Genomic DNA, 287,578 nt, shown 5'->3' with positions numbered 1-287,578 from the left:
GTGATTCTTGGCAAGCCACCTGAGTGCAGCACAGCTCAGAGGTCTCCCCAACCATCATGAGCTCCTCAACCTGTGATGGGAGGGGCGCCGTGGCGCCCACACAGGACTCCAAGTCGGTGTCCTCGGCCAGAGTGGGATAAGTCACCTCTGCCGCATCTCCACTGAGATTTGCAGCTGGGCCAGCAATTGCACAAGTGGGCAGGCACTGCTGAAACGCTGGGGCAGGCAAGGTGTGTGATGCGACCTCAGGAGCAGAGGCGCCCAATGAACCCCCAGCACCCCTGCCACCCGAGGAGCCCATGCGCTGCAGCAAAGCCATCACAAGGGTCTGCATAATGTCATTCCCCCTGTCGATGGCCAGCCTCAGCGATGACAGCTCGCTGTTTTGCTCTGCGCAGCTCTGCATGAATGACGCCACCTCCCTTTCCCGCCTATCCTCGAAGCGCCTCCTCTCCATTGCCTCGACCTCTCCCTGCTCCACCATGGCCTTCGCAAAGTCAGCGAGCACTCCAACACGCCGCACACGCCGCCTGTCAGCAGTCATTCTCCGCTCTGGTGAAGTCAGTTCCATCATGGGCATGGGTGTGGAGCCTGTAAGAGGACATTGTTGTGAGAAGAAGCAAAATTAATAGCCAGGTTATGGAAGGAACTTTTATGAATCCACTGTCATCTACCCTAGGCTCGCATGGAGGGAGACACACTTTCTTGTTGAGCACATGAGCAGATCTGCATAGGCATCCCAGGGTTTGCAGAGAAGCTGAATCAGAACCCCTAGCATTCACATTGAGACTCAAGCAGTGAGAGCTGAACGGGCACGAGTAATGAGCAGCTCACTTTGCGGCATGGTGTCTTCTCTGTTCTTGCAATGGAGTGGTTGTCCGATGCTCTCAGGAGTGCCTACCACAAAAAATCGCAGGGGTGGGTTGGGGTTTGTGTTTCAACGCACCTTCATTTGCACCGGAACACCCAGCAATAGGATGGTCAAGGACATCATTCATGTCACCAGAGGTGTCTGCAAAGAGAGCTGCCATGAAGGAGAAAGAACATGAGGTCGCGCTCATCACTGTTCTTCCTTTTGGACAATCACTAACGACATTGTGCTGTGAGTGCTGAGTGCTGCAGGGTATTTGGCCGCACAATCGTTAAGCAGCACACCACCCTGGCAGGGCGCAGACACGCAGCACTAACATGCAATGGCTAAGAGGCATCCTATTGTGGTGGCTTCACATGATTTCTTCCAAAAAAGCGTGACACACTGCCCGTGTTCGCGGTAAACCATGGGTCTTCGAGCCACGGCCATCCAGGTGCCCATGTACACCACGCAGACAGAAAACCACCATCAAGCTTTGCAAGGTGGCCGCTACCCCTTGAGCCGTACTGTGTGAACATCATGTCTGGCCAGAGTTCCAAGACCGCTGCTTCAAACAATGCTCCCACACCAGCATTTCCCGGGAAAAATGATCTGGTTTGCACACAGGTCAGCAAATCAGAACCCCCCACCACTCCACACACCAAAACTGGCATGTCTGAGAAGGATGCAAATGTTGCAAAAGCAAACACATCTCAGTGCTGGCAGAGCAAGGCCAAAGCCACGTGGAACATGATGATGTGGAACTCCTCTGTCCATCTCCTCTGCTCACAACAAGCGCACACAGTGATGCATAGGCAAAGTTCCACTTCAGCTCTTTGTGACTGGTCCACCTGCCCACACCCCCTGGCACACATTGAAGGGTAAGGCTGCGTGGCGCGGAGTGTGTTGAGTAGGCACCTGCCCGCCAAGCCTGTGAGGGACATTGCTCCCCTGCATCGCTCCCCTGGCAGGAAACCATTGAAAGTGCACTGTTGTTTGGGGAAAATTCCATCATGAACAGCTCTGTCCCTTAACCCGGCCCCCACTTTTGGCGACTGTGATGGAGGGATGTCGTGGGAACACCACAGCATGGCCTTACACCAGCAGGTTAAACAGCCAATGAACTCACCACTCATCTGCGACATAGGGATCTGCCGTGGCATCGTCCGCTTGAGAATTGCTGATTTCAGAGGTAGACACTGTTGGCGAACAGCGTAAAAGTTCAGTAGCTGCATGCAGAAACGCTGTCCAAAGAGGAGAGAGGGCACAATTGAGGATTCACCCTGTAGTCCACCGCACTGTGCAACCACAGCGACAGCGGGAATGTAAGCAATGCTTCCCCGCACATCCGCACCTTACAGAGAAATAGGACATGAGCGGGGACCACATTTAAACCAACCCAGAAGTGAAGCTTACACAGTCTGGAGTGCCCCATCACAAGAGAGGCACAACAGAGCAAAGCTGCTGCACCCGGGGGTGATCAGGCAGAGGTACAGGAAAACTCACCCTGGGATGTAGGGGATGGGGTGGAAACCTGCAGGGGTCTCGTGTCTATGGTCTCCAAGTCTCTGCTCCCAACGCTGGTGGAATCCCTCGCGGCCGTGTCTGCAGAAGCGGTAACGACGCACTCTGTCGCCCGGAGCTGATGCGGGGGGTTGATCGTCCTGTCCCCCCCCCAACATCTGCTCGAGCTCCTCATAGAAGGGCATCGTCCGAGGCCCATTCCCTGAAGTGCTGTTGTGCTGGTGTATCCGCTTAAAGTCCCTTTTCAAAGTCTTTGCCTTCGTCCTGCACTCAACGGACGTCCTGTTGTGCCCTTTCGCTGCGATTTGAACTGCCACCCTCTCAAACACGCCCAAGTTGCGGTAGGTGGACTTCAGCGAAGCGCTGAACTTCCGCTTCCCCCGACACGGCAATGAGGGTCCTTCGTCTTCCTCCGGCCGCCATGATACGCTCTACCCGGACCCTTACCGAAATGGCGGCCGCATTGCTTGTGCGCTTCGGAGTTTCCTCCCATCCCGTTAACGAGAATCTTCAAACGCTGGGTAACCGTCATGCCGTAACGGGCAGGAGACGAGCTGACGAAGTCACCGTGGTTGGGCCAATATCACCGTGCAACGGGGCCACGTGGCCTCGGTGGGTTGAGCTGCAAGGCGTACACGACCGAACGGTATCAGGGGGGGAAGTCAAGTGAGATGCAAAAGGAACAAAGGAATGTGCGCGCGCAGCCAGAACGCCCCGTCGCACTCCCATTGGATGGATCAAATCTCGTCACATGCTGGGCGTAAACCCTCGCTGCGGCCTGATCCACTTTCGCTCCACTTTTGTTTTCGCAACTAGGCACCAAATTGTGGGGGGAAACTGCGTTTTCCCAAAAAGTTGCACAAGTATCGAGCGACAGGAAAAATGTGGAACAACGGCTGGAATGTGGCACAAAAAGGGGGTCGGGACACATTTCGGCTTAAGTGTGTGCAAACAGATGTGTGATACTGTGACGACCTCACATGCCAGATCTGCAACAAACAGTGTGTGCGAAAACGCCCTGTGAGAGACCTTTGATCTCCTTTGAACTTTTGTTTGGACCAGTTTAATGTTTTTCGCCTCACCAAACGATTGGCATTGAATATAAATCTGTAGACTGAATACATTGCATTGCTGTTATAGTATTTCATAGGAATTTGGGTAGGCTTATGTTGGGGTTAGTGAGATAATTTTTGTGGGGGTGGGAATAGGGAGAGGGAAGAAGAAGAAGAAGAAGAAGAAGAAGAAGAAGAAGAAGAAGAAGAAGAAGAAGAAGAAGAAGAAGAAGAAGAAGAAGAAGAAGAAGAAGAAGAAGAGGAGGAGGAGGAGGAGGAGGAGGAGGAGGAGGAGGAGGAGGAGGAGGAGGAGTTTGGATTTATGTCCCCCCTTCCCCTACTGTAAGGAGACTCAAAGGGGCTGACCAAGGATGTAGCTAAGGGGGGGTTCCCGCGTTTAAAACCCCCATTACAAGTCTGAAGCTCCGCCCCCTGTTTGTGGGGGGTTTTGAATTTCAAGTGTTTTTTTCAGTTTTTGGCCTGCAGGGGGCGCATTTTTAGGCTAGCAGCAATTTTCAGGAATTTTTTGGGAAACTCTACTAATGATATCATCCAGGTTTGGTGAGGTTTGGTTCAGGGGGTCCAAAGTTATGGACTCCCAAAAGGGGTGCCCCATCCCCCATTGTTTTCAATGGGAGCTACTAGGAGATGGGGGCTACACCTTTGAGGGTCCATAACTTTGGACCCCCTAAACCAAACTTCACCAAACCTGGGTGGTATCATCAGGAGAGTCTCCTAAAGATACCATGAAATTTTGGTGCTGCTAGCTTAACAATTGCACCCCTGATAGCAGGCACCCCCCAAATTTCAGGGACAAGAACAGGCTTCACACTGCGATACTGTAACAAGACATAACAAATGGCATAGTAACAACATATCTTCATTGTTACTCACATGCTAACGGGTGGATCCCATTCAACACATGTAAATCTAGCTTGCTAATTGCACCCTTTACTTGTTAACAGACAATGGTTCTTTTCCCCCCACCCTGGACACTCCAACAGGTATATATACTCCACTTGCTTTCCTACTATCAAATCCTCTGAAGATGCCAGCCACAGATGCAGGCGAAACATCAGGAGAGAATGCTGCTAGAACGTGGCCATACAGCCGGAAACCACACAGTACCCCAAATCCTTGGAAAACTCAGCAGTTTTTGAGTATTTTGAGTATTTGGAAGAAGAAGAAGAAGAAGAAGAAGAAGAAGAAGAAGAAGAAGAAGAAGAAGAAGAAGAAGAAGAAGAAGAAGAAGAAGAAGAAGAAGAAGAAGAAGAAGAAGAAGAAGAAGAAGAAGAGGAGGAGGAGGAGGAGGAGGAGGAGGAGGAGGAGGAGGAGGTGGAGGTGGAGGAGTTTGGATTTATATATCCCCCTTTCTCTCCTGCAGGAGACTCAAAGGGGCTTACAATCTCCTTGCCCTTCCCTCCTCACAACAAATACCCTGTGAGATGGGTGGGGCTGAGAGAGCTCTGAAAAGCTGTGACTAGCCCAAGGTCACCCAGCTGGCGTGTGTGGGAGTGCACAGGCTAATCTGAATTCCCCAGATAAGCCTCCACAGCTCAGGCGGCAGAGCTGGGAATCAAACCCGGTTCCTCCAGATTAGTTACATGAGATCTTAACCTCCTACGCCAGGCGTGGATCCCCACATTCCTGGTCTTGCGACAGAGCCAAATGGCACCCCGCTGATGGAGAAGCCATCATCACAGATTCCTCCTCCCTGTGAAACCACCAGCTCGGACTTGTGTATTATGGAACAAGATAGAAAACTGTTTTCCTTTGCTCGTTTTCTGTGGATCCAGCTTGCCATTTTGCGTCTTGGCTGTGTGAGCCATTGGTAAGCAGCATCACAAACCTCAGTTCTTCATTCCCTTCTTACTGTACAGTACTCTTAACACATCTGTACATCTATGTGACCATGACAGGTCTCTCTGAGCTATACTGATGGAGACGAAGCATTTTGTGCTGAGAGAGGAACAGTCACTTGGGGATGCTGGCCTTCTGATACCGCTTGCTATTCTCCTTGAAATAAAGCTAAATCATTAATTTTGGCCCTAATGGGTTTATTGCTTGATACATGTTTAATATGCAACATGAGTTTATCAATGTTTTACAGAGAAATTTATATAAATCCTTAGGTGGCCACTGCGGCTTAATTTAGAAGCATCAGTTCAGTTTTATAAACCATTTATCTGAACTCTTGGGTGATAAATACACAATTCTTATGACATCAATCTGAAAACTTCATCGATAACAATTCCAGTAGCAGTGTATATCATCTAAAACAAAGGAGAATTTATATTTTTATTTATTAAATGTCATATTCCACCCTTTCCCTTTCGGGTTGGGGGTGGCGAACAACACTTTGTCACAAGAGAGGAAGCCCATATTTAGTGAAGCTACTTTCCCTGGAGGAGTTCCCGTTCCAGCTGAACAGCTGCCATTTACCTGCAATGGCAATAAATTAAGAGGGATCAAAACCCATTCACCATTTCCGGCTAGTAGTAGCTCAACCCTGTGGGGTGTATGTGGGCATGCATGCAGTATGCTCGAATATCAAATTTGCATTGCATTCCTGAGGGCAGTGGCGTAGCATCCACGGGAAGGGGGGTGCGACACCCTGGGTGGAGGCGTGGCGAAGGCATGGCTGAGCCATGGAGGGGGTGTGGCAGGGAACCCCACAGCGGTCCCGGTCCTCCCTAGACTTTTTCCCTAAATCTCAGAGCTTCTCAGCCAGGACCTGACATACCTTCCCTAGCTGGCAGCAGTGGCGTAGGAGGTTAAGAGCTCGTGTATCTAATCTGGAGGAACCGGGTTTGATTCCCAGCTCTGCCGCCTGAGCTGTGGAGGCTTATCTGGGGAATTCAGATTAGCCTGTGTACTCCCACACAAGCCAGCTAGTCACAGCTTCTGGGAGCTCTCTCAGCCCCACCTACCTCACAGGGTGTTTGTTGTGAGGGGGGAAGGGCAAGGAGATTGTCAGCCCCTTTGAGCCTCCTGCAGGAGAGAAAGGGGGGATATAAACCCAAACTCTTCTTCTCTTCTATATCCACATCTATCTTGACATTTACAATGATACAAATTTCACAAAGCAGGTGCAGTTGGCCAGGGGGTCAAACAGCCACTTCGAAGTCAGAACACAATGATGATGTCACAACACAGCCTGGTTTCTAGTCCCTTCTGTATTGAATCCGCGAGCCATCCCATGCAGCTGAGTTGCTTCGGTCTGGCTCCTGCAAAGACTTCTCGCTGAGGCAAGCTCACCCCAGAGTGGCTAGTCAACTTCTGGATCTTCTCTCCTTGTAAACTGGCATGCAGCTTCCTCCGTCGTTGCTCCCAATACTCTGGAAACACGGGATGAGTGAGCTGGCAGCGCCTCTCCATCTCGGTGACAGACCCTCAGTCTGTGGGCTACCTGAGCCTCGGGCCTTGGTCCTGCAGGCACTACTGGAGGCTTAGACTTGGGGTCTGCAGGCATTGCCTGGGAATCTGGGACCAACCTGTGCACTCTCCCACTCCTGAGTTCCTGATAGCGGAGTCAGAAATGATTTATTCCATTTCTGATCTTGCTTTTAAATAAAGATGGAACTAGGTTTTATTTCTGTATAAGTTAGGTAGGGACAAACTGTATTAGGTAGAAAGTAGGAGTTGCAGCTATATTTAAGAACATAAGAACAAGCCAGCTGGATCAGACCAGAGTCCATCTAGTCCAGCTCTCTGCTACTCGCAGTGGCCCACCAGGTGCCTTTGGGAGCTCACATGCAGGATGTGAAAGCAATGGCCTTCTGCGGCTGTTGCTCCCAAGCACCTGGTCTGTTAAGGCATTTGCAATCTCAGATCAAAGAGGATCAAGATTGGTAGCCATAAATCGACTTCTCCTCCATTAATCTGTCCAAGCCCCTTTTAAAGCTATCCAGGTTAGTGGCCATCACCCCCTTTTAAAGCTATCCAGGTTAGTGGCCATCACAACACAGATAAAACAATAATTCATATAATAATAAAACCCAACAAGATAAAACGATATTTACACACACACATACATACATACATACATACATACATACATAGTTTATTTACGGTCATTGACCAGCAAGATCCAAAAGAATTAAAATCATAAAATTTACAGATATTACAAATATACAGATTAAAACAGCTAACAAAATACAGATAATAGACCTCAGGAACTCAGAACATCAGCTCAAGATAATGAGTGGAAGGTCAGTCTAATAATAATTAATAATAAGGATTAGCTGGCAGAGCCAGTAGTGCTCTGTCTGGCCTTCCTGATTTTACTTGATATCCAGGCAAACTTGGCAACAGAATACGTTAGATTTTTATTGGTATCTGATAACAGTATTTTAACCTTTTCTTTTTTAGCTAAAGGAGTGTTTGTCTGGTCAAAGGACAGAAGCATCCAACGTATCTCATCATAGTATGAGCATTCAAATAATATATGTTCCGAGTTTTCAACACCTCCTATTTGACAACTGCAAATTCTGCCCTCAGTTGGTACTTTGTTATAAATCCCGTTGGTATAGTCAGACGAAAGGGCGTTGTAACGGAGTAGGCTGTAGGCTCTTCGATAGTTAATGTTAAACAAAGAAGTAAGATAAGGCATTATTGAAAGTTTATTCAGCATTATTTTACTGAAAATTGGGTGTTTGAGTTTATTCAGGTCGTGTTGCCTCTCGACATCTATGATTCTAAGTTTAACAAGATCCCTAGCTCTATCATAATTCATGCTGGTAATTAGTTGTTGAGAGAGTCCATAATGTGATAGTTTCCAGAAACTGCTCTAAGCCACGGGGAACAATATGTCAGACAAGACAAGTCTTGCAAGACCCTCTGGCAATAGCATAGCCTGAGCCAATATATTATAGAAAGTGTCCATAGTTTTGCTTGTACTGAAATTAGGCCAGTCTCTATACTAATGCAGCTGCTCAAAATGTTGTTTGGGAGCTGTAGGATGGACCTCAAGAATTTTGACTGAGGGCTTGCCAAGATTGCAGAGGGAGCCGGTTATGGTGAGTGGTGTACCATATGATAGTTGCGCCAATGATTTGGCCTTAAATAATTTGATGGCAGCCGGAATATGGTGCCCACCTCTGTTCCAGAAATAATTTCTAATAGCTCCAGAGCTTCTAGACGCATTTGCAACAGCATATTTGATATGAGCCGCTCTAAGTCCTGATGACTGAAATACTAATACCAGATATTTGTAGAGTGGAACCTGCTCCAATTTTTTCCCATTTAATTTCCATATATGGCATTTAGGTCTAGTAGCGCAAACCATCACTTTGGTTTTTTCATAGTTAATTTCTAACTGGTTTTTCTGAGAATAGTCAGCAAGGGTCCTTAGGGCTCTCCTTAGGCCAATGGGGGTTCTAGAGATAAGAGCTAGATCATCCGCATATAAAAGTAAAGAGATACTTTTGTCAACAATTTTGGGGGGATGGAGATCTTGGTTATTGAATAAGGCTACAATATCATTGATGTAAAAATTGAATAAGGAGGGGGCCAAAATACAACCCTGCTTGACCCCTCTGCTACTTTTGATTTCATTTGTTAGATAGCCTTGTGGGTTATATTTTACTTTAATGCTGGTATTCTGATAAAGTGCCCTGATTAGCATTAGTAACCGTTTATCTATATCGGTACTAAGCAATTTGTCCCAAAGTAAATCTCTTGAGATAGAATCAAAGGCGGATTTAAAATCCACAAAGGCAATATAAAGAGAGGTCTGGGGCTTTGATGTGTATTTAGCTATGAGATGGTCCATGATTACACAGTGATTCTGTGTTGAATATCCCTCTCTGAAGCCCCCCTGTTCTTCTGCTAAATGGTTCCCTTGTTCCAGCCAGTCTCTCAGTTTCCAGCATAGATGTTTAGCATATAGCTTGCTGATAGTACTAAGTAGGCTGATGGGCCTATAACTCTCAGGGGTATTCCTATCACCCTTTTTATAGATAGGGACAATTACAGCTATTTCCCAGCCCTTAGGGGTTTTCCCTGATCTATCTATTGAGGTGAACAGTTTTGCCAGGACTGGTACCCACCAATCAGTGTTTCTTTTAATCAGGTCAGGAGGAACAAGGTCAAAACCAGGGGCTTTCCCATAGTGTAACGTGCCAATTAGCTTGCGCACTTCACAGGTGGTGACCTCTGGCCAGCTAGGGAGGTGAGTTGTTGTTTCTATACCATCAGGGCCAGCCAGTTCTAGAGCTGAGTACAGAGCTTTATAGTGAGTTTCCCAAATATCTGGAGGGATTGTAGCAACCGAGGATGGTTTCCGTGAGCAGTTAGATGTCAATTTCCAGAACAGCGCAGTATTCTTAGAGCTCACAGCTAAATTAAGCTGTTCCCAAGCATCTAATATAGCTTGTTTCTTTTTGATTTGTACTGTGGATTTATATTTGTTCTTGGCCTTCCTCATTTCTATGAGGAGCTTGTCAGAGGGGTTAACCTTATAGGCTGTCACCATGGACCTTAACTCGTTTTTTAGGTTCCTACAATCTGTGTCAAACCAAGAATTACTTGCTCTAATGCTGTTCTTCTTCTGATTATTACTATGGGTAGTCAACACCTGTTTTATGTCCTCCATTATTTCCCCAAAAGCCTGTAGCAGGGTGGTACTGTCTATGCTATCAAAGAAAGACTGTAGTTTGATAACAGAAGTACTCGAGTCAAATAGCTCATTAATTTTCTTTTCAAGACTAGAGGACCAACGAATTTGTGGTAAGTTGCCCTCCCTGGCAGCAAATCCCTCATAATGGTTTTCTGTCTGAAATAGTTCGAAGGGGAAACAGCAGGTCAATGTTAGAAGGAAATGGTCACTATCGTAAAACGAAGAGACTTCGAATCTGTCAACCAGCTGCACCATTTCTTTGTTGACAATTAAATAGTCAATAGTGCTCATTCTCCCCCCTGACCAATAGGTGTATTCGGCTGGATAATCTGAATCAACCCTCCCATTAATTATTCTTAAATCTAAGTTATTTGTCATTTGAGCAAGCTTATAGCCAGTGTAATTACATTTCTCATCTTTGAAACGTCTGCTATAGGGGAAAAGGGGGACATCAGCATCAGGTACACAAGATTTATGTTTGGTATAAAGCAATTGGTCATCCAATCCCATTCTTGCGTTAAAGTCCCCTCCCATAATGACCATTGTGTTTGGGTGAGCAATCAGCAGCTCCGCAACATAGTTTTCAAGGCCCATCCAATCCAGGTCAGACTGGGACATATTTTTGGCTGGGGGGATATACACGTTAATAATCAAGAGCTTGAACCTATTATTTTGAAGCACAGCTGCCATTGCCATATTTTCATAGAAAGATATCAATGAGGAATTGCCTTTCAGTTTGGTAGAAATTAGTATGCACAAGCCTCCTTTAGCTCTACCATGAATGGAGGCTTGGGCTGTAAAACTATATTTGTATTTGTATCTGCATGGAACCTCCTTAGCTCAAGGCAGGAATCCACCCCTGCTCCACCTGGGCATGTCCCTTTCATTTGCAAAAACCATGAATGGACGTTTGACAAAAGGGACCCCGGAAGAAGCGCCTCCAGCTGCCTAATCCCAACAGCAGGCTGATAAGGCTGCCGTCGTCATTAGGTTTCGTTTCCTGGCCCCAAGCACCCAAAGGACTCTTTTGTGTTTTTCCCGCCTGTGCCTACGCCATCGCCTCGCCCTGCTTTGGCCGCGAAATTCAAGAAGGGACTGCCCTCTGGACTCTAATTGGTTCCTATGTATTTGTACATGAATGATTGGTTCCCATGTATTTGTGAATGAGTGATTGTAGGTTGTCCTGTACCCTCCCGGATTTCCCGGGCGGGAGACTGTTTATAAAAGTTGCTGTAAAGCTGCTAGGCAGTGCAGTTGCCATGGTGCGGAGGTGCTGCCACGTAGGTCAGCATCTCAATAAACTCATTTTTATTTTTCACTATTCTCGCTGTGTCGGGTCCTGTTTCTGTTCCTCTGCGCTGCTGAGAGCTGGCGGATCTGGGAGGATAAAAGTTACCCAGGCAGCGCGGTAACATTCCCATTGGAGGAGTGTCCAGCCATGATGGGCCGGGTCATAACAGCAGCTTTATTTGTTTGTTTATTTTATTTATACATTAGATTTACAAAGTGCCCTCCTCCAAAGGGCTCAGGGCGGTGAATGACACAGATAAAACAATAAGTCATATAATAATAAAACCCAACAAGATAAAACAATCAATAAATACCATAACTTAAGAGCAATGCTGTATTAAGAACATAAGAACATAAGAACAAGCCAGCTGGATCAGACCAGAGTCCATCTAGTCCAGCTCTCTGCTATTCGCAGTGGCCCACCAGGTGCCTTTGGGAGCTCACGTGCAGGATGTGAAAGCAATGGCCTTCTGCTGCTGCTGCTGCTGCTCCTGAGCACCTGGACTGCTCAGGCATTTGCAATCTCAGATCAAGGAGGATCAAGATTGGTAGCCATAGATCGACTTCTCCTCCATAAATCTGTCTAAGCCCCTTTTAAAGCTATCCAGGTTAGTGGCCATCCCCACCCTCGTGGCAGCATATTAGATGGTGACAAAACTTTGGGCTCACCCATTTGGCCAAAAGTTTAGGTTACCATGATTACTATGCATCTTTTCCCTACACCCTTCCATATATTTCCCTAAGCCTTTTCCTCTCTACTTCCATAGTTCTAAAACAGTGGTACTTGCTCCATAGCTCAGGGAAAGTCACATTTGCAAAACCGATCTACGAAAACAGCCACTGTTGTGATGGTTACCAAGGGATGGAGACCCACCCACCTTTCTGGCATTGGAGCCCTATGGTTCTCTGGCAGTTGGTCAGTTGAGAGGCCGTAGGTGGAGCAGTGGTGGAGAGTCGTTTGTTTATTGGTTTATTCTTTGTTGGTTGAGTCGTTTGTTCATAGTGTTAGTTCTTTAGATGATAGTTCTTTGTTTTTTCATAGTTATAGTAGGTTAGTTGTGCTTTTTCGTAGTTCATCATTTTAGTAGTTGGGTTTGTTGTTTAAATAGTTTAGTTCATAGGTTAGATTTCTACTTATTTCATAGTGTTACCAGTTATTCCATTGAGTTCATTTAGTAGTCATTTCATTTCATTCGTTCACTCATTTCATAGTTTATGTTTATGTTCTTTTTAATTCAGTTATAGTATTTGAGAACTTTTTATTAATATACTTAGGTACAAGAATGGGTGCAAGGATGGGGAATGGGGAAACAAACAAGAATGGGTGCAAGAATGGGCAAGGGGAAACAATTTTAATCGCCATCTGAATTTTTATAATTTATATATGGTTTTAACTGGGATGAATGTGACATGGATTTTAACTGTTTTTATATAATTGATGGACACCACCCTGAGCCCCTTCGGGGAAGGGCGGTATAGAAGTTTAATAAAATAAAATAAATAAATAGGTGGAGTGTTTTGATCAGTTTTTTTACAAGTTTGTTGTTGTTTTTTAGTTTAGATAGATTTGTTGAGTAGTTTAGGGTTTTTTTTATAGTAGTCTAGTTAGTGTAGTGTAGGTTCAGAGCCACCATGGCGAGGACCAGGCAGCGCCTGATGCTGTAAGTGGGGTTTCCTCCCATTTTCTCCTCCCTGCTCTCTGGGGTGGTGGTGGATGTGTGTGTGTGGGGGGGGGGTGTCCCTTCTTCACTCTCCCCAGCCAGGGAGGGAGCTCAGCAATCAGCCCCTCATATCCAAGCAGGGCGGCCCAAGCCACTCCTAGCTCTTTTAGGCAGGGGAGGGAAGAAGCCCCTGAGATGCGGGTCCCCAAGGAGGCCACGCTGCCCTCAGGCCGGCCGTGGAAGGTGGCTCAGGCTGGCTGCTTCCTTCCAAAGCTCCCCTTCATGCCTGACATTGGCATTTGGAAACCTGAACGGCTTTGGGGCCATTTTCAGTGCCCGAGAAGCAGAAGAGGCTCCGCTGCTGAGGCAGAAAGCTGAAGGATCAAAGCCCTTCTCAGGCACAACGTCCCCTTTGGCGTGCCATTCTCACCCAGAGGAGCAGGGCCGTCCTGGCAGAGCTGTTGTTAGGCTGAATGGGAGGAGGAGGAAGAAGAAGAAGAGTTTGGATTTATATCCCCCCTTCCTCTCCTGCAGGAGACTCAAAGGGGCTTACAATCTCCTTGCCCTTCCCCCCTCACAACAAGCACCCTGTGAGGTGGGTGGGCTGAGAGAGCTCCGAGAAGCTGTGACTAGCCCAAGGTCACCCAGCTGGCGTGTGTGGGAGTGCACAGGCTAATCTGAATCCCCCAGATAAGCCTCCACAGCTCAGGCGGCAGAGCTGGGAATCAAGCCCGGTTCCTCCAGATTAGATACACGAGCTCTTAACCCCCTACGCCACTGCTGCTCCTTGGCTCAGGGAAAGTCACATTTGCAAAGGGAAGCCCTTTAGGACCTCAGAGACCCAGGCTCCAATCCTCCACTACCCTGCAAGCTCATGGGGTGACCTTGGGCCAGGCACACCTTCTCAGCCTAACCTACCTCACAGGGTTGTTGTGACGATATAATGGAGGCGGTTGGAATGGTGCCAGCCAGTTCAGGTCCCAAAGGGGGAGAAAGGTGGGGTGTCATTTAGATGAGGGAATCGTTCTCACTCTGAACTCCCACAGGAAGAGCAAAAGGGGGGAAAGGGCCCCAGCCGGAGTCCGCCAGAGCTGCTGTGAGATAGACGGGGGCTGGGGAGAGGTCAGACCAGCTGGACCAGAAAGCAGGCGGCCTCTTTTCCAGTCCAGGAGACGGGGGAACTGGCCCCCCTGGGCAGAGAGAAATCCCAAAGACAACCCTCTAGGCCCCCCCCCCCAGATGCTCATACAGAGCACGACCTAATTGCTGCAAATCCCAGTCCTTTTCAGGGGCTCCAGCTCACAGCGGGGTCCCAGGAGCTGGAGGGCTGCTGCCAGACCCTCTTCCTCACTTCTCTCCCTGGGCTGCAAGCCTACGGTCCCATACTTCAGGCAGAGAGCCCAAGTTCTCCCTCTGAATGTTGAGGAGGCCGTGCGGGAGGCGGCGGCAGGTGAGCAGATGCTGCAGCCCCCCAGGAAGGCTCCGGGGACCAGGCGGAGGGGAGGTGTCGGCCTCCGTTATCCTGCAGAGCTCGCTTGCTGGGCCCTCCGCTGTCCAGAACCAGCCCTCTCGAGCCCCTTCTGGCTCTCCTCCTCTTTCCACATCTCTCCTTCTTCCTCCTCCCCAGTTCCAGTGTCAGCAGGCCCTGCTGATATCAGGCAGGATTCTGATCAGTCAACATGAAGCACAGGGGCAGCCAGGTAAAGCCCCCTCCCCAGCTGGTTCCTCCCAAAGGCCCAAGGCCAGGGTCGTTCCCTTTAGCAGGGATTCCCTCCCCTGGGTGGGGTTGTGCCACCTTCAAGGGGGGCAGAGGGCTCCACCTTCCCAGGAAGGGGCACTCCAGTGCCAGGCAGGGCCTCTCTGCCAAGTCCAGGTCTCCCCCTCCTCCCTGGGCTTTTGCCACTCTGCCTCCCTCTGAGGGCAACGAGGATGATTGAGGGACTGGAGCACCTTCCCTATGAGGAGAGGCTGCAGCGTTTGGGACTCTTTCGTTTGGAGAGGAGGCGGCTGAGGGGGGATATGATTGGAGTCTATAAAATTATGCATGGGGTAGAAAATGTGGACAGAGAGAAATTTTTCTCTCTTTCTCACAATACTAGAATCAGGGGGCATTCATTGAAAATGCTGGGGGGAAGAATTAGGACTAACAAAAGGAAACACTTCTTCACGCAACGTGTGATTGGTGTTTGGAATATGCTGCCACAGGAGGTGGTGATGGCCACTAACCTGGATAGCTTTAAAAAGGGCTTGGACAGATTTATGGAGGAGAAGTCAATCTATGGCTAACCATCTTGATCCTCCTTGATCTGAGATTGCAAATGCCTGAGCAGACCAGGTGCTCGGGAGCAGCAGCAGCAGAAGGCCATTGCTTTCATCTTCTGCATGTGAGCTCCCAAAGGCACCTGGTGGGCCACTGCGAGTAGCAGAGAGCTGGACTAGATGGACCCCGGTCTGATCCAGCTGGCTTGTTCTTATGTTCTTATGAGGGATGTTGTCTCCTACCAGCCTTCTGAGCAGAACACAGACCACGAGGGGGCCAGGAGGGAAGTTAAGTTGGGGACCCAGACCAGCAGGGGGCTGGCTTCCCGTGGGTTCTGGTGGGAATGTTGATACTCTCGTGCCCTGACCCCCCCCACTGGCCCCACTGAGAGCCGGATTCTTCCCAATTCCAGCAAAAGCCCCTCATCTTCTCGAAGGCTGTAACCCAGAACAGCGAGGTGCAACACAGGAGGGCCCGCACAACCCTCCAGCCGGCCTGCACGAAAGATGAGATGGCTGCCCTGGCCAGGCCAAGGAGACCGAGGTGAGCAATCCCAGGAGGGATGAAAGGGGCAAAGAAGGACATTGACACAATTAAACAGAGCAAGCAAACGCTAGTGGTTTCACTAGGGTTCCTGGGTAGGAATGTTGATACTGGTACTGGCCCCACTTTGGGCCCCACTGAGAGCCGGATTCTTCCCAATTCCAGCAAAAGCCCCTCATCTTCTCGAAGGCTGTAACCCAGAACAGCGAGGTGCAACACAGGAGGGCCCGCACAACCCTCCAGCCGGCCTGCACGAAAGATGAGGTGGCTGCCCAAGTCAGGGTGAGCGAGGCCAAGGAGACCCCGCTGCGAGGTGAGCAATCCCAGGAGGAAGGGGATGAAAGGTGGGGGCAAAGAAGGACATTGACACAATTAAACGTTGAAACAAGCAAACGTTAGCCGGTTTCACGTTCACTTGATCAAACGGGCGACCTTTATTGTGTTTGCAAGTGACCGGAGACCTTCGAGCGGCAATGGCTGGAACGCCTGGAGTCTTTCTCAGGAGTAGCGGTCCCGCCCCCAAACGGAACTCCAGCCAATCATGAGACACCACACCAGCCATTGCGATCGTGAGGGAGTGGGGAGTATCTCATTTTCAGAATGCGAAATAGGCCTAGATGTCTTCCATTGGAAACAGCTGCGTTGGGGAGGCTGAAACCTGGATTAAAAGATGCAGTTTATTTCAAAACTTGGTTTGACCTAGAACAGGTGTTACCAACGGGGTAACGTGTTTAATAAGAGAGCACCCATGCTATTTAATCTTTGTTTGCATGATCTTGCCCCCACATTGAATAGTTTCAACTTTCATTGCCCCTATCTGAACGGTGTGCCTCTGTCTATTCTCCTTTATGCCGATGATGCAGTTTTATTATCAAGAACAAGATCTGGTCTCAGAAACATGCTGACTAAGTGTGGTGAATACTGTTCAAACAACAGGTTGGTCATTAACTCAATTAAGTCTACAATTGTGGTTTTTTCCAATGTTTTTAGACCTTCAAGTTGGTCTATCCAAGGTGCTGACATCGAGCAAGTTAAATTGTTCAAATATCTTGGGATAATATTCCATCATAAGTCAACCTGGACCACACACAGAGTTAACACCCTTAAAGCCTGCAAAAATTTATCCATGCTTTGAAATTCTTTTAATATCAATGGTGGTAGATTCATTACTGTAAGCGTTGGAAGGTGTTTAACGCTAAGGTGGCCCAGCACCTTTTGTATGGTATCCCCATCTGGATCCAAGCATGGCATCAGAAATTGGAACGCATCCAATCCAATTTCCTATATAAGATCTTTGACACCCCGCATTGTATTGTATTGTATTGTATTATTCGATGTCCCCTATGGTGTTCTTTGTTTGGAATCAGGGCAACATTTATTAGAAACAAGGGCACGGGTTGTAACTTTTAAGTTTTGGCTGTGTCTTTGTTTCTGCACTGACCCTAACAGTTTGTCCCAGTTAGAAATGAGAGAGCTTCAGCTTTTGAAATGGTGGCTACATATTGAAAAAAAGATCTTTTCCTTGGGCTTCTCTTGGGAGGTCTAAGAAACCGGACCGAAAAAATATATACAAGACTCACGTATGCTGCTATAGTGGCTTCAATGTATTATACACTCATATTTCTCAACATACATAAAATGCAATATACACAATGCTTATTAATATTTCTATTCTCAATAGACTCCCTCGGAAGGAGTGTTGTAATCACTCCTTATGTGCTAAACACAATTTGCACCTGGCTCAGTCCACCGTATCATGAAAAATGAACAATTTTGCTCTTCATATGTCCATATCCAAATTAATGGTATTCTCCTTATATTTGCAAGGTTCTTATCCTTCAGTGTGTATTACTGTTTTGGATACGTGGCTGAATTCTTACGTGATCTCCTTCCGTAGTCCATTTATAGGAGCCTAGTCCCCAAGTGGAGAAACAATCAGCAAGCAGACGCTAGTCGCGTAACTAAAGCTTTTCGATGCCTTCTTCAGTGCTCCATCTTCAAGAAGCAATGCAACACGTTAAAACCATATAAATATATATGCAATCTTGTGAATCTATACATGTGTCTATTTTTTAACTATTTAACCAATAATTATAACGTGTTAATAAATATTTATACAAACGGTGTAATAACCATGTAAGTGTAATGCACTTACATCTATCATTGTCCTTGTCTTTCTGGATCTTATCCTGCTCTGCATTGATGTAATTTAAATGTTATGGGTGGTTCTATATATCTATTTCCTATGTAATCAGCTCCAGCTGTGGCTGTTCTTCCTATCTTGCTATTTTAAAGAAACATATCCAATACCATTATAGGTAACAAGAAAAATCTAATTCTCTGTTTAAGCCTGTTTGAAATAATTTAAAATATAGGACCACTTTGTTTCTTGTTGTAAGAGCACTCTCCTCGTATCTACATTACTGTCGGATCGTTGGCAATGATACAAAACTACAAATTGGAAATCCTGGGCTGTGTGTTTCTTCAAAATGAAATGCTCAACCAGTGGTTCATCTTCTTTTTTTAATCTTATATTACTTGCGTGTTCCTGCATTCTGACTCTCAAGACACGCATCGTTATTCCGACGTACACTAACCCACAAATAATCATATAAACGCATTCTTTTGTTCCACATGTTGAGAAGTGATTTATTTGCCATGTTCTATTTGAATGTGGATCCTTAATTTCTTTTGTGTTTAAGGATTGTGGACACATTGTGCAGTGTCCACATCGGTGGTTAATTTTTTGAATACTTGGATAACCATAGATGAAAGTCAAATATTTGAAATTCTTGGCACTTGTTTTATGCCTAATAAAGGTTTTGGATTTGGATTTGGATTTGGTTTAATAAGAGTTAGCTAATAAGCTTGAGCCGACAAGGAATAATTAAATAATTTTTATTCCGAACCCACAGAGGGTTTTAGAATCAGAGGAGTCGCCCTGATTATACAAATGTCACAGTTCTTATAGGATAAAAACAGCTGGTGCACCATAAATGTTGCAAAGCCAAATCCTGTCAGTTCATGACGTTTCAATATTCTCATCATTGTTAATCATGGCGATACATTGTTAAATAGCATTCTTAAGAATATGGTTTCTCACATGGCTTGACTCACACTTTGCTTTAATTCTGCTGACCAGTTCTTTTCTTACACACACACTTTTTCATCTGGTTGCTAAGTGAAAGTATCTTTTCTTTGAAATGTGGGAAGAAACAATAGGGCTGTTTAGAAAGCAAGGTGCCTTTGCAATATTTTTAAGCAAGAATTTTTAATATTAAAATGTCTTCAAAAAGACTTGCTTAAGTTACATATAAGTATGTTTTAGCTGAAATGTTTAAATGCTTTATTTCTATTTTCTAATTTCTGGGTCTGTGCTTTTAGATACGCTCTAGTTGAAGATATTATTTTCATGAGCTTTGACTTGAACAGAATATTAAAAAGTATCTTTTTCTGGAATGCAGGAACATTGAATGCTTTCTCTTAACAAAGACACTTTTTATGATTCTGTGCAATGACTTTAAGCTGTATTTTTACCAGAATCTTTTTCAGAGACCTTAATTAAGGGCTACATGATTTTGCCTCAGAAAACCTTAAACAATTTAGTGCAAAAGGCCTGTAGGCACAGAACTTCACAGCTTATGGTTGTCAGCATAGAGATGTAAAAGGCATTGACTGGCTTAATATAAAATAATTTCCCTGTTCTGTGCCTACACAGGGGTCTGCAACCTGCGGCACTCCAGATGTTATGGACTACAATTCCCATCAGCCCCTGGCAGCATGGCCAATTGGCCATGCTGGCAGGGGCTGATGGGAATTGTAGTCCATAACATCTGGAGTGCCAAAGGTTCGCCACCACGGGCTTAGCTTAACTGCCTTAACTGCCGCTGATAGAATGTTCACTCTTTTAAAAATTTATCCCGGCATGCAATACTCAGGTGCCACTGACTTCAATGGATGGTTAGAAGGTCACATTTTGATCAGTAGACGCAGCTGAGTTGCGTTGGCCTTCAGCTAATGAACTTATTCAGCTTCTGCCTGGAAAGGCTAAAGAAAACCAAAAAACAACGTTTTAATATAAGAACCAAACTTTTAAAACATGTCTGCTGTTAGGTTAAATTAGGCCTTTCTCCACAGGCCCCCTTTCTAAGGTCAGCTGTGTCCAAATAGGAAGAGTTGGGAAGATGAGTCTCTGCCCCCAAGAAGCTTACAATCTCTAGTGGGAAAGGGGTGAAGGCCCTGGAAGGGGCCCGGGGAAAAGTCAGAGTCTCCAGAGGGGCAGACCCCAGGAGAGGGGTTTTTTGGGATCATTAATGGCAGGGTTCTAATAGGCTCTGTTTTTTGTTTCAGGTGTTGGTGCCCCACCTCAGCCTGGCCCAGGAGGCAGAATACCTGAAGGCCTCCTGGGGGATGGTCGGGCGCCTGGACCTGGAGTGGGTGAGGGTGGGGGGGCTCTTCCTCCTTCACTCACTCCTGGGCCAGGCATACGGCATCATGGAGGCAGAGAAGGAGGTAAGTTGACCTGACCTAGGGCGGGGGCAGATATGGGTGGAAGGAAACAGCTCAACTCTTTCCTGGAATGGAAAAAAAGGAATCGGGATGATTTATGGTCTTTACCTCTTCAGGAAGAAGCCTTTAAGGACCACGTGGCTGCCATTTTGTATGACATTTGGCAAGGCCGGGGAGTGCCAGAGGAAATAAACCATCTCTAAAAGGTCAGTTTGCCTGGCACATCTGCCTGCCCACCGTTTGAAACAGGTCGCAGGGTTGGACTTCGGCGAGCTTCGTGAAAAGCGATGACACCAGGCCTGATGTCACGGTGAGAGGCACAGCCTCTGTTTTGCCATTCAAGAGGCGACTCACTGAAATGACCAAGGATCAAGCCAGAATGAATCCAACCGAGCAGATGCCTCTGAGTGACCTTCAGAACCGCAGAGTGTTTGGAAAGACAGAAGTGCAGAGCAAGGAAGCATCCAGGGAATTATCGAGAGGCTGTAAAACTTCACAGGGACGTGTTCAAGGCGAGGCTCATTTGGTCAGGAGAGAAAACACGGGTTTTCAATAAGCAATGACTCAACCATCGTTCTTTTTGGCACCTGGAGAAATGCTCCAAGAGAGCCCGGGGTTCAGATCCTTTGGAGTCTGGGCAGGGGGATTCCTTCAGGGACAATCAACCCCCACGCCCTCCATTTTGGGCAGCTCTGCTTCTGCATAGGGTGCTGTTGACCCTCCAGTATGGACGACTGGAGGGGAGGGATGGGCCAGGCCAGGCCCAGAAAGATTCCCTGAGCCACCGTAGTCGATCTGGACTGTGTTGTGAGTCCTAACGCAGCAAGTTCATCTTGGAGAATTTGATTTTTGTGCAATAGATCCTTTTCTTGGCCATGAGGATCAGCCATCCGTTTCGAATTGTTTTTCAAAGTTCTCAACTCCACTTCTAGACTTCTCAGCTTCCGGTTTTTCCTCCGTCTCTTTATGATACTGCTCTTCTTTCTTCCTTAACCATGCTTGACTTTTCTCATATTGCATTTCAACACTCCTTTTCTTTTCTTCTGTTTGTTTAAAAAAACCTTACTTCTTCCACAGATGTTTCATTCGAACTGCTATCATCTTGCTGTTGATGTGGATTTTCAGTAATCTGCTAGCTGACCCATTGTTTTGAGATCTGTTGTCTACTTTTACTTTTTCTCACATCCTTTGTGCCCTTAGCAGCTACTGGAATTATTTCCCTCTTTTCCACTGAGGAAATCAAGTTTTTTGGCTGGGCCTAATATTTCTACTTCTGGTTTAATACACTGGTTTTCCTTTACAGAAAGCTCCCCTGCTTTCACAGCCAACCTTTTTTCAATAGCTGCACTTTCCATTTTTTCCTGCAGCCTCTAATTCTTCCCATTTCTGCTTGTTTTTTCTCTTCAACCCAGTGGCGGAGTGGCAAGGGGACAGGGGGGTGCGTTGTGCCCTGGGCGCACGCCTGGGGCAGAAAATCGCCCTGGCCCTCCCCCTTTTTCTTGCTCCCCCGTGTCTCCCCACAGCCCCCCCATGATGCCCCCCTGCCCACGCCCCCTTCCTACACTTACCTATGTTCCTTTTCTTTTTCTAGTACTTTTTCAGGCTGAAAAAAGCAGCCTATTTACAGTTCAGGCTCCAAAACGGCCTGAGGAACTACAGTTCCCAGGAGACCTTGGGGCCCACAAGGTCTCCTGGGAAGTATAGTTCTTCAGGCACCAGGCACAGTTTGGCCCAGCTACGCCTCTGCTTCAACCTCTTTCCATAGTTGGGCGTTTTCTTTCTCCAAAGTCAGGAACTTTCCTCCTCATGTTTTTGACATAGAACTTTTGGCATAGAACAAAGTATCTAAATGAATATAGACATTATCTGTTAGATTCTATGTTTGACTGATTGAGATTAATATGTCATATGATATGTCAATATGTCAATATGTCTTTGTACTTTTTTTCTTTTTAAAAATTATATTCTCAATAAAATTATTATATTTCTTTTTAAAGTGTATGCTCTTCTCCTGATCCAGGCATTCCACTAAGGCAGCGGTGTCCAACTCTGGTGCTTCAGATGTTCATGGACTACAATTCCCAGCAGAGGCTGATGGGAATTGTAGTCCATGAATGTCTGAAGTGCCAGAGTTAGACACCCTTCAATAAGGCTATCTGCCGCCTCCCGAGAAACATATGACCACCAGAAGGGGGATGGTGCGCTGTAAGCTTAGGGGAAATGGAGGATTCTTCAAAATCATGAAACAATGGCTTCTTTAATTGTACTGCTTCCTATAATTTTGTGCTTTACAATCAGAACAAATTCAACTTCAAAACATGTACAGGCCATTTTGCTCTTTTGCCTCCTTTTCCCCTGTTAAGCTAACCGTAGGATCCGGTGACTGGCCATAGATAAATACCCTTTGTCTTTACTTTTTCATGGGAATGTAAGAGATTATGAACCAAATTGTTTTCGAGGTCTTCTCTTCCCTGCTGGCACCATAAGTCTGCCCTTTTCTGATACAAACCAGAATACAGTTAAACGTTTAGGCTCTTTGTCTAGAAAAGTAGGGCAACTGAGAACAATGCTGATAAGGTGAGGCTGGGCTTTAGTTCACAGGACGTCAAAGGGGTGAAACACTGACTTCTTCCAATAAGGGCACTTGCCTGTCCTGAATGTTTTTGGGAAAGGGATGATCCCCTCCCTTTTCAGTGATTGATTGATGATGATTGCGTTTTGGGGTGTATTCTTTCTAATGCTGTTCTGATGTAACCTATAAAAAATAAGAAACTGCATCCATTTTGTGTGGCACCTCTGATACTAGCTTGCCCTTTGTTGGCCTGAATAAGAATTATTTCTTTAATTTTATTCCTTGTCGGCTTAAGCTTTTGGGGCTTAAATTTTCTTACGAAAGTTACCCCGCGGTAACAGTGTCATGGGCCATTCCCTGAAGAGCGATGAATCCTCAGGGGATGAGCAGAGCCCAGTAAGCCCAGACCAGGTTGGGAACCAAAAGGACTGGGCTTGGGGCAACCAGGGCCCATTCAGGCGTTACAGGATGAACAACAGCCAGGTCAAGACTCAGAGCCAGATGTGCCTTCAGAAGCATGCCATGAATCCAGCCCTGCTCCAGCTGCAGAGACTTTAGAGCAGGCATTATACGGCCCGCGGGCCACATCCAGCCCACCGGATGACCCTGACTGGCCCCCCTGCCTTGCTGGGGAGCAAGGCGTCTTTGAAAGCCCCACAGAAGCTGGTTGCCTTGGCTGCCGGCTTCTGCGGGGCTTTCAAAAGCGCCTCGCCCCCCTGCCTCTTGGCCCAGCCCTGCACAATATTTTCTGTTTCTTATGCAGCCCCATGGAAAAAATAATTGCCCACCTCTGCCTTAGAGAATGGAAAGCCCAGAAGGAAAATTTGGCCTCATAGTAACAAGCCTGCAACTGCCCCTTCTAGTTTGGCTCTGTATATTACTTTATATGCATAAACTTTATTCTGTATTCCATGAAACTGTATAATGATACATACAGTGTAAGGCACCCCATTTTCACTTTTAGGGACAAAGTCTGCAGGTGTCATGGTCAGGATTGGTGGCACATTGAAGCAACTGCACTGGCCTGTTGTAAGACAATAAGAAATACATTACAGCCATTACACGGGCTATTGTAAACAGACAGGAAAGAAAGAAAGAAAGAAAGAAAGGAAGGAAGGAAGGAAGGAAGGAAGGAAGGAAGGAAGGAAGGAAGGAAGGAAGGAAGGAAGGAAGGAAGGAGGGAGGGAAGGAAGCGCTTAAAGGAAGGGAAGAAGGAGAGGAAGGAAGCGGTATGCAGTGAAGCGAAGGAAGGGAAGGTAATGCAAGCAAAGGAAGGGGAAGGAAGGAAGGAAGGAAGGAAGGAAGGAAGAAGGAAGGAAGGAAGGAAGGGAAGGCAGCGAAGGAAGGAAGGCAGATGAAGGAAGGTACGTGAAGGAAGGAATAAAAGCGTGAAGGAAGGAAGGAAGGAAGGAAGGAGGGAGGGAAGGAAGGAAGGAAGGAAGGAAGGAAGGAAGGAAGGAAGGAAGGAAGGAAGGAAGGAAGGAAGGAAGGAAGGAAGGAAGGAAGGAAGGAAGGAAGGAAGGAAGGAAGGAAGGAAGGAAGGAAGGAAGGAAGGAAGGAAGGAAGGAAGGAAGGGAAGGAAGGAAGGAAGGAAGGAAGGAAGGAAGGAAGGAAGGAAGGAAGGAAGGAAGGAAGGAAGGAAATCAGGACAGTTTCCAAAGATTAAAATAAAACATATTGCTTGGCTGACATTTAGCTGTTACACAGGGAAGCAACACTTTCCTAAGTATGTTTCACTTTAGAAATTATCATTGTCGTTATCCTGTCTGTTCCCTGCCCCTTGATGGAGCCAGAAAGGAGAACAGGTAAAATCCAGTGAGCTGCTTAGGCAGATCAAAGAGATTGTGCTACTTCATGGGAAAGTTTGATTTGTTTTCTTTCAGTAGCCAGCCCCTGCACACACCACACCAAGCAACTCTTGAAATTGCATATATTTTCCAAAGCAGTTTGCCACACTACACAAGGGAGTGCTGTTCTAAAGTTCTGTTGCATGGATCTTTGAATGTCGGCAATAGTTTCTTAGATGCACCATCTAACTAGCCTTGATACCACAGCAGTACATTTATGCTGTACACATTCTCTTGTAATGCCCACAAATCACAAAAGAGTAAACCAGACTGAACAGCTGAGATATTAACCTCAAATGAGACCGTGTTGAAACAAATGAGACCGTGTTAAAGGGCAGGGAATAAATACAAACAAAGAGGTACGAAAAGCATTATAGTAAATTACCTATAATTCTCTTTGCAAGTGACGTTGATCTTTCGGTTTTCTAGGAAGCTTTTCAGCATTTTTATAGATGGCCCTGTGCAAGATTCGCTAGGAAAAATATATAAACCATTGTTGTTAAGCTCATTGAGATGATAACATTTACAATCTGTGTACAGGTACATTTAATTTTTTTTTAATTAAAAAAGAAAATCACATCTCCTTGCCTGGTAGTTTGCAAAAAATAAAATAAAATGTGATCCTCCAAGTTGCTAACATTTGAGAATTGCAGGGATAAGTGAATCACTATCTTAGGGAGCCCCCTACTGTTAAGAAGCAATACCTGAAACCAAATAAACCACAATTTTTTCAAATGCAAAGCAACCATTACAAAAATAGAAGATGGGATCCAACCAGTTCTCTCCACTCCTCTAGAAGTGGTTATTAATTTTTTCTGAGTGCCAAGAAGGGGTTACTATTCTGCCCATTTTAAACTGAACCATATATGTCAAGAAATATCTTATTCGGCAAGGGCAAAACATACCTTTGATTTCCCTCAATGTCCTGCATAAGCCAAACTTGTACTGTGGAGACTTTTTCTGGATTTAAGTAAAGTATTTCAACACTTCCAAAAATGCTGGCCAAACAGCATCATGAAAAAAAAGGAACAGAAAACACTTTTAAATAGCTCGACTAGGGATGATGGCTAAAATCTCCAGTCATTACAAGCCACTAATATTTTCAGAAAATCCCCTGAGCGGATTGTGCATTTGTGGGGAGTCCTGCATGGCTGCTGCGCGGCTGCCGGTTTGTTGAAGCAAGGGGCCAGAAGCTGCCGTGAGGACCATGAACCCGCACTCAAAAGGTCCCACAGCAAAGGAAACCGCAGTGTATTCACCTCCATTTTGTAAGTGGGGAAACGGCCAGAGTTAGTTTGGAGCTGAGGCGCCCCAAGGTAGGCAACAAGTAGAGATAGAGAGCCACCTGGCATCCTGCCCCCACAAGATAACGGAAACAATCTCACGAGACCAATGTGTCAGGTGAAAGCCTAGTTATCTACTCAGTGTGTGAAGTCATAAAGTAAAGATCCAGGGAAGAAAGCCCCAGAATGGCAGTGGTAACATATAGCCAGCTGGTTACATATATCTTGTAGCAATTACACTGAGCTAGGAATGCATCTCAATCACCTAGATACAATCCCCTTGACAGTCCCCCAACCCCAGTCTAACGCTGCCACTTGTCTGCTACACAGAAGCAGGAACATACCTGTCATTTCTGAACGCACCGTTTTCAACTGACCCATTGAGCATGCTTGGACTGTACCACACGCGGCTTCTGCAAACTAAAACAAGCTTTGAACAAAACAATGGATATTTGAACAGTTAAAAACTGGCTTTCTGTGCAGTAGTGTTGTCAAAGGCTTTCACGGCTGGAATCACTGGAGTGTTGTGGAGTTTCCGGGCTGTATGGAACACGGCCATGCAGCCCGGAAACCCCACAATGGTCCATTCTGCGCAATAGTTTTCTAGAATTGTCAACCCAGAAATCTTCAACAGTCTCTCACCTGTTGGTAGCCACAAAATCTGCTTTCATGAAAAAAACAGTTAAAACATCTATCAGTTGCTATTTTCTTTAGCACTTTAAGGCTTCTCTGCATTAATGCTTTGAAGCAAGCAAACAAGCAAAAGGTTTGTTTTCTCAGTCACTGATGGCATGAATCTGCCCTTGCAAAAGCAAACTGACTGACCTCAGAGTGAGTGTTCAAGCATTAAGACTTGTTTTTACTAGTCATTTAACTTTGTTAATTTGTAAATTATAAAAGCATGATATATTTTAATATTATTTGAGCAGCAAGTTACAGAACGTACCATCCTGGATGCCATTTTCCAGTATACTGAACTGGGGTTGCTCTCACATTCGTTCCATTTTGGGCAAGAGTTGTAGTCAATTCCTAAAATAAATGTATTTTGGACAAAAATATAAAACGGGTATCTTGGGCCCTAAGAGAAAGAAGATGGCAATACAATACAATACAATACAATATAGTACAGTACAATACAAAGACCTTTATTAGGCATATTTGTGCAACATAAAATTACAACAAGAAAAAGGTATAATGTATGCTGTTAATTCACTCTTAGCGACATGATCTCAACAAGTAGTGAGCTGTTTTCCCTAAAATCAGCGGATCATTACTATTAAATAGTTTTACCATGCAAACTTTGGGAGAGGTTTTACTAAGGTGACCAGATGGTCACCTTTGTAAACCGGGACAAGTGGGTGGGTAGGCGGGCAGCCGCGCGCACGCGTTCATGCGCACGCAGCCGCAGGAGCACACTGCCTTCTGGGGTGCTCCCTGTCAAAGGGCGGGAAACGGAGCTGCCCTAGAAGGTCAGGTTCTATGCGCCCGCGTAAGAGTAGTGAGGCTGCCTGCAGACTGCCTTGCGCTCTTGAAGGCTGCGCGGCGCAGCCTTCCAAAAATCGGGACACTTGAAAAAACCTGCGGGACGCGGGACAAATTGTTTTAAGGCGGGACTGTCCCGCCAAAAGCGGGACGTCTGGTCAGCCTAGGTTTTACCCATGGTTGATTCTGCAGAATCTCCCTTCCTGCCTTTTCACATCTAATATTTGATCAAAATAGAACTAATTAGAAACTGGCTCCAGGTTCTTAGGAAGAGGAAAAGGTTTCAGAGATTTCAGAAGACCACATGTACATAAATGGCTAGGGTTAAGCAATAAAACTCACTTCCTGGAAATGTCTCTTTGCCTTGAAAACCCCTACAGGGGTCGCTTTCAGAAGTGAGCTTCTGTGCCGCCCTCACAGGGCCTTTCCCCTGACTTTCACCTTCCAAGCCCCGCTGCCGCTTACTTGAGGAGAGTAGCGCGGGGTCCCCTGGCATTCCCCACGACACGGGCGGCGAGCATGCCGCCATGACGAAGTCGCCTGTCACGCCCCCTCAGCGCATCCTCTGTGCCCTTTTTTAATGGCTTTTGGGTCGGGGACGCCTCGGCTGCTGGCCTGGGATGCCGCGCACTGAGAGCAGCGCGTGGCATAGGGGGGATCAGGGGGAGTGGGGAAACACCCACAGCCTCCCCACAGTTTTATAGGCAATCCTATGCATGCTAAATCAGAAATAAATCCCTAGGTAAGAGAGTGTCGCTTGGGGTTCTCACAACACAAAGAAAAAAAACCAGACTATGAAAATACTCAATGTTTGGAGTGGTGTCTGAGGTTGTTTCTGAGCTGAGACTTTTTGGTCCTGTCAATTTAAATTTTTTCTACTTCAGATCTTTGGGAATGGAACAAAATTCCTGGCCTTCTACCTGACCAGTAGAAAAACAAACAAACGCAAAACTTGATTTTTTTTCCTTATAAAGAAAGGAAGCTCTTCTTACCTGGCTCACTGTTGCTTCCGCACCATGACATCCCATCCGCTATGTAGCCCAGCAGGGTATCCTCGAGTGTCAAGACATCCTGATTAGCTTTTGTGTAACGATGTACAAGGTTATTGGTCTTGCTCCAAAACAGTGACTGCAAGGGGGTGGGGGGTGGGTTGTGGGGGGTGAGGGGTGGAAGCAATGTTGACGTTGTGGCATCATTTGTATCTCAGTGACAAAGTCAAAGTCCATGTTAACAGTTGCCTATGTTATTGTATAAATACGCAAATACAGAACACTAGGCTAAGTGTATCAGTGGTGATGTTTACCTAGAGCTTGTTCAAGGTATTTTGTTGCCCAAGCAAGGCAATGCAGCCTTATAATTTGGATACTAAATCACATAAGATAAAAGTCAGATCATAATTCTGGCTCCCCTTCTTCCTGACAAATAATTACTTGTCATGGGTCTTTATTCCACGAGGCCACCTGAGGAATTAAAGGTGACTCTGGAGAGGGGGCAAGTATAATGTAGCATATATGTACTTTGAGAAAATCTGGGGTAATTGTTTAGAGTTTAAGGGTATGGAAACAATTTTAGAAATGCCTAGCAAATCTTTGCAGAATGTATAAAAGGAACTGGTTCCTGCTACTTAGCTGGCTGCTGGCCACTGACTTCTCTAAGGGTGTTTCTGCTCCCTAAGTATGAATGACTACCGAAACAATTATATTTCCCCCCCACAATGTTCTATGGTAGGAGTCCCCAACCTTTTTCAGCTTGTGGGCACATTTGAAATGTTGATAGAGGTGGTGGTGTAACCACAAAATGGCTTCCACAGGAGGTGGAGTCACCCACAAAATGGCTGCCATGAAAGGCAGAACCAGCAACAACATGTTAGGGAATGAAGAAGAAGAGTTGGATGTATATCTCCTCTTTCTCTCCTGTAAGGAGACTCAAAGGGGTTTACAAACTCCTTTTGCTTTCCCCCCTCACAACAAACACCCTGTGAGATAGGTGGGGCTAAGAGAGCTCAAAAGAACTGTGACTAGCCCAAGGTCACCCAGCTGGCGCGTGTGGGAGTATACAGGCTAATCTGAATTCCTCAGATAAGCCTCCACAGCTCAGGCGGCAGAGCCGGGAATCAAACCCGGTTCCTCCAGTTCAGAGTGCACCTGCACTCACAGGGTGTTTGTTGTGGGGGGGTGGGGGAAGGGAAAGGAGATTGTGGGCCCCTTTGAGTTTCCTTACAGGAGAGAAAGGGGGGGGATATAAATCCAAACTACTACTACTACTACTACTACTACTACTACTACTACTACTACTACTACTACTACTACTACTACTACTCTTCACACTATTTCAGGGTCTTCCATGGTCTCTACCATACAAATATGGGCAATTCCTAAGAAGACTGTAGACCCCCCCCCCCCTTATTCAAAATCATTTTAACAGGGGGCAATCATCTTTGCCAGCTGTCCCAATAATTGCCAAATCATCTTAGCTGCATCGCAGTTGGCCTGTGAATCAGATAATCCCAGTTGGCCTGGGAACGGTTATGGGTGGGTGGGGTGATTGACGTTTCAATCCATGAAGAGCATGTTAGAAGTGTTTTAGAGAGCTGTCTGTCACGTAGGGAGGTGGGTTGTTGCTGACAGGCGCTTTTTATCAGTCTACCCAGCTGCCCTCCACTGCCTGTGCTGTTTTCCTCCCCACCCCCTTTCCCAAGCATGCCTCTCTGCAGTGAGAAACCCCCGTCCCAGAGACCCCTACCCTCAGCCCCCTACACTCAGACTGTGGGTGTGTCCACAAGGGTGTCCCTGAAAATCCTGTGTTTGAAGAAGCAGGTGCTGTTATGTTGTGGAAAAAACCGTGAATGTTTGAAGCGCATCTCTTTCCAAACCTCCTTGTGAAACAGCCTGCCGGATGGAACGGGCTTCCCCTCTGCTGCCTGAGTTGCTTTCCTCCCCCCCTTTCCCAAATGCGTCTCTCTGGAGTGAGAAAACCCCTCTTCCCCAAAAGACATCCATTTGAATACACAAAGTCCTCTTTGCTCAGACTGTGGGTATTCTAGCAGGAGTGTTATTGAAAACCTGGCTTTGAAGCGCACCTCCTTCCAAACTTAATTGTGAAACAGCCTGTCCGAGGGGGCTGCTTTCAAAGGGCAGAGCATCCTTGAGGGTTACACTCCAGAAAATAATTTAATAAACAGAAGGACAGAGCTGGTTTTGGTGGGTTTTCCGGGCTACGTGGCCATGGTCTGGTAAGGTCTTGTTCCTAATGTTTCGCCTGCATCTGTAGCTGGCATCTTCAGAGGTGTATCACAGAGAGAAGTCTGTTACACACTGTGTAACACAAGAGCATTTGCACCCTTTTTTAAGAAAGGATTTTTCCCTAAAAGAAGAAGCAGCAGCAGCAGCAGCAGCAGCAGCTCTCCTCCTCCTCCTCCTCCTTTTCCTCCTCCTCCTTCTCCTCCTCCTCCTTCTCCTCCTCCTCCTCCTTCTCCTCCTCCTCCTTCTCCTCCTTCTCCTCCTCCTCCTCCTCTCCTCCTTCTCCTCCTCCTCCTCCTCCTCCTCCTCCTCCTCCTCCTCCTCCTCCTCCTCCTCCTCCTCTGTTCACATGCAGGCCAGGTGTCCTTTTCTAGCACCTGGCTAGAAACTCGTGCCAACAACTAAAGCATGCCTCCCTCCCACTGGTCCAGGCTTAATGGGTGAGAACAGGTGAGGCCTGGGTAGCTTACATTCTGAAATGAAGAGCTACACGGCTGCCACAACCACTGAAGCGATGTTTCCCCATCTGCAGAGCCAATCAGAACTCTGCTAGCCTGCTGGGCACAACCCACTTCTGGCCCCAACCACCTCCTGAAAATGCACAGCAGGTGCCAGAAAAGGTATCCACAGGTGCCCTGGAACTTGTGGACTGAGGGTTGGGTGCCCCTCTTTTATGGGAACTCAAAACTCTGTTATGGAGAAACCAAAGTAAATACGGAAGTCCTTGCTTAGGGACAGGCACATAAAATAGCATTACCTTGTTACATGGGATGGAATGACTTGCCAAGTCCATTAAAGGTTGATAATCTTCCTCTCTCGTACTGCACGGATCCTTGTACATAATTGCTCTCTGCAACAGTTCCCAGATTTTATGGCAGTCCTTGCCGCCACTGGAAGATACAAACACAGGGAGAGTTGCAGAAGTTCTACCTAGTCATTCTTCAATCAAAACTCTCTTAAATAAAAATAGGGTATGATGAAAACATTAGTTAGATTTGGCACAATGCACATTTGTGAACCTGTTTTCCCAATGGAACACTATATGAGAGATGGACTCAAAGTACAGGAAAAGGGATTCCACCTAAACATTAGGAGGACTTCATGATGGTAAGGGCTGATTAACAGTGGAAATCACTGCCTAGGAGTTTGGTTGAGTCTCCTTCTTTGAAGGTTTTGAAACAGAGGTAGGACGACCATCTGTCAAGGATGCTTTGATTGTGTATGGCAGGGGGTTGGACTTGATGGCCATTATAGTCTCTTCCAACTCTATGGTTCTATGATTCTAAGTCAGTGATGGCGAACCTTTTCAAGACCGAGTGCCCAAATTGCAACCCAAAACCCACTTATTTATCACAAAGTGCCAACATGGCAATTTAACCTGAATACTGAGGTTTTAGTTTAGAAAAAACAGTTGGCTCCGAGGCATGCGTTACTCGGGAGTAAGCTTGGTGGTAGTCAGTGGCTTGGCTTTGAATCAACCATGCAACTCTTCCAATGGGTGAAACCTAGGAGGGTTTACTCAGAAGCAAGCCCCATTGCCAGCAAACAATCTTGCTCACAGGTAAAGGATCACGCTTTAGTTCTTTGCATGAAAATCAGTGGGGTCTAACAGCACTTAACAGGGTTACCTACACTGCTTCCCCCAAACTAGGTCTTAGGTTTAATGCTAATAATCGAGCCAAGTGGCCCAGGACAGCCTAGATGTGGCGGGGGGGGGGGACATTTTTTTGCGTGCCCACCGAGAGGGCTCTGAGTGCCACCTCTGGCACCCGTGCCATAGGTTCGCCACCACTGTTCTAAGTTAATCCCTATGGTGATTGAAGGTACAATCGCATCACACAGACCATGGCGAGAAAATATGCATATACACCTCAATTGAAAAAGCTGTTAGAATTAGAAACTCAGCCCTTACTGTCAGAAAGTTTTTCCTGATATTTAGGTGGAATCTCTTTTCCTTCACCGTGAACCCATTGCTCCTTGTCCTAGTCTCTGGAGCAGCAGGAAACAAGCTTGCTCCATCTTCAACATGACATCGCTTCAAATATTTAAACATGGCTATCATGTCACCCCTTAACTTTCTCTTCTCCAGACAAAACATCCCCAGCTCCCCAAAGGATATGGAGTTTGGATCTTTTACGATTTTGGTTGCCCTCCTCTGGACCTGCTCCAGCTTGTCAATATCCTTCTTGAATTGTGGTACCCAGAACTGGACACAGTATTTCAGATGAAATCTGACCAGAGTGGTACTATTATATCCCTCGATCTTGATCCTATACTCCTGTTGATGCAGTGCAGAATCACATTAGCTTTCCTGGCTGCTGCATCACATTGACGAATCATGTTCAGTTTGTGGTCCACTAAGACTTCCAGATCCCTTTTCACATGTACAGGTGTCACCCATCCTATATCTGTGCATTTAGTTTTTTTCTGCCTAAGTGTAGTATCTTACATTTATCTCTGTTGAAATTAATTTTGTTACTTTGGGCTCAGTCAGAAGCTATGAAATGACGTCAAGTTTTCTTTGGTGTCAACGCTCGTACACGCATGCCTGGGGAAGCTCTACTGTGCTTTGCCTCCGTGCACTCTGCTTGTAACGCTAAGGTATCTCTTACCAGAGAGATGACCAACACCCTAGAGGTTTCTGGAGGTTTACAATGAAGAGAGAATTTTTACTTGTGCTGTATGAAACCTCACCAAGAGCATACATACATGTCTTGAATGAATTAGTGGAGCTTGTCACTCTATCAAAAAGAGTGAGAAAGAGAGACAATTGGTCTGGCATCCATCCTTAAATCTCCCCTGTATAACAAACTCCAAGAGAACATGGTCACTCCCACCTAAGGATCCACTCTGGCCAGTGGTGGAATCCAAAAATTTTAATAACAGGTTCCCATGGTGGTGGGATTCAAACTGGCGTAGCGCCAATGGGGCTGGGCGGGGCATTCCTGGGCGGGGCTGTGGCAAGGACGCAACTGCTGCGCCGGTCCTTGGGCGGGAAACGAATGCACGCAGGCGCAGGCTGCCACACACGCCGGTGCACCTCCTGCTAGACTGCTTCAAGTTCTGCACGCTACTGCTGAGAGGAGGGGCGTAACTAAGGCAAAAATCACGTGGCAAAATCACCAATTAGTAACCCCCTCTCGGCACATGCAAATAATTAGTAACCTACTCTCGGGAACCTGTGAGAACCTGCTGGATCCCACCTCTGACTCTGGCCCTGTGGCCTCTTTCACATCAAGCAGACATTTTCTTCAGGTTGGATTCTCAGTCATGCCCACGTTTTCCCCCTCTGAAAACCCTAACCCTAAGACCAGTTCCAAAGCTGCTCCCCTAAGACCAGTGGCGTAGCACCAAGGGGATGGGGTGGGGTGCAACACACCAGGTGTGCAGCAGTGCGGGGGCATGGCGGGGGCATTCCGGGGCAGGGCTGAGGTGTTCTGTGGCGGGTGGGGCCATGGTGGGGCGCAGGGCTCACGCGTGCCCTGGGCGCAGCTCCCCCTAGCTCCTGCCCTGTTTAATGCGGAAGCAGGTTCTGGTGGGGTACAGCTTCTCTGTACCACTGATTGCTGACCCCGAACCTCTGTCCGGTCATACAGGCTCAGAAGTGCAGTTGTGCTGACCACTATGATGCGCCTCCCCACACACTTAACCCCCCTACTTTCATCCATTGGCAGCTCACCTATGAACAGAAGACAAAGCCGATTAAATGGATCGAGAACACAGAACTGGGTTCCCTCAATTTGCAGGCAGTGTTCTGCCCCACCTGCTTCAGAGACAGCCCCCCACCCCACTTTTTCATTTAAGTCGGAGTAAAAGAAGTTTAAAGGGAAAAACCCTGAAATCTCCACGTATTGTCCTCCCCCAAAGAATGTGCATCCCACTGACCACCCAGGACAAAATCCCCATGTGGAGGAGATCTAAGAGGAATAGAAAGACTTGGCAAATTGAGCTATACTTTTTTGGTTTTGAGACAGATTTTTTTTCTCCTTTAAGCTATTGAAAAATGTGTCTGCTTGGAGAAATGGAGAAACTGAATGCTTGTTGAATTCAGAAAATAGATGCTCTTCCAGGCTTGGTTATTTTACTTGCCAGTTTCTGAGTTTTTGAAAAGGAGACTTTTCAATGTCCTTTTGTCTTTTTTGTTTTCCTTTGGCCAATTAACATGTAAAACTCCCCCGAAAACAAAGTAGAACTCTTTCATTCAATCACAAGCTACTTCTCAGGCAGACCAAATACTGGTGCTAGCAAATTCCCAAACTCAGACATACAGCACTCCCACAATTCACTTCTGAATGTTTCAGTTGTATTGTGGAATGTGGACACAGAGATTTTCCCCTGAATTATAATAATTTCATTACAAATGATGAACGTCATTGATGTAGTACTTAGGTAATGATAGTAGGATCTGTCACGGACCTTGCGCAGGGTGGAACTTGTGACAAAAATTACTCCAGCTAATGTCACTAGTATAAGGTGACCAGATTTTCACCTTTTTAAAGTGGGACGTGTGCGCGCGCGCCCACGCCCGCAGAAGCACACTGCCTTTTGGGGCGATCCCCGGTTTGGGTGGGAACTGGGAACGCCCCAGAAGGCAGTGTGGCGCGGGAGGCTGCCGCACTGCCTTCTGGGACGCTCCCCTGTTTCCCGCCCTGTCTCAGGGCGGGAAACAGGGGAGCGCCCCAAAAGGCTGTGCGCTCCTGCAGCCGCGTGTGCAGGAGGCTGCCGCACTGCCTTCTGTGACAGGGCGGGAAAAGGGGAGCACCCCAGAAGGCAGTGCGGCAGCCTTCCAAAAATCGGGAGATTTAAAAAACCCCACGGGACACAGGACAAATTGCTTAAAAGCGGGATTGTCCCGCCAAAAGCGGGACATCTGGTCACACTACACTAGTACTCTATACAAGATGCTTCTGTTTCCCTTCACCAGGCAGAGATGTCCTTGCATCGGGTGCTGAATGAAGCATGCTTTAGGGATATGAACTCTCTCTCTCTCTCTCTCTGTCTCTCTCTCTCTCTCTCTCTCTGTCTATCTATGAACTGTATACATATGAAGTCTTGACTTTTCATAATATGAAAGTCAAGAGTCTTGACTTTTTCATATTTTTATATAAAGCCATTCTTATCTAACCTTTTACAAGTAATATTATTCTGTTATTAGCCTTCTTTTGAAAGTCAGAATAGATGAAATACCTGCGACACATTAATTATACAAGCCAGAAATCAGAAGTTGCCCTTCTTACTCCTCAAAAACATGTGCAAATAATAGAATACTGGATCTATTTTGAAACATTAGTACCATATTTTAGTTGTCTTTCATACTTCTCCTAAACATTATTTAGACCTATCAGTACAATCCAAGAGATACAATTTCCATTTCTCATGAAACTCCTGTTATGGATGTCTGTCTACAATACTAGTGAGTTTTGCCATTGTAGCATATTTGTTTATCTTCTCTTCAAATATTTAACAGTCAGGACAAGTGTCTCCTTTCTATCTGTATGCCAATACTACTCTGGCGGTAGTCAATAAATAAAAGAATAATTCTTGCAGTTTTCTGGCAAATTATTTGGTGGAATTCCCAATAGTATAGTCTTTGAAGCCGTTTAGAACTTGATTTCCAGAATTTTTTGGATTTCTGCATGTATTTTTTCCCCAATATTTATTCACTTTTTTACAAGTCCACCACATATAGTAAAATAAATTACTTTGCTTGACCTGGTCAACTTCATGCCAACTTTAGGGTATTAAAACAAAACAAACAAAAGAAAGCCCTTCTGATCCTTCTGAAGTGGAGGCTTGAAGACAGGGAGAAGCAAGAAAACCCAAAGAAAGCCTAATGCATATGAATCTCCTTCACATTCCCTAGGAAGGGAGAGAAAAAGGTGCACTTTGAGAGCTTTTGGAAACCACAGGGATTTTCTGTGAAATAGTGAAATTGTGGTGAGTTCCAAAGAGGGGGAAATGAGTGTATAACTGAGAATGCAACCTGAAGCAAATGTACATTCAATGCGAAGGAGCTCACAAGTGTGTAAATGGCCTACGATTTTTGCTCTAGAACTGACCAATAATCAAGGAAGGGAATGACTTGAGTGAGTTTTCCTGCACAGATGGAATCAATAGTTATGTTCAGAAAGGCTGTAAATTAAATTGTGATTATTGCGTAGACACATAAGAACGGAACAGGAGAAAAGAAAAGTAGGCCCGGGATTTGTGCCTCGGAAACGGTTAATTTCTGTAGCAAAGCTACAAGCTTGGAACAAAGACATCTTTTTTCTCCCTCTAGTCATGATTTCTGAAACATTCATGGGTAGGAGGCAATAGGTTTCCCTGGAACTCAAAATCAAATAACACAGAACAATGAAAGAAGCATAAAGAGTTTCAAAGAGACAAAAAGGGTCAAGATCTCAGGGGGTTTTTGGCTAGTGAGAGACACATAAAACAATAAACATCTTTGCTCTTCTACCTGATTATATGCATGTTCAGGAGGGACATGCTTTTCAATCAGGTATCTGGGTAGCAGGATTTATTAGGATCTTGCACAGTTTCCTTGAGGGTTGCTCCTCGAGATCTGAGGGCGGAACCTAGCAAAGTACCTCAGTAGGATATAATGCCAAAGCGTCCAATTCCCCCCTCCCCACCAGAAATTTACTTCAGGGGAACTGGCAACCCTAATTTCCTCCAATTAATTTGGTATTCAGAGATCTTGGCAAAAATAATCAAATGCAAAAGGTCTGGTACCATATTACCCACTTCGAGAAGAACCAACAGGGCTTTGTCAGCATATACAGTGGAAATTTGGCCTCTTGCTCTTAAATCTTTAAGTCTGCCACACAGAGAGATTTGGCATTTCATGAATCGGAGGTCCTAAAGGAATGTGAAATAAAAGGAGATATGGGATCATCTCATGATTAGATGAGCAAAGGCCATATTCTATAGGAGAATAATCCTGTTAATGGATACTCCCCTTTTCTGGTGGACAGAAGGATGGGAACCAGAGAAGAAGAAGAAGAAGAAGAAGAAGAAGAAGAAGAAGAAGAAGAAGAAGAAGAAGAAGAAGAAGAAGAAGAGGAGGAGGAGGAGGAGGAGGAGGAGTTTGGATTTATATCCCCTCTTTCTCTCCTGAAAGGAGACTCAAAGGGGCTTACAAGAATCATGATGATGCGTACCACAGGTTCTAAACAGATACTGTGACACACAGAACATAGATAACCATCAAAATCTTCCTGCCAAACATCAAACACAGGTGCCCTTCCTGAATCTCATATTGGTTTTTGACAACCATCACAAATAGCATGGCATAAACCACAGATGCAAGGGAAACGTTAGGAACAAGACCTTACCAGACCACATGGCCACACAGCCCGGAAAACCCACCAAAACCAGCTCTGTGCTTCTGTTTATTAAATTATTTTCTGGAGTGTAACCCTCAAGGATGCTCTGCCCTTCGAAAGCAGCCCCCTCGGACAGGCTGTTTCACAAGGAAGTTTGGAAGGAGGTGCACTTCAAAACCAGGTTTTCAATGACACTCTTGCTTGAATACCCACGGTCAGATCGAAAAGGGCTTTGTGTATTCAAATGGATGTCTTTTGGGGAAGAGGGGTTTTATCACTCCAGAGAGGCACATTTGGGAAGTGGGGGGGAGGAAAACAACTCAGGCAGCAGAGGGGAAGCCCGTTCCATCCGGCAGGCTGTTTCACAAGGAGGTTTGGAAAGAGATGCGCTTCAAACATTCAGGGTTTTTTCCACAAAATAACAGCACCTGCTTCTTCAAACACAGGATTTTCAGGGACACCCTTGTGGACACACCCACAGTCTGAGTGTAGGGGGCTGAGGGTAGGGGTCTCTGGGACGGGGGTTTCTCACTGCAGAGAGGCATGCTTGGGAAAGGGGGCGGGGAGGAAGACAACACAGGCAGCGGAGGGCAGCTGGGTAGACTGATAAAAAACGCATGTCAGCAACAACCCACCTTCCTATGTGACTGACAGCTCTCTAAAACACTTCTAACATGCTCTTCATGGATTGAAACGTCAATCACCCCACCCACCCACAACCGTTCACAGGCCAACTGGGATTATCTGATTCACAGGCCAACTGGGATGCAGCTAAGATGATTTGGCAATTATTGGGACAGCTGGCAAAGATGATTGCCCCCTGTTAAAATGATTTTGAATAAGGGGGGGGCGTCTATAGTCCTCTTTCCCAGACAGGATGATGGTTGTGAATGATGCCCCCCCCCACCCCCCATTTGCTTTCTCCATCAAGCAGTAGCGGAAACCTACAGGATGCAGGTGGGAGGTTGCCTGCCATACATACTTAATTTACTAAACACATGTCTCCCAAAAATGCACTTTAAAATTCTGCTTCCATTTCTAAGTGCCCTCTTTTGCTGGCAGGATTTCTGAGCCTTTGGGCCTTTCCCCACTTACCTTCTGCTGCGCGTTACTCGGGCCAAGTAGCGCGGGGTCCCGGGGCACTCCCCACTACAGGGGCGGCGACAACGCAGCCGCCCCGACGCTGCTGCTGTCGCGCCCCCTCAGCTGGGCCATTCCTGGCGCTGGAAAAAATGGCGCCTTTTGACGACCCCGCGCAGAGCACAGGGTCGTGGGGAAGCCAGGGCGCGCGCCAGAAATGACGCGCACAGTGAGTAGCGCGCAGCGACAGTGGTAGAGGGAAAAGTGGGGAAAGGCCCTTTGAGACAGAAGTCAGCAACCTTTTGTGATTCAGAGCAACAGTGTAAGACTGCCTGTTTCCATAATCGAAAATGCACAGCTGATAATTGTTACTGATAATTGTCTAGCTGCTTAATAATCCATAAATCTGCAGCAGCATAAACATTAGCCGTTGTGAGTCCCAGTGGCTCACAAGAGAACTCATAATAAGTAATCAAGAGACACAGGAGTATCCCAGGAGATGGTCACAGTGCTCTACCATAAACCTGCATGTGGTTCACATCTGGATTGCTGACAACTGTTCATCTCTATCATTTCCTGGTCTGCGAAGCATTGCTAAGAGTCCTTTTGGTCCCCTGAACATCTTTGCCGGCTTTTGCTTTCACATACTGGTTATTCTAGCATCAAATTGACCCCTCCCATATGCCTGAGCTTAAAGGCATAACAGAAAGGTTCTGTTTTCTTTTGAAAAGTCACATTTATTTAGTTCCATACTGAGCCACATTTGGCTCTGGAGCTATAAACTGCAGGCCCTCGCTTTTAACAGATGCATGACAAGGCAAAATTCACAAGACGAAGTTTTTCCTGCCCCTACATACGTGGCAAACAGAGGTGGGATCCAGCAGGTTCTCACAGGTTCCCGAGAGTAGGTTACTAATTATTTGTGTGTACTGAGAGGGGGTTATTAATTGGTGATTTTGAGACATGATTTTTGCCTTAGTTACGCCCCTCCTCTGCTCCTCAGCAGTAGCGCGCAGAACTTGAAGCAGTCTAGCAGGAGGTAGTAACCAGTGTAAGCGTGGCTCATGCCTTCGCGCCTGCATTCGTTTTCTCGCCTAAGGATCCGGCGCGAGCATGTTAAGCGTCCTTGCCACAGCCCCGCCCAGGAATGCCCGCCCATGCCCCCATTGTGCCCCGCCCAGCCCCATTGGCGCTACGCCACTGTTTGAATCCCACCACCATGGGAACCTGTTACTAAAATTTTTGGATCCCACCACTGGTGGCAAAGTTACATTTCTTCCCAATCAGATGAAAGAAAGCATTAACCTACTTGGAGGAAGCCGCCACATCTGTGCAAAACCAGCAGAAACGTGGGTGGAAGCCTGGAATATTGAAATTTTTTAAAATGCCCAGAATACAAGCACTCTTATGTGGTTTGCTCTAGAATAGTTTCAACCCTGTTCTGTCAATAAATGTTCACATTCAGCTCCGAGCCCAATTCTCAGCAAACGCTACCCGCCTCCACACTGTGTTTATGCCTCAGAAAAACATTCTGGCGGCTTACCTGAGCTCAGGATTCATGGTCATGATATAGTTATAACATCTCCCCAGGACGATTTCTTGCAGGTTTTGAGTGGTTCCCTTGCCTTTCCACTGAGATAATCCTGTGCCGGTGGTCCTTTTCTTTTCTGGATTCATCACAACAACCACTAGTATCACCACCATGGCCACGATCAGCAGAACCATGACCCCCGCTATGACCAGACTGAGTTTGGGACACTGCGTCCTGGGAGAGCTATTTTGGAAGGGCATCTTGAGGGGTGATCTCTGAAAAGCAGGCACAGCTGCGGCTTCAGTTCCCTTGGTCCCTGGCAGGCGAGCGGCTTTCTAAGTTCACCCCGTGCCACCTCCTCCCTCTCTCTTTGCCTTTCTGTTCACGTGCCGACCGGGCACAAAGGCCGACAGTCAACTCAGAGCGGCCCAACGGAGTCTTTGCAGTCAGCACAGACAGACAGACTGCACCTGAATCCAGACCTCACAAAACTCCTCCTGAACTTTTTTGGGGGGGGGCGTTATCTGATGGCTTGTGCACACTTTTTATGGGACGTAAACGCTGGTGGTCTTGTCCTTGAAGCGGTACCCATTTGTGCTGCCTTGTTCTTACATGCTGGACTTCTGCTTCTGCAGAGAGGTGATTCATCCCCCACCCTCTTGAACAATGCAGAGAGACTACTTTCAGTTCTGGTTGCCACATCTCAAAAAGGATACCGAAGAGATAGCAAAAGTGCAGAGAAGGGCAACGAGGATGATTGAGGGACTGGAGCACCTTCCTTATGAGGAGAGGCTGCAGCGTTTGGGACTCTTTAGTTTGGAGAGGAGACGTCTGAGGGGGGATATGATTGAAGTCTATAAAATTATGCATGGGGTAGAAAATATTGACAGAGAGAAATTTTTGTCTCTCACAATACTAGAACCAGGGGGCATCCATTGAAAATGCTGGGGGGAAGAATTAGGACTAATAAAAGAAAACACTTCTTCACGCAACGTGTGATTGGTGTTTGGAATATGCTGCCACAGGAGGTGGTGATGGCCACGGACCTGGATAGCTTTAAAAGGGGCTTGGACAGATTTATGGAGGAGAAGTCGATTCATGGCTACCAATCTTGATCCTCTTTGATCTCAGATTGCAAATGCCTTAGCAGTCCAGGTGCTCGGGAGCAAAAGCCGCAGAAGGCCATTGCTTTCACCTCCTGCATGTGAGCTCCCAAAGGCACCTGGTGGGCCACTGCGAGTAGCAGAGAGCTGGACTAGATGGACTCTGGTCTTATCCATCTGGCTTGTTCTTATGTTCTTATGTTCTTACTTTGCAAAATGAAAATGAATCACACAGTGAGGAATGCCATTTGACCTTTGTACCATTTCCCCCTCTTCCTCCCCCCAAATTTTTGTCTTTTGGAAAGTCAGTCTACAAACCTATTACATTGTTTTTAACCAACAGAAATATGCTGGCAAGAGGACTATGTAGACTAACAGCTCTATAAATCTCCAATTTTAAAATATTTCTTTACCAGGCAGATAATAAAAGAATTTGTCTTGCTAGCTACTAGTAGAATTCCCTCCTGATGCGGAGGATCTTACCTCATGGAAAGTTTTCATTGGAAAACAAGTCTGGGAGACACTTTATGTATGTACACTAGGGCCCCTTCCACACACGCAAAATAATACATTTTCAAACCACTTTCACAACTGTGTGCAAGTGGATTTTGCTATTCTGCACAGCTTCTAAGAGCACTGAAAGCAGTTTGAAAGTGCATTATTCTGCATGTGCGGAATGAACCTAGGATGACCAACTCTGCAGTGGAAAAATCCTGGAGATTTGGTGGTGAAACCTGGCAGAGGTGGGGTTTGGGAAGTGGCAGGGCCTCATTAGTGTATGACAGAGGTGTCCAACTCTGGAACTTCAGATGTTCATGGACTGCAATTCCCAATTGGCCATTCCAGCAGGGGCTGATGAGAATTGCAGTCCATGAACATCAGAAGCACCAGAATTGGGGACTCCCCTGGTGTATGGAGTCTCCAAAGCAGTTATTTTCTCCAAGCAAACTGAGGGCCTTTCCCCACTTACCTTAAGCCCTGCGCTACTTGAGGAGGGTCCCCCGGCACTCCCCACGACAGGGGCAGTGACAGTGCAGCCACCCCGACGCTGCCGCTGTCACGCCCCCTCAGCGCGCGGCATCCCAGGTGCTCTTCTTAATGGCGCCTTTTGATGACCTCGCGCAGAGCGGGGGGTCATGGGGACGCCCGGGCTCGCGCCTGGGATGCCACGCGCTGAGAGCAGCGTGCGGCATAGGGGGGATCAGGGTGAATGGGGAAACACCCTGAGATCAGCCATAGCTTTGTGAGATCTCCAAGCTCCACCTAGAGGTTGGCAACCCCAAAAGTCTTCCCTCTTCCATTTGATCCTCCTTTGAGAATCCTCTGAGATAGATTCAGCTAATAGTATCCAACTGTCCCAAGATTTCCTGGCAGAGGCGGGATTTCACCTGGGTCTCCCAAATCCTAGTCCATCCCTCTAACCGCCACACTTCACTGAGTCTTGTTATAGCTTCATACCTAATGTTGTAGCAGACCGAACGTGCCAAACTCAATAAGAAACTGTGGTCACTGCCATCTCTCTGATAAGGGCCTCTATGTGTTCCTTATTTGCAAGCACATTGGCCACTCTCTCTCTCTCTCTCCCTCTCTCTCAAAACTTTTGGGTACTACTTTAAAACAACTCTGGCTTACATCTGAAATGTGTTGAGAATGAAGTAGGTTGGAGGAGATTGGCTGTGTGGGCCTAAACAGAGTTTCACCCACCTAAATCCATTAACATCTCTGGGTTTAGAAGAGTGTTGATCTGCCTAAGGGAGCCCTGCAGGTATGTTAAAGGGGCCAGGGTGACCTTCCTGTCAAGCTAAGCCTTCCGCCACAGAAGGAGCTATCATGGAGGGTTGGGCTCCCTTCCTTCCGCAGGATGAACACCCTGCGCCACTAAAGAAGGACTTTGATCCTTAGATTATAAGAACAAGGCTGGAAGACCCCTTTGCACAAACAGCGCAGGGTGAAAGTGTAACCGCAGGGTAACGGGTTCAAAATATTTAAGCCAAATAGCTCAAGCCAACAAAGAATAAAATCAAGGAAGTATTTTATTCGGCCAACAAACGGGCAAGACAGCATCCGAGGAGCCACCCCAAAATGGCTAAAAGTTCTTATTTTTATAGGTCACATCCAAACAGTTCATCAAGAAGAATACACCCCAAAGGTAGCATCATCAATCAATCATTGCAAAGGGTGGAGATTATCTCCTCACCTAAAACATTTAGGACAAAACTAATGCTTTAATTGGAAGATGTCAATTTGTCACCTTTGACATATTATGAACTAAGGTCCAGCACCACCTTATCAGAATTATTCTCTGTTGCCCTGTTTTTCTAGACAAAGAGTCTAAACATTTAGCCATGTTCTTGCTTTGTATCAGAAAAAGGGAAGACTCCAAGGTGCCAGGACAAGAAGACCTTAAAACAACAACTAAGTTCATAATCTCTTACATTCCCATACAGTATCGGGGACAAAAAGCTTTTCACCAAGCTTTTTGCTGACCTGGCTAGTAACAAAAGCCAAAGAGCAAAAAGGCCTACTTGGGTTCATTTTAATTATTCCCAATTAAAACACAGGATCATAAAAGCAATGAAATTAATGAAAATGTCTACACAGAAACTTAGAAGATTTTCAAAACTTGTTCTATGCTTCTGCCAAAGCAACAAATTCCATACAGGCCCTTTCTGCATCGGGCCATTTACAGCTCTGTAATTCGGGAGGCAAAAACGCGAGGTCCCTTAGGGGATTGCCATTGCTCGACAGGCGTGCACTGCTATGGAAATGCGTAGCAGAGCCGACCTGGCTCCGCTCCCCCTCCCCCAGGGCGGCGGTTCGATGCCGCTTCCAAAACCTCCCTCCTGGAGGGAGTGTGCTTTGGAAAACAGTGTAATTTCTTGACGGGCGCTGGTGCGAACGGCTCCGCCGGAATATAGCCGCTGTTTCGTTCTTTTCCCATTCATTGCCAGCGTTGTACGTGCTCTCTGAGTTCTAAGATCCTCTTTCGTCCTCCTCACCCCTTGAGGTCTGGAGGGCAGCATGGGCGTGGTCCTTTAGGAGCAGCCAGCAGGGCTTACGGCTGGCTACATGAGGTAAGTGGGAGAGGAACGGGGAAGAGGCGGCTCTGTGCGGAGCCGCCTCTCTTGCGCCAGCCTCACCGGGGGCCGCTCGCACACTCCCATGCGAACGGCCCCCATCCCTCCACCAGCAGAATTCCTGCCAGTGCAGGGGTGCCCTTTGGCCCTTGCGGAAAGGGCCTAAGACTGTACTGTTAAAATATGAACATGCATGAAGTTGGTGTATCCTGAACCAGACCACTGGCCCATCAAAGTCAGCACTGTCTGCTCACCTGGGCAGGAGCTCTCCAGCATCTCTTCTCATTACCTACCACCAGGTCCCTTAACTGGAGACGTCAGGGACTGAGCCTGGGGACTTTGGCATGCCAAGCAGAGGCTCTGGGACCGAGCCACAGACCCTCGCACCATCCAAACAAGTGATGTGAGCCACTACGGTAGCCAGATCCTCCCCCTGCGCTTTTCAGTCAGCTAGTGGGGGACTTACCAGTAGCACACTGAGGCCTAGGTCTCTGACTTACTGGAAGTGATATCATATGTTTACCAGGAATATGGGGACGCTCTGCAGAGGTGGGATCCAGCAGATTCTCACAGGTTCCCGAGAGTAGGTTACTAATTATTTGCGTGTGCCGGGAGGGGGTTACTAATTGGTGATTTTGCCACGTGATTTTTGCCTTAGTTACGCCCCTCCTCTCAGCAGTAGTGCGCAGAACTTGAAGCAGTCTACCAGGAGGTGCACCGGCATGCGTGGCAGCCTGCGCCTGCATGCATTCGTTTCCCGCCCAAGGACCGGTGCAGTGGCTGCATCCTTGCCACAGCCCTGCCCAGGAATGCCCTGCCCCCGGAATGCTCGGCCATGCCCCCGGAATGCCCCGCCCAGCCCCATTGGCGCTACGCCACAGTTTGAATCCCACCACCATGGGAACCTGTTACTAAATTTTTTGGATCCCACCACTGACACTCTGGCATTTGAACCCAAGCTCTATGGTAAAAACAGCTGTTTCCCCCAAATACCAGAGCATTCCACTTTACCAGTGATGTGATGACATCACTTCCGATGAGCACCGGAACTGACATCAGCGTGTTGCTGGCAACAGAGGGCTAGGCCTCATGTTTGCAGCTGGTCATTGAAGTGGCAGCCAAGCCATAACAAAACTAAGGACCAAGCAAGTAATAGGAGCAGTTGTGTTATGGTTCTGCTAGTATAGCGGTTGCTCACAACCGAATAACCGACAACTGCATGCAGGTTGACACGTTAATTTCAGTTATGAATGACTGCTACAGTGCATGGAGATCGCAATATCTTATGTTGTATGGATGCAAATGGTGCTTGTGTATTAGAAGATGGAAACTGTTTTGAGAACATTAAGAAAATTGTTCCCTGGAGTAAAATGATAGAGGTTTCAGCCACACATCACTGAATATAGCATAGTGACAGCTGTTTTGTTATACTCCGCAATCATTTGCCAGCAAGTTTTCTCATCCCTGAAAGAAAATCCAGATGCAAATGATTGTTATGGCACAACAATACCACAGTCTCCAGTGATGTATGCCTCTGTCCCCACCCCATGGGAATGACACGTTTCTTCTGAGCAAGAAAAAGGGGACAAAGTATATGATGCAGAACAGGGGAGTCTGGGGGCGGGGGGGGGGGCTTCCCTTCTGTTCTTCATTTCTTTCTCCTTGGTCTCCCCTAAAGGGCATTTTTGGATTAAGCTTTGGATTGGGCAGCTGCGAAAACTGCTTTTAACAGGCCCAGCTTTTATTTTATTTTATTTATTTATAGTTAAACTTATAGACCGCCCTCCCCCGGAGGGCTCAGGACGGTTTACAACAACAACAAAACAGATAATACGGCGGCACATAAGTACCGGTACTAATCATAATATAAAATTTTATGATATAAAAATCATAATATAAAATTTCAAAATAGCAAACAGATGGCGTCTAATGGCTAAAGCTCCTCTAAGAGGAGGACAGCAGGGTCCCAGCTGTTAAAAGAAGGGGAACAGGGAGGGGGGAGGGGGTATCAGCGGCCGGCCCCCCCAAAAGCCCGGCAGAATAGCTCAGTCTTACAGGCCCTGCGGAACTCGTTAAGGTCCTGCAGGGCCCAGACAGCTGGTGGGCGAGCGTTCCACCAGGCAGGGGCCAGGGCTGTAAAGGCCCTGGCCCGGGTGGAAGCCAGCTGCATCATTAGATGAGTTGGAAGATGATGAGGAGATTAGAGTGCTGGGGGTGATGTCAGCGTTACTGCTAGGTTGACTATTTGTCTTTATTATTTCTCTGCTTCTTGAGTAGATTTTCTCCACGCCTGGTCAATGCAAATGACAATGAAGGTGCTCTCTCTCTCTCTCTCTCTGATGTGCTCTTGCTCCAAAACCTGGATTCCTGGTACCCCATCCCCGCTCCCGATCTTCCTGCTTCTTATTGCCTGCTTGCCCAATGAGAACTGGTGGGAGAAAAATGCTTCTAAAAATGGCACCGTCCTGGCAGAGGGGGTCACTTGTGATAAGTCAGTGATGGCGAACCTTTTTGAGACCGAGTGCCCAAACTGCAACCCAAAACCCACTTATTTATTGCAAAGTGCCAACACGGCCATTTAACCTGAATACTGAGGTTTTAGTTTAGAAAAAAACAGTTGGCTCTGAGGCTCGCATTACTCGGGAGGAAGCTTGGTGAAGCAACCATGCAACACTTCGAATGGGTGAATCATGACCCTAGGAGGGTTTACTCAGAAGCAAGCCCCATTGCCAGCAACCAAGCTTACTCCCAGGTAAAGGATCATGCCCAGGCCAGCCTAGATGTGTGTGTGGGGGTGTGTGTGTGATTTTCCATCCCCCCACATGATGAACTCTGTGCACGTGTGCCCACAGAAAGGGCTCTGAGTGCCATCTCTGGCACCCGTGCCATAGGTTCGCCACCACTGTGATAAGTACTCAAAAGTGATGTCCTCTTGCCAGCATAACAATGAGATGACATTCTAGTGTGTGTGTGTGTTGGGGGGGGGGGGATGTATGACTTTACCATATAGTTTCCCCCAAGTCCTAGAGCCGTGGTGGCAAACCTTTGGCACTCCAGATGTTATGGACTACAATTCCCATCAGCCCCTGCCAGCATGGTAAGTAATATATAGTAAGTAAACTATATACATTTCAGTAAAGCAACTGTGTCTGCCTCTTTATTGCATTAACTCTGCCAAATAAGTATTTGTCCACACGACAAGCAGCACTGGGACCCTTTTCCCTTGGCTCTCCTCTCCCGGGGGCGGGGGGGGGGAGCTACACAGTGAGGAGTGTGCAGCTGCTTTCCTTTAAGACTCACCAGTTACCAGGATGGAAGGACAAGACCTTCTCCCCATTTATCAATCTCTGTGCTGCCCCCCTACAATCCCAACATTTCTCACCACCACCCTTTCTCACCACCCCCTGCCCCCAGGGGGGCGGCACCACCCACTTCGAGAATCCCTAATCTAGCCTCAGACGGCCAGGACAAAGCCTCTGAAAATGACCGGAATGGATGGATTGTTGCTTCTACTACATTAAACAGCCCCTTTCCTTCTCCCTTGCTGCCCCCTCCCACTTGGTAACAAAAGGGCCTTCCTTATCACATGTCTTTCTGCTGGGTTAACAAGTGTTGGAAGAAAAGGGACTTTACGCTGTTTCCTGCCTCATCCTACAGAGGGTTTTTTTTACTAGCGAGCTAGTGGCTAGATAGGGACTTAGGAATTTGTCACCTTTACTCTATCATGCTGAGTCTATCCCTTTGATGTAGACTGATACTCTTAGGGACTTCCTCCCTTGCTTCCGCCTTCTTCTCGAACCTCTCCATTACTCTTACCTTCACCATGCCTAGGGAGAGGATGTGTCTCCTACGCATCCGCCTCCATCCAGCTAGATTAGACTAGATAGTGAACATATCTCTCCACCTTTCTATCCAGAATGGAGTTCACTAATAAATACTCTTTTTATTAGATTAGAAACTGCAAACGGCTCTTTCTTTTGTGTCTGAAGTTCTCTCTAGCAAGCTCAACCACGCGTTTGTGCTCAGGTAAGCTTCCCTGTGTTTAGCCTCTGTGCCGCTCTGCTACTTTTCAAGGGATACACACGCGCACCAGGTGTGGATCTCCCAACAACAAGAACTAAAAATACAAAAAAAAATCCCGTTATCAGCTGGTTATTGGTCTTGACACATGAGATTGTTGGTATTGTTTTTGTATTGATGGTTAACAAGAGCTGCATTCAAACTACTGGATATAACGGTTACTCAGATTCTGCAGTATCTGTAAAATAGATATAGAATTGGGACACTGCAAGGGTGGGGTGTAGTGGTTTAAGCTCCTAATGTTGCACCTGCGTCTGTGGCTGGCATCTTCAGAGGCTATGATAAGCTGTGTTTCTCTCTGTGGCACAGTTTGGGGTCTTACAATTCCTTGTCTGCCTTCTTTTGGTTTCCTAGGGAACCCAGCAAATTGCAGAAGTGGTTCTACGTCCGGGCGCCTGTTTTAAACAACTTTTGTTTTAAAAACTTTTGTTGTTTTAATTTATGCTGCGTAGGTTTTTAAGGGGTTTAAGTTTTTAAGTTGTTGATTTGCTGTTCGTTAGAACAGCCGTATTGTGAGCCGCTGTGAGCCCTTCGGGGATGAGGCGGCCTAGAAGTTAAATAAATAAATAAATAAATAAATAAATAAATAAATAAATAAGACTCACTTTTGACTTTTGATATGATTATTTAGCACGTGAAGTCTTTATTATTTTATAAAGGACAAAATAGGAAAACAAAATCATGGACCAATGCAAACTTTCAAGTTCTCCACGACTCTTTGGGGTGTCACAATTTAAAAAAAATAGAAAAGGAAGAAGCTTCAGCATATCCTATTTTTTATTTTTATTTTTGCAACATTCAGCCTGAAGAATAATTCTGGAATACTCAAAAGTTTGCACAAAGTTACCGTATGTGCCATTTTGTTGGCCCTAATAAAAGGCATTTTGTAGGCTGTATTCTTGTTTTCTGGGATTTTTCTTTTGGGCCTGCATGGCCAACAACCTCTTCTTACCAGGTTATGTCTGGCTTCTCCTACAACACCATCTAGTGGTTATTAATTATCATGTGTCCATATCACACACTGATAAATTTTCATGGAAGATAATTTATACAAGATCCTCTGCCCCCAAACACACAATTGCACCACTTGTGGGGGTCAGTCTGCTATTCCCAGCAATCCAGATTACTTTCCTCCCAAACTACTGAAAAATGTACCATGGTCTTTGTGTCCTTTTTGGACAAAAAATAAAGAGCTAACTTCCATCTTGGGGAGTAGGGTGGTGGTGGTGGTGTTAATTTTTATGCTGTCTTTGTCTCATTATCATTTATTTATGACTAGCACCAAAGCCCATTTTAACACTGAACAAAATGGGCTCTAGAAAGAGTGAGGGGAAGGGAGGGCTGGACGAATATCTGCCGCCTCCCCCCTTCTCCCCCATTAAGAGTCCACCCCTGCAACTGCGTCTGGCCAAGTCAGACTTACCAGAAGGTGCCGCTCTCTGTCGTTCAGGTGGGTCCCCCTTTTTGTTTGGGTTGGGGAGAGGTTGGTGGGGGAATGAGGAGGCGGGGATGCCAGGGCTGGCAGGAGAGTGACAGGCCTGACCTGGTGGAGGGGTTAGGAGAGGAAGGAAATGGGGGAGCTGTTGTGTGGCTGGCAGGAAGGACATTTAGGTGGGCGCCAGGGCCAAGGAGAGAGCAACAGGAAGGATCGGCCCACTTCTGACCCCCCTCCCTTTCCGAGGCTTGCAGATCTCAGGAAGGGAGGTGGGCTGCCCAGCTTTGCTTGCTAGACTCTTTATCTTTATCTTTATCTTTATTAACCTTTAATAGGCATAAATAGATCAAGATTTACACAGACACATTCTTCAGTCTCAAGTATAGTTCAGCAGCAAGAAAACAGATCACATAACCTGACGGTTGACCCCAAGGGGCTCAAATCACTTCAGATTCCTTTTTTTAAAAAGAAACAGCCAGAGCAAACAACAACAAATACCCCTACACATCAATGCAAAAATACAATCCAATATAAAATTGCAATAAAAATAGATCTGTTTAGCAAGTTAAAAGCAAAATGATACAGCAATAGGTATCCTACCATGCAGACAGGACACAGATTGGGAGACGCATACCTATCTTTTATAGGAAGTTCTTACTGCTTGTTTTATATCACTATATTTATATTTAAAAATTTGGATTCTAAAGCTAAATAATAAAACCAATTTGGTTTAGTGTACTGGTATAATATATATATATATTTAAAAAATACAGTTAAAAGTAATAAAATGGGAATAAATTAGCACTTTAAAATGGTTGAGTCCAGCAGGCAGGATGGGGCCCGCTTCTGCCCCCACCCACAGGCCAGTCTGGCTGTGGGGGTGGGGGGATGTAGGAGGGCTTCTGTGGCTCATGGAGCAGCAATGCCAAGGTGCTGCAGCTCCGGGAAGGGAATAGAATGTGCCCCACCAGTGGGGGGGCATGACAAACTTCATGAGTACTGCTCCCTAATTGGTGGAGAGTTTGTCGTCGCTACTTTCCAGGCTTTTAATATGGGTGAGGAGTTTTTATTCTGAGGTTTTATTGTTTTTAACCTTGTGTAAGGTGCCTAGAGACTTTGGTATGAGTCAGGATATATTTATATTAAAAAAGTAACTTTCAAGGACTTATTTCAGGTGCATTTTTCATTTATATCTGAGTTCTCAAAAGTGCTTTTTTTATAAACTTGCCTGTAAAAGTTGTCTGTGCAGGAATTGGTGAAGTATGTGTGAGGCCTTTGTGTGAGAAGCAGCAGTGTGGCGTAGTGGTTAAGAGCAGATGCACTCTAATCTGGAGGAACTGGGTTTGATTCCCGCTCTGTCACTTAAGCTGTGGAGGCTTATCTGGGGAACTAGATTAACCTGTGCACTCCAACACCCGCCCAACTGGGTGACCTTGGGCAAATCACAGTTCTTCGGAACTCTCTCAGCCCCACCCACTTCACAGGGTGTTTGTGGGGGGGGGAGGGAAAGGAGATTGTAAGCCCCTCAAGTCTCCTTACAGGAGGGGGGGGGTATAAATCCAAACTCTTCTTCTTCTTCTTTTCACAGCCTCACTACCAATATATCTTCTGGAATCTTCCTTAATTTTTTAACAGACTTTTACCTCAAATGATCTCTCCCTGGGGAGAAAAATGAAGGCCAATGAACCATTCTCTAAAGCAGTGTTTGCCAACCTTTTCGACGTCGTGGTACCCTTGACCTCGCTCTTCATATCTCAGGGTACCCTTGAGGTTCATTTGATTTTTTTGTTGCATTTTTTAGGGTTTTTTCCATTTTGGCCTGTAGGTGGGGAGTGGCTAGCAGGGGCAAGCGGAGAGTGAGGGGAGGGATGAGGAAAAGTAGTGTTGACCGCCACGTTGTTTGTTTGCCCACCCTTGTGGTGTGGATTGGGGGGATTTAAAGGGAGAGTTCCCTTTAAATCTACCCCCCCCCCATCCATGACGAATTTAGGCAAATAAAACAATGCTGTTTTTCAATGTTGTTGAAAGGGAGCCCATGAGGCTTCCAACCCCCCCTTCAAAATCCATTTGATTCCGGTGGGGGGGGGCAGGCGATAGCATTGTCCTGGTACCCCTGGGACGTGCTCATGGAACCCCAGGGTACCAAAGAACCCTGGTTGGGAATCACTGCTCTAAAGGGAAAGTGCCTGAGCTTTTTCTTTCTGTCTTTGGAGGCACCAATAATAGGGAGAAAGGAGTTAGAAGAGGACAGTGGAGTCAGTCCAAGGCATTTTATTGTCCCCAGCAAAGTACAACTATCCCCTCCTGGGCCTGCACTGCTAATTCTATGGTGATGGCACACAGTGGTATTTCTAAGGTATAGCAGGTATGGCATGTGCCCTGGGTGCCACTTGAAGATGGGCACCGTCCTTGCCTGCCTGCCACAGCTGTGCTGAGCTGTCCATGTGCCTCCTCTTGCTTTGCCCGCTGTCTGACCCGTTGGCATTGCTCAGCCACTGGTAGCACTGCACCTACCCCACACCGGGCTGAGCTTCACGGAGAGGCTCTCGCCATCCTGAGCCAGGAGCAACGCGCATGGCCGGCCAGCAGGAGGACTGACTTCCAGGCCAGGAATCTGAGGGGTACACCCATGCCATGGGGTGTGCCGATGCCATAGATCAGTGATGGCGAACCTATGGCACGGGTGCCAGAGGTGGCACTCAGAGCCCTCTCTGTGGGCACGCACAAACAGAGTCGCCCCCCCCCCCCCACATCTAGGCTGGCCTAGGCTGCTGGGCTCGATTATTAGCATTAAACCTAAGACCAAATTTTGGGGAAGCAGTGTAGGTAATCCTATTAAGCGCTGTTAAACCCCACTGATTTTCATGCAAAGAACAAAAGTGCAATCCTTTACCTGGGAGTAAGCTTGGTTGCTGGCAATGGGGCTTGCTTCTGAGTAAACCCTTCTAGGGTCGTGATTCACCCGTTGGAAGAGATGCACAGTTGCTTCAAAGCAAAGCCACTGACTACCACCAAGCTTACTCCTGAGTAACGCACGCCTCAGAGCCAACTGTTTTTTCTAAACTAAAACCTCAGTATTCAGGTTAAATTGCTGTGTTGGCACATTGCAATAAATAAGTGGGTTTTGGGTTGCAGTTTGGGCACTCGGTCTCAAAAAGGTTCGCCATCACTGCCATAGATGCTATTTTCTGTGGGTGCAAACCCAAGAGGAGGGGGGCAGTCCCCCGTCTCATGCTGTTGATGGCTGGGATGAGTGAAAATGAAGAAAACTTGTACCAACGGGATACAATGAAGACTTCAAAAAATTAGTTCTCCCACTGGAGTAGCAATTTACTTTTAAGTAACCAAAATAAATTTATAATTTTACAAACAGTAACCAAATGTTTAGGAAAAATTGTTTTCATTCTCCCATTGGAGTAATATATCTAAACACAAGTTAGAACGGCACGGCAATGTAATCTCAATGTAAATATAACAGCTAGCCAGATTCTAGATAATTAACCAACTGGCCTCGTTAAACTTCACGGCTGTTAAAGGCAGGTCAGAGTTTTTCAAAATACAATAATGGTTACAATTAGGGAGGACAACGCTCTGCAATTGGTTTGTTCTTATGCCTCTCGAAATGTCCTTATGCCTCTCGACATTTCGACATGGACTCTGTGGCATTATGGCCGGTTGAGGCCCCTCCCCTTCTGAAACCCCACCCTCCCCAGGACCCACCCCGATTCTCCAGGAATTTTCCAACTCAGAGTTGGCGACGGTAGGATAACGCTTCTAAACAAACATACACAGGATCAGTCTAGAAATACAGACATTGGCAGCTCTGCAACTGTTCTTGTCTTTTGGTTAATGAATAGCGGCGGCATGCATGGAATAATCAATTAAGCGGGACACAAAGGCCAAATTCTCTCTGTGCAACGATGCATATTAAGGTCCTCACTGTGGAGTAGACTGAAAACTCTAGCCATATTGCAGGTGGAGAATTAGCACTCTGGTGTGTAAGGAAAAGGAAACCCTTCCCTGCCATTTGTGATTCGCTTTTCTTGCTACTCTGGGGACTGAAGGAGGCTTACGACATGAAGCACACAAAGCAAAAGAAAGACGTCTCCCCTAATTGACCTACATCTGCTCTTGAAGCAGGTGGTAAACCTGCTAGATCCACCACCATGGCTCGCACAGGGCCACAACTGTGGCTTAGGGTTACCAGTCCCCAGTGCTTAATCTGTTACCCAAATGGCCTATACCCAGAGGTGGGATCCAGCAGGTTCTCACAGGTTCCCAAGACTAGGTTACTAATTATTTGTGTGTGCCGAAAGGGGGCTACTAATTGGTGATTTTGCCACGTGATTTTTGCCTTAGTTACGCCCCTCCTCTCAGCAGTAGGCGCAGAACTTGAAGCAGTCTAGCAGGAGGTGCAATCAAGCGCGGCTGCGGGCTGCTTCTTGCGCTCGCGCATGCATCTGCTTTCCCGCCTAAGGATCGGTGCAGCAGCTGCCAAGGCCCTTGCCACAGTCTCCGCCCAGGAAATGCCCTGCCCCTAGAATGCCTGGCTAATAATGCCTTTCGTCAAGTAATTCCACTCCAGCGCCCCATTGGCGCTACGCCACAGTTTGAATCCCACCACCATGGGAACCTGTTACTAAAATTTTTGGATCCCACCACTGCCTACACCTGTACAAACTTTGGGGGCATCCTCCTTCAACATGTTAACAGCTCACAAACATGTGTACTAAGTTCAATTATTATTGGGCCCTTTTAGCTGATTTATGCTGGAGCGCAGGATCTAGGCAACGTTTCATGCAAACTGTGCAGATTCCTGGAAATGAACAGAAACTGGCTTAAAGATGTATGTTTATTAAGAGCAGGGGTCCCCAAACTATGGCCCGGGGGCCAAATCAGGCCCCCGGAAGACATTTATCCGGCCCGCTGGGCAGAAGCAGATCTCCCCCTTCTCTATCTCCTTTTCCCCAGGTTTACAAACAGCATTAAGCGCGGGCGACTCGCTGCTCATTCCAAGCGGCCGGAGGGGACCGTACCAATGCGGCAAAGGGGGGAGAGAGAAAGGCGGCGGAGCTTCAGGGCTGGATTGGAAGGGGACTGCGGGGGTGGGGGGCTCAGCCAGGGGCGGGTGGAGGGCGGATGGATGGCGCCCCCCCGCGGGCGGCACCTGGTCCGGCCCCCAGCTGGGCTCTGGCCATGCGTGAACTGGCCCCCTGTTTAAAAAGTTTGGGGACCCCTGATTAAGAGCATAGGGGATTAGTTAACAGAATACAAGGTTAGAAAAACAAATACACGCACACTAAATAATTAGGATTGCCAGACCCCCACTGGGAATGGGGCATCCCTTTCTTTGGCCCCCCCTCTCCTTGGCACTGTTTAGCTGGCTGGCAGGTTATCTTACCAGGCACAAATTGAGGCTGAGGTCTGGATGCCATCACTGCATTAATGTCACTCCCAGTCATGACCTCCCCTCCCCCATCTGTTTCCTGGGGGTACCTGGCAGTGGCAGCCCTTTATAAACCCTAACTTAGCCACGTTCTAACCAAAGTAAGTTTACTAGTCTGAAGAGACATGGGGGTGGGAGGGAAAGAAAGTAAATACACAAGGCTGTCTGGTGAGTGGATTCCAGGAAAGTTTGTGGGAAGAGTGAAAGTAGTGGTGGAGGGAGTGAAAAGCGAATACTGTGCATTTGTCAGGGATATCTGTTCTGGATGGCAAGGCTGATACATATGCACACTAATATTCCCACTACAAGCTCTCACATGGGTTGGGCCAAGTTGTTGGAATCCAGTATAGAGATGGGACACAATGGGTGGAACAAGGCAACAGGGTTCCAAGGTCTATTTTATTTATGCTGGGGGTGGGCGTTATTGGGGGGGATTCAGAAATGTGATCCTTTCCACTCGTAGTTTGAAGTGATATAATGTGTGGATGCAAAGCAGCTGCCTTTGATAGTGTGACATCACTTCATAAGAACATAAGAACTAGCCTGCTGGATCAGACCAGAGTCCATCTAGTCCAGCTCTCTGCTACTCGCAGTGGCCCACCAGGTGCCTTTGGGAGCTCACGTGCAGGAGGTGAAAGCAATGGTCTGCTGCTGCTGCTGCTCCTGAGCACCTGGTCTGCTAAGGCATTTGCAATCTGAGATCAAGGAGGATCAAGATTGGGAGCCATAGATCGACTTCTCCTTCATAAATCTGTCCAAGCCCTTTTTAAAGCTATCCAGGTTAGTGGCCATCACCACCTCCTGTGGCAGCATATTCCAAACACCAATCACATGTTGTGTGAAGAACACCAATCACATGTTGTGTGTTTCCTTTTATTAGTCCTAATTCTTCCCCCCAGCATTTTCAATGAATGCCCCCTGGTTCTAGTATTGTGAGAAAGAGAGAAAAATTTCTCTCTGTCAACATTTTCTACCCCATGCATAATTTTATAGACTTCAATCATATCCCCCATCAGACGTCTCCTCTCCAAACTAAAGAGTCCCAAACGCTGCAGCCTCTCCTCATAAGGAAGATGCTCCAATCCCTCAATCATGACAATCTTTGCAGTTTTATTATCAATTCCTTTTCTAATGATCCCCAGCATAGAGTTTGCCTTTTTCACAGCTGCCATGCATTGAGTTGACATTCCCATGGAACTATCAACTGAGACGCCCAAATCCTTTTCCTGGTCTGTGACTGATAGCACTGACCCATGTAGTGTGTATGTGAAGTTTGGATTTTCTGCCCCTATGTGCAACACTTTACATTTTGCTACATTGAACTGCATTTGCCATTTCTTAGCCCACTCACCTAATTTATCAAGGTCCGCTTGGACCTCTTCGCAATCCTTTGCGGTTCTCATCACCCTACATAATTTGGTATCATCTGCAAACTTGGCCACCACGCTACCCACCCCTACTTCCAGGTCATTTATGAAGGAAGGAAACTTCCAGGAGGAAACAGGAAAGCAATGTCACGTCTTCCAAGAAAAGACTTCCAAGAAAAGAGTCCCGGTCTCCCTTCGCTAAGGATATTAGAGAAAAATAATTTTATGATTGGTTGTCTTTTTGTACACGGCAGGGGGTGAATTGTATTTGTATTTCATTGTACTGCCACTCCCAGGTTTGATGTTACTTTTACAAGCCTTAACTATACAGAATATTGGTTATGTCTTAACATAAGACCCCTCCTGATAATCCAGGAGAGGCAGCAATATTTAAAGCTGATGATGTGAAAGCAAAGCTCATAATTTCATCTACACTCGGGGGAGAGAGAAGCTGCACTCATTCTAAGTTGTAAACCAGCTGGCTCCCTATGGAAAGCGATACAAAATAGATATTCAATGCAATCGCCAAATTATGTGAGAACTCTCAGAAACAGTGGCGAAGCCACCAGGGGACAGGGGGCACACGCGACCGGCTAGCATTTCTAGTCACTGGGAAATCCCTCCCCTTCCACGGGCCCTCATGCACTTCACAAGATTCCTCTCGCTGCATCTTCCTCGTGAAAGCAACCCTTCACCCAATTCTACTTTTAGGATTGAGTAGGAAGCCAGAGCTCCGTTCAGGAAGAATTAGGAACCACATTTCCCAAGGGGCTCCTGGGAAATGTAGTTCCACCCAGGCCTAGGCAATGCAGGCAGGCTCTGGCCTCTTCTTCGGCCGGGGCTGGGTGCCATGGGGTGCTGGGGCAATCTGCAGGCGGGGGCACAAAGCCAGAGGTGTGCACCAGAGCACTCTGGTCTAGCTACGCCTCTGCTCAGAAACACTCAAAAAAAAATGTCTCTGAATTCAGCCTCCTGATGAATTAAGTGAGACTGAGACTCTCGATGAAACTCTAGAGATGATGAATTTCTAACTGTTGTTTGGGAGCTTACCAGCCAGGTTTGATAATAAAATATCTGTTCTGGAAGCAAAAGACCAACTGGATGTTAATTATGCAATAAGTTATGTGGCTACATGATGCAGATCTTAAATACAGTGAAATGCATTTAGCAAGGATTTTCCTGTCTTGAAGCTTGAGAATGCGTTGCTAGAAGTAAAAAGGAAATGAAATGTTTCGGGTTGTGGAAAAATGGGAGAGAAAGAGAAAATGGGAGAGGGAGAGAGAGAGAATGCTCTCTTTAAGAACTGTATTTACGCATGGCATTTGGAAATTGGGACACAGAGTTAAGGATGCTTGTCAAGCAGCATGTTCAAAATTGTACGCACATAATTGATGGATTACAATCGAAATGTCATATCTGCATCTGAGGAAAGGCTACTGCTCCAATGTTTTCTAGCAGATATACCTGCAGCTGGAAACTGGAAATTTGGAGAATGTACACAGTGATCTTGTTGGCCTCTACGCCTCCTAGGTGGTGCCAGGTATATGCTTACTTTTGTTGTCAGTGCAGATATGCCTATGTGTATCTACCGTAATTAAATCCAAGGAGAAGTTCCACAGACATTTAAACCCTATTTAGCTGCTGTCAAGAATAAATTCTTAAGGGGAAGGCACCACAGATCCCTTTTTTTTACTCACAATGGATCTGAATATTCGTTGTGACTTTCAGAGATATTTGAGAATAAAGGAATAGTAAATGCCAGGGACTGTGAAATACACAATCCATCCCACAATAGATTGGGAGAGAGGTTCAATAGAACTATCTCGCTGTCTGTTGCTACAAGCAGAGTTACCAGACCCCCCCGTTGAGAGAAGCAGTAAACACTGCCACATACTTTGGATATTCGCAGTTTGCAAAGCCAATGGAAAAAAAAGTCCATTTGAACTGTGGAACAACAAATTACTGAGTTTGAAACAATTAAAGGTTTTGAGCAAAGCTTACTACTACAATGCTCCCAAAGAGAAAAACTAGATCTAAGCTTGGAATACTGGTTATTATAATGACCTAACATTCAAAAGGGATTGCATATTGAACCCTGAAACTTGTAATATAGAAATCCTGAATGCTGTTTATGTGGGTGAGAGAATATCCTAAAAGTCTCTAACCAAGCAGATTGCATAGTGCAAGAACTCAGTCAAGAAGTTAAGGGAATCACCTTGTCAGAATTGGTCAGTGAGCCATCTGCTGTACCCAGAGCCCAGTTGTCGGATGCCCAGCCAGAAGGGGCGGCAGAACAGGCCAGGCCAAATGAAGGAAAGACCTCATCTACTGTGAGAAAGTCAGAGAGAGCTAACAAGGGAATTATGCCCAAGAGATACAGTGACTATGTTTGTTTTACAAATTTACAAACTGAGACTGAGCCCATGAGCTAGGACAGAGGTGGTACCAGAGCCTCTCTGTGGGCACTCGCACACAGAGTTCATCATGTGGGAGGGGGTGGAAAATCACACACACACCCCACACACACACCTAGGGCTGGCCTGGCACACAACTTCACCTGGGAGTGTCTTCCAGTTGCTGGCAATGGGCTTGCTTCTGAGTAAAACCCTCCTAGAGTCTGATTCACTCCATTTGAAGCGTTGCACAGTTGTTTCACCAAGCTTACTCTGAGTAATGCACTGAGCAAACCATTTTTTCTAAACTAAAACCTCAATATTCAGGTTAAATTGCAATGTTGGCACAAGCGATAAATAAGTGGGTTTCGGCTGCAATTTGGCACTCGGTCTCGAAAGGTTCGGCCATCACTGAGCTAGAGAAGCATAGTATGTTTAGAATACAAATGGAGAACCTCAAGCTGATCGCTTTCAACCCCTATGGAAAGCGATACAAAATAGATATTCAATGCAATCGCCAAATTATGTGAGAACTCTCAGAAACAGTGGCGAAGCCACCAGGGGACAGGGGGGTGCGCGACGCACCGGGCGCAGCATTTCTAGTCACGTGGGGGAAATCCCCCTCCCCCTCCACGGCCCCCTGCGGCGACCCCGCATCCCCCGCGGCATCCCCCGTAGCACCCCACCCCACTTACTTTTAGGACTGGAGCAGGCCAGAAGCCTGCCTGTGTTGCCTGGGCCTGGTGGGAACTACATTTCCCAAGGGCTCCTGGGAAATGTAGTTCCCACCAGGCCTAGGCAATGCAGGCAGGCTTCTGGCCTTCTTCTTCTGCCGGGGAGGGGGCGCGGGGGGCGCCATGGGGGTGCGCGGGGGCACTGCAGGCGGGGGGGGGCACAAAAGCCAGAGTGTGCACCAGGAGCACTCTGGTCTAGCTACGCCTCTGCTCAGGAAACAGTTACATACCTCAAAAATGTCTCTGAATTGTAGCCTTGATGATCATGAGATCAGAGACTTCGGATATGAACTTAGAGATGATGAATTTCTAACTGTGCTGTTTGGGAGCTTACCAGCCAGGTTTGATAATAAAATATCTGTTCTGGAAGCAAAAGACCAACTGGATGTTAATTATGCAATAAGTTATGTACATGATGCAGATCTTAAATACAGTGAAATGCATTTTAGCAAGGATTTTCCTGTCTTGAAGCTTGAGAATGCTGCTAGAAGTAAAAAGGAAATGAAATGTTTCGGTTGTGGAAAAATGGGAGAGAAAGAGAAAATGGGAGAGGGAGAGAGAGAGAGAATGCTCTCATAAGAACTGTATTTATGCATGGCATTTGAAATTGGGACACAGAAGTTATGATGCTGTCAAGCAGCATGTTCAAAATTGTAGCATGCACATAATTGAGCGTGATTTAAGCAATCGGAAATGTCATATCTGCATCTGAGGAAAGGCTACTGCTCCAATGTTTTCTAGCAGATATACTGCAGCTGAAACTGAAATTCTGGAGAATGTACACAGTGACCTTGTTGGGCCTCTGGCGCCCTCCTAGGGTGGTGCCAGGTATATGCTTACTTCTGTTGTCAGTGCAAGCAGATATGCCTATGTGTATCTACCGTAATTAAATCCAAGGAGAAGTTCCACAGACATTTAAAACTTATTTAGCTGCTGTCAAGAATAAATTTGGCAAAGGCACCACAGATCCTCTTTACTCACAATGGATCTGAATATTCAAGTTGTGACTTTCAGAGATATTTGGAGAATAAAGGAATAGTAAATGCCAGATCTGTGAAATACACACCATCCCACAATAGATTGGGAGAGAGGTTCAATAGAACTATCTCGCTGTCTGTTGCTACAAGCAGAGTTACCAGACCCCCGTTGGAGAGAAGCAGTAAACACTGCCACATACTTGGATATTCGCAGTTTGTGCAAAGCCACGGGAAAAAGTCCATTTGAACTGTGGAACAACAAATTACTGAGTTTGAAACAATTAAAGGTTTTTGGAGCAAAAGCTTACACATATGTTCCCAAAGAGAAAAGCTAGATCTAAGCTTGGAATACTGGTTGGCTATAATGACCAACATTCAAAAGGGGATTGCATATTGAACCCTGAAACTTGTAATATAGAAATCCTGAATGCTGTTTATGTGGGTGAGAGAATATCCTAAAAGTCTCTAACCAAGCAGATTGCATAGTGCAAGAACTCAGTCAAGAAGTTAAGGGAATCACCTTGTCAGAATTGGTCAGTGAGCCATCTGCTGTACCCAGAGCCTCGTTGTAAGATACTCAGCCAGAAGGGGCAGCAGAACAGGTCAGACCAAATGAAGGAAAGAGGTCATCTACTGTGAGAAAGTCAGAGAGAGCTAACAAGGGAATTATGCCCAAGAGATACAGTGACTATGTTTGTTTTACAAATTTACAAACTGAGACTGAGCCCATGAGCTAGGACAGAGGTGGCACTCAGAGCCTTCTCTGTGGGCACTCGCACACAGAGTTCATCATGTGGGAGGGGGGTGGAAAATCACACACACACCCCACACACACCTAGGCTGGCCTGGGCATGATCCTTTACCTGGGAGTAAGCTCAGTTGCTGGCAATGGGGCTTGCTTCTGAGTAAACCCTCCTAGAGTCGTGATTCACCTATTTGAAGCGTTGCACAGTTGCTTCACCAAGCTTACTCCTGAGTAATGCACGCCTCGGAGCAAACCATTTTTTCTAAACTAAAACCTCAATATTCAGGTTAAATTGCAATGTTGGCACTTCGCGATAAATAAGTGGGTTTTGGGTTGCAATTTGGGCACTCGGTCTCGAAAAGGTTCGCCATCACTGAGCTAGGAGAAGCATAGTGATGTTTGGGAATACAAATGGAGAGAACCCAAGTTGGACGTTTTCTTCTCAACCAGAAACCCAAAACTGTGGACTTTATAGTCTGTGAATATGATGGATGCTAAAGGAGTGAGCATACGAATGGATCCTGCATACCTGAATCTCCAAGATGGAGAGCCACTAATCAAGATGAAGTTTGAGAACATTTGTGATAAATTGTGTTTGCATGTTTTGAGTGACTGACACATGAGAAGTAGTTTTTTGCAACTCAGTCATAAAAGGATTAACTGTCTGTATCTAAACAAGTTGCTGAAGTCACTGTATATGACCTGATCTATTGATTAGCTATCGGTCAGTCAGATTGCCATTGCTTACATGTTACTGAGCACGTACATCTGAAGTTATAAAGTTAACTCTATTTCTTTGTTTGAGCAGACATGACACCACCACCCCAACCATGAGCACGAGACAGCAGATAGGTACCAAGATGTAACCAAACATACAGTAATATAGATGTGTAAGAGGAAAGAAAGGATTTATTTTATCTCAGTGTAAACCTCTGTTTAAAGTTAGTAAACTCAGTTCCGGCAGGGTTAAAAAAATAACGTAGGTTTTACATTAAGGTGACCAGCCGTCCCGCTTTTGGCGGGACACTCACGCTTTTCCGCAATGTGTCCTGCGTCCCGCGGGGTTTAAAAATTGTCCCGATTAGGCAATGCGCTCCTGCGGCTGCGTGCGCGCTGCTGCACTGCCTTCTGGGGCGCTTCCCTGTTTCCCGCCCTGTGACAGTGCGGCAGCGCAGGAGCGCGCACGTGGCCGCAGGAGCGCATTGCCATTTGCGGCGCTCCCCGGTTTCCCGCCCTGTCACAGGGCAGGAATCAGGGAAGCGCCCCAGAAGGCAGTGCGCTCCTGCGGCTGCATGTACCTCCCGCGCTGCCGCACTGCCTTCTGGGGCGCTTCCCTGTTTCCTGACTGGGGAGCACCGCAAAAGGCAGTGTGCTCCTGCGGCTGCGCGGGTGCGTGCGCCCGCCCGCCCGCCCGCCCGCCCGCCCGGCATTACAGGAGTAAAAATCTGGTCACCTTATTTTACATAGTTGTGTCTGAATACTGTGATTTAAAATTCTTTTGGGAGGGAGTCCAGTTTTTGTTTGCAAGTTACCTTTGGTTGATATGGAAAGGTAGCACTAAAACACAGAAAGAAAGGACGAACAGTTTGGATTTATATCCCACCTTTTTGTCCTGCAAGAAGACTCGAGGCAGCTTACAAACTCCTTTCCCTTCCTCTCCCCACAACATACAGCTTGTGAGATCGGTGGGGCTGAGAGAATTCTGAGAGAACTGTGATGGGCCCAAGGTCACCCTGGAGGAATGTAGGAGTGGGGAAACAAAACCAGTTCACCAGATACAAGTCCGCTGCTCATGTGGAGGAGTGGAGAATCAAACCTGGTTCTTCAGATTGCAATTCACCTGCTGTTAACCACAACACCATGTTGGGGCAAGATCTGAAACCTGATACTTTGCGAGTCAGGAAGAGAAAAGCGTGGAGTGTTTTGAGTGATCTGAACAGACTAAAGTGAGGGTTCTCAAAATGGTGCCCATGGGTGGGCACTTTTTGTAGGGCCTGCCAAGGGGTGCTTTTGCCCAGCAAGCCTTCTGATTCGCTCTTCAGACTTTTAAAAGCATTGCTTGGGCAGCGCCTGCCACTCCAGCACAAGGACATCCACTGTGTGACTGAAGGTAAGCCTGGGCCGCCATTTTGCAGCCAGTTCCAAGGGCCATTTTATAGCTGCCCCCACCAAGCTGTGCCAGAACTTCAAATGCACCCTACCAGACTAAGTAAGCTGACGAAGACATCTGTGTTGGCATGCTGGGTGAAACGTTTAAAAATGAAGCATTCCACATCAGAAGCACACCAGCCCTGAAAACACTGAAAGGGAGACTAGTTACATAATTACTATTGAGCAACAGGGCAGCCATGCTTGCTACACATCACTAATAGCTTATTATTATTATTTTTATTTATTTATTGCTTTATTATTTGCTTTTATTTTCATATTTCTATTTTCATTGGCTTTGCTTCCACGCAAGCCACATTTTAACAAAAATCCACCCAAACTGCCAACGTCGCAGAAACTTATGCGAGGCCCCGCCCCCTCCTCGCCCACTGTGCAAGAGGCCCCGCTCTGGCTCTCGCGCCTGCGCACTCCTCCAGGAGAGGGAGGGGGAAAGTCCTCTTTCCATTTCCTCGGTGCGCCGCTCTCGAGCCTCACGTGACCCAGCGGCGGAGGTGGGCGGGGAGGCGCGCGGGAAGGCGCCTGCGCGCGGCTCTCCTCAGCCTTGAGCGACGGCCAGGCGCGCGTGCGCAGAGAGACGGTTGTCGTCGGCCGTCGCCAGGCGCTTGACGGCAGGCGTCGAGGGAGCGTCGGCCGCCCTCTCTATGGGGAGGAGAAGATGGCCCCCTTCCCTGAGGAGGTGGATGTTTTCACGGCCCCGCACTGGCGGATGAAGCAGCTAGTCGGGCTTTACTGCGAAAAGGTATCCTCGCGGGGGGGGAGGGGAGGAAAGGGGGCCGAGTTTTACCCGTCCTCCGCGGGCGCCCTCGCGCCCCCTCTCTGCTTGGCGTGAGCGCGCGCGCGCGCGCCCGGGGGAGGGCCTGCGGGAGGAGGTGGCTCGGCGACCACTCCCCTCCGAGTTTCCCCGCCATCCGGGTAAACTCGGGCGACTCTTGAGGGTCGGTGTTGGGTCCAGGGGGGAATCCCGGGTTCAGATCCTGTCGACCCGGCCTACTCTGCAGGGCTGTTGTCGTGAGGTTTGAGGGGGAGGATGTGGAAAGCTGCTTTGAGCTATCATCATCATCAGCATAATTATTGCCATCATTATTAAATTTTTATTTATTTTAATGACATTTTAATCACTTTATCACGAAAAAGCATAATATAAAAAACGAAGAAAGGAATAGTTGGATCAATCTTTATGACTGGTTATACGAAAGGAACACTCATTACAGTTCAAAGTATGATAATAAGAAAAGAAGAACTATATGCATAATTTTAGCTGCTCCTTCCTATTGTCGTGCTCATGTAATTGATTCACGCAGAGTTGTTGGCCCTTATCTATGTATATTAGAGAAGCATCCATCTTATACTTTAAAATCATATTAACAACACATATACTTGAGAATGCCTAACGTGTTGTGACAGTTGAAATAAAACTTCTAGAATGCTTTAAATTCATATTCTATTCTTCTATTCGCAGAATTAGCTGATTTTATAACTGTCACGTAACTTAATTTTATTCAGACCTTTGTCTGTTGTGTACAATCTAAATGCCAATAAAGGAAAGTAAGTTAGTTAGTTGATTTTACAAAAGTATTTCTCATTTGATCATCCCAGTTCTTTTGTATAGGAACTGTTCCTAATTTCCCTTAACTTTTGCTGCAGTTTTTAAATCGGTGAGAAAAATTACTTTTTTATGTTTTCTGTCATCTGCCTTCCTCACTGGGACTCAAGGCGGATTGCACAGTCAACGGCATTGACGGTCTGGGACATTCAGTAAACAATGCAGTGGACATTTGGGTTCTAATCAGAAGTCTAAAAAACAGAGCTGAAGCAAAGCATAAATATGAATGTGACAGATTAAACAATGCAAAAATTGTATAGTAGAAAAGAGGGGTGTCAATTAAAAACAAAAACTCTTGAGAGCAGCAGTGGCGTAGTGGTTAAGAGCAGGTGCACTCTGATCAGGAGGAACCGGGTTTGATTTCATGCTCTGCCGCTTGAGCTGTGGAGGCATACCTGGGGAATTCAGATTCGCCTGTGTACTCCAGCACACACCAGCTGGGTGACCTTGGGCTAGTCACAGTTCTTCGGCGCTCTCAGCCACACCTACCTCACAGCGCATTTGTTGTGGGGGGGAGGGGGAGGGAAAGGAGATTGTCAGCCCCTTTGAATCTCCTTACAGGAGAGAAAGGGGGGATATAAATCCAACTCTTCTTCTTCCTGCAGAGTGAGGCCACACTCCCCTGGCCTTCTGCTTGAATTCTTCACATAGCGTTTGCGCCTTTCCCTCCACTTCCCTGTCTGTCACATGCTCATTTAGTTTGTACTGTACCCCATGTCTCTCTCCAGTGGGGATTCAAAGCGCCTTATAGCATTCTCCTCTCCTTCATTTTATTCTCACAGCAGCCCTGTGAGGTAGGTTAGGTTGAGAAGTGTGACTGGCCCAAGGCGTCTCTTCCTCATTTGGGTGTGGTATTTCTGGTTTGGTCTTGCACCATTTTGTCTTAGCAACAGCACTGAAAGGTCAGTGAAGTGCAGAGCAAGTGGCAGACTGAAGGTTTGAACCTGGGTTTGTTCTGTTCCTCCCCTGCCCCCAATTGTCTTAGCCTGACTCTCCTAGACCCTGCTGGCTCAGTAACTTGGGCTGCAGAGCCCACAGTTCGCATAGGGTTGCCAGCTCTAGATTAGGAAATTCCTGGAGATTTGGGGGTGGAACCTGGTGAGGAGGGAGGTTGGCAACCCTAAGGGTTTGATGTGTGGCAGATCTTCATAGCGGAGTCCTGGTATCACTGGGTAAAGTGACACTTTGCATCGCAGCTAAGGGCTGTAAAATCCTCAGCTTTGAGAAACTTAGTTTACACTCTGCTAGTGTTCGGAGGCGCGTTTCACAACAACCCTATGAAGCAGTTAAGGCTAAGAGTGAGAACAAGTGGCTCCTGGTGAACTCCATGGCAAAAGGGGTCTCTTCTGCCCTAGTCTAAAGACCACACCCCCTACCTTAGTACACAGGCTGTATTCTTATCATTGCCTTCTCTCCCTTAACTGTGTTGATTTTAAGATGGTAAGTAATAAGGATCTTTTCCCTTGCTTATTAGACTAGAGAAAGCCAAGTTCTTGTCTCCACTGAGCTGTAAAGTTCATTTGGGTGACCTGTTGCCAAGCACAAACCTCAGCTTAACCTACCTCAAATAGAGGTGGAATAGAGGTATCAAATAGAGGTGGAAAGAATGATATATGCCAGCCTGAATTCCACGGGAAAAAGGAAGGCTACAAATGATAGTTTGGTTGGTGCTCTCTGAAGTTTCATGCTTGGTAATGGTGACATAAAATAGCAAAGCGCCCCCCCTCCCCATCTTTCACTACAACCCCCCGCGAGAATGTTCCCAGGTAGATACTGAATTACAGTTTTAGCATATAGAATACTGGCATTTCTCACAGAGAGTTTTGGAGACTGTCAACCATATACGTTCTACAACAACATGATTTTCCTGGCTTTTACTGGAAATATCTTTCATCTTCAACTCAAAACCTAGTTTTCTATAACGTAGGAGGTACCAACAGTCCTACAAACTGATATAACTGACCCACAGCATTTTCTAGTTCACTTCCTACATAGCCATTTGCAGGGAACCAGTCAAAAAAGCGAAAAACAACAACAGCAGTTCTCTTTCTAAAGCTCCCTGGAGGTAAATCTCGTTTGCCAAAGGCTATCAGATCAGTTATTGTTTATGAACTGTACTAAATTAAACTGTTATGAGGTTTCAGTTGGCAAGTTAACGCAAAAAAGCCTTAACCGCTTTTGAAATGGTTCATGCCTCCCACTTTGAGGAAGTAAGATGAAGTACATTTTCCTTCCCACGTAATATCTGTCACATTCTGAAGGATAATGGCTAAAGGTATTTGAACGTTTTCCTTCCCTTGATTTTTTTTACAACTTTTCCACTTCCTAGAAGTTCTTCTTTTTAGTCCATTGAAGGTTCTTACTTAAATGAAATTACCTCTTTCCTACTATTCTGCTCACCTTGTTATTTTCTTGGATATTCCTAGTTATCAGTATGCCTTGAAACCATGTCTTTTCAGGTCGCAAGTTTCTAGCTGTCAGGAAATGTTTTTGGCACTCAAGAGCGAACAGGTGCATTTATTCCGGGTCATACGTAGAATATGCTTTCATTTTCATAAAAAGTGACATAGTTATTTTTTTTTAGGATCCCTGTGTTGAGGAGTCAGTGAAGTCTACATTTCAGCAGTGGGTAAGAGAAGAAAAGAGATGGGCAAGAGTAGCAGGTTAAGGGATGCTTAGATAGAAGAATGTTCTAAAATTGGCTGACGGGAACTTCAGGGATGAGTTGCGTTGATTTTCATAGTACTTTTCAAGTGTATTTTGATCGTACAGCACATTTATCCTCCTTTATTTTGAATTGTGCAGAATAGCGACTGAAGATTAAGTGTACCTTCTCGATGGGGGATATGTTGTTTATTATTTCAGCGATCAAAAGTGTCATCTGGATTTGCTCAAGAGAGTTTTCCCTTCTAACCATTTTTGCAGGCCAAGGGCCGTTTTTGTGCCCAGTACATTTTTTTCATGAGTATGAAATGGCCACATGGAGCCAGAGGGAGGCTAGGAAAAGGCATCACAGAAGCAACCTGCCTGCTCTTCCTCTTTTAAGGGACTGGAGACAATAGACACTGTTTCTTCTGATCACAAATGAATCAAGTGACAGTCTCTTTTGGACAGAGGAAAGGTGGTTCTGGTGAAAAGCATAATGGAAGGGGCAGGTGTGCCACTCACTTGTTTGTTCAAATACCATTATTATTTTCACCTGGAAGGCATCTGTCTGATATAGTGAGTACAAAAAAGCTTGAATAAGGATTGCTGAGGATGCTGTAGTGCATAGGTGTCAAACTCGTGCCCCTCCAGATGTTATGGACTCCAGTTCCCATCATCCCCTGCCAGCATCATGCTGGCAGGGGATGATGGGAGCTGTAGTCCACAACATCTGGAGGGCCGCGAGTTTGACACCTGTGCTGTAGTGAAATGTCATCCTAGGATCTGATTCTGCTGCAAAGTTCTCAAGCCCCAGAATAGTTAGGGGTGCTGCTATGCTCTATCTATTTCTTTGTGGGGGTGGGGGGAGTCATTGTCAGGATTTTATCTAAATACAGTTAGCTTGAATGATGACTCAGAATTCTGCCGATGATAAAGTGGAAGCTAGATGTTCAACCGTCACTTCGTAGCTGTGCTGAATATTTCTAAAACGATGAAGTTTTTAAATCATCTTCTAAGTAGATTTGTTATGAAATGCCTAAAACAATATTTTTCCGGACTAATAATTGGAATTTGTACTGGGCTTTCTCCACTCCATTTTCCTTTTCAGGCCTTGCTGTCCTGTGATCCTGGCCATTTCTGTCACTTTTGGTTTCCTTGTTGTTTCTATTAAATGGCAATTGAAAAAGAACTACCGTATATACTCATTTATAAGTCGACCCGAGTATACTTCGAGGCACCTAATTTTACCACCAAAAACTGGAAAACTTATTGACTTGTGTATAAGTCAAGGGTGGGAAAAGCAGCAGCCAGCGGCACAGAGCAGGGCGTCTTCCATTCCCTCTCTGGCCCAGGGAGAAGGCAGCCACCTTCTCCTTGGGGCAGAGGGGGTTCCCTGCTCAGCGCTGCTGGCTCCCGCGGCGCGAGAGCCAGTGTCACAGAGCAGGGCTCCTCTGCCATTCCCCCTCTGCCCCAGGGAGAAGGCAGCCTCCTTCCCAGGAGACCCTGGGAAATGTAGTTCCCAGCACGTCGTTTGCAGCCTGGAAGGGAACACAGGCAGGCCTCTTCTCAAGCCTGCTCCATTTGCTAAAGTAAGTGTGGGGGCGCGCGGGGGGAAGGGAGAGGGGTCGGGAGGGAATTTTCTGCCCCCCACATGACCCAAAGCTGTGAGCCTGGTGGGTGGCGCCCCCCCGTAGCCCTGCCACTGACTTGTGTATAAGTCAAGGGGGGCATTTTTCAGCCTTAAAAAAGGACTGAAAAACTCGACTTATAGGCAAGTATATACGGTACATTTATTTAGAACAGTCCCTAGGGCAGTGATGGCGAAGCTTTTCGAAAGCGAGTGCCCAAACTGCAACCTAAAACCCACTTATTTATCACAAAGTGCCAACACGGCAATTTAACCTGAATACTAAGGTCTTAGTTTAGGAAAAACGGTTGTCTCCAAGGCATGTGTTACTCGGGAGTAAGCTTGGTGGTAGTCGGTGGCTTTGCTTTGAAGCAACCGTGCAACTCTTCCAACGGGTGAATCACAACCCTAGGAGGGTTTACTCAGAACAAGCCCCATTGCCAGCAACCAAGCTTACTCCCAGGTAAAGGATCGTACTTTTGTTCTTTGCATGAAAATCAGTGGGGTTTAACAGCACTTAACAGGGTTACCTACACTGCTTCCCCAAAACTAGGTCTTACGTTTAATACTAATAATTGAGCCCAGCAGCCCAGACCAGCCTAGATGTGTGGCGGGGGGTGGGGGGGCACTCTGTTTGCATGTGCCCACAGAGAGGGCTCTGAGTGCCGCCTCTGGATCCTGTGCCATAGTTTTGCCACCACTGCCCTAGGGTTTTTTTTAACCCTCTGTTAGCTTCTATCCTTCTTAACTCCATGCTTTATATCTCTTTGCATCACTGTTTTACAGCAAGTTAACTGAGAACTTTTTATTTCCTTGTTCTCTTGCCACAACCTTTGGTTTGCAAGCTACTTTTATGATTGCCTCAACTTATTATTAATCAACTGCAATTTAACCTAGTATTAAACTTAAAAGCTAGTTTATAAGTGCACGCCTAACCATATTTATTCAGGATTCTGCTGAAGTATATTCAATGGGGCTTTCTCCCAGAGAAGTATTTTTAGTGTTGCAGTATACATACTACATATATGGCTGCATTTGTATGATGCCATGGAGCTGGGCGAACATTCGCGTTTAAGTTTACGATATGTTCTAGATTGCTAGTAGAAATATGTCAATCACAGGGTAATGCTCTGCTTGGCTGTTTTAATCACTTTGTGTTTATGTAAAAAGATTGGTCTTCGTGCTATCTTCATGTTCTCTTGTTGCTTTTCCCAGTGGATAGAAAGAGAATTGGGTCCAGTGACTACACTATTTTCTCTCTTTTCAGATATTTTGTTGTTGTAATGAGTCAGGGTTTGCCAGCCTTTTTATGGCTGTGCATACCTTTGGAGTTCTGAGACGGGATGGGGGCACAGCTACAGAATGGTTGTGGTAGGAGCAGAGCCAACCACAAATGTCTCTTGCAGTTAGTTACTGGAGCCAGTCACACAGAGGAAGCCCAGGTACAGAAGAGTGGGAATTTTAAAAATGTATTGGGAAGTAGGAGAGGGAATGAGATCAACATTGTATTGGAAGCCACCTCTGAAACATTATTTTAATCTGTACAGCCGATCAGAAGCCCAGCAACACACCCCCCCCCCCCCCCGCTTCACCCACATTTTGAAAACATTTGGTGAGTACCAGGAAAAGTTTTGGCGAGCACCATGGTGCCCATGACCCTGTTAAGGACTCCTGTTTTACATAGTAATGCATGAATTTGTTCAGTTTAGCTGCCTGAACTTGGTGGAAATGTGCAGATATGTGGGATGATAGGGTCTATGACAGTGGTGGCAAACCTATGGCACGGGTGCCAGAGGTGGCACTCAGAGCCCTCTCTGTGGGCACGCACTCACAGAGTTTGTCATGTGGGGGGGCGAGAAGAACTAAAGCATGATCCTTTACCTGGGAGTAAGCTCGGTTGCTGGCAATGGGGCTTGCTTCTGAGTAAACCCTCCTAGGGTCATGATTCACCTGTTGGAAGCATTGCATGGTTGCTTCACCAAGCTTACTCCCTAACATGTGCCATAGAGCCAACCTTTTTTTCTAAACTGAAACCTCAGTATTCAGGTAAAATTGCTGTGTTGGCACTTTGCAATAAATACCATATATACTCGTGTATAAGTCGACCTGCATATAAGTCGAGGCACTTAATTTTACCACAAAAAACTGGGAAAACTTATTGACTCGTGTATAAGTCGAGGGTGGGAAATGCAGCAGCTGCTGGTAAATTTCAAAAATAAAAATAGATACCAATAAAATTACATCAATTGAGGCATCAGTAGGTTAAATTGTTTTTGAATATTTATTTCAAAGAAAAACAGTAAACTGGCTCTGCAAGTGGAAAAGAGGGTCAACAAGAACAATATGGTCTCAAAAACCTTAGCTCAATCAGCAACCAAGCTAAAACACAGGAGTTAAAATCCTTCAAAACTGGATTCCTCATCATCATCTGTATGTCCAAATGTAACCCAACTTAGATTTTAAGAGGGATATTATCAGAAATGGAAAATCTACTATTAGCTTCCATTGTAAACAATGGGGGATGGGGCACCCTTTTGGGGATCAATAACTTTGGATCCCCTGACCCAAACTTCACCAAACTTGGCTAGTATCATAAAGAGACTCTCCTGATGAGATCAGCCAGGTCTGGTGAAGTTTGGTTCAGAGGGTCCAAAGTTATGGACCCTCAAAAGCGTAGCCTCATCTACTAATAGCTCCCATTGAAAACAATGGGGAATGGGGGCACCTCCTTTGGGGGTCCATAACTTTGGACCCCCTGAACCAAACTTGGCTGGTACCATCAGGAGTGTCTTCTGAGGGTACCCTGAAGTATTGGTGTCGCTAGCATTAAAACTGCGCCCCCTGCTGGCCGGCAAAGTAAAAACACACACAAAAATTTAATGACCCGCATATAAGTCGAGGGGAGCTTTTTCAGCATTAAAAATGTGCTGAAAAATTCGACGTATACATGAGTATATACGGTAAGTGGGTTTTGGGTTGCAATTTGGGCACTCGGTCTCAAAAAGGTTCGCTATCACTGGTCTATGAGGGTGGTAAACCAGCAAGGTCTCTCTCAGTTTGTATGGTGTAGCAGAGTTTGTGGATGCAGAAAATTGATTTATTGGATTTTAAATTTAGAAGTTATTTTAGTTGAGCAGTTGCAGTGTTAGTTGTGGCTGCAGTGTAGGCCAGATCCTGTGCAGTTCTGCTGCACTTAGTGATGCTGCTTCTGGCCAAACTCCTTGCTTCTTTTACTGACCTCTGCTTCTGTCAGTCCCAGTGAGCCCTGCAGGTTCCCCTTGTTTTTCCTTCCATCTGTTCTTTGGAACATGGGAGCGGAGGGAAAGGAGGAGGACTCTTGCTCTTGCTCTGTAATTAGTGTCATTGTATGGGTAATTATGCAATGAAATGCTTCATAATCTCTAAAGTAACTAAGTGACTGTAGCCGGAGTTTAACTTGCAATTTGCAAAGGGATAATCTTTTAACCCTGTGTTCTGTTTTTTTTAAAAAACAGCAAAAACTCAGATTTATTACCGTCCTTGCAGTTTGTTGCAGAGCGACCCAAAATTTGGGAATTGCCAAACTAAAAATGTTTCGTGATCTTGTACAAAAGACTCACTTTAGACATTCTCTCTATAAATTGAAGTCTATAAAATTATGCATGGGGTAGAAAATGTTGACAGAGAGAAATTTTTCTCTCTTTCTCACAATACTAGAACCAGGGGGCATTCATTGAAAATGGTGGGAAGAATTAGGACTAATAAAAGGAAACACTTCTTCACGCAACGTGTGATTGGTGTTTGGAATATGTTGCCACAGGAGGTGGTGATGGCCACTAACCTAGATAGCTTTAAAAAGGGCTTGGATAGATTTATGGAGGAGAAGTTGATCTATGGCTACCAATCTTGATCCTCCTTGATCTCAGATTGCAAATGCCTTAACAGACCAGGTTCTCAGGAGCAACAGCTGCAGAAGGCCATTGGTTTCACATCCTGCATGTGAGGTCCCAAAGGCACCTGGTGGGCCACTGCGAGTAGCAGAGAGCTGGACTAGATGGTCAGATCCAGCTTGCTTGTTCTTATGTTCTTATGCTTATGTATTTCAAAAGAATGTAATTCTCATCTGCAGAGCAAACAAGTATGCCTCATCACTTGAGGTTCTTATTCTATATCAGATTAGTGATTTCAACATCCTTCACCAAATTGATGGTTCTGATATCCCTTCCGCCATTTGGAATAACATATGAATTTTAGCTTTGGTTTGACCTGCACAGCGAGTTGGGTGAATTCATAATTTGATTTTTTAATTTAAATTATATACCTTCGTATATTTATCTCACCTATAATTTACTAACCAGTAAAGCATGTGTGTACTCTCTCATACAGTTCTTAGGGACAGTGATCTGAAAAAAATATTAATTACATTTTTGCCAAGTTTGCTTAATATTGTGTTGACGAGTCATTCATTGTTAATTTTATGAAACCATCTTTACCACTAGAGCATTTCCATGGAAAAATAAAGCACTGGAAAAATTTCCACAGTATTTTTCTGCCCCTTATTTATACTTACAGGTAAGAAAATTAAATCTCCATTTTCAAATGTTGGCTGAGCTGCAGGGTCGCCATAAGTCAACTGCTATTTGAGAGTCATTGTAGTGTAGTGATTAAGAGTGATGGACCGTAATCTGGAAACCCGGTTTGATTCCCCTCTCCTCCACATGATCAGCGGACACTTGTCAGGTGAACTGGATTTCTTTTCCCTCTCCCCCACATGAAGCCTGGTAGGTGACCTTGGGCCAGCCACAGTTCTCTCTGAACTCTCTCAGCCTCGCCAACCTCACAAGGGGTCTGTTGCAGGAAGAGGAAGGGCAGTCGTTTGCAAGCCCATTTGAGCCTCCTTGCAGTTGAGAGAAGCAGGGTAGAACAACAATCTCCTTTATTGACATGATACTTAAAATTACAGAGTGCTACACCCAGAGTCACATGCTCATAGTGAAAGAGAGGAACTTGGCCACCCCCGCTGTAGTTTGGGGGTACTGGTTGCCAAGGACTTAGCATACTGTTTCTCTATCGGTAGACAGAGTGCAAAAGGCAGCATATACATTCAAACTCTTCTTTTTGATGGCCAAAAAGACTCGTGTAGGCTTGTGAATTGTTTGGATCCAACCATCCTCCAATGCAACTGGTTCTTTCTCCAGCAGAAAAGCCACTTACATTGGGAGAAAGCTTCAGACTGTGCTCAGTGGACTGGTGAAATAGGGGTGAGCTCCCCCATCCTAGCTCTCTGTGGTAAGAACTCCCTCCTGTGAATAGGCAGAAATACCTTTATTAAGTGAAAGAGCTGATGATTTTGCCTGTGTCCCCATCAGCATGCCACAGTTTGTAATATGGTGATACATGAGTGCTTAGGCAAGTAAACTATGAGTTAGTAATGTTGATCAACTCTAGTTTGTAACCTAGTGAACCAGTCAGCATTTCATAGCATTTTGACTTGAGCTGTATTTTGAAACTTGGTCAGACAGGGTACAAACCTTTTGTCCTTTAACGTGAGACAAAGGTTGAATAAATACATCTCTGGTAGCAGATAGTGAGTGCAAGAATGTGGCTCAAACACCCTGGTGAGTCATGAGAGAAGAGAGCATCTTTTGCAGTACAAGTCAGAGCATGTCTTTAGTGCTGCTATAAAGTTTCCAGCTTCATCAGAACTAGAAGTTTGGGTCCCAAAGAACTGCTGGTGGTGGAATTTGGCTGATGGCGAAGGTAAATGCTTTGGGCTCTCACAGGAGGACTTTCCATTTGGCAGAACAGTGTGATGTGGTGGGTCAAGCAGAGGTGTCTTAACATGTGACCCAGGGACCAGATTCAGCCCCTTGAGAGGGCTTATCAGACCTGTGAACCAGCTGAGGCAACCCTGCCCTTCCCGATCTGGCCTGATGAACCCATTGCGGACTGGTCAGTCTAGGCACCCACCTCACCCTGCTCCCAATCTGCCACCTCCCCCATGACAATTTGGGCTAGCGAGCCTGTTGCAGGATTGCCAGCTGAGGCAGCCTGCACCTTCCCCAGTGCCAATCTGGGCTGGCGAGCTCGACCAAGTCACATTTTTGTCATATCTGGACCTCGTAACAAATGGTTTCGACATCCCTGAGTTAGAATGTTAGACTAGTAATGGATGTTCCTGCATATCTGATTATGGCTTCTACTTGGCTTATCTTCTGGTTTACAGGTTGTATATTTTTTGCTTTTAGATAAAAGGCTTCTAGTTACTCACAGCAATGTGTAGGATGCTCACCACCTTTAATACATGACTACCCACTAGAGGAAGCAGGGATGGAACTTGATATAGATCTGAGGTCACACAGAGTGCTCCATACAGCTGTAGGAATGGTTACTGGGGGCAAAACATGGGCCCAGGAACTCAAAGAGAATGGCATCCTTGAAAACAACGTGTCTGCTGAGGCCCACGAGGGACATATAGAACCACTGACCTTGTCCACACTAATGCTGGAAGAATATCAGGAACAGTGTCACCCAGAGCAACCTCCAGCATTTCCCCTGGACCAAATGGCACAATCTGCACCTAACCCTGGCTCCAATAACATCAGCAATACTATCCCCTCCCCAGATGCATCAGATGCCCCACTTATCAAGGTGCAAAGCAGAGAGGCTTCTAGTTACCAAGAGGGAACTGTTTTCCAGAGTGATGCTTCTCTGTTGTATGGGGGAGATGTGTACAACCTTTCTATGGAGACAGTGGTGAAAGATGAATTGGCTTTAATGAAGCCGTGTTGCACTTTTTGGCTGCAATCCAGGAAAGCTATGAATTTACACAGGGGAGAAGTATCTTTTCTGTGGCGCTGCTGAAAAGCAAAGGGGTTTTATTGAGGGCGTGCACCCATCGGTATCAAGCTGGCCCTTCACGGCTCCTGGCGAGGCACTTTGGCGCCTTTGGATCCTGGTTGGGATCTTGCCTTCCTTTTGTCACATTAAAATTTATGTATATTTGAAATGTTTATAGGCCTCTACATTTCTTCCAAACAAATAAGAACCGAAGGGGGACCCACGGTGGCAAACCAGCGAGTGTGTTTGTGGGCCCGTGGCTTGTGCATGCAGTCTAAAGCCAAGAAGGAAAGCCCTTGGGTATCTGAAGTGTAAAAAGACTTGTGAATCTCTTCTGAAATATCAGCAGAATTATTCCCTGCATAGTCATAACAGATTAAAGATAACTGTGTTAAAAAAAGAAAGGGGTAGAGCTGAAGTAGCCGTTGTAGACATAAAAATATGAATGCATAATTTCAGGTGTAACATTTCAGGTGTAAAATATGAATGCATAATTTCAGGTGTAACATTTTTACCAGATGAATTCTATTTAGACTGATTTTTGTATGGGTTCAACTTTGTGTCCTCTAAATCAGGGTAAGTTTGACCCTTGACTTGTTTTGGAAGGTACCATTCTTTGTTTCAGAAACCACAGATGTATGTAAAAGAGATTTTGAATGCTGGCGATTTTCATCTTCATCATTGCAGGTTTTTTCCTCCATAGGGTTGGAAGTGCTGGCGTTGGGGAGAGCACAAATGGGCCAGGGAAGTGGGGTGACCCAACATGTCTTTCCAGAACATAATTTGACTTACTGACACAAATTAAGTCTTTCTTTCTTTTTTCCCTCAGCTTTCTAAAACCAATTTCTCCAACAACAATGATTTCCGAGCTCTGCTCCAATCCTTGTATGCCACTTTTAAGGAATTTAAAATGCACGAGCAGATTGAAAATGAATACATAATTGGCTTACTTCAGCAGCGCAGCCAGACTGTGTATAACGTACACTCGGATAACAAACTGTCAGAAATGCTTAGCCTCTTTGAGAAAGGATTGAAAAATGTGAAGGTGAGGAGGACGATTATTTGATTTTTCAGTGGTGGGATGTAAACAAATTGCGAAGGCTCTGAACTGAACACTGGCAACCTCATATAGATTAAAGTAGTTCTATTGCCACAAAAAATTATTTGGTCCTTACTGCTTGTTGATTAGCTGCCTTCTTGTAGGCAGTGATTTTTAGTTGCTGTGCTGGAGCTGGAGGTCGGTATCTAGGTCATCAAGAATGGACTTATTCAGAACTCTCATTGCTGGAAGCTGAACAGTCCCAATAAACAAGAAGCGAAGTAGATTCTTGAGCACATCCTGGGCTCTGAAATGTTCTGTGATAACCAGTAATTGTCCTGAGAAACATCTTGTAGCCATTGCATGTTTTTTTTACAAGGACCAAATCTGCACTTACCTGACTATGCTTTTGACTAGTGCTTGACTAGTACTGTTCAGTAGATTGCACATCATGACTCTCCCCTTTTTAAAAATTCCCCTAGAAGTGCTGTTAGTGTTTATGGGATATGAAGAACTTCATTTCATTTTAATCTCAAGAATAGCCAATAATATAATCACCCACAAAATCGTTCCTGAAAAATGAAATGTAAGACTGTAGTATCACAGTGAGTTAAGACTTCAGGATTTTGACTCTATATATCTATTTCTCAAGTGTGGTCCCGAACTGTGGCTACCTAAATCCATGGATTGGGGCCATACTCATTCTAAGCACATGTTTCTGAAACTTGGGGGTCCCCCAAGCTTTGCAAAGAATTGGCCTTTAAAAAAGCACACGCGGGTTTAAATTCCCTCAAAATAAAAAAGGTTGCGCATGCACAAACTGTGCTTACATTTTTCTTCCTTGTTGGTGGTGTCAGCATCTGGGAGCCTTTCTGGGCTTAGCTGCGGTGTCAACCAGGAGCTTCTCTGGGCCCAGAGTAGCTCCCAAACAATGATGCTCTGGTAAGGCCGGGAACCATGCCTGACTAGGTGACAGGAAAGCTGTTCTGGGGCTGGAGCAGCTTCCCAAAACAACAGATTCTGTGGCTGGTAAGGTAAAGAGAGGGGAGAGAGATGGTTGTGTGTGTGTAGAATATAGAGAGGGGCATAAGTTGACAGAGAAGGGGAGGGTAACAAAGATGGAGAAAGTTTGAGAGCAAAAGGGAGAAGGGGCGAATTTCTAGATAAAGGGAATAAGGGAAATGGAAGGGATAGGTTGGCAGAGAAGGGCAGGAGGTTGATGTTGAAGGGGTGGAGGGCAAAAGGGAACAGAGGTTGACAGATAAGCAGAGGGGGAGATTGATGGGAAAGGGATGGGGTTCAGAAGAGATGGGGAGGAGGAGAAAGGGAAGGAGATTGTCGGAGGAGGGGGGAGGAAGAAGGGGAGGATCTTTAGATGAGGGAGAGGGGGAAGCAAGCAAGGGAGATGGGATGCACCCTCCCTACAGGTTTCTTAGCGGCCCCCACATATTTGTTCTTAGTCTTCATATTTCAATCAACCTCTATTTGTTATAGTCATAGATCATCTGAGATTGACACGCAGAGAAACACGAGCACATCTACAAAAAGTACAATTTCAGAGCCGTATGATATGCTGACCTCAGTTGTGCAAATGTAATTAATAGAAACCTAACCAGCTGCTTCTTTGTTGAGCACACCAAGGTCCAAATTCTGGCCATCTTAAAGGTGGTTTCATTAGAACAATCTGAGAGGAGAAGGGAAATAGAAAATTGATCAGGTGTGCCAGGAAAATGTGGGGAGATTGGAGTTTGTATTTAAAGGTGAACCATTAAAGTATTAAATCAAAACCTGATGCCCCAATCAGGCATGTCTGCAGCAGTTTTGTACGTGTGCACAATTTTCTGTATTTCACTTTGGTTATATGTGCATGTTGGTTTCTAGCCAGCTTTTGCAAGACGTAAATTAGACAGGATAGCAGTGAGGACTTGAAAGTAGCTTAAACTTGTTGACCTTTTTTGTTTGGTAAAATACAAGGTATTTTAAGTGTAAAGATGTTAAGATTGTTGGTTGGAATTATTCTTACTGTCAAATGGTGCAAAGGCTCTATAATGGGCTTTTTATTTTTTTCAGAATGAATATGAACAGTTGAACTATGCGAAGCAGCTAAAAGAAAGACTGGAAGCTTTCACCAGGGATTTCCTTCCTCACATGAAAGAGGAAGAGGAGGTGAGTAAAGCTGGGAAATAATTGCAGCATGAAACATTTTTTAAGAGCTTTACATTTAAACAGTAAAATGTGTTAATTATTTTGACACCTTCCATCATAGGGAATTGATGGGGTAAGTATTGTGGGTTTTTTGTCAGTCTTGAACTTTCTAAAGTGAAAGGAAGTATAGATTGTATCTTTCTGTGTAGAAATAAACCAGATTCCTGATAAATATTGGACTTTCCGGCACAAATTGTTTACTGCGTATCTTGCTGGCAGATGCAACTTTTTTCCCATGAACTGTCACATGTTTTTTTTTCCCCTGCTTGGTTCTGGAAATGTTTTCAGTTAACATTTTCTCTGTTGTTTTCACAAACACTTTTACTGATGTTTTGCCCAATTAATTTCTGAGCTAAATTCCCTTAAGCGTGTAATCATAATGATTTGGTCTCTAGTTCTGGCCCAGCCAAATTCCTGGCCCTTATCCATGCCCCTGTGTAGTTGCCAAGCCTCCCCTTCAGCCATTCTATCCTCACCTTCCTCCTCCATTTTCAATATGGATCAGACCAGCTTTGTCAATTTCACTTAGAGCTGCTGAACATTCAAAACTAAAGTAAAATACACATTGGAGTTTCCAAAACAGAAATCCTTTAATCAGTAGTTTTTGTGGCACATATTTTGTTGTTTTGGTATCTTTTTAGTACCACTCCCCACTGTATTGTTTGTTTAGTAGAATTAACATTCAGGTAGAAAAGCAAAGCGACTGGGTGGATCAGCTTTGTCAGTTTTAAATAGAACATTCCCTCCTCCTCCTGGAAGCCCATCTTCCCTTCCAGCCATTTCCTCTTTCCCTTGATCAGCCGCCCCACACCCCCTCCCCAGTTTCTGGGTGGATATTTTAGAAATTTTTGAAGTTACATTATCGATGGAGTGCTGGTTCAAATGGGCGATTGAGTGCTAAGCTGTTCCCCCCCCTCCCCAAATCCATTTTCAGGATGGGTTGGGCCAGCCTTGTCAATTTCACATAGAACATTTCTTCCTTCTCACTGCAGCCGATCTTCCTTTTCAGCCATTTTTTCTTTTCCTTAGTCAACCCTTTCCCCTCCTCCCCCCTCCATTTCTCCCCTTGCATTTTTTAAAATTTCAGATTTAGAGTATTGATAGAGCACTAGAGTAAATGGATGAGTTAAGTTAATGTTGCCAAAGTTACACAGTAGGATTGTGAAGATTCTAGTCTTTTTTTATTGAGGATGGGTCTCTGGTTTTTTTTTTGGGGGGGAAGGGGCATACAGATGTAGTAATAGTGGATTGCGTCTTGGTTTGTGGTGCCAAATGGTGGATTGTGCCATTTTGAGTGTAAACTTTTCCAGATTCTGTGGGGCTGGAGGGAATTCTGGGAGCGCAGATCAGAGAATCTTGGAGAAGAATGGGAGTATTTTTTTAAAAAAAGTTTTCCCCTGTTTCTAATTTTGTTCACCACCCTAAGGCCTCTGAAGAGGACGGGGTATAAATCTCAATAAATAAATAAATGAAACCATGGTCGTAGTGACCAGTCAGGGCAAACTGAACAAAGTCACGTGGTAAAAATTAAGGTAATGATTGCCCACATCACAACTGACAAGAGCCTCCCCCCCCAAAAAAAACTGTCTCTTATGTGGACAAGATGAAACTGACTAATGAGAACAAAGACAACATTGGGAGGGGAGGCACTCTGTCTAAATTAGTAGAAAACAATAGGTTTGGCAACACCTAAAATACGGGGTAAATACAATTTGCAGAAACGAGCATTGTCTGGCAGATACTTGGTAAATGTATTTCTGTCAACAAAACTACAAATGTTCAGTGTAATCCTGTCTAAAAGGATTATCTATGACTTTAGTTCCACCATTTTTACAGTCAGAATATTTTGTCCTGAAGCTTTGTGGTCCCAAAGGTGGCTAAGCGGCATACGTTTCCATATCACAGGATTTGTTTGTGAAAATGAGGCTCTAATGTTGGGTGGTGTGGGGGGAATTGCCCCTAATGTCACTTCTGGGGAAACATCATCTGCATGCTGGCAGTGTTGTGCAACAGTAAGAGTTGGTGTGTTCTTTTTTGTGTGCTGTTTAAGGTAGCTGAATCATTGCCAACAGATGCTGTAATTGTTTCTTCAGAGTAAGAAAATCTTCACATTTGATGGAACAGAATTCATGTTTTCTCTTTGTGCACATGTGTAGATGTGTTTGAAATTTCAGTAAGTCAAGTACTTTAGTACTAGCAAAAGTAATCACGTCTGACAGGATTACTAGTTTTCATTTTGAGATTCGTATATGTATCACAATTGTACAGATGTACTCTGGATTATGTTGCAAATTTTGAACTTTCTGTTGTTAGGTATTCAAAAATATGGGATTAATGATGGGAGAAAATATTTTCGTTGGCTAGTTTAGAAAAACACATTTGCATAGATTAGCACAGTGGTTCTCAACCTTTCATATTTTATGGTCACTGTGTCAAAGAACCTGGGTCCCATCATAATATAAACAGCCTACTTTTCCCAAGAAGGACATCTATTTACAGGCCTTCTGTTGCTATAGTTATCATTTATGGTAAGTTTTATGGACATAAATTGCCAAAGATGAGTAGGGGATTGGGAGAAAGGTTACTACTGATGTGCTAAAAGATCACAGGTGGATTAACGTTGGCAGGTAGGATTGGCTGTAGGCAGCATGTCACTCTTGCAGGAGGACATGGGGACTAAGGGTGAATTTTTAGTGCTTGGAAATCTGTGTCCCCCTTGGGCTGTTCTGCATTCCACCTGTCACTAATTGAGAACCATTGGATTAGTAAACACATTTTTCTGTAACATTTCAGAGCATTTTTAGAACATCTGAGATTGCAGTGATCCTTTTTTTGGGGGAAAACAAGCAAAAAAATTGATATCTTTGTGGTTTCATGAGCTGTCATTTCTGATACTGATCCAAACCCAGACAGGTTTGGGTGTCTGTGTGCTGGAGATATCATGCTGGAAGAATATCTAGCTTGTCAAAAACTGGTGCAAGCTTTTGTGTTGGGGTGGGGGTGGTATATGTGTGGGGTGTTCTCTGAGCATTAACATTTTCTGCGTATTTTAGGTTTTCCAGCCTATGTTGATGGAATATTTTACTTACGAAGAATTAAAGGATATTAAGAAGAAAGTAATTGATCAGCACTGCTCGCAAAAGGAGACTGCGGCCGAAATACTTAGAGGTCTTAGTCTCTGGAATCAAGCTGAAGAACTCCAGAAAGCTTTTAAATACTCTGTGGATGAAAAGTCAGATCAAGGTAAACGGTTTTAGTTACAAGCAGTCCTCAATTTATAATACACCAAGACAAGAGATCTTCAACAGTGGTTTGGCAGGAATGGCCTCTTGGGCTGAGGGAGTTCCGAGAGAACTGACTAACACAAGGTCTCCAGGAGGCTTCCTAAGGAGGACTGGGGAATTGAACTCAGTTCTCCAGATTTGCATGGGCTGCTCTTAACCACGGCACCATCATGCCAGCTCTCTGTGGTGTCCTAAGTAAAAGTGGTGGTTTTGAAATGTGCAGACTTCACATACAAGCTAGAGGGGTCAGTGCTATCAGTCACAGACCAGGAAAGGGATTTAGTTGATAGTTCCATGGGAATGTCAATTCAATGCATGGCAGCTGTGAAAAAGACAAACTCTATGCTGGGGATCATTAGGAAAGGAATTGATAATAAAACTGCAAAGATTGTCATGCCCTTATATAAAGCAGTGGTGCAACCGCACTTGAAGTACTGTGTTCAGTTCTGGTCGCCACATCTCAAAAAGGATATTGAGGAGATAGAAAAAGTGCAGAGAAGGTCAATGAGGATGATTGAGGGACTGGAGCACCTTCCTTATGAGGAGAGGCTGCAGCGTTTGGGACTCTTTAGTTTGGAGAGGAGACGTCTGAGGGGGGATATGATTGAAGTCTATAAAATTATGCATGGGGTAGAAAATGTTGACAGAGAGAAATTTTTCTTTCTTTCTCACAATACTAGAACCTGGGGGCATTCATTGAAAATGCTGGGGGGAAGAATTAGGACTAATAAAAGGAAACACTTCTTCACGCAACGTGTGATTGGTGTTTGGAATATGCTGCCACAGGAGGTGGTGATGGCCACTAACCTGGATAGCTTTAAAAAGGGCTTGGACAGATTTATGGAGGAGAAGTCAATCTATGGCTACCAATCTTGATCCTCCTTGATCTGAGATTGCAAATGCCTTAGCAGACCAGGTGCTCAGGAGCAGCAGCAGCAGAAGGCCATTGCTTTCACATCCTGCACGTGAGCTCCCCAAGGCACCTGGTGGGCCACTGTCAGTAGCAGAGAGCTGGACTAGATGGACTCTGGTCTGATCCAGCTGGCTTGTTCTTATGTTCTTACTAACCTGTCACAGCTTCATTAATGAATGTACATCGCTGCATCCTGAGAAGGGGAAATGCCTTTCTGACCACTATTGGAATGCTTGAATGTAGTCACATGTTTACATTTATATTATTTTCCTCCAGAAACTGAAGAAACAGGGCAAATCACCAGTATTATTCACCTTCCTTCTGAAGTAATGATGACTATTTTTAGCTATCTTAACCCACAAGAGCTGTGCCGATGTAGTCAGGTCAACACCAAATGGTCTCAGTTGGCTAAAACTGGATCTCTCTGGAAACACTTTTATCCTGTCCATTGGTCCAGAGGTAAGTGGCTGATGGAAATGCTCCAGTTTTTGTAAACAAGATTTGCCAGTCCTTTTTTTGCAATGCAAGAATCAGTGGAGACAATATTTGACCTTAAAGGTCGAGTGTTATGTCATGTAGCATTACAAATTATAAATAATGACCAAGTATGTGGGCGCTTAGTTTCCACAAGAGAGGGACACCCCTTGCCCATTGCTTGCTAACCAAGCTTCTGTAATGTCTTTGGCATGTGTCGCCCAATCCAGCACACATCTGACTCTGCTGGATTGTGGCTCATGTCTTCAAGTGATTTAGATTTTTCTGTTTGCTTTTGTACGGAGATCTTCCATACAAAGATAAGTAATTTGTTTACACAATCAAATAGCAGATTATTTATTTCCAAGCGGATGTGCCTTTTGGCAAACTGTGTGTGTAGGCATGACAAACAGTTTTGCATTTTGTTTCTAGATGTACCGGTAAGTTCGTTGCAGACAGTATGAACAATTTGGCATGCTTTTGTAATTAAGAAATGCATGACTTGCAGAACAGCAAACTTGCATGTCAGTCACTTATTTTAAATGTATTTCTTTTCTTGGTTATTTAAATGATTGGTTTTAAATTGGGTTTGTTTTGAATAAAGTGCACATTGCATTCAACGTATTCTTCTTGAGACCTGTTTAATGTTGGTAGATGAAGCCTCAGAAACACTTTTATTGAACTGGGAGTTAAAACTTCAGGAATTGAAGTCTTGTATCGTGAAGTGCAGCCATCTTCTCAGTCTTCTGCTTGAATAGTTCATTGTTTAAAATTCCTGAAAGAATCTGAACGAGTTAGTCTGGGAATATAACATGTTTAGCACAGTCTGTTGAAGTAGTGGGAACATCTCTATTCAGGTCATGCGCCAGGACCCTGGGGATTCTAGACCATGTGAGAATGCTTCCATTTTAGCGTTTACTACATCCTGCATCTTCATTAATCTTCTGCCAGCATTTTTCTGCTTCAAGAAACTCTGTATTTGCTTGTCGTTAATTTCATAGTTCTCTAGTAAAGTTCAAATGAGCTTTTTATCTTTTTTTGTGGTTGATTAGGAGACTGGTCCAGTGGCCAGCCAGGTGACCTAGATACAGAACCTGATGAAGACTGGGTAAAAACCAGAAAAGATGAAAGCCGTGTTTTTCAGGAATGGGATGAAGATGCTGATATAGACGAATCTGGTAAGGCAAACTGTGAATATACATTCTGCTCTATGTGACTTTGTCTTCAGACACCCTTTTCCAAGCTAGATATGACCTTGGGTACACTAATGAAATGGTGTCTGGTGAGGATAGTGTAAGGTTTCACGGGGCAGATGATAGCAGCTAAGTGTTACAGTTGCTGATCGCATGTTAAGAGGTGTCGTTTGGGATGAGCAATTTACTCTTTTGTCTGTTTGAGAAATCAGTGTGGCTGGGTACACATACAGTACTCCTGTAACACATAGGTGTCCAGCTCGCGGCCCTCAAGATGTTAAGGACTACAGTTCCCATCATCCCCTGCCAGCATCATGCCCCTGCCACCTGTGCCGTAACACAAGCTTACTTTATAGAAGCAGAAGTTATATTTGGGTGCTGTGTGGTTTCCAAGCTGTATGGCCGTGTTCTAGCAGCATTCTCTCCTGACGTTTCGCCTGCATCTGTGGCTGGCATCTTCAGAGGATCCTCTTCAGAGATGATCCTCTGAAGATGCCAGCCACAGATGCAGGTGAAACGTCAGGAGAGAATGCTGCTAGAACACGGCCATACAGCCCGGAAACCACACAGCACCCAAGTGATTCCAGCCGTGAAAGCCTTCGACAATACACAGAAGTTATATTCTAAGCTTAAGACCAGATTTAATAGGCATGCTATTTATTTGAACAGGTATCATTTATTTGGGCATCTTGATGCCGCTTTTCTGTCTGAAGGATCCCAGACCTACCTATAGATGAGAGCCAATGTAGTGGTTGGTGCTGTCAACCCTGCCCCCCCCCCCCCTTTTGTGTCTTTCCTTGCTTACTCAGAGGAGTCTGGAAGACAGTGGCACTGAAGAATCCCTTGCGTGTGCTTATTTATGCTTGCATTGTTTAGAAACCATCGGTAACAGTTCGGGGAGACCCAGGTTCAAACCTCCAGCCTGCCAGGGAACGTTGCTGGGTGACTTTGAGGGAGCCACACACTTTCAACCCATCTTATAGGGTGGCTGGTGAGGATAAAATGGATTAGGTGGGAACAATGCGAGCAGCTTTGGGCTTCCACTGGGGAGAAGGGCAGGGAGGAGACAAATCAGATCAGTACACAAAGTTCCAAAACCACTAATTTAAACAAGAACGCATCTTGGGTAGGTCCTCATTCCTTGGCTAACCCTTAACAGACCAGGTGCTCAAGAGCAGCAGCCGCAGAAGGCCATTGCTTTCACATCCTGCAGGTGAGCTCCCAAAGGCACCTGGTGGGCCACTGTGAGTAGCAGAGAGCTGGACTAGATGGACTCTGGTCTGATCCAGCAGGCTCTTTCTTATGTTCTTATGGCTATGATGGGCTATGACTGGCTATGATAGGCTCCATGCTATGGCCTAAGGGCCCAAAATACCTCCATCTGCTCCCAAATACCTCCCATCTGCTCATACCTTTGGTCAGGACTGAACTTAAGAACTTGCAAGGAGAAGAGGAAGGTAGCTTGCTCAGATGGTGCTCAGTAGCTGCCATTTTGATTAAAAACTTCTTGTTATAAAGATTTGAAAGGAATTCTTCCTGCTGTTCCTGATTCCTTTAGTTCTCCTCTCATGTTCGGACAGAGCTACTTCTGAAGTGTTTTTGCCTCTGAGGTTGATACAAACTCCTTTCCAAGTTCATGTTCCCTCTTGCTGTCCATTTTTGTTCCTGGGCAGATTTGATTTAGAGTTTGTGTCCTTTTGCTGCATCTAGACTGCAGTTACCAAAGGATGTTATTTGGGCTTAGAACAGTGATGGCGAACCTTTTCGAGACCAAGTGCCCAAATTGCAACCCAAAACCCACTTATTTATCACGAAGTGCCAACATGGCAGTTTAACCTGAATACGGAGGTTTTAGTTTAGAAAAAACGGTTGGCTCCGAGGCGTGTGTTACTCGGGAGTAAGCTTGATGGTAGTCGGTGGCTTTGCTTTGAAGCAACCGTGCAACTCTTCCAACGGGTGAATCACGACCCTAGGAGGGTTTACTCAGAAGCAAGCCCCATTGCCAGCAACCAAGCTTACTCCCAGGTAAAGGATCATGCTTTAGTTCTTTGCATGCAAATCAGTGGGGTTTAACAGCACTTAACAGGGTTACCTACACTGCTTCCCCAAAACTAGGTCTTAGGTTTAATGCTAATAATTGAGCCCAGCAGTTCCAGGCCAGCCTAGATGTGTGTCTGGGGGGTGGGGGCGACTCTGTTTGCCCGTGCCCACAGAGAGGGCTCTGAGTGCCACCTCTGGCACCCGTGCCATAGGTTCGCCACCACTGGCTTAGAACAAAAGGTTAAAACCTGCCTCATCTGTTTGATTTGTCTAATCCTGATCCACCAAAGGAGGTGGAGTAATCTGTTAGTCTTTCCTGAGACTTATGCACATGTTTGTGGAATTAAGACCCCTCCCCCCCACATACACACATAAAGCTCCAGCAGTCACTGCACCTCCCCAACCCTCTTAGGAGTACTGGTTGCCCCTCTGGTTGTCCCCCCTGCTTTATGTATGGTCCTCAAACACCTGTTCAGAGGTAGGGGAACACCAAACCAAGAGAAACTGATAACATAAAGAGCAGTCTGACTTGTGGGCAGGAAAACTAATATAGTCTTAATTCCGTAAGCCAGGATTGGCCAACGAATGGTGCTCCAGATGCTCATGGACTACAATTCCCATCAGCCCCTGCCAGCATGGCCAATGGACTACAATTCCTATCAGCCCCTGCCAGCCTGGTCAATTGGCCGTGCTGACAGGGGCTGATGGGAATTGTAGTCCATGAACATCTGGAGCACCATTCGTTGGCCACCCCTACCTTAAACAGACAGAAGCTTTATTCTCTAATTAAAAATTACCCAGCATGCCTTGAGTATAAGAGTACAGCTACAAAGCTGGTATATAGTATCTAAGAAAATAAAAGCAGAGATAGCTTCCTTCTGTAAACCTCGAAGAAAATTACCCTGAAATTGGAATATCTCTCTTTCCCTTTGGGTAGAGCAGGTGGGTATCTGTGTACTGATGAAAGGCTTCCAGCTGACTGTTCACACAGACAAACTGCAGACGATGTTCCTCTTCTTTCCAGTTGTGTTTGAAGTGGCAGGCAAAAAAATGATGGAGATAGATGGATAGAAAGTGGGATACATGAAAAGAGGAAGGAGAGAGAGATGAAAAGAGAAAGGTGACAAGAAGAAGAAAGGAGGAGGAAAACATGGAAAGGGATAAAGGAGAGAGGGATGAAAAGAGAAAGAAGGGTAGATGAAAAGAAAGACGAAACCCCCTTTTTCAGAGTGAGGCGATGTAATGCAAACCTTTCCCCATTGCTAACTGAGCTCATGAATGGAACCAGGGAGGATGGGATTGACCATTGATTGCTTTGGCCTGACTGTAGTCAGCATCTCCTGGGGCCTAGGGCAGTGGTGGCAAACCTTTGGCACTCCAGATGTTATGGACTACAATTCCCATCAGCCCCTGCCAGCATGGCCAATTGGCCATGCTGGTAGGGGCTGATGGGAATTGTAGTCCATAACATCTGGAGTGCCAAAGGTTCGCCACCACAGGCCTAGGGCATGGCTGAGGAATTCGTTTTCTCTGCTCAACACCATTTGCTGGTGAAAGTCCCCTCAGCTTCAAAAGAAGTTAGGCAGCATGAGAGACTTTTTTTTGAGAAGCCCACGTTTAGAGCCCACATGTCCTGGCATCCAGCAGAGTGCTCCCTCCCTCTCTCCCTCCTTTGTCCAGCACAATGGCCACACGCTGCCCACCCTTCTGTCTTGCTGCTTCATCATCCCTCCTTCCCAGCCCTCCCCCCGGCTACCCCTGATGAGATCCCAGCTTGCTGCACCTCTGAGCCCAGGGAAAAGATGGGTGGGTGGGTAGGCCAGCAGCAGCAGAGCGAGTGGCAGTGGGAGGGAGAGGCACAGTGAGGAGTAGCCTAGAGGCTGCTTGGGGAGAGGGGGAAGAGGTGGATGCCCCCCCGATTACCAATTTGAGTGGCACCTGGGGCAAGTGCCCCCTTGTACCCCAGTGTTGGTATGCCTCTGAATAGATGGATCTGGTCTCTGGTGACATCCCTCAAGGTAGTTGTCATCAAATGCTGTATGGTTCGCAGCAATATTTCTCTGTACCTCATCTCAGTTCTGTGACCATGAAGTCTGGTTTTGGGGCCAGAAATATCAAAGCACACATGCATTTTTGTAAAGCAATATGGGGCTCATAATCTCATTTGCAATATAGGTGACTCTGACAGAGACCGTAGGAAAGTCCAAAAGCAATTTATTCCAGGTGACCCACTTATTTATCGCAAAGTGCCAACACGGCAATTTAACCCGAATATTGAGGTTTAAGTTTAGAAAAAACGGTTGGCTCTGAGGCGTGCATTACTCGGGAGTAAGCTTGGTGGTAGTCGGTGGCTTTGCTTTGAAGCAACCGTGCAACTCTTCCAACGGGTGAATCACGACCCTAGGAGGGTTTACTCAAAAGCAAGCCTTATTGCCAGCAACCGAGCTTACTCCCAGGTAAAGGATCGCGCTTTAGTTCTTCGCATGAAAATTAGTGGGGTTTACCAGCGCTTAGCAGGGTTACCTACACTGCTTCCCCAAATCTAGGTCTTAGGTTTAATGCTAATAATTGAGCCCAACGGCCCAGGCCAGCCTAGATGTGTGTGTGGAGGGGGGACTCTATTTGCTCGTGCCCACAGAGAGGGCTCTGAGTGCCACCTCTGGCACCCGTACCATAGGTTCGCCACCACTGTGTTAGATGCTTGATTGCTTGTGTCTCTTGGCTGCACATGAAGGAAGAAATGCCACCTCTTTAAGTTGGTCCTTTCATCCAAATTGGATAGGGCGGGGGTTGGTTTTAATTGTTTTTAAATGTGATTGCGTCATGCATGCTTTAAATCATTAGTCTTCTTGGTGCCTCTCGGGAGGGGGCAGGAAGGGAGAATATAAATTTTGTAAATAAATATTGGAAACCTCAGGGTACTAATTACGGCTGGTTGTCCCTTGTTCCAGTAGATTGACTACTCACATAGGTGCATATCTTTGCAGCCTATTAAAAAGAAGTGTATCTTCTCTGTTTCTCTTATAGAAGAAAATGCAGAGGAATCCTTGGCTATCAGCATTATTCAGAAAGAGAAGGCTGTGCTTCAGGGTGTGATTCACAACGTTCTCCCACGTGTTGGCACCTCAGTGAAGACGATGGTGTTGGCATACAGCTCAGCTGTGTCCAACAAAATGGTACAGTATATAGAATGAGTGAATTTGGAGTCTGAGCAGTAATATTTAGCACTGTTTCCGCTTTTGTTCAGCTGTTGTCATTTATTTAATGCAGCCTTCTTGAGCGATCCTTCTTATTTATTTACACTATTCTAGGTCAGACAAATCTTAGAGCTTTGTCCCAACTTGGAACACCTTGATCTCACTCAAACTGATATTTCTGACTCTGCATTTGAAAGGTTGGTAACCTTTTGCTTATATTTCTTGCCCAGCTAGAAGTAAAGCCAGTAGCACGTTAATTAGTATTTTAGCACAGCATTACTCTTGTACCACTCTGGTAATGTTTAAAGTTAAGTGACTATAAAAGAGTCCAGCTGCAATAGGGTGTAGAGGGTGTAGGCCGTCCTGCCATTTTCTGTAATGACATGGGTGTTACGCTTTCTTGGAATTACATAGCAGCGAAGTGACTGTTCATGAGTTGATAGCCACACCCTGTGGCATGTGAGTGCTCAGGCTCAGATTCAGAAACTTTGGGGGATTTCATTATTTGTGATAGCATGTACCTAGGACAGGGGTCCCCAAACTTTTTAAACAGGGGGCCAGTTCACTGTCCCTCAGACTGTTGGAGGGCCGGACTAAAATAAACTATGAACAAATTCCTATGCACAAATGATTGTAAAATGTTTGATTTCACCTTTCAGCCTTTCTGTCATGGTCTATTTTTAGAACAGTAACCAAAGTATGTCAAGTACAGGGTGGGCTCCAAATATTGTTGGGGAGGCTGTGGAATACCTTCCCCTGTAAAAAAAGAAGCAGAACTTTCCCAATGAAGCATTCCATCTAACCCAGGATCAGGTATCTTCCTGGGTTCTTTCCTCCCTAGCAGCCATCGAAGCCGATTCGCACAGCCTCGAAGCTGGATGCCAATGGGAGTGAGGGCGGAACAGAACAGCCTGAGAGCAACACATGGGCAGTCGAGGAAGGGAAGGAGGCCCGAGGAGCGAAGGCGCTGCTACATGTAAGGTTTCCAACTCTGGGTCAGAAAATTCATGGAGATTTGGGGGTGCCTTCATGTAACTGCAATCAACAGCCGTTGGAGCCGGTTCCTCCTCTCCCTCGAGCCCCCACTGCACATGAATGGAGCCATCGCCGCCATGCCTGGCGGGCCGGATAAATGCCTTCAGGGGGCCACATTTGGCCCCCGGGCCGTAGTTTGGGGACCCCTGACCTAGGACAAGTATTTGCTGTGAGAGATTATTGAAACATACTTTTATAGGGCAAGGCCTGCGAACCTTGCCTGTGGCTTCTGTTGGACAGTTTAATTTAGGGGTGGCCAATCTATGGTGCTCCAGATGTTCATGGACTACAATTCCCATCAGCCCCTGCCAGCATGGCTGATGAGAATTGTAGTCCATGAACATCTGGAGCACCATAGGTTGGCCACTCCTGGTCTAATTGCACAGTCCAGGTGGACACAAGAAAAAAGCATGTATCTGCCATCCTGATGCTGCAGGTAATCCAAGGCAAAAATGTACTGTGGTCAGCCTCCTGCAGAAATGAAAGAAGCCTGGCAACTTAACACCAGATATAGTTTGCTTTCTCAGTGTGGCTACAACAAAACACAATGACATGCAGAGACTTTTCACTATGACTTTTCGTCCCTCCTTTTGTTTCAGTGTGGTTCACGTACAACTGTTTAAATCTTTATTTTCTGCTTGGGGGTGTTTTGTCTTGGCAGTCTCTGGCTTGTTCATTAAACTTCAGCTTCTTTCTTTTTCACGGTGGTTCTTTAGTTGGAGGAGTTGGGAACATTAACACACTTACCCAGGTTCTCTCAAACTGGCCTCAGATGACTTGATTCTCAAGAAATATTTCCCGTTAAATTCTTAGGAATTACTCTATAACCATTGGAGGTATTTTCCCTAAGTAACTAGTTATGGATCCTGTCCTGATCCTAAAGCCCTGAGGAGAATCCTCCACCAGACAGCTTATTGCTCACATGGCTGTTTCCAAGCTCTATCTGTTAACGTCTCACTCAGTTAAATGTCAGTTCTAAGTGCCACTTTCAGGATTCGGTTCAAACTCCCTGCCAATGAAGGGGGTCCTGTGACCGGGACAACTCTTTAGTGTTCAGCTGTCCATCACAGTCATTCTCTCCATGCATAGCTGCATTTGTAGGTTTTAAGACCCCATTGTCAGAAAAGGACATCAGGGAGGCTGATATTCTTTTTGAATGGGGAAATCTGTGGATCACAGTTCCTGGTTCTTGTCACAGCATTGCATCCCAAGGGGAATACGATTCATTCTACACTAGGGGTGATTCCAATTGGCCGTGCTGGCAGGGGCTGATGGGAATTGTAGTCCATGAACATTTGGAGCACCATAGGTTGACCATCTCTGATTCTACACACACTCTCCTTTCAATCCCATAATGCCAGTTTTTGCCAGGTGGATAGTTTTCACTGATTAAACTACCATTCACACTTAAATGAATCATGACTAGACATGAGGGGCATGGTTCTTGATTCCAAAGTAGTGGAATTTTAGTGTTGCTAAAAGTTAAATTTGGGGGTTGAATAACGATGGATTTGCATATTAATGTTTTGTTTCTGTGCTGTTCGGGTTGAGTAACAGTCAGCACTGGATGTTTTATTTTCCAGTTGGTCTTGGGTTGGCTGTTGTCAGACTCTCCGGCACCTTGATTTGTCTGGGTGCGAAAGAATTACTGATGTGGCCATAGAAAAAATTTCCAGAGCCTTGGGGATTTTATCATCACACAAAGCAGCATCTCAGAAAAGTTGTCGAAATAGGAGTGGGAAAATGCTCTGGAAAAGCAAAGACATCACCTTGCAGGCCAACAAAAAGGACTGCAGCTTGCATGACATCACAAACGAGAATGTGATTAAGGAAGAAGGGAACGAAAGCCATTGGAATGCCCCTTTCAGAACAGACGGCTTTAAGTCCGCCTATATCTGGATGTTAGATGTAGAAGATCTGGCTGACATCGAAGACGCTGCCGAGTGGAAGCCTCGAAGCCTCGAGAGCGTCTGTGTGGTGGAGCCTGCCTCCAGCTTCCCCTGTTCTGCCTCATGTTGTGGCAAAGACATTTTTGGACTAAGGACTAGCATCTGCTGGCGGCAGCACTGCACTTCTGCTGCCTTGACCTACTGCGGCCACACTTTCTATTGCGCTGGGACAGCGCTAAGGACGCTTCAGGCACTCCCAGGCTCCTCTGTGCTGTCCAGACAGACACCAAGGACTAGCAGACAGGCAGAGGAGAAAGACTCGGCATACACTGGGAGTGCAAAATCAGACCAAGAGACGGCACGGATGCTGCAGTTCCTCAGTCTTTCAGGGTGTTATCAGATAACAGACCGTGGCCTCAGGTACGTATCCCCTGTGGAGCTCCGGCGAGAGTCTGTGAGCCCAGGACTTTAAAAAACTTCAGAGCTGCAGTTCATACTGTTCCTTTTGTAATTTAGCCTGAAGCCTCATATTAAACCCCGCTGCAGCAGGCAGTAGCTGGCCGTGCAAATGGGGCAGACAGGTTCCCAAGGGTGCCCTCACCTGTGTTTGTTTTCTACATCCAGGATGTTGGCTCTGGGAGGAGGGCTTCCTCACCTAGAACACCTGAATCTCTCTGGTTGTCTCACTGTAACTGGTGCGGGCCTGCAGGACTTGGTCTCAGCGTGTCCTTCTCTGAATGACGAACACTTTTACTACTGTGACAACATTAATGGTAATGTCTTTTGAACAAAGTGCACTTTTTAATCTCGTCAGGGCCAGTGTTTAACTGTGAGAGTTTTCATTCTTCAGATCCATTTTCCTTGTAGGCTCTCGGGTGTATAATATGGCCTGTTGGTTGCTAAAGCTTAACACTCCGTTAATACACAGAGCCTCCTAAAATATTCTAAGCCCAGTGATTCAGTTTGTTAAAACAGGCTGGATAGATTGTTAAAGTAGCTCCACCTCTCACTTGCCAGTTCTTCTTCCAAGTACTTGATACTTGTAACACTTTTATGAAGATTCATGTTCATTGATAGCTGGATGTCTCATGCAGAGTGTGACTGTGGGAGCAGTTAGATCCTCAGCTTTCAGAAGGACAACCTAGCCAGCCAAATGTGACCTTGGGGGGCAAGAGAGTTAGCCAGTTATTATCTATAGAAAAGGCAAGGCAACAATTCACTTTTTAAATGACTGTGCAGGCGTGCTCGTAAGTCCTCATGGGAGGGAATTGTCGTCCCCTCAACAGCGTGACCCAGTGGAGAAAGGTTTGGAAGGAGAGGGTTTCCTCCCGCTTCAGTGACTTTGAGCTGCAGCTTCCTCAGGAGAGCTGTGCAGGCGCTTGGAAGTCCTCATGGGAATTGTAGTTCCCTGCAGCAACATGACCCGAAGGAGAAAGGCTTAGAAACCAGTGGTTTATGCAGGAGAGACCAGGTAGCTGGATCCTGAAAAAAGAGACAGAAGGTGATGGGGAAGAAAACCTTTTCTCCCCCAAACTATCAGTCGGCTACTTTCAGTCATTCTCCTGCTGGAAACTATACTTCCCAGATGCCCTTGCGAGCCCCAGAGATTCCGCCCACCAGGATTTTCTAGGACATGGGGCAGTGGGGGATGCTAGACTCTCACCATCGGGAGCAAAATGTGCACTATTCGCTGCTTTGTTTTGGCGAGCCAGATGGACAAGAATTCCACAGTTTCCTTCCCTCCTGGTCCTTTTTCTACTTGGGAGCGTTCAGAAGAGACCGATAGTGGGGAAGGTTGTGTTCATTAGCATGTTTTCTAGAGCCTGCTGTGTTTTTTCCCCCACAGTGGACATTATTGCTAGTTAAGAAATAAATCTTCAAGCCTAGTAGCTGACTCTCCTTGAGCAGGAGCTCTGAGATTCTTGGCAGAAGTGCTTTAGGGGGGGAGGAGGGCTGTCAATGCCGAAGCATCACTCCAATTAAATGGTTAGGCTTTCTTTTCCCAGAAGGGAAGCTATGATCTTGCCTTGTTTCACCTTGATCAGTTTTCCCTGATGTCCCCTTCAGGGGTAGCATTGGGGCTAACTCTTAAGTCACGGTGAGGCTTGTGAACACTGACACCTAAGATGGGCTGGCCTATAAAATAGTCTGTAGAGAAGTGTGATATTGAGAAACTTGAATGGCTTGAATTTTCACAGTAGCTGTTTAGCTAAGGTGCTGGCTAGAGCGACGAGAGCCACAGTCTGTTCCTTTGGCTGTTTGTGGTGTCCTGACTTGATCTCTTAGCCATGAACGATCGGTGGATTTTGGTGCCGACGAGGCTCCTGCAACAAACCAAAGAATTCCTTTTTGAAGAACTCTCCCCTTTTCCCTCAGGATGTTTGGTCTGCTTTGGCAGAAGGGACTGATGTAGCCAGGGGTGGCCAACCTATGGCGCTCCAGATGTTCATGGACTACAATTCCCGTCAGCCCCTGCCAGCGTGGCCAATTGGGCTGATGGGAATTGTAGTCCATGAATATCTGGAGCGCCATAGGTTGACCACCCCTGGATGAAGCCATTCCTGTCCTCATTGTCTTAATTACACTGGGCCTCTTTGCCACCAGATTATACTAACACTGGAGAAGAGGGGTAGACTTCATGTTTCAGGGACAATTGTGGAAGTCCTGTTCCATATATGTGTAGGTGACAGAATGTCAGTTATTGAAAATGATGTTGCCTCGGCTAACGCTTGGATAAATTGTAACCGCTTTGCTAGTATTATCTTTGTTAAGAGTGGATTGTGAAGACTTGCTATAAAGGATAGCTGCTTACATAATCTCGCTTCTCCAAATGTAAGTATAGAATGGGGTCACGCCATGGAATCTTGATGCAGGCCTTATTTTGATATCACGTGTCTTTTCGGATGCACCTGTGGGCCTGTTCAGTCGTACTGAGGGACTGTGTGTCCGTGTGTCTGTAAGATTGGCAGCCGTGTCAGGAAAGCCTCCTTCCAGCAAGCTGTCTTGTTCCTCTGTTGTAGAAATATGAGTCTTAAATTAGAAAACAAAACACAAAATAATCAGGGAAGGGAGAACAACCCTCCCCACAACCTTGGGGAAGAAGAAGAAGAAGAGTTTGGATTTATATCCCCCCTTTTTCTCCTGCAGGAGACTCAAAGGGGCTTACAATCTCCTTGCCCTTCCCCCCTCACAACAAACACCCTGTGAGGTGGGTGGGGCTGAGAGCTCCGAGAAGCTGTGACTAGCCCAAGGTCACCCAGCTGGCGTGTGTGGGAGTGGACAGGCTAATCTGAATTCCCCAGATAAGCCTCCACAGCTCAGGCAGCAGAGCGGGGAATCAAACCCGGTTCCTTCAGATTAGATACACGAGCTCTTAACCTCCTACGCCACTGCTGCAAATTGGTTGGTGGCAGTACCTTCCTCCTTTCTGAAAGGGACAGAACCATTTTGGGCATAAAAGCACATTTGTTCCCAGGTGTGTAGAGAAAGATGACTGCAAAACTGAGACTCTCCCGGCTCTGGGCACTAGTAGTAGCTGTCAGAATGGGAGAACCTGCTGAAATCTATTACAGGCCAGGAAGGTTTCCAATACACGGAGTCCTTCACTAAGAGGATAATGTCAGTGAGCGAGAGGTCTTAGGGTAGGGTATATAAAGGTTTGAGGATTAATACCGTACTCCTGGGGGGGATGCTGGGCAATTCAATACTGTCTCCTCTCTTACTGGCCTCTGGTCACAGTGACTAATAGCATCTTATGCTAATACAGAAAAACCAGCACAGCTGCTCAGCTGAGTGGCTTCAAAATAGCCAGCCAGTTATTTTGTCGAGCAGCTGTGTGTGCGCCGTGGCTTTACACAGGGCCGTTCTTCTGAACCATGCAGACGCTCCGCACATTTCTGGCGACCGGAACACAACCTTGTCGGTGGATGTGGTTTTTGCTTTACTGTTTCAGTTGTTTAGAATAGATTGCCATCTTTTCCAATCTTTGCATGTTGTTAATAACAACAACAACAACACTCAGTGTGTTAACTGTACACTTCTACATGTTTAGCAAAAGTTTTTAATTCGAATGCTTTGCTTAGTTAACCTTAAACATGGAGCAAGCAGCTTCTGGTGTGTGACTGTTATATGGAGCGAAGAAGGAGCAGCAGTGGCGTAGGAGGTTAAGAGCTCGTGTATCTAATCTGGAGGAACCGGGTTGATTCCCAGCTCTGCCGCCTGAGCTGTGGAGGCTTGTCTGGGGAATTCAGATTAGCCTGTGCACTCCCACACACGCCAGCTGGGTGACCTTGGGCTAGTCACAGCTTCTGGGAGCTCTCTCAGCCCCACCTACCTCACAGGGTGTTTGTTGTGAGGGGGGAAGGGCAAGGAGATTGTAAGCCCCTTTGAGTCTCCTGTAGGAGAGAAAGGGGGGATATAAATCCAAACTCTTCTTCTTCTTCCAAACTCTAAGCAGGAGTTTAAGGAAACACAGCGGAGCTTGCTGTTAGAATTTCTTTTGAGGCATCTGCTGGCCCCTGGGCAAATAATGAAGCTGATGTGAATGACGACAAGACTTTGTGTCAATCTCCCCCCCCCCCCAATTCTGGGACCCCCAGGATTCTTGTGGGGGAATTGGAATTCTCTTTGGGGGCTGCTGTGCGTTTTCTGGGCTGGGTGGCCATGGTCTGTCATGGAGAGAAACACATCTTACTGTGACATGCCTCTGAAGATGCCACCCATAGATGTGGGCAAAACGTGAACGGAGCTTAAACAACCAGACCACGGCCCCACCGCCTGGAAAACGGCAGCCAGATTACTTTGGCCATAAAAGTTTTCCATGATGCATCTCTCGGAGGGGAGGGGGATGATTTGTCAAAACAACAACAACAATCCACACCTCTTGCACCTGTTGAAATCTAGGGGGGGTCTAAGCCTCTGTCCTTGCTTGGAAGGCTTTTGATTCCTGTCCACCTTTATTTCTCCACATAATGGGGGTAAAGGGACTTGCCTCTTCAGTGGCTACTGCACACAGACTAGTCTTCGCGATCAAGTGGAAGGTCTTCTCTGCAGAAGCGTTGCTGGCCAGCGAGTCAGGCAGTGGCTTTGGGGCTGGGTTTTACCTCAGCTGGATCATGTCCTTCCCGTCCAGCCTTGTCCCTCATCTAGTCCCGCATGATTCAGACCTTTCCCTTGCTTGCTGCTTGCAACTCCTGCAGGTGTTTTCATTAGCAGTTTGAGGAAGTAGTAAATTAGCTTTCCCAAGAGGTAGCATAAGCTGTTGCAAAGCAAGTTTGTTTGTGCTTGGAAGCCCTTTGGCTGTGAAGGCGTGTGCTTTCCTACCTGGAAATCCTGACTAATTTGCATCTCCAAAATTTGACAGCAGTCACCAACTTGATCGGAATGGCCCCTAAGTTTCCGGCTCCCCTGTCAGGATCATTACTTAATAGTTGTGAAAAGGACTTGTTTGTACAGGTATACAATTCATTCTTTTCTAACTCTTTGGGAGTTGGTGGCCCAGACCTTCCATTTAGGCTCTTTGATAATTGGGTTTAAAAAACTTTAGGTTGATTTACAAGCCTGCCTTTTTTCTGTGGTCACTAATCCCCTGCCTCCACTGAGACCTTAGGCACTTGTAGACAACTTTGAAGAGAGCCCAGATCTTCTTGGGTGTGTCTTGTGGTTTGGGGACATCCCTGTTGCCGACCTTCTGCTCTTTCTTTCTCTTTCCAAATGAATGGTGTTGTCAGGAGAAGGTTTTGTTGGGGGAAGGAGGTGGATTTGTAGCTACCTTTACACTGAACTCTGAGAGGAACAGTGAGACCGAGGTTAAGTTGGACTGACAGGCACTTGTAGGCATTTCTGCCTTCAGGACATCACTTTTTCTAGCTGCTTTATGGAAGCTTCAGCTGTTCAATATCTGCTTCCTCCACCTTCTGACAAACACTTCTGTATATGTGGTTGTGTCCCTATGGGATAAAAATAGATTTTTTGGGGGGGAGGGGAGAATTCCATCTACATGTGCCAGTGTAGTGTTCTACAAGTGAAGCTTTTACAGTGATCTCTGAATTTAGTCTCAGCTGAACTGTTTACCAGACTTGCAGGTGCTAGTTCTAGTATTGAAGAAGGTGGTTTCATCTAAGCGGGTCACACGTACAGGGTGTTAAGTGACAACTATTCAGTTCTTGAAAATTACTAAAATATGATCTGATAACAAGAATGAGGAGGGTTAATTTTGGCCAATTCCGCCTGCTTTTAATTCAAGATCAGTTTTGTAAAAGCTGAAATGTTTAAGTTGTATGTTCCTCGGGTGGCATCAAGCCATAACTTCAGCGGTTTTATTTATTTAATGGGCGAATCTAAAATAATACTGGAAAATGGAAGGTAAGTAGTGCTAAGCAGATTTGCACAGTGGGACCCAGTCCTTTTCCAAAGCTGTGGGTTTTTGTTTGAGGCAGAAGTGGAGATCTTTAGGTGCCGACCCAGCCTGTGGATAGCAATGCCAAACGAGCATCAGCTCGTCTCGTTGGTGATCTTCAGTCTTTGGCTGGTGAGCCCTTTGACCTTCTGGATTGTCACTAGAAAAAACATTGAGGTTGGGCCTTGTATGTATCAAAGGGAAAGATGCATTAAAATAGGGGTGGCCAACCTATGGCGCTCCAGATGTTCATGGACTACAGTTCCCAACAGCCCAATTGGCCATGCTGGCAGGGGCTGATGGGAATTGTCATGAAGATCTGGAGTGCCATAAGTTGGCCACCCCTGCATTAAAATGTCACCTTCTGCTGTCCCAGATGAACCCGGTCCCTGTTTCCTCCTTTCACATTTGTTCTGTCTTTATGCAGGTCCTCATGCCGAAACCGCCAGCGGATGCCAGAACTTGCAGTGTGGTTTCAGAGCCTGCTGCCGCTCTGGTGAATGACCTGACTTCTTACCTTTCAGTCTACTTCATTTAGCTCAGCAGGCTTTCTTTCATGCACTTTACTTACAGTCCGTATCTTGTGTTAACAGCCGTTCCCTTTCGGAGTGCGATTGGTAGGTCCTTTTTTGCCCTGCGATTCAGAACCGCCTAAGCAAACTGTGTAGTGTTGTGCCATGCTCGCAGTGCGTCTCACTTTATTTGGAAGGCATTGGGCTTGAGTTTTATGCTGCGAAAACTTACCAAAATTGTTCTGACACTCTTTCCTAATGTTTGGCACTTACATTTTTGATTTATTCTGTGCTAACTCTGTAAGATTCTTTATGCTCACTCTAGAAATCCTACAGTGAATTTGAAATTTTGGGTCACGTTCCCCTTTCAGTAGTGACTTCTTTCCTAACTTTCCAGAGTTGTCCTACTGTACGATTAGGGAGATAATGTCTGTTGTTTGTTTATAGCACTGACTCTGTATTTTTGAGCTTGAAAACCCGTAAATGAAAAATTCCCATCTGCATCAGAGTTGATTAGCATCTGATCTGTTGAAACCCAGCCAGGACTATGCTGTTGGGCCGGTGACTGGTGGCCACCTCACTCTCTGGGCTTTGTGGAATACCTGTTTGTCTGACCGTAGTGGCGCAGCGACCACAACCCCTGCATCTCCTCCTGCCTAATCTCTTTAAAGATGCTGAATTCTGAAAGGGAGTTTCAAAAGTAATTTCTCAGCCATAAGAGCAACTGTTATAAATCAATAAATGCAGCTTTAAGGAACTTGCTAGTGATTTATCTATTTTAATGTAAAGAAAATTCTGTTGTCCTTCAAACGTTTGATTTGGCATGTGAAGCACATTTATTTCCATGTGGGGTTGTGATGTCTTTGTGCGATGTCTTGCTTGGCACAGCGGAAGTTACTCCAGGCTCCAGGTGCATAAAATGGTACTAGCAAACCCTCTTCAAAGAAACTGCCAAGAGATGACATTATCTTCCAAGGAAGACGGAAGACCTTTTGTTTTGGCTGCATGGTACTTGTTTTGGCTTTCCCCCCATTTTCTAAATTTCCCCCCATAAAATTTAAAATCATCACCTTACAATCATTGTGAAACTTGCTTATATTGGTCATCGTCCAATTTTATATCTTAAAACTTAAAAAAAAACCTCTTTGAAATTTAAGCGGAGTAGTTTTTTCTTGTTCACATAGTCCTTACTTTCTTGGATTATCCAAATCATTATATACTTATCCAAGTAGTTGATTTAAGTAGTCCAAAAAGTAGTCCAAAAAACTCTCCATCTTCATTCATATCATGTGGAGAGTCTACCGTGGACCAGAGACGTCAGCTTTGCCATTGTTGAATATTCTGTTAACTTTGTTCATCCATTCCAATTCAATTCAATTCAATAAGCCTTTATTGGCATGTACACGATAGTATAAAAATACAGTTCCAGTTAAAAAGTGAATAGTAAAAAACTTCACGTTTGTCATACATTCAGTTTACAAACTTCTGACAAAAACTTTGCCACTATAAGGCAACAATCAAAATCCTGACAATTTAAAAGCGTAACTACTTTAGCTGATTCAGTATAATCAATCATAGAGTCTATAGCTTGGGATAACAGGCTGGATCGGAGTTCTTGGTATAATAAGCAGTTCAGGAGAATGTGTGGGATGGAATCTAGCTGTCCTATGCTACAGGGACAGAACCTCTTATCGCTTGGAAGACCTTTAAGTCTTCCTCTATGTAGCGGAGATGGCATGATGTTAAACCTAGCCAGCATATAGGCTCTCCTGTGTATGGGATTTATGAGCGCTGTAATATAATAGGCTGGGTATCCCTGCGTGAAAGGAATTGACATATTTGTTGGTGAACAAGATTTATTTGCCAAGCTCTGCAGTTGTTGATAGTCCATTGCTAACAGCTTCTCTTTAATGAGGGCAAAAGTTTCAGTAAAGGTTAGCATATTTGTTCATCCATTCCAAGAGGTCTGAGTTTCCGCTGCATGTAATTTGCTAACTTAAACACTTGAGATTCCCCCCGCCCCAAACACACACTGGGTGGGCAGGCCAGCCACACAACAGCCTCATGGACATGAGTTGCCTCTTTCAATACTTCTGTGGGCAGAAAACTAGCCTGCTATGTAGCAGCTTCCTCTCCTCCCTCACACGGCTGGAATAAAACTGGACTAGATGGGCTTAAGATAAAGCCGGCAGTACCGATCAAACCACGCGGCTTCCGAGGGCTCAGCTGTAAGTTGGAATTGCTGCTGCAGCTCTTCAGGACTGGAGCCAAGCAGGGCTTTTGGGCCAGCCAATAAGCACCGCGCCCCCCCTTCACGAACATCCGCAAGCTGCAGCATTTTCAGTGTTTGAAACCTGTCAGTCATAGCTGGGTTGCAACCCTTGTAGACAAACATTAAGGATACTTAATTGATACGTGTAGTGTTTGTCTTTACGGTATAAAAGTACAAAATTAGAATCTATGACAATGTAAAGGGTACGAGAAACGTTACTGCACAATTCTTAAGAATTCAAACACTAAAAGAAGGTACCGTTTCAGTTATCTGTGGCATTCTTTGATGGGAAGAACTCAAGCACGAGGGTTTGTTTAATCAGCTTCTATCTGTTGCGAACCAAGGAGGCAACATATACCCACACTGATAGAACGCTTTTAGGGTAAGCATGAACATACACGGCTAGTGCAAACTCTATATTTGGAACATCGATGTTGTGGACTCCTGTAGTATAGACGGCTTCGATCAAAGGGCTGATTTCTGAAAATGGCACATGGATAGGAAATCCTGAAACCTGGAAGGAGGAAAAAAAGAAGTAAAGCTGTCAGTCTGTAAAGCAGCGTCACAGCACAACATAGTCAAGTGGATCCTAACCCCCGGATCCAGCTGTACCAGTTGCTTGATTCTCAAATGGGGGTCTTGAGAGTTAGCCTTGAAAGTGTTTTGCTTTCTCCACGTCTGCAATTTGCTCCTAGAATTATAAAGTACTGCAGTACTTTTTTGGGACAGCTGCTAACAATCGTGCCAGATCTCCTCATGAAAATCACTGATGGTATAAGACTTGTTGGATGTCAGCTGTGATGATCTTGTCATAGTCCCAGTAATTCTATTTTTTTTTCATATTATTCCTTACTTTCATTACCTTCCTTCATGGAGTAAGCTCTTTGGATCCGTTTAATTCAGACTGGCAGCAAATCACCCACCTGCTCCCTCCCAAACTGAACACTTCCCATTGGCTGCTTCTCCCAGAAGTGGACAATTCCTCACTCCCAATTAAAGGGGCACTGCCATGTTTTTTAGAACTGCAGAAAATAGGTACCTCTTATGGAGCCATAAGAGGGAGGGGCCATTTTTGCATGGGAGCAGCTATCCAGGAGTTGCAAGTACAGATGCTTCCAACCCAAATAGACTTTTCGGGGTCACCTGAGCTAATGTCGTTCAGGCCTTATGTTTGGATTCTGCTTTATTCCTTGCTTCACCGGCCCCCTTCTGCTTTCATTGGATCTCCTGATGCATCGATTTCCCAATAAAAGTTTTTCTCTTCCCTGGAACGAGAGTCTGCTGCTTCTGTTTTTTCTGAGCATGTTGGTATAACTCAAGCACCAGTCTATGCACACAGATTTATAGAGACATTTTGCAGTCTTCTGGCCAAAAACCACAGGATAAAGGCCACTAACATGAAGGGGGCAGAAGCTAGCCAAGGAAAGCAGGGGGTGTGGGATGTTCTCCCATCTCTCTAGCAACAAACAGCATGGGTTGTACTTGGGTCTCTGGAATGTCAGTAACCAGACAATGGGTTGGAGCCAATAGGTCTGTTCCATTAGCCATGGTAAGATCACTTCCCCTTGGTCCACTAGGAAGCCATGTTAACCACCAGTTAGAAGAAGAAGAAGAGTTTGGATTTATATCCCCCCTTTCTCTCCTGCAGAAGACTCAAAGGGGCTTACAATCTCCTTGCCCTTCCCCCCTCACAACAAACACCCTGTGAGGTGGGTGGGGCTGAGAGCTCCGAAGAACTGTGACTAGCCCAAGGTCACCCAGCTGGCATGTGTGGGAGTGCCCAGGCTAATCTGAATTCCCCAGATAAGCCTCCACAGCTCAGGCGGCAGAGCGGGGAATCAAACCCGGTTCCTCCAGATTAGATACACGAGTTCTTAACCTCCTACGCCACTGCTGCTCCCTTATTTTTTGCTTAGCCATGCAAGAGAAGGAATGTTTAAGAGGAACCCATGACCCCTCTGCCAACTGAATTATGTAAGTTCCATTAGACCTTCTGGATTTATGAACTTGGTACGTTACCCTGTAGTCTCCCAGCTGTTTTTGTAATTCCGCCTGATGGTCATCTTCTATATCTTTGCCCCGATTCTCTTCCAGCAGGGGCAAGAAATGCCGAAGGGCTGAGGTGCAATATCTGTTCCACCGTGTCAGGTGTCTGGGTCTCCAGTCCATGATCTTTTCTTTCAAAATCTTCTCAAGTCTGTTTTTTAAACAATATAAAGCAAATCTCAGATTTGTACTGTCGAAGGCTTTCATGGCCGGAATCACTGGGGTGCTGTGTGGTTTCCGGGCTGTACGGCTGTACATCTCTCCTGACGTTTCGCCTGCATCTGTGGCTGGCATCTTCAGATCTATCAGATCCTCTGAAGATGCCAGCCACAGATGCAGGCGAAACGTCAGGACAGAATGCTGCTAGAACACGGCCATACAGCCCGGAAGCCACACAGCACCCCAAATCTCAGATTCACAGTGATGCAGGCGCCTTTTGCATCTCTGGGCAATTTAGCAAGACCGGCTTTTTGTCGGTTCAGCAGGACTTCAAATTCTAAGAGGGCACCAGAGGACTAGAATTCCACACCACCTCCTTTCAAAAACAACGAATGGCATCTCTTTAGTCCTCCACTGCTTGCTCCATAGCAGTTCTTACAAACTGCAGATGGGACAAACTTTTTTTCTGGTTTACAAAGCTAGATGTTGTGTGCAGTTAACAGATCTGCTACAGAAAAATTCCTTGCACACGCACACGCAAAAGACGGGTTCTAAATGCCAGGAATTATTGTGTGTAAAGGAAGACAATAATATAAACGCCACTTATTATTTTAAGAACCAAGCTGTGCTGTTTAATTTTTTTTTAAACCCTCAAAAAGTGTGGAATATGAGACAACACACTGAAAAGTAAGTTATATGAACACTTGCAATTCTTTTTTTAGAAAGGTAGCTGAGGAGATTGCTATCGGAATGAATTGAGAAGAGCTGTATAGGCCTGTATTTATTGGCTGGCTGCAACATACCCTCTTATTCTTCCCCGCTGCTGTGCGGAAGTTCCAACTCTGCGTGGAACTGGGCTGCCCGGGAGAGCTCACCCTGCTGACCGGCCCCTCATTCATGCAACACTAATACAGTGACCACGCGGCTGCGCAGCTTACAGGGAATGCTGGCTGGCAGATCTAATGTCCAGCCAAACAGTAAGCATAGCATAAGCATTTTATTGTCATTGTGCACGCCCAACAAATTTTACAGCAGCTTTCCTCGATGCACACCATTTCAGACTCATACCCCATCCTCACTTTCCCCTTCCTCCACCCATCCCTACACAGCCCCAAACACATCAACACGAAGCCGCGGAGTTTAGCATAGCCACACCTCTAGAGTAGAAGCTGTCTCTAAGCCTCTTTGTCCTAGTTTTGATAGACCTGTATCGTCTGCCGGATGGTAACAGTTCAAAAAGAGGGTGTGCCGGATGAGACAGGTCTCTCAGAATATTTTGGGCTTTCTTTAGGCTTCGGGAATTATAGAGTTCTTCCAAGGAGGGGAGAGGGCAGCCGATAATCCTCTGTGCAGTAGTGATCACCCTTTGGAGCTCCTTCCTATCTGCCACTGTGCAACTGGAGAACCATACACAGATGCAGCAGGTTAAGACACTCTATAGCACAGCGATAAAAGGACACCAGGAGTTTTCCATTCAGTTGTTGTTTCCTTAGAAGTCTCAGATAGTACAGTCTTTGCTGGGCCTTCTTAACCACCGTGGCAGTCTGTACGCCCCAGGTCAAGTCCTCTTTAATCATAACGCCCTGACAACTAATACTGACTAGTACTGACAACTAATAGATGCAATGCAAATACGTTAGACAAAGTTACCTGCCCTGCAGTTCTAGTGCTGCTGCCTCGTCCGCACGCGGGTAAAACAGAGCTTCAGGCTAGTGAAATAAGAACGAATTAGTTGCCGCTTGGTGTTTCAGAAGGTGTAATATATAGGAACCTTTTTTGCAGGCGGTTATCTAAAATATTTTAACTCACTTTCTGTTTTTAAAAAAAGGCTTTAGAAAGGAACACTTCGAATATCCAGCATTGCAAACAATTTAGAAACAACAGCAGGTGGCAAAGAATCCCAGCCAGATAATCAGAATATCAGAGATGAGGAAGCGGGGGGGGGGGGACTTCACCAAGTCAACAAAATGCTTCAGGAAATTGTATTTTCATCTACGGCTCAAAACGGGTGTCAAACATGCGGTGCACGGGCCAGATCCAGTATTAGGAGAGAGCTTCACAGGCCGAAGACCCACGGAGGCAATCTCCCCCACCTCTGATCAGGAGTGGGGGGGGGAGGTCTTCTCAGTAGGCCTGTGTGCCTCATAAGCCCTCTCAAGGCAGCCACCCCACTCAGCTGTGGGCTCACCCCCCCCCCCCGTGCTGTTCAGTGCATTTCAATGGCATCATACATCTGTCCTGTAATTCTATCACTTAAGAAGGTCAAGCAATTTAAAATACAAAGGAAATATTATTTCTGTACTGAAGGCTAAATGTGCTAATACCTGCACACTGGAGAGACCAGGAAATGGCAAACTTCTTGAAAAGAAAGGTTTCCATAATTTGGGTTTGTGGACATCAAAATTTATCCTCAGTGGGGAGTCGTATTGCTGAATATTGAACCAAACCTAAGAGTGAATAATGGTTTGTTACTTAAGCATAATCACAAAATCAGTAACACAGATATATAGACAGACACTGGATCCAGAGGAGGTCAGCTGTGATGTATTAGAGCAGGGGTGGCTCTCCAGATGTTCATGGACTACAATTCCCATCAGCCCCTGCCAGCAATTGGCCGTGCTGGCAGCTGCTGATGGGAACTGTAGTCCATGAACATCTGGAGAGCCAGTTTGCAGGCCCCTGCATTAGAGCAATGGTTGATAAAAGTCCAGCATCCTTTCTTACACAAAGGCCAACCAGATGTTACTGATAAAATCAACCAGAATGTCACAGAAGCAAATGTCACACCCCTGTTTCTGCCCACACATCTCTGATACACAGTTACTGTTTATGAATGGAGGTTCCATTTAGTTACTATGGCCAACAGAATGTCAGGGAGATGCTATCTGAGTAATTGAGATACATTCCCAGAACTGTGCAACTGCTTAAAATAACAAATTGTTGCTGCTAGGAAGATATATGTAACCAGCCTGCTATATGTACCCGCTGCCACCTATGCATTCTTTCCTTGATCTTTACTTTAAGGCTTCACATGCTTGGTAGATAACTAGGCTTCCCTGGGTACTCCTGTCCCATGGTAACTGTGTTACATCAGTTATCTCGTAGGACAGGAAGCCAGGAGGCTTCCTCTTGCTATCTGCTGCCAACCTTGGGGTGCCTATCTCCAAAGATTGTTTTTCACAAAGTCTTGGGAAAACGGGAGGGGGGTTCTCTATGGGGGATAAAAGGGACTGTGAACGCCGGCTTCGTCAGAACTGGCATTGCCAAGTGTGGTGCTTTGATGCCTATTCCATAAACGCTGTTGATTAATACTTCAGAGTCTGTTTATTGGGTTAAGGCTCCGAGACCTGACCCAGCAGAGGTTTCCCATGCATTTGTCTAATTTCCTTTCAAAGCAACTTTAACGGGTGGCAGCAAATTCCACCAATTACTTGTTGACTGAAGAAGCGCTTCCTTTTGTTCGCTATTCTTTGGATTATCTGGCCATGCTACCATCTAAAGAGACTTTCCAACTTCTGAAGAGAAGGCTGTTTGACCAGGAACATCAGATCCTACTCGAAAAGGCTTCCAGGACTTGTTCTCCTTTAGCTCTAGGTATCACCTACATTGGTAGCCAAGGGGAATATCAATACCTGCACCAAGATAACCGTGCCAAGGCTCCATTAAGAGCAATGATGTTGGCCCGTAGCAATGCCCTTCCATCAGCCACATTTATCAACAGGGAAATTCGCTTACAAAACCCTTACACTTAAAGGCTATGCATATGCGGGGGCTTGCATGGTGACTCTATAGACCATATTTTACTTTATTGTCCACTCTACACAGTACTCAGAGTCAAATACTTGTCACCCCTGCTACTCAAAAAAGAGTATGCATCTGACTTGCAAAAGATTACCTTTCTGTTGGACAGCCCCAGTAGTGATGCAAATGGTGCAGTCACCAAATTTTTGTATATAAAACAGCGCTTTAGGAGCAAATCCTGAACATCAACCTTCTCTACCTGTACATTTATTTTAGTTTCCCTCTACTTGGTTAAGTGGATCTGTGTATATAATGTTGTTATGCCAATAAAGGTTCTTTGTTTGTTGTTGTTCGCGTTGAATGTCCTGCCCATCAACCCTGCCGGGTGCCCCCAAGTTCTAGTATTATGGGAGAGGGAGACAAGGGTCTCTCCACTTTCTCTATGCAGGATTTTAAGAAACGTTTACCATCTTTCCCCTTAATGGTCTTTTCTCTGATGTATAAAGGTTAAAACTTATCCTTGTAAAGAAGCTGCTCCAATCCCTTGATCATTTTCTTTGCCCTTCTATCCTGGGAAAGGCCTGAGAGCTGGCACAGTAATTACCAGTGAAAAAATAAAATTCTGGGCTAGGTGGCAGAGCTATCAAACATCGCCCCGCCCCACCCCACAACAGATTCCACGGGGGCCCCCTCTCATTCTATTCTTGAGACCAGCCAAGCTTCATTCTGAGATCCCTTCCTATGATCACAGGACAGAGAAAGCAACAAGGATGTAAAATACTTACATTGTCCCCAGAAATTAAACACCCTACATTCTGCAGCGGACAGAAGGTATCGTACTGCCCATAAGAACAGCCACTCCTGGGATTCCAGATGACATACTGGTTTTGTTCCCAGGTTAGCACATATGCTGTTACTCCCTGAGAAGAAAAATAAAATAAAGTTTCCCTTTAAAATTTATTTATTGATTAGAGTTCTATGCTGCCTTTCCCCTTTTGGGCTCTGCGTGATTAAATCCTGAACAAAGTACTATAAATACTTCATTTTAAAAATTTAAAACAATATTAAAAATCTAATACAGATGATGAAGAAGAAGAGTTTGGATTTATACCCTGCCTTTCTCTCCTGTAAGGAGTCTCAAGGCGGTTTACAAACTCCTTTTCCCTTCCTCTCCCCACAACAGACACCTTGTGAGGTAGGTGGAACTGAGAGAATTTTGAAGAACTGTGACTGGCCCAAGGTCACCCAGCAGCCTTCATGAAGGGGAGGGGGGAAACAAATCCAGGAGCAGCAGTGGCATAGGAGGTTAAGAGCTCGTGTATCTAATCTGGAGGAACCAGGTTTGATTCCCAGCTCTGCCGCCTGAGCTGTGGAGGCTTATCTGGGGAATTCAGATTAGCCTGTCCACTCCCACACACGCCAGCTGGGTGACCTTGGGCTAGTCACAGCTTCTCGGAGCTCTCTCAGCCCCACCCACCTCACAGGGTGTTTGTTGTGAGGGGGGAAGGGCAAGGAGATTGTCAGCCCCTTTGAGTCTCCTGCAGGAGAGAAAGGGGGGATATAAATCCAAACTCTTCTTCAGTTCGCCAGATAAGAGTGTGCCACACATGTGGAGGAGTAGGGAATGAAACCTGGTTCACCAGATTAAAGTCCACCTGCGCTTAACCACGACACCATGCTGGTTCTCAATGGTGAATAAAGATGGCAATTAAAATTTCAATATGGCTGTGGTGAAAATGATAGGGGAGGGGGGGGCAGTTATACAGCAGAATGGATTTAATTTTACATACGAGTGTTATTGGCATTTAGCCCACCCATGCCGCCCTGCCCCTCCCTGGCCAAATGGTTGGGGATACTCTTCCCATACAGTTGTAGCATAGAACATACGAAGATCCCTGCTGTGAAGACCAGTGAAGGCCCATCTCCCCCAGCCTCCTGCTTCACACAGGGGCCAACCAGTTTCTCTGGAAGTCCAACCACAGGGCATAGGCCAGTGATGGCGAACCTTTTCGAGACCGAGTGCCCAAACTGCAACCCAAAATCCACTTATTTATCGCAAAGTGCCAACCGGCAATTTAACCTGAATTAGTTTAGAAAAAAAAGGTTTCAGTTTAGAAAAAATGGTTGGCTCTGAGGCGTGCTTTACTCAGGAGTAAGCTTGGTGGTAGTTGTTGGCTGTGCTTTGAAGCAACCATGCAACTCTTTGAGCGGGTGAATCACAACCCTAGGGGGTTTACTCAGAAGCAAGCCCCATTGCCAGCAACCAAACTTACTCCCAGGTAAAGAATCACGCTTTTGTTCTTTGCATGAAAATCTGTGGGGTTTAACAGCACTTAACACTGCTTCCCCAAAACTAGGTCTTAGGTTTAAAGCTAATAATCAAACCCAGCGGCCCAGGCCAGCCTAGATGTGTGTGTGTGGGGGGGGCGATTCCCCCCCCACATGATGGTATTTGTCGCGTGCCCACGGAGGGCTCCTGAGTGTCACCTCAGGCGCCGATGCCATGGAGTTAATACATCGCACATAGGGGCTGAAGCTTTTGCCCCCCCCCCCCCCACCTCATAAAACTAGCAGCATTCATTTCATTGCTGCCCAACCAAAGAGCATGATGATGGAACTGGCGATAGGCATCCAAAGGGAAATCTGGTTTGGCAGCATGCAGAGGAATCTGCCTCGGATGGTGCCAACGCGATGATGTCACCTGGCAATTTTTCCAGGGAGGGCCCTTTCATTTAAAGCCCAAATGCTCACAGGAGTCCTGAAAGCAGAGTTCCTCTTGCATCACTCCTTATTATAAACATTTGCCAGCCAGATGAAATCTGGGCGGCTGTCTGGCACGCCGTTTCGTCAGAGCGTCCTCTCTGGCACGCGGATGTTTGTTTAAAGGAAAACAAGAAGCAGCTTACCTCCGGAATGGCGTTTCCAATTAGGAGCCAGGACTTTTTGCCAAGAGCAAGAAAATAATTACACAACAGCACAGCATGTTCTTCTTCATCTCCGGCCAGAAGATCAAGGAACTGCTAATGAATGGAATCAGGCAAGTTGATTACCAGCACAGTTCATGGCTCACCACGATCTACATGATGGAGGAGCCTTTGCCAAGGAGCACAGTTTTGGAAAGGCCCGTCCACTCTGCTCAGGCATCGCAAAAAGCCGCAGTGTGAAGAGTGCAAATGACAAACTGAACGGATTAAGCCACAGCTTGCAAACAGCTGAGAAACTCGGAAACCTGGTTTGAAGTGAAGTCCAAACAAACGTCTTCCAAGCATTCCCAAAGCAGCCGTGGCGAGCGGTTCCACACTCACCCTCCCATGTGTAATGGAGGAATAATAATATGAACATCATGGAAGAAACTATGAAAATGAACAGAATTTGGCTGCCAGTTTTGAAAAACTCTAGAATCAGGACAGTGACTGATCAGCTCCACACAAACACAGGACAACTATAGACTATAGCATTCAAAGGGAACAAAGACCAGGATACTTCTATTCAGATCCATTCACCTATTGACCTTGCTATCTGCATTGTTACTCCCAGGCTACAGACTTCTTTGTGACTCACATGCCAGGCTGCTCTATTCAGATGGCCTCACCTTTTGACCTCACAGTATATATACTCCACTTGCTTTCCATTCCTACCACCAGATCCTCTGAAGATGCCAGCCACAGATGCAGGCGAAATGTCAGGAGAGAATGCTGCTAGAACACGGCCAGACAGCCCGGAAACCACACAGCACCCCCAACATGAACATACCCTGTGGCACAGGAGCATAGATGCAATGGGGACACCCGAGGCGGCTTGTCCCGGGCGCTGCCATTGCAGTCACGTGGGGAGGCGGGGCCAGGGGTTTTGGGGGGGGTGGGGGCGGGCGTGTCGGGGGCGGGCGCACGTGGGCAGTTCATGCCCCGGCCGCAGTTTTCCCTCACTGCTGTATGCCCAAGCAGATGCCAAACCTGATCTTGTATGTTTTCATCACACTGATTTGGTCAGAAGCAAACAAGTGATTTCTTGTGATAAATTAATTGAGAATATTACAGTGAGTTCAGAATCACCATATTTGGACCCCAAAACCCCAAATAATTCAAAATCTCATGGCTGGTCATTCTTTCCCAAAATGTTGCTATTTATTTTATTAAATTCATCTACACCCTGCCTTTCTTCCCATGGGGGCCCCAGAGTGGCCTGCATCATTCTCCTCCATGTTATCCTTACAACAACCCTGTGATGTAGGCTAGGTTGAGAGGGCGTGACTGGCCTGAAGCCATCTAGTGAATTTCCACAGCACAAGTAGGGACCGTTCATTGCATGAATAATAAGCCCACGTTTTCCAGTTCCCCTCTAAGACCTCTCGAAAATGACTGAGGGTTTATTTGTAACCATAAGAAAAAGAATTCCACAACTTACATCTGACGTGCTCCACAAGTCACAAATTCCAGCAAACGATACGCTGTCAGGCAAAAAGGGAATCAGGGCCACATAGCGGGCCACCAGTTCCTGTGCACAGTGAACAGAGAGCAGTCCAGTCAGTCTGGTAAAGAAATTCACAGCAAAATTCCCATGGGCTTCAACACACCCACCCCTGGACCACGAGGTTTGCTTTGGGATCACATGAAGACATGCATTTTCAGGGCTTTCCACAGTTCTACTTCAGTTCTACTCCTCAAGACCTGTAACAGGCAGTGGGTCTCTGGGATTGGTTGTTGTGGGCTTTCCGGGCTGTGTGGCCGTGGTCTGGTAGATCTTGTTCCTAACGTCTTGCCTGCATCCGTGGCTGGCATCTTCAGAACACTTCTCTCTGTGATACACATCTGAAGATGCCAGCCACAGATGCAGGCGAAACGTTATGAACAATATCAGATACACAAACACGAGTGGGGAGGGGGAACTGCGCCCAGGGCATGAGCTGCCTGCGCGCCCCCTCCCGCCCCCACTCCTCCCTGAAAACGCCCCTGACACGCCCCATCCCTGACGTGCCCCCAGCCCAGCCCCGTGACAGCAATGGCGGTGCCTGGGACAAGCCGCCCTGGACGTCCCCATTGCTGCTATGCGTCTGGCTTTCCGGGCTGTGTGGCCATGGTCTGGTAGATTTTGTTCATAATATTTCAATCTATGAAATGAATGTGCTACGTTCAAAACAATATAAGATACGCAAACACGCGTGGCACATCGACGCTGGCTCAAGCAATTTATATTACCTGTTAGTTACTTTTAAAGTGGTATGTACTTAGATTGTTGGCTGGTAAAAAACTTATCAAACTATTATATCTCTCCACTTAACACATATATATCTCCACTTTAACTCCAATTCATGACACCCTTTATTACAAGACAACCTTCTCTCTCAAGAGTCCACTTAATCCCTTATATTTGTTAAAATAACCAACAATGTCCATGATCTTGTAAATATTAGATCAATGTCACCCATTGTGACGCTGATACAAGTTCATATAGATATATATACAACTGAAAATCCTGAGAAATTAGACTGGCCTTGAATTTCCCAATTCAAGGGCAGTCAAATTTCTCATCATTTTCAGTTGTATATATATGTATATGAACTTGTATCACAGTCACAACGGGTGACATTGACAATAATATTTACAAGATTATGGACATTGTTGGTTTAACAAATATATGATTATGGACTTGAGAGAAGGTTGTCTTGTAATAAATTGTGGCATGAATTGGATTTAAAGTGGAGATATATATGTGTTATGGAGATATAATAGTTTGATAAGTCTAATAGCCAACAATTTGGCATACTGTACAAGTAAGTAACAGGTAATATAAATTGCTTGAGCTAGCACCGATGTGCTTTCGCATTGATCTTATATTGTTTGGTAACGTAACAAATTAACATCTACTAGACTGATAGGGCGATATTCGAATAATAGACCACCAGACCATGGCTACACAGCCCGGAAAGCCAGACGCATAGCAGCAATGGGGACGTCCAGGGCGGCTTGTCCCAGGCACCGCCATTGCTGTCGCGGGGCTGGGCTGGGGGCACGTAAGGGATGGGGCTTGCCAGGGGCGTTTCCGGGGAGCAGCGGGGGCGGGAGGGGGCGCGCAGGCAGCTCATGCCCCAGGCACAGTTCCCCCTCCCTTCTTCACTGTGGAAAGCCCACAACAACCAGTTGAGTCCAGCCGTGAAAGCCTTCGAGGTCTTTGGGATTCTTTCCCATTGGTTGCATCTGGGGGTTCACCTTACCTCTAGACCACAGGTGTCAAACTCGCAGCCCTCCAGATGTTATGGACCACAGTTCCCATCATCCCCTGCCAGCATGATGCTGGCAAGGGATGATGGGAACTGTAGTCCATCACATCTGGAGGGCCGCGAGTTTGACACCTATGCTCTAGACCTTATACAGCAGCCTCAGTTGGCAGCAAAACAAACACGGCGCACACTAAGTACATTTTATAGGGCTATCTGAAAAGGAACACGATACAAGGGAAACAAGGTTTTCCCCATTAAAACATCCAACTGAAACTGTCACATGGACAACACATAACACAGAAGGAAGTTCTCCAGCGCAATTCTATGTAACGGGGGACCAAGCAAAGGTACTACTGTGCTGGAGAACTTCCAAGGTAGATCATGCTTCAAATTTCTCCGTCTTTGACAAGGATTCTTACCCCTACCAGATTAACAAAACATATCCTGGAGGTGTTCTTTCAAAGCTCGAGCCCTTCTAGGGACATAAGACTGACTCTCTGGTTCACTACCATTGAGGGCATCTTGACGATGTCCTGAACTGGTGGATCTCTCTTTGCATAACAGAATGATCTTTATATTCCCCCACAAAATAACACTTACAGATGTTGCCTGGGGATTGTTGGCATAGAGCTGCAGGAGTTCTTCTGGTGGGTTCAGAGGTTTGACGTATCTAGTAACGAAGACCGTTTTCCCGTTAATGTCAATGACGGTCGGAAGGCACTGGCGGCTTGGAAATCTCAGCAGACATTCCGCTTGATACTTCTCAGCTGCTTGGAGCAGCTTCTCGTCTTCTTGGCTGTCAAACTTGGAAAAGAGGACACATCTCAGGCTTGGATTGCTGGTGCTCCCCAATCCATATACCTGTCAGGACCAAGCCTGTCAGTGCCCAGATGTCTTGCTGTGTAAGAATTGAAAATGTTTCCTGTAAATGCTTTCCTGTTTCCCTCTCCCTGTTTCCCTCTCCCCTCCCTGGCAATTCCCTGGCACCAGATCTCCTGCAAGAAGGTGCGAATGGTTCCCAGGTTCTTTGAAGCTCTGTAGTGCAAATGTTGCAGAATTTGTAAAGCACATTTGGTGTGGGTTTTGCCACCACGGTGGTAGAGAGAGATGAATATCCCTTGTGGATGTAATTTATAGGTAAGTTGCATGTTTGCGTTTCAGCTTTAGAAGATACAGATAAAACCAATAGTGTAACCAGCACAGGAATATATCGTAACCACCTGCATGTCAAGGTTGCCCAACAGCCTTTTGGAAGGGAGGTGGATAAAAAGGTAGATTAATATTTATCCTGTAGCCTCCCTGTTTTTCTTATGCATTTTGGATGTTAATATATTTTAACCTTGTTATTTGAAACTTTCTGTTGTCACTACTGAATGCTTCCTTAACAATTTTTTGGGTTTTTTTTTTTTTTTTGCAAATGGGAACATTTTAAGTTTTGCTTCACAACCAGATCTCTGGTGGGTTCTAGGTTTTTCAAATCAACTCCTATTGTCTATTGTAAAGGTGGCTAACCTATGGTGCTCCAGATGTTCATGGACTACAATTCCCATCAGCCAATTCCCATGGCCAATTGGCCATGCTGGCAGGGGCTGATGGGAATTGTAGTCCATGAACATCTGGAGCACCATAGTTTGGCCACCCCTGGTCTATTGGATGCCATCTCTGGGTTGGGAAATTCTTGGGAGATTTAGGGAGGGGAGACTGGGGAGGGGGGGGTTAGTGGAGGAGGGGGGCCTCAGTGGGGGATAATGACAATTTTCCTTCACAGAAGCCATTTCTTCCAAGGAGACTGATCTTTATAGTTTGGAAATCAGGTGTGATTCAAGGAAATCTCCAGGGCCCTAATCCTAGACCAGTGGTGGCGAACCTTTCCGAGACCGAGTGCCCAAATTGCAACCCAACGCCCACTTATTTATCACGAAGTGCCAACACGGCAATTTAACCTGAATACTGAGGTTTTAGTTTATAAAAAACGGTTGGCTCCGAGGCGTGCGTTACTCAGGAGTAAGCTTGATGGTAGTCGGTGGCTTTGCTTTGAAGCAACCGTGCAACTCTTCCAACAGGTGAATCACACCCCTAGGAGGGTTTGCTCAGAAGCAAGCCCCGTTGCCAGCAACCAAGCTTACTCCCGGGTAAAGGATCGCGCTTTCGTTCTTCCGAAGAAAATCAGTGGGGTTTAACAGCGCTTATCAGGGTTACCTACACTGCTTCCCCAAAACTAGGTCTTAGGTTTAATGTTAATAATCGAGCCCAGTGGACCAGGCCAGCCTAGATGTGGGGGGAGGGGACTCTGTTTGCGCGTGCCCACAGAGAGGGCTCTGAGTGCCGCCTCTGGCACCCGTGCCATAGGTTCGCCACCACTGTCCTAGACACAACACAGATTAGCTATGTTTCACCTGGTGAAGAGATCCCGCATGTGGGCTGCTTTCTCAACTTCACCTGCATACAAGTCAGTCAGGCCTTTTCCAAGCACTGATTCAGAAATTCTTTCAATGCTTTGATTTAAAAAGGATGTAGTAGCATCAGAAATAGCAGCATTGGGCACCTGTGGTGTGCTTTCCCGCCTCACAGGCGACAATTTCCCAACTGACGATTCTCAGGGCTTTCCTGCGTTCTCATTTTCCTCCGTTCCAAGTTCTTGTTTCTTTGAGGGGGGGGGGTGACGACTCAGTTCCGCATGTGTTTTGCTTCCTCTAGTGGTTGATTTGATATAACACAGGTTTTTAATCTAGCACCGTGGTGGCGAACCTTTGGCACTCCAGATGTTATGGACTACAATTCCCATCAGCCCCTCTGGACCATCTGAGCTGCTTTAATGAAGCGCAAGAAGAGCCAAGAAATATAAAATAGAATTATCTAGTTAAATAGTTATTGGCTGGTGGAATCCCAGGAGACTTCCAGATAGCCATGGGATTCACATCAGTCTCCCCGCCAGCATGGCCAATTGGCCATGCCTGGCAGGGGCTGATGGGAATTGTAGTTCAAGAACATCTGGAGTGACATAGGTTCGCCACCACTGAGCTACCCTTAAGTACCACAGTAAACTTACGCTTCCAGAATAAGCACGCATTCTTGAGAGAAAGCTTGCTTCTGATGACGTATTTTCATCACCTTTCCACCCTGAAAAATGCATATGGAGAAGGTGTTTGAGCAGTGAATGGAGAATTACATCACAGATATCCCTATCTGTTTTTGGATATATCGGTGCTCAAAGGTAGCATACACTTTACATGTGTTTCTGAAGCTTCCTGGTCCCTTTATGCAGAGATTGAGCAAGTACTTTGAAAGAAGACAGTGTACACCGATTTTAATTCTAACCTCTCTCTCTGAGGGGGAAGGCACTGAACTTCACTGGCAGATTTTCACCCTACCTTAAAAACAGCCATCAGTGTTCAACTGGTATAAGAAATGCATGTAGACCAGAATTTCTACTTATAACATGTACATTGATTGGCGAGGGGTGAGGGGGCAAGTATGAAAGAGATCTCTTCTGGGTCTAGCCTTCCCAGAGTAAAAGTGGATTGCCACCATAGATACTATGTTTATAGTGATTTCTTTTCTCTGAGCTCAGTAACATCGGGAGTGGGGTGTTTTGTAGCAGAGATAAGGCAGAAGGAAGATAAAGTCATGGTCGTAAAGCTACCCTATACTGTACTCCAAAGGGCATCTTGATAGCCCTGTTTTCCTGAAGCGTAGAGCATTGGGAAACTGTACAAGGGGAAAAAAAGGTTAATCTGCTTCCTTTAGTTCTGGCTCAAATCTTATTTCCTATTGGCTAGCTATGAGAAAAAACAGAATCTAGTCAAGTCAGATGACCCAATTGGGGTTCTCCAATCTAATTTGTGTGGTGACAGGTTTGTTTTGTCCTAATTCAAATACCAAGTTGACGTCCCGGAACTCCTGTTTCAATATGAAGCATGTGAACATGCTGCACATGATATTTGAAGCAAGGCTCCACTTAGGATATGTTTCTTTTTGGATTAACCCGTTTTCGTATGCCCCCAGATTTGCCAAATCCCACAGTGACCATTTCCAGTCACACATTTCCTGGATAAATAAGGTCGGTACCAATGCAGATTTTCTCCTCCACACCTTGAATAAGCTAACTGTCTCTTTTGATTTTATTGTCCAGAAATAGGCTGACACCAAAATATTTAAGAAAAGAGACAAGTATGTGATATTTTGCGTTCAGCTCAGGTGAACCAAGCCCATGAAAATATCCGGTAGAAGACATTTCAAACTGAAAAATGGAAAGCACCTGTTTCATTTGTTTTTATTTATGAGGGATTCTGGGGTTTTAAAGGTTATTTGGGGCCTCTACACTAAAAGCTAGAAATCTATTGTTTGCAAAGGTTAGCAGTTGTATGATTTGCAAGGAAAATAGATGCATCTGTACTTTCTTCCTTATGTCTTATGTTCTACAAATGTGCCCGTAGCTTAATCTGGCAAGCTGGAATAAAAAATGACAGCTTTGGGTGTGTGTGTGTGTGTGTGTGTGTATACATATGCCAAGGTAACTAATAGCGGGACTACAATAAATTGGTTCAATGTTATTGTGCCTGTGCTCAGCTGAGCCCGTTGGTTCAGGCAAGAGTGTATTAATGAGGTGAATGGAAGAGGCTAATTTTGAAAACGCATTGTGCTGGGAATAAATAGGCTGCTTTATCTGTGCTTTGTTTAAACTTCCCGGCAGGACACACAGTTGCTCTGAGCGTGTCTTCGTTTTCATGAAAATTACCTTTCGATATTGGAGTAAAGGTCCCTTTAGTTAACATTCTGCCTTTATAGCAGCTGCCAGCCAGAGTCTTCTAGATGTTCAAAAGCAGGGCTTGAAGACAAACTCCAGCTGTGGAAATAGCTCCTGAAGATGGAGATTCCATGTGGTTAATATGAATAACATCAACTGATGGGCTGTTGCCCTCCGTGGCAGAGTCATTTTCTTTTAAAAAGCTAGCTGAGTTTAATAGTGGCTGTCTTTAATAGTTCAGGAATTTGTGCTCTTATATCCAGCTATATATAAAAATATTCTTTTGACAGGTGACGTCTAAACATCCATTCAAAAAGACCCTTGTGCCTGATGGCTGCCTTCCAATTCCTAAATGTTTGGTTTTATTTCTGTTTGGGTGTTTCAGCTTTTTTCATTCCCTGGGGGTGACATTGCATTGTTAAGCTGTCAGGCTAGAATCTGAGACATCCAGGTTCAACCCCTCCCGGGCCTGCTGTGGAAGCTATTTGGTGATCTTGTGTTGTCACTCTAACCTACTTCTCAAGAGGATGTTGAGGAGGAAATGGAGGAGCCGAGAACAAAAGTGTTGTTTTGAGTTCCCTGCTAGGGAAGCAAAAAGTAAAAAAAAACCATATTTGGGTGGGATGAACAGAATGAAACACCTTTATTCTGTGGTGGCCAACCTACGGCGCTCCAGATATTCATGGACTACAATTCCCATCAGCCCTTCCAGCGTGACCAATTGGCCATGCTGGCAGGGGCTGATGGGAATTGTAGTCCATGAACATCTGGAGCACCATAGGCTGGCCATCCCTGCTGTAGACTGTCAAGAAGAAGAAGAAGAAGAGTTTGGATTTATATCTCCCTTCTCTCCTGTAGGAGATAAAGGGGCTTTACAATCTTCCTTGCCCTTCCCCTCACAACAAACAAACACCCTGTGAGGCAGGTGGGCTGAGAGAGCTCCAAAGAACTGTGACTACTCCAAGGTCACCCAGCTAGTGGTGTGTGGGAGTGTACAGGCCAATCTTGAATTCCCCAGATAAGCCTCCACAACTCGCTAAGCTGCAGAACGGGAATCAAACCCGTTCCTCCAGATCAGAGTGCACCTGCTCTTAGCCACTACGGCCACTACGCCATCAAGCTGCTCGGGCAATTGCAGTTGCGAGAGTGAACTACCTACAATTTCCAATGATGTGAGTTACCTCTGGAGGGACTGCTCTGGGCCCAAGATGTCCACAGGAAAAGATGAACAGTACATTTGAATATGGCGTTTAATGATAGGAAACTTTGGAGTACTGTTACCTGGAAGTCAGGGAGCACGAATCTCAGGCAAAGGCTAATACAGCAACGGAGTGTAGAATATCCCTACTACTTTTAAAAAATATTTTTTCATAAGAATGAAAATATGGGCAAACCTTTTTTTGGTCATATCTTGAGCTAAATCAGATAATGCTAGGGTTAGAAATTGATGGCGAACCTTTGGCACTCCAGATGTTATGGACTACAATTCCCATCAGGCCCTGCCAGCATGGCCAATTGGCCGTGCTGGCAGGGGTTGATGGGAATTGTAGTCCATAACATCTGGAGTGCCAAAGGTTCGCCACCACGGTCCTAGTGCCTACCTAACCCTGCTTTCTCCTCTCTGTTTGAAAGCAAACATACATTTTGGTATAAATGCTCTTGTATCAAAGTACCATGTCCAACAATGCACAAAATAATGATTTTGACAAAGGAAATGGGTAAAATTCTTCAGGATTATATTCTAATGTGGCAGTATTCACCTTTCTCAGCTGCTGTATTTCAACTGACTGAACTATCATCTTTATGAGAAACAGAGTACAGATATGTCCAAGATGCTGGGCAGTCCTAAAATAGCTTGTAGGGACCTGTAAATTAAAAAATAGCAAGGATATGTGGGATTATTTAAAACACTGCCCCAACAGTTCACACATTTCAACCTTTCTAAAATTTGATCTGTTTTGTCGCTTCAGTTATACCTTCAGTTATACCTTTTGTCGCTTCAGTTATACCTTTTCTCTACGGAGGACCCAAAGTGCCGTGCAGGTACTCCACTTTTCAGTTACATCCACAACGACCATGTGGGTAGTGTAGGCTGAGAAGGTGCAAGAAGCCCAAGGTCACCAAGCACGCTTTTGGGGTAGAATGGGGATTCAGTCTCCCAGGCTTTACTCCAATACTCTTAACTCCTACTGTACAAAAGTATTGGAGGGAGGGAGTTGTGCCAACATTTCTTTCCCCAGATAAATGGATAGTCTACACTTTGAGCCTTGTACAATATTGAAGAAGACATGCTAGAGCAGTGGGGCCAACCTATGGCGCTCCAGGTGTTCATGGACTACAGTTCCCATCAGCCCCTGCCAGCATGGCCAATTGGCTGATCGGAATTATAGTCCATGAACACCTGGAGCGCCATAGACTTTCGAGTCATCACGATGTACCTTCTTAACAGTGTATGGGCTTAGAAAAGTGAGCCCTGGTAAGCTATACAGCAGTGGTGGCGAACCTATGGCACGGGTGCCAGAGGTGGCACTCAGAGCCTTCTCTGTGGGCACGTGCGCACAAAGTTCATCATGTGGGGGGCAGAAAATTGCCCCCCCCCCCCGACACACACATCTAGGCTGGCCTGGGCCGCTGGGCACGACATGTAGGTAACCCTGTTAAGTGCTGTTAAACCCCACTGATTTTCATGGGAAGAACTAAAGCGCAATCCTTTACCTGGGAGTAAGCCCAGTTGCTGGCAATGGGGCTTGCTTTTAAACCCTCCTAGGGTTGTGATTCACCCATTCAAAGCGTTGCACAGTTGCTTCAAAGCAAAGCCACCGACGACCACCAAGTTTACTCCCGAGTAATGCGTGCCTTGGAGCCAACCGTTTTCTCTACACTAAAACCTCAGGATTCAGGTTCAATTGCCGTGTTGGCACTTTGCAATAAATAAGTAGGTTTTGGGTTGCAATTTGGGCACTCGGTCTCGAAAAGGTTTGCCATCACTGTTCTAGACAGCATCAGGTCCACCTTCAATACTAAGATGGCTTCAAAATACTGAGCTTCCAAAGAACAGTTAGCTTGAAACATTCGGCCGTCCTTCTCCCACTTCTCCACTTTGACCATCCCCTCCTCTCTCTTCTGAATCGGCTGCACTCAACATTTAGATCTGAAGCGCCTCGGAGCAGGGCCACGCCTTTCTGCTGGCTCACTGCAAAGAGCCAGGAATACTCACAGGAAGAAAATATAAACAGAGGAAACCAGCTTCCCATAAACAAGAGCCACTTAGATGCAGGCACAGTCACAACTTCAAAAGCGACGGCCACGTTGTTCAAACAAATACTCTGCAAAAGTTTCATGAATGCAGAGACAGGCATTTTTCATTAACAAAACACCGCAAGCAACTTCGCCTTTGGCAACTGAATGGGCTTGAATATCCACCAGATGGTGCTGCTTTGGTTCCTACTACAGAACTAAAGGTTCGTGATATGTCATAAAGGCCCCTTCTGCACATGCAGAATAATGCACTTTCAATCCACTTTCAATGCACTTTGCAGCTGGATTTTACTGGGCAGAATAGCAGAATCCACTTGCGAATAATTGCGAAAGTGGATTGAAAGTGCATTATCCTGCATGTGCGGAAGAGGATAAAGTCACTGCACAGAAGTGATCAGCCCCATTTTCTGATAGCGGAAATGAGTTACAGCAGCTTCAGATGTTCTGCATTAAGGAAGACTCTGCATTATGGCTCCATAAGACTGTCAGCCTCCGGGCGGGAACCTGGAGTTCTCCAGCCATCAAAGCGTATCTCCAGACTGCAGAGAAAACAGCCACTTTGGAGGGCTCTCTGGCTAAGCGCCCTCCCCAGACTCCGCCCCCTCAGGCTCCACCCCAAATCATCAGGAATTTCACAGCCCAGAGTTGGCAACCCATGCCTTGGACATGTCTTTTTCACCTTGCACTGGCTTGCAACGTAAAGCAAACAAACTGCTCATCATAACCCCTCCTTTTCCTCTCCCTCCCCCAGGGTGGGTGGGCCCCGACCAGATGCCAGACCCCCTCCCCTCAGGATGGGTGGGCCACGATGAGATGACAGGCTCCCTCCCCTCCCCCCAGGGTGGGTGGGTCTCCCTTGAACTGTGTCTTTTGCCAGCAGGTGAAAGCCTGCTGGGTGACCTTGGGCTAGTCCAGAGGTCTGCAACCTGCGGCTCTCCAGATGTTCATGGACTACAAATCCCACCAGCCCCTGCAACCTGCGGCTCTCCAGATGTTCATGGACTACAAATCTCGCCAGCCCCTGCAACCTGCGGCTCTCCAGATGTTCATGGACTACAAATCCCACCAGCCCAATTGGCCATGCTGGCAGGGGCTGATGGGATTTGTAGTCCATGAAAAGAGCTGCAGGTTGTAGTCCATCTGGAGGTTGTAGTCCATCTGGAGAGCCGCAGGTTGCAGACCCCTGGGCTAGTCACTGAAGGAAGTTACTGAAGGAAGACTGTCAAATCCAAGTGACTTTTAAACATGCCACACATTTCTGTGGTAGCCAAATATCTTCTGTTTGCAGAGCTGTTTAGATGTCACCACCACGACGTTCACTAGGCAATTTAAGTTACTGAAGGAGGAAGATTGTTAAAACCTAAGTTACTTTTAAACATGCCACGCAATTCTGCAACAGCCAAATATCTTATGTTTGCTGAGCTGTTCACAAGAACTGCCTAAATCCTATCATTTAAAACAATGAAAGAGAATAATAGGCTGAACATGGGTTGGGGGGGGGGGGGGGAAACAAAAGGCAAAACCCACGACTGATTTTCAAGCATGCTGTTGTGACACTCGCTGTTGTGATCGAGCTGTACATCTTCTTTCTTACCCAAGACTCAGGATTTCTTCCTCGTGTACCATGTCGGAAAGAAGAAAATGGTGCCTCGCCATCAGAAACCGGTTTATGACAGATTCCCTCACCTAAAAAAGAAGAGCCATTCCTCTGAATCTAAAACCATCACATCCATTTGCCAGCTACCAAACCAAAGGCAGATGCCCTGGATCCTAGGGCGATTCCGCGCACGAGTAAAATAGGTTCGACCCAGTTCCCTGAGAAGGGTACTGACCTAGGTCGAAGCCATTGTTGTTCCCCACTGCAACCAGCTTGAACCCAGCTCGGAGGGCGGGATCATCCTGTGCCTCTTCGCTGCTCCGTTCTGATTGGCTACTGTTCTACGGCCATGTTCCGTCCATCCCCACACACGTTATTAAAAAAACTGCCACAGGAATGGAGGGACGAAGGTGGCATTTTTTGATTGGCCAGCTGTACGCATGCCCGAAACACTCAGCTGTGATTGGCTGAATGGGGGACTCCTGGCACCAGAGATTCCGCACTTTACTGGAATCGAGCTGAGTTCGAGCGTGGTTCCCTGAAAAAGTAGTCGTTCCCAACTGGTGTCGGAAATGTGACCGTTACACGGGGCGAAGCTGGTACAAAACCACGTCGATCCCAGTGGTTGTGCGGAGCACTTAGGTCAAACGCAGCTCGAACTTAGGTCGATAACGCAAGTGCGGAATCGACCCTAGTTTACTTTGTAAAGTAAAGTGAACGTCTGGCTTTTCCGGGGCCTCCAGAGATGCTCTATGGAGGTTTATTAGTTTTACAGACTTCTGTTTCGTATCACTGGATGTGTAAAATGCCATCAAGTCACAGCCGGCTTAAGGCGATCTTGTAGGGTTTTCAAGGGAAGAGACGTTTGGAGGTGGTTTGCCATTGCTTGCCTCTGTGTGGGCTGAGGGAGTTCTTAGAGAACTGTGACTGGCCCACTATCAGGAGTGCTTTGATTGTGTGTTCCTACATTGCAGGGGGTTGGACTTGATGGCCCTTGGGGGTCTCTTCCAACTCTATTCTTCTATGTGAATTATGGGGGGGGGGGATCAGTGCATATAGTACAACCCAATATCAATTACACTGAAGGAGGCTCGCAGCAATTGCTGTCAACTTACAGATGAGATCTTTGTGTTAAGTATAATACATGTCGAATTCATAAAACGATACAACAGTACCACAAGGAATCTGAAATGCAGACTTCTTATCAAAATAAACATTTTACTGTCACAGGAGAAACTATTTCCTTCTCACCTTTTGGAGGTACTTTGCGACTAAAGTTCTGTGTGCATCCAGGTGGTCTTTTGTGTCAACAATGTTTCTCTCCTGCAGCCTTTTCTCATAGTCCTAAGAGGAAAATGCCCCCCAAATATGCAGTTCAACTGTCACTCGCAGTGCCTTCAAATACAGGGACAACTTAAAGAACTTATACGTTTCATCCCCCCCCCCCCCCCACTTTGTTTTTAATCTCTCCCGGAGATTGTGGCTTGGATCCAGGAAGTGGAAACCAGAATGAGAATCAGTGCAAATTCTGATGGCACAAGAAGAAGAAGAAGAAGAGTTTGGATTTATATCCCCCCTTTCTCTCCTGCAGGAGACTCAAAGGGGCTTACAATCTCCTTGCCCGTCCCCCCTCACAACAAACACCCTGTGAGGTGGGTGGGGCTGAGAGAGCTCCGAGAAGCTGTGACTAGCCCAAGGTCACCCAGCTGGGGAGTGTACAGGCTAATCTGAATTCCCCAGATAAGCCTCCACAGCTCAGACGGCAGAGCTGGGTATCAAACCCGGTTCCTCCAGATTAGATACACAAGCTCTTAACCTCCTACGCCATTGCTGCTCCATTGCGCCATTGCAAGATTGTGTATAGCGCCTAGCTCTTCCCCCTAACAATTACAGTGCACCAAAATTGGTTGCACAAGATCACACACAAGTGGAAACACAAGAGGAGATAAGAGTTTGATTCAACTCAAGGAGCAACTGTGGTCTCTTCTTGTGTTTCTACACATGCAAGGGGTTCTAGCAGAAGTTGAGATATCGCAATGGGTCCGATCCAATGACTGGAATTCCACCCAAACTATCCAAAGTTTCACTGATTATCCAATATTAACTTCCATCACTCAGTAAAAGATACAAAAGATCGCAGATTATCAACACACTTGGTGGAAGAAAATGGCATTTAAAAGCAAACACGTTTTCAGTTTTCTGCGTGGAGGGAACAGGGGAAAAGGAATCATCTGTTCACATTTGAAAGATCTAAGTGAAAAAGATGGTTGGAAATTTTACAAGTAGATCTCTAAATATTTCCATACGAACTAATTATGTGAAGGCAACGCTCTAGCTTCTGAACTCTGTTTCAGCTACAGTTGTGTATTTGGACATACACCTGATGCAAATACATATATCCAAAAAATATCTTATCGGTATTTTTCATATATATATTTGGGTCTCTACCAGAGGCATACCCGGGGTAAATGGCGCCCAGAGCCCCAGGCTCTGCCCCCCAGCTCTGCCCCCTGATGACCCCAGGCTCCACCCCGCACTGCCCTCAACCCTGCCCATGTCAACATGGGCAAGGTCTAGGGTGGCCACCTCCCCCACAGACTCCCCCTGCCAGCTGGGCTCCACACCAGCAGCCTGCAGTCTCTTCTGACCTCCCCTCCGGGCAGGCCAGAAGAGACTGCAGTTCCGGCCTCAGAGACCTGCTTTTATAAGCATTGAGGCAGAGGGTGGGGCTTGGGGAGTAGGAAGGGGTGGGACTTCCTTGGAGGCAGCAGGACTTGTCGTTTTTGCATGCCTAACTGACACAGATGGGGCCGAGGCACTGAAAATGACGAGGCAGCAGGACTTCCTGGTCACGTGGGGGGCCGATTTTGCACCCCACCACATGACCAGAAGAGTGGCGCCCGGGGACAAGGGGTACCCCTTGTCCCTAGGTAGATACGCCACTGGTCTCTACATGGTGACTGGAATTTTTCAGGATACCAGGAAATGGGTCCTGAAAAGTCTCAGAAATATTCAGGAACTACCAGGTATGCAGAGAGCCAGAGTTTTAAAGAACTCTTATTTTTCCAGTTTGCCTGTGTCTTCCTCAGACATTGCATTCGCTTGTGAAGTTAGCTTGGCTTTGATGCTGTCCTTTTAAATTGGTTTTATTGGTCTGGGGACATTGCCACCTTTACACCTGCAGGGTTTGCTTTTCATGGTGGATTCTGGAGTTTGACATCGCTTTCTTTTCTCAGGTTGTACACTGGCCGTGACATTTACTGGACTTGCAACAGCAGTCCTATTTTGTTTTGCCTGGACGATTCTCTGGTTGGACATTGGTTTGGATTCTCAGGTTGCACATTTTTGGTGTTAGAGGTTTGCCACGCTGTCATGTGGTTCTGTTGGGATTCCATGGTTCTTTGGGTTCTTTATGCCAAATAAAGGCTAAATGGAAGGTTCTTTGGGTTCGTCTGGTTGGAGAGGCTTTTGGCCAGGAGTTGTTTTGAATGATCTTGTGAATTCGGCTGTTTTTTGCCCTGAAGAAGCAGAGCCTCCACCCCTGCCCCCAGGTGAACAATAGAAGATGGTTGGGGGAACCTTTTCATGGACTCAGAATCGGACCCTTTCAGCCAATTCAATTGTAATTTGGGGACTGTTTAAAGGACAGCTCTGCTGCATTTTTGGTGTGATTAGCTCAAAGAAAAGCCCCTCCATCTTTCTGGAAAGATAATGGAGTGGAACAATATCTGAATCCCGAAAAAACTGTGAGCAGAATACCAAACTTGTACCTGGAACCTAAAAAACCAGGTTTTCTTTCTCTCTTACTGATCTTTCCTTTTCTCTTATCTCCTTCTGATCTTCTTTGCTAGCTCACGCTTTCTTCTTCTCTACCTACACCTGCTTAATTTCCTTCTTATATTTTCATATATACGATAATTCTTTTTATGTCTCACAAATTTGACGGGTTATCCACTCTTTATATAACGGTTGATATTATGTAATCGATGAAACGCTCCAGATATGTACAATTAGATATTGTGAATGTAAAGCCCTGGCAATTTTCTTGTAAGAGAAACAGTGAGACAATTGTAAATCTTATCTTTACTGTACAAATATGAATCTAATCTTTAATTAAAAAAAATTTTTTTTAAAGGAACTTAGAAAACCAGGAATGCTGATATTTTTCGGCTCCATGAAATCCAGATCTGAAAAATACTTTTTTTTTTAGCTGCACATTCCTAGTTTCAGTGGCGGCAGGGGGTGGGTGGGTGTTAAAGATCCAATGGACCCAAGTTGTTTCATAGCAGAATACCCAAACAATGAGAAAACGAGTGTCATACTGAATTGAATTAAGGGCAATAATTTAGATTAGTCCTTACCTGGAAAATTCTTTCACTAATTTCTCTTTCTAACAATGGAACAAATTTATAACTTCGAAACTCAGCCACCTCGCTATTCCTGAGCTGAAGAAGTCGAAATCTTTTGGATCTGTTAAATTCATCGTCGGAAACAAAATTAAATTCCTGCTGCAATTGCTCCAGCCGGAAGAAGTCGGGAACTGAAGCGTCTCCACTGGTGGCCACCTAAAGGATAAATGCAAGTTCGGCGATTTGATTTAACAGTTCTCAGGCTCCAAGTCATAAGAACGCAAGAAGAGCTCTGGTGGACCAGACTATCTGAGACTTTTACGGAAACAACAACTGAATGGAAAACTCCTGGTGTCCTTTTACCGCTGTGCTATAGAGAGTGTCTTTAACCTACTGCATCTGTGTATGGTTCTCCAGTTGCACAGTGGCAGATAGGAAGGTGCTCCAAAGGGTGATCACTACTGCACAGAGGATTATCGGCTGCCCTCTCCCCTCCTTGGAAGAACTCTATAATTCCCGAAGCCTAAAGAAAGCCCAAAATATTCTGAGAGACCCGTCTCATCCAGCCCACTCTCTTTTTGAACTGTTACCATCCGGCAGATGATACAGGCCTATCAAAACTAGGACAAAGAGGCTTAGAGACAGCTTCTACTCTAGAGCTGTGGCTATGCTAAACTCCGCGGCTTCGTGTTGATGTGTTTGGGGCTGTGTAGGGATGGGTGGAGGAAGGGGAAAGTGAGGATGGGGTATGAATCTGAAATTGTGTGCATCGAGGAATGCTGCTGTAAATTTCGTTGTGCGTGCACAATGACAATAAAATGCTTATGCTTATGGTTAGCCAGTAATTCTAGATCAGGGGTAGCCAACCTATGGTGTTCCAGATGTTCATGGACTACAATTCCCATCAGCTCCTACCAGCATGGTCAATTGGTCAATTGGCCATGCTGGCAGGGGCTGATGGGAATTGCAGTCCATGAACATCTGGAGCACCATAGGTTGGCCACTCCTATTCTAGATGGCCACCAAACAGGCACAGAGGCCAAGGCCTCTCCATGATATTGACTCCTGGCACTGGTATAAATAAGTTGACTGCCTCTGAATGTGGCGGTTCCTTTCAGTCACCATGGCAACTTGCCACTATGAGACAGCAGCCTGCATACCCTTTTTTTTCCAGCCCAGAAGGACAAGGGAAATATTACAAGCATCTTAACAGCCTGCTTTGGGTTTGTGCGTGTATGCGTGTGGCGGGGTAGGGATGCTGTGTTTTCCTTGGCCCACACAAGACTTGTTCAAACAAAATGCCTTGATGGATTTGTGAAATAATAAGCAAAAAGGAAAGGTACCAACAATATCCCATAAACATATTCCATCAGATGTGCAGATCTGTGCACTCTCATCCAGATACAAAGAAGAGCTTCAAGCGGACCTTAATAAATTAGGTGATTGGGCTAAGAAATGGCAAATGCAGTTCAATGTAGCAAAATGCAAAGTGATGCACATAGGGGCAAAAAATCCAAACTTCACATCCACACTACAAGGGTCAGTGCTATCAGTCACAGACCAGGAAAAGGATTTGGGCGTCTTAGTTGATAGTTCCATGGGAATGTCAACTCAATGCATGGCAGCTGTGAAAAAGGCAAGCTCTATGCTGGGGATAATTAGGAAAGGAGTTGATAATAAAACTGCAAGGATTGTCATGGCCTTATATAAAGCCGTGGTGTGACCGCACTTGGAGTACTGTGTTCAGTTCTGGCCGCCACATCTCAAAAAGGATATCGAAGAGATAGAAAAAGTGCAGAGAAGGGCAATGAGACGATGATTGAGGGATTGGAGCACCTTCCTTATATGAGGGAGAGGCTGCAGCGTTTGCAGGACTCTTTAGTTTGGAGAGGAGGCGATCTGAGGGGATATGATCGAAGTCCTATAAAAATTATGCATGGGGTAGAAAATGTTGACCGAGAGAGAAATGTTTCTCTCTTTACCACTGTCACTAGAACTTTCCAGAGAGGGCATCCACTAGAAAATGCTGGGGGGAAGAATTAGGACTAATAAAAGGAAACACTTCTATATAGCATTAGGATTGGTGTTTGGAATATGCTGCCACAGGAGGTGGTGATGATGGCCACTAACCTGGATAGCTTTAAAAGGGGCTTGGACAGATTTATGGAGGAGAAGTCGATCTATGGCTACCAATCTTGATCCTTCTTGATCTGAGGTTGCAAATGCCTTAGCAGACCAGGTGCTCAGGAGCAGCAGCCGCAGAAGGCCCGTGCTTTCACATCCTGCACGTGAGCTCCCAACGGCACCTGATGGGCCACTGCGAGTAGCAGAGAGCTGGACTAGATGGACTCTGGTCTGATCCAGCAGGCTAGTTTTTATGTTCTTAAGAGCCACAACTCTGCTTATGATGGGCAGGAAATTACCTCTGTGGTTCCCTTTGAAAAACTGAGAGAGAAACTGCAACTTTCAGGCTTTAGTGTAGAGCTGCCACCCTCCAGGTGGGGCCTGGAATTCTCCCAGAGTTGCTGGGATCTCCAGACCACAGAGATCAGCTTTCCTTGAGGAAATGGCACCTTCAGAGGGCAGGCACTTCGGTATGAAGCCCCAGCTGAGCTTGCTCCCCTCCCTGCACTCTGTCCTCAGTTGTCCCGGAGTTCCTCAAGCCAACGTGTTGGCAACACTACTTCAGTGCCAACTTTGCCCAAACATCCTTACCATTATCAGATGCATCAGGGCCGCATTGCTCGGGTTGTTTGGGTCCAGTTTGGTCTCCGCTGCCCACTTGGCGAGTTTCTTCATGTCTGTCAATCCTGAGGTGCCGATAGAGGCAATGGCGTCCACATTTTTTACAGCACTGAAATGGTTTTGCGCAGGAAGAAAAAGCCCACAATTAGAAGAAGATGAAGAAGAAGAGGAGGAGGAGGAGGAGGAGGAGGAGTTGGATTTATACCTGCTCTTCTCTACTGCAAGGAGTCTCAAAGTGGCTTTCCCTTTCTCTCCCCACAACAGACACGCTGTAGGTGAAGTTGAGAGAGTTCTGGGAGAACTGTGACTGGCCTAAGGTCCCCACCTACCTCATGAGTTGTCTGTTGTGGGGAGAGGAAGGAAAGGAATTTGTAAACTGCTTTGAGACTCCTCACAAGAGAGAAAGGTGGGGTATAAATCCAAACTCTGAGGAACCTAATTGTCAGAAAGTTCTTCCGAATGTTTAGCTGAAAAGATCCTTTCTCTGCCTGATGCGTGCCTCTCCTTTAGAGGCTAATTTTCAAGTTCTGGAGAACGTAAAGGTCCTGAGTCATATTAATTCGCCCTAATGAAAGGTGTCCCGTGGCTTTTTGTGTTGAGGTCTTGCTTTGGAAAAACATGGCTACCTGCAGGCACAGGAGAACCTGTGTGTGAGGCTCAGGGTCACATATCTTACTGCATTGCAAGTTACACGAAGGTGAAAGGGAGCTGGTGATCCAACCATTGTTAACTCGTCGTGTATATCCATTCATAGGTAATTCAGATACAAATTCTGTAAGAATGCTATTAGAAGATCGTGTTTCCGCCATTTCACAGAAGGTAGCTAAATTTTGTATACTGGTACACAACAAGCGTAGTTCCTTATTAAGACAAAGAGCTGTACTGTGTGACGAGGACTGTAATAACGCCTGAAATTAATGTTATTTATCAATAGATCTTATAATGGATTTTACAATTTATATTATATTTTTGTATAAATTGAATGCTATGTATTCACATGTACTCTGATCTTAAACTATTGGCTGGTCTAAAGGCCGTAATAAATAAATAAATATCTATCTATCTATCTATCTATCTATCTATCTATCTATCTATCTATCTATCTATCTATCTATCTATCTATCTATCTATCTATCTATCTATCTATCTATCTATCTATCTATCTATCTATCTATCTATCTATCTATCTATCTATCTATCTATCTATCTATCTATCTATCTATCATGGCTACATGCAACCTTGGTTGATTTCAGAGGCCCTTTCTGCACGGGCGTTAATACAGCGGCCCAGTGGCAGTGGCAAAAACGCCATCCCTGGGCTGTTGTTTGCCCAGGAGACGCTGCTGCCTCCCGGGAGCGGCATGAAGCAGCCCCTGTTAACCTCGCTTAACAAGCAAGGATTTTCCAAAGCACCATCTTCCCGTCAGCGTGTTGCAAACAGTACTGGCGGGAAGACGCTGCTTTCCCCCTCCCCTCCACTCACAGTCCCATCCAGCGTTGCTCTGGAGGGCTACAGAGCCCCGCCCATGCAGTATTGTAGTCTGTGAACATCTGGAACACCACAGGTTGATCCCCTCTGGTGTAAAGCAAAGGAGAGAGGGGCTGGGCCCAGTGAGCTTTGTGGCTTCTAGTCTGTCTCTGAGCTGGCTCACCAGCAGAGCAGGGGTTTGAGCCTGGGTTTCTGGCACTCCTGGTCAAATCACTACACCACACCGGCTATCGTGACAATGGTTTGCCTAAGCACCCAAATAGGCTTTTAAAAGTTTCTCATAAACTTGTTGATGTTCATTACCTGAAGAACCCCGCATTTTTCTGTGATATGGGAGGAATTAAGGGAACTCCATTTTCTCCGACTGCCCAGGAAACGCTGCAAGATACTTTGCCGGATGTCATCAAGGTGACTTTATTGCTGCCATCCGCTTCAAATGAAAATGGTACGCCTGCAAGAAGAGATCAAACACATATCAAATGAAGCAATCACTTTGTAACAGGGCAGAACCGCAACAGACACTTGAAAACACGAGAGTACTGGATCCCACAGATTTTTTTTTTTTTGGCTGAGGGAATGGAGAGTGATTTTCACCTCTTTCACCATTTCATTACAGACAAAGGCCCCTTCTGCACACGCAAAATAATGCGTTTTCAAACCACTTTCGCAACTGTTTGCAAGTGGATTTTGCCATTCCACACAGCTTCAAAGAGCATTGAAAGCAGTTTGAAAGTGCATTATTCTGCATGTGCGGAATGAGCCTCAGACACCCGACATGCATGCATTGGAAAGTCAAACTCTTAGAAACCTAGCAGAACAAAATGTTGGGTTCCTAACTGATAACCAAAACACAATGCACAATTAAGATGCTTTCTAAATATCATATATCATATATGATATCATATTGGTATTGAAAAAGAAGAAGAGGAAGAGGAGGAGGAGGAGGGGGGTTGGATTTATATCTCCCCTTTATATCCCCCTCAAAGGGGCTTACAAACTCCTTTCCCTTCCCCTCTCTCAACAAACACCCTGTGAGGTAGGTGGGCCTGAGAGAATTCTGAGAGAACTGTGACTAGCCCAAGATCACTCAGCTGGAATGCAGGAGCGGAGAAACAAATCCAGTTCACCAGATAAGAGTCTGCTACTCGTGTGGAGGAGAGTAGGGACTCAAACCCGGTTCTCCAGATTAGAGTCCACCTGCTCTTAACCACGACACCACGTTGGCTCAGTAAGACAACTTCTTATTGTGCTTGTCTCAAGCTGTGACCCTCAGTCTTACTTTTGGCTACCTGTCCAGGGTGGGAGAGGGAAACCATAAGTTGTCTGACAGGCTGGGCTGAATGCATGAATTATATCTCTGGCTGAACAAAATTACCACATTCCTCTCTAGCAGCTCAAAGGTTGTTCTGAAATACAGTAGGCACACAGCTTAGTAAGCTTGTTTCCTCCCTGAAACAGATAAAGGCACGGATCATAAAAGTTGAGCTATTGTTCTATGAATCTGCAAAGCAATGAAAATGTGACAATTAAGTGGAATAAAGCAGGTCTAAACTTTGTTTGCATAGTAACCTTTCCACCTCCAGCCCCCTTTTCCCTCCCATATTCTAAACATGGATCCCATGAAGCAACCTGTTAGGGGCTTCCTTTGTCTTTTCATGTGCAAGGTGGTGTTATGATGACGTTACAATGGATAAGAACATAAGAACATTGTGGCGCTTCCCCTCCCTGCGCGGGGCCCTTGGGCGATGGAGCCTTCCCTCCCTCCCTGTCCTGAGGGTTGTCCTCCCCAGAGATGTTCTTTTCCAATTGGCCCGAGGGGCCAAGAAACAATTTAGCCCACAGGGCGCCTGGTGTTGAAGGCTGCCCCCTCTGTCTCTTCCCTAACCCCCCCCCCCCCGCGTGTCAGGCCCCGCCCCGCCACAGTTGCCTCACTAACGGCCGGAGTTGGCTAGACAGCTGACGCGCCACACCCAGTTGCCTCACTGGACGAGCGACTGCTGCCTGCCAGGAGGTGGCCCTGGCACACCCTCCCAACGCACCCTCCTCACGAGCTGTCTGGCCCTTCCACCACTCCACACCCCTCCCACGTCACACCCTGCTGCAGCGGCAGCAGCTCCTGAGCTTCCCTTTGCTCTCCCTTAAATCCCCTTCCCAGAATCAAAACCGTCCCCCTGCCCAGCTGCAGCGCGTCCCTGCCGAGCCGATCGGGCTCAGCTGCGCTCCGGGCACGGCCAGAGCTACGGAGCTTCGTTTCTTTGAAGCATCCTCGCGTTTCTGTGCCGGTCCCGAGGAACCCCCCTGCCCAGCCGGCCTCAGGATCGCCGGCTTCAGTCCAGGCGCGGGGACGGCTACTATCGCTCCGCCCGCGCCTGGACAAACATAAGAACTAGCCTGCTGGATCAGACCAGAGTCCATCTAGTCCAGCACTCTGCTACTCCCAGTGGCCCACCAGGTGCCTTTGGGAGCTCACGTGCAGGATGTGAAAGCAAGGGCCTTCTGCTGCTGCTGCTCCCGAGCACCTGATCTGCTAAGGCATTTGCAATCTGAGATCAAGGAGGATCAAGATTGGTAGCCAAGATTGGTAGCCATTGGATAGGCATGTGCATCTCTATAAAATGTTTGGATTTTGAATGTACAGTAGCTTGTGCACCTTTTTCAAAGTCTTTCTTAACTGCAATTAAAATAAAAACTTCTCACTGCTGGCAATTGTCTGATTGGATTTTAAATGCGGTCAACAGGGTTCCAAGAGTCTGGACTCTCCAACTGAGAGAACAGGTCCACCGCAAATTAAGAAACAGAACATGGTCCGTACCACTCCCCACGCCTTCATGGTCCAAAACCACACGCTGGTCACTGCTGAATTCTATTTCTTCAATGGGAGCTCCCCCAGTCAGAACTGTGGTCTCAGGAATCGGTACGAACACTTCAGCCAACAAGTTCGTGCTGCTGTGACCGACTGTTTCATAAATCTGTGGCAGAGAAGGAAATAGATGGTTTTCATTTCCAGACAGCGCAGGGGAATCTATATAACATTTCTTGCTTATTTTGCTCAGGACAGCAAGGAAAGCTCTGCGTTTCTGGATTGGATTAGCAAAAGCCAGAGAGATTACTGCATCGCTGAAAAGAGAAGGCTTGTAATGGCCGATTAAAATAGCAACTTAGCAGGAAATCCTTCAATGGCTATGCCAAGAGTTGTGGGCAGGGATCACACCCTACCAATAAGCTGTAAAATCCATAGGAGGAAGAGGAATATTCCTTCCTCAGTTCAGAACCCAATTATTGCAGAGTTAAGGTTGTGGGTTCCAAACATAAAAGTGGATGACAGGATCCCTTTGTTGGGGCAGCTCTAAAAAGAAAACCAGTAAGAAGCAATTTGAGCTTTACTTTTTTAACCAATGCCACAAAAAAGCGCATGCAGGAGGGCACAAAAAACTTTGCTGGCAAGGTGGGATTCAACCACCAGACCCCCAAATCCCTCACCCACACTAACACCCACACTAACAAGAAGAAGAAGAAGAAGAAGAAGAAGAAGAAGAAGAAGAGGAGGAGGAGGAGGAGGAGGAGGAGGAGGAGGAGGGGGAGGGAGGGAGGAGGAGGAGGAGGGAGGGAGGGAGGGGGAGGAGGAAGAGGAGGAGTGCGAAGGAGGAGAAGAGGAAGGAAGAGGAGGAAGAGGAAAGAGAGGAAGAAGAAGAAGAAGAAAGAAGAAAAGAAGAAGAAAGAAGAAGAAGAAGAAGAAAGAGAAAGAAAGAAGCAAGAAAAGAAAGGAAAGAAAGAAAGTTAAAAGAAGAAGGAAAGAAAGAAGAAGAAGAAGAAAAGAAAGAGAGAAAGAAGAAAGAAGAAGAGAGAAGAGGAGGAGGAGGCAGGAGGGAGGAGGGAGGGAGGGAGGGAGGGAGGCAGGAGGGAGCTTTGGATTTATATCCCCTCTTTTGAATGGAGAAGCAGCGCATCCTGTAAGTCCCACTTGAAATTTAAAGTGCTGCAGCCCACGTCCACAAGAGAACTAGACTATTGCCTATTGGAAGGATCGGGGGTCTGTCTCATAAGGGACTCAAGGGGTACCGGTAATTAGTGCAGCAATCACTGAAATAAAGGTGAGAGAGGGAAGAGACAGGAAGGCAGGCATGTGAGTGCACAGGAGAGCCCTTGGTGATTTTGGTTCCTCTTACAAAGAGGGATGTCCTGGATCCTTGACCAAATCTACAATTTCTTAGCTGTATCCCATATCACTGCTTCAGCCCAAGTCTGATCAGTAAATGGCAGCATCTGCCAGCAACACTTGAAGGAACATGCAGGACAAGTAAAGCCATTCTGGTTTCTATTGGCTCCAACTCAGAACTTCCTTTTTCCCCTTGAGCATAAGTAGGCTATCCAGAGGTGGGATCCAGCAGGTTCTCACACAGTTCCCGAGAGTGGGTTACTAATTATTTGTGTGTGCCGAGAGGGGGTTACTAATTGGGTCTGCTTTTCCGTTAGAAATTCCATTAGGTCCAAAAATCATGTTACTAAAAACCTGTTACTAAAATTTTTGGATCCCACCACTGAGGCTACCCCACAGAAATATCCCATTTTCAGCTCATTTTATTTTTATATAAAAGCAGATACATCAGTTAAAACCTAGAAAAATGCAGTGCAATACTACGATCAACAAGGGAGTTTGACGATATCATTATAATCCAGCCTTATGAACTAGCTGGTTACCTATGATACTTGCTCTCGTTACATGTTATTTCCAAGGAAAGATCAGAAAGAAGGAGAGAGCTATAAAACTGGTCTGACCTTCCCGGGGAATTTGCTAGTATTGGGGTGGCATATTGTGAGTGAATGCTACTGTAATAAGAGCCATGCATGCTCCTAGGGGCAGAGCAAGGGGGAACTGTGCCCAGGGCATGTCTGCATCCTCCACCCCTGCCACGCACCCACCCACCTGCCCCCACCCCAGAACGCCCCCTCCATACCCCTGCACAGGCATGTGCCCGGGGCGTCACACCCCACCCCACCCCATTGGCACTATGCCACTTCATGCTCCATAGTCTCGACATTTCCCATCTGGTATGGACACACCCGCTGCACATGGGGTATGCAAAGATATCTGCCTTCCAAAAAGGCTGACAGCAAGGCATTGAAAAATGCCAAGAGAAAAAATTCTTTAATACTCCGTACGTTGTTAGGTACTCTGCCGCAAGACAGAACTACCCAACTACACAGCGCAGCCCCCAAAGTCCACTCTACTAATGCACAACCTCAAGGAAAAGAGAGGGAAAGGAAGAAAGCAGTTTACTAATCCAAATTCTAGTAACACAAGCACATTCCAGACAGGTGAAGAAGAAGAAGAAGAAGAAGAAGAAGAAGAAGAAGAAGAAGAAGAAGAAGAAGAAGAAGAAGAAGAAGAAGAAGAAGAAGAAGAAGAAGAAGAAGAAGAAGAAGAAGAAGAAGAAGAAGAAGAAGAAGAAGAAGAAGAAGAAGAAGAAGAAGAAGAAGAAGAAGAAGAAGAAGAAGAAGAAGAAGAAGAAGAAGAAGAAGAATTTGGATTTATATCCCCCTTTTCTCTCCTGCAGGAGACTCAAAGGGGCTGACAATCTCCTTGCCCTTCCCCTCTCACAACAAACACCCTGTGAGGTGGGTGGGGCTGAGAGAGCTCCAAGAAGCTGTGACTAGCCCAAGGTCACCCAGCTGGCATGTGTGGGAGTGCACAGGCTAATCTGAATTCCCCAGATAAGCCTCCACAACTCAAGCGGCAGAGCTGGGAATCAAGCCCGGTTCCTCCAGATCAGAGTGCACCTGCTCTTAGCCACTGCTCTTAGCCACTACGCCACTGCTGGATGGAGGCTGATAGCTTAGAGAATTGTAATGAGCTTGAGGGTCCAAGGTAAACATCAAACAATTTGTGGCTGGCCCGCTCAGGGTCTGGGGCTGTGACTCTGTTTGGTGGTACCTGGAAGAAACATCGCCTACCTGCAATTTCAAACTCTCCGGCCAGTTGAATATTTGCAAGTTGAAAATCTGTCCGAAGTGAATTCTGAAGTCTACGTTTATTTGCCGGGAAACTGTCCGCGACACCTCTTTGGAGTTAAAAAGGACTTTTGAAAACAGAGACCGTTTCTTTAAATCTTCACGTCTGGAAATTTCAGCCCTGCAAAATAGATTGAAATTTGTCTGAAATAATGTGTGTATTCATCTTCAACAACTGGCGGTGACTCAAGAGAAATGGAAGTTGCAGTGTGTGTACTATTCCTGGAAACAAGAATAATTTCGTTGTTGTTGTGGGTTTTCTGGGCTGTGTGGCCGTGGTCTGGCTAACATTTCGCCTGCATCTGTGTCTGGCATCTTCAGAGGTGTATCACAGAGGGAAGTCTGTTACACACTGTGTCCAGAGGGAAGGGAATGTTTGGGGTATATATTGCCCAAATAAACTCAAAAATACACACGTTGCACTCTGGCTATGTCCAATCTTATATATTGATCTTACATATAATTAAACAACTTAACACTTCTATTTGTATTTACATTTCCTTATTTCTCTGACAAAGTTCTTAAAGATACAGCATAAGTCTTCCAACTCTTAGAAATTCACTTAGTCCATTCAATTCTTTGTTCAGAAACAAAGCTTCAGTTCCATATAGTCCATATTCCAATTCTGTAGGTTCTACATAAAAACGTCTCGCGCGTATAGAACGCTTTTTGTGCGTCTTCCTCAGTATGCCAGTATGTTCAAACAACTTCCAACAGTTCTTTGAGGCTTCTAATGGGTATATTGGCTCTCTGTTAAGAGTTGCCCGCACCCATCTCTGCCTTCCGTTTGTATATATTGGGGTATATATTGTCCATGTCCCAGGGTGGGGAACCAATCAGTAAGTGTTTGGGTGGAACTTGCTATGCAAAGGTGTAGGTGGTAGTATTGTATTGCAGGTATTACTATCAACCACACCTTTGCATAGCCCTCTCTATATAAGCCTTGCTGTGAGCTTGCTTCTGCCTGGGTGCAACAAGAGTGTTACCTGTCGCCGAGGTGTACCTGCTTCGTTGCTGACCCCCAGCCTGCTCCTCAGTTCTCCCGTGCCTTGACCCACTGGACTGTGACCTGACCACGCTTGTGTTTGCCCCCCGCTTTGCCCTGCAGGGTCAGACCTGGCCATGCCCCTGCCTGCTGGAAGCACACTTAGGCTCATTCCGCACATGCAGAATAATGCACTTTCAAACTGCTTTCAGTGCTCTTTGAAGCTGTGCGGAATGGCAAAATCCACTTGCAAACAGTTGTGAAAGTGGTTTGAAAACGCATTATTTTGCATGTGTGGAAGGGGCCTTAGCTTCCAGTTGTGATGAAATTAGATTAATCTGGGCTATTTAGGCAGTTGGCGCTTCCAAACGCTCCCTTTCTAAGCAATTAATCAGCACTGAAATGACAGAGGCGAAGACAGAAACAGCACAGCGAACGTGCAATGATGCTGGAGAAAGCAACATTAACACGACCCCACCTCCCAGATGTGATAACTGAGGTTCAAACATTACCAAAGCGATTTCAGAAGCTGCCTGCAATGTGACTTTGCATTGGAGTTATGCACTCAGAAACCCCCCAAAGATACAGGAACTCAAATCTTAATAATAATAATAATAATAATGAGAGTTTGGATTCATACCCCTCCCCGCCAATTCTCTCCTGTAAGGAGACTCAAAGGGGCTTACAATCTCCTTGCCCTTCAACCCTCACAACAAACACCCTGTGAGGTAGTTGGGGCTGAGAGAGCTCCGAAGAACTGGGACTAGCCCAAGGTCACCCAGCTGGCATGTGTGGGAGTGCACAGGCTAATCTGAATTCCCCAGATAAGCCTCCACAGCTCAAGCGGCAGAGCGGGGAGTCAAACCCGGTTCCAGAGGTGGGATCCAGCAGGTTCTCACAGGTTCCCGAGAGTAGGTTACTAATTATTTGTGTGTGCCGAGAGGGGGTTACTAATTGCCACGTGATTTTTGCCTTAGTTACGCCCCTACTCTCAGCAGTAGCGCACAGAACTTGAAGCAGTCTAGCAGGAGGTGCACCGGTGTGCGTGGCAGCCTGCGCCTGCATGCATTCGTTTCCCGCCCAAGGACCAGCGCAGCTGCTGCATCCTTGCCACAGCCCCGCCCAGGAATGCCCAGCCCCGCCCCCGTCGTGCCCCACCCAGCCCCATTGGCGCTACGCCACAGTTTGAATCCCACCACCATGGAGACCTGTTACTAAAATTTTTGGATCCCACCACTGCCCGGTTCCTCCAGATTAGAGTGCACCTGAACTTAACCACTATGCCACATTGAAGAAGTCAATGTTTTCAGGTACTTCAAACAGAACAGAAGTCTGGGAGGGCCGTGGCTCAGTGGTAGAACATCTGCCTGGCACGCAGAACGATCCAGGTTCAAACCCTGGCATCTCCTGTTATAAAAGGACCAGGTGGCGTGAAGGACCTCGTGAGATCCTGGAAAACAGCTGCCAGACTGAGCAGGCAGCGCTGAGTGCGATGAATCAGTGGTCTGACTCCGTACAAGGCAGCTTCACGGGTTCGCTGTGTTCTGGCTCACCTGGGACAAAGTTCCGTGGGAGTGATGTTCCCTGTTAGGCTCAGCTCAGGAACTAAAGCCGGTTCTTCTGGCCTCCGTCGAATGTTGGCGGCTTTTTCCCGCACCTGCTGCTCCACCTGCAACCGGTCAACCGGTGGGGGAGGAATGGGCTTCACGGGATCCTCGGCACACTCGAGTTCATCTGCTTCTTCATCCTCTGGGCTTTTCTTCTTCTTGCTCTTCCTGGACTTCTGTGTATATCCAAACCCATTGTTTCCCCACACATGAAGAAAAGGTTACAGGGGGAAAAAACACACACACGTGCTGTTAGCTATTTCTGAAAACTTGGGAGTGGTGCCAAGGCATTCAAAAATGCTAAATATCCAAGAAAAGCTCCGGCATGTCATTGCTTTTGAGTTTAATGTGTACCATATAATTATAAACGAACAGCCGAGAATGACAGTCCGCAGCGTTTCACATCTGGCCTCCTTCTTCTGTATACATAACGCTGTCAAGAGCAATAACACACAAAAGGCCGCAGTCCTCAACGAAGGCCAGATTTGGTGTTTAGTTTTTTACACGGAGGCAGGGGCCAAGCAGAGCGAGACTCACCACATTCCCTTGAAACTCCACCACGGCTTTTCGCTTTTTGTTTTTAGTGGCTTCTCAAAAAGAAAACAAAGGAAGGGACAAATGGTGGTCACTGTGCAGCACGTGTCCTCAAAGGGACCTCACTCCTAGTTCAACCCAGCGGATGAAGAGATGGAGACAGGAAGGATCCGATTCAAATCTCTCCTCAGCCATGAACATAAGAACATAAGAACAAGCCAGCTGGATCAGACCAGAGTCCATCTAGTCCAGCTCTCTGCTACTCGCAGTGGCCCACCAGGTGCCTTTGGGAGCTCACATGCAGGAGGTGAAAGCAAGGGCCTTCTGCAGCTGCTGCTCCTGAGCACCTGGTCTGCTAAGGCATTTGCAATCTGAGATCAAGGAGGATCAAGATTGGGAGCCAGAGATCGACTTCTCCTCCATAAATCTGTCCAAGCCCCTTTTAAAGCTATCCAGGTGAGTGGCCATCACCACCTCCTGTGGCAGCATATTCCAAACACCAATCACACGTTGCGTGAAGAAGTGTTTCCTTTTATTAGTCCTAATTCTTCCCCCCAGCATTTTCAATGAATGCCCCCTGGTTCTAGTATTGTGAGAAAGAGAGAAAAATTTCTCTCTGTCAACGTTTTCCACCCCATGCATCATTTTATAGACTTCAATCATATCCCCCCTCAGCCGTCTCCTCTCCAAACTAAAGAGTCACTCTGTGGCTTTAAACAAAGCTGCTGCTCTCCAGCCAACAGCAACGTCCTCCACCCCACAGTTGAAGCCCTTACTTTGAGGACCATACTACAGGTCTACCTTACTTCCTCACAGCTCTTTCTCTAGTTAAAAACTGTTGAGGGAAAAGGGGCAGTTGACGGAGAGTGGCCCAGTTTCAAGGGAGGTGAGCAAGCACGCCCCTTCCCAAGACATGGCAATTACGACTTCCCTCTGGAAGGGGAGGACTATTCAAGATTTCCTGCCTCACTTGACAGTCCCCTATTTCATTGGGGGTTCCCAACCTCTGGGGGGGGGGGGGTGGCAGGAGATTTCAGCTGATCTCCGTTTCCCTGGAAGAGACGACAGATTTGGAGGGAAAGCATAAGCATAAAGATGAGGTCTAGCATACACTGGAGAAACCAACACAAGCAAAAACAAACTACGTCCAGGCTACAAAACAATGATTGCAAATGTGGTAATGGAAAAAAAGCTAAGTGTATTTAATATAAAAATGCACCTGCATCTGCAGTAGCGCAGAAACTACAAAGTCACGGGGACCACCAGACTCAACATTCTCCACAATGCACCACAGCTGTACAAATATATTGTGCAAACACCCTGTGAGGTAGGTGGGGCTGAGAGAGCTCCGAAGAACTGTGACTAGCCCAAGGTCACCCAGCTGGTGTGTGTGGGAGTGCCCAGGCTAATCTGAATTCCCCAGAGAAGCCTCCACAGCTCAAGCGGCAGAGCGGGGAATCAAACCCGGTTCCTCCAGACCAGAATGCACCTGCTCTTAACCACTATGCCATATTGAAGAATGTTTTCAGGTACTTCAAACAGAACAGAAGTCTGGGAGGGCTGGGGCTCAGTGGTAGAACATCTGCCTGGCATACCGTTGGCACAAGGTGGGGGAGGGGGGTAGCCAGACGCCATCCACATTTTTAAATGGGTTCTGTTTTATGTAATTAATATTTAAATTATGTTTTAATGTATGTTTTAACCTTGTTGTAAACCACCCTGAGCCCTCAGGGGGAGGGCGGTATATTAAACAAACAAACAAACAAACAAACCTGGCATCAAGTCCTCAAGGGAAGAGTCGTGGTGCCCACAATAAATCCAAAGTCCAAAATTAAGACGAGCTCTCCAGCTTTTTGCCCGTTTCATGGATAAAAACCACTTCCTCAGTATAAAAGTTCCAACTTACCTGTGCAGTTGTAAAGGACACTGTCATTATTTTATCAACCACAGACTCTCATATTTAGACTCTATGGAACTACCTCTCTGCTAAGTTCTCTCCGTTTCTCCAAGTCCACCATACCCAAACCTCCAGGATTCTGCCAAGCCACAGCTGGCATGCCCAGGGTAGAGGCAAATGGCCAAAGGATGGCTGAACTTAGAGAACCAGTCCCAAGCCTATACATTGTTTTTCCGAGCTGCTGAAAGCCATCGTGGAATTCCACACAAAACCTTCTTTGGACCATCTTAATATTCAGGAGAACACAGACAGGATGCTTCATGAAAACACATATATAGCCACTGTTCTTCTGTGGTATCTTGCCCAGCTCCTAGGACCTCTGAGGTGATCCAAGGCCCCAGGATCCAAGGTACCCACCATGGTGTACTACTCTCAGCTACATAGAGGACAGACTTGGGAATGGAGAACCATCTCAATGTGCTTTGGACCTCCAGTCCCACGCTCAGGACTCTAGCGCAGGGGCGTAACGAGGCAAACTGGAGCCCTGAGCAAAACCTGAGTTGGATGCCCCCCTCCCCATGGCACTCCACCATGACCAAATTTTTTTTTTTGCACCAGGTCATTGGTGCCTGCAGGGGGTGCATTTTTAGACATATCGCCCCATCTCCTTAGCTCCCATTGGAAAGAATGGAAGATGGGGCACCCCCTTTGAGGGTCCATAGCTTTGGCCCCCCTGAACCAAACAGCACCAAACTTGGGGGGGTGCCATCAGGACAGTCTCCAGATGATACCCTGAAATTTTGGTGCTGATACGTTCAAAAGTGCACCCCCTGCAGGAACATCCCAGAAATTAGCCCAAGAATCTTTGTTCTGCATTGAGTTTTCTGCATTGCTGTCAATGGGGGTTGCAGGCTACGGGGGGCATTCCTGAAGGCACAGTCTCAAAACTTTCAGGGTCTCATCAGGAGACTGCCCTAATGATACTCCCAGGTTTGGTGCAGTTTGGTTCGGGGGGGGGGGGCAAAGTTATGGACCCTCAAAGGTGTAGCCCCCATCTTCTATTAGCTCCCATTGGAAACAATGGGGGATGGGGGCACCCCCTTTGGGAGTCCATAACTTTGGATTCCCTGAACCAAACTGCACCAAACTTGGGGGGTAGCATAAGGACAGTCTCCTGATGATACGCTGAAATTTTGGTGCCGCTAGCCTAAAAACTGCGCCCCCCTGCAGGTCAAAAACGGAAAACCACTAAAAATACCCAAAAACGAACCCTGCATTTTTGGTGCCCCCTACAAGGTGATGTCCTGGGCAGATGCCCGCCTTGCCCAATGGGCATTACGCCCCTGCTCTAGCAGACACTGAATGCAGCGCCCACCTTCAGTGAGTCATCCCGGATCTACAGAGCCACTCCCCAGCTTGGTCCCCCGACCATGACACACATGAGAGGATGCTCATTCAAACCTGAGTTCTTTTCCAGGATTTCCACTCCTGAAGTTCTGTTTTGTAGTCTTGCATTTTCTTTTCATATTCCTCTGTGTACTCTTCCATTAATTCAGCAATTTCAGCCTTGATTTCCTCCTCATATGTCTTCTTGTCCATCTGCTTATCAACTTCTTCCCTTTAACAACAATTCACTCGTCAGTACGCTACACCCTATGAGTTGAATTTGTCTATCTATGAGTATAATTTATTGACCTATGAGTCTAATTTGTCTTAAGAATGCCTCTTTCCTAAAAGTTCACCTCCCAGGTTTACTGAAACTTAGCACTAGGAGAAGATGAGTTTGGATTTATACGCAGCTTTTCTCAACAGTAAGGAGTCTCAAAGTGGCTTCCAAACTCCTTCCCTTCCTCTCCCCGTAACAGACACCTTGTGAGGTTGGTAGAGATGAGAGAGTTCAGAGAGAACTAAGACTAGCCCAAGGTCACCCAGCAGAACAGAACAGGGCCTTCACATTTGGTATCTTTTACTTTAATTGATTAATTAACCTGCTTACTTACTAGTCTTGTATGCCGCCCTTCCCTTAACGGGGGTTAGGGCAGCTCACAACATATTCAATAGAATATAAAACCAGTATAAATACAGATTATTTTTTAAAAGAAATCCTTCCAGATCTTATGGCATTGATCTATGCACAATGTAAGGGCGGGGAGAAGCCAGACTGAAGGAAAACCCGTAGCTGCCTCAACCATCAGTCCAATGGAAAAGCTCTGACTTAAAGACCCTGCAGAACTGCATCAAATCCTGCAAGCATTCCACCAGGTTGGTTCTAGAAGAAGAAGAAGAAGAGTCTGGATTTATATCCCCCCTTTCTCTCCTGCAGGAGACTCAAAGGAGCTGACAATCTCCTTGCCCTTCCCCCCTCACAACAAACACGCTGTGAGGTAGGTGGGGCTGAGAGAGCTCCGAGAAGCTGTGACTAGCCCAAGGTCACCCAGCTGGCATGTGTGGGAGTGCACAGGCTAATCTGAATTCCCCAGATAAGCCTCCACAGCTCAGGCGGCAGAGCGGGGAATCAAACCCGGTTCCTCCAGATTTGATACACAAGCTCTTAACCTCCTACGCCACTGCTGCTCCTGTTCTAGGCCTGAGAAAGCCCCAGTCCTGGTTGAGGTTAGCCAGACCTCCTTCGGGGCAGGGATCACCAGCAGGTTTTCATCCGCAGAACATAACACGCTTTGGGGGATGCATCAAAAAGTACTTTCCCATCATACAAAAACTTCCTTCCACAAACTAAATGTCAGGGTGAAACAGTCATTGCTAAGCCTTCTCCTTGACATACTAGTTTTCTACACGGGGTTTTTTTATATAGAAAAGCATGCAATCATGGGAGCTCCCATCTGAGCATACGTGTACTACCTCATGGTGAATCAAGTCTTAGAGATGAGCCCCTAATGGACCACTGTGGGCGTGCTGGACTCAGCTAGGGCCACGTTCTCTGGAGGAGGCTTACTTTCGCAAGCAGAGCTTCAGGGGTGTGTTGGTGAACTTCTGGAAGTCCCGCAGGGATTTGATTTCCTTCCAAACCTTGATGATGGCCTTCAGCAATACTCGATCTCTTTCTTGTTCAGCATCACGAAGTTTTCGGGTTTGCCTGGGCACAGACAGACACAATCATGTTAGCCCACAAGATAGAAAACAGCGTACCAAGCACAATGCAATGGAACCTAACAACTCAAAAATTCAAAATTGGCACACTGACCTGGATTTGTATGTAATTTGGATTTGTATGGATTTGTAATAAACAATTCAAAACAACATTTGTTCAAAGTTATTTTTTCATTGTGATTGCACACATGTAAATTCACTTACACTAATGCTAACCCTATTCTACTATACTATAATGAAAAAATTAAAGTGCATAATATATATAAAGTGCCAGCGTCAATAAATCATATCAATGTACAATTTCATAATTTCATTCAAGATATAATGACAAAGGTCCACATGAGACTTCAAACGAATGAGTTCCAAAAAGTTCCAAAAATTGTGTGCAATAACTATGAAAAAATAACTAGACACAATCATGTGTCAGAAGGAAGGAACACCATGGAGAGGACATCCAGTATTTAAGAAACCCAAATAACAAAGTTTTGGAAAGTTAATGCAGACTACCATGCTCTAGCCCTGATGTGGATGCCAGCCCAATCTTGTCAGATCTTAGAACAGTGATGACGAACCTTTTCGAGACCGAGTGCCCAAACGGCAACCCAAAACCCACTTATTTATTGCAAAGTGCCAACATGGCAATTTAACCTGAATACTGAGGTTTTAGTATGGAAAAAATGGTTGGCTCCAAGGCACGCGTTACTCGGAAGTAAGCTTGGTGGTAGTCAGTGGCTTTGCTTTGAAGCAACTGTGCAACACTTCGAATGGGCGAATCACGACCCTAGGAGGGTTTACTCAAAAGCAAACCCCATTGCCAGCAATCGAGCTTATTCCCAAGTAAAGGATCACGCTTTCGTTCTTCCCATGAAAATCAGTGGGGTTTAACAGCGCTTAACAGGGTTAACTACACTGCTTCCCCAAAACTAGGTCTTAGGTTTAATGCTAATAATTTCCCTAAGTTGTTTCTATGATCACATGATGAACTCTGTGCACGCGTGCCCACAGAGAGGGCTCTGAGTGCCACCTCTGGCACCCGTGCCATAGGTTCGCCACCACTGTCTTAGAAGCTAAGTAGGGTTGGCACTCATCAGTATTTGCATGGGAGATCACCAAGGAAGACCATGGATGCTATGCAGAGACAGGTAATAACAAACCACCACTGGTTGTCTCTTGCCTGGAAAACCTGACAGGGTCACCATAAGCTGGCTACAACTTAATTGCACTTTCCAACCCAACATCATCTGTAAGACATCAGTGTTTGTGTCTGTGGTTCTGCTCACTTCTTCATGTTGATTGTGAGTGGGGTGACCGTCAATGCAGTCTTCTCCCACCACATTAAAAAGTGGTCTGTGTCCACTGACATAACCTATATGTATCCGAAAAGTCTGCATGCGTACAGTAGGGGAACAGGCAAGCCCAAAGCTTACTCCAAAGTCAGGCAGAATCGCAAGAGAACAAACTGTGAATTGAGATGGCGATACCTTTTATGTGTGAATGCTTAGCACCTGACTACACCAGGAGAAGAAGAAAGGTTATATTTCCTGCTGTTCAGATTCTAAGGGTAACAGTGGTGGACTCTGCACAGGCAACACGTAAGGGGAGTAGGACGATATATAAACCATTTGGGGGGGGGGGGGACTTCACAAAGGTCTCGTTCCCAAAATGAGTTTGGGCCATTTTATTCCCTTCACACCAGTATTTTCGAAAATTGCTAAACCAGCGATCCTTCTGCACAATCCCAGGTGGGAGGCGCTCCTGCATGAACGCAGGAGGTTTTATTTCCCTCCCTCCCTTCCGTCAGTTCACTTCAGGTTCTGTGCCGTCTACTGTCAGGGAGAATCCTCCCGCCAGGCATTCTGTGCAGGTCGCCCAGCCCACTGCGGGCAGATTCTCTGAGCACCCAACAGGGTACAACCCCCCCCCCCCCCCCAAGAATGTTTTCTCCCCATAGAAGCGAGCATGACCGATTTACAGCGACCTGTTCATTATGGCCAATCTGTTGCAGGGAAGTCCCTTTTGTATTGTCGAAGGCTTTCACAGCCGGAATCACTTGGGTGCTGTGTGGTTTCCGGGCTGTATGGCCGTGTTCTAGCAACATTCTCTCCTGACGTTTTGCCTGCATCTGTGGCTGGCATCTTCAGATCCTCTGAAGATGCCAGCCACAGATGCACGCGAAACATCAGGAGAGAATGCTGCTAGAACACGGCCATACAGCCCGGAAACCACACAGCACCCCAGAAGTCCCTTTTGCTTTTGTGTGTTGCATACGCGCAGCTACAAGGCGCAGCCAATCGAATTGTGGGACGATCAGCATGGTGGCAGGGGTTCATTTTTGTACATCTGCGCAGCTACACATGTTACAGGAAATTTAAAAAAGAAAGAGAGAAGCATCTCCGTGTGAAGGCGTGAAAGCAACCCGGATTGTTTCCATGGGCTCCAATCACTTGCCCGAACTGGTGAAGGGCACATATGTGAACAGGAAAAAAGAAAACAGGTTCCTTTATCATGATTCCAACCCATTAGACCTATGCCGTGTGGAATCCGCCAGTGTCTAAGATTCCTGATCTTGTGGCACTATCCACGGAAACTGCGTTTTTGTTACATCAATATTCACAAGCACACATATCCCTAAATAGTCTCCTGAGACACGGACTGAAATAGTTACAAAATATACACTCTTTTTGAAAAGTCCCAAGAAGCTGTTAACTTTGTTCACATTCCATATGACTTCAGTGGCATGACTTCACGGCCAAAATATACTTCTCACGGGCTCCGTTTTCTTAACGACGTACCCTTGGTAATCTGTTTGTGCCTCTATACTAAGGGAGTTTTACATACATTGAGGGTAGAATAAATGGGCCTGTAAAGTTTTAAAACTTTGAAAGTCATAGGAGGCTTCAGAAGTTATTATTATTTCATAGTATCACCATAGTGGCTGTTTTTTGCACACTGCCTATGATTCAGCACACAGTTATGGATATGAACTTTCCACAGGAATGAGTGAGATTTGCCTGTATCTGAGCGCTGGATTTATAGGCACTGTCATTAACATCTCCATTAAAAGCCTTGTGAGCACTGGAGAGTTCTAAGGAAGAAAAGATAATTGGCAACCATCTGTTAAGAATTAGGCAGATCTGAGAAACCACATCCTGTAATCTTCAAATAAGGGCCAAGCTCAACATGATGTCTTCCAAAGTCTTGTTTTCCTTTGTATTTTTGAAGGCTTGTTTCCCCTCTTCAACGCAACTGCAGTTGTCTCTGATCAGGGCAGGGCGGGAGGGGCCCAAAACCTTTTCTCTGTGGGATATTTATTCAGTCAAAACTTTGCATATACCCAAAACTGTGTATATATTCATTCTCTTTGGTGGGAGGGGGGTACCAGGTCCCTATAACTTGTCTCCTGCAGAAAGAAAAGCACACGGATGAAGGAGGCGGCTTTAAAAGGCAAATGACCTTCTAAGAGAGGAGGTCCCACATTCCATTTCTCCCGCGGCCATCCCAATCAAATCTGGAGTTCTCCCTCAGTTGTGTTAAAAGTAAAAATAAACCTCACATGTCATTTGGCCCTAAAACTCAATGGCATTTGGTGTATGGAAAGTGTAATCAAAACTGCTATGATGAGTTGAACAATGGAGTTCTGCTGAGTTGAAAAGAAAGTCAGGCGTAGGAAATGGAAGGAAGAAGAAGAAGAAGAGTTTGGATTGATATCCCCCCTTTCTCTCCTGCAGGAGACTCAAAGGAGCTTACGATCTCCTTGCCCTTCCCCCCTCACAACAAACACCCTGTGAGGTAGGTGGGGCTGAGAGAGCTCCGAGAAGCTGTGACTAGCCCAAGGTCACCCAGCTGGCGTGTGTGGGAGTGCACAGGCTAATCTGAATTCCCCAGATAAGCCTCCACAGCTCAAGTGACAGAGCTGGGAATCAAACCCGGTTCCTCCACATTAGATCCACGAGCTCTTAACCTCCTACGCCACTGCTGCTCACTGCTGTGAGGAGGTCACACATTCCATTTCTCTCGCGGCCATCCCAATCAAATCTGGAGTTCTCCCTCAGTTGTGTTAAAGTAAAAATAAACCTCACATGCCATTTGGCCCTAAAACTCAATGGGATTTAGTGTATGGAAAGTGCCATCCAAACTCCTATGATGAGTTGAACAATGGAGTTCTGCTGAGTTGAAAAGAAAGTCAGGCGTAGGAAATGGAAGGAAGGGTAAGTTACTAATGGAGCAATGTAGATCCTGAAGCTAGCTGGAGAGGGCACTGCTGCTGTGCTGCCTTACCACCTCCAGAGAGCTTTCAGCTAGTGCGGAAACGAAGAAGAACCAAAAAGCCTCCCTGATCACCCGAAAGCCCTCCGTAGGGAAAAATGGAGTTACTCCACTCAAAAAGAAGTGTCAGTCTGTTCTCCCCACCGTTGGTATTCCTGGAGCGAAAACCAGGTGGGAGCCAACCAACGTCAGCTCCACCTCCGGGAACTCGCCAGCCTACAAGTTAAATCAGTGATGGCGAACCTTTTTGAGGCCGAGTGCCCAAACTGCAACTCAAAACCCACTTATTTATCGCAAAGTGCCAACACGGCAATCTAATCTGAATACTGAGGTTTTAGTGTAGAAAAAAAGGGTTGGCTCCAAGGCACGCATTACTAGGGAGTAAGCTTGGTGGTAGTCGGTGGCTTTTCTTTGAAGCAATCGTGCAATGCTTCGAATGGGTGAATTACAACCCTAGGAGGGTTTAGAAGCAAGCCCCATTGCCAGCCACCAAGCTTACTTGTGCTTTAGTTCTTTCCATGAAAATCAGTGGGGTTTAACAGCACTTAACAGGGTTACCTATGTGTTGTGCTCAGCAGCCCAGGCCAGCCTAGATGTGTGTGTGTGTGGGGGGGGGGGGGGCGATTTTCCGCACCCCCACATGACAAACTCTGTGCACGCGTGCCCACAGAGAGGGCTCTGAGTGCCACCTCTGGCACCCGTGCCGTAGGTTCGCCACCACTGCCGTAGGTTCGCCACCACTGAGTTAGGTCAACAAAAATCTGGAAGTGTCGACCAGAAGCAAGCTGGGTACTGCGGAGTTCCGCGGTTCCCCTCCCGCCCCTCTGTATTTACTCTTCCTTGAATTGTTAATTGAACCCCAACAGAGATGGATTATCACAAGGGCCAGATCAGGGGTAGGGAACCTGCGGCTCAAGAGCCGCATGCGGCTCTTCTGCCCTTGCACTGCGGCTCCACGAGCCGAGCCGCCGGCCCCATCCTTGCCCGCCCTACAGGCAGCAGGGCGGGCGCACCAACTGCCCGCGGTCGGCTGGGCTGCACCGCGGGCTTCCCCTCTCGCCCGCCCCATTGAAGTGGGGTGGGCGCTTTCCTGGCGGCCAGCGAGGCTGAGCCACCGGCTTCATCCTTGCCCGCCCTGCAGGCAGCAGGGCGGGCACACCCGTTCGAGCGGGGCGGGCGCTTTCCCGGCCGCCGGCAAGGCCGAGCCGCTGGCCCCATCCTTGCCTGCCCTGCAGGTAGCAGGGCAGTTGCATCCATTCGCTTTTCAGAATGCATGGAGTAAAAGGTTAAAAAAACCCAAAATATATAGTGTTTTCTTTATTTTAAATGTCAAAAATTATTTGCGGCTCCAAGTGTTTTCTTTTCCCGTGGAAAACGGGTCCAAATGGCTCTTTGAGTGTTAAAGGTTCCCTACCCCTGGGCCAGATCCAATACCTTCCCATCAGCCATTACAAAGGGTCGCTACTTTTCCATACCGCTTCAGGATCGGGTTTGTCCACACTGTAAAAATCAAGTGGAGACTCTTGCTCACATTATACTCAACTGTCCGAGATATGTGGGCATTAGGAATTTCTCTCCCAGGCTGGCCCTAGACAAATCTGAAAGTGACTCTGACTGTTCTGTTGTGGAGCGTCTGTTAAACAACACAGATGTCCTGCTCTTGGAAAAAGTAGCAAAATTTCTTTTACAAGTGACCGAACTCTCTAAGTAATGTATACTGCTATATAGTCTTCCTGTCTGCGCTTTGAATGTACTCTTGATTTGTATTTCAAAAATGTCTGGCAATGCTCTAGAACCTATTTTTAAATGCCAAATAAAGGTTGTTGTTGTTGTATTTACTCTTCCAGCCACTTCATGTGATCGCTTAACTAATAAAGGGGGCCAACTCCTTGCCGACTTCTGTTCTTCTACCAACAAAATCATTCTCAACGGGAGGTTTGAGGACAATTACCCTATGCTCCGAAACTGGCTCGAACTTGCTCAAGACTCGGATCTGGTTATACTCACTAAGATGTTGGTTGCACCCACATTTTCAATTTAAGCCTGGCAGCCTAATCAATCTGATGTTATCAGATTCGTTCTCTTCAGATTGGAGTTCTCATAGTATTACAAAAATAAATTCCCTGGGCTTCTCGCCGGACATCTTTGTCAATATGGAAGAATCGCAAATTGTCAGTCTGCTGACACAAAGATTAATTGACACAGGAACTTAAAACTTATCACCTCATTACCTGAAAGCCATTCTACCTACAGGACTCATCACTCTTCCACCCGAAAGAGCCCTGCCATCGTACTTTTTAAATTTATCCAACTAAGACGCATATTTATGCTAGTTCGTTTGAATGCTCTTCCTTCTGCTTACCTGGTGGGCAGATTCCTACGGATCCCTCAACACAAAAGAACATGCCCCTGATCCAGAAGAGAGGTCAAATCAAAGTCAAAGTTGAACATATTTTTTACTAGTCCTCGCGAGAATGAATACCACCCTCTAAAGCTTTCAGGAGGCGTTCCTTCATCGCATCCTCACATCCAGGAATTGCCACTTCATTTTCCTTGATAATCCTATCCTCTCTTTTGCTGTCACAGTCGAGGCGATTGACATCCAACGTAGGACTGTGGATGTGGCAAAATTTTTGGCGTTGGCTCAGCAGACCTGCTTCAGATATATTGTTTAACTACCCTTCAATTGACTGCCTCGCTTTTATTTATCTTAATCTATTTTCTTTTTTTTTAATCTATTTATCCTTTTATTACTTTATTAACTTCTTTGTTTATGCCAATAATGGTACTGAATACTCTTCCAGTCAGCATATGCTGCCTGGCGGGGCAAACGGGTTGGCATGAGCCTGCGCAACCTCCCATGGACATCCCGTCACCCCAATCCGGATTGGGCCGTAAGAAATCATACCTACGAGTTGCTAAACACTGTAGAATGGTTGCTTGGGAGGCCAAAGTTAAGAACATAAGAACACAAGAACAAGCCAGCTGGATCAGACCAAAGTCCATCTAGTCCAGCACTCTGCTACTCGCAGTGGCCCACCAGGTGCCTTAGGGAGCTCACATGCAGGATGCGAAAGCAATGGCCTTCTGTGGCTGTTGCTCCCGAGCACCCGGACTGTTCAGGCATTTGCAATCTCAGATCAAAGAGCATCAAGATTGGTAGCCATAAATCGACTTCTCCTCCATAAATCTGTCCAAGTCCCTTTTAAAGCTATCCAGGTTAGTGGCCATCACCACCTCCTGTGGCAGCATATTCCAAACACCAATCACACGTTGTGTGAAGAAGTGTTTCCTTTTATTAGTCCTAATTCTTCCCCCCAGCATTTTCAATGTATGTCTCCTGGTTTTTAGTATTGTGAAAGAGAGAAAAATTTCTCTCTGTCCAACATTTTCTACCCCATGGCCATAATTTTATAGAGCTTCAATCATTATCCCCCCTCAGATGTCTCCTCTCCAAACTAAAAAAGAGTCCGCAAACGGCTGCAGCCGCCTCTCTCCCTCCATAAGTGAGGTGCTCCAGATCCCTCAAACTCCCATCCCTCAAGGTTGCCCTTCTCTGCACTTTTTTCTTATCTCTTCAATATCCTGCTTTTTTGAGATGTGGCTGACCAGAGACTGGACACAGTACTCCAAGTGCGGTCCCACCACTGCTTTATATAAGGGCATGACAATCTTTGCAGTTTTATTATCAACTCCTTTCCTAATGATCCCCAGCATAGAGTTTGCCTTTTTCACAGCTGCCATGCATTGAGTTGACATTCCCATGGAACTATCAACTAAGACGCCCAAATCCCTTTCCTGGTCTGTGACTGATAGCACTGACCCCTGTAGCGTGTATGTGAAGTGCAGAATGAACTAAGATTGGCGAGGGATGTTCACATTAATAGGATTTTTAAAAAGTTATATGATGAGTAAATAGAGCATGAGGGAGACTTTAGGTCTGCTATAAGGTAAAAATGGAGAAATCTTGATGGAGGATAAAGCAAAGGCAGAGAGGCTCAGTGCCTATTTTTGCCTCAAACCTTCTCTCTGAAGGAGATCTGAGACCCACCTGGGGACGATGCTGTGCGCTATTTGTATTTGCAGGGGGAACCAGGACCAGAGGTGGCTCACGAGTATCTTGATACTTGGGGTGGGAATGAATCCTCTGGGCCAGATGGTATCCCCCTGAGCATGCTAGAAAACCCAGGTGGGCAGCTGGCAGAGCTGTTATCCATTATCTTCTAAGCCTCCTGGAGAACAGGTGAAGTGCTAGCTCAGGGGCCATGGTGGCAGGGGTTGATGGGAATTGTAGTCCATGAACATTTGGAGAGCCGTAAGTTGCAGACCCCTGAGCTAGATTGTTGGAGTTATTGGATTATTAAAAAATGGATTATTATTAGATTATTAAAAATGTTGTCCCAATTTTTAATAATGGAAGGAAGGAGATTCCAGGGAACAGAAGGCAGATCAGTTCGTTTGTTCCAGGAAAAGTCTTGGAACAGATTTTTAAAGTGTGGATTTGTAAACATCTAAATAACTTGATGATAAGTGATCGGTATGGATTTGTCCCTAATATGTCTTGTCAGACTAATCTCTTTTCCTTTTTTGATCAGGTTTGGTAGACTATTGGAATCAGGTTTGGTAGATATTGTATATTTGGATTTTAGCAAGGTGTTTGATACGGTTTCCCGTGGTGTTTTGATGGACAAATTAAAGTGTTGTGGATTACATTTTAGGACAGTCAAGTGTATAAGGAATTGGTTGGATAATTGCACCCAAACAGTCACAGTTTATGGCTCCTGATCTGATTGGACAAGGCTCTCTATAAAAGCCTTGCTGTGAACTTGCTTCTGCCTGGGTGCAACAAGTGTGTTTCCTGTTGCCCCCGTGTGCCTGGTCCATTGCTGATTCCCAGCTTGTTTGCCTGATCTCCTGTGCTGTGACCTGCTGGACTGACCTGTGACTACACCTTTGCCTGCCACCTGCCTTGACCCATTGAATAGTCCTCTGACTATGCTCTTGTCTGTTACCTGTTCTGTCCTGCGAGACTGGACCTGACCACACCCTGACTGCCTACAGCTCACCTGCTACTGCAGCTTAGTAGTGTGGAATGAAGGTTGTTTTGGCCCTACTGGGGGAAGGTAGTTTCTCCTTCCAGCAGACCATGGGATTAGAGGGGTGCATCCCCTCTTGGGAACTGGTCAGCAGGGCAGGATGACAGGACATAGAGATGATGTAGGGCCGTGGCCATGCTGGCAGGGGCTGATGGGAATTGTAGTCCGTAACATCTGGAGTGCCAAAGGTTCACCACCACTGATGTAGGGTATAATAGTGCTTGCAATATTGGCTATGCTTAGTTCTGGCCATAGAAGTTTAAATGCTTATTCCTGATGCTGTTTCATAATAAAGGAACCAACTGAAACCAGAGTCTTGTTATTGAAAAGTTCAGGGTGTAACACAGAGGCTAAGCCTTACAAAGACAAGTTGTAGGAACTGGGAATGTTCAGCTTGGAGAAGAGGAGGTTAGAAACATAGAGTTGGAGGATACCCCCAAGGGCCACCCTTGCCACACAGGAACACACAATCAAAGCACTCTCGACAGGTTGGAAGGTATGATTACGTTTTTTAAGTATTTAAAGGGCTATCATTGAGAGTAGGGTAGGGATCTGTTTCAGCTGGTAATGGAGGGCAGGATTATGGGTCAAAATTACAGGTGAAGAGAGACCGGTGGAATATTAGGGGGGGGAAAGGACAGTTCAATGGTGGAATTAATTGCCCAGGAATGTTATGGGTTCTCCCTCCTTGGAGATATTTAAGTGGAGGCTGGACAGTTATTTGTCAGAGATGCTTTAAGTGCAGCGGGTAATTCTACTGTCAATTTGCAGCCAACTTACGACGACTCCTTAGGGTTTTCAAGGCAAAAGATGAAGAATGGCAGTTTGCCATTGCTTATGCTGTTGCTACTCTGAGTAGCTGTGTACCCTGAAATTCCAGGGTGGTCTCCCATAAACCCTGACCCTGGGCTGACCCTGCTTTGATCTGAGATTGCAAATGCCTTAGCAGACCAGGTGCTCAGGAGCAGCAGCCGCAGAAGGCCATTGCTTTCACCTCCTGCATGTGAGCTCCCAAAGGCACCTGGTGGGCCACTGCGAGTAGCAGAGAGCTGGACTAGGTGGACTCTGGTCTGATCCAGCTGGCTTGTTCTTATGTTCTTATGCTTAGCTTTGAAGATCTGAAGAGATTGGACTGGACTGGCCCATTCAGATCAGGGAACTGGCGGTATTACTGAAGGCTTGAAAGGATAAAGAATGTGCCACTTGCTTACTTGACCTGCAGGCTAAAATTATCATAGGCTTAAACTCCGTCTCAAAGCGACAAAAGTCTGAAGGACTTTCTGGTCCAGAACATGAAGGGCAGAAAGATTTTGGTTGAGAATACAAAGGAGGACTGAATGCTACAACTTGACCACAGGACACAAGAATGCAGCCCATTCTATATTACCTAATAAAATGGAAATTGCATCTCAAAGAACAAATATTTAAAATGTCTTGTGGGACTGGTTTTTTTAAAAAAAATACGATCCAACTGAAAACTGGTTTCCTCCACTCTTATAGCCTGAGCCAATTATTTCGCAAAAACCAGCCTTTCGCATGTCAAGTTGAATAAAACGTCTACACTTACAAAATACATACTACGAAGGAGAGATCCAATGAATCTCCACCCACCTTATTTCAAGCATATATTCTGTAATAGTCTGTTGTGCGACTGGATGCAGGATTCCCATTTCACTGGTACCCAAGATACTGTGTAGGGCATTTCTCAGTGCATGCAGCTGAAAAATAAACCAGGAAAAATTATTTTAATCTACACAGTGGAGTCACTCGAACACACTTGATGTAAATCTGAAGAAGAAGAAGAAGAAGAAGAAGAAGAAGAAGAGGAGGAGGAGGAGGAGGAGGAGGAGGAGGAGTTTGGATTTATATCCCCCCTTTCTCTCTCCCTGCAGAAGGAGACCTCTAAAGAGGAGCTTACAATCTCCTTGCTCCTTCCCCTCCCTCCTGCAACAAACACTCCTGTGAGGTGGAGTGGAGACTAGAGGAGAGCTTCCGGAGAAGCCTTCAGCTGACTAGCCCAAGGTCAACCAGCTGGCGTGTGTGGGAGTGCACAGGCGAATCTGAATTCCCCAGATAAGCCTCCACAGCTCAGGCGGCAGAGCTGGGAATCAAACCCGGTTCCTCCAGATTAGATACACGACCTCTTAACCTCCTACGCCACTGCTGCCAGTGACCACATAATTCTAATTTCATTAATTTAATTTATAAGACTTCTTCAGCAAAAAAATGTCTGCAATACAGGAAACCCCCTTCAGCAAAGAAGCCGAAATGCACTATAGCTCAAAGGAATGCCACATGTTCAAAACAATCCGATAAGGATCAGACTGGGTTTCAAATCTCATGACAGCCTTCATTCAAGTTTTTCAACTCTCATCAGATTACTTGTACTTGATGTTCATGGTCTAACATCTTAAATATCAGTATATTTCCCACATTCCATTTTTCAAATATAGGACTGCCAATCCTAGGCATGATGGGACATTTGCTCAACTTCCCGCCATTCTGCCATCCCGACGCTGGCGAGTGCCAAGCCCAATAGCCCTCTTCCCCATCCCCAGTTGATCTTGTTATTGTTAAGAAGGCATGGACTGGCACAGATTGAAGGGCAGAACTGGGCCAGAGGAAACCCAATTGTGCTGTTGCTGCCTCTAAAATACTTACTTGACAAACCAATCAGCAAATTTTTCCTCAGCAGTTAAAAGATTCTTGTTGCTTCAGTGGTAAAATGGGTTACCTAAAACCCACGTTTATACCAGCTGGTTTCCTGGGCTGCCTGTCGTCTTTTAGGCCTCTCCATTATTTCATTTGTAGAACCAAGACTGCCCTGATTAAGAGTGATTCCCTCTCTGTGAGAGAGCCAGTGCAGTGGTTAAAAGAAGCTGGACTCCAATATGGAGAATTAGGTTTGATTCCCCACTCCTCCATGTGAGTGATGGACTCTTATCTGGTGAACCGGATTTGTTTCCTTGCTCCGACACATGAAGCCTGCTGGTTGACCTTAGGCTAGTCACAGTTCTTAGGAACTCTCTCAGCCCCACCTACCTCACAAGATGACTACTGTGGGGAGAGGAAGAGAAGGGAGGTTGTAAGTCCCTCTGACTCTCCTTACAGGGAGAGAAAGACAGGGTATAAATTCAAACTCCTCTTCTTCTTCTCTAACATGTTTAATCTAGATTAAAGTGGGGGGATTGCTAGTATGACCTCATTTTAATTGTTGAGTCAAGGTTATTATGATAAATATTAATTAATTATATTAATATGTTTTAAAGCCAGTAGTAGTTAAGAGAGGTGGACTCTGATCTGGAGAACAGACCCCAATTTCCCACTCTTCCACATGAAACCTGTGGTGGCCTTGGGCTAGTCCAGGGGTCTGCAACCTGTGGCTCTCCAGATGTTCATGGACTACAAATCCGATCAGCCCCTGCCAACATGGCCAATGGTGGCAGGGGCTGATGGGATTTATAGTCTATGAACATCTGGAGAACCACAAGTTGCAGACCCCTGGGCTAGTCACAGTTCTCTCAGAGCTCTGTCAGCCCCACCTACTTCACAAGGTGTCTGTTGTGGAGAGGGGAAGGGAAGGTGATTGTAAGTCACTTTGAAACTCCTTAAAGGTAGAGAAAAGCAGGGTATAAAAAAAACAACTCTTCTATGCCTGGCCCGGGCTGGGAAAGGGTGAGACAGAAATGAGATAAAACAAAAATAAAATGTTCTTTGTTTATGTTGTCTTACAAGTTTGTGATAAAAGCTGTAGAAGCAAAGCCAACACAGCAGAAGCCGAAGAATGAAAGGATCTGAAGTGTAGAGGCTGGTCTACCCAATCAGTTAATAAATGGAAACAAAAGGTAGCTTGTAGATTTTTCATGAACATGCAATGTCCTCAAAACTCACAGAGGTCCCTCCCACACAACAAACGTATAACAGGTTGCAGTTGGGGTAAAGTAACCCATTTTCCTGTTTTCGTGTTCACGCGCATCCATGCAGGCTGTGACTGGAGCCCACAGAAATAATCCAGATTGCTGTTGTGCCTTCGCATGGAGACACATCTATTTTTTAAAGTACTTTTTAAGTTCACAGGCATGCACAAGGGCATTCGCATGGAGACACATATACATATACATATATACAAAGGCACCCACAGCCATTCAGATGTCCCACGATGCAATCATCTGCACCTGCGTAGCTACGCAGTTACGTAGCTACACAGATGCAAGCCATGAATTTTTTTAAAAGGACAACAGAGGCAAATACAGCACCTCCTGACTGGCTGTTCACTTGCCAGCGGCTGCAACCCAGGAATTTTTTGGGGAAAAACAGTTTGGGGAGAATAACACGGGGCAGACTCGTGTGAAGTCCCGCTCCAAAACGTTTTTTTAGTGTCTTACACCCGTGTGCAATACCACTGCCCGTGTGTATTGGCCCATGTGGAAGAGGCCAGAGTTCACTACAGCTAGTTTCTGGCTCTTACCACTGTTTTCAGTAAGCATGCTATGAAACATATCGCCAAGGCTCCACAAGGATTTCTACCGCATTGTGAGAGATATAATACGTTTGGGGATCACCCAATGCCATTACCTTATCTGTCAGCAGTTTGGAAAGATTTCTCTGTTTCCTCAACAGGTACTGGTCATACAACTGAGCCAGTTTAGCTGCCAAGACATGCTCGCGGCTAAAGCAGGGGTGATGGGTGAATATTAACCCTGAAATATCAACATCCAACTGGAACTGCCCGACTGGGTCCCCTGACCCCACAATGTACTGACTTGCAGGCATCTTTTTCATGGCCTGAAAGAAAAAGCATATTAGGGAGAAGATAGAACCAGAATTTTATGAGGAAAACCTAGGCCCCTTCCGCACATGCAGAATAATGCACTTTCAATGCACTTTGCAGCTGTGCGGAATAGCAAGATCCACTTGCAAACAATTGTGGAAGTGGACTGAAAGTGAATTATTCTGCATGTGCAGAAGGGGCAGAGTTGGAAACACGTCACTTTTCAATGTTTCATTATAACTGAGAAACTGCAGGCCTATAAACAATGAATTTTCAACAATCACTAGCCATATGATTGTACTAAGTAATGGTTAAAAAGTAACTTAGCCTCAAAGAAATAGCAAAACTTTTTCAGTTTACACACCATGATTTCCACAGATAACAGTGGATCCATTTGGAAACTGTAAGTTATCAAGAACTATTTGCCCCACCTATTTGCCCCAACTTTTTACAAAGTTGCATAGACACACACACTATATTACTATGTATAGTTTGTTATAATTGGATTCTTTTGTGCAATCTTGTATCATTTTATGTGTCATATAAACAGCTATGCTTCACTTCTGTGTTTTGGATTTCTACAACCCAAATTCTGTTTCTTTGTTTACTAAATGTCCCATCCTGTGATTCTATTGGCACTATAAGTAATCCATTTGATAAATAAATAAATGAATTCTAAAACAAGTACCAAACACATTAAACTTTTGTGTTGGGTGGTGGCAGTGGAATACTTTGTACATATTGTGAAGCAGAAATCAAATTTTCATTTACAGCTCACTGTGTCCGAAGGCACCGTGATACTTTCCCTTATCTTGTCTGACCTTTAAAAGAAGTCTAAAAAGCACAGCAGGCGTTTCCTGAGTTTCACTTTTATTTTTTTGTTTTAGAAAAAGATAAAGATTCTCAACAGGGCCATGAAAGAGGTTTATAACATTATAAATGACACAGGATGGCTACCAATCTTGATCCTCTTTGATCTGAGATTGCAAATGCCTTAACAGTCCAGGTGCTCGGGAGCAGCAGCAGCAGAAGGCCATTGCTTTCACCTCCTGCACATGAGCTCCCAAAGGCACCTGGTGGGCCACTGCGAGTAGCAGAGAGCTGGACTAGATGGACTCTGGTCTGATCCAGCTGGCTTGTTCTTATGTTCTTAGGATAACTGGATAAAAGAAAGTCCATGGCTCATTCTGCACATGCAGAATAATGCACTTTCAAACTGCTTTCAGTGCTCTTTGAAGCTGTGTGGAATGGCAAAATCCACTTGCAAACAGTTGTGAAAGTGGTTTGAAAACGCATTATTTTGCGTGTGCAGAAAGGGCCCATCTGTGAATATTACAGTTTGGTATAAAACTGATTGGTACATTAGGAACAAGATCCACCAGACCACGGCCACCCAGCCCAGAAAACCCACAACAACCAGTTGAATCTGGCCATGAAAGCCTTTGACAATACAGAAGGAAGTTGGTTTCACACAGTCGCGATTGCCAGTCTCCAGGGGAGTGTGGCGCAATGGCTGATTTGAAGGGCACAGTTTAGGGCAGTGATGGCAAACCTTTTTGAGACCGAGTGCCCAAATTGCAACCCAAACCCCACTTATTTATCGCAAAGTGCCAACACGGCAATTCAACCTGAATGCTGAGGTTTTAGTTTAGAAAAAAACGGTTGGCTCCCTCTTCCTCCATCCCATCTGCTCGAGCAGGGGCCAGCCTGCTCTAGCATCCAGCAAGTCCTGTGTGCACCGTTCTGTGCCTCTCTAGCATCTCTGCCTCCTCTGCGCCCCCCCCCCTCGGGCAGCACAGGCACCAGGCCTGCCAGCCGAGTCCTCCCTGCTCACTGCGGTGTACGCACGTCGTGCTCAGTGGCCCAGGCCAGGCTAGATGTGTGTGTGTGTGTGGGGGGTGATTTTCCACCCCCCACACGATGATTTTCCACCCCCCACAGAGAGGGCTCCGAGTGCCACCTCTGGCACCCGTGCCATAGGTTCGCCACCACTGGTTTAGGGCATTATAGCCTCCCTTCTCCAAACCCCACCCTCCCCACGCTCCACGCAAAATCTCCAGGAATTTCCCAACCTGGACAGCCAAGAAGAAAGCTTGCTAGCTACTTTACTTAGAAGTTTTTAATACCTGGAAGTGAAATTACAGATGTTAATACACGGTAACTACACGGAGTGTACACTCAATAAGCCGTGGTGATTCAGCAATTAACTCACCTTTCTATAAAATGTCTCCAGCTCTGGCTCTTTACCTTCCTCCACTGAGAATATCGGAGGTCTTGTACAGGATTGCTTCACTGGATTGGGCAAAGCCAAAATTTTGCCATCATCTCCAAACCATTTTTTCCCCTGCAAACAATACAGAAACAAGATATACTCCTACCGTGTTTCCCCGAAAATAAGACAGCGTCTTATATTAATTTTTGCTCCCAAAGATGCACTATGTCTTATTTTCAGGGGATGTCTTGTTTTTCTACCAATGATGATGATGTTCTGATCGTTGGGGCATGCTAAAGTCCATGCGAAAACTTTACAGATCCCGTCACCAGGCCCGCTTTCACGCACGGGCCAAAAACGACAGCCTGGGGGCGGTAAAAACGCCGCCCCCAGGCCGCCGTTCGCTGCTTTGGCTGAAGTGCCGCCCGCTGCACTTAACGGAACAGTGAAGCCGAGGCCTGATCTTCGCTTCCCCTCCCCCAGGGAGGCGTCAGGCCACCCTAAACAACAACCCTTTAAAGGGTTGTTGTTGAGGGGAAAGCGTCTTTTCCTGGCGGCAAGCCTTGATTGAACGGCAGCACACCCGAAGACGCTGAAACTTCCCCTTCCCTTTCCCATGTCCCTCTCATGTCGCTGCGTCCTGCCTGGCCTCCTGCAAGTCCCTCCCTTTGCTGTCCTCTGACCCTGGAGGTCTGGAGGGCGAAGCGATGGAAGTGGGGCTGAGGGAGGCCAGCAGGCCGGCCCAGCATTCTCCAGAGGAACATGGGAGAAGAGGCGGCTCCATGCGGAGCCGCCTGCCGTCTGCCGGCCTCTGGAGAGGCCGTCCGCATGCCTGCATGTGAACGGCCTCCGCCTCCACACCGGCGGAATTCCACTGCCCGGCGTGGAAGGCCGCGCTACGGCCGATCGGCGGAAACGGCCTTTTACTCTTCCGAGGAGGGATGGCCGCCTTATATTTCGCACTTCAGCAAAACCTCTACTACGTCTTATTTTCAGGGGATGTCTTATCTTCGAGGAAACAGGGTATGTTTATGAGAATCAGCTTGCAGAACTAAATAATACTTTTTAAAAAGATGACAGCCCAATGCACTCAGGAGGACTTGCATCTACTTTAACACAATTGTTCTGCGAGATGTGTATATCCCTGATCGCCATGGACATAGAGGTAATCTAGAAAAAGTACTTTTAAAGCAGAGGACATAAAAGTTTTCATTGAAAATGATGTTCAGCACATCAGCTTGTGCAATTGCAGCCACCATAATGCACTCTTAGAAAGCAGTAAATCTAAAAAAGATTCTTGACAAGATTCATGTGCATTTAATTCAAGAACTAACAACAGTCACTGCATTTGCAAGTTGGGCACATATGGAGCTTCTCATTTGTGCATAGTTTAAAATTATATTCATAGTACAAGTTACAAAAGACAAGTGTTGGTTGAAACAAAACTACAGATAATCTAATTAACTTGGGATTCAGTTCTTTTATCAGATGCAGGTGACCGTGATTATGTTTTGAAAGCTTTGGAAACACGGCTCTTTTGGATGGACATCATTAAATGTGTTTCTAGAGATAAGGCGAATAGTCTTTCTAAAAAAATGTCAAAATCAGGTTCTCACCAGAACGACTCCATGTCCCCCCTGGCCTTACAAACAGAAACTTGGAACAGAACTGAGTAAAAATGACATCCCAATTACTGAAAATTCTGGCTCGCACACCAACACGACCATGTGGACAGCAGCGGCTCAAATGGCAGAATTGAAAAGCAGACGCAGAACATCAGCCTTCCAAGGGCTTAAGGCAGGGATGGCCAACCTGTGGTGCTCCAGATGTTCATGGACTACATTCCCAATTGGCCATGCTGGCAGGGGCTGATTGGAATGGTAGTCCATGAACATCTGGAGCCCCACAGGTTGGTCCCCCCAGCTTAAGGCTACTGCAAAGATTGCAAAGAAATACTGCAGACCCTGTGCTATGGAAAAGCACGCGGAGCCGTGTTTCCTGCGTAATGCAACGCTGCCCTTTATCTCTTTAATGTCATGATACAGAGGAAGAGCCGGGGGCTGCGGGCCAGATGTCGCCCAGATTGAATTATTCCACTTTTCCCTCCTGTAGCTTCAGCAAGAAAAAACAAACAAACCTAGAGGCAACTTACCTGTTCCTGCTGGAGTACTCTATTCTCCATAATGTTTTGGTTTGTCAGAGGCACATCTGGCCGCTCTCCTGTATACAGACCTTCATCCTCCAGGTACCTTGGTTGCATATTTTCGGGTACTTTTAGAGAGGCAGGAACTAAAACCAAACATCACATGGACACCATATTTATTATTCACTAATGGCTATTCATAAGAAAAGAAGAAGACGACTTTGGATTTATAGCCCCCCATGAGCTCCTGCTTAAAGCTAGAAAGTTCTTTCCTTTCCCTTCTCCCAAGCAACGGACGGACTTTGTGAGGTAGGTGGGATGATAGAATCCTCTGGGATTGAAGTCGATGGTCACCCTTGGAGAGGCAAGCAATGAAACCCAGTTCACAAGTTAGGAGTCCGCCTCTCATATGGAAAAGTGGGGGAATCAAACCCAATTCTCCAGATTAGAGTCCACAGCTCTTAACTACTATGCCATACTGGCTACTCGATAAGTAGTTCGTTGTTACCAGCAATGCAGGAAAATCAACACAGAGACCACTTTTCAAGGCTTATTTCATTCATCCTCACATCAATCTTTTCAGGTGAGCTGCGCTTATTCACCACAATATATAAACGCGTTGCATCAACCGCTTTTATATATGTGCATCACAAACAACAATAAAGTGCAGAAATGGTGAAGTTCAGTGCAAAACACAACAAACAGCGCAATTCTTACAACAATATAGCTTGTGATGGTTTCAATTGCAGCATTTACTTATCACGCCTTTAGTATGTCTCAATAATGTCCTCTTATAGCTTTAATTGTCACGAAACTCCGTATCCATAATGCTCAAAGGGACAAAGCCTACTGTTCTCAGACACTTCGCATAGGCTGTATTGTTGTAAGAACTGCACTGTTTGTTGCACTTTATTGTTGTAAGAACTGCACATTTATGCACTTTATTGTTGTTTGTGATGCACATATATAAAAGCGGTTGATGCAACGCGTTTGGGTATTGTAGTGAGTTTTAACATTGCATCTAGAGAGTTGATTGAAGAAGAAGAAGAAGAAGAAGAGTTTGGATTTATATCCCCCCTTGTAAGCCTCAAAATGGCTTACAATCTAATGCCCTTCCCCCCTCACAACAAACACCCTGTGAGGTAGGTGGGGCTGAGAGAGCTCCGAGAAGCTGTGACTAGCCCAAGGTCACCCAGCTGGCGTGTGTGGGAGTGCACAGGCTAATCTGAATTCCCCAGAGAAGCCTCCACAGCTCAGGTGGCAGAGCTGGGAATCAAACCCGGTTCCTCCAGATTAGATACACGAGCTCTCAACCTCCTACGCCACTGCTGCTCCTGACTGAGCTGTGCTTATGCCCATTATTACAGGAAAAAGCCACTCAGTCCCTAAAGGGTCAAGGGGACCTATGAATCTCAATCCAAACAGCCACCCAACAAAAAGCAGCAGCAGGAGATCAATAAGTGAAGATGCTATTAGCTTCTAAAGGGCCGTTTTAAATCTCAGCAACCTGCTATGAAAAATGCTCAGGCAAGCCAGGTCTCTAAAGCTCAGCAGGGTCACCCATGACCATTACTTGGATGGGAGACCAAGAAGGTCCAGAGTGGCCACCCAGAAGCAGGCCAAGTCAAACTACCTCTGAGCTTCTCTTACCTTGAAACCACAAAAGGGGTTGTTTTAAGTCAGTTGCAACCTGACGGCATTTTACACCACACAGAAGAGCCAAAAAGGAGAAGAGTGTGGGTTTTTACACCACTTTTCTCAACCATAAGGAGCCTCAAAACAGCTTATAAACTCCTTCCCTTCCTTTCCCCACAACAGACTCCTTGTGAGGTAGGTGGGGTTGAGAGAGTTCTGAGAGAACTGAGACTCGCCCAAGGTCACCCAACCGGCTTCATGTGGAAGAGCAGGAAAACAAATCCAGTTTACCAGATAAGAATTCGCGACTCATGCGGAGGAGTGGGGAATCAAACCCGGTTCTCCAGATTAGAGTCCACCGTTCTTAACCACTACGCCACACTGGCAGGAGAATTTTTAAAAAGCTACATATAAATGTACATACACCCTCAGGGATGCCACGCATAGTCAGTCAAAATGGGAGAGGTTTTTAAAACCTTTTTGGCAACGGCACCTTGATTCTGAGAACATTCTAGGTAGGCCAACAACTTCATCTTCAGGAAATAGAGATGCCGTACAAGAGCCCTATCGAGCCCACTGAGCAAACAAGGCCTCCAATAAGCTCTCTACCTGCTTGCACCCCAGAATTATTTTATTCTAATCCAGTGGTGGCGAACCTATGGCACGGGTGCCAGAGGTGGCACTCAGAGCCCTCTCTGTGGGCACGCACAAACAGAGTCCCCCCCCCCCCCACACACACATCTAGGCTGGCCTGGGCCGCTGGGCTCGATTATTAGCATTAAACCTAAGACCTAGTTTTGGGGAAGCAGTGTAGGTAACCCTGTGAAGCTGTTAAACTCCACTGATTTTCATGCGAAGAACGAAAGTGCGATCCTTTACCTGGAAGTAAGCTCGGCTGTTGGCAATGGGGCTTGCTTCTGAGTAAACCCTCCTAGGGTTGTGATTCAGCCATTGGAAGAGTTGCACGGTTGCTTCAAAGCAAAACCTCCGCCTACCACCAACCTTACTCCCGAGTAACGCACGCCTCAAAGCCAACCGTTTTTTCTAAACTAAAACCTCAGTATTCAGGTTAAATTGCCGTGTTGGCACTTTGCGATAAATAAGTGGGTTTTGGGTTGCAATTTGGGCACTCAGTCTTGAAAAGGTTCGCCATCACTGTTCTAATCTCTGTAGGAGATTTCAGTGGGCGCTTTCAGTGACTTCAGATCCATATCACAGAGGGGGGAGGGGGAGGTTGGGTGGTGCTTCAAGTTCCACCAAAATTATGAATTACAGCAGATGGAGCACCATTAGTCCAAATCACACAAAACAAAGCAGTACACAATAAGGCACCACAACCTCTTAGCTTGCTGGGAGTAAACAACAGTTCTCTCTCCTTTTGCAGTCTCTGAGAGTAGCTCTCGTATTCAGCACCTCTAACCACTAGGACGTCGGCAGATCCCTGTTCTAGGATGAGTAAATCCTTGTCCTCTTTATCGTGAACGAGACGCTCTTCTTCATTCTGGATTTCAAACACATAACAAATTTTCTCAGACAATGTTTGCTATCCAGCCGGCATTATATTTCAGACATGAGGATAAAGCCAAAAACTCAACAGAAAGCCAAACTATGCGCACATGTTCTAAGCCTGCACATACTACATAAGTAAGTGTCACTTGGGAGCAGCGGTGGGGTAGTGGTTAAGAGCAGATGCGCTTTAATCTGGAAGAACCGGGTTTGATTCCCCGCTCCACCACTTTAGCTGCGGAGGCTTATCTGGGGAATTCAGATTAGCCTGTGCACTCCCACACACGCCAGCTGGGTGACCTTAGGCTAGTCATGGTTCTTCAGGGCTCTCGCAGCCCACCCACCTCACAGGGTGTTTGTTGTGAGGGAGGAAGGGAAAGGAGTTCGTAAGCCCCTTTGAGTCTTCCTACAGGAGAGAAAGGGGGGATATAAATCCAACTCTTCTTCTTCTTCACTTGGAATGATAAGACACGTCGATCTATGACATGCCACCTGTGGCTCTACTGAGCACTATTCCTCCACGTGGAACCTGCCCGACGCTCTAGGAATGTGATCAAGGTTAATGACTGACGGCTTGTGGTTGGCCAGGGGTTCCCATTGAAGGATTGGAGCACCTTCCTTATGAGGAGAGGCTGCAGCTTGGGGCTCTTTCGTTTGGAGAGGAGACGTCTGAGGGGGGATATGATTGAAGTCTATAAAATTATGCATGGGGTAGAAAATGTTGACAGAGAGAAATTTTTCTCTCTTTCTCGCAATACTAGAACCAGGGGGCATCCATTGAAAATGCTGGGGGGAAGAATTAGGACTAATAAAAGGAAACACTTCTTCACGCAGCGTGTGATTGGTGTTTGGAATATGCTGCCACAGGAGGTGGTGATGGCCACTCACCTGGATAGCTTTAAAAGGGGCTTGGACAGATTTATGGAGGAGAAGTCGATTTATGGCTACCAATCTTGATCCTCCTTGATCTGAGATTGCAAATGCCTTAGCAGACCAGGTGCTTGGGAGCAGCAGCAGCAGCAGAAGGCCATTGCTTTCACATCCTGCCTGTGAGCTCCCAAAGGCACCTGGTGGGCTTCTGCGAGTAGCAGAGTGCTAGACTAGATGGACTCTGGTCTGGTCCAGCTGGCTTGTTCTTATGTTCTTATGTTCTTACTATAGGACTGAAAGATGGATAACTGTGAATCTCCCTTGTGCCAGGGATGAAGTAAAGAACCCATTCTCTCTAACAACCCCACCCTCCTCCATGGGTTTTACACAGCTGCCAGGGGGAGAGCAAACTGGGCAAAGTAGGGTGTGTGTGTCTGTTTTATTCCCTTTTCTGCACAGCCGGGGCAAAATATAGCAAACTAATTCTAAATGCATGCCCAAACAGGTATTTTCATTTGGTTATTATTGGTACCATTTCACCCTCTGTCTGTTCTTCTACGTGCCCAGAATTGGATTCCTCCTCTTCTGCCTCCTCGTCACCCGGGTCAGGGCGGCGTTTTTCCTTCTTTTGGGTTTCTTCCTGTACGTTCTCTGGCTCAGGACTGAACTCGAAAGTGAAGAAGTTGTAGGCTTCTTCAGAAGAAGGATAACCAGTCTGGAGCTAACATGAATAGACACAGTCAGTTAAAGCTGAGTTCCGCTGTGCGATATTTTAATTCAAATTTTTATACTATTTTAATACTAGAACTATGACCCCCCCCCCCTCCTGGATTTAATTTCTGAAATCCAAGTTCCAATTCCAATCCCAAAGCCTTTATTGGCATTATAAATTACAGAGTTAGTAAAAGGGGGCATTTATCTACTAACTGAGACATTAAAACATTAAAACATTAAAACAACGTTGAACATTCACGCACACATAAAATAATTTAGCCGTTACCGCTATGTAGGCAATGATTGCGCCTGACCAAATAGTTCCTCAAAAAACTTGCAATATTCTCACATACGATATCACAGGAACCATTGAGTAGAAAATTCATAACAGATGGTAGCCTGACATCGTTTGAGCTCTCTATCAATGGACAGATGTACATAGAGCGTAACGACTCGTACATTGGACATTCCAATAGTACATGTTGAACAGTCTCAGCAACGGCCATATTACATTGACATAACCTGTTCTCATATGGAGTGTTATTATACCTGCCAAGAGTCATAGCGTTAGGCAGAGCGTTAAAACGAGCCAAAGTGTACACTCTGTGTTGTTTGGGATTGCACAGAATGTATAGATCAGGGGTAGGGAACCTGCGGCTCGAGAGCCGCATGCGGCTCTTCTGCCCTTACACTGTGGCTCCACGAGCCGAGCCGCTGGCCCAATCCTTGCCCGCCCTGCAGGCAGCAGGGTGGGCGCACCAACTGCCCACGGTCGGCTGGGCCGTGCCGCGGGCTTCCCCTCTCGCCCGCCCCGTTGGAGCGGGGTGGGTGCTTTCCCGGCGGCCGGCGAGGTCGAGCCACCGGCTTCATCCTTGCCTGCCCTGCAGGCAGCAGGGTGGGCGCATCCATGCACTTCTCAGAATGAGCAGAGTAAAAGGTTAAAAAAACCCTATATATATAGTGTTATCTTTATTTTAAATGTCAAAAATTATTTGCGGCTCCAAGTGTTTTCTTTTCCCGTGGAAAACGGGTCCAAATGGCTCTTTGAGTGTTAAAGGTTCCCTACCCCTGGTATAGATAGTTGGCACAATGGTCTGATCGGACAATTCCCAAGGCCTGTGGAGAGCTGAGTTCCACTATGCGATATTTTAATACAAATTTTTATACTATTTTAATACTATGACCTCTCCCTCCCGGATTTAATTTCTGAAATCCAAGTTAATAAACTGAAGCTTAATCCTCATAAAACGACAATGCCAACACTCTCACCCCGTATAGCAGGGGTCCCCAAACTTTTTAAACAGGGGGCCAGTTCACTGTCCCTCAGACTGTTGGAGGGCCGGACTAAAAAAAACTATGAACAAATTCCTATGTACAAATGATTGTAAAATGTTTGATTTCACCTTTCAGCCTTTCTGTCATGGTCTATTTTTAGAACAGTGACCAAAGTATGTCAAGTACAGGGTGGGCTCCAAATATTGTTGGGGAGGCTGTGGAATACCTTCCCCTGTAAAAAAAAAAGCAGAACTTTCCCAATGAAGCATTCCATCTAACCCAGGATTAGGTATCTTCCTGGGTTCTTCCTCCCTAGCAGCCAGCGAGCGATTCACCAGCCTGGCTGATGCCAATGGGAGTGAGGCGGAACAGAAAGCCTGAGAGCAACACATGGGGTAGCCGAGAGGGAAGGGCGGAGCAGGAGTTGCCACGTGTAAGGTTTCCAACTCTGGGTCAGAAAATTCATGGAGATTTGGGGGTGCCATCATGTAATTGCAATCAACAGCCGTTGGGGCCGGTTCCTCCTCTCCCTCGAGCCCCCGCTGCACATGAATGGAGCCATCGCCGCCATGCCTGGCGGGCCGGAAAATGCCTTCAGGGGGCCACATTTGGCCCCCGGGCCGTAGTTTGGGGACCCCTGCCGTATAGTAATGAAGAAAGGTTTTTCTTATTTTTCCTACCAATGCCAACAACAACGGTAAAAGTAACAATAATGAGGTAATAATGATAAGGTAATAAAATGATGATGATAATCATCGGGGATGGGGCGGTATAAAAATCGAATAAAATAAATAAATAAAATAAATAATGAAGCGTTTGAGAGTACTTGCCCACTCCAGCCTGAGAGTGAGAGGCAGTGTGGTGTCGTGGTTGAGAGCAGAACCAGATTCAATTCCCCACTCCTCTACATGAGCAGCAGACTCTTATCTGGTGAACTGGAATGGTTTCCTCGTTCCTACACATGAAGCCTACTGGGTGACCTTGGGCTAGTCACAGTTTTCTCAGAACCCTCAGACCTACCTACCTCATTTTATCAAATAGAATTGCTCAGGACGGCATTTTTATAGGAGGAATGTGGTTGTCATTTTAACATCCAAAGTGTTTTGACATTTTTTCTCTTTTCTGTATCCTTTATTAGAAGAAGAAGAGTTTGGATTTATATCCCCCTTTCTCTCCTGTAGGAGACTCAAAGGGGCTGACAATCTCCTTGCCCTTCCCCACTCACAACAAACACCCTGTGAGGTAGTGGGGCTGAGAGAGCTCCGAGAAGCTGTCACTAGCCCAAGGTCACCCAGCTGGCGTGTGTGGGAGTGCACAGGCTAATCTGAATTCCACAGATAAGCCTCCACAGCTCAGGCGGCAGAGCTGGGAATCAAACCCGGTTCCTCCAGATTAGATACACGAGCTCTTAACCTCCTACGCCACTGCTTGTTAGATGCATTATGCTGTTTTTTTCATTGTTCTCTATTCTTAATCCAGTTTGTTGTACAGAAGACACTACTCTTGCATTGTTTTCAAACTCTGCAATGTGCCTTTGGTCTCAATGAGAAAGGCTAAGCAAGTAAATAAATAAAATCTCGATCTTTAAAGCGCACAACCACAGTTTGTGTTGTGTTTTATGTATTTCCTGGACTGCTTGAAAAAGTGTACAGGAAGTCAAGAAAAGGGTTCCTTCTTTTCCGCCACAGATGCAGGTAAAACACAGAAACTATCAGACCACGGCCACGCAGTCCAGAAAACCCACCACAGCCAGGTCCTTCTTTTCCTTGATTTATAGCATTTATACCACTCCTCCCCAATGGGCTCCGAAATCCACTTACATCAATCTTCTCTCCTCTGATTTATCCTCACGACAACCCTGTAAGGAAGGTTAGTTAGGGTGCATGTGACTGGCCCAAGTTCACTTTTTATGGCACAGTGAGCATTCGAATCTGGGTCTCCCAGATCCAAGTTCAACACTCTTAACCACTGCACCACACTAGCTGTCTCACACTGGCATTGTAACGAACCAGTAAAGTCCAGTCAAAAGCAACCATGTTCAAGTTCTTTATTGAGCTGGCATTCTTAGTCAGAGACAGGCAATGCAAGAACTGAAACCCAGATCTCAATCAAACGCTTATACAGGGCAACAGACAGGCTCCCGCCAAAAGAGTATAAATAAGGCAGGATTTCACACCAGGAAAGCAAGCAAGTGAAAGATAACCAAAACAGCGAAATTCCCCTTCCCGGGCGTTAAGCCAAAAGCCTCCGGCGAGAACCTTTCCAAGGTCGAACTACACACACACACCACAACCTTACAGGCATCATACTTGAATGTATAACCAAATATATATAATAACTTTCATACCAATACCTTAATGTTCAATGGAATTACTTATTTTATTATCTATAGGGCTGATTCAGCCCTATAGATTCACTTACTTCACCCTATTCCTGCAGCTCTGAGCTCGAAAGCTTCATGGTTCCGCTCACTTGGCCTCACACACACAAACACACTCATGCACACACAAGGACGCCCTTATAAGAGAAGAGCTGCATTGGCTATCACACAACCTGAATGCTCTTAAATTGCAATTTCTTGTGATCGTGGACTTATTTGCTTTTAAGCTTCTACGTTCTCACAGCATGATGTAGTGATTAAGAGCAGTGGGCTCAATTTCCCCACTCCTCCACATGAGCAGCGGACTCTTATCTGGTGAACTGAATTTGTTTCCCTGCTTCTACACACGAAGCCTGAGGTATGATCTTTGGCCAGTAACAGTTCTCTCTGAACTCTCTCAGCCAACCTGCCTCACAAGGCATCTGTTATGGGGAGAGGAAGGGAAAATGAGTTTGTACGCTGCCCTGAGACTCTTTACAGTTGAGAAAAGCAGGGTATAAATCCAAACTCCTCTTCTTCAGGTTTCTCATCACTGTATTCACAGTCCTGCCCCAAAAGGAAGATTCAATCAGAGGTGGGATCCAGCAGGTTCTCGCCAGTTCCCGAGAGGGGGTTACTAATTATTTGTGTGTGCCGAGAGGGGGTTACTCATTGGGTCTGCTTTTCCGTTAGAAATTCCATTAGGTCCCAAAATCATACAGTCCTGTTGTTTCCTATGTGGCTGGTTTGCGAAGGTAGAAAACGGGATAATTCTCCCTGTTGGGCTGTTTTAAAAACATGTTTTAGAAATATGGTAAAGTTACTCGTTTGAGGAAAGTATCCTTCTTTTGATTTCTAGAAACAAAATCAAGTATTTGAAAGTATTAAGTATTTGACAGGCGATCAATTTAAGAGGAGGAAAGTAGTTGTTTCTGTTTGGCTGTAGACGATAGGACTTGCTATAATGAGTTTAAATTATGGACAGAAAGATACCAGCTGGAAATTAGGAACTTTTTTTACAGTAAGAGTTTTTTACAGTAACAGAGAAATTATTAATGCCCCGGCCCCGGAATGCCCGGCCACGCCCCCGTCGTGCCCCGCCCAGCCCCATTGGCGCTATGCCACAGTTTGAATCCCACCACCATGGGAACCTGTTACTAAAATTTTTGGATCCCACCACTGGATTCAATCACTCACAAATAGGGTTACCAGTTTCAGGCAGAGAACCTTCCGGATATTTGTGAGTGGAACCCAGAGACAGCAGGATGCGTGTGTGCGTGACCTCAGCAGGGCATACTGTGGGGGTGGCCAACCTATGGTGCTCCAGATGTTCATGGACTACAGTTCCCATCAGAAATTGGCCATGCTGGCAGGGGCTGATGGGAATTGCAGTCTATAACCATCTGGAGCGCCATAGGTTGGCCACCCCTGGTAGACTGCCCCGGAGTCCACCCTCCATAGGACAGTCTTCTCCAGGGGAATTCATCTCTATCATCTGGAGATCAAATGTAATTTGAGGAGAGCTTCAGGCTCTGCCTGGAAGTTGGCAACCCTGATCACAAAGCAAAGACAGAGTACTGGCACTTTAAGATCAGTCCCCACCTGGGATTTCTGTTGCGTTTTCCTGGCTGAATCGTGAAACTTTACTCTTGCAGATGCCTTTGATTCATCCTGTTGTGTGGAACTTGGTTCATCTTTACCCACCTGCACACACACACACACAAATAACATTAAACCATTAATTTATTTTATGGCATGAAAAGGGGGGGGTGCATAGGAAAGTCATGTTTATATATGTGAGGCACTGAGCATGGAAAGAGGAAGAATGCTGTAAATAAAATTAAGATTTACATGCTTAATACCCACTTGCACTGGCTTGGAGTTGTTTCTCAGGCTAACAACCTACCTCATAGGGTTGTTGTGATTAGGAAATTAGGAAAAGAGTTGGTGGGGAGAGAGCCGTGTATGTTTTGCTGGGAGTGGGAGGTGTTTTGTGAGCTGGTGCAAAATATCATTGTTTGGTCATGGCGGGGGAGGGTGACCACCCATACACCCGGGGGGGGGTGGGGGGGTCAAACTCAGGTTTTGTCCCCAGGCTCCAGTTTGCCTAGGTATGCCCCTGGTTCCCGGACAGTGCTGCACAGCTGAGTACTAGTCTGCTGTCCCAGTCTTGGAATCCGTGACTGACAAGGGGTTTGACTAGAATTCTACCAAGTTGAGAGAAGCAGTTCAGAAATGGCAGCTGGAGAGGGTCAGCTAGAAACGGGCCCATTATGCATGGAGTGCTTTACTCGGGGTTCTTTGCTGCACAGTGGGCTGTAGTGGGGTCTCCTTGCATTTCTCTGTTTACACGTGAGGAGGCGCCGCACTGCCTGCTGTGAGACTTGCCGGCCCCCACTTCTGAGTTGCTCCTGTTCCTTGCAAGATTGCTGGCTGTCGGATTAAAATAAGTTTTAAAGGGGGGGAGGGCTTTCAAAGGCAGCTTCTTGCACTGCTTGCTCGCAGTTTGCAGTCTGAATGAGAGGGAGAGAGAAAGCCAGAGCAGGGGTGGGGTGGGGAGAAACAATGGAGTTGCCTGGCCTGATAGACAGCTGGACGGCAGGGGAAAGATCACACTGCCTACAGTCAGAGATCCTTAGAGCTGACAGGCTACATCAGTGATGGCGAACCTATGGCACGGGTGCCAGAGGTAGCACTCGGAGCCCTCTCTGTGGGCACGCGCACGCAGAGTTCATCATGAGGGGGGTGGAAAATCACCCCCCCACACACACACACACACACATCTAGGCTGGCCTGGGCCACTGAGCACGACGTGCGCGCACCGCAGTGAACACGGAGGACTCGGCTGGCGGGCCTGTTGCCTGTGCTCCATGTGGCTGCTTCCTGGTGGGGGGGGGGGCGCAGAGGAGGCAGAGATGCAAGAGGGGCACAGAGCGGTGTGCATGGGACTTGCTGGAGGCTAGAGCAGGCTGGCCCCTGCTCGAGTGGGTGGGGCGGAGGAAGAGGGAGCCAACCAGTTTTTTCTAAACTAAAACCTCAGCATTCAGGTTAAATTGCCGGGTTGGCACTTTGCGATAAATAAGCAGGGTTTGGGTTGCAATTTGGGCACTCGGTCTCAAAAAGGTTCACCATCACTGGGCTACATCATACATCAAAGGAAGGTAGTTTAAGCTCATTATTATATTGCTATGACTGTTGCAATATCAATATTTTTGTGTTTTGGTGCTGTGTTTGCAGGCCTCCTGATTTAAATTGTAGAAGATCTTGGACGCCTGGTAGATTAGCTCAAACTGTACTTTCCTATTAAAAGCTGAGACAAGATCCTCCGATTCCCTTCTTTAAACCAGTACTGACTTATACAAGCTGGCAGGGGCTGATGGGAATTGTAGTCCATAAACACCTGGAGCACCACAGGTTGGCCACCCCTGCTCTAAAGTGTAGACTTCCTTAGTTATCAGAATGACAAAAATTAACTTTTTCCATCTGTCAAAAAATTCATCTGTGACTAGCAAAATATCACAGTCATGAGAGGAAAACATGCAGGAATTCCTAGGATGCTACTCACCTTATTTACTAGTCTAACATGTGATTTCCTTTCTCGGAGACTTTTCAGAGACCGTGAACTTGAGACTTCTTCTAGCAAAGCACTTTCTGCTCTAGACTAAACATCATAAAGAAAGGAAATGGGGAAAGGGAGAAGTGAATTTTTCATAACTCATACGTTATCTTTTTTTAAAGGGGGTTTGTAAATTATATTCTTATAAAAAACAGACTATGTATTAACTAAATTCATACCTGAGTTTGTTAGAATTAAATATTCAGATATTTGTACTGTCGAAGGCTTTCACAGCCAGAATCAACTGGCCATCGTGTGTCCGAGGTCTGGTAGTTTTAGCTCCTGTTGTTTCATCCGGGCAAAACATTAGGTGCTAAAACCACCAGACCCTGGCCACACAGCTCAGACAACCCGCATAAGTCATTCTGATTTCACAGTCCATGCTCACCAGCAAGTGCCATATGAATGGATTTCAGATACCAGGAGCTATTATCATGGAAGACAATAGGCCCCACCCCAAATTCTACCCAGATGGACCTCCTGTGTACTGCTACAGAGCTTCTCCCTGGGTGCGTTCACTTACCCCCTGTCAGGGAGAACGGGCACATAAGCACTGACCTTTCAGGAGTAGTTGCACTCTGCACATGCCCAGGCAACGACAAAGAGGTAGTGCCAGCTCTCTCACGTCCACTTTCCCCATCTATGCAGCTGACGGGGAGTTGTCTGTACCTGACTATTGTCTGTCAACATTATGATTTTAACTCTCTGGTTTGGTAAGATGATCACACAGCATCTGATTTTGATGTATTTTATGCCTCAATAACTTCAGCAGACTTCAAAGAATGCTGACGTATTACTTCGAAGCAATACTACAACAGACTATTAAAATCCACTGCATTAAAATCCATGGCATTTCTACCCTGGCCTCCCTGGTAGTAGTAGTATTTTTTTTATTTTTTTTTTATTTTTTTATTTTTTATTTATTTATTTATTTATCTATCTATCTATCTTGATTAATTACATACTTAACTACCAAACAGCAAGACTGTAGCGTATTGGTTGACTGGATCAAGGAAATCCAGTTAAAATCTCCACTTGACCACAAAGCTGACCTTCGACCAGATCCTCTCTGTCCAACTTACCTTACAGGGGTGTGAGCATAAAGGGGAGAAGGGCAGATCTGGGAGTAGTAGCAGTAGCAGTAGTAGTAGTAGTAGCAGCAGCAGTAGTAGTAGCAGTAGTAGTAGTAGTAGTAGAAGAAGAAGAAGAAGAGGAGGAGGAGGAGGAGGAGGAGGAGGAGGAGGAGGAGTTTGGATTTATTTCCCCCCTTTCTCTCCTGCAGGAGACTCAAAGGGGCTTACAATCTCCTTGCCCTTCCCTCCTCACAACAAACACCCTGTGAGGTGAGTAGGGCTGAGAGAGCTCCGAGAAGCTGTCACTAGCCCAAGGTCACCCAGCTGGCGTGTGTGGGCGTGCACAGGCTAATCTGAATTCCCCAGATAAGCCTCCACAACTCAAGCGGCAGAGCTGAGAATCAAACACGGTTCCTCCAGATCAGAGTGCACCTGCTCTTAGCCACTACGCCACTGCTGCTCCCAGATCTGCCCTTCTCCCCTTTATGCTCACACCCCTGTAAGGTAAGTTGGACAGAGAGGATCTGGTCGAAGGTCAGCTTTGTGGTCAAGTGGAGATTTTAACTGGATTTCCTTGATCCAGTCAACCAATACGCTACAGTCTTGCTGTTTGGTAGTTAAGTATGTAATTAATCAACATATAGGGAGAATATTTAAGAAGGTAACTTTAGCATACTAGATATCGGAGAATTTTCTGAAGTCCGTCTCACCCGTGCAGCTTTGAGCTTCTCTCTCATACGTTCTCTCATGGAAGACTCTGCAACGCTTGATTGTGATGTTGAAGGCACTGGAGGGAAGCCGACAAGGAACAGTTTAGGCACATGGATATCAAAATATGGCTCTCCCAAGTGTGCAGAATCCCAAACTACATACAAGCCATTCAAAATCCCTCACAGCACTTGAAAAGAACAAGTTAGCAAAACATTTTTTTTCTAAACAGAGGCTGGATGAACATCTGTCAGGAGTACTTCAATTGTGTGTTCCAATTGGGCATGCTGGCAGGGGCTGATGGGAATTGTAGTTCATGAAAATCTGGAGTGCCATAGGTTCGCCACCAGTGCTCTAGGCCAAGCTTTCTGCACTCAGTACCAAAATCTGCTGTAACAATTCCACACATGGTACAAGACTGGAAAACCAGAAAAGCTGCATTCTGATAAAATCTACCTGTTGGGTTGTATCAGACCAGCTTTCTTGATAACATATGGGACCCATATGGACAAAAGTCATCGGGGATAGTGCAGTAATAAGGAGAACTGGGTGGAAGTCCTGGCTGGATCCATTCCCATGGTTCTGTAGGATACTATTGTGGTTGTACAAATGAAGGACAGCTTTCTTTATGTAACAAAGCACTTCACACTCAAGAAAGGAAAAAGCAGGTAGACACAGTAGCTTTTGTTGCTATCAATTTTTAAAAATTAAAGAACTGAGATTTTTATCTGATGGGCAGAGGTGGGATCCAGCAGGTTCTCACAGGTTCCTGAAAGTAGGTTACTAATTATTTGTGTGTGCCGAGAGGGGGTTACTAATTGGTGATTTTGCCATGTGATTTTTGCCTTAGTTACGCCCCTCCTCTCAGCAGTAGCGCGCAGAACTTGAAGCAGTCTAGCAGGAGGTGCACCGGCGTGCGTGGCAGCCTGCGCCTGCGTGCATTTGTTTCCCGCCCAAGGACTAGCGCAGAGGCTGTGTCCTTGCCACAGCCCCGCCCAGGAATGCCCCACCCCTGGAATGCCCAGCCACGCTCCCGTCGTGCCCCACCATTGGCACTACACCACAGTTTGAATCCCACCATCATAGGAACCTGTTACTAAAATTTTTGGATCCCACCACTGTTGATGGGCAATATCTTTCTGGTCTGTACAATCCACTCGCCTTTAAACAAAGTTATATAGACTTTTAAAAAGTACTGGAAGTTCACAAAAATATCCCAAGATTAGATCTCTGTGAACATTTTAACAACAGCACGAAAAATACAGAATAAAATTCAAAACGTGTTCATCTTTCAACATTTACCATGGGAATAAATGTCAAACCTTAAAAAAACATTTTTACAACACCATTTCCTCATTATTTGCAGCTGCTTTCTATTTACTTTTAGTCTGGTCTGATTAGTGGGTTTAAATACTGCCAAAGTCCTGGAGTTAAAAGGGGAGGTCTGAATCCAAGACATGGAGAATATTACATGAAAGGAAATGACAGATTTCTGCCAAGGGACTTCTAAGACAAGAAAATAGGGACAGTCCTTGGGGGGGGGGGGGGGGAACTAACATAAATGCAAAAGAAACTCTTGAACAATCCTCAGAAGAAGAGAAGAATATCTGGTTACAATTGTTAGCCGTTCCATGGATTAATATTAAAATGCACACTGCCAGACTGAGTGGAGAACACCAAAATAAAATATTAGTCTGAGCTGTGCCTAGGGAAATGATGTAACTTCTGGACATAGCGGAATACCACCTCCTCCAAAACTATCTTGAGAAACATCCCACATTTCACGGTTGTTTTAAAACTGGGAGAAACTGCAGATCTGCAATCATTGTGGGAATAAAGTTACAGCTATTTAACAGGGCACGGAAGCCGAGGAAAAGGACTTGTTAAAAGGCAAAGCAATGGAATCTGGAGATATTTATATAAGTACATTTTAACAAGGGACCAATAACTGCCACATTAAACCGAAATCTTTCTTGCATCCAAGTCAGTGGACTTAATGCTTTCTGATCATGCACACCTGTCAGGAAGAGTCTTCCAGACATCAAAGAGGACTGTGTTAATGGCTGTTGCGTTAATGGACCTGCACTTTACTTTTGGTTTCCCACCATCCCTTGATCTGCAATATATTGCAACCTAGAGCAGTGATGGCGAACCTTTTTGAGGCCGAGTGCCCAAACTGTAACCCAAAACCCACTTATTTAACGCAAAGTACCACTGAAGTTTTCAAGTTTTCATTTAGAAAAAATGGTTGACTCAGAGGCGTGCGTTATTCGGGAGTAAGCTTGGTGGTAGTTGGTGGCTTTGCTTTGAAGCAACCATGCAACTCTTCGAACGGGTGAATCAAGACCCTAGGAGAGTTTACTCAGAAGCAAGCCCCATTGCCAGCAACCGAGCTTACTCCCAGGTAAAGGATCGCGCTTTAGTTCTTCGCATGAAAATCAGTGGGGTTTAACAGCGCTTAACAGGGTTACCTACACTGCTTCCCCAAAACTAGGTCTTAGGTTAAATGCTAATAATCAAGCCCAGTGGCCCAGGCACGTGCCCACAGAGAGGGCTCTGAGTGCCACCTCTGGCACCTGTGCCATAGGTTCGCCAGCACTGACCTAGAGGCACCCAAGCACTGGCCCCTGACTTTATCTTTTTACACCTGCCTCGAGAAATAATGGCTCCCCCATTCCTGTCCTGTTTTACTCTGCCATTGATATGGGGTGAGAAAGAGGGAGGGGGGAGAACTGGGGGGGGGGGAATGAAAGGTTGTACCCAAGGACAGTTCATTAGAACTGACTTCTTTTAGCTATGCTATCTGATGTCTGTCAACAAAGCCTTCTGATTTGAAATCTAGAGTCTGATATTTGCCTACAGATCCAGGGCTAGTCAAGTGAAGCACGGGTGTGCAACAGGGCCAGCAAATGTTATCTTCATGGGTAACTATGGGCAAATTTGTTTTATCAGTGAATGTAAGCTACATAACATACAGCTCTGGCCTATTATGCCCCTCTACCCTCTTCCCGGGGGACACTAAGTTTAAGGTGACCAGATGGTCATCTTTGTGAACCGGGACGAGAGGGGTCAAACGGCTTCCTGGCGATGCAGCCGCCAGGGGACGCACTGCCTTCTGGGGCTTGCCGTTTCAGCCCTATGTAGTGACAGAGGCGGTGGAAGCGGCTAAGCTGAAGGCCGTGCTCCCCTTGACGTAGCAGCGGGAGAACCTTAGCTACACGCGCATGCCTTGCGCCAGAAGGCAGTCGCGGCAGCCTCTGCATCGAGACAATTTAAAATAACCAGCGGGACGTGAGACAAATTGTTGGGTCCCAGGGGACTGGCCATCACGCCAAAAGCCCGGGAGCGTCTGGTCCATGGCCTGACTAAGTTGGAAGGTAAAAATAATCTACAGCCATGGAAAAAACAACCACTCAGGTGAGAAAAAGTGTATTGTCACAGAAGGGGTAGTCCCAGCCACCTGGAAGGAAGCGGCTGCAAGTCACTCCCAAAGACACCTTCCCTGATGATTTAACCAGCTATCATCCTTTTGAACCGGGACAGAGCTATTCCAGCTATAAAACATCTTGTATCAATTTTCTCTTAATATTTGGCTGGCTATAAATGTTGTGTTTTGTCCATAAAGTTTCCCATTGTTGCAAAGATATTTCTTTCTTGAAATTTTGTATCCACTTAACCATAATGTTTTCACTTGTTCTGTTTCTGCATCATGTTAGTAATATAATAGCTTATAAATTCGTTCTAATAAATGCACTTTTGGCTGTGTTACCTCCTTTTCAAATTCTGCCAGTCCCCTTGTTAGACTTGTTGTATGAATGTTCTTGTGGTGCCTTGAAACTAATTGAACATAAAAGAGTCATGATACTTTTTTACCTTCATTTTTTGCCAAGACATAATTTCTCCTTTGGCATTTAACATATCTCCATTTGTTATAAAATTGTTATTATTCCTCACATCCTCGTCATAATAAGCCTTTATGATAGACGCTATTGGGAATATTGGAGGACTCATTCTTTTTTTGTGTAGATTGCCAAATTCCAAATACTCTAATTACATAGCTTCCATTTTGCATTATATTTTAATTGATTATATATTTTTGTTCCCTTGGCAAGTGACTTTAAGCCATTAATGTTGATTGGCATGATAGCAACAAGCAAAAGAAAGGTAAGAGAGAAAAGGAACAGAATATTTTAAACAGAACGAAGTAATTAGAAGATGAACATAAAAAAACAACAAATAAGAAAATACACAGAGAAATAAAGATACTGAGACAACAACTGGACTTATTGGAAACAGAAGAGATTCAGAAAAAAAACTAATGTTTTTGAAACAGAAGACATTCGAACATGCTAATAAACCAGGCTGATTTTTAGCATGGCAGCTGAGGAAAGAAACTGAAAAAAGAACTATAACAGCCATTAAAAGGAATGGTATATCAGTAACTTGAAACACTTGACCATTCTCTGTTTGTATGCCCTAAATATGATAAGATATGCATGAAATATATGAATTCTATTTTCTTGCAATGTTCCCAGTGGCAAGAGTGTTACAAGATACCCAACCTCCTGAACAGCTCTGATGTGCTCTGTTGCAAATTTTATACTGGAAATTAGTAATTTTAACTGTGTTTTTTAATCTTGTTTTAGTTTGAAATTTTGTCCTGTTCTGTATGCCAATAAAGGCTTGTTGTTGTTGTTGTTGTATATCAGTATACTCTGAAAAGCTTCTGGAATATTTAAATTGAGGTCCCAGATTTTTAGAATGGATACAAAGACTATGTACTAGACAAAAAGCAAGAATTTTAATCAATGGTGCCTTGACAGAACAGATTTAAACTGAAAAAGGAACAGGAGAATGATGTCCACTATCACCATTACTATTTATACTAGCATTAGAACTCCTTGCAACAAGGATCAGACAAGATCCTAGAAATACAGGTTTAAAAATATAGGGTAAAGAATATAAAATGAAAAGCTATGCAGATGACATGGTACTGACAATATCTAATCCTAATGCTTCAATAAAACATCTGATGGATCATGTAGAACAATAAGGGCAGTTTGCTGGATTTCAAATAAATCGCCCCAAAACAAAAATTATCACAAGATTTTTAACCAAACAAGAAAAGATACCGAAGATAAAACTGGTTGTGATATTTCTACCAACAAATTTAAGTACTTCAGTATCAACATAAATGGTCAACTGAACAATTTATTTCAAAATGATTATGGGGTAACTTGGAAGAAGATTTAAGAAGATCTACAAAGATGGTCCAAACTCAAACTGTCCTGGCTAGGAATAATAGCGAGTGCTAAAATGAATATCTTGCCTAAGATTAATTTTCTATTTCAAATGTTGCCTGTATGGGAACAGGAAAATAGGATGAATATTATATTTGATATAGAAGAATAAGGGATCTATATAAACTGAAAAGGAGTCTCTCAGTAGTGAAAAGTAATTTGTCAGCAAAGGTACAAGTAGGAAGATGTTATCATATCACTAAGGAATTCATAACATCCTGGAACAGGACTGAAGAACTAAAAACAGCAGCTCTCAGAGTCCAAAATACATTTCGGACTAAATAGAGAAACTTAGTTAATAAATACAGATGTCAAATACAAACGTTTAAAGGTGAGAAGACAGGTAAAATCTAATGAGATTATTAAAATATGTTTTTCTATATTTTAATGAACTCTGAAATGACAGTGAAATATATGAAAAGGATATTCTATTTGAATCACATTATAAGAATGGCTATAATCATTTTAACTGTGTTTAGTGAATAAGATGTATGGCTCATTCCGCACATGAAGAATAATGCACTTTCAAACTGCTTTCAGTGCTCTTTGAAGCTGTGCGGAATGGCAAAATCCACTTGCAAACAGTTGTGAAAGTGGTTTGAAAATGTATTATTTTGTGTGTGCGGAAGGGGCCTATGTGAAATCATTTAATCCTGGAAGAGGTTACTGTGGACCATAGCCCTCTTCAGGAATGTTGGAAACTGGATAGCTTGATTGAAAGGCTGAAAATAGTTTTATTGCCTGACTTATGGAAGCGGCAAACAAATTAGCATAGCAGAAATTTGTGTTTGTGTTAAACTGTTAAGATTAGCAAAATTTGATTTTATGGTGGAGGGGTATGTACATAAGAAAATCCTGACATATGCATTTTGAAAGTATAAGAACCAAGATCTGTGTCTGGTAAAAGTATGTCTCTAGCTTAGACACTTTGTCCCAGAGACTAAATCTGAACAGTAAAAATACTCTCTTTAAAACCTAAGTCTTTGGAAATTTTCTTTCTGTCTTTTAAACGTGACTGATCTGGGCCTGGAAGGAATCCCGGCTCGACACCTGCATATATTAATGAGAAGATTCTTAATACTTGGCAACAAATTTATCTGGGCCCACAAAAAACCATAAGTAAGATTTAAAGTACTGCAAGATAGTAAAAAAGAGAGGAAGAATAGCTTTACCAAATATTAAATTATATTATTATGCAGCTGGACTTCTTAGATCGCTGACTTGGTACTAAACCCAGTTCACAATCTTGTGAAATTAGAAACTGTGGGTCTTACTTCAGGTATACATAGCTATTTATGGCAAGAAAGAACAGATTCAAAAAAAGCTGATAAAAAAGATTCACACGGAATAAAAAAAGGATTATTCGAAATATGGAAAAAAAACACATTAAAGGCTCAGCCCACAACTTCACCTCTAAAATCTCCGATAGAAGTGCACTACAATATTGAAACTTTGAAGAAGACTGGCAATATAATATACAAAGAAATGATTAACAAACAAGGGGAAATTAAATCATGGCAGATAATAATGACAGAGGGAAGCAAAATACAAAGGTTGACATACTTTTAGATTTCATCCAGACTTAAAAGACAATTAAGTTCACAGAATGGAAAACTGCAGGACTTAACAGATTTTGAAAAAGAAATCATAACACAGAAGCACCATTTGATTGGCAGAATATATAAGATTCTACTGAAAATGGAAACAGAACTGGAACAAGTAAAACATGTATGACAAAATGGATGCAAAACTTTAAGGAAGAGATAACTTTTCAACAGTGGGAATCATTATGAACTGAAAACATCAAACTTACTGCAAGTCAGATACTGACGGAGAACTGATATAAAATGTTTTTTACATCGTATATGATACCTGAAATGATTACGATGACTAAACAACATGATGGCATCTGCTGGAGATATAATGAAGAAGTTGGAACTTTTTTTCATATGTTCTGGACTTGTAAAAAAATCAAGAAGTTCTGGATGGAAATAAATTAAATTAAATTAAAATTTCCTCTTACTGCAAAAACAATGCTGTTGGGTATTGTACCAGACAAGCTTCCTGAGAAGTTGAATGAACGGGGTTGGTACTTAATAACTGCTGCAACAGTTATAATTGCAACAAACTGGAAATCTGATAAAAGCCTCACAATAGAATGCTGGGAGGATAAAATCAGAGAATATGTCACTATGGCCAAACTAACTCATCTCGTGAATCGACGTCCAAAAGATGAATTAGAGGAGAAATGGAGTCCCTGTTTTTCATATCAATCGGACCTGACCATGTAAAAACAAAACATCTTCAAGTCTGGAATTTAACAATGTTTATTATCCCTCTCCGGGATCGGGTTTGTCCACACTGCAAAAACCAAGTGGAGATTCTTGCTCACACATTATACTCGATTGTCCGAGATATGTGGGCATTAGGAATTTCTCTCCTTGACTGGCCCTAGACAAATCTGAAAGAGACTCTGACAGTTCTGCTGTGGATGTCGTGCTCTTGGGAAAAGGTTCAGGCCTATCACAGGCTGGATTTCCAAAGGCAAGGTCAGTGAACTATAAGACAGAACAGCCATAGGCTTTGGACCCGACTTGTGAGCTTTTCATAAGCTCCTGCCTGCCATTGTGGGAAACAGAATGAAGTTAGAGGGGACAGATGGACACGTTATTCTGATTCAGCAGGACACTTCTTAACCTCCAGTGAGCTTAAGCAATACTTAATTAAATCCTCAGGTTCCTGGCACAGAGAAATCCAATTATGTTTTACAGTCACAAATATACTGTTTGCAATCCAGCACTATAAACAAATTCACTGCAAACTATATAAAAAAGTAAAATTTGACCAATAAAAATGGCGTAGGAGGTTAAGAGCTCGTGTATCTAATCTGGAGGAACCGGGTTTGATTCCCAGCTCTGCCGCCTGAGCTGTGGAGGCTTATCTGGGGAATTCAGATTAGCCTGTACACTCCCACACACGCCAGCTGGGTGACCTTGGGCTAGTCGCAGCTTCTCGGAGCTCTCTCAGCCCCACCTACCTCACAGGGTGTTTGTTGTGAGGGGGGAAGGGCAAGGAGATTGTAAGCCCCTTTGAGTCTCCTTACAGGAGAGAAAGGGGGGATATAAATCCAAACTACTACTACTACTACTCCTCCTCCTCCTCCTCCTCCTCTTCTTCTTCTTCTTCTTCTTCTTCTTCTTCTTCTTCTTCTTATTATTATTATTATTATTATTATTATTATTATTATTATTATTATTATTATTATTATTATTATTAATTTTATGATGCATCTATGCCAGGGGTGTCCAACTCTGGCGTCCCAGATGTTCATGGACTACAATTCCCATCAGCCCCTGCTGGCATGGCCAACTGCAGTCCATGAACACCTGAAGCGCCAGAATTGGACACCTCTGGTGTAGATGTTCCCATCAAGGCCTGCTCTAAAAGCTAAGCCAAGAAGGGTGGACACATCTCCCTTCTCCCAACACTGATCAGAACTTACTTCGAGGTAACCGGGTAGGAGCAGCTGCGGCCATGGTGGGCTGGTTTTGTGTGGCCTCCTCTTCCTCTGGCGACGTTCGTCCGACTTCGGCCAACTGCAAGCCAGATGAAGAAGACAAAAGGGAACGGGATCAGAAAGTGAACAACGGATTTACAGGATCCAGTGCCTCCCACGTGGATGGGACATGGCAGCTGCTTGTGCATAATGCTTCCATGCTACTTCCATTCAGTTTGTCCCACTCCCTTTCTACCCAGTAGAGGAACCCAAGGCAGTATGTTAAAATGTATGTAATGGCATAGCCCCCCAACCTAATTGGAACCCAGAAAAGTAGGAGAGGGTATATCAATAAAAGAAGAGAAGAAGAAGAGTTTTGGGTTTATATCCCCCCTTTCTCTCCTGCAGGAGACTCAAAGGGGCTTACAATCTCCTTGCCCTTCCCCCCTCACAACAAACACCCTGTGAGGTAGGTGGGGCTGAGAGAGCTCCTAGAAGCTGTGACTAGCCCAAGGTCACCCAGCTGGCGTGTGTGGGAGTGCACAGGCTAATCTGAATTCCCCAGATAAGCCTCCACAGCTCAGGCGGCAGAGCTGGGAATCAAACCCAGTTCCTCCAGATTAGATACACGAGCTCTTAACCTCCTATGCCACTGCTGCAGTATACAAAAAAGAAGAAGCAGCGGATAACAGATTAAAGCAAAAAGTAAAACAGCAGCACACAAAAGCACACACACACAATGTCCTTTGGCTTTAAAACACAACAAGTTCTTTGCAGGATTCCATCAAAATCCATTTAGACCAACATTTTTTTCATGCATCCCAGCAAAAGAGCCCAGAAACCGGTTCGGCACTGGGGCTCAGGCTACCTCCTGCCCACCCAGATGTGCATCCACAGCTGGAATGTGACAACAGATTCCCACAGTATTCAGGTCCTCAAAGCCAAGATGTGTTTTTGCAAACTTGATGTTCGTGCCCAGCTGGCATGCTTTTCCCATCCAAAGAGAAGACTGATACAGAAAGTTACTACAAGAAGTTACGATAATGTGATACATGATCAGCAGTAATTTTTTGGTCGCCAACAGTTTGTGAATGAAGCAATGAAATTGCATCAGACATACCAGAGCTTTCTAACGGAAGGAGTATCAGCAAAAGGCGAACACAGCTGGGTTGGGGGGCATTTGCAATTGACCAGCAGGGATGGCAACTGAGAAACAGACAAAACCAATTGTCTATTTCTATTTCGACGCAGCAGTGGCGTAGGAGGTTAAGAGCTCGTGTATCTAATCTGGAGGAACCGGGTTTGATTCCCAGCTCTGCCGCCTGAGCTGTGGAGGCTTATCTGGGGAATTCAGATTAGCCTGTGCACTCCCACACACGCCAGCTGGGTGACCTTGGGCTAGTCACAGTTCTTCTGAGCTCTCTCAGCCTCACCTACCTCACAGGGTGTTTGTTGTGAGAGGGGAAGGGAAAGGAGTTTGTAAGCCCCTTTGAGGGGGATATAAAGGGGGGAAATAAATCCAACTCTCCTCCTCCTCCTCTTCTTCAATACCAATATGATATCTGTCCATGCAGGGTTCCATCTACCTGCCTAGCTTATTTTTTACTCCACCCTTCCTCTAATGTACACGGGTTCCCAAATTTTCTGAGCTGGTGGGAGCATGATGGGAGCAGCACAAAATGGCTGCCGCAAAATGGAAGGAGCAGAAGGCTGAGCCAGTCACAAGATCATTTGCACAGCTCAACTTCAGCAACAGGGTAGAGCTTCATGAGGGGGCGGCAGCTGCTGCCAAAGCAACATTTTTAAAAATCTGCACAGCCAATCAAATCTGCAATAATCAGTCTGGGCAAAATCCCTAACCAGCCCCACCCACTTCCAAAAAATTATTGTGGGGCACCAGAAAAGGTGTCAGAAGGTGCTGAGAGTTCAGGGGCATCCTAATGGGGACCCCGACTCTAAGGAGTTTGAGGTGGCATTCATCATGCCCCCCTTATCCGGTTCTCTCTCTGGCTCATTCCGCACATGCAGAATAATGTACTTTCAAACTGCTTTCAAAGCTCTTTGAAGCTGTGCGGAATGGCAAAATCCACTTGCAAACAGTTGTGAAAGTGGTTTGGAAATGCATTATTTTGCGTGTGCGGAAGGGGCGTCTCTATCTCTATCTCCCCACACACACACACACGGTGACACGCATTAGGCTGAGAATGACTGGAACTTTTATGTATGATCAATGTATGCCTAATAAAGGTTTTGTTTGTTTGTTTTGACTGGCACAAAGTCATCCTTATAAAAACAACAGTCCAATGTAAGGTTGCCAACTTGGGTTGGGCAATTCCTGGAGACGTGGGGGTACACTGGAGGGGTGGGGGTTGGTGAGGGATTCCACCCTCCAAAGAAGCCATTCTCTCCAGAAGAACTGATCTCTGGAGATGAACTGCAATCCTGGCAGATCTCCCAGTCCTAACTAACTGGAGGTTTCCAACGCTAGTCCAGTCGCAAAGACCAACAACGTTCATCGAAAGATGAGCTTCTTTGCTTTGCAGTTCATATTTCAATAAACACTGTTGGTCTGGAACAGGGGTGTCAAACTCGCGGCCCTCCAGATGTTCATGAACTACAATTCCCATTAGTCCTTCCCAACATGAGCATTGGCTATACTGGCAAGGGCTGATGGGAATTGTAGTTCATGAACATCTGGAGGGCCGCGAGTTTGACACCTGTGGTCTGGAAGATGCCGCTGAACTTGTGCTTTCTTTTGCCACCACACCTAACTGGTGAAATTCCCCTCAGCTGACTTCATAGTAGCTGGAGATTTTAATGCCAGACTGGGGGGAAATGAACAGGCCCTATATGATGCTGTTGGGGTTGACCCAGAGTTCTTACCAGAGGGCTGCTGTCTATCTAGAATATCTAAAGACAAGACAATTAATGTAGCTGGAGTTTATTTGTTTAAATTTTGTATCAGTTTTAATCTGACTATTTTAAATGGCTTGACCAATTTTATGGATCAGGTGAATTTATATCTCTCTCAAAAAGAGAGGTGCAGTGCTCCTGACAAGGTCCTAGTATCCTCCTAAGATCAGGAAACATGTTAAAAGAATTTCCAGATTGGTTTTAATCATATGGGCGATCATCTACCACTAACTATCACCATATCAGCCACTCTCACTACAGAGGCTAAACCAGCTAGCCCGTTACAAATTGTTAGAATGGGGTTGGCCTAAAAATAATACTGGGGAAGTCAGCACCATACTTTATTCCCATAAGCTCATGGCCCTAAGATCACTCACTCTTCAAACTATTAATCCCTGTTTGTGTTTCTTACGCACATTTGAAGAGCTAGCGCGCGGAAGTTATTGTGCCACTACTACGACCACCAGTCATGTGGAAAGAACCAAAATCCAGAAGTCCTACGACATGACCTAGTACTAAATGATGAATACTATCGTACAAAGAGACTCTTCTGGGAGACATATGCAATCTTTAGAGATACCTCCTGTAGTAACACCTTGGGTACATACTTCTCCCCTAAAGAACCAACTTCATGGTATTCTCAAAAGAGCGTAAATTGATACTACTAAATGATCACTTTAGAACAACTTGTACAGGCAATAAACTGTAGCTGACTCAAGGAAGTTTTGGTCCCTTGTATCCAATGACTCAGGTTCACTTAGTTTTGCAGCTTGTATGCCCAGTCATATCTGGCCCAGAGAAATACTTCCTTGGCGTTTTTAATGGGGCCCTTCGATTTTCCTAATTTGCATGTTTCTGCCTACATAGCATGACAGTCCAGAGTGGCCCCCTAATGTGCTGCAGAAGTAGTGAAATTGTGCTTAAGTGCAAAGGGACCTACAGAGGCTCCAGGACCCGGCGGGTTCCCCCCAGAGTTATTTAAGGAGGCATTGTTGACTGGTGGTCCCCGGTACTAGCAGCTCTTTTTACATCCGTTAATCAAACAGCTCTTGGCCATCAAGATTGGATATCTGATTATAATTCCTGTCTTCAAAAAGGGAGATTTTTTTGCTCCCCTTCCAATTACCAGATCGATCAGTTTATTGTCCATCACTGTATAAGGTATATGCAAAATATTTGCACAATAAACTCTCTTCATGGATTACAGAGAAACAAAATCCTATTTGGCCCAGAACAAATAGGATTTCAACATGGGAAATCTACTTTTAGAATCATTGTTTGATCCTTAGGACTCTCGTCACAAAATACACCAACGGAAGCAAATCATCCCTGTTTGTGGCCTTTTTGGACTTAAAGGGGGCATTTGACTCTGTCTCCAGAGATCTACTGTGGAGAAAACTTGTTAATCTAGGAATTGACAGAAGGCTACTTACACTAGTAATGGCCTTACATCATGACACTACCTGTCAAGTCAAATGCTCTCCTGATGGTATACTTAGTCCTTATATACCAATTAACAGGGGTGTCAAACAGGGGTGTGTTTTGGCCCCAACCCTATTTAATCTTTTTTTAAGTGATCTGGCTTCCTTTTTGATGGAGGATTCCTCGCACTGCCCTGCTTTGAATCATATGACCATACCTTTACTTTTGTATGCTGATGACGCTATATTACTCTCCCGTACAAAAGCTGGCTTGAAACGCTTACTGGCACTCTGTGTTGAATATTGTAGTCATAATAACCTGACGCTTAATTTTGCAAAGTCAAAAATAATGGTTTTTGCTTGTTCTTGGAGACCATTTAGTTGGCCAATAAATAATGAACAGCTTGAACAGGTCAAACATTTTAAATACCTGGGTCTCCACTTTAATTATAACTCCTCTTGGGTTACCCAAAGGAAATTGGCCATTGAATCAAGCAAACTTAGTTGCAAGGCCATTAGCCGCTATTTTCGCACCAAAGGTCATGAATTTGTACCTGCAGCCATTAAGGCATTTAATGCTAAAATCACCATGCAATTACTATACGGAATCCCACTGTGGATACAAGCATGGAGCTGCGATATGGAAAGAGTTCAGTCATGCTTTCTCTATAGTATACTCGGCTTACCTCACTCAGTCCCATATGCTGCGGTCTGTTTGGAGGTGGGCCAACATCTACTCCATACAAGAGCATGGTGCATGACCTTCCAATTCTGGATACGATTGTGCTTTAACAACTGTCACAAAAGCTTTACTTACCAGGCTCTTTCTTTCATAGCCAAAACCGAGTGGTGGTCCTTTGTTGAGGCGAAAATCCATGAAATGGGTCTATCCTTGGATGCATTGGTTTTAATGAATGCCAATGAGCTAAAGCTGACTATCAAAAAGAGATTGTATGATCTCGAGTATAGTCACCTGATGCAGCAGGCTAATAAACGCTGCTCTCCCTTGCACTTGGGTATACCATTAAAACCCTATACCATGGCCAAGTATTTCCATTTGGTCTTAGAACCCAAATTGCGACGAGCCCTGACCCTTGCCAGGTGCAATATTCTCCCTTCAGCTACCACTCAGGGCAGAATACAGAAAGTGCCTTTTAATGAAAGATTTTGTCCCTGCAGTTCAGCTTACGAAGAATCAATCCAACACGTGATATTACACTGCCCGTTACACAGTTTAGCCAGGAATAAATATCTAAACCCGTGGTTAAAACCCCCCATTGATAATATTAATCTATCAATTGTGGTAACGATGTTGGATTGTGGTTCTGCAAGTGTATTGGAAGCGCTGGCTAACTTTTTGTGCTCTGTCATCAGCAAACGGTTATAACTGTACTGGAGATTGTATCATTACACTGAGGTCGCCATTTTTCTGGTATATTGTTGCTGTTTTAATTATGCCATTAAAGGTTTATATATATATATAACACCACACCTAACAGGGCTATCTTTTGCAACCAAAGTCTCTCCTGAAAGTTGTAGGGTTACCAGATTCCCACCCACCCACCCTGCAGCCACTGGAGAGGGAGGAGGGGTTGGATCGCCAAGATCCAGGCTGGGAAACATCTGCAGATTTGGGGACGGGTCCAGGGAAGCGGGGTGAACCTGGCACCCAATTCCTTCCCCATAAGGGGCTCTGGTTTGAACAGTCTGGCTCTACAGCAGAACCCTGGGCAGCTGGTGGCACCAGCCAGGAGGATGGCATTTCTGCAGGAGCACAAGAAAAAGGGGCAGGTGGCAGTCCTGAATTTAATGTCCAGAACTCAGAGAAGTTTCCACCCACCAGGGAGGGGGGCTCCGTGCTCTCTAGAGAGGGTTGTCAGGTACTTCCTGGCCAGTGTGGGGGGATGGAGGGATGCCAGATCCAGGTTGGAAAACTCTTAGAGATTGGGAGGGGGAGCCTGGGGAGGGGGGGCAGGGACCCCAGTGGGGCCCAATGCCACAGAGTCCCCCCCCCCCACTCCAACGCGTCCCTTGCCTCCAGGGAACTGATCTCTACAGTCTGGAGATGAGCTGTAATTTCGGAGGATGCGCCCTTCCCACGAGGCGAGCAATCCGTGGTAGGTTGTGCCGACCCAGACCCGACTCTGCACGGTGATCAAACCCTCGAGAGTCAATGTGCTGAAGAAGGGGAGGGGGGAAGAAGAGCGAGCCCCGCCCCACCCCGGAAGGCCCCCCCCCTCCGCCCGCGCTCGCCCTCCCCGCCTCTGGCCCGCACGTACCTTTCTTTCCCCAGACTCGGGCCCGCCGGCCGGCGCGCGCCACCAGCCCCAGGCCGCCCAGCGCAGACCCGAGCGGGGGGGGGGGGAGGGAGGGAGGACCAGGAGGAGGGGGCGGGGCCGTGGCGCGGCTGCGCGCTCCGACCCTCCTGCGCGCCCCCGCCGACTGCCGCGAAGAGTCCGGAGCGCCTGGGAGCGCGCGCGCCCAGCCGAGAGGGGCGCGGTCGCGGCGCGCAACCCCTCGGCCGGGATCCAGAAAGGAAAGAGCGGGTTAAGTCACACACACACACACACTCACACAACTCACCGGTTGCTTCCTCCCCTTCTGCCTTTGCTTCCTGAGCCTCTTCCCCAGCTCTTCCCCAGCTGGGGCGCACGAAAGGGCCGGCGGAACCTAAAAGCGTGCCGGGGGAGTAAAGGTGGGAAAGGCTCTATAAATCGTGTGTGTGTGTGTGAGAGAGAGAGAGTGTGATAGCGGAGTCAGAAGTGATTTTATTCCATTTCTGATCTTGCTTTTAAATGAAGATGGAGCTAGGTTTCATTTCTGTGTAAGTTAGGTAGGAACACGCTGTATTCGATAGAAGATCGGAATTATAGCTCTCTTTTGTATTTGTGCCTGCATGGAACCTCCTTTTGCTCAAGGCAGGAATCCACCCCTGCTCCACCTGGGCATGTCCCTTTCATTTGCTAAAACCGTGGATGGACGTTGACAAAAGGGACCCCGGAAGAAGCGCCTCCAGCTGCCTAATCCCACCAGCAGGCAGATAAGGGTGCCATCGTTTAAGTTTGGTTTCCTGGCCCCAAGCACCCAAAGGACTCTTTTGTGTTTTTCCCGCCTGTGCCTACATCATCGCCTCGCCCAGCTTCAGCCGTGAAATTCAAGAAGGGACAGCCCTCTGGACTCTAATTGGTCGCTATATATCTGTAAATGAATGGTGGTAGGCAGTCCTGTATTCCCCCGGACTCCCGGGCAGGAGACTGGGTATTTCAGTTGTTGTAAAGCTGCTAGGCAGTTGCAGTTGCCGTGGTGTGGAGGTGCTGACACGTAGGTCAGCATCTCAATAAACTCATTTTTATTTCTTAGTATTCTCGCTGTGTTGGGTCCTGTTTCTGTTCCCCTGCGCTGCCGAGAGCTGGTTGGTCTGGAGCAGGGGTAGGGAACCTGCGGCTCTCCAGATGTTCAGGAACTACAATTCCCAGCAGCCCCTACCAGCATGGCCAATTGGCCATGCTGACAGAGGCTGATGGGAATTGTATGGGGGGTGGGGGTGGGTTGGGGGTGGGGGGTGGGTTGGGGGGTGGGGGTGGGTTGGGGGGGGGGGTGGGGGTGGGGGGTGGGTGGGGGGTGGGGGTGGGGGGGGGGGTGGGGGGGGGGGGGGGTGGGGGGGTGGTGGGGTGGGGGGGGGGGGGGGGGGGGGGGGGGGGGGGTGGGGGGGGGGGGGGGGGGGGGGGGGGGGGGGTTGGGGGGGGGGGGGGTGGGGGGGGGGGGGGGTGGGGGGGGGGGGGGGTGGGGGGGGGGGGGGGTGGGGGGGGGGGGGGGTGGGGGGGGGGGGGGGTGGGGGGGGGGGGGGGTGGGGGGGGGGGGGGGTGGGGGGGGGGGGGGGTGGGGGGGGGGGGGGGTGGGGGGGGGGGGGGGTGGGGGGGGGGGGGGGTGGGGGGGGGGGGGGGTGGGGGGGGGGGGGGGTGGGGGGGGGGGGGGGTGGGGGGGGGGGGGGGTGGGGGGGGGGGGGGGTGGGGGGGGGGGGGGGTGGGGGGGGGGGGGGGTGGGGGGGGGGGGGGGTGGGGGGGGGGGGGGGTGGGGGGGGGGGGGGGTGGGGGGGGGGGGGGGTGGGGGGGGGGGGGGGTGGGGGGGGGGGGGGGTGGGGGGGGGGGGGGGTGGGGGGGGGGGGGGGTGGGGGGGGGGGGGGGTGGGGGGGGGGGGGGGTGGGGGGGGGGGGGGGTGGGGGGGGGGGGGGGTGGGGGGGGGGGGGGGTGGGGGGGGGGGGGGGTGGGGGGGGGGGGGGGTGGGGGGGGGGGGGGGTGGGGGGGGGGGGGGGTGGGGGGGGGGGGGGGTGGGGGGGGGGGGGGGTGGGGGGGGGGGGGGGTGGGGGGGGGGGGGGGTGGGGGGGGGGGGGGGTGGGGGGGGGGGGGGGTGGGGGGGGGGGGGGGTGGGGGGGGGGGGGGGTGGGGGGGGGGGGGGGTGGGGGGGGGGGGGGGTGGGGGGGGGGGGGGGTGGGGGGGGGGGGGGGTGGGGGGGGGGGGGGGTGGGGGGGGGGGGGGGTGGGGGGGGGGGGGGGTGGGGGGGGGGGGGGGTGGGGGGGGGGGGGGGTGGGGGGGGGGGGGGGTGGGGGGGGGGGGGGGTGGGGGGGGGGGGGGGTGGGGGGGGGGGGGGGTGGGGGGGGGGGGGGGTGGGGGGGGGGGGGGGTGGGGGGGGGGGGGGGTGGGGGGGGGGGGGGGTGGGGGGGGGGGGGGGTGGGGGGGGGGGGGGGTGGGGGGGGGGGGGGGTGGGGGGGGGGGGGGGTGGGGGGGGGGGGGGGTGGGGGGGGGGGGGGGTGGGGGGGGGGGGGGGTGGGGGGGGGGGGGGGTGGGGGGGGGGGGGGGTGGGGGGGGGGGGGGGTGGGGGGGGGGGGGGGTGGGGGGGGGGGGGGGTGGGGGGGGGGGGGGGTGGGGGGGGGGGGGGGTGGGGGGGGGGGGGGGTGGGGGGGGGGGGGGGTGGGGGGGGGGGGGGGTGGGGGGGGGGGGGGGTGGGGGGGGGGGGGGGTGGGGGGGGGGGGGGGTGGGGGGGGGGGGGGGTGGGGGGGGGGGGGGGTGGGGGGGGGGGGGGGTGGGGGGGGGGGGGGGTGGGGGGGGGGGGGGGTGGGGGGGGGGGGGGGTGGGGGGGGGGGGGGGTGGGGGGGGGGGGGGGTGGGGGGGGGGGGGGGTGGGGGGGGGGGGGGGTGGGGGGGGGGGGGGGTGGGGGGGGGGGGGGGTGGGGGGGGGGGGGGGTGGGGGGGGGGGGGGGTGGGGGGGGGGGGGGGTGGGGGGGGGGGGGGGTGGGGGGGGGGGGGGGTGGGGGGGGGGGGGGGTGGGGGGGGGGGGGGGTGGGGGGGGGGGGGGGTGGGGGGGGGGGGGGGTGGGGGGGGGGGGGGGTGGGGGGGGGGGGGGGTGGGGGGGGGGGGGGGTGGGGGGGGGGGGGGGTGGGGGGGGGGGGGGGTGGGGGGGGGGGGGGGTGGGGGGGGGGGGGGGTGGGGGGGGGGGGGGGTGGGGGGGGGGGGGGGTGGGGGGGGGGGGGGGTGGGGGGGGGGGGGGGTGGGGGGGGGGGGGGGTGGGGGGGGGGGGGGGTGGGGGGGGGGGGGGGTGGGGGGGGGGGGGGGTGGGGGGGGGGGGGGGTGGGGGGGGGGGGGGGTGGGGGGGGGGGGGGGTGGGGGGGGGGGGGGGTGGGGGGGGGGGGGGGTGGGGGGGGGGGGGGGTGGGGGGGGGGGGGGGTGGGGGGGGGGGGGGGTGGGGGGGGGGGGGGGTGGGGGGGGGGGGGGGTGGGGGGGGGGGGGGGTGGGGGGGGGGGGGGGTGGGGGGGGGGGGGGGTGGGGGGGGGGGGGGGTGGGGGGGGGGGGGGGTGGGGGGGGGGGGGGGTGGGGGGGGGGGGGGGTGGGGGGGGGGGGGGGTGGGGGGGGGGGGGGGTGGGGGGGGGGGGGGGTGGGGGGGGGGGGGGGTGGGGGGGGGGGGGGGTGGGGGGGGGGGGGGGTGGGGGGGGGGGGGGGTGGGGGGGGGGGGGGGTGGGGGGGGGGGGGGGTGGGGGGGGGGGGGGGTGGGGGGGGGGGGGGGTGGGGGGGGGGGGGGGTGGGGGGGGGGGGGGGTGGGGGGGGGGGGGGGTGGGGGGGGGGGGGGGTGGGGGGGGGGGGGGGTGGGGGGGGGGGGGGGTGGGGGGGGGGGGGGGTGGGGGGGGGGGGGGGTGGGGGGGGGGGGGGGTGGGGGGGGGGGGGGGTGGGGGGGGGGGGGGGTGGGGGGGGGGGGGGGTGGGGGGGGGGGGGGGTGGGGGGGGGGGGGGGTGGGGGGGGGGGGGGGTGGGGGGGGGGGGGGGTGGGGGGGGGGGGGGGTGGGGGGGGGGGGGGGTGGGGGGGGGGGGGGGGGGGGGGGGGGGGGCGTGGGGGGGGGGGGCGGCGGGGGGAGGGGGGGGGGGGGGGGGGGGGGGGGGGGGGGGGAGTGGGGGGGGACCAGGGGGGGGGGGGCGGGGGGGGGGGGGGGGGGGGGGGGGGGGGGCGCGGGGGGGGGGGGGGGGGGGGGGGAAAAGTGGGGGTGGGGGGGGGGAAGCCAGTTCAGGTCCCAAAGGGGGAGAAAGGTGGGGTGTCACTTAGATGAGGGAATCGTTCTCACTCTGAACTCCCACAGGAAGAGCAAAAGGGGGGAAAGGGCCCAAGCCGGAGTCCGCCAGAGCGGCTGTGAGATAGACGGGGGCTGGGGAGAGGTCAGACCAGCTGGACCAGAAAGCAGGCGGCCTCTTTTCCAGCCCAGGAGACGGGGGAACTGGCCCCCCTGGGCAGAGAGGAATCCCAAAGACTGCACCCCCAGATGCTCGTACAGAGCACGACCGACCCCTGCTGCAAATCCCAGTCCTTTCAGGGGCTCCAGCTCACGGCAAGGGTCCCAGGAGCTGGAGGCTGCTGCCAGACCCCTTCCTCACCTTCTCCCCCTTCTCTCCTAGGCCTCGAAGCCTACGGTCCATACTAGGCAGAAGGAGAGCCCAAGTTCTCCCTCTGAATGTTGAGGAGGCCGTGCGGGAGGCGGCGGCAGGTGAGCAGATGCTGCAGCCCCCAGGAGGGCTCCGGGGACCAGGCAGAGGGGAGGTGTCGCCCCTCTGAGGCCCTCCATCATTCTGCAGAGCTCAGACTCGCTTGCTGGGCCCTCCACTGTCCAGAACCAGCCATCTCGAGCCCCTTCTGGCTCTCCTCCTCTTTCCACATCTCTCCTTCTTCTTCCTCCCCAGTTCCAGTGTCAGCAGGCCCTGCTGATATCAGGCAGGATCCTGGTCAGCCATCATGAAGCACAGGGGCAGCCAGCAGGTAAGCGGGCCCCCTCTGCACCGGTTCCTCCCGAAAAGGCCCAAGGCCAGGGTCATTCCCTTGGCAGAGGATTCCCCTCCCCTTGAGGTGGGGGTTGTGCCACCTTCAAGGGGGGCAGAGGGCTCCACCTTCCCAGGAAGGGGCACTCCAGTGCCAGGCAGGGCCTCTCAGCCAAGTCTTGGTCTCCCCTCCCCCCTGGGCTTTTGCCACTCTGCCTCCCTCTGAGGGCAACGAGGATGATTGAGGGACTGGAGCACCTTCCCTATGAGGAGAGGCTGCAGCATTTGGGACTCTTTAGTTTGGAGAGGAGACGGCTGAGGGGAGATATGATTGAAGTCTATAAAATGATGCATGGGGTAGAAAATGTTGACAGAGATAAATTTTTCTCTCTTTCTCACAATACTAGAACCAGGGGGCATTCATTGAAAATGCTGGGGGGAAGAATTAGGACTAACAAAAGGAAACACTTCTTCACGCAACGTGTGATTGGTGTTTGGAATATGCTGCCACAGGAGGTGGTGATGGCCACTAACCTGGATAGCTTTAAAAGGGGCTTGGACAGATTGATGGAGGAGAAGTCGATCTATGGCTACCAATCTTGATCCTCCTTGATCTGAGATTGCAAATGCCTGAGCAGACCAGGTGCTCAGGAGCAGCAGCAGCAGCAGAAGGCCATTGCTTTCACCTCCTGCATGTGAGCTCCCAAAGGCACCTGGTGGGCCACTGCGAGTAGCAGAGAGCTGGACTAGATGGACCCCGGTCTGATCCAGCTGGCTTGTTCTTATGTTCTTATGTTCTTATGAGGGATGTTGTCTCCTACCAGCCTTCTGAGCAGAACACAGACCACGAGGGGGCCGGGAGGGAAGTTGAGTTGGGGACCCAGACCAGCAGGGGGCCGTCTCCCTGTGGGTTCTGGTGGGAATGTTGATACTCTCATGCCCTGACTCCCCCCCCCCCACTGGCCCCACAGAGAGCCAGATTCTTCCCAATTCCAGCAAAAGCCCCTCATCTTCTCGAAGGCTGTAATCCAGTACAGCGAGGCGCAACACAGGTGGGCCCGCACAACCCTCCAGCCGGCCTGCACGAAAGATGAGGCGGCTGCCGAAGTCAGGGCGAGTGAGGCCAAGGAGACCCCGTGGCAAGGTGAGCAATCCCAGGAGGAGAGGGGATGAAAGGCGGGGGCAAGGAAGGACATTGACACAATTAAACGTTTATACAAGAAGAAGAAGAAGAGTTTGGATTTATATCCCCCCTTTCTCTCCTGCAGGAGACTCAAAGGGGCTTACAATCTCCTTACCCTTCCCCCCTCACAACAAACACCCTGTGAGGTGGGTGGGGCTGAGAGAGCTCCGAGAAGCTGTGACTAGCCCAAGGTCACCCAGCTGGCGTGTGTGGGAATGCACAGGGTAATCTGAATTCCCCAGATAAGCCTCCACAGCTCAGGCGGCAGAGCTGGGAATCAAACCCGGTTCCTCCAGATTAGATACACGAGCTCTTAACCTCCTACGCCACTGCTGCCAGACGCCACTGCTGCCAAACGTTAGCCAGTTTTACGTTCACTCGATCAAACGGGCAACCTTTATTGTGTTTGCAAGTGACCGGGAGACCTGCGAGCGGCAATGGCTGGAACGCCTGGAGTCTTTCTCAGGAGTAGCGGCCCCTCCCCAAAACAGAACTCCAGCCAATCATGAGACACCAGCCGTTGCGATCGTGAGGTAGCGGGGAGTATCTCATTTTCAGAATGCGAAATAGGCCTCGATGTCTTCCATTGGAAACCGCTGCGGTGGGGAGGCCGAAACCTGGATTAAAAGATGCAGTTTATTTCAAAACTTGGCTTGACCTAGATCAGGGGTCTGCAACCTGCGGCTCTCCAGATGTTCATGGGCTACAAATCGGCCATGCTGGCAAGGGCTGATGGGAATTGTAGTCCATGAACATCTGGAGGGCCGCAGGTTGCAGACCCCTGATCTGGAACAAATTTGCCCGCGGGGAATCGCCCCAAGTAACTCTTTTAGTTACAGTTCATTTGTTTCACATTTCAAGTTCTAGCTGAACAGTAAACAATCTCCACTGACATAAATACGCGCAAGTATACGGAGAGACTTTTCTTTTTCAACCCCCTCAGTCTGAGGGCTTAGCTCAGTGGTGGCAAACCCTTTGGCACTCCAGATGTTATGGACTACAATTCCCATCAGCCCCTGGCAGCATGGCCAATTGGGAATTGTAGTCCATAACATCTGGAGTGCCAAAGGTTTGCCACCACGGGCTTAGCTTAACTGCCTTAACTGCCGCTGATAGAATGTTCACTCTTTTAAAAATTTCTCCCAGCATCCATTCAAGAGGCGACTCACTGAAATGACCAAGGATCAAGCCAGAATGAATCCAACCGAGCAGATGCATCTGAGCGACCTTCAGAACTGCAGAGTGTTTGGAAAGACAGAAGTGCAGAGCAAGGAAGCATCCAGGGAATGGGGGGGGGGGGGGCGTGGGGGGGCGGGGGGCGGGTGGGGGGGGCTGGGCGGTGAGGGGGGGGGGGGGGGGGGGGGGGGGGGGGTGGGGGGGGGGGGGGGTGGGGGGGGGAGGAGGTGGTGGGGGGGGGGGGTTGGGGGGGGAGGGGGCTTGGGGGGGGCGGGGGGGGGGGGGGGGGGGGGGGGGGGGGGGGGGGGGGGGGGGGGGGCGGGGGGGGGGGGGGGGGGGGTGGTGGGGGGGGGGGGCGTGGGGGGGGGGGGGGGTGGGGGGGGGGGGGGGTGGGGGCGGGGGGGGTGGGGGGGGGGGGGTGTTGGGGGGGGGGGGGTGTTGGGGGGGGGGGGGGTGGGGGGGGGGGGGGGTGGGGGGGGGGGGGGGTGGGGGGGGGGGGGGGTGGGGGGGGGGGGGGGTGGGGGGGGGGGGGGGTGGGGGGGGGGGGGGGTGGGGGGGGGGGGGGGTGGGGGGGGGGGGGGGTGGGGGGGGGGGGGGGTGGGGGGGGGGGGGGGTGGGGGGGGGGGGGGGTGGGGGGGGGGGGGGGTGGGGGGGGGGGGGGGTGGGGGGGGGGGGGGGTGGGGGGGGGGGGGGGTGGGGGGGGGGGGGGGTGGGGGGGGGGGGGGGTGGGGGGGGGGGGGGGTGGGGGGGGGGGGGGGTGGGGGGGGGGGGGGGTGGGGGGGGGGGGGGGTGGGGGGGGGGGGGGGTGGGGGGGGGGGGGGGTGGGGGGGGGGGGGGGTGGGGGGGGGGGGGGGTGGGGGGGGGGGGGGGTGGGGGGGGGGGGGGGTGGGGGGGGGGGGGGGTGGGGGGGGGGGGGGGTGGGGGGGGGGGGGGGTGGGGGGGGGGGGGGGTGGGGGGGGGGGGGGGTGGGGGGGGGGGGGGGTGGGGGGGGGGGGGGGTGGGGGGGGGGGGGGGTGGGGGGGGGGGGGGGTGGGGGGGGGGGGGGGTGGGGGGGGGGGGGGGTGGGGGGGGGGGGGGGTGGGGGGGGGGGGGGGTGGGGGGGGGGGGGGGTGGGGGGGGGGGGGGGTGGGGGGGGGGGGGGGTGGGGGGGGGGGGGGGTGGGGGGGGGGGGGGGTGGGGGGGGGGGGGGGTGGGGGGGGGGGGGGGTGGGGGGGGGGGGGGGTGGGGGGGGGGGGGGGTGGGGGGGGGGGGGGGTGGGGGGGGGGGGGGGTGGGGGGGGGGGGGGGTGGGGGGGGGGGGGGGTGGGGGGGGGGGGGGGTGGGGGGGGGGGGGGGTGGGGGGGGGGGGGGGTGGGGGGGGGGGGGGGTGGGGGGGGGGGGGGGTGGGGGGGGGGGGGGGTGGGGGGGGGGGGGGGTGGGGGGGGGGGGGGGTGGGGGGGGGGGGGGGTGGGGGGGGGGGGGGGTGGGGGGGGGGGGGGGTGGGGGGGGGGGGGGGTGGGGGGGGGGGGGGGTGGGGGGGGGGGGGGGTGGGGGGGGGGGGGGGTGGGGGGGGGGGGGGGTGGGGGGGGGGGGGGGTGGGGGGGGGGGGGGGTGGGGGGGGGGGGGGGTGGGGGGGGGGGGGGGTGGGGGGGGGGGGGGGTGGGGGGGGGGGGGGGTGGGGGGGGGGGGGGGTGGGGGGGGGGGGGGGTGGGGGGGGGGGGGGGTGGGGGGGGGGGGGGGTGGGGGGGGGGGGGGGTGGGGGGGGGGGGGGGTGGGGGGGGGGGGGGGTGGGGGGGGGGGGGGGTGGGGGGGGGGGGGGGTGGGGGGGGGGGGGGGTGGGGGGGGGGGGGGGTGGGGGGGGGGGGGGGTGGGGGGGGGGGGGGGTGGGGGGGGGGGGGGGTGGGGGGGGGGGGGGGTGGGGGGGGGGGGGGGTGGGGGGGGGGGGGGGTGGGGGGGGGGGGGGGTGGGGGGGGGGGGGGGTGGGGGGGGGGGGGGGTGGGGGGGGGGGGGGGTGGGGGGGGGGGGGGGTGGGGGGGGGGGGGGGTGGGGGGGGGGGGGGGTGGGGGGGGGGGGGGGTGGGGGGGGGGGGGGGTGGGGGGGGGGGGGGGTGGGGGGGGGGGGGGGTGGGGGGGGGGGGGGGTGGGGGGGGGGGGGGGTGGGGGGGGGGGGGGGTGGGGGGGGGGGGGGGTGGGGGGGGGGGGGGGTGGGGGGGGGGGGGGGTGGGGGGGGGGGGGGGTGGGGGGGGGGGGGGGTGGGGGGGGGGGGGGGTGGGGGGGGGGGGGGGTGGGGGGGGGGGGGGGTGGGGGGGGGGGGGGGTGGGGGGGGGGGGGGGTGGGGGGGGGGGGGGGTGGGGGGGGGGGGGGGTGGGGGGGGGGGGGGGTGGGGGGGGGGGGGGGTGGGGGGGGGGGGGGGTGGGGGGGGGGGGGGGTGGGGGGGGGGGGGGGTGGGGGGGGGGGGGGGTGGGGGGGGGGGGGGGTGGGGGGGGGGGGGGGTGGGGGGGGGGGGGGGTGGGGGGGGGGGGGGGTGGGGGGGGGGGGGGGTGGGGGGGGGGGGGGGTGGGGGGGGGGGGGGGTGGGGGGGGGGGGGGGTGGGGGGGGGGGGGGGTGGGGGGGGGGGGGGGTGGGGGGGGGGGGGGGTGGGGGGGGGGGGGGGTGGGGGGGGGGGGGGGTGGGGGGGGGGGGGGGTGGGGGGGGGGGGGGGTGGGGGGGGGGGGGGGTGGGGGGGGGGGGGGGTGGGGGGGGGGGGGGGTGGGGGGGGGGGGGGGTGGGGGGGGGGGGGGGTGGGGGGGGGGGGGGGTGGGGGGGGGGGGGGGTGGGGGGGGGGGGGGGTGGGGGGGGGGGGGGGTGGGGGGGGGGGGGGGTGGGGGGGGGGGGGGGTGGGGGGGGGGGGGGGTGGGGGGGGGGGGGGGTGGGGGGGGGGGGGGGGGGGGGGGGGGGGGGGGGGGGGGGGGGGGGGGTGGGGGGGGGGGGGGGTGGGTGGGTGTGGGGGGGGGGGGGGGGGGGTGTGGGGGGGGGGGGGAAAAAAAGTTTGTTTTGGTGGGGGGGGGGGGGGGGGGGGGCCCGTGGGGGGGGGGGGGGGGGGGGGGCGGGGGGGGGGTGGGGGTTAGGCGGGGTGGGGGGGGGGGGCGGGGGTGGGGGGTGGGTGGGGGGGGGGGGTGGGGGGGATGCCTAGCAGCTTTACAGCAACTTTGCTCCGGCAGTCTCCCGCTTGGGAAATCCAAGGGAGGGTGCAGTTAACCTACAATCACTCATTCACAAATACATGGGAACCAATAGTTCATGTACAAATACATAGGAACCAATTGGGGGGTCAAGAGGGCTGTCCCTTCTTGGGTGGCGGCCAAAGCAGAGTAGAAATGATGGCGTGAGCACAGGCGGGAAAAACACAAAAGAGTCCTTTGGGTGCTTGGGGCCGGGAAGCCGAAACCCTAACGTGACTGACACCCTTATCTGCCTGCTGGTGGGATTAAGGCAGATGGTTGTGCTTCTTCCGGGGTCCCTTTTGTCAAACGTCCATTCATGGTTTTTGCAAATGAAAGGGACATGCCCAGGTGGAGCAGGGGTGGATTCCTGCCTTGAGCAAAGGAGGTTCCATGCAGACACAAATACAAATATAACTACAACTCCTACTTTCTACCTAATACAATTTGTTCCTACCTAACTTATACAGAAATAATACCTAGTTCCATCTTTATTTAAGAGCAAGATCAGAAATGGAATAAATCATTTCTGACTCCGCTATCAGGAACTCAGGAGTGGGAGAGTGCACAGGTTGGTCCCAGATTCCCAGGCAATGCCTGCAGACCCCAAGTCTAAGCCTCCAGTAGTGCCTGAAGGACCAAGGCCCGAGGCTCAGTTAGCCCACAGACTGAGAGTCTGTCACCGAGATGGAGAGGCGCTGCCAGCTCACTCATCCCCTGTGTTTCCAGAGTATTGGGAGCAACGACGGAGGAAGCTGCATGCCAGTTTACAAGGAGAGAAGATCCAGAAGTTGACTAGCCACTCTGGGGTGAGCTGGCCTCAGCGAGAAGTCTTTGCAGGAGCCAGACCGAAGCAGCTCAGCTGCATGGGATGGGTCGCGGATTCAATACAGAAGGGACTAGAAACCAGGCTGTTGTGACAGCATCATTCTGTTCTGATTTAGAAGTGGCTGTTTAACCACCTGGCCAACTGCACCTGCTTTGTGGAATTTTTATCATTGTAAATGTCAAGATAGATGTGGATATAGAAGAGAAGAAGAAGAGTTTGGATTTATATCCCCCCTTTCTCTCCTGCAGGAGACTCAAAGCGACTTTCAATCTCCTTGCCCTTCCCCCCTCACAACAAACACCCTGTGAGGTAGGTGGGGCTGAGAGAGCTCCGAGAAGCTGTGACTAGCCCAAGGTCACCCAGCTGGTGTGTGTGGGAGTGCACAGGCTAATCTGAATCCCCCAGAGAAGCCTCCACAGCTCAGGCGGCAGAGCTGGGAATCAAGCCCGGTTCCTCCAGATTAGATACACGAGCTCTTAACCTCCTACGCCACTGCTGCCAGCTAGGGAAGGTATGTCAGGTCCTGGCTGAGAAGCTCTGAGATTTAGGGAAAAAGTCTAGGGAGGACCGGGACCGCTGTGGGGTTCCCTGCCACACCCCCTCCATGACTTGACCATGCCATCGCCACGCCTCCCACCCAGATTGTCGCACCCCCCTTCCCGTGGGTGCTACGCCACTGCCCTCAGGAATGCAATGCAAATTTGATATTCAAGCATACTGCCTGCATGCCCACATACACCCCACAGGGTTGAGCTACTACTAGCCGGGAAATGGTGAATGGGTTTTGATCCCTCTTAATTTATTGCCATTGCAGGTAAATGGCAGCTGTTCAGCTGGAACGGGAACTCCTCCAGGGAAAGTAGCTTCACTAAATATGGGCTTCCTCTCTTGTGACAAAGTGTTGTTCACCACCCCCAACCCGAAAGGGAAAGGGTGGAGTATGAAATTTAATAAATAAAAATATAAATTCTCCTTTATTTTAGATGGTATACACTGCTATTGGAATTTTTATCGATGAAGTTTTCATATTGATGTAATAAGAATTGTGTGTGAGACTGAAATAGATGCAAATTGTGGGTTTTTTAAAAATAAAGTTTTGTTTTAATTACCTTCATAAATGATGGTAAGTCACTGAATTACTGACTGTATTACAAGTCAGTGGACAGTTAATTGTAATAATTTGGGCAGAATGGGACAGATCTAGTGATGTGATTTATGAGCATCCTTAATATAGTGAGCTAGATTCTACTCCATGGTGGAAAAACCGCTTCCTATCAAACAGTGTAATAATGAAGAAGATAAATGTCTTGAATTATGTTTCTGGTTAGGCCCTGATTTTAATTTAATCTCTAAACTCCACTTTAGTTCGGTGCATGACCATAAAAGTCAGAAATTAAGCATGTCACAAGGAGAAATAATGACACAGCATGGAGATTCTCATAGATGTCTGGGACTTCCTTGAGTGCAGTGTTACCTTTTAGAGATACCTCTAAAAGTCAGATGTGGCGTGCATGCTACTAAAATAGTGTGCTTCCTAGAGTCAGTGTCCTACATGCTAAGTTTTAAGCCACAAGCAATAAATTGTCACTTGAAAATACAGATTACTCAAATGGAAAGATATAACTATTAGGGGAGACAGGACAGATGCATTTTAGTTTGTGATATATAGCCCCGTGATTCAGACTGATGGGTTTCCAAGCTGTATTTATCACCCAAGAGTTCAGATAAATGGTTTATTGAGCTAGATTTATCACCATCTGGAAGAGATTTATAAAACTGAACTGATGCTTCTAAATTAAGCCGCAGTGGCCACCTAAGGATTCACATACATTTCTCTGTAAAACATTGATAAACTCATGTTGCATATTAAATATGTATCAAGCAATAAACCCATTAGGGCCAAAATTAATGATTTAGCTTTATTTCAAGGAGAATAGCAAGCGGTATCAGAAGGCCACCATCCCCAAGTGACTGTTCCTCTCTCAGCACAAAATGCTTCATCTCCATCAATATAGCTCAGAGAGACCTGTCATGGTCACATAGATGTACAGATGTGTTAAGAGTACTGTACAGTAAGAAGGGAATGAAGAACTGAGGTTTGTGATGCTGCTTACCAATGGCTCACACAGCCAAGACGCAAAATGGCAAGCTGGATCCACAGAAAACGAGCAAAGGAAAACAGTTTTCTATCTTGTTCCATAATACACAAGTCCGAGCTGGTGGTTTCACAGGGAGGAGGAATCTCAATGATGATTAAGCTTCTCCATCAGCCGAGAGGTGCCATTTGGCTCTGTCATGCCAAGACCAGGAATGTGGGGATCCACGCCTGGCGTAGGAGGTTAAGATCTCATGTATCTAATGTGGAGAAACCGAGTTTGATTCCCAGCTCTGCCGCCTGAGCTGTGGAGGCTTATCTGGGGAATTCAGATTAGCCTGTGCACTCCCACACACGCCGGCTGGGTGACCTTGGGCTAGTCACAGCTTCTCGGAGCTCTCTCAGTCCCAATCACCTCACAGGGTGTTTGTTGTGAGGGGGGAAGGGTAAGGAGATTGTAAGCCCCTTTGAGTCTCCTGCAGGAGAGAAAGGGGGATATAAATCCAAATTCCTCCTCCTCCTCCTCCTCCTCCTCCTCCTCCTCCTCCTTCTTCTTCTTCCCTCTACCTATTCCCCCCCCCCACAAAAAATTATCTCACTAACCCCAACATAAGCCTACCAAAATTCCTATGAAATACTATAACAATGCAATGTATTCAGTCTACAGATTTATATTCAATGCCAATAGTTTGGTCAGGCGAAAAACATTAAACTGGTCCAAACAAAAGTTCAAAGGAGATCAAAGGTCTCCCCCAGTCAGCCTCACCATCGCCTTGGGGGCTCTTTTGCCAACGTTTGTTAATTGATGATGTCCAGTTCCTTTCCCCTAAATCAAGGCTCCCACGTCCCTCCGGCTCCTTCGCTTCCAATATTATGCCGTGTTGAGAGTTCCAGTTCATCCTGTTTATTACCCATGCTTTGTGCATTAGTGTAGAGATATCTACAGCTTTGGTTCATGCCCCGTGGGTGCTTATTTAAGGTTTTACTCCCCCTCCCCTGACATTGCTGGGTTTTTGAACCATTTGCTGTTCTCTCTATAATCTTCAGTCCATTCTCTCTAGCAGTAGGTGAGCTCCTTCCCACTTGAATATTGTGTCCCTTCCACACTTTACCCAGTTTAAAACTCTGCTGATAAGGTTTGTCAGTTTCCTGGCAAAAATGCTCTTCCCTTCAGCTGTGAGAAGAAGAAGAAGAGTTTGGATTTATATCCCCCCTTTCTCTCCTGCAGGAGACTCAAAGGGACTTTCAATCTCCTTGCCCTTCCCCCCCTCATAACTAAACACCCTGTAATTGGTGGGTGGGAGCTGAAGAGAGCTCTGTTAGAGCTGTGACTAGCCCAAGGTCACCCAGCTGGCGTGTGTGGGAGTGTACAGGCTAATCTGAATTCCCCAGACAAACCTCCACAGCTCAGGCGGCAGAGCTGGGAATCAAACCCAGTTTCCTCCAGATTAGATACACGAGCTCTTAACCTCCTACGCCACTGCTGAGGGGTGTAACCCATTTCGATTAAGAAGGTCCATATAAATGGTATGAATATGAATGTCGGCTCTATGTTTGTGTTTGTTTTGTGTAAAACTAAAAAAACCCCAACAACCCTTTTGATAGTAATGTGTTTGGCATCAGTTTTCTTTTATTATTTGGAAAGTGATGTGGTAAGAAAAAAACCACATATGGGCCATCTTAAAGAAACTGTCCCTCTGAGGTTATAGGAGTTTGGTAATTGAATTAGGAGCATCTTTCTCACTGAAAGAGACCCTAAAGCTGATAACAGTTCTGGGAGGACAGTGAGCTTTGTGCAGGGGAGAAGCTGGGAGGAATTGAGTGAGATAGAGGGGTATTTCCAGCCTTCCCCTGAATCCACTGGTTTTCAACCATGAAACTGCTTCCAACACTTTGGTGAGGGCCAGAGGGCTGCCCAGCCTCTTCCTCAGTCACAATGGGAAGCAAATGACCTCACAAGTGCCTCATGTCCTCCTAGGTCATTATGCTGACTGCTGTAAAATGCCAACACTTCTGGCCCCAGCTCAGACTCCTCAAGTCTTCATCAAGCTTCCTGTAGAAAGGCAGCAACCTCTCACGAGGAGGGGCAACCTTACCTCTTCTAGGAGGCGACGTCCTTAGTGTCCTTTCTGACAGCTATCCTCCCCCACTTCCCCCTACCTTCTTCCTTCCTTCTGCCAGCCCCTCCCCTCTCTCTTCTTGACCCTCTTTCTCTCTTGGACCTCTTCTAGATCTAATCCCCTATATCCAAACCACCATGGTAAGTATCATCATCCCATCCAGGCCAGGTATGTTTCAATGACCGGAATACATAAACCACTTCCGGTGAGTAGATCTTGAAGGGGATGCTGGCCACCTTTCCCAGACCCCCTTCACTTTCCCAATAATTCTCCAGAAGACCTCTCTCTTTCCAGAAGAAGAAGATGGAAGAGAAGAAGAAGACAGAGGAAGAGGAGGAGTTGTTATGGTTGCTATTGTTGTTAGTGGATTTACACCCCACCTTTCTGTCCTGTAACAAGACTCCAAGGTGGCTTTACAAGCTCCCTCCTCCTCCCTCCTCCCTCCCTCCTCCAATAATATCTGGTGTCTTGGAAGAGCATTTTGTTGCAGGACAACAAGAACAGGTCAATTCTTCCCAATGTGCGTGCCTTCTGTAAGTGATTAACCCAGGCTTTTTCATAAAATCCTCATCCACTTAATCATCCTGATCCAAAGGTGAAAAGAAATTACCTTTTGGAGGGCAGTGTAAAGGTTGGGATGTTATTGTGCGTAGTCTGACCTTGGATAAGTTCTCGCCCGGAGGTTTCCTTTTGGCTTAGCAGCCGGGGAAGAGGAATTGTTTTGGTTATCTTTTCACTGCAGCTTGCTTGCCTGATGTGGAACTCTGTGTGAAATCCTGCCTTGTTTATACTCTCTTTTGGCAGAGGAGCCCGTCTCATTTGCCCCTGGTATAAAGCGTTAGGGGTGAGATCTGGGTTCCAGTTCTCCAGCATTGCCTGTCTCTCTGGACTAATGAATGTGTGTTGTTAGCCTTGCCCTTGACACCCCAATATATATATTATTTCAGAATATTTTCCTGTTAAAGCTACATTTGCAGAAGCCACCTCTCATATTTTTTGTATGTAGCAGTGTGTCCACTTAGAAGCAGGCCACAGGCAAAAGGTCTGTTTAGTAAGATTAAATCCAATGAATGAGTTACTCCAGTGAATCTGGAAGCCTCATTAACTATGGACATGATCTTGATTACCACACATCACTGAACTTCACTTTTGTCGCAATAGACGCTTTCGAAAACCTCCTTTTGTCATCCTGATGCTACATTTCCACTCATACACCTTTTCAGTAAAATGGCTTTGCAACAAATGGTCATTTTCTTGCATTTCCCTCAACCTATTACGGATACACTACTTTCCTAAAACCAATCAATCCCTTCCTAATCTGATGCCTCGGCCAAATTTGAGATAACCTAGAAGTGGAGGCTCCAAAGAATTACTTTCCCTGCATAACGCCATTCTTGTGCTTCCTGATTTAATCTAAGAGTTACAATTGACTCCATTGTCCCAGGTACTTAGAACAATAGATGAGCTTTGAGTTAGCTCAAGCCAGGATTGCATTTGCCCTCTGTAGCTCCTTGCTCTCTCGCTGTTGTCTTTAACTAAGACCCCAGCCATTTTGCTTATATAAGTGCAATTCTCTGAGCTGTCTGTCCATAAAGAGACACTACAGGCAGCTCCTTGTTTCATGAGTCTGTCCTCTCTCCAGGAAGGGGCATCCTCACTCATCTTCTGTGTTTAATAGCTGTCTGTCCGTAGAAAGACATCCAGCCTGCTTATATACTCATTCGGGCTGCTGTCTGCACTAAAAGCTGACATCAGCGAATTTCTATCCCAGCCCATAGGGAAGCTTGGAGACTACTTTTAGGATATTTTAAAACTTGCTTTCCTGCAACTTAAAAGCAAGCCTCGCGAGTAAAGAGAGGCCTGCCTCTTCTGAAAAGAGACCTTACGATAGGAGAAAGGATCCTTCCCGTTAGAAAAGTTTACTTTCAGAAGTGTTTTGCACAAGCATCCCACATTTTTGGCGCACAGATCCTTTTTGATTGTGTGGCTATGGCTGACATCATAGGGAGGTGCTTGCTGTTGGCAGCTAACTCAACCAACAGAACATTGTGGTAGTGAACCCCTCTCACCTGGAAGAGGCAGTTTTTCACTTCCCTATCTGTGTGAGTCCATCTAGAGCGGTACACCACCTCCTTAAAATAAGGTGCGTGACCTACAGCCACCTGTGTATTTGCCTCGCCCTAGTCAGTCCACTCCCCTTTTTTTCATAGTGCAATATCTGGGTGCTAGCTTACCATCTGATAAAGGACCCTCTTAACAAAAATAAAGGAAGCGTCCTCTCCTCTTTATGGTTTGTTCTGTATAATACCTGGGTGCTAGCACCATCTGGATAAAAAGGACCCTCTTAAAATAAGGAGCAAGTCCTCCCCTTTGTGCAGCAGGTATAATATCACAGTTTGTGTAAGGGAAGAAAAAAGTTATTTGCAACAAAAACCTTTGCTCTTTACATAATGTCTGCAACCACTGCCGTTTCCAACAGTGCCAAAGATCTCCTTAAAGAGGGATCTTTGCTGGGTGAGATCTGGAGTTTTCAGTTCTCCCACATTGCCTGTTTCCGACTAAGAATGCCAGCTCAATAAGAGAAGAACTTCTAACATGGATTGCTTTTGACTGGACTTTACTGGTTTGTTACAGGCAGAAATGTTTATGACCCCTTTGACAAAGTTAACTTCGAGTCCCAATTCTTTTCACACATTCTTTTGTAGGAATTTATTCTCATGCTTTCGGCTTGAGAAAGTTATCAAGTAATGAATGTTATCTGCCTTTTTGAATGTGTCAGGAGTGGAAACCACTCTCCCGTCCCTCCTCCCTTTTTCCCTGGCCTTTTCCTTCCCCTGGGAGCTATTTCACTTTTGGAGAGGGGAGGAGGGGAAACTGCTGAGAACATGTATAATTGTTAGGTCTCTGACCCTTAAAGTCAACAAACGGACTCTGAAGTTATTGATCAGTAGCGTTTTATTGAGCAGGCACTGGAAGTACCGGAAGAGCAAAGCCAGTTCTGCCAGCACTGGCATTCGCTCTCCAAGCGAGAGCCCCTCCCATTTTCTCTTTCTGCACTCCCTCTGTTCATGGACTCCTCCCTCTGTCTCTCTCTCTTGATCTCAGAATTCCAGCTTTTCCAGATGCTCAGAACCATACTCCTCACTTATGCCTCTACCAGCATGGCCATAATTGGCCATGCTGATGAGTTGATGGGAATTGTAGTTCCTGAACACTGAGAGCCAAGCAGGTTCCCTACCCTGTTCTAGACCCAGGGTAGAGGAACCTCTGCGACTCTCAGATGTTCAGGAACTACAATTCCCATCAGCCCTACCAACGCAGCCCAGTGGCCATGCTGACAGAAAAACTGATAGGGTCAGCAGACCCTAATTTATCTAGGCTTCCTGAGTTCTAATTAACCCCCCATGAGTCAATATCATCCATCCAGGCTCAGGTACAATGACTGAATACAGAAAGCACTTTCGGATGGAGTGGATTTTTTTGAGAAGGGATGCTGGCCACCTTCCCCCAGACCCCTTCACTTTTGCAGGTATCATTCCCCCAGAAGACCTTTCTCGTTCCAGCTCCAAGAGGCAGAGACAGCAGGGAAGCAGGGCCTGGAATACTGGTCACACGCCTTTGAAGAGTGTTGGAGGTATTATTTTTCCTTGTTCCCAATGGCCACTGCACCAAGAGACAAAGCCCCCTTGTGGAGCGGTTTCCCACCCCTCTTGCTGATTGGATGCACACAGATCTCTCTTCTTTTTCCGGTTCTGCTCATGTAAGTCCCTCTCATTTGTTTGCAGGTTCAACTGGAAGAGCATCTTGGGGAAGGGACCTTGTTACGGTAACCAAAGGGAGCAACCACAGCGGCTGCCCCTACACCTCAAGCAAAGCAGGTCCATTGTTCCTGATCCCATGTGGTGAGCACTCAAACAGGTGTAAGAAACACCTCATGGAAAAAACTGGGACTTAGAGAGGCCCTGGACAAAGGGTAAGGTCCCAGGCCCAGCTTTAAGAAGGCCAAAGCGCCCCACCCACCACATGTTAGCTGGACAGTGCGAAAGGCTTAGAGCTGGCTGCTGTCTGAATTGGAGCCGAGAAGGAATTTTTCCCTGTGGCCCAAGAATTGGCCCCTGGCGGACCACAGGTTTTGCCTTCTCTGCACTGCCTTCCTTTTCAACACAGGACTTCCCTACACATTAGCCTGTCTCTGGGGGAGCTCCAGGGCAGGCCCCAGAGCAGACCCTGAAACAGCGTCATGTGTAGAAAGACCCCTGTGAAATCAGGTGGGTGTTTTAGGGCTGCCTCTATGGAAGTCTATAAAGTTGATTATCTATACCTATTTGTGTTGTGTCTTTCTTTCCTGTCTGGGAAGCGGGCCCTTTTGGTGGCAGTGTAAGCACAGAACAGGGAAAATTATTTTATATATTAAGCCAGTCAATGCTCTTTTACATCTCTGTGCTGACAACCATAAGGCGCTGCACCAAAAGCAGAGGAGATCCACGTTTAAGGTTTTCTGAGGAAAAATCATGTAGGCCTTAATCAAGCTTTCTGAAAAAGATTCTGGTAAAAATACAGCTTAAAGTCATTGCACAGAATTATAAAAAAGTGTCTTTGTTAAGAGAAAGCATTCAATGTTCCTGCATTCCAGAAAAAGATACTTTTATGCTTGTGTGCAAGACAAAGCTCATGAAAATAATATCTTCAACTAAAGCATATCTAAAAGCACAGACCCAGAAATTAGAAAATAGAAATAAAGCATTTAAACATTCAGCTAAAGTATACTTATATGTAATTTAAGCAAGTCTTTTTGAAAACATTTTTAGTATTAAAAATTCTTGCTTAAAAATATAGCAAAGGCACTTTGCTTTCTAAGCAGCCCTATTGTTTCTTCCCACATTCCAAAGAAAAGATACTTTCACTTAGCAGCTAGCTAAAAAGTATGTGTGTAAGAAGAGTGTGTAAGGTCAGCAGAATTAAAGCAAAGTGTGAGTCAAGCCATGTGAGAAACCATATTTTTAAGAATGCTATTTAACAATGTATCGCCATGATTAACAATGATGAGAATATTGAAACGGCATGAATTGACAGAATTTGGCTTTGCAACATTTATGGTGCATCAGCTGTTTTTACTCTACAAGAACTGTGACATTTGTATAATCAGGGCGACTCCTCTGATTCTAAACAGACCCTCTGCAGGTTTGGAATAAAAATTATTTAATTATTCCTTGTTGGCTCAAGCTTATTCGCTAACTCTTATTAAACACGTTACCCCATTGGTAACATGGGTGCCAGGGCAAAATAAAATTATTGACGTCAATTGTCTTAACTCTGCTTAAATTCCACTGCAAGAGTCTGGGACACAACTCAGAATCCCAAACATGTTTTGTGAAGCGAGCCAGCTACTTAAAATGAGTGCTCTACGTGAATGACAACTGCTGTGACTCTCAAAGTATACAACGGATCTGGGTTCTGTGACTCCATCGAAAGTGAAGGCGAAGTCTCAGTAAGCTTCCCTGGGTTCTCTCAAGCGTTCTCCACATGTCTGGCTCACACTGGGAACCTGCTCCAGTCCCAGACTTGATAATGGACTGTTTCAAATGCCTGCATAAAAGAGATGGAACTCAACTCTACTGGACTTCTCTTGGCCGTTCAATGGAGACCCCCCGCTGTCAGCGACAGACAGAGATATTGCCACCTGGCCTTCTCCCTCCACAGAGCAATGGAAGCCTTCTGTTTCCCGTGGGAGTGGAGAGTATCAGCGATAAGCCTAGTTATCTACCAAGTGTGTGAAACCATGAAAGCTAGATCAAGGAAAGAATGTTCCATCAACACAGTGGTTACATTTAACAGGCAGAGCACATATATCCTAAAAGGCAGGTACATGGGCCATTGACCGAATACACTCTCCATCACCGTCTATGTGTTCTGCGGACCCACATGGCATGGAGTTAGGAATGCATCTCAAACAACTAGGTGCCACCCCTGACAAACAAGGCTATTGACATGCCATGTGAAATCGCTTTGAACCCCAAACTCTGCCCGGAATCCTGCCCAGTAGGGGAATTGGGGGAAATGTGTATAAAAGGCCTTGAGTTCATGGGATTTGAAAAGCGTTCCCAACTTGGAGCACATTTCCCTGGCCAGCTCAACCAAGAGAGAGAGAGATCTTTCTCCTCCTTTCCCAGCACAGTTTACACTTTGTCCCCCCCATGACTTGGCATCTGTAGGAATTGTGCTTGTAGGGAATCCCTAAAGTCATCTGGGACACCTCCTGATGCCAGCATTTAGGACTGGAAGGATACCTCCTTCTACTGCTTCCAGAGTGCCACTCCCTATGACTTCCTTGGCCTACATTCTGCACCACTTTTATCCTCTCTCTACCCGAGTGGATCTGAGCCAGGCTCCTGGCATGGAAGATGCGCCCAGATGTAGTTCTTCTTAGCTCAGTGATGGTCTGCAACCCAAGACCGAAAGTCCAGATTGCAAACCCAAACCCCACTACCGGTGCTGCATTATCGCGCTCAGTGGCCCAAACCAGCCTAGATGTGTGTATGTGGTGTGTGGTTAGGTGTGTGATTTTCGCCCCCCCCCCCCATGATGAACTCTGTGTGTGCGGCTCTCACAGAGAGGGTTCAGTGAACCTCTGGTACATAGGGTTCGGCCATCGGGTCCAGCCTGTTCCAATTGGCCTGAATGCCTGAGGTTTTGTTTTAGGGTTGGCTCCTCTTCCCTCCTCCCGGCTACAGCTTGAACAGGGCCAGCCTGCTCTAGCCTCCCAGCAAGTCCTCGTGCACCGCTCTGTGCCTCTCTAGCATCTCTGCCTCCTCTGCCTTGGGCAGAAGCCACCCGAGACACAGGCACCAGGCCGCCAGCCGAGATGCTCCTACTCACCACGGTCTTGGCGCCATATGTCGTGCTCAGTATTTAAACCAACCTAGATATTGTGTATGTGTGTGGTTGGGGTAGTATTGTGATTTTTCTACTTCCATGATGAACTCTGTGTGGCGTGCCCACAGGGGGGGTTCAAAGTCACCACCTCTGGCATAGGTTAGCCATCACTGATACAGCTGATGTTTATGCTTCTTTTCAAAGGCTTTTAAAAGAAGAAAACTTGTACCAACTAGCGCTACAATAATTGCACTTTTCTCCCAGACTGGAGTAGCAATTCTACTCTATAAGTAATTTAGTGTGCTAACAATGAAATTATTTTGGTTTTCCTTCTTTTCACCTTGGTTGTGCACCTTCCCCTTTGCATAGCGGCCATGGAGGTTTTCTTCTTTTCAGCCAACATTATTCAGCCAATCCAAATGAATACATAAGCCATGTAGGGAAGCTCAAAGGGAAGCTGAAGTCCACTTTCCCACTGCTATAATGACCCGGTAACGTAAACGTTTAAGAGAGAAAGATCAGTCTTTCCATCGCCCATTACTCATAGGGTGTGGTTAAAACCCTTTTTTTGCTGTTCTATCATCGCTTCCATTTAGTTTAATGTGAGCTGTTGCGTAGGGAATGGATACCTTTCCTTGAAAGTCAGGCCTGCAATCAGAGTGACTTAAAAGATATTTTTAATCTGTTTACAAACTTGGAGAGTTTGTTTTGGAAATAGATTGGCTCGGAGAAATCTGTGGCACAATCGTAGTGTAAGCGAGAGAGAAGTATTAGGTTTTTTAAAAAATTATCCTACATGAGGGTTTAGCAGGGAGCACATATAAGCAATAAGTAATTTTTTTTAAGTGAATGATTTCCTGAGTGCAGTCCGCAGGTGTGGGCACTGTGCTCAGTTTCTGAGACCTGCGGCACCCTTCCATCCTGACCATAATCTGTGCTCCACAATGCAAGTGCATGTGAAAAGATAGCAATTGCTCTGTGATGAGGCACGCTCTGTACATGCTCAGAGGCTCCTTTATTTTCTCAGCAACATCTCATTGAAAAAGAAGCAGGGCCAAAGATCATGGAGGAAATGGGCAAAAGCGAATTTTGTTTGACTTTGCATTTGCTGTGCGATCTTAGGAGAGGGAAAATGTTCAGAGAGGCAATTAGAAGAAGAAGAAGAAGAAGAGGAGGAGGAGGAGGAGGAGGAGGAGGAGGAGGAGTTTGGATTTATATCCCTCCTTTCCCTCCTGCAGGAGACTCAAAGGGGCTTACAATCTCCTTGCCCTTCCCCCCTCACAACAAACACCCTGTGAGGTAGGTGGGGTATCTCTGAGATACGGCGGCACAATGAGGAGTTGCCAGTAGCCCAAGGTCACGCCCAGCTGCCATGTGTGGGAGTGCCCAGAGGCTAATCTGAATTGCCCCAGATAAGCCTGCCATTGGCGTCACGTGGCAGAGCTGGGGGGAATCAAATGCGCCCCAGGTCCCCTCCAGATTAGATACATGAGTTCTTTAATCCTCCTATGCCACTGCTGCTCCTTAGTAGCTGCAATGTTGGTGGCATCTCTGAGATAATGGAGGGTGGGACAATGGAGGAGTTGCTGGGGGCGTAAGAAGTTGCCATGGGGCCCGAAGCAAAGCCCGTGCCGACGCCCAACGCCATTCGTGTCTCCTGTGGAAAGAAAAATGGCCCCAAGGTCCCCTCTGAGGCGGATCGGGCAAAGGTGTGGACAGATTGGGGTGGGACATGGGCAGGCTTTGTCCAGCAGCAGGAGCATGGGTTGAAGTGGGCGCTGTGGGTAGCGTCGTGCCCCAAGTCAGCCCAAGGGTTCCCCTCCCTCCATCCCTGGGAGTTGTGCTGGCATACTGCCCTCATACTGCCCTCCTAGTTCAACCTTGCCGTAGCTGCTTGTTAGCAACCCAGTGGGTAGGCCTCTGTGCTGGCATGGAAGCAGGCAGGTCAGGAGTTGGGAAGGCAGAAGGAGGTGGTGTAGGCCATAGGTGCCTCTACAAGGCAAAAATCCAACTACCCTCTACCAGGGCAGCCCCATCCACAAGGCCTGGTGGAGCACATTTTTTTCTGATCTCTGGCCCTTTCCCCACTACTCTCCTCAAGTAGCGCGGGGTCCAGCTGCACTCCCCACTTCAAGTAGTGCGGGGTCCAGCTGCGCTCCCCACTTCAAGTAGTGTGGGGTCCAGCTGCGCTCCCCACTTCAGGGGTGGCGAGAACGCAGCGCTCGAACTGCTCTATAATGGCATGCTGGCGGGGCTGATGGGAATGGTAGTCCATAACATCTGGAGTGCGAAGGGTTCGCCAGCACTGCTCTATGGCATGCTGGTAGGCTGGATGGGAATTGTAGTCCAACATCTGAGTGTCGGTTCACCACTGCTCTCTAAGGGCATGCTGGCAGGGGCTGATGGGAATTGTAGTCCCACTTAACATCTGGAGTGCCAAAGGTTCGCCACCACTGCTCCTATGGCATGCTGGCAGGCTGGCTGATGAGAATTGGTAGTCCCACATAACATCTGGAGTGTCAGAAGGTTAGCCACCACTCGCTCTATGGCATGCTCGGCAGGGGCTGAGTGGGAAATTGTAGTCCATAACATCTGGAGGTGCGAAGGTTACAGCCACACCACTGCTCTATGGCATGCTGGCAGGGGCTGATGGGAATTGTAGTCCATAACATCTGGAGTGCCGAAGGTTCGCCACCACTGCTCTATGGCATGCTGGCAGGGGCTGATGGGAATTGTAGTCCATAACATCTGGAGTGCCGAAGGTTCGCCACCACTGCTCTATGGCATGCTGGCAGGGGCTGATGGGAATTGTAGTCCATAACATCTGGAGTGCCGAAGGTTCGCCACCACTGCTCTATGGCATGCTGGCAGGGGCTGATGGGAATTGTCCATAACATCTGGAGTGCCAAAGGTTCGCCACCACTGCTCTATGGCATGCTGGCAGGGGCTGATGGGAATTGTAGTCCATAACATCTGGAGTGCCAAAGGTTCACCACCACTGCTCTATGGCATGCTGGCAGGGGCTGATGGGAATTGTAGTCCATAACATCTGGAGTGCCAAAGGTTCGCCACCACTGCTCTATGGCATGCTGGCAGGGGCTGATGGGAATTGTAGTCCATAACATCTGGAGTGCCAAAGGTTCACCACCACTGCTCTATGGCATCGTGCCCCACTGAAGCCCCTCCCCTCTCTAACCCCCGTCCTCTTCAGCCTCCTTCCCTGGAAAGCCAGCTTGGTGTGGCAGCAGGAGCCGCAGCCACTGAGCACGTCCACCTGGGACAGGTAAGCGTCTTTTTCGCATGAGAGTAGCATCGCCCTCAGGGAAATCGCCTGGCAGTCTCCCCACTCTCCACAGGATGGGAACCACAGACCACCCAGCAGGTGACACTTAAGGCTGTGGTGGTTTCCGGGCTGTCTGGCCAGTGGGTTCTTAGCAGCTTATTCTCTCCCTGGCCCGTTTACCGCCTGCATCGGTGGCTGGCGTCTTCAGAGGATCTGAAGATGCCAGGAGAGATTGCTGCTAGAACACGGCCACACAGCCCGGAAACCACACAGCACCCCAGTGTCACCCATGTCTGTGGTTCCCATCCTGGAACACAGCACCCCGGTGATTCCAGCCGTGAAAGCCTTCGACAATACATGGATGACGCTGTCCGTGTCTCTGTTTTGCTTTTCTGCAGGTAGTGATTCAACAGGAAGACCTGGGACGTGTCCTTTTTTATTCTCCCCTCTTTCCGCTCTGCTCAGTCTCTGATTCCAAGCTGCCTCCTGGAACAACTTGTCTCAAGCAGCTTTTGGGCCTGGGAGTCTGCTCCACCCAGAACATGCTGCACACGTAAGGTGACCAGATTTTCACCTTTTTAAAGCGGGACAGCATGGGGGGTGGGGGTGTGCGCGCACACAGCCGCAGGAGCGCACTGCCTTCTGGGGCGCTCTCCTGTTTCCTGCCCTGTCACAGGGCGGGAAACGAGAGTGCCCCAGAAGGCAGCGCGGCAGCGCGGGAGGCTGCCATACTGCCAAACCCCTGTCACAGGGGAGCGCCCCAGAAGGCAGTGTGGCAGCCTTCCAAAAATTGGGACATTTTAAAAACCCTGCAGGACATGGGACAAATTAGTCAAAAGCGGGACTATCTCGCCAAAAGCGGGACGTCTGGTCACACTATGCATACGGCCCTTGGGAGCCACTCTTGTTCAGGCACAGCTACCATATTAGACAAAAGGAGTTGGCCACTTCCTATTCCAGATTCCTTCAAGACTTGCAGGTCACTCAAGGCTGGCTTGTAGTGAAACTGCCCTTGTCAGTTTGTTCACAAGAGAATGAGGCTAGCTATATGCCCCTTGCTGCTCCATCTCTTCAGCCCCATCTGTAACTATTGTTCCTATCCTATCATAAACAGTCTTGCAAACTGAGGCCCGTGGCTTGCTTTAGAGAGACAACCCGTCTCCTATTCGGTCTTCCTTTTTTCCTGATGAGGTCAGCTTTTCCTAGCATTGTTTTTTCCAGTGACTTTTGTCTTGTAATGTGACCAAAGTACAGTAGTCTCAGCTCAGTTGTCATAGCTGGCTCTAGTTAAAGTCCAGGCTTGATTTGATCTAGACCCACTGACTTGGCTTTTTGGCAGCACACATTATCTTTAAAACTCTCCTCCAATACCGCATTTCAAAGGAATCAACGTACTTCCTGTCAGCTTTCTTCATTGTCCAGTGTTCACACCTGTAGTGAATACTGTGGCACGAATTGACTTTATCTTAATTGTCAGTGACACATTCTTACACTTAAGAATCTTTTCTAGTTCCTTCATGGCTCCCCTTCCAAGTCTCAATCTCCTTCTGATTTCTTGGTTGCCATCTCCATTTTGGTAGATGGTCGAGCCAACCAATGGTAGGGCCTAAATGGCGCCTGGGGGCATGACCGGATCCCTGCACCCCCACCCAGCTCCCTGCAACCCCCCCACTCAGCTCCTTGTGCCCCACTTATGGGAGCCAGCAGGGAGACCAGGGAGGGTGGGGCCCTGGGGCAGGGCTCTGTGGGGTGACTCGGATGGATGCTCCTGGGAACCTGGGCTAGCCTGCCACTCTGGCACCTGCCTGGGACGCCCCACACTGATCCCTGATCCCCTGGCGGCCAGCTCCTGTCCTCCCCACTGGAGCCAGCGAATAAAAAATCTTGAACAATTTCAAAAATCACTTTAAAATGGTGGCGATGTCCTCATGGCAGCCACAAGGTCGCTGCTACATCTAGGTTGGCCATCAGGAATAGAGTATTTGTCTTTGTAACATGAGAGTTTGAAGATGGAGATGATGAAAACACTATGGCCCCTGCAGGTGGAAAATGACTTTTGGATACAACCCATTGGCCATGATGGGTGGCCTAGTGGTTAAAAGCAGGTGTACTCTAATCTGGAGGAACAGGTTTGATCCTCTGCTCTGCCGGGCTGTGCACTGTGCACTCCCACACACGCCAGCTGGGTGACCTTGGGCTAGTCATAGCTCTTCTGAGCTCTCTCAGCCCCATCTACCTCACAGGGTGTTTGTTGTTGGTGGGGAGGGAGGGAAAGGAGATTAGCAGCTATTCCCTCCTGTCAAAGGAATGTGGCCCAATAGGAGAGAGGTCTCTAGACGAGGCATCTGTAACAAAGTATTCTTACCAAAATCACAAAAACTTGGGAGTGAGGCTCACGGGGAAGGGCCAACTACTGGGTCAGGCATTTAAGGTGCAGCTCTCATGGGTGGCCGGAAGCTGAGGCAGGAATTGCTTTTCTGTAGCAAAGGCTGGGTGAAGCTCAGAGGTGTAGCTGTAATGGGGACATCCCGGCCGGCTTGTCCTGGGTGTTGCCATTGCAGTCACATGGGGGGCATTTGGGGGGGGGTGGGGTGGGGCATTTTGCGGGCAGGGAGAGGGTGTACGGGCAGTTCATGCCCTGGGCGCAGTTCCCCCTCCCTTCATCACTGGTGGAGCTAACCAAAGCTGCGCAGTGCTAATAAAGGTGCAAGTTGATCAGAGTGCCTAGATCAGGGGGTCTTCAAACTATGGCTCCCCAGATTTTCATGAACTACAATTCCCATCAGCCCTGCCACTTGGCCATGCTGGCAGGGGGCTGATGATGGGGAGTGTGAATCCACATCTGGAAGAACCATACTTTGACTGACCCTAACTAGGCTAAATCATGTGTTGCTGTTTTTCTTTGGGGGGTGGAGTCACAGCCCCTGCCGCCCGACTCACCGAGAAGAGCTGGCTTTATTGTTCTTCCACCTGGTTGTTTGTAAAGGGATGCCCAGCCCTTCGACACTACGGTATCAATAAAAACGGAACCTATACTCACCTGGGAGTTAAGTGTCAAGCACAGAACTCTCAGAGTTTGTCTAGTCAACAAGACCATGATGATGCACTTGATGTAATGTGTGAATTAGTTTGAGTTTCAGGCTTATATTTGGTGTTGGGATTTAAAGTCTGTCCACCCACATTTCCACATCGCAGCTGCGGTCAGTTATTTCAAAGAGGTATCTGTGGTATAAACATATTCTTCTGCATTTCTTTTCGTCTGTCCTTTCTTACCTCTTTTGAATTACAAGGCTATTTACCCATTAAAATAATTAATATGTAGCTTTCTAGCAATGCCTCTAAGTCCACACCAAAGTGAAAATGAAGAAAACTTGTACCAACAGGCTACAATGAAGACTTTCAAAAAATTAGTTCTCTCACTGGAGTAGCAATTTACTTTTAAGTAACCAAAATAAATTTATAATTTTACAAACAGTAACCAAATGTCTTCCAAAATTGTTTTCATTCCCTCATTAGAGTAACATATATAAACTATAAGCTAGAGCTGACACGGACAATGTAATCTCAATGTAAATATAACAGCTAGCCAGATTCTAGATAATTAACCAACTGGCCTCGTTAAACTTCTCGGCTGTTCTGAAAAGAAACAAAATAAAGACTTGTTACAAAGAATTACAATTTACATGTATTTACAATTTACAATTATATTACAATTTACAATTTACAAGTTTTCTTCATTTTCACTTTGGTGTGTACCTTCCCCTCTTTCTTAGCATGGAGGAATCGAAGTCCACACCATTCATGGCACAATATTATAATTCAATATATTTATATAAAACTACATGTACATTATTATAACTTTGTTTAAATATTATTATAAAGATCGCTTTCTACAGGGCAATTATATACATGTTGGTCGGCTGAGCCTCCTGTTTGGTAAAAAGACCCACGGATGCACACGTGCTTGAAAATTAGTCTTCAGTTTTAGGCACCGTGGTGGGATCAGCAAAACCCCACAGCAAGTCATGTATTGATTTTTTTTCTTGTTGACATTGCAGTGTAGTTCCCAGTCACAGTCTTGTGTTCACTTAGAGATGCTCCCTAGGCATTTCAGCCATCACAGTTCGTCGTCATCCGAAAGGGCATCGTGATAGTCCGTATCGACATACAAGAGGAATCCTGAAAACAAACTATCTGCCCACGTGGGATCGGCAAAGAGGCCATTTTGATCGGTGTAGAAAATCTCCAGCCACACCTCATCCTCTGGTTCAAGGTACATCACCGTTGACCCAGAAGCTACGTCATGGTTTCCGGTGTTAGCATCGAAGGTCTTTATCCGGTACTTCCCATTATGAACCAAGCCAATTGCAAGATGTTTATTGGCCAAGGTGATGTCATAAGAGAAATAATAGATCCCGGGAATGGCACAGACGAACTTGCCAGTGGATGGGTTGTAATGGCCCCCTTCATTGAAGAGGACTTTATTGAAGATGATCGGTAATCGTTCCTCTGGGTAACTTGTGGTGATCCCAACAGAAAAGGCAGATTTCAGGACTATTTTCCCACACTTACACTCTCCGGGCATGCCTGGCTCTCCTCGTTCCCCTTTATCGCCTTTTGGGCCCGCTGGACCCAAAGAACCAACATCACCTTTAGTACCCACCAATCCTGGAGGTCCCTTTTTACCAGTCTCCCCTTGGTCTCCTTTCTCTCCGAGTGTTCCTAAAGGACCTGTCTTTCCTCTTAAACCTTAAAAAAAAGAAAAGAAAAAGAAAACAAAAGTTGGTTATTATTGCTGTCTCCAAGCATAGTTGATTGTCTTCCAATTGGTTGGAATTTGGATGAGGGCCTTTGGGAATTGTGGTAGGACTAATAAAAGGAAACATCACGCAACACGTGATTGGTGTTTGGAATATGCTGCCACAGGAGGTGGTGATGGCCACTAACCTGGATAGCTTTAAAAAGGGCTTGGACAGATTTATGGAGGAGAAATCGATCTATGGCTACCAATCTTGATCCTCCTTGATCTCAGATTGCAAATGCCTTAGCAGACCAGGTGCTTGGGAGCAGCAGCAGCAGCAGGCCATTGCTTTTCACCTCACGTAGCATGTGAGCTCCCAAAGGCACCTGGTGGGCCACTGCGAGTAGCAGAGTGCTGGACTAGATGGACTCTGGTCTGACCCAGCAGGCTCTTTCTTGTGTTCTTATGGTCCTATGCAACTGGCAACCTTCTGAGGCTTGACCTTTGTGGGCCACGGTCAATACAAAGGTTGTTTTTACATTTGAAGAAGAGTTCAGATTTATATCCCCACTTTCTCTCTCCTGCAGGGGAGACTCAAAGGGGATTACAAATCTCAACTTTCCCTTCCCCTACTCTAGCAAAACACCCACTGTGAGGTTGGGTGCAGGGGAGCTGAGTGGAGCTCAGAAGAACTGTGACTAGCCCAAGGGTCACCCAGCTGGCGTGTGTGGGGAGTGCACAGGCTAATCTGAATTCCCCAGATAAGCCTCCACAGCTCAGGCGGCACAGCGGGGAATCAAACCCTGTTCCTCCAGATTAGATACACGAGCTCTTAACCACTATGCCACTGCTGCTCCCTTGCTCTTTGAAGTCTGCCCTGATAAGGGTTCCTGCAGGACAACCTCACTACTTAAAGAAAAGAACTTAAGCAAATGGACAATTAAACACCCTTGATAGAATATCTCGAGAAAAAAAGAGAATAAAATTGATAACTGGTGTTTTTGAAAGTTAACAGCCCAATCTGGGGAGGCAGGAAGGTGCAAAGGCAGACATGGAGGTGGCAGGATCCTATGCTGGCAGATTTGCTTACCCCAGTGGAGGAGCAAATCTGCGAGCGGGCAGCTGCCCCTGTGCCCTTGCTGGCAGGGGCATAGCAAGGCAAACTGCAGCCCTGGGCAAAACCTGAGTTGGATGCCCCCCCCCCAGGTCATTGGTGCCTGCAGGGGGTGCAGTTTGTTTCAGGGTCTCATCAGGAGACTGCCCTGATGTTATCCCCCAGGTTTGGTGCAATTTGGTTCAGAGGGGCCAAAGTTATGGAGCCTCAAGAGGGTAGCCCCCATCTCCTTAGCTCCCATTGGAAGGAGGAATGGGGGGGATGGGGGCATCCCTTTCTGAGGGAGTCCATAACTTTGGCCTCCCTCAAACAAACTGCACCAAACCTGGGGGAGATCATCCAGGGCGATCAATCCTGATAGGTTTCCAAACCCTGAAACTAATACTTTGAGACTGCTATTGCCTTCCCCATTTGAGAAATGTGCCCCTAGCTGCCATCCCCATTCAGAAATGTGCCCCCAGCCACCTGCATCCCCCATTCAGAAAATGTGCCCCCAGCCTGCATCCCCCATTCAGAAATGTGCCCCCCCAGCCTGCATCCCCATTCAGAAATGTGCCCCCCCCAGCCTGCATCCCCATTCAGAAATGTGCCCCCCCCAGCCTGCATATCCCATTCAGAAATGTGCCCCCTCAAATCTGCCAGCAACACAGAAAACTCACCCCAGAACAAAGATTCTTGGGCAAATTTGTGGGATGTTCCCGCAGGGGGGTGTATTTTTTGACATATCAGACCAAAGATTTCAGGGGTATCATCCTGGGAGACTGTCCTGACAGACTGTCCTCAAGTTTGGTGCAGTTTGGTTCATGGGGGCGCCCCGTACCCAAAGTCTGTGGTTTGTATTTTTAAAGGAAAGAACGTCCAGTACCTGTGCTTCCCTTCTCACCCCGTTCTCCTTTCCGGCCGTCTCTGCCATCCCGTCCTGGGATCCCAACACGGCCATGAGGCCCAGGTACTCCGCTCACTCCGATTGGACCTGCAGCGCCTGGCAATCCGGGTATGCTGCAAATGTATCGTGAAGAATAATTTTCTCCTTTCACCTGGCCCTGAAGAGACTGTCCACTTGTATAGAAAGCAAAGCTGGTAACATACAGCAGCAGAAACATCCTGGGCACTGGAAAGAAACAGCAGAGAGGAGCAAACCGTGAATTCGTTGTATTTCATTCGGGCTTCATGATCACCTTGTCCTCTAAATGTACATTATAGATATTTATGCCACACATGTGCATGTTGTTTAATCAAGGGCTTGTAAACTAGTTTTATGTTTACATGAAGACACATAGCACATCGTATTGATAGTTTTCAACCTAGATGCTTGGGATCTTGAGTTAGAATTCCACTTAGAGAGACCTGTAAAGACTGGAGTTGTTCCACCCGAGACTTTTGGAGTGTCCAGCCACTGATCGAGGTGCCCTTCCTATTCTATTCCTCCGGTTTAGGAGTCCTCCCTGTCATGTTAGGGGACCCACTTCTTCTTGTTCTAAGCTTCCCCTTCCTTGGGAGGGTTTAATGAGAGAGTTATTGCTGACAGCCATTTTTTTACTGAATTTACAGCTGTGTTTTAAATTCTTAGAGATTTTAATTTTGCACCCAATCTAATGGGGTTTTTGTTTGTATATATTGTATGTAGAGATCTGTGTTGTTACCTTAGGAAGCCCCTCCGGGGGGGTTGGTTAAAGCGGTATAAGAAAATCCATAGATAGATAGATAGATAGATAGATAGATGGAAGATAGATAGATAGATAGATGGATGGATGGATGGATAGATGGATAGATGGATGGATAGAAAGATAGATAGATAGATGGAAGATAGATAGATGGATGGATGGATGGATGGAAGATGGATGGATGGATGGATAGATAGATGGATGGATGGATGGATGGATGGATGGATGGATGGATGGATGGATGGATGGATGGATGGATGGATGGATGGATGGATGGATGGATGGATGGATGGATCAGAATCCTTACAACAGCATGATTCTATGCATACTTACTCAGAAGTAAAAACCAGTTGAACTGAATGGGAATTATACTGAAGTAGGTTTGCACAAGACGGCAACTGAACAACAAACTGAGCTACCTGTTTCCCCCGCCCCCCTCCAAATCGTTGTCTGACTCAGAACATGATGTGAGATTCTGTACAAACCAGAAGTTTGAAACTGGCTTGCTTTGTAGGTGCCGGTAAAGAAATTCTTTCACACTCTTTACTCTTGCTGGAGCTGCCTTTGATAGCTGTGAACCATGTGACCAAACAGCCCATTATTTGATCAGTCCAAGTGACATTTGGAGCAATTCTTTCAGCATTGTTGGGTAAACATTTTGGCTCAATTCAGATGTTATGAATGATCCAGAGTCCACTTGGAGTGAGCATGAACCTGGTTTACAGGTAAGTGGTAGTGCTTTCTCCCTGTTCTTCCCTTCCATCTTATGGATATCTGAGATGGTAGAGGGGAATTTTTTGTGAACTCCAAGCAGTCATGATATCGGATTGTGGGCACCTTAACAAACAGAGGGGAATTTCTTTCCTGGTGGCTGCGATTTTTAACCAGAATTAAATTATGGTTAAGGATCTCAGTTATTGGGAAAGAAATTACCATTTTTACTCAAAATAACACTGAATGTAAGACAACCCCCTAAAAACTGTTCTACACAGAAACTTGCATATTATTGGAAACAACTATAACTTGAATGCAGATGTAAGATGTCCCCCTTCTTTTTCAGTGGGAAAAGGTCCCGCCCCATCAAGGCACGCCAGCCAATCAGGGGAGACTGGCGAAGCAAGCTCGCCTGGTAGTGGGGATTGCTAAGAGTTCTGCAACCGGGTGTGTCTGCTGTGTGCTCGCTGCGGTGGGGAGGGAGAAACTCTGATGAAGAGGACACCGTTTCACAATGAACAGGTTTGGATCTGCGCGCAAATTTATTTTATTTATTTATTTATTTATTTATGGGATTTCTATACCTCCCAATCCCCAAAGGGCTCTGGGCGGTGTACAACATGGATTCCACATACAGTATATAAACAAAACCCCATTAAATTAAAATGTAAGTTTAAAAGTTTAAATATTTACAACGCAGCAGTAATTCAGTAAAATTCAGTAATTTCAAGTGGGGATTCAACCTATATGTGACTGCTGTTCTCCATCATGCCAAACTAATTAGTGTAAACCTTTCTCTGTCTGGAACAATGGCAGTTTGGTAGCACGCCTACATCCCTGCCCTGCTATTACTCTTCCCCACCAGCCGGGGCACTGTGTTTTCAAACCTGGCTACCTCAGAACAGCAGCGGCCAGCTAGGCTTGGTTGCCTAGTTTGCGTAGCTCCTAAAAACTGAGGCTTTTGACCCATTCAAGATCCTAGTTCTGAAAAAATACCAGCAAAGGAAGACTGATATTAAAAGTCACACGATACTCAGAAATAGCCAAATTAACAACTCTGTTTTACTATCTCTTAATAGAGAAGTTTGCAGAAAACTAGAAATCTTTTAAAGATTATCTATTAAAAAATATGGTAGAAGAGAAATAATTGCAGGATTTGAGATCTAAAAGAAAACAGCAGTATGAATTAGAATATTAGTAATGATACATGTGAGATTGATATTGTTTCATTTTAGATAGATGCATGAACCTAGAATGGATTAGAATTCAACAATGAGATAGTGGAAAGACATTATATCATTTTATGGTATATAGTTAGTTAAAATAGGTTGTACTTAGTTATTGTAAAATCTATGTTTTAATTTTTCTTGGGGTGTTATACAGAGGTGGGATCCAGCAGGTTCTCACCAGTTCCCAAGAGTGGGTTACTAATTATTTGTGTGTGCCGAGAGGGGGTTACTAATTGGGTCTGCTTTTCCATTAGAAATTCCATTAGGTCCAAAAATCATGAAGTCCTGTTGTTTCCTATGTGGCTGGTTAGCGAAGGTAGAAAACGGGATAATTCTCCCTGTTGGGCTGTTTTAAAAACATGTTTCAGAAATATGGTAAAGTTCCTTGTTTAAGGAAAGTATCCTTCTTTTGATTTCTAGAAACAAAATTAAGTATTTGAAAGTATTAAGTATTTGACAGGCAGTCAGTTAGAGGAGAAGTGGTTGTTTCTGTTGGCAGTAGACGATAGGACTTGCTATAATGAGTTTAAATTATGGACAGAAAGATACCAGCTGGAAATTAGGAAATTTTTTTGTACAGTAAGAATTGTTTACAGTAACAGAGAAATTATTAATGCCCCGCCCCCAAAATGCCCGCCCACGCCCCCGTCATGCCCCGCCCAGCCTCATTGGCGCCACGCCACTGTTTGAATCACTGTTTGAATGTTGTGTGGTTTCTGGGCTGTATGGCCGTGTTCTAGAGCACCCTCTGAAGATGCCAGCCACAGGTGCAGGTGAAACGTCAGGAGAAAATACTACTAGAATGCGGCAATACAGCCTGGAAACCACACAACACCCAGTGATTCTGGCTATAAAAACCTTCGACAATACATTTTCTTGTGTTCTTCTTTGTATTTTAGGTTGTGTTAAGTTATTGTAAAACCTATGTTTTAGTTTTCGTTGTGTTCTTTTAAATATTTTTAAACTTTTATTTTGCATCAATGTAATGGTAGATGTGGACGTGTATAGTGGCATATGTCTTTTCATGGTGAGAAAATTAAAAAAACAACATTGCAACAAAAAAAAAATCCTAGCTCCAAGAAAAATCCACAGGAGCTAGCTAGGACTGCAAACAGGGAGGGATAGAGATGCCTATCAAAAGCTAAGATTTGTTTTTCTGTTAAAGCAATACTTATTGTTTGTTTATAGCCAGAATTTTCCATACTGAAGTCTGAGAATCTTTCCATGTCAGCCTTCTCATGTACTAGGCTTTCCTAAATAGGAAATTGTCAATAAAGCTGCCATCTTATTTACAAATAAATCAAGATTCAAAGAGCCATTTAAGGAATTCCCAGAGCTAAAGGAAACCCAATTATTTTAGAGTTGCTATTTTTAAACATGCCCTCCGTTGCTACAAGGAAATCAGCCCCCCCCCTCTTGAAACAAATGAGCATTGACAAAGCAGTTTTCCCTGATATATTCTGGGTGCTAGCTGTTCAAAGGGAAAAATATCAGAAATTTCACTGGTCTAGTATAAGCCCCTTGGCCACTGTTTGGATCCTGACCAGAGGTGGGATCCAGCAGGTTCTCACAGGTTCCCGAGAGTAGGTTACTAATTATTTGTGTGTGCCGAGAGGGGGTTACTAATTGGTGATTTTGCCACGTGATTGTTGCCTTAGTTACGCCCCTCCTCTCAGCAGTAGCGCGCAGAACTAGCAGGAGGTGCACCGGCGTGTGTGGCAGCCTGCACCTGCATGCATTCGTTTCCCGCCCAAGGACCGGCACAGTGGCTGCGTCCTTGCCACAGCCCTGCCCAGGAATGCCCCGCCCTGGAATGCCTGGCCACGCCCCCATCGTGCCCCGCCCAGCCCCACTGGCGCTACGCCACAGTTTGAATCCCACCACCATGGGAACCTGCTGCTAAAATTTTTGGATCCCGCCACTGATTCTGACTTCTTTCAGGAATCTATATATCTCATTCCCAAGTGTCCCCCTAACTGCAGAAGGATGGTACACTTCCCCCTGCAGACTTGGTAGACCCCCTGACTCTGCAAAAAGTCAGAAAGTAAAATAAAACAAAACTGGAGTTTAAATGCCAGAGTTTAAACTGGAGTTTAAATTTTTCTCTCTTTCTCACAATACTAGAACCAGGGGGCATTCATTGAAAATGCTGGGGGGAAGAATTAGGACTAATAAAAGGAAACACTTCTTCACGCAACGTGTGATTGGTGTTTGGAATATGCTGCCACAGGAGGTGGTGATGGCCACTAACCTGGATAGCTTTAAAAGGGGCTTGGACAGATTTATGGAGGAGAAGTCGATCTATGGCTACCAATCTGGGATCTCTCTTTTGATCACAAGGGTTGCCAAATGCCTTAACAGACCAGATTGCTCGGGGGAGCAGCTTAGCTGCAGAAGACCATTGCTTTCCCACATCCTGCGTATGTGAGCTCCCAAAAGGCATCCTGAATTTGGGCCACTCGCGAGGAAGTATTAACAGGGAGACTGGACTAAGATGGACTCTGAGTCACAGTCCAAAGCTGGCTTGTTCTTATGTTCTTAATGAATGAATGAATGAATGAATGAATGAATGAATGAATGAATGAATGAATGAATGAATGGATGGATGGATGGATGGATGAATGGATGAATGAATGAATGAATGAATGAATGAATGAATGAATGAATGAATGAATGAATACCCTGTCTTTCCTCTTAAACCTTAAAAAAAAGAAAAGAAAAAGAAAACAAAAGTTGGTTATTATTGCTGTCTCCAGCAAGTGATTGTCTTCCAATTGGTTGGAATTTGGATGAGGGCCTTTGGGAATTGTGGTAGGACTAATAAAAGGAAACATCACGCAACACGTGATTGGTGTTTGGAATATGCTGCCACAGGAGGTGGTGATGGCCACTAACCTGGATATGCAACTTTAAAAGGGGCTTGAGACAAAGATTTATGGAGGAGAAATCGATCTATGGCTACCAATCTTGATCCTCCTTGATCTCAGATTGCAAATGCCTTAGCAGACCAGGTGCTTGGGAGCAGCAGCAGCAGCAGGCCATTGCTTTCACCTCCTGCATGTGAGCTCCCAAAGGCACCTGGTGGGCCACTGCGAGTAGCAGAGAGCTGGACTAGATGGACTTTGGTCTGATCCAGCTGGCTTGTTCTTATGTTCTTATGTTCTTATGTTCTTAAATGCCCCCCGTTTTTTGAAAGAGTGCTGTCTGTCCATGCTTAGACAAGGCAATGGCTGCTACCACAGAGAGCCAGGCAGGGCCGAATTAAGACCTTTAGAGGCCCTAAGCGTTATGGTACCCTGATAAATATGTAATTCCAAATAAAAACAATCGTAAATTGTAATATATATTCTGAATTAATATCATCGTTTGTGTGAAACAAAATACCTACAGTTCCATGGCTTTCCAGCATTCAAGATGCATAGCATCTTAACTTACACGAATCAAAGATTTAAAAGATTGCTTACTTGTAACTTTATTTATACTACAAAAAGTTTTGTCCTGCATTTTTTAATTGCAAAGTCTTTGATCGTATCCTCAAAATTAATCTGATGGAACAAATCTGCTTTAATGCTTAGCAGAGGTAAGGAGAAAATAGCGTTGTGGGGCCCACTTTACTTGAGGCCCTCAGCATGTGCTTATTTTGCTTCAGGGTTAATCCAGGGTTGGAGCCAACCCCCACCAGGGGCTAACCCTAACCCCTTCCTATGAAGGGGAAGCCTCAGGCTGCTCCACAGAAGGCTGGGACTGGCTTTCTGTAGCCACCCCCACTGCAGAGAACTTGGCAGGCCTGTGGGATCCCCACCAAATGTCATAGACTAGGCTGACCAGACGTCCCACTTTTGGCGGGACAGTCCCGCCTTGAAACAACTTGTCCCGCGTCCTGTGGGTTTTTCCAAGTGTCCCGGGTTTTGGAAGGCTGCCCCAGAAGGCAGTGAGCTCCTGCGGCTGCATGTGCATGCGCGCGCGCGTGCGCACGGTTGGCCACCCGTCCCAGTTTGAAAAGGTGACCATCTGGTCACCTTATCATAGACAGGCCCTTTCCAAGCAGAGTTGAAAGCAGCTTACAGCTAGCTCGGTAGTTTAATGGAATCAAGTACCAAGCAGTGGGGTAGCACCAAGGGGATGGTGGGGAGCGGGAGTGCAACGCACTGGACACGCGCCAAGGTGGGGACGTGGTAGGGGCATGGCGGGGGCATTCCAGGGTGGGCATGGCAGGTGCAGTTCCCCCCCGCTGCAGCCCTGGTACCCAGTACAGAGAGGTGAAACAGCACTGAGTCTACAGCAAGGCCAGAACCTGATTCAGGCACCGGAAACATTCCGAGTGGCTTCCTGCCACAACACTGCTGGACTACCAACCCCGTTTACAGCAGATATCCCAACCACCAGCACAAACACTTTGTGCTGTTGGGAGCTAATAGAAGATGAAGGCTACATCTTTGAGGGTCCATAACTTTGGACATCCTGAACCAAACTTCACCAAACCTGGGATGTACTATCAAGAGAGTCTCTTATTGATACCACCCAGGTTTTGTGAAGTTTGGTCCAGGGAGTCCAAAGCTATGGACTCCCAAAAGGGGTGCCCCCATCCCCCATTGTTTCCAATGGGAGCTAATAGGAGATGGGGGCTATACCTTTGAGGATCCATACCTTTGGACCCCCTGAACCAAACTTCACCAAACCTGGGTGGTATCATGAGGAGAGACTCCTAAAGATACCCTGAAAGTTTGGTGCTTCTAGCTTAACAATGGCACCCCTGACAGCAGGACCCCCCCAAGTTTCCCCAGATTCTCCTTTTAAATCCACCCCCTTCAGCATGGATTTAAAGGGAGAATCTGAGGTCCTCAGATTAGAAGAAGAAGCATTTGGATTTATATCCCCCTTTCTCTCCTGTAGGAGACTCAAAGGGACTTTCAATCTCCTTGCCCTTCCCCCCTCACAACAAACACCCTGTGAGGTGGGTGGGGCTGAGAGAGCTCCGAGAAGCTGTGACTAGCCCAAGGTCACCCAGCTGGCGTGTGTGGGAGTGTACAGGCTAATCTGAATTCCCCAGATAAGGCTCCACAGCTCAGGCGGCAGAGCTGGGAATCAAACCCAGGCGTTTTACCTGGGCCAGGTGTGAAATTTCAGATATGTGAACATCTAAAAACACTCTCGCCTGGCTTTGGCTGGCCAAAAGGCCGTAATAATAAATCAATCTCTCTCTCTCTCTCTCTCTCTCTCTCTCTCTCTCTCTCTCTCTCTCTCTCTCTCTCGCTCTCTCTCTCTCTCTCTCGCTCTCGCTCTCGCTCTCGCTCTCTCTCTCGCCTGGCTGACTATAGTGGCTGGGAATTTTCAGAGGAATTGGCCCAGCAGTTGCTGAGGTATACTGTCATCAACAAAAACATTGTTAGCTTTATATATATATATAATTTTTTCTCCAACTTTGAATGGTACAGGTAAATCTAAGGAAATATATTCCCCAGGCACAAAAGTTAACTAGCTGATTTGTTCTCTGGTTGATTAGCTATTTACCCTCCACCTTGATTAGTATATGAATTAATTTTGCTTAACATTCTCTCTTGGCCTTTGTCAATTTTACTGCTTTCAAGGAGACACTTCAGTATGCCTTCCATGGAGCCTTTCATTATCAATAAATTTAACAGTCATTTCAAGAGAGCCTAATATGCATTTTTAGCTTGTGCATATACTATTCATTTGACCTGCTGTAGCATATTTCCCATCTTATATTTTGATTTCTGATAGGGAATTCATTTTTCAGAGTATATACTCGCATATAAGTTGAATTTTTCAGCACATTTTTTGTGCTGAAAAAGCCTCCCTCGACTTTTAAGCGAGTGAGGTGTTTTTACTTTGTCGGCCGCAGGGGGCGCAATTTTTAGGCTAGTGGCACCAAAATTTCAGGGTATCATCCAGTGACACTCCTGATGATACCAGCCAAGTTTGGTGAAGTTTGGTTCAGGGGGGTCCAAAGTTATGGAACCCCAAAAGGAGTGCCCCATCCCAAAGTGTTTCCAGTGGGGGCTAATAGTACACGGGGTTACGTTTTGAGGGTCCATAACTTTGGACCCCTTGAATCAAACTTCACTAAACCTGGGTGGCATCATCAGGATAATCTCTTGCTGATACCAGCCAGGTTTGGTGATGTTTGGTTAAGGGAATTATGGATCCCCAAAGTGGGTGCTCCCATCCCCCATTGTTTCCAATGGAAGCTAATAGTAGATGGGGATCCTTTTGAGGGTCCATAACTTTGGACCCCCTGAACCAAACCTCACCAAACCTGGGTGGTATCATCCCAAGAGGAGATGTCGTCACTAAAGATACTTGAAATGTTTGAGTACTGCTAACATAAACTTATTCCTCCCTGACAAGAGCACCCTCAAATTTTCCCCAGATTCTCCCTTTAAATGACCCCCCCCCACTGAGTGGATTTAAAGGGAAAATCAGGGCTTACAGAGCTAGTTTACTGTTTCTCTTTGAAATAAATATTCAAAAACATTTAACCTACTGATGCCTTAATTAATGTAATTTTATTGGTATCAATTTTCATTTTTGAAATTTCCCAGTAGCTGCTGCATTTTCCACCCTCGAGTTTTCCCATTTTTTTGTGGTAAAATTAGGTGCCTCGACTTATATGCGGGTCGACTTATACACGAGTATATACGGTAACCTGCTTTTCTGAGTAACCTGAGTAACCTGTTTTTACCAAAGATCAGCTAATAATATCTCACTGCCTTTTGCTGTGCCATTATAATTTGCATTTCTTACAGCTCAGTTCAGCCAGTGTCTCTCACTAACACTGGGATTTACCATTTCGGACTGTGTGGAGGGTGTCACATGGCTCAATAGCTGTCCTGTAAACAGCAACAAAATCCATTCAAGTGGAAACTAGGAAACTAAGGTCACAAGTTCTAGCCCAGCTGTTTCCTGAGTTTAGGGAACGGTGGATTTGTTGCTTGATAGATAGGTAGTAGTGGGAGTCCCCACCTGCAGTGTGATGTGAAATAATCCAGATACACGTTTAGCACCCTTTGGGCAGAACGACGTGAAACATTCAAGGTCAGCCTGACCACTAGGTGAATGTCGGTGGTTGCCTAGAACACCACATTTTGAGGGGCATCGAAAAAGTGAGGGGAACCTCCTCTACTGGCTTGAGTTGAAGTTTAGCATTCACTGGCTTCTAGAATCTCTGTTGCCCCTGCTATTTTATAGCCGCCATTTTGGATATGGTTCCCTTCCCAACCTCCGAACTACAATTAATCTCCAGACTACAGAGATCAATTCCCCTGGAGAAAAGGGCTGCTTCAGAAGGTGGCCCTATACCGTGCTAAGGTCCCTCGCCTCCTCATACCCCACTATGCCCCCCTCATACCCCACTATGCCCGGGCTCCATTCCCAAATCTCCAGAAATTTCACAACCTTGTGTTGTCAACCCCAAGAGGAATGAGAAGGCATTTGAAGAGGTCATCTATTTTCATTTTACATTGTTCAATCTGGTTAAGTCAATTGTTTACACTAGACTTCTAATGTTGCTCTCTATTGAATGGGTGTCTGCCAAAGAAATGTTTTGCCTAGAGCTGGGGATAATTAGGAAAGGAATTGATAATAAAACTGCAAAGATTGTCATGCCCTTATATAAAGCCGTGGTGCGACCGCACTTGGAGTCCTGTGTCCAGTTCTGGTCGCCACATCTCAAAAAGGATATTGAGGAGATAGAAAAAGTGCAGAGAAGGGCAACGAGGATGATTGAGGGACTGGAGCACCTTCCTTATGAGGAGAGGCTGCAGCGTTTGGGACTCTTCCGTTTGGAGAGGAGAGGCGATCCTGAGGGATAGGATTGAAGTCTATAGAATTATGCATGGGGTAGAAAATGTCGACAGAGAGAAATTTTTCTCTCTTTCTCACAATACTAGAACCAGGGGGCATCCATGGAAAATGCTGGGGGGGAAGAATTAGGACTAATAAAAGGAAACACTTCTTCACGCAACGTGTGATTGGTGTTTGGAATATGCTGCCACAGGAGGTGGTGATGGCCACTAACCTGGATAGCTTTAAAAGGGGCTTGGATAGATTTATGGAGGAGAAGTCAATTTATGGCTACCAATCTTGATCCTCCTTGATCTGAGATTGCAAATGCCTTAGCAGACCAGGTGCTCAGGAGCAGCAGCAGCCGCAGAAGGCCATTGCTTCCACCTCCTGCATGTGAGCTCCCAAAGGCACCTGGTGGGCCACTGTGAATAGCAGAGAGCTGGACTAGGTGGACTCTGGTCTGACCCAGCTGGCTTGTTCTTATTTACTTATGTTCTTAACCTTCTCCTGTGCCATTTTTCCTCAACCTGAAAGAGCAGCTCAGATCTAATGTTTACCCTATATGCGTATCTCAACAGGTCTTGGATGAGCCCCTGTGTGCTTGCTGCAAATGGGATAATATCAGTTGTGCCTTTTGCCTGGACAGGTTTGTACATGGTATTATATGTGAGGGGAAATATCACACAATCTCTACTTTATAATTTGATTTTAGGGACAAAGGGAGTTGGCCTAGGTATACTATGGCCCCTGAACATTGCCCCCTTTTAATATAATAGAGGAATAACCCCTTTCTGTAAATTGGTTCAGCAATATTCCAGCCTAAGTCAACTCTATTTACCCCTAAGATAAAAGTGCAAAGTAGAGATAGAAAGATAATCCCCCTCACATCTCTACCACGTACAAACCTGTCCAGGCAATTATAATGAAATATTGGCACCTCTTGTCCAACATCCCAAGGTTCAAAAATCCTCCTTTTTTACCACTGGAAGAGCTAAAAACCTCTGAGACAGGTTAGTGAGATAACAAATGATACAAGCGGGAGGGGAAGGACAGCAACAAAATATCTCTTTCCATGCGGCCACTGTAAGAGGTGTGGGAGTGTAGAGACAATGGCCCTTTCCCCACTTACCTTAAGCCCCACGCTACTCTCCTAAAGTAGCGCGGGGTCCAGCTGCACTCCCCACTTCAAGGGCGGTGAGAACGCAGCCGCTCCGATGCTGCCTCTCTCGCGCCCCCTCAGCATGCGGCATCCCAGGTGCTCTTCTTAAGGGCGCCTTTTGATGACCCCGCGCAGAGTGCGGGGTCGTGGGGACGCCCAGGCGCGCGTCTGGGATGCCGCGCGCTGAGAGCAGCGCGTGGCATAGGGGGGATGGAAGAGAGTGGGGAAAGGCCCAAAGAGAGCATTTCAGAATTCGCGTTTTATAAAATTCAATTAGCAATTATGATTCGGAAAGGGGTGATGTATGTTATCCAAGGACCCTGTAATTTAATGTACGCTGTAATGGTTACCAGACAGCTCAAGATAAGGATCAGAGAAGCACAGGAGCTGCATGAAGCAGAAGAGACTGAATGTCCCACTAGTCCAGCAGTTTCCAACTTCTGGACACATTGAGAAGCATCACAACAAGAGCTTCCACCACGACAAAGACTTCTACAGAAAAAGTATTTTGGATTTATCATTTACAGGCATTGACACCTCAAGGTCTGAATGAATCAGCAGACTGAACATAGTGTTTTTGAATCAGTTTGCGGCTTTTGATTAGCAAAAAACGGTTCTTTCCCTTCTACTCTGTCTCTCTCTCCCTGCTTTGTAAGTGGGATTGCGCGGGAGGTATTGCATTATCCTTATCCTTAAACATAATTAGGTGCACCCATTGGTTGGAAGTGAGTCCCTCATTTCCAACTGCCTTTCCCACAACCAAGGAGCAAGATGGCAAATCCTCTTGGTGAACATAATGTGCAAAGTTTTTCTGGGTACAGAATGTGGGCTACTTCCACTTAGCCACGGCTCTTGATAGGAATGTGAACATCTACTATTGTAAGAAGATAGCTAGGAAGATATAAATAATAATGCTGGAGAAGATGATAAGAAAAAAACAGACACATAATTCAGATTTTGGGAATTCAAATATGTTCAGCACTATGTCTGCCATGTAGGAAGACTAATGTCTTTTCTGTCAGGCAGATTGATGGGTTTGGTTCACCCAGATTGCTGGATAGGCCGCCTCTGAAAAACAGGGCCAATTGCACCGAAGAAGGCAGTTTCCATCTGAGTTCCTATCTAATTCTGGGACTGTGAAATTTCTTTGACTAAAGCCACGGAAAAGTTGCTGAAAGGCCCTGGAGACGGAACCATCACTTCATTCCCAGGCTGTGGATTTTCTCCAGGCTGGGGCATGTTTTGTTGAGTCAAATGCGAATTCCAACGAGCATAGATCAGTCATCTAAACAGCAATCCAACTGGCAGCTTTCCGGACCAGGAAATGGGATAAACAATAAAAGATTTAAGGACAGCCATCATTGTCCAAAAGCACAGAGATCCAAATCCACGGCTGGCTGATGGCAGACCAGGGAATGGGGCAGCTGACTGTTTCTTGGTATCCTGGGGAACAGCATGCCCGGTTAATGTCACTCTGATACTTGATCAATGGTATTAAAATAGGTATGGAGAATTTTTAAAACCTTCAAAAAACTAGGCAGGATAAAAGCTGGACACCAAAGGAACCAGCCTACCTGGAGCAAACGGCCTGATAGCTTTTGCACAGTAAACAGCCAAAAATTCTGCTCTGGCAGGATACTGGTGGCCGGAACATCCTTGTGCCTTGATCTCTCATGGTCACCAGTTTAGGCTTCACTCCTCATGCGGAGAAGTGGGGAATCAAACCCAGTTCTCCAAATTAGAGAGTCTACCTGCCCTTAACCACTACATCGTGTTGCACCTACAGAGAAATAACAGCAACCAAAAATCAGAGGTATCTCCAGTGGTGGGATCCAAAAATTTTAGTAACAGGTTCCCATGGTGGCGGGATTAAAACTGTGGCATAGCGCTAATGGGGCGTGGCGGGGCACGACGGGGGCATGGTGGGGCATTCCTGGGCGGGGCTGTGGCAAGGACGCAGCCGCTGCGCCGGTCCTTGGGCGGGAAACAAATGCACGCAGGCGCAGGCTGCCACGTACGCCGGTACACCTACTGCTAGACTGCTTCAAGTTCTGTGCGCTACTGCTGAGAGGAGGGGCGTAACTAAGGCAAAAATCACGTGGCAAAATCACCAATTAGTAACCCCCTCTCGGCACACACAAATAATTAGTAACCTACTCTCAGAAACCTGTGAGAACCTGCTGGATCCCACCTCTGGGTATCTCCCATTCTACCAGATGACTGCCTGGAACCGAGTTTGTCTATCCAGTGGTTCTTCCCAGTGTGAACTGCCTTCTGGCCACGGAACCTGCAGCCATCACAGCTACAAAGCAACTCACGGGATCTACCCGCCTCCCCCCCGCCCCCCGCTCCCAGTTCTTCTTCAAAATACGTTTCAAGGCCTGCTGCTCATTAGAGATTTGTGCAAGTAGCAAATTCAGGCCGAAATGTTTGGGATGCCAAATGACATGAAAGAACCTTGGCGCACACCTGCAGACGCTGATCTCTCTCTCTCTCTCTCCCTCTCTGTCTCTCTCTGTTTCTCTCTGTCTCTCTCTCTGGCCCCTTCCGCACACGCAAAATAATGCGTTTTCAAACCACTTTCACAACTGTTTGCAAGTGGATTTTGCTATTCCGCACAGTTTCAAAGAGCACTGAAAGCAGTTTGACAGTGCATTATTCTGCATGTGCGGAAGGAGCCTCTCTCTGCTAAGAGGATTTGTTTAGGAGTGCCTTCCTTTAAATTGTCATTTGCTGTTTGGCATTGACGTTCAGTCAAGAAGCAAATTATATCTGTGGTTGTTTAGTTACTGGCTATGACAGTAGTTAAACTGTATTGTCGAAGGCTTTCACAGACGAAATCACTGGGGTGTTGGTGTTGTGTGGTTTCCAGGCTATAGGGCCGTGTTCTAGTAGCATTTTCTCCTGACGTTTTGCCTGCATCTGTGGCTGGCAACTTCAGAAGATCATCTTCTGACGATCCTCTGAAGATGCCAGCCACAGGTGCAAGCGAAACGTCAGGAGAAAATGCTACTAGAACACAGCCATACAGCCCGGAAACCACACAGCACCCCAGAAGTTAAAGCCGTTTGCTAGGCAGAAGTACCTTTGGAGAAAACCCCACACATTATCTAATAATTATCACAAACTTTCCAAAGGCCTAGAAGGGAAATCATGAGGTATTTTTACTCTGTGTATTACAAATTGTGCAATAATGACCTTCTTATTACATTTGGAATTCTTGACACACACCGGTTTTATGCCTAATAAAGGTTTTGGATTGGATTGGAGGTGACCGATATGGAATGAAAGCAACTGGTAGGGTTCTACTTTCAGAGTAGATTTGCTGCTTTTATACAGTTGCCAGCAACAGGTTGGGAAACATTGGGAGGTTTTGGAGGTACAGCTTGAGGAATGTGGGGTTTGGGGAGGGGAGAATTTTCAATGGGGGACCATGCCATAGAGTTCACTTTCCAAAGCCACCATTTTCTCCAGGTTAACTGACCTCTGTCACCTGGAGATCAGATGTAATAGCAGGCCTCTAGCCACCACCTTGCCAAGAGGTCAGCAGGCAATGAGAGGAGTGCAGCCTAAATTGCTGTCCTGAATGCAGAGGTGGGATCCAGCAGGTTCTCACAGGTTCCCGAGAGTAGGTGACTAATTATTTGTGTGTGCCGAGAGGGGGTTACTAATCGGTGATTTTGCCGCATGATTTTTGCCTTAGTTACGCCCCTCCTCTCAGCAGTAGGGCCCAGAACTTGAAGCAGTCTAGCAGGAGGTGCACCGGCATGCGTGGCAACCTGCACCTACGTGCATTCGTTTCCTGCCCAAGGACCAGCGCAGCGGCTGCGTCCTTGCCACAGCCCCGCCCAGGAATGCCCCGCCATGCCCCGTTGTGCCCCGCCCAGCCCCACTGGCGCTACGCCAAAGTTTGAATCCCACCACCATGGGAACCTGTTACTAAAATTTTTGGATCCCACCACTGCCTGAATGGTAATTACAAAGACATTGTAAAGAAAATATTGTGCTTTCCAGGAGTTTACAGAACCTCATTCTTCGGGCCGAGAACCTAATGAGGTCAGGTCTGAATCTGTTGGCTGATTAGCCTGAAGGATTACTGGTGTAACATTATTTTGTCTAAAGGATTATTGGCTTAACATTTTTTATATATGAGGTTACATTAGATGCTTGTATGAGTCTAGGAAAAATTATAAGACACTAGCCTGTCAATCTACACCCTCTCTTCCAATTATAAGACACTAGCCTGTCAGTCTACACCAATCTCTTCCAATCAGATTCGATTCGATTATTTCTCTTGTTCAACAATTCTGATTCTGTTTTTTGTGAAGAGGTTGCAAGCTTTGTTACGGAAATAATTCAGAGCCAGTAATAATATGTATTTATCTGAGGTTATCCTTTTTGCCTTTTAAAATTTTTATGTTTGTTGTGTTTTGTTGCTGTTGTTCTATGTATGCCAATAAAGGCTTTGCTTTGCTTTGCTTTGCTTTGCTTTGCTTTGCTTTGCTTTGCTTTGCTTTGCTTGCTTTTCTGGAGGCCAGAAATGCTAAGTAGAGATTTCTGTGATTTGAGAGCAAGGAAGAAAAACGATGCCCATGGTACTGGGTGGCATATCACAAGTGGAAAGTTTTCAGAAGCTGTATGCTGTTTATTAGGCCAGTGGGTAAACTACAGACCCCCAACAACCCCTTCTGAGATGTTGGTTGTCCAATGGTTTGAAGAAACAAGATAATTAAAAAAAACCCATAAAGAGAAGGAAAACGTTTTTTTCCTTACATGGTTTGAAAATGTTCTGAACAGTTGCAGACTCTGGATTATCGTGCGTGCAGATGTTATGTTTGGTCAAGACTTCCCCGCGCCCCCCACACACTAAAGCTTGATAAATAATCCCCTGGTTTCTTTTTACCTTGTTCTCACATACTTTTAGCGGTTGCCTGCCATGGCAGTAGCAGCCGTCCACTGTCCGCGCAACGCAATTGTTCAGAGTCAAAGGCTTCTCAATCGCTCCACGAAGAATTTTTTCCGTTCACACTCATAAAGAAAAATGTACACTATCTTCTGACTATGTCTGGAACGCATACTGGAGCATCAACACAAGAATGAACAATGGCAACGCAAGAATTGTGGCATGTCCTGTCAAGTATGTTTCCCTCAGATTTATTTATTTATTTATTTTCTTCAACTTTTATACTGCCCCATCCCGAGGGACTCTGGGCGGTGTACAACACAAGGAATCACAATGTAGAATAACTAAAACATTTAAAAGCAGCGATAAAACCGTAAAAAACTATTTCTGATAAATGTGAGCATCTCTTTTGTAAACATCCACAGAAAAAATATGATACCATTGCTTCAGCACCTACGTATCATAAAAGAAGGGCACAAATAGCATGGATCTTCATCTTTTAAGGTCTTCTTTTATGGTCATGTGCTGAAGCAATGGTATCATTTCTCTTTAGGGATGGGTAAGCTGTCTTGGTCCCAGAGGTGGGATCCAGCAGGTTCTCACAGGTTCCCGAGAGTGGGTTACTAATTATTTGTGTGTGCCGAGAGGGGGTTACTAATTGGTGATTTTGCCGCGTGATTTTTGCCTTAGTTACGCCCCTCCTCTCAGCAGTAGCGCGCAGAACTTGAAGCAGTCTAGCAGGAGGAGCATCGGCGTGCGTGGCAGCCTGCGCCTGCGTGCATTCGTTTCCTCCCCAAGGACCGGCGCAGTAGCTGCATCCTTGCCACAGCCCCACCCAGGAATGCCCCGCCCCAAGAATGCCCAGCCCTGCCCCCGTCGTGCCCCGCCCAGCCCCATTGGCGCTACGCCACAGTTTGAATCCCACCACCATGGGAACCTGTTACTAAAATTTTTGGATCCCACCACTGCTTGGTCCATTTGTGATCTTGTTTGGGCAAAAGGAATACATTACCTAGATCAGGGGTCTGCAACCTGCAGCTCTCCAGATGTTCATGGACTACAATTCCCATCAGCCCCTGCCAGCATGGCCAATTGGCCTGACCGAGACCCCTGACCTAGATGGCTGGAGGCTCTTTTGAAATGTACTCAATCATTTGGATCGGGGTCCTGATTATGTTGGGTTGCCAACTCTGGCTTAGGGAATTCTGGGAGATTTGTGGGTGGAGCCATGGATAGGTGGGGTTTGGGAAGGTGAAGGTCCTTATCACAGTATAAATGCTGTGGAGTGCTGTCAGGCCTGGCTCCCGCCTAGGCCTGGCATCGAGGGGCTGGAGCCAAAAGGCCATCTGCAGCCTGAAAGGCCATTCTGTTTTCTACTGCTATGCTTGTAACTAGTGAAGTATGTATACTTCCTCCCTTCTCCCATGTCCTGGAGAAGTGAGTAAGCTCCATCGCTGTCCTTGGACTGAACATGTAACAATACTGTCTACACACTATCCGCAGCGCCGTAGGAGGTTAAGAGGTTAAGGTTAAGAGCTCGTGTATCTAATCTGGAGGAACCGGGTTTGATTCCCAGCTCTGCCGCCTGAGCTGTGGAGGCTTATCTGGGGAATTCAGATTAGCCTGTGCACTCCCACACACGCCAGCTGGGTGACCTTGGGCTAGTCACAGCTTCTCGGAGCTCTCTCAGCCCCACCTACCTCCCAGGGTGTTTGTTGTGAGGGGGGAAGGGCAAGGAGATTGTCAGCCCCTTTGAGTCTCCTGCAGGAGAGAAAGGGGGGATATAAATCCAAACTCCTCCTCCTCCTCCTCCTCCTCCTCCTTCTCCTCCTCCTCCTCCTCCTCCTCCTCCTCCTCTTCCTCCTCCTCCTCCTCCTCCTCCTCCTCTTCTTCTTCTTCTTCTTCTTCTTCTTCTTCTTCTTCTTCTTCTTCTTCTTCTTCTTCTTCTTCTTCTTCTTCTTCTTCTTCTTCTTCTTCTTCTTCTTTTTACTTTAGGTTGTTTTAACTTGTCACAGTGGGGTAATTAGTTTCTCTTGTGGATCAATATGAAGCTGGCAGTCCAACAGATAGAATCTGGCATATTTTCCCCACATATGCAGAGTTGTTTGGAATATGGAATATGAAGAAACCTTCCAGAAAGAACAGATGATGGAAAGGAATTCAATCTGGCCATCAAAACAGCATGTTTGCATCAAGGTAATTCAAGAGCAGATAAATGGGATAAATTGATGTTGTGGTTGAACTGAATAACTAAAAATTGGGAGAAACAAATTTTTTGGTTCATGAGGAAATACTGTTGATATTTCAAGGTCACGAAGTCTTTGAGTTATTATCCTCAATAGACCAGACTGGTCAGACTGAACCAAGTAGTCAAGGTCAATGCTGATAGATCTGATTGTATGAAGAATTTTTCTGTTCCAGGTGAATTCATAAGTATCTTCTAACATTGATGAGAGCAAACTCAAAGGCTGGGAGTTTAAAAGTACATTCAGCCAATATTCAATGGCAATTGTCCCAGTTTTGGTTTTCACAAAGGATCGTTTAATTTCTGCACAAATGGTAGAATAATGAACACATCCAGGTGCTCCTGTTACTCTGGCGGAGAAAATGAGCTTGTGGGTATTCGGCAACATTGTTAAAAGCATGGATCCACGCAGGGATTCCATACAGAAGGTTCCTGGCATTGAAGATGGTGGTTGCAGCAGGGAGAAGTTGGTTTCCCTGAGGGTAATAGAAGTTTGAGTCTGCTGATGCTGCACATTTAGCTAATTTGATAGCTCGAGATCTGTGAAGTGACCAATTGAGACTGTAATTAAAGTTCAGTCCTAGCTGCTTGAAACTTTTAACTTGCTTGATCTCTACATCTTCAACTCTCCATTTGAAGTGCTGCTTCCACCTCTTTAAAAAAAACCCAACACTATAGATTTGTTAAACTGTAACAGAATTAAGGTGCGGTAATTTGTGAAAGCAAACAGATAATGTTTAAGGCTGGTGTGTGTCCGGGAGAGGAGCACTTCATCGTCCACATAGAGAAATAAGGGGACATGTTGTTTCCCAATTTTTGGAGGATGACCATCTTCTCTTGCCAAGTGCAACGCTAGATTGTTGATCAACAGGTTGGGGTTTTTAAAACGTTACAGCAATATAACGTTATAGCAATATAATATTACTATATTAACAATGTTTAAACCACCACCACCCCAATACAAAACATCAGTACAACACTAATAAATGCAAGGCAAGGACTGTGGCCAGGATTCATCGATCTTTGAATCCACTTCCATGAGCTCGTTGAACTAATTCCTCCTCCATCCCCATAGTAAGCTCCTATTGGAACAGAGACACAAAGTGATTTGGGGATCAACTGTGGAAAGAGAGAGGAACAAACCTTCCAGTGGGCTGGTACTGGTTGTTCTGGGACCTAAAGCAGGCCGTTCAGTGATGGGATCCAAAAATTTTAGTAACAGGTTCCCATGGTGGTGGGATTCCAACAGTGGCATAGCACCAATGGGACTGGGCAGGGCATGCTGGGGGCGTGGCCGGGCATTCCGGGGGCGGAGCATTAATAATTTCTCTGTTACTGTAAAAAACTCTTACTGTAAAAAAAAGGTTCCTAATTTCCAGCTGGTAACTTTCTGTCCATAATTTAAACTCATTATAGCAAGTCCTATTGTCTACTGCCAACAGAAACAACTACTTCTCCTCTAATTGACTGCCTGTCAAATACTTAATACTTTAAAATACTTAATTTTGTTTCTAGAAATCAAAAGAAGGATACTTTCCTTAAACAAGGAACTTTACCATATTTCTAGAACATGTTTTTAAAACAGCCCAACAGGGAGAATTATCCCGTTTTCTACCTTCGCTAACCAGCCACGTAGGAAACAACAGGACTTCATGATTTTTGGACCTAATGGAATTTTTAACGGAAAAGCGGACCCAATTAGTAACCCCCTTTCGGCACACACAAATAATTAGTAACCCACTCTCGGGAACAGGTGAGAACCTGCTGGATCCCACCTCTGAGGCCATTGGATGTTAGCTTGTGAAAAGCACTCCCAGTAAGTTCACCAATAAAGATGAGATGGGCACCAAATTTCATCCAGCCAGGCCATTCCTCTGCCACAGTGTTGACAAGAGCTTTCCTTTCATGAGGCTCTCTTTCCCCTTTGTTTCTCCCAGTCAAGTGGATAGCTCCAGGGCTTAAGGAAGGCTTTCTTGATTCTCAACAAATCTCTCTACTTCGATTTGGGAAATTCCTGATTTGGGGACAGAGCCAGGGAAAGGCAGTTTTGGGGGAAATTAAAAGGTTAACAAATTAGTGCAATAAATGAAATGAAAAGGAATGTAAGTTTGCATCAGAGAATGACAGTGGGGGGTGCAGGGGTAGCCCCACAAACACACAGAGATGCCTAGTGCTAGTACATTGCCTCAAGGAGCAGCAGTGGCAGGTTAAGAGCTCGCGTATCTAATCTGGAGGAACCGGGTTTGATTCCCCACTCTGCCGCCTGAGCTGTGGAGGCTTATCTGGGGAATTCTGATTAGCCTGTGCACTCCCACACATGCCAGCTGGGTGACCTTGGGCTAGTCACAGCTTCTCGGAGCTCTCAGCCCCACCCACCTCACAGGGTGTTTGTTGTGAGCGGGGAAGGGCAAGGAGATTGCAAGCCCCTTTGAGTCTCCTGCAGGAGAGAAAGGGGGGATATAAATCCAAACTCTTCTTCTCTTCTTCTTCAAGAATTGTAGCTTAGCTTTACCTGCCCACCTCTCTCTCACACCCCCCAGCCATGGCAGAAAACCCACTTGCTTGTTGAACGCTTCCCCTCCTTAGCGCACACATCCAGGAACCCAACTCAGTTTTAAATTTGGGGAAAACCATCATGGACTAGGTTAAGAAAATGGATTAAAGTTCAAGTTACCAGGTAGAAATGAGGGTTGTCAGGCAGGGCAACTGGCACAAGGGGGCGTGGGTGAAGAAATAAGGGCACCATGATGCCTTCTGTGCCATTGTGTCACTTCTGGGGAAAACCATGGAGATTCCAGTGATTCCTAGAGCTACACTAAGCCACATCAGAGTTTCCCCCCAGAATTGACATAGCAATTCAAAGGACGTCATTTTTTTGTCCTGCTCAGAGTGGTGGCAGGTAACAGGATCTTCACGTGGGAGATCCCCCACTCCCATTGGAAGATTGGCAAGTCTACCCAATATATCTGCTGCTGCATTGGCTGTGTACAGATCTCCTGCTTTGGCCCCTGGCAATCCTAGCCATAATTAAGTTAGTCATAAAAGTATATGTTAATGAGGGCGTTCTTGACCTGTGGCCCACTTCTCATCCACTAGGGCCGTGGTGGCGAACCTTTGGCACTCCAGATGCTATGCACTACAATTCCCATCAGCCCCTGCCAATTGGCCATGCTGGCAGGGGCTGATGGGAATTGTAGTCCATAACGTTTGGAGTGCCAAAGGTGCGCCACCACGGCACTAGGGTGCTTCTGAGTAGACTTGAAGATCACAACTGACATAACACCACTGAAGTTTTTTTCCAGAATGATTCAGTAATAAATCTCAACTCCCACTTGATCATATAGGATGAAGGGAGAGCTTTCCCAAGAAGTAAACAGGTATCACATGGATATTACATGTCCTTAAACATTTATTAGTCAAGAGGGCATAAGTAGGATCCATTAAAACCTTGAACACATTTGTCCAGCTGTACTGGTAATACAGACGAAGCTGTGTTTTGATTTAAAAGCATTCAAAGTAGCCTCTGGATGACTTGCAAAGATTAAAAACATAGTACAGTGAAACTTCAGTTTTCGTTGACTGCGGTTATCGTTGGTTTCGGTTTTTGTCAGATTTCTCCACGTTTGTCGCCATGCCACGTGACCTCGTTACTAATTTCCTATGGAAATTTCCTATGGAACTAATTGCCTCGGTTTTCGTCGGTTTCGGATTTCGCCAATTGTTTTCAGACGGATTACCAATGAAAACTGAGGTTTCACTGTAATAACAACAACAACAACCTTTATTTGGCATTTAAAAATAGGTTCTAGAGTGTTGCCAGACATTTTTGAAATACAATTCAAGCGTACATTCAAAGCGCAGACAGGAAGACTGTATATAGCAGTATACATTACTTAGAAAGTTCTGTCACTTGTAAAAGAAATTTTGCTACAAAGTAGCCTCCTGCACAGTGGTTTCAATGAATGATGTTGGGCGTTTCCATATTCTCTTCTTCCTCACCCATATTCTCTTCTTCCTCACCTTAATGTTCCTGTATCTTTAGCATTTTTTAAAAGTTTGGCATGTGTTTTGCTCACTCTAGTGGTTGACATGATATCACACCCATTTTATTAAGAGTAAAAAGCTGCTGAATAAATCAGCAGGGAAACAAACCAGATTTAATCTTCTGCTACACTGAACCAACCACTAGAGGGAGTAAAACACGGCCTGGAAATTAGCAACCACACTCTATATGCTTAAAAAAAATATCTAGGAACAAAATGACATCAAGCCAAACGAAAAAATACAAATCGCAAGCCAGATAACCGTAAATCTGGAGCCGAATGGAAACTTCTTCGCTTTCTCTGTGTCAAAAAACACCTGGTCTTTGAGTTATACGTTTTTGGCACTTGCTGCAAACCCATTTTGCATTGCTATGTTGCTGTTCTTCTCAGCACCATTTCCCTCCTCCTTTGCCTTTGCATTCCTCAGCCTCATTTGTCCAGACAATCAGAGTGTGAAGCAACAGCTGCTCCAAGGGAACAAAAATGGGGTAATGAGCAATTTAAGTACTTGGGGCGGTATGCCACCCCACCGCTTGTTTGGTTGCATCATTGTTTGGTTGCATGCGGTACTTTCTAAGAGAATATTGAAATTAGAAAAAATTGGCTCAGCTGCAATTAAAGCCAACCAAGTGACATCAGCCGCTAAATCGCCTCCGTAATCACACAGAAAGCAGAGAGCAGTAAAGCCACCAAAAACCTCCCTGAAATGCAGAAGGGACTGCAGCTGGCCAGAGTTTCTTTCATGCAGTTTTGTTCCCTGGGCCAGCCGACCAAAGAACCACACACATCAGGGCTGGGGCTGCTGGGGAAAATATGAGAAACTACTCTGGAGAAAATAGGGTCAATTGCTCGCCTCTATGCTTATCTACATAGTCTGTAGCTAACTTGTAGAAAGGCAATTTTATCACCTTTGATCATATAAATAGATCCATTTGCAAAAACTGTCGCTTGATTGAATTACTTCAGAATACAGATTGTCATGGAAGATGCTATCGATACAGTAAAGGGAAGTCACATGTGACTGTGAAAAGCATCTTTGCCTTTTGATCTCCTGGAGGGAGGACAGGAAACTATGCAGAGGTGCCAGGATGAAACTTCAAAGGCCTAACTTACCTTATGGCCTGAACAGAGTTTTCCTGAGAGAGGGAAAACAAAGGTTTTGAGAATTCCATCTTGAGGCGTGGTCAGAGAAGCATCTCTGGGCCATGGGTTCCCGGAATGGGGGCAAAGAACCAAAAGGAATGTAACCAGTTGAGCAATCTCCGTGCATTTAAGTTTTATTTCTTTGATTTCTGTTTTTCAATAAAAATCGTTGAGACCTCAGCTGGTTGGAGTTATTGGAGAAAAGAACCCAGGTTTTACTGAAACAAGCGTGGCTCTACCAGGCTTGCTTTCATGATACAGATGTAGAAGGCATATATTTAAATGGTTCCTCTTAAACATATCCCGGCATGCAGAAAGTTAGCCAGGACAGAGATTTAGCTCAGCTTTAACATTTGGTTTTCTACCTGGAATGAAAATACAGACGAGAAGAAGGGATGCCACCACTTGGCTCGTAATTCCTAGTAGGAAGGGAGTGAAAACTTAGTGGAAATAATATAAACTCATGTATATAGATATACGTATCTGAAATATTAGTTATAGCCAGAGTGCAACAGTAATGGTAGTTCCGGCTGAAAAAAAAGGCCTGTTCACAGTACAGGCTAAAAACGGCCTGAGGAACTTGGGGCTCACAATGTTACCGGTGGACTCCCAGAATTTATTATAAAACAGGTACTGTTGAATCCTGACTATAATAGAACTACCACTACTGTTGCACTCTGGCTATAACTAATATTTCAGATACGTATATCTATATACATGAGTTTATATCATTGTTCATATTTTTTATATTTCATTAGTTATAAATACAATCATTTCTTGTCGGCTACATCCAACAGGTAAGTTCAACTTATTTTTAACAATTATAACAAATAGATTCAGGGTCATCTGTATTAATTCAGGTAAGTATTTAGTTCATGCTCTCCCATCAGTTTAATCATCCTTAAGGTAAGGATTCAATCAATGCGAAAGCCTGTATATACATAAATATATTCAGTCCGTCTTGGTTCATCAACATTTTATATGAATCCACTCAGGTAATTATTCTGTACGTATTCAATGATAAGTCCAAAATTGTGCACAGGCATAAGTCCAAATTCTTTTAAACACAAGGAAGAAAACACATTGTGCCTAATCCGCGTTTTTCGATGGCTTCATCTGTCAGGATTATGCCGACTGTGTTTGATGTTTTATGTGAGTGAAATGCAAATGTTATTGCTATTGCAATGTCCCTCTCTTCTTTCCTCTCAACAACCTCCGGGCACCGGTCTACCTCTTCAAAGAGGTGCGAAAGGTTCCCAAGTCCTTTGATGTGTTGTAGTATTGTCGCAGTAACCATTTGGTGTGGCCTGCAACGGGGGGAGGGGGGCTAGTGAAATAAAGTAGCATGATCTGAGCGTCCCGCTCAGATCCAACTTTAGTATGTTACTCTTCGTATCTAGAATAAACGCTGTAGAACCTTTTCACGGTCTCCGTTATTTCTATGCTCGAGAGCCTGACACTAAGTTGGATCTCCCAGTTTGACCCGCACTCGGATCCATGGCCGAAACGGATGGAGCTGCAGGCGGGCCCCTCACTGGCGAGCTGGTTGGAGTGGCTGAGCGAACCCCGGACGAGGACGCAGTGCCCCACGGCTCGAACGAAGTGGACGAGGTAGAGAGTTCCCTCGGTCCCAACAGAAGTAACCCCCGTGCTGGTGCAGCGCGAAGCACCAACTGTGTAGCGAGTACGGAGTTACCCTACTCGTGGGTCCCCTCTCGGAAGCCGTGCTGGGGAACCAAGGAAGCGGGGAGACGTGAGTTCCCTTGGCTCACGCAGTCCATGGACTGGGACATGTACTTGGAGTGGGATCCGGCGGCACCGAGCGAGTGGTCGCGGACCCAGGTCCGAACTGGGGCATGGGCCCCTGAGAGAGGTGCAGTTGCCTGGTGGCAAGAGCGAGATGCAATGCGACTGGAGATACACTTCCTACGACGCAACATAGAGCTCCTCTTGGCCCGCATAGAGGCGGCAGAGTGGGATCGTCAGGGTCCGCCGCTGTTGCCGCCGCCGCCGCCTCCAGAGGGGGAGCGGCCGGCGCCCGCGCCCCCCAACGACGAAGTGTCCGGGCAGCCGGGGCCATCGGGCCCTCCTGGGCCGCAACCGCCACAGGCCCTGCAGCAGCAGCGGCGCTTGAAGGCCAGTTTTGATGGGACGATGGAGAAGCTGACCGACTTCCTCGTACCGGTCGAGGTGCATATGGAAAGGCGCAGCAGTGACTACGTGGATGAGGGCGAGCAGGTACATGAGGTGGGGGCTCTCCTGGAGGGAGCGGCGGCCCGTTGTGATGCGGGACTTTACAAGAGCTGGGCGCTTGAATTGCGTTCCTTCCCCCGCTTCATGTTGGCCCGTACAGAGGCGGCGGAGTGGGATTGCTGGGGTCTGCCGCAGCTGCCGCCACCACAGGATGGGGGACTGCCCATGCCCGCACCCCCCCAACAACGTGCCGCCTGGGTTGCCGGGGCCTCTAGGGCCGCCTGGGCCAGGGCCGCCATGGACCCGGCGGCGGCGGAGAGTGCAGCTGCTGGAACAGCAGAGCCGCCCTCAGGCTCGAGACCCCGCTGCCAGCTTCTCCAGCTTCTCCGGTGTCTTCCGCGAACGGCGTGGCGAAGGTCGGGGCAACCAAGAGCCTAGGGGGGAAGTCCTCGCCCCAGATGGGATCGGGCCCACAAGCAGCACTGTGCAAGGCGGTAAACAACAACGATCTGGCCTGATGCTCGCCCGATGCCAGGCCCCTTTGAAGGGTGCGAAATCGACGGTGAGTGAAACCAAAGGCCCTTTCCTTCTCCCAGGGACTGTGTTGAATCAGACTTGTGGGATTAGTGTGCAGACGCAGGCCCTTGTGAACTCAGGTTGCACCCACTGTCTAATGCAGCCGGCCCTTGTAAACCAGTTGGGGCTGCGGCGGGTTCCCCTGCACTGCCCCATTCTGTCTGAGCAGATGGATGGGGCCATCTTGGGGGGTGCACCGGCCACGCATCAGACAGTGTCGGTCCTGACCCAATGCTGGGGACACTGGGAGGAGCGGCAGTTCATCATCGCGAAGGTGGCCAACTATTCCCTGGTGCTGGGGGTGCCTTGGCCCTCCAATTCGTTTTGATTTGTTGACCCCCCTTGCGGCGACCATATGTCTGGGTCCCCGCAGATGCAGGCGGGGGTCTCCCACGAGCAGGCTGGAAGCGCACTGGTCGTCTCCGCCATCCCCCAGCCCTACCGAGAGCTCCGGAGGGTATTCGAAGAGACGGAGGGCGACAAGCCGAAAATGAACAGCATCCATATACGGTTTAGACCTGAAGCAAGTGGTGTTCAATGTGTTGGGGTGGAGGGGGAAGGAAATCGCCAGCCCGAAGTGTTTCCGGCATGTGTGACTTTGCAGGAGCCAGCAGTTCAAATGGGCTCCATGGCAGTCATCGGGCGGCAGAGAGTCGGCGGGAAGGATGCCATTCCCCAGGGGCAGAGACTCTGGGCTGGGGAAATGGGAGGTAAGCCGTGGAGTCGGGGACAACCCATTCAAGTGGGTGGCCCAATGGGGATGGCATCGGATCTACCCCCCATCGACATGGAACTACGGAAGGGAACCCTATACAAACATTGCGGGCAGATGTATGTTAAATTGCCTTGTGAAGTTGATGTAAAATTAATGGATTTGGTGGGATTACATGTAAGTTTTAAAAAGTGTAATGGGAAAATTTGTGTTTTGACCCATGAGAAAGGGTCAGGAAACCCCCAGGAAAGTGGTTTTTGTGATGGGGTTGGGGAAGATGACTTATTGTGTGAACAGAGAGGGGAGAAAGGGTCAACTCCGGCCGCCAGCCCTGCAGAAGAGCAGCAGGAGGGGATGTGTGAAACAACTTTGCCAGAAGGGAGTCCTGAACAGAGCGTAGACGCTCTCAGTGAATGGCCCTTGCCCAATTGTAGTGTGCTAGTAGGGGAGGGCAATGTTACTGAAGGATGGAAGGATGCCATTCCCCAGGGTCTTGACAGTGATTTGCAACAGGAGCCAGAAGTTAGCGAAAAGCCTAGCACAGCAGGATACCTGGAGATGCAAGCAGGCCCCTTGAAGGAGAGTGTGGACTTTCCACAAGGTGATGCAATTGTGACTACACAACCAGTCAAAGCAGTCTGTATTGACTTGGCGGATCCTGTCACTGCCAAAAGCAGCAGCTTTCCACTCCAAGCTAAGGGGGATGGAGGTAAAGTGCACAGAGGTTTCTTTTGGCCGGACATGCACAAAGATTTGCTAGAATTTTGCGAAAATTGTGATGTGTGTGAGAAGGTGGATTTTCCACAAGGTGATACAACTGTAATTACTCAACTAGTTGCATCAGTATGTGTAAATGCGGAGGGAGAGAAATTCTCTGTGGATGCAGACTATCGGTATGCTGTGGGTTGGTCTGATGTACAGAAGCTGCAGCAGCATCAGTTCAATGTAATTTGCTCAGATTTCAAAGATGTGTGTTACTTTGACACGGAAAGCAAAGTGAAGCAAAGTGTGGGTAGGGACATGTTACGGATGTTGCATCTTGGAGCTACCAGGAAGAAAACTTCGAAATGGAGAGATGCTACTGTGGTTTCTCCAGAGAAGAAGGTATCTGACTATGGTCGAAAGGAGCATGAGTCTTGTAGTTCAAGGCTCAAGAGTATTGCATTGCTTATTAGTCTGAAAGTATGTATTAGTCTGAAATTGTGTTTTGTATTAACATGATTTTCTTCATTCTGTATTGTGATGCTATCATAAGGACTATGTTATGCATGAAAGGAATTTTAGTTAGCTCAACTCTGTATTAGAGATGACGGAGGTGAATGTAAAACATGTAATCTTGTCTATATGGATGGGTGTAATGTGTAGTCTTTAGCCTGCAGATTCCCTCTCGGAAAAGGGGGCGTGTGATGGAAAATAGTTAGCTGAACTATGTATTAGCTAGCAACACATGACACCATGCCAACGGTATTATTTGGAAGATGTGGAATGTGATCATGGAGCTTACAGACTTCATCTCACCAAGGGGCAATTCAACTGTGCTTACACAACCAGCCAACGCCATCGATGTGGCCGATCCGGTACCTGTTGAAAGCAGCAGCATCCCGTTTCACGCTAGGGGGCATGGGAAAAGGGCTCTTGGGGAGAGTAAGCTACTCTTGGGGGGTAGCTTGTTTCTTAAACTAGGTAGTGTTTTAGGTTGGTGCAGCCGTTTAGTTTTGATGAGGGGTAGTCTCAGTGATTGTTATTAATTTCATTGCATTGTTTCATGTATGGCTTGTGGAGTTAATGTATCGCTGTACGGTCTCAAAATATTGGGGGTGAATTGTTATGCGCTGTTATGCTGATGTTTTGACTATTACTCTGTAGTTATGTCTCTGCGTTTTATTGACTTATGATTAATGTTGTGGAGATCATGGATTTAGGGACTGTAAGTAGCAGGTCTCTGTATTAAGTAGAACTGACAGTTGGGGGGGGGTAATTTTTGTAATCTCCTCTTCGTCAAATGGGGGGGGAAGGTCTTAAGGGGGGCGGAATGTCAGGATTATGCTGACTGTGTTTGATGTTTTATGTGAGTGAAATGCAAATGTTATTGCTATTGCAATGTCCCTCTCTTCTTTCCTCTCAACAACCTCCGGGCACCGGTGTCTACCTCTTCAAAGAGGTGCGAAAGGTTCCCAAGTCCTTTGATGTGTTGTGGTATTGTCGCAGTAACCATTTGGTGTGGCCTGCAACGGGAGGAGGGGGGCTAGTGAAATAAAGTAGCGCGATCTGAGCGTCCCGCTCAGATCCAACTTTAGTATGTTACTCTTCGTATCTAGAATAAACGCTGTAGAACCTTTTCACGGTCTCCGTTATTTCTATGCTCGAGAGCCTGACATCATCAGCCTCACTGATTGTAGATATAATTTATATTGGCTTCATATGGGTACTCTGTAAAGGTAAATTCAAATAACATTCAAATAAATCTGCTTCTGAAGATGCCAGCCATTGACGAGGGCAAAATGTTAAGAGCAAAAACTACCAAACCATGACCAAACAGCCTGGAAAAGGCACAACAGCCAGTTGATACCGGCCTTGAAAATCTTAATACAGTTTTGACATCCCTAGAGCATCATGATGTCACTTCCTGTTCTGGAACAGGAGACATTGCCTCCTCCAAATTTCCCCACTGCACTCCATTGAGGGGGGGGGGGCCCAGGGGACAGGGAGCATCATGACCATAAAAGCAGTAATTCTAGTGAGATGTATTCCATCCCATGTTTCTGCAATCTGAAGTAATACAGCCTAAAAAGAATCCCACATAATTGACTGCTGGTGTAAAATATCTGTCAAAGGCCCCTTCCGCACACGCAAAATAATGCGTTTTCAAACCACTTTCACAACTGTTTGCAAATGGATTTTGCTATTCCGCACAGTTTCAAAGAGCACTGAAAGCAGTTTGAAAGTGCATTATTCTGCATGTGCGGAATGAGCCCAAGTGTGAAAGTACCCACTGATTCCTAGTACTGAGAGACAGTAGTCCTCAATAACAACAATAATGTTCATACTTCAAAGCACTTCAAGCATATATGCTGAGAAATAGGCCTTTTAAAATTTGCAACCAGACAGAAAACATGCAGTTCTGAACGAACATCTGTGCAGTTCAAAACTTCAGGTCATCTAAGAGTTGCATGATGTTAGTTGATGTGAAAAGTGATGGACAATGGCATGGAAACTGAGTCACCCAAGCTCCTCAAGAACACCAGACCTTAATCAAGTTTTCCTTCCCTGCTGGAGACCCTCCTACAGAATCCAGGGGTCCGCCCTACAGAGTGTTCATCGGTGTTCAAAAGTAAAGGAAATCACTGAGACTCCTTTCCTGAGAAGGTTTGGGAAGTGATCACTGGATTGGTGATGCCAGATAATATCTTAACAAATACCTTATCAAGGACAATCTATGGGTGATTCCCCACAGTACATTCAGTAGAGCTCGACTTGAGTCCGCCGGAATTTCTCTTCATGAATTTGACTCGCTGTCGTTCCGGACAGCGGCCGAGCTCGATGTCCCTTAGCCGAACTCAGAAGGCGGGATGAGCTGTGCACGCATCCTCCTGCTTCGCATTCTATTGGCTGCCACGAAAAGTTGGCACCTGATCTCGATTCGCCGCTAATCCGCACATTGCCGAGCTCGGCTCTCCTTACCCGAGCTCAGTGGGTAAGCTTGATTCTGTGTGTCATCCACCCCTCTGCCCCGATTGGTTACCTTTCCCATGGCGGGAGACGTGAAATGCCTTTTTTTAAATGAGCATGTCGCAAAGTCGGAGGAACTGTGCGACACCGTCCCGAAGTTGCAACTTTGCGTCCTTCCCCAGAAACTGGCTGGTGAGCTGCCATGGATCCGGAATTTGAGGATCTGTTTGCCGCCATTCTGGCTGTGCTTGCACATTTGAGCCACCTGCTGGAGACAGCGGCGACGGTTTGCTTCTGCATCGTCCAGTTGCTGAGCCACAGCTGCTCTGTTCCTCTTGCCCACCGTATGGCCCTTTCAGCGATTCCCCAGCATCCACGTCAATGGGTACATCGCCACCACTGCGCACACTGGCGGAAAAACTGCGTATTGCTAGCTTAACAATTGCACCCCTGACAGCAGGCACCCCCCAAATTTCCCCAGATTCTCCTTTTAATCAGCATGGATTTAAAGGGAGAATCTGAGATCCTCAGTTTAAACTTCGAAAGTGATGCTGTTTCAGGGTGGGGGAGAATCCACCCCCAAACAGCAGAACGGATGCTCGCATCTGAATGGAAACGCATTTCTGCTGCGGCTTGGCTTTATCTTGCCTGGGAGTTTTCTGTCCCCTTGAACTTCCCCCTCCAAAGCATGTATCCCACCTAGCTGCTTTACTTAGATGGATACTGTGACAGTCTGTGACAGTCTACTCTATGGCAAAGGTGTCCAACTCTGACGCTTCAGATGTTCATGGACTACAATTCCCATCAACCCCTGCTCATGGTAATTGTAGTCTATGAACATCTGAAGCGCCAGAGTTGGACCCCCCTGGTCTATGGAGTTCTTGGAAGAGGCAAGATTTGAACTGGATGTTTAGCTATTGCACTAAACCAGAGATCCCATTCGAACACAAGGGCTTCATTTCAACAATGCGGCTACTCGGCACCGCTGCCCGTACGTACGGCAAGTCTAGATAAACACTCTTCCATCTACTACTGCTTCTGATGAAAGAAAACAGTCAGATGACTGCTGGCTGCCCTTATAGGAAAATGAAATGTAACCTTTCATTAGGACTGACACTTTAGCAATTCCAAAGGGCTTGCAAAAATATTTTTAAGGGAAGCGGCTCATGACAGCATCTAAGAATTACGTCCTTCATTCACAGACCATATTTCTAGAAGAAGAAGAAGAAGAAGACTTTATTTACAGTCAATGACCAAATATATTACAAATCTCCAAAATATCTACTACAAAACAAGAATGCAGATCTCTCTCCCGTGTTCCAGCACTATCCATCTATACATCATTATACTTTGTAGACACACCAAACAGCATAAAATTACTAGACAAAACAAAAATATCTAAGGGGGATGCCATATTCAGATCATTTTTTCTTTTTCAGACCATATTTCTATTCGTTAGCAGGTTTCACTTTTTCAAACATGTCCAGCTGTTCCGAATCCTAAGATTCTGACAAATGTCAATTTTTTTAAAAAATACACTGCAACAGAAGAAGAAGAAGAAGAAGAAGAAGAAGAAGAGGAGGAGGAGGAGGAGGAGGAGGAGGAGGAGGAGGAGGAGGAGGAGGAGGAGGAGGAGAAGAAGAAGAGGAGGAGGAGGAGGAGTTTGGATTTATATCCCCCCTTTCTCTCCTGCAGGAGACTCAAAGGGGCTGACAATCTCCTTGCCCTTCCCCCCTCACAACAAACACCCTGTGAGGTAGGTGGGGCTGAGAGAGCTCCGAGAAGCTGTGACTAGCCCAAGGTCACCCAGCTGGCGTGTGTGGGAGTGCACAGGCTAATCTGAATTCCCCAGATAAGCCTTCATAGCTCAGGCGGCAGAGCTGGGAATCAAACCCGGTTCCTCCAGATTAGAATGGACCTGCTGCTTAGAAGAAGAGTTTGGATTTATATCCCCCTTTCTCTCCTGTAGGAGACTCAAAGGGGCTGACAATCTCCTTGCCCTTCCCCCCTCACAACAAACACCCTGTGGGTGGGGCTGAGAGAGCTCAGAAGAACTGTGACTAGCCCAAGGTCACCCAGCTGGCGTGTGTGGGAGTGCCCAGGCTAATCTGAATTCCCCAGAGAAGCCTCCACAGCTCAGGCTGCAGAGCGGGGAATCAAACCCGGTTCCTCCAGATTAGAATGCACCTGCTGCTTAACCACTTCGCCACTGCTGCTCCTTCCGCAGCAGTAGTTAGTTAAATTAGGGACACATCTAGGACGAGCCTTCCAGCCCATCCACCCAAGTGACTGTACAGGGTGGCACAGGGAAGAGGGTGCCCATGCCACTTCAGGGGCCAGGTCACTCCCAGATGACAGCTGTGGCGCCTCCCCTGACCGCTCGTCCCCCTGGGGCAAGTGTGCCATCCCACCTCCCTTTACCTGGGGGCTGTCCTCCCCAGATGAAGTTTTAAATAGTCTCGCCCACAGGGCACCTCAGCTTCTGGAGCGCCCTGGCACCCTTCCCGCACCCTTCCTGCACTCTTCCCCTCGCTCTGTTACTTCACTGAGCGAAGGTCGGTCTGCCTACCAGGCTTCCCATCACTCCCCTTTCCTGTTGTGCTCTCACAGGGATGGGGCTCAGCTCTGGTCTCCCAGCCTGTTCTTTTTTCTTTATTCTTTATTAACCTTTAATAGGCATAGATCAGTGGTGGCGAACCTTTGGCACTCCAGATGTTATGGACTACAATTCCCATCAGCCCCTACAATTGGCCATGCTGGCAGAGGCTGATGGGAATTGTAGTCCATAACATCTGGAGTGCCAAAGGTTCGCCACCATGGGCATAGATAGATCAAGATTTACACAGACACAATCTGCAGTCTCAAATATAGTTCAATAGCAAGAAAATAGTCCACATAACTTGATGGTTAACTTCAAGGGATTCAGATCACTTCAGATTTTTTTTAAAAAAAGAAATAGCCAGAGCAAATGCCAGTAAATACCCCTACACGGCAATGTAAAAATACAATCTAATATAAAATTGCAATATAAATATATCTGTTTAGCAAGTTAAAAGCAAAATAGTACAGCAATAGGTATCCTACCATGCCTAAATATTAGACAGTGTGTATCAGTTAGGTTGGAGAAGATACCTATCTTTTATAAGTAGTTCTACATTTGTTTTATGTATCATGTTTGATATTTAAAAGATTTGATTCTGTGCCAAATAATAATGAACCAATTTGGATTAATGTGCTGGTATAATATATTTAAAAAAACACACACAGTTAAAATAGGAATAAGTTAGCACTTTAAAATGGTTGTCAGGTATCGAGCTACCATACGCGTTGTATGAGCATTGTAATCTCCAAGAAGAAAACGTATGGCAACAGTAGGGTTAGAAATTTTCCTCGCCACTAATAAAGGGTGGATTCATCTGAGACCCACATCTGCATTTATTTGGCACTCTAGGAGGACATGGGTGAGAGAGTCAGTGGAGCCACAGCGACAATGTCTTTGTTGTTTTGGAATTTGGTGGTACCTTCCGTTGGTAGAGGCTGAAGGAAAACTGTTGAATCGGGCTAACATAAATGCCCGATGGTGGGCAACCGGTAAAGTAGATGCTAGGAAATTGGCTATAACCTCGTACTTGGGAGGGATGCCCAAAGCCCGAGGAGAGCCAGCCTGTTCTACTGCTCAGCTGGGCTGCAGGACCCTTCCTCTCCCTGCCCTTCTGGGCTAAACAGTTCACTTTCCCTGCCTCCTCACAGGTCTCCCTTCCACCCTCTTCCCTCTGTCCATGCCCCTGAGCATCCTTTCCCATCCCCCTTATATCCCTTTCCCCCTCCAATTCCCCTGCCATGAACACCTGGAGAGCCGCAGGTTGCAGACCCCTGCTCTAGTCAGTAATCGAGACTCTGGAAAGGTTCAAGAGCTTTATTGAACTGTGTCAGGACCTGAACTGGAGAAAGCCAGATCTGGGGGCTCAGGCTTTCCAGCTTTCCTGCTTCCAGTACTCTTCCCTCACACCTGTTCCCACAACAGGCAGGATAAGAAAGGACAGCATTAAGACAGTATTGCTATGGCTTTCCAAACTCAAGGACAGCGAAAGACAGCGATAGGAGGGGGGAGGAGCGGGGAAGCATATTTCTCTAGTTTTATTTATTTATTTATTTATTTTATTTATAATCAATTTTATATACCGCCCCTCCCCCGAAGGGCTCTGGGCGGTGAACAACATAATCATAACAGAAATAACATTAAAATCCCAGTTAAAACAGCGAATTAAATAAAATTACAGCGGCATCCGACAAATTTCATAAAACGTAATACACCCACCCTGGAAGCAGACCCAAAAAGCTGAGGGCCTCCACAAAATTAAGGGCCCAGAGCGAAAGGAGGGGAGGAGGGGGGGAGGGCGCACTTCAGCGGTCGGCCCCTCCAAACGCCCGGTGGAACAATTCGGTCTTACAGGCCCTGCGGAACTCTCCAAGATCCCGCAGGGCCCGGATAGCTGGTGGTAAAGTGTTCCACCAGGCAGGGGCCAGGGCTGTAAAGGCCCTGGCCCGGGTAGAGGCCAACCGCATCATCGAGGGGCTAGGGACAACCAGCAAGTTGGCCTCTGCCGAACGCAGAGGCCGCAGAGGGACATATGGGGTAAGACGGTCCCGAAGGTACGAAGGTCCCAGACCGCGTAAGGCCTTAAAGGTGAGTACCCACACCTTATGAATGATTCGGAACTCAACCGGAAGCCAGTGCAAGCGGCGCAACACAGGTTGAATGTGTTCTCTAAAGGCACCACCTGTGAGCACACGCGCCGCTGCATGTTGCACCAGTTTCAACTTCCGGATCAGACGTAAGGGAAGGCCTGCGTAGAGCGAGTTACAATAGTCTAGCCTAGTTCCAAGTAGCAGTTGAAATGAAGATGGCCCATTATTACTACACAGGTAACAGTGGGTGCAGGTGTGATCTTAGCACCAGCCCGGCTCCACAATGAGACTGTGGCTTGCTGGAGCACAGCTGGACAAATTCTGATAGAGGTTATAACTGCCACCAAGTGCTTTAAATTGCGTGTTTCAGGCAGGGCGGATCCTTTCCCTTTTCAGGGCATTTTGGCAGCTTTGGTCCCAACGAGTTTTTGTTCCTCTCCTATGTGATCATCTAATTTTAATGTCAAAGAATCCAAAGCTTGTTCCAGAACAGTCCCCCCCTCACACACACAGATGAACCTAGAAAAAAAACAAAAGACATTTGTATTCACAAATGACAGCCCTCTCCCCCTTCTTGCAATCATCACTCGGAGCCCACGACACATGATAATTGCTTATGAGCAGCAGTGGCGTAGTGGCTAAGAGCAGTAGCTAAGATCTGGTGCACTCTGATCTGGAGGAACCAGGTTTGATTCCCCGCTCTGCCGCTTGAGTTGTGGAGGCTGATCTGGGGAATTCAGATTAGCCTGGGCACTCCCACACACGCCAGCTGGGTGACCTTGGGCTAGTCACAGCTCTACGGAGCTCTCTCAGCCCCACCCACCTCACAGGGTGTTTGTTGTGAGGGGGGAAGGGCAAGGAGATTGTCAGCCCCTTTGAGTCTCCTACAGGAGAGAAAGGGGGGATATAAATCCAAACTCTTCTTCTTCTTCTTATATTGGAGACACACTCGACACCGTCTTTGAGACGGCCCGAGAACACTGGTGTTGGCATCTGGCTGCCGGCACACATGGCGGACGTCACAGGGAAGCTGGGTGCAGGGCTGGCTCTGTGTTCCGCTCCGTCCTATACAGAAGGTATGAAGCTACCCATTGCTATCTGGGGCAAAGTGTGTGTGTGTGTGTGTGTGTGTGTGTGTCCCTCCAGAGCAGGGGTCTTCAAACTATGGCCCTCCAGATGTTCATGGACTACAATTCCCATCAGCCCCTGCCAGCATGGCCAAGTGGTAGGGCTCATGGGAATTGTAGTCTATGAACATCTGGAGGGCCATAGCTTGAAGACTCCTGCTCCAGAGGAAAAACACAGCTGTTTTCCTTCCAGACAGAATAAGCTGCTCTTGCCCTCAGTGTCAACAGACCGAGGCTAAACATGTGCTGGGTCTATTTGCTGGAGTCAGCAGGCTTTCTGGGGGACAAGCAGCAATTCCCTCAGCTCAGCTAACAAGAGGACTGTCTTCCAAGAGGAGAGCAGGCAGAAACGCTGACGTTTGCGGGAACTGCAGCGTTAGCGAACATGCGGGTGGCCAGAGAGCAAACTGTGGGCCAGGGCTGGTCCCAGACCCTGAAGCAATTGTCTCTGGCGGGAGGCCTCTGCCAAATTGTAATCAAGCCGTGGTAAAAAGTTCACTCACAATCATGAGGAAAGGAAGGGTGGAAAAGATCCCCTGATGACGAAAGACGGGGACTGTTCACATCTTCATGTCATACTCAGTGATTTTTTAAAATAAAATTTTGAACTGGATTTCTTTTCACAGGGCCTTTCCCCACTTACCTTAAGCCCCGCGCTACTTGAGGAGAGTAGCGTGGGGTCCCCCGGCACTCCCCATGAGAGGCGCGGCGACAGCGCAGTCGCCCCGACACTGCCGCTGTCGCACCCCCTCAGCGCGCGGCATCCCTGGTGCTCTTGCAAAGGGCACCTTTTGATGACCCTGCGCAGAGCACGGGGTTGTGGGGATGCCAGGGCGCGCACCAGGGATGCCACGCACTGAGAGCAGCGTGCGGCATAGGGGGGATAGGGGAGAGTGGGGAAAGCCCCACAGGCAGAAGAGGAGTTTGGATTCATATCCCGCTTTCCTCTCCTGTAAGGAGTCTCAAGGCAGCTTACAGACTCCTTCCCTTCCTTCCTCTCACCTCAAGAAACACCTTGTGAGGGAGGTGCGGCCGAGAGAGTTCTGAGAGGACTGTGACTGGCCCAAGGTCCTCCAGCAGGCTTCATATGTAGGAGTGGGGAAACAAATCCAATTCACCAGGTAAGTGTCTTCTGCTCATGTGGAGGAGTGAGGAATCAAACATGGTTCACCAGACCAGAGTCTACCACTCACATGGAAGAGCCGGGAAACAAATCCAGTTCACCAGATTAGGGTCCACTGCTCTTGAGGAGAAGGGTTTTCAAAATGGTGCTCGAACATCCAGGAACTGAAATAACATGCGCAAAGGAGGAAGGAGAGCAGCAGAATCGGGGTCACTGCGTTGCTGCTGCTGAGGTAGTGGGGAACGCAGCAGGCCCCCAGATTATTTGCCGCAAGTGCCCCGCAACTAAAGGTGAGCAGGGAAACGGCCTCTGTTTCATCCCACCAGTGAGGAGGCCGGCTGTTCTCAAATTCTGCCTATCTTCTATTCCAAAAGCAAATGCATTCCAAAAGCACCTACCAAGAGAACAACTCCTGTTATCAGCTCCCATGGATGAATCATCAACTGGTTATTGTAAGGTTGTTGTGTGTGTGGGTAGTCTGACCTTGGAAAGGTTCCCGCTGGAGGCTTTTGGCTTAATGTCCAGGAAGGGGAATTTCAATGCTTTGGTTATCTTGCACTTGCTTGCTTGCCTGGTGTGAAACTCTGTGCGAAATCTTACCTTGTTTATACTCTTTTGGCGGGAGCCTGTCTGTTGCCCTGTATAAGCATTTGATTGAGATCTGGGTTTCAGTTCTCGCATTGCCTGTCTCTGACTAAGAATGCCAGCTCAATAAAGAACTTTGCACGGCTGCTTTTGACTGGACTTTACTGGTTCGTTACATTTATCCAGGACTATTAGCAAGACATCAGCCAGACTATTCTAACTTTGTTATGGGCAGTGGTGGGATTCAGCAGGTTCGCACCACTTTGGCCTAATCGGCTGTTAAAAGGGTGCTTGTAAACAACCAGTGGTTAAATTATTTGAATCCCACCACCGGAACCAGTTGTTAAATTATTTCAATCCCACCGCTGGTTATGGGGTGTGACCATTCATGAGGGGGGCCAGATTGGGTGGCCAGACATTTTTTTCCCCAGAGTTTGGAGAACAGACCTTTTCCCTGGGATGGAAAGTGAGCCATGAGTGATGAAATGCAAATCTTCCTGACTGACTCTGATGTAGAAACCACAAAGCAGTTTTCCCAAGCATGTAATCAAATGAAAGTAAGAACTGGCTTGTTCTTCACACATTACAGCATATGCTGCACCACAGTTCTCCACGTAAAAAGAAAAGCCGCTTCTGGCAAAGATCAGAAGTGTGCAAATCACTAAACTGGGGGAAATGAAGGTTCGTTGAACAATACAACAACCTTTATTAGGCATATTAAAATAGGCTCCAGAGCATTACAGACATTTCTGAAGTACAGATCAAAAGTACATTCAAAACACAGACAGATAAACTGTATCTAGCACTGGACGTTACTTAGAAAATTCTGTCACTTGTAAAAGAAATTTTGCTACTTTTTCCAAGAGCACGGCCTCTGTGTTATTTAACAAAAGCTCCACAACAGAGTTGTCAGAGTCTCCTTCAGGTTTGTCTAAGACCCGCCCAGGAGAGAAATTCCTAATACCCACGTATCTCGGACAGTCAAGTATAATGTGAGCAAGAGTCTCCACTTGGTTTTTACAGTGTGGACAGACCCGATCCTGGAGAGGGATAGATAGGTAGCGACCCTTTATAATGGCTGATGGGAAAGTATTGCATCTGGGAGCATATACTCCTTTTACTACTAAACATGTAAATAGTCAGGCAAAGACTCGTGGCCAGGACAGAAAACCGATGCAGTTATCACACACAATGAGGACTTCATGCCCTTAGAGAACTACGCACAGCACTTTCTCTTGATATGTGAGGCAGGAGCACCAGAAATGATATTATGCTGCAGAAGGGATTCTCTTGCTTGAAGACGTGCTGAGAACTCTGTAAGTTGTCAGTGGCCGGGAGGAAGAAGAAGAAGAGTTTGGATTTATATCCCCCCTTTCTCTCCTGCAGGAGACTCAAAGGGGCTGACAATCTCCTTGCCCTTCCCCCCTCACAACAAACACCCTGTGAGGTGGGTGGGGCTGAGAGAGCTCCGTAGAGCTGTGACTAGCCCAAGGTCACCCAGCTGGCGTGTGTGGGAGTGCACAGGCTAATCTGAATTCCCCAGATAAGCCTCCACAGCTCAGGCGGCAGAGCTGGGAATCAACCCGGTTCCTCCAGATTAGATACATGAGCTCTTAACCTCCTACGCCACTGCTTGGCACCCTATCACAATGCCATTTCTGGGTACAACCAGAGAGAATATGGCGCCTGGCAACTGTACAAACAGAGGGTAGCAATATTGGTCTGCAATAGAAAGAGGAGGAGGAGGAGGAGAATGAGAAGAGGAGGAGCAGGAGGAGCAGGAGGAGAAGCAGGAGCAGGAGGACAACAAGAGAAGGAGGAGGAGGAGGAGGAGAGGAGGAAGAGTTTGGATTTATACCCCACTTTTCTCAAACCCAGTGGTGTAGCGCCAATGGGGAATTGGGGGGGCATGACACCCAGGCGGAGCCGTGGTGGAGGCATAGCCCATGGTGGGGGTGTTCCAGGGCATTCCGGGGGTGTTCTGGGGCAGGGGCGGGCAGCGCTGCAGCAGGGGCACAGGGCATGCGCGTGGCCCAGTTTTCCCTCGCTCCACCTCTGCTCCAACCATAAGGAATCTGAAAGTGCCTTACAAGCCTCCTTCCCTTCCTCTCCCCACAAGAGACCCCTTGTGACATGGGTGGAGATGAGAGAGCTTGGAGAGAACTGTGACTAGCCCACAATCATCCAGCAAACTTTGTGTGTCGGAACAGGGAAACAAACCTGCTTCACCAGATTAGGGTCTGCCACTCCTGTGGAAGAGTGGGGAATTAAATGCAGTTGTCCAGATAGATTACAGTCCATGGTTCTTAACCACTACGCCACACTGTCTCTCAGTGAATAATGCGAGCCTCGTCCCACTGCTCTGCCCTGCCTTGCAAAGAAACAAACTCCACCGTCAGTTCTTTCCTACTACTTAGCATCCTTCTAAGGATGCTGAGTTCACATTTTAAGAACATAAGAACATAACAAGCCAGCTGGATCAGACCAGAGTCCATCTAGTCCAGCTCTCTGCTACTCACAGTGGCCCACCAGGTGCCTTTGGGAGCTCACATGCAGGAGGTGAAAGCAATGGCCTTCTGCGGCTGTTGCTCCCGAGCACCTGGTCTGTTAAGGCATTTAAAATCTCAAATTTTCAGCTACAAGTCATCAAGCAGACATTATTGAAGAGCAAATTTCAAAACCTGTGTCTGAAATCACGATGTCCAAGCCAGCCCTGTTCAGGTGCCCTGAAATGATATTCAGTGTCGTTTAATGCTGTCCTCACAAAATCCCACCTAAGCCCCATTAAACTGCATGGAGGCAACCATTGGTACGTTCGTGTATAAATTAGGATCAGCTAGCTCCAAGTGGATCCTGGAGATCTCACAAATTATAACTGATCTCCCCTCTACATAAATCAGTTCCTCTGCAGACTCCAGCTGCTTTGTAAAGTGGACCGAGGTCCTTTCGGCCCAAATCAAAATGTTTGTGAAATGTTTTCAGTACCCCCTTTAACCTGATGTCTGTCCACACTCACTCCCTTGAAATGACTCCTGGATGCTGTGAGGGTTCCCCTCTCCTTTTTGAGTTAATTGTTGAATCAGTGCTTCAGGGCTGCTCGCTGCAATTCTCCATGACTTGGGAAATGGACGCTTCAATAATTTTACCTCTCCTCCCCCTCAATTTTTAAAAAAGCACACAGAAGTGATGAAAATAAAGCAGGCAAGGGGGAACTTAGGCTCATTCCACACACGCAGAATAATGCACTTTCAAACTGCTTTCAAGTGCTCTTTGAAGCTGTGCGGAATAGCAAAATCCACTTGCAAACAGTTGTGAAAGTGGTTTTATAAACGCATTATTTTGCATGTGCAGAAGGGGCCAGAGTGAACTCAGCAACACGATAAAATGGTACAGAGGAGAAAGTCTGTGAATCGTGTAGAGGCGTGGGAAACACGATGAATAGATCGCAAAGCTAGTGGAAACGTTTTGAAAACGTTTCAGGCTAAAGAATCATTTTAAAAGGGGATGCATTTAAAACGTTCTGAGCTTGGAAATACAATATTTTTGGAACATAAGAGGGAAAAAACAGTGCGGAATTCCATGGAGGAAGCGTTTTATTTCCTGCACACCAAATGGCAGGCATGACTGACAAGAGCTCCGTTGGCCAACAGGCAGGAAGAAAGAATCATTTTGACCGGCAAAGCCAAAAGAAATATTTTCAAAATGTCTGTAGGATGTTTTATTTCTGCTGTGTGGAAAGGACAAGGGGGGTGATTGTGGAAGGTAGAGTTTTTAGGGAGGGATTCCCCTTAGCTTCTATGGTATACCGTAGAGTTTGCCTCTGAAGGTGCCATTTCCTTTGGGGAAACTGATCTTGTAGTCTGGAGATCAGGTATAATTCTGGAAAAACTCCAGACCACATCTGAAAGTGGCAACCCTAAATCTGGTGTCGATTTCTTTGCCTGGTGATAAGTTGGATAACCACATTAAAACCATCTTCCACCATATATGATGCTACAAATGAAACTAGTTGCTTTTTAACCACTGGTCATAGTGCAGGATAGCAATCAGAAATGTCCTTCTTTAATCAAAACTCTTGATACAATATCTTAAACTTTGGCTTTGGTTTAATGTAATTTTGTAACTCGGTTCTTTCTCCACCACTCCAGCTTCCTCAGTAGCAGAAAATCTGACATTTCCATCAAAAGAAGAACCTCCAATTGCTCGGAGATGTCTTCATGCATCACATCCCAACAGTCACAAAAAACCTTGCAGATTATCATGCTGTATCCCACAATTCTCTTGAGTTAAAGCACCTTCCGCACACGCAGAATAATGCACATTCAATCCACTTTCACAATTGTTTGCAAGTGGATTTTGCTCTTCCGCACAGTAAAATCCATCTGCAAAGTGCATTGAAAGTGGATTGAAAGTGTATTATTGTAAAGGTGCTGCTTAGCCTTGGAAGGTTTTCGTCTGACCAGGCTGGCGGGACGCCCAGATTGGGGAGTGTTTCCAGTACCTGTAGTTTCTAGTTTCTGTATCTCCTGTTTCTTTTGCCTGTCTGTGTGAAACTGTTTCAATGTGGTTTTCGGATGGGAACTACCGGTGTTTATCTAACTTTGGCGGGAACTGGTGGGGTGCCCGTAAACGAGGCTGGTCGAACGTTGGGAGGTCAGTTCCCGCATTGCTTGTGATTGACGCAGAATGCCAGCTCAATAAAGAACTTGAAAAGTTACTTTTGGCCTGGACTTTACTGGTTCCTTACAATTATTCTGCATGTGCGGAAGGGGCCTCAGACAGACTTGGAAATTGGGAATGCTCCCATTGGGCCCTCGACTGTGTCTGAATAGAACTGACTGTGAAATAAACACTGAGTTGACAGATTTGGCCTTGATAAGGATGACCTCATTTCCTTGCCAGTGCAAATTCGTTTCATTGAACTTGGCAAATAGTTCTGACGAATAAGCAATGCCATGCCGGATCTCTTTGAATTCATCACTGAGCAAAGCATCTGGGTCTTCAAAAAAACGAATCTCCGTAGTGTGGAGATCAGCTGGAATTCTGGGGGATCCCCAGGTCCCACCTGGAAGATGGCATCCCTACTAGGGGTGTGCAAAATAAAATCAAAAAATTCAAATTTGGGTCTAATGGACCTTAATTTTTCAACAAATCCAGATATTCATGAACCTCCATATCAGAAATATCCGAATCCTCCCCAATTGGGGTCTATTGGACTCAAATCTAAATTTTATCACCCCCCATTTCCCTCTCCCCCCACTTACCTTGACTGCTGGCTCCGACAGGTGCAGAGGTGCCTCTGAGCCCAACTGGAGCCTGAAGGCAGGGGGGGGGGGGCTGAGCTGAGTCCAGTGGAGCCCAGAGGTGGCTGGAAGGTAAATAAGGGAGTCTGGAGGCGGAAGAGAAGGGAATAGCAAAGGGGATTCCCTCCCAATGGCGGCAGGCTGAAGCTGTCAGGTCCAAGCCTGTCAGTGTTCAGATGTCTTGCTGTGTGGGAATTGCAAATGTTTCCTGTAAATGCTTTCCTGTTCCCCTCTCCCTTCCCTGGCAATTCCCTGGTGCCAGCCCTCCTGCGGGAAGGTGTGAACGTTCCCAGGTCTCTTGAAGCTCTGTAGTGCAAATGTTACACTTTGTGAAACACATTTGGTGGGAATCAAATGGGGGGGGGGGGGATTGAAGGATATAATCGCTGAATCTAAGCGGGAGAGCTTAGATTCAGCTTTGTCTGTTACTCTACGCGTTGTAGAAATAAACTGGTTTAAGACTTTCCTACGGTCTCTGTTATTTCCACGTTCGAGAGCCTGACAGAAGCAGCCCAAACATATTTGCCATGATTCGGGGACCTGCTTTTCGACTCCATTTAAATTGCTGTTATTTTGTTTTGGGTGACCCCCCCCCCATACTTGCAAGGAACTTTTTTTCAGATTGTGACCTGATGCAGCTCTGCTCCACAGAGTTCTCAAAACGCACTGTAAATCAGATGTTCATCAGATGTGGATTGATGCCAGTTTGAACAGGGCAGGCAGGATAGGACTGTTTCCCTAACCTTGTTTCCCAAGGGGCTCCAATCCTCCACGCGGGGCTCAGCTAGCTCCAGGCCGCATGGAGGATCAAGGTGTTTACCCTCTTCTCCTTGTTTCCCAAGTCCTACGGAAACAGTGAAGAGAGGTGAGGGCCCCGATCCTCCATACTGGACTCAGTGCGCCGAGTCCAACATGGAGGATTGAGCTGCTTCTCCCTCCCTGAGGCCCCCAGGTCTTGGGAAGGGATATGGGGGGTGGTTAGGATGTGAGGGATGCACTTCGCTCCCATTGGCTGAAGGTTTGTTGTTGGACATTCCAAACCCTTAGCAAATTATGCATATAGATACCTTCCTCCTATTCCCCCCACCCCCGCAGATTTTTTTTAGATCTATATTTATTGTTTTAATATATCCTATCTTTTAATTGGTTGTATTTTATCTACCTTATCCTGGTCGTTGGCTATAATAAAGATTGACTGACTGATAGATAAGAGATTTGGTCAAAGCTCTCCTTTGGGCCTTTCCCCACTTACCTTAAGCCCCGCGCTACTCTCCTCAAGTAGCGCGGGGTCCCGGGGCACTCCCCACAACAGGGGCGGCAACAGTGCAGCCGCCCCGACGCTGCCCCTCTCGCGCCCCCTCAGTGCGCGGCATCCCTGGCGCTCTTGTAAATGGCGCCTTTTGATGACCCCGCGCAGAGCATCCCTCGCAGAGCAGAGAGCGTGGGGTCATGGGGATGCCCGGGCGCTCGCCAGGGATGCCGTGCGCTGAGAGCAGCACGCGGCATAGGGGGGATCCTCGAGAGTGGGGAAACACCCTTTGTTAAAAGATGGACAAAGCAACCTGCTGCAGAACCGATGGAGCTCCAGTGCGATGTGGCTGGGGAAAGGGAGAGGAAGATGTGTTTAGATGAGGGGTGGAAACAGGCCTGCTTTGCATGCAGTCAAAAGGCCCTGGAAACCAAATTTCCTGATTTTAAAGGCCACCTGGCTGCGTCCTGTTGTAACGCAACATCTGTTTCAGCCAACGATGTGGAACGCTTTAGCTGGAAGGTCTGAAGCAGAATTAAGTAGAATGTACAGAATGTTTCTCATTACACAAAAGGATGCTCAGAGATTATGGAACGGTGCTCTTTGCATTCCCAGTTTGGTTTCTTGTTTGTGTGCGGATTGTGTTAATACGTCAAAGAAAAAAAAGAATAGGTGCAGTGTATTGTAGTCTTAAAAGGAGCCCCGTGGCATAGTGGTTAAGTGCTTGCACTGCCACTCACACGGTCAGGAGTTTGAGCCCACTGTGGGTCAGATATCCTGGCAGCTGGCTCATGGTCAACTCAGCCATCCATCCATTCCTTGGTGGGTAAATGAGTACCTACCTCATAGCTAGGGGATAAAGAATAGCTGGGGAAAGCAATGGCAAATACCCCATAAAAACGGCTTGCCTATGAAATCACTGCTTGCAGTGGTGCCCCAGGGTCGGACACGACTGAAGGGGAAACTTAACTGAAGAGTCCCTTTTCTAAGGTTGCCATCTATGGGTGGGGTTATTTCTGGAGTTTGTGGGTGGAGGAGCAGGAGATCAGGTTTGGGAAGGGAGGGGATAGAGCAGCGGTTCTCAACCTGTGGGTCGCGACCCCTTTGGGGGTCGAACGACCCTTTCACAGGGGTCTCCTAAGACTCTCTGCATCAGTGTTCTCCACCTGTAAAATGGATAAATGTTTTAGGAGTTGGGGAGTCCACCTACAACAAGAGGGAACTTGTATTAAAGGAGTGCTGACATTAGGGAAGAGTTGCCGAGAGAACCACTGGGATAAGCCCGGTCCAGAGGAGGTCCACCCATCTTTGCCAGGGGAATTGATCCATGTGATCTGGAGATCAGTCTGGGAAATTCAGAGACTTACACAAGGCAGCTCAACAGTGTAAGAATACAATAAAATTGATTCAAATGCTCCTCATAAAATTATCAATAGAAGAATTGCCCCAGAGCCCACCAGTAGCATAAGCTGCCTACTGTAATACCTATAAACAGTCCTGTGCTACTTGAAGATCTCTGTATGCTGTTACCCAGAGAGATTCTGCAAACCTTAAAAAGCAGACTTCTAGAACAGGAATACCATATTTTGTTGGGCCAAGCAAATAAATCATGCTCATCCCTTTCTGTCAGAATAGTACCAGAACAGGGGCACGTAGCCAAATATCTTGAGCTATTAACTGAACCCCAACAGAGATGGATTATTACAAGGGCCAGATGCAATACTTTTCCATCGGCCATTACAAAGGGTCGCTACCTATCTATCCCTCTCCAGGAGCGGGTATGTCCACACTGTAAAACCAAGTGGAGACTCTTGCTCACATTATACTTGACCAGGGGTAGGGAACCTGCGGCTCTCCAGATGTTCAGGAACTACAATTCCCATCAGCCCCTACCAGCATGGCCAATTGGCCATGCTGGCAGAAACTGATAGAGGTGTAATTCCTGAACATCTGAGATTCTCTAATCTTAGTATCCGAGATATGTGGGGTATTAGGAATTTCTCTCCTGGAAGTCTTAGACAAATCTGAAAGAGACTCCTGGCAACTCTGTTGTGGAGCTTTTGTTAAATAACTTACAGAGGGCGTGCTCTTGGAAAAAGTAGCAAAATTTCTTTTACCAGTGACAGGATTTTCTAAGTAACGTCCAATGCTAGATACAGTTTATCGGTCTGTGTTTTGAATGTACTTTTGATCTGTACTTCAGAAATGTCTGTAATGCTCTGGAGCCTATTTTAATATGCCTAATAAAGGTTGTTGTATTGTATTGTATTGTCCTGTGTTGCCCTGACGGTGTGTACCAGCCGTGGAAGCTCAATGCTCGTTCATTTCATCTTGGGAAGTCTAGTCAATACTCCGAAAAGTGTTGCAACATAAATCAGTCAAAGTTGCCATGTGGAAAGGGAGTGGATTTTAGCATTCAGGAAAGGAAGCATATTTTAGAATTGCTCTTTTAGAAATCTGGAAGACACCCCTGATTTAAGCTCCATAAAGCATCCCTATAGAAGTTAGGGAAGGAACTAGAGGCTCAGGTGGAGTATGTGCGTGCATGCATGTTTGTTCCAGTTCCGACTCTTACATCTCACCCTAGTCCAGGGGTCTGCAACCTGTGGCTCTCCAGATGTTCATAGACTACAATTCCCATCAGCCCCTGCCAGCATGGCCAATTGGGAATTGTAGTTCATGAACATCTGGAAAGCCACAGGTTGCAGACCCCTGCCCTAGTTGGACCAAGAACATCTGGAGAGCCACAGGTTGCAGACCCCTGCCCTAGTCAGACCAAGAACATCGGGAGAGCCACAGGTTGCAGACCCCTGCCCTAGTCAGACCAAGAACATCGGGAGAGCCACAGGTTGCAGACCCCTGCCCTAGTTGGACCAAGAACATCGGGAGAGCCACAGGTTGCAGACCCCTGCCCTAGTCAGACCAAGAACATCGGGAGAGCCACAGGTTGCAGACCCCTGCCCTAGTTGGACCAAGAACATCTGGAGAGCCACAGGTTGCAGACCCCTGCCCTAGTCAGACCAAGAACATCGGGAGAGCCACAGGTTGCAGACCCCTGCCCTAGTTGGACCAAGAACATCTGGAGAGCCACAGGTTGCAGACCCCTGCCCTAGTCAGACCAAGAACATCTGGAGAGCCGCAGGTTTCAGACCCTTGCCCTAGTCAGACCAAGAACATCTGGAGAGCCTCAGGTTGCAGACCCCTGCCCTAGTCAGACCAAGAACATCTGGAGAGCCTCAGGTTGCAGACCCCTGCCCTAGTCGGACCAAGAAGAAGAACCCAACAGTCCATTTTTGCTATGCAGTGGCCTGGCTTTTTCTAACATAGGGTTGCCAGCTCTGTGTGAGGCTATACATGGAGATTTGGGGTGGGGGATGGAGCCCAGAGAGGATAGAGTTTGGGGCCAGAAGGGACCACAACAGGGTATATTGCCATAGAGTCCACCCTCCAAAGCAGCCATTTTCTCCCGGGGATCAGTCTTGATTGTCTGAAGATCCATTGTAATAGCGTGAGATCTCCAGGCTCGGTGCCCCTACTCCAACCGACTTGGAGAACGGCCCCCGACTCCAACAGAGGAAACCTCCTTCCACACACACTTCACAAATCAAAAGGATAAGTGCTTTGCAAATGTGGTTCTTCTTTAGACCATCTGTCACTTGAGCTTCCTGTCCCACAAAGACCAAACTTTCCTGACCTAGAATTGATTCCAGTCCCCTGTCAGCGAGTAATGATGACTTCTGTCTATATTTAAACTCATAGAGGACCTCCTTTTGCTTTTCTCAGCTTGCCGCCCTCTTTGGAAAGATTCCAACATGTAGAAATCAGAGTCCTGTGCTGTGTTGGGATTGCTGCCCACTGGGCGGGGCCTGATTTTAAGACAACAAAGAGCAGTATTCCTGGAGAAAAGGGCAGCTTTGGATGGAATTCTACACGGTTTTATACCAAGGTGACCAGATTTTTACTCTTGTAATGCGGGGCGCGAGTTGCTCCTGTGGCTGAGCCGCTAGAACACTGCCTTTGCTGGCTCGATCAGGAAACAGGGAAGTGCCCCAGAAGGCAGTGCGGCTTGGCGCAGAAGCGATCGCTGCAGGATGACACTGCCTTTTGCGTTTCTCCCGGTCAGGGAAAGCGAAGTGCCGCGAAGGCATATCTTCGCGCTCCCGACAGTCTTGGCGCTCCGCACTGCCGCACTGCCTTCTGAAGGCGCTGAAAGGAAGGTGGGAGAACAGGGCAGGGAAACAGGGGAAGGCGCCCAGCAGAAGGCAGTGCAGACTTGGCGCAGGAGGCGCACACAGCCGCAAGAGCGCATTGCCTAATCAGGACAATTTTAAAACCCCGCGGGACGCGGGACACATTGCGGAAAAGCGTGAGTGACCCGCCAAAGGCTGGTCACCTTATTTTATACCCCGCTGAGGTCTGTGCCCTCCCCAAATCCTGCCTCTGCTCCTAATGCACCGGCAATTTCAAAACCCAGACTTGGGAACTCTGATCATGGCCCCTTCTGCACTGCACAAATAAAACATCTTTAGGACAAATCAAAAGTGTTTGGGGGAAGAACTCTGCACAGCTTTTCCCCCAGCACGACTTCAGGACGTCTTATTTCTGTTCAACCCAGGTTTTTCGGAAAATGCTAAATTAGCCATTCTTTTTCCTCAAGACAGCAATCAAGACGTTTTCTCTTGGCTGTGCGGAACATGAATAATTTTATTTTTCCCACACAAATTTAAAGCTCTTGCTTTCAGTTTCTCCACAGTTTGCGCCCGCCATTTTCTGCCCTCTTCAGGAGGCTCCGTGCTGCCACCATTTGCAGATTTCCCCCATGGAGTTTCATCTGCTTGCAGTTCATCCACACGTCCCTTGGTGTATACACTGCATGAATAAAGTTAGTTTTTCCTGGCGATCCCGCACATTTGTTGATTTTACTTAAAAAAAAATAAGATATCTTCAAAACTTCACCACGTTATAGGACAGTGATAGCGAACCTTTTTGAGACCGAGTGCCCAAATTTCAACCCAAAACCCACTTATTTATCACAAAGTGCCAACACAGCAATTTAACCTGAATACTGAGGTTGGCCCCGAGGCGTGAGTTACTCAGGAGTAAGCTTGGTAGTTGTCAGTGGCTTTGCTTTGAAGCAACCATGCAACTCTTCCAACGGGTGAATCACAACCCTAGGAGGGCTTACTCAGAAGCAAGCCCCATTGCCAGCAACCGAGCTTACTCCCAGGTAAAGGATCGCGCTTTAGTTCTTCACGTGAATATCAGTGGGGTTTAACAGCACTTAACAGGGTTACCTACACTGCTTCCCCAAAACTAGGTCTTAGGTTTAATGCTAATAATCGAGCCCAGTGGCCCAGGCCAGCCTAGATGTGTGTGTGGGGGGCACTCTGTTTGCACGTGCCCACAGAGAGGGCTCTGAGTGCCCCCTCTGGCACCCATGCCATAGGTTCGCCACCACTGTTATAGGAATTGTGACACTGTAGCTTCGAAGATATCTCATTTAAAACAAAAGAAGAAAATGACACGTGCGTGGGATTACCAGGAAAAACTAACTTTATTAATGCACTTTATACACTGAAAGGACAGGTGGATGAGATGCAAGCAGAGGAAACTCCGCGGGAACATTCTGCAAATGGCGGCAGCACGAGGCCTCCGGGGAGGGCAGAAAATGGTGGCCACGAACTGCGGAGAAACCAAAAGTGAGAATCCAGGAGGGGAGGTGGAGAGAGGATTTGAGGAAGGGGGCCCATCATCTGGCTGTGGCTCACCCACCCTGAGGGAAGAAAGGTGGAGGGGGGAGGGGAGCAGAGAGGGGTTAAAGTTAGGGCAGGGACGGGAAAAGTAAAACACTATGCGGACAATAAAAGCCAAAATGGGTCTTAAAACATCTGCAAGATGTTTTATTTGTGCTGAGCAGGAAGGTCCTATGTCAAGACATCTGGAGAAAGCCTGAGATTTTTAAAAAGGAAGGAAGAGTGGGTTGCCCCAGGCATCTTGTAATGTCCTGCATGAGCTGTGTGTATTGTGAGGACACGGGTTTCCTTTGTCAGAGCCACTGTGGTGCAGTGGATAGTCAGCTGGGCCCAAGTTCAAGTTTCTGCTTTGCTACAAAATTCCCAAGAAGCCTTGGGGGAGGGGGGCTCACTTTGGGACTTTCCCCACTCTCTTCCGTCCCCCCTATGCCGCACGCTGCTCTCAGCGCGCAGCATCCCAGGCACACGCCTGGGCATCCCCACGACCCCGCGCTCTGCGCAGGCTCATCAAAAGGCGCCCTTAAGAAGAGCGCCAGGGATGATGCGTGCTGAGGGGGCACGACAGCGGCAGCGTCGGGGCGGCTGCGCTGTCGCCGCCCCTGTCGTGGGGACCCCGCACTACTCTCCTCAAGTAGCGTGGGGCTTAAGGTAAGTGGGGAAAGGTCCTTTCTCTCAGCCTAACTTGAGATCATCTAATGAGGCCCTACCATGGCAATGGGTGGGGCTGCCATCTCCAGGTGGTGGCTGAAGCTCTCCTGGGGTTACAATTTATCTCCAAGCAACAGAAATCAATTCCCTTAGAAGAAGTAGAAACTCCAAAGGGCACGGTTTCTACGACTTTCCTGCAGAGCTGCTTCCCCTCCCTCCCCAAACTCTGCTCTCGTATGGCTTAGGTAGGGGTAGTCAACCTATGGTGCTCCAGATGTTCATGGACTACAATTCCCAATTGGCCATGCTGGCAGGAGTTGATGGGAATTGTAGTCCATGAACATTTGGAGCCCTGTAGGTTGGCCACCCCGGCTTAGAGTTGCCAGATGCCGGTTGGGAAATGCCTGGCAATTTGGGGCTCGAGCCTGGGAAGGCTAGGCCCTGCCCAAACACCCCTTTTCTCCTGCAATCTGCGGAAACTGTTCTTTTGCTATTCACTGCCGCTGTGCCGTAGGGAAGCCGCTACAGATGCGAGACATAAAGCACAAGAAAGGGAGAAGATTTATGGGGCTGCCGTGATTCTGAACCAAATTGTACATTAGCATTAATAGGACGACCGTGCATTAAATCATAGAGAACAGGCAAAATTGTTTCAATATGTTGAACAAAGGGGGCCTCTTTTGGTTGCTGTGCCTATTGAATCTATTGGGTTTATCCTACACCATGTATTTGTCCGGTCTTCACACTAGTGTTGCCATCTGGACTGGAGACTGAGGGATGGAGCCGGGGAAGGGGAGGGTTTGGGGCAACGGTGGGATCCAAAAATTTTAGTAACAGGTTCCCATGGTGGTGGGATTCCAACAGTGGCGTAGCACCAATTGGGCTGGGCGGGGCATGACGGGGGCGTGGCCGGGCATTCCGGGGGTGGGGCATTAATAATTTCTCTGTTACTGTAAAAAACTCTTACTGTAAAAAAAAAGTTCCTAATTCCAGCTGGTATCTTTCTGTCCATAATTTAAACTCATTATAGCAAGTCCTTTCCTCTACTGCCAACAGAAACAACTACTTCTCCTCTAACTGACTGCCTGTCAAACACTTAATACTTTCAAATACTTAATTCTGTTTCTAGAAATCAAAAGAAGGATACTTTCCTGAAACAAGGAACTTTACCATATTTCTAAAACATGTTTTTAAAACAGCCCAACAGGGAGAATTATCCCGTTTTCTACCTTCGCTAACCAGCCACATAGGAAACAACAGGACTTTATGATTTTTGGACCTAATGGAATTTCTAACGGAAAAGCGGACCCAATTAGTAACCCCCTCTTGGCACACACAAATAATTAGTAATCCACTCTCGGGAACTGGTGAGAACCTGCTGGATCCCACCTCTGGTTTGGGGAGGGGCCTCAGTGGGAACTTAAAAAAATTTATTTACAAGGTTTATATCCTGCCTTTCTGCCATCATCAGGTAGCCAAGGCAGCTAATGAATGAAGACAACTCACATTTAAGAACCATCACTCCCTTCCCACCAAATCATTAAAATGATTTTTAAAAGTACATACAAAATGGTAAAAGTGCATCCAAAATGATAAAAGCAACAATTAAAACACTGGGCGAGAGGGGGGAAATGAGGGAACACCAAATGAAACACAGAAGCCTTCACCGGATGGTGGAAGATGGCAACAGATGGACAATCTCCCTGGGGACAGAGTTCCAGAATTTTGGTACCATGACCAAAAAGGCCTTTTTCCAGGTTGCCAAACTGCCTAATCTCAGAAGCTGAGGGTATCCACAGATGACCATAGTAGTTGGGTGGCTTAATAAGGAAGTAGGCGGTCCTTCAGGTATTCTGGTCCCAAACCACATTGGCCTTTGAAGGTCAACCCCGGCACCTTGAATTGTGCCAAGAAGCAAATTGGAACTTAGTGTAGATAAGTCAAGACTGGAGTGATACAGTCCCTACAATCCATTTCAGTCAACATTCTGGCTGCAGTATTCTGCACAAGTTGAAGTTTCTGAACACTTCTCGAGGGCAGCTTCATGCAGGCCACATTGCTGTAGTCTAACCCAGGTGTAGCAACACCGTTTTTATTTTCTGCCCAGGAACTTTTCTGCCCAGGATAGGCTACAGCTGGCTAACCAGTCTAAGCTAAGGTGACCTTTGTGAACCGGGATGGGCGGCTCCTGCGACAGGGTGGTTTCCCACTTCTGTGACAGGGTGGGAAACAGGAGCGCCCCAGAAGGCCGTGCGCTCCTGCAGCCGTGCACGGGAGGCTCCCGCACTGCCTTGTGCCCCAGAAGGCAGTGCGGCAGCCTTCAAAAAACCGGGACACTTGAAAAAACCCGCGGGACGCGGGACAAATTGTTTGAAGGTGGGACTGTCCCGCCAAAAGCGGGACGTCTGGTCAGCCTAGTCTAAGCCGACAAAAGGCATTTGTGGCCACAGGTGCTAGATGTTTAGAGTGGGGTCAAGAGCACCCTCAGATAATAGTTCCTCTAATCCAGTGGTTCTCAACCTTCCTAATGCTGCGACCCTTTAATACAATTCCTCATGTTGTGGTGACCCCCAGCCATAAAATTGGTATATATAATATAAAAAGACAATTTTCTGAAGGTCTTAGGCAACCCCTGTGAAAGGGTCCTTTGACCCCCAGAGGGGTCGTGACCCACAGGTTGAAAATCGCTGCTCTAGTCGTTCCCCACCACTGCACAGAAAGCACTGAGTAGAACTGAGCCGCCTGGGAGAGGTCCCCCTGTCAGGTAGCCAGAGGTGGGATCCAGCAGGTTCTCACAGGTTCTCGAGAGTAGGTTACTAATTATTTGCGTGTGCCGAGAGGGGGTTACTAATTGGTGATTTTGCCACGTGATTTTTGCCTTAGTTACGCCCCTCCTCTCAGCAGTAGCGCACAGAACTTGAAGCAGTCTAGCAGGAGGTGCACCGGCGTGCGTGGCAGCCTGTGCCGTGCCTGGCATCTTCGCTTTCCCTGCCCAAGGACTTCCCATGCAGCTGCCCTTGCCCCAGCCCTCGGCCCATGAACGCCCCGCCCCTGGAATGCCCGGCCATGCCCCCATCGTGCCCTGTTCAGCCCCATTGGCGCTACGCCACAGTTGGAATCCCACCACCATGGGAACCTGTTACTAAAATTTTTGGATCCCACCACTGGCCAGGTACCTTTGGGAGCTCACATGCTAGATGTGAAAGCAATGGCCTTCTGCTGCTGCTCCTCCTGAGCACCTGGTTCCACAAGAAGATGAAGAAGAAAAGGAGGAGAAGGAGTTTGGATTCATATCCCAATTTTCTCTACCTTTAAGGAGACTCAAAGCAGCTCACATTCATCTTCCCTTCCTCTCCCCACAACAGACTCCTTGTGAAGTAGGTGGAACTGAGAGAGTTCAGAGAGAACTGTGACAGGCCCAAGGCCGCCCAGCAGGCTTCACATCTAGGAGCAGAGAAACAACCCCGGGTTCTCTAGATCAGAGCCCAACGTTTTTAACCTCTTCGCCCCAATGGCTCTGTAGGATACAGTGCTGCAGAATCCACCCTCCAAACAATAATTGTATTGCACAGAACTGCTCTCTGCAGTCTAGAGATGAACTACAATTCCATGGGATCCCTAGGTTCCAACTGGAGGTTGACACGCCTCTGCCTGGGTCGCAACAAGTGACAACCTCATCCCTTCTGAGAATGAGCGTAGGTGGCTCAAAATCATCACAAGCGGGCAACACTTCAACGAATGGCTGACACGCAATGAACTGCAACATGTGTCCATGGCAGGAAAAAAGGCAAACTCGGACTAGACTACAAAGTCGGCAGAATCTAATTGAAAAACTGTTCCTTGTTCACCCAGAATAATAGTATGTCAGAGAAGGATCTCCTTTCCCACCGAAGCTCCATTACTAAATTACCCAAGCTCCGTCTCCCCAGCATTCTTGGAATGCCATTTAAGAATATCACTGGGGATATTCTCTTCCCTCCCACTGCATTCCATGTCCTAATGCATCAAAAGCACTTGAATCTAATCTTGTTTATTGGTTCAGCTCATGGGCTGGTCCGCTCAGGTAAACAATACCTTAGGTTTCAGTATGTTAGATCTGTGCAGCCCAGGTACGGATCTCTCTCTGTGTATCACAGAAACAGGGAAGGGTGTTTGATTTATCTTCATAACATTGGTATAATTTATTAAGAGGCCTAAAAAAATCACAAACCAGCACCACAAGAGATTCTTCACAACATAATGCGTCCAACTGCGGACTTTGCCATTACGCTCTGTCTAAAATGTCTCTTCTTTCCGTTGCTGAAACTGGAAATGGCACTCCCAGGGTGGAGCATTCAGACATGCAAAACTCCTTCCCCACACGTACACACATACAGGCAGAAGTGGTACAGTCCGGTTTGTAATGAATGTATAAACTAGCACCTAGAAGTTTAGCTGATGGCAGGATCTTCTCATAGTATACACATTTTCTTTTTTGTGCTCAGCTTGCAAGAGGCTGAGGCCACAGACTATAGAAGGGGCTTCCTTTGATTCAGATGCCTTTTTATTTATGTTCGACCTTTCACATGGTATACCCAGTGCTGTGAAACTGGATGCAGTGATTTGTTCTGATACCCCATCCGCTGACACCACACACAACTCTGTGCATGTGTGTGTGGGAAAGAACATTTCAGGAGTTGCTGAGACTGGTAGACGGTGACCCTGCAGTTCTAAAGCTTATTTCGTATTTACAGCGCAGTTAGAAAAACAAGTCTGTGGGAAATCACAGCAACAAAGATAAATATTCGGGCAAAGATAAATATTCGGGCAAAGATAAATATTCGGGCAAAGATAAATATTCGGACTGATGGTCCCATCTTTTGTGGGGAAACGAAAGCAAATGTTTTCAAAACAGTTAATTAGATGAAAGTGAAGGAGTCAACAAAAATATGAATGCAATTTTTTAAATGCAATTCAGACCCAGGCTAAGTACTCCTGAGCCCTCTTGATTTCAGTGGGTTAGCCGTGCACTTCTAAGAAGAGTTCCACCCTGTTAAGCTTCTTGATCTCAATGGATTTAGGAGGCTGTAATCTCTTTCATTGTTAATCTTGTTATTCTTTACTATTCTTTCATGCAGAAAACAAAAGATAGTTCACTTCAATTTTGAAAATGTTCTTTGCTGTTACCAAATTACCAAAAACTTAATTCCATTATTACACAATAATTCTAGTAATCAGTGTCCGTTTTCTCTCCAAAATTTCAGAAATAAACAGGTCCTTCTTTTGATGATCTCAGATTTATCAATTTCCAGGATATTAACTTAGCACTTCATAATGTATTGGTCTCGGACCATTACGACCAAAAGAGTTTGCAAAAAAACTCATCGCTGCTTCTTCCTGACTTTCCAAGGCTCTGTTGCCCACTGAAATCGTCACAAACCTGAGAGAAACCAGCTTGCAAAGACTCTTCCTGTTTGTACAGCTGAGTGGGTTTTATAAGCCTCGCTGGCATTCTGTGTTCTCAGAATTACATTCTCAGCGCTTTGGGTATACAACTTTGCATCGCATTACATGATATATATACAACTTCGGTGACAGGTCAGAATTGGATTTTGGGTGCTGTTATTCCTGTGTTTTAAAAAATCTACATTTTCATCACAGCCCATCTTTCCTCTACGAATTGTCAAAGGGCTCCAGAGCAAAATCAGTGGTCTCTTACCTTGTTATGAAGTCACATCACTCAATGTTTTCAATCACACCGTATGTTTGCCTAGGGGCAGTGGCACATTTCTTCAATTTCAAGTAAACGTAGATATTCCAATGGGCCACAGTCTTTCCCAGACGACGGCAAAGTGTCTTCTTTTCAAATAACAGGCTGCTCTGCAGCCCAGTTCCCAAGTTTTGCAACTGTCTTTCTCAGCTAAATAAACACCCACTCCTTGCCTTGAACGGCCGCCAAACACTCTAATCTAAAGCAACTGTCAACCTTGCTAAAAAGCTCTCCTTTGGAGAAGAGGTCCCGCTCCCTGCGTCCCGGAGAAGAATGAAAGCCCTCTTGCTCTGCCTCCAGACTGAAGCAATAGGCCGCTTCTAGTCTGACTAGAAAGCACTCAGTGCTGGCAATAAGTTGACATAATACATGGGAAAGGGAGTGGGCCAAATTCTATAGTTTTATTGGGGGGGGAGAACAGAAGAAAAAAGGGGGAAAACTATACTTTCTGGCCAAATATGAATTTATGATGGGGCTTGGAACAGGAATTACTCAGCTCGTGGCTCGGAATAATAAAACAGTAGGTCAGCCTGTCTGTTTGGCTAGGACACAGGAGGGATATTCTAGGGTTGCCAAGTTCCAGGGAAGGCCTGGAGATCTCCTGCAGTGACGGCTCATCTCCGGGCTATAGAGACCAGTTTCCTGGGATAACACAGGTGCTTTGGAGGCTGGACTCTATGGCATACACACCCATTGAAGTCCCCGCCCCTTCCCAAACCAACTTCCCCCAAGCTCCACCCCAAATCTTCAGGGATCTCACAACCCAGAATCAACGATCCTAAACCCTGAGGCTTGGGAAAGTGAAGTATTTTTTTTCCAGAGGGAGGACCTCAGCATGGTATAATTCTATACAGTCTATCTTCTAAAGCAGTGGTGGCGAACCTATGGCACGGGTGCCAGAGGTGGCACTCAGAGCCCTCTCTGTGGGCACACGCAAACAGAATGCCTGCCCCAACACATCTAGGCTGATCTGGGCCGCTGGGCTCGATTATTAGCATTAAACCTAAGACCTAGTTTTGGGGAAGCAGTGTAGGTAACCCTGTTAAGCGCTGTTAAACCCCACTGATTTTCATGCGAAGAACTAAAGTGCGATCCTTTACCTGGGAGTAAGCTCGGTTGCTGGCAAGGGGGCTTGCTTCTGAGCAAACCCTCCTAGGGTTGTGATTCACCCATTGGAAGAGTTGCACGGTTGCTTCAAAGCAAAACCACCGACTACCACCAAGCTTACTCCTGAGTAACACACGCCTCGGAGCCAACCATTTTTTCTAAACTAAAACCTCAGTATTCAGGTTAAATTGCTGTGTTGGCACTTTGAGATAAATAAGTGGGTTCTGGGTTGCAATTTGAGCACTTGGTCATGAAAAGGTTCGCCATCACTGTTCTAAAGCATCAATTTCCTCTGGTGGACCTTGTCTTTGTGGTCTGGAGATCAGTTGTAATCCATGGAGATCTCCAGGGAAGTTGGCAAGCCTCTCAGTTTCTCATCCACAACACTGAGATAGTGGCCTTTTATGCATGCAGAGCTTATCACAGTTTGTGTCAGTTTCGCAGTGGGTTTTTTTGTCTGTTTAAACAGGATTCAGCTGCTGTGAAGTGTCTTCAGCCGATTGGATTGGCCATTTTACCCACCCTATCTGTCCACTCAAGCTCTACTGCAGTGGCGTAGCGCCAAGGGGACGGTGGTGTGTGATGCACCGGGCATGCACAGGTGCAGGGGCATGGTGGGGGTGTTCCGGGGGCGTTCCTGGGTGGGCGGGGGCATGGCAGGGCCGCAGGGCACATGCGTGCCCCGGGTGCAGTTCCCCCTCGCCCTACTGCCTCTTCCTGTGTGTGCTGTCTTGAGTCTAGTGTGATTTTGCTAGACCATGTAAATTTCGTGTACATTTCATCAGCCTACTGATCCACTGATAGACCAGCGGCAATAACATGATGAAAGGTCTTCCGATTGCTCTGAATTACTTCCACGGAGAATGGGAGGAAGGCGGGGAGGAATGAGGCAAACCAATGCAAACCAAGCACATTCTGACTGATCTCACACTGCTGCTCTGCCCCGCAGTGGGGCAGAGATTCTCGTACTGATGCAATTAGAGTTGCATTGCTGGAGACCCCTGAAGCTGCACAGCTTGCAAGAGTGGGGAAACTGTTGCATGCCTCCCTCCTTCCGGGTAGGCAAGGAAGGCAAGAGCAGAGGTTGGTTGCTTTTTCAGATCCC

The 287,578-nt window shown here is 47.3% G+C and overlaps 5 protein-coding genes and 1 non-coding gene across 7 annotated transcripts in view; 2 read left to right on the top strand and 4 right to left on the bottom strand.

The window, feature by feature from the left end:
* The window catches only part of LOC125439730, a 1,120-nt gene extending 134 nt beyond the window's left edge, over nt 1–986 (bottom strand). The window contains exons 1-2 of the mRNA XM_048508863.1: nt 947–986; nt 1–591 (exon numbers count right to left, since the gene is read on the bottom strand). The exon at nt 1–591 is cut by the window's left edge and continues 134 nt beyond it. Of these exons, the coding sequence (XP_048364820.1) occupies nt 1–580 (580 nt within the window). The 5' untranslated portion in view covers nt 581–591; nt 947–986. The remainder of the gene's footprint in view (nt 592–946) is intronic.
* Nucleotides 987–21,851: 20,865 nt separating this feature from the next.
* LOC125439720 (ADP-ribosyl cyclase/cyclic ADP-ribose hydrolase 1-like) lies at nt 21,852–40,990 on the bottom strand. The gene is given in 10 exon segments (XM_048508853.1): nt 21,852–22,153; nt 23,816–23,904; nt 25,113–25,199; nt 25,633–25,725; nt 26,355–26,400; nt 26,403–26,430; nt 26,957–27,039; nt 28,485–28,620; nt 31,489–31,621; nt 40,683–40,990. Coding segments are annotated over 9 exon segments (918 nt in total). The 5' UTR covers nt 40,931–40,990; the 3' UTR covers nt 21,852–22,153; nt 23,816–23,840.
* Nucleotides 40,991–64,755: 23,765 nt separating this feature from the next.
* Nucleotides 64,756–101,826, top strand: FBXL5 (F-box and leucine rich repeat protein 5). Its single transcript, XM_048509242.1, has 11 exons — nt 64,756–64,935; nt 77,721–77,936; nt 80,001–80,096; nt 83,189–83,378; nt 84,609–84,791; nt 85,859–85,984; nt 91,067–91,215; nt 91,351–91,433; nt 93,855–94,580; nt 94,785–94,933; nt 100,985–101,826. Exons 1-11 carry the CDS (start codon nt 64,852–64,854, stop codon nt 101,059–101,061), a joined length of 2,079 nt encoding a protein of 692 aa, XP_048365199.1. The 5' UTR covers nt 64,756–64,851; the 3' UTR covers nt 101,062–101,826.
* Nucleotides 101,827–103,477: 1,651 nt separating this feature from the next.
* CC2D2A (coiled-coil and C2 domain containing 2A) lies at nt 103,478–195,697 on the bottom strand. Its single transcript, XM_048509582.1, has 23 exons — nt 195,483–195,697; nt 188,876–188,969; nt 180,076–180,152; nt 178,242–178,337; nt 176,279–176,380; nt 170,861–171,049; nt 169,291–169,453; nt 166,327–166,463; nt 164,175–164,306; nt 161,767–161,976; nt 158,803–158,909; nt 147,675–147,815; nt 146,183–146,339; nt 142,237–142,466; nt 139,642–139,819; nt 136,502–136,658; nt 133,993–134,140; nt 132,171–132,309; nt 129,468–129,671; nt 126,358–126,450; nt 125,184–125,195; nt 105,361–105,513; nt 103,478–103,855 (listed from the first exon to the last, which is right to left on the bottom strand). Exons 2-23 carry the CDS (start codon nt 188,907–188,909, stop codon nt 103,667–103,669), a joined length of 3,048 nt encoding a protein of 1,015 aa, XP_048365539.1. The 5' UTR covers nt 188,910–188,969; nt 195,483–195,697; the 3' UTR covers nt 103,478–103,666.
* Nucleotides 142,024–142,092, top strand: TRNAA-GGC. The gene has a single exon. It is a non-coding gene; the product is annotated as a tRNA-Ala (tRNA).
* Nucleotides 195,698–225,039: 29,342 nt separating the features above from the next.
* On the bottom strand, nt 225,040–285,619 carry C1QTNF7 (C1q and TNF related 7). Of its 2 annotated transcripts, XM_048508660.1 has the most exons (4): nt 228,351–228,361; nt 228,263–228,268; nt 227,950–228,195; nt 225,040–225,978 (listed from the first exon to the last, which is right to left on the bottom strand). In XM_048508660.1, the coding sequence occupies exons 3-4, from the start codon at nt 228,185–228,187 to the stop codon at nt 225,347–225,349; spliced, it is 870 nt and encodes a 289-aa protein (XP_048364617.1). In that variant the 5' UTR covers nt 228,188–228,195; nt 228,263–228,268; nt 228,351–228,361; the 3' UTR covers nt 225,040–225,346. The 2 variants fall into 2 exon arrangements, with proteins under 2 accessions (XP_048364617.1, XP_048364616.1); XM_048508659.1 differs by lacking the exons at nt 228,263–228,268; nt 228,351–228,361 and adding an exon at nt 285,316–285,619.
* Nucleotides 285,620–287,578: the final 1,959 nt, after the last annotated feature.

This window comes from Sphaerodactylus townsendi, linkage group LG10 (assembly GCF_021028975.2).
Source record: "Sphaerodactylus townsendi isolate TG3544 linkage group LG10, MPM_Stown_v2.3, whole genome shotgun sequence".
Taxonomy (NCBI): Eukaryota; Metazoa; Chordata; class Lepidosauria; order Squamata; family Sphaerodactylidae; genus Sphaerodactylus; species Sphaerodactylus townsendi.
This window is presented reverse-complemented; position numbering and strand designations above follow the sequence as displayed.

Bases quoted from the DNA above. Each gene is read 5' to 3' on its own strand.
- FBXL5 (XM_048509242.1), top strand. From the start codon at position 64,852: ATGGCCCCCTTCCCTGAGGAGGTGGATGTTTTCACGGCCCCGCACTGG. The intron at 91,434-93,854 runs GTTGGTAACCTT...TTTATTTTCCAG, and splicing joins TCTGACTCTGCATTTGAAAG to TTGGTCTTGGGTTGGCTGTT. The intron at 94,934-100,984 runs GTAATGTCTTTT...GTCTTTATGCAG, and splicing joins CTACTGTGACAACATTAATG to GTCCTCATGCCGAAACCGCC.
- CC2D2A (XM_048509582.1), bottom strand. From the start codon at position 188,909: ATGGCCGCAGCTGCTCCTACCCGGTTACCTCGAA. The intron at 136,659-139,641 runs GTAGGCGATGTT...TCTCTGCCACAG, and splicing joins CGGAGAGTTTGAAATTGCAG to ATTTATGAAACAGTCGGTCA. The intron at 129,672-132,170 runs GTAAGGATGTTT...TTTATCCTTTAG, and splicing joins CCCTGATGCATCTGATAATG to GTGGCCACCAGTGGAGACGC.
- C1QTNF7 (XM_048508659.1), bottom strand. From the start codon at position 228,187: ATGTTTCTGCTGCTGTATGTTACCAGCTTTGCTTTCTATACAAGTGGA. The intron at 225,979-227,949 runs GTACTGGACGTT...CTTTTTTTTAAG, and splicing joins GGGTGAGAAGGGAAGCACAG to GTTTAAGAGGAAAGACAGGT.